The sequence below is a fragment of the Serinus canaria genome, chromosome 12 (assembly GCF_022539315.1).
Source record: "Serinus canaria isolate serCan28SL12 chromosome 12, serCan2020, whole genome shotgun sequence".
Lineage (NCBI taxonomy): Eukaryota > Metazoa > Chordata > Aves > Passeriformes > Fringillidae > Serinus > Serinus canaria.
Genome location: NC_066326.1, coordinates 6965398 through 7253755, shown reverse-complemented (window position 1 = coordinate 7253755; position 288358 = coordinate 6965398). Strand labels below are relative to the sequence as shown.

General features: G+C 44.7%; 2 protein-coding genes and 1 non-coding gene across 4 annotated transcripts; 1 reads left to right on the top strand and 2 right to left on the bottom strand.

Moving 5' to 3' along the window:
• Positions 1–18281: 18281 nt before the first annotated feature.
• On the top strand, positions 18282–28061 carry LOC103817069 (uncharacterized). Its single transcript, XR_007778683.1, has 4 exons — positions 18282–18376; positions 19758–19838; positions 25361–25435; positions 27992–28061. It is a non-coding gene; the product is annotated as an uncharacterized LOC103817069 (transcript).
• Positions 28062–39502: 11441 nt separating this feature from the next.
• Positions 39503–41419, bottom strand: FEZF2 (FEZ family zinc finger 2). Its single transcript, XM_050979362.1, has 4 exons — positions 40634–41419; positions 40410–40544; positions 40186–40318; positions 39503–39759 (listed from the first exon to the last, which is right to left on the bottom strand). The coding sequence occupies exons 1-4, from the start codon at positions 41417–41419 to the stop codon at positions 39503–39505; spliced, it is 1311 nt and encodes a 436-aa protein (XP_050835319.1).
• An 11088-nt stretch (positions 41420–52507) lies between these two features.
• On the bottom strand, positions 52508–257411 carry CADPS (calcium dependent secretion activator). 2 transcript variants are annotated; one of them, XM_050979535.1, is made up of 28 exons: positions 257031–257411; positions 217188–217301; positions 212792–213124; positions 187649–187729; positions 183206–183442; positions 180847–180968; positions 165060–165171; positions 161043–161182; positions 158963–159029; positions 150871–150979; positions 149659–149871; positions 138478–138614; positions 133216–133403; positions 123086–123187; positions 122198–122261; positions 121253–121376; positions 108700–108806; positions 103041–103197; positions 101925–102066; positions 95145–95291; positions 91910–92065; positions 88994–89141; positions 83321–83395; positions 82171–82254; positions 77089–77121; positions 74383–74490; positions 55863–55967; positions 52508–54150 (listed from the first exon to the last, which is right to left on the bottom strand). In XM_050979535.1, exons 1-28 carry the CDS (start codon positions 257409–257411, stop codon positions 53971–53973), a joined length of 3966 nt encoding a protein of 1321 aa, XP_050835492.1. In that variant the 3' UTR covers positions 52508–53970. The 2 variants fall into 2 exon arrangements, with proteins under 2 accessions (XP_050835492.1, XP_050835493.1); XM_050979536.1 differs by lacking the exon at positions 95145–95291.
• Positions 257412–288358: the final 30947 nt, after the last annotated feature.

Below are 288358 nucleotides of genomic sequence, written 5' to 3'. Positions count from 1 at the left end.
CAGGAATGATGAGATCCAAGGCCTGCTTTAATTAGATCTCAAATTCCCAAGCAGTACTCAGCTGGGAACTGCCAGTGACAGTGGAGTTCACAGTTCCCTTCTTAATTGTCTCCAACTGTTAGAGAGCTGCCAGTAAATAACCCAATCCCTTTCCACCAATGCTCCTTCCCAGACAACTGTGACCCATCAAAATCCCTTTTGGACAGGGGACTGTCTCCATTCTGAACAGGACCTCAGATCCTGAGCTTTCTTGGCAGCTCCTTTGACATTTCCTTCCTTCCATCTATTTCTGCCTTACCAGCCTGTAGGAGCAGGGTCTTCCACCAAGCCACAATCACCCTGTGATTTATTGGGATGAATGGCATTGCTCCCTAACCCAGCACTGTGGCAGGAAAAGCAAAGTACTCATTCCCATCTCAGACAGACTGGGGGTTCACAGATGTCCCAAATCCTAGAGAATGCAGCAAAACCCCCCCACTGCGTGTGTTAGTAGTCACAGCTCCTTGCTGCTCCAGCCAGGAGCTGTCACTGAGGTGGACACGCGTCATGCCATCGATGCTCTTGGTGTCTTGCAACAAAACCTTGGCAGCTCCAACACCACCTCCCATTCTGGTTCTGTGCTCAGGGCTGTGTCACCTACTTTGTTGTTCTTGGGGGGAAGCCACTCAGGTTTGTGGAGAGATTTTTGTTGCAATCTGCTGCTGGCAGCACCCTCAGAAACACAGCAGCACTCAGCCTCCAGAGCAGTACCTGCACAGGGACAAAAACATCAATAAGTCAAACTGCTTGTTGATGTAAAATTGCTGATTAAAATCAATACACTACATCTGCTGTCTTTTGTGTTGCTGCATTCTCACCTGTAAGGTCTGTGTTGTGGTTGACTGGGTGGAAGAGGGATCCTGGGACACTGCACAACAGCCTGATGACCCTTGCCAAGCCCCTCACCTTGTAGGGTGCTCCCTCTAGCCCCTGCTCTGGGGTGCTGCCTCCTGGATGAGCAGCAGGGAGCTGCTTCCCAGCCTGACACACCTGCTCTAGGGGATGCTCCAGCACCTCCAATGCCCTCTATAACTTTTCTAGGCCAGAAGCAGGCACCCAGGGGAAGCTTCCTCTGCCCAGCTTGGCTGCTTCACCTCCATGGAGAAGATGGCAGCCCCTGCATGCACAGGTAGGTGGGTACACAACACTTCACAGCGACAATATTGGAAAAGAGTTGTGTAAATACTGCTTGTCTGGGAAATGCCTGAAGGATGGAGAGGATGGCAAGCTGACCATGAGCCCACCCCATGGGCTGCAAACTGGGACCAGGTAAGGACACCTCCCAGTCTACTCACAGCAGGGTTAAAACTATCTCATTTTGGGAAGGTAGAACCACACAAACAAAAAAATGTAGCCCCACTGAAGGCAGACAAAAGGAGAGCACCGGGGATGGTCAGTGAGCCGGAAATCTGAGCCAAGACAGGATGAACTGGGGCATTGCCTAGAGAAATTATGGAGGGAGAGGGCCTGGAAGAGGCAGGAGCAGAGAGGCTGTGAGGCTTGTCTCCTGAATCACCACTCCTGAAGGAAGGCTGTACCTGTTCCTACATCTTCAATAGATATGACAAAAACCAGAGTTTGGGAAGGCAGGGGTCAGGCAGTGGGAACATGGCCCAGGGCAGCCATGGAACAAGAAAAACAGCTCTGTAACAGCTACAGAAATTAGAACACACCAAGGCAGCTCCTTAAATGAAAAAAACCAGCATTTTCACTAGACAGCAGCACCTCTGAGATGAGACCCAGCTGCTGCCAGCCAGGTTGTCATCGCACTGACAACAAACAGGGCAGAGATCCCTGCACTGCCAAGGTTGTGCAGCATTTGCTCCAGGAGGACTTGCTCCTCCTGAGACATCCTGGTGAGCAACAGAGGCAGGAGTGGAGGACAAGAGAAAAGACAAAACCTTGGAGAAAGTAGTTGGTTCCATGCTTGGGAATGAGGCCTGGCTGAGACCTGTATCAAGTGGAAAAATGTGGTAAGTAGTTCATTAATAGTTTGGCAACAGAGATGTGATTTACCAGCACTTCCCACTACTAACAAAATGCCTGAATTAATTGGTGGTATCAGGAGATCCCAACATCTTCTGTAATAAATAGCTAACAAGTTTAGCCTTTAAGGCTTCCAGAGGCTGCTAGCAGTCATTTTAAGCAGACACAAATAATAGCAGCATTTTTATTAAATGGATTCAATTGCCAGAAGGTTTATTTTCAAGACCTTTTACAACATAAAAATAATTTTGATCAATGACTTGGTCCCAGTCCTATTACTTAGCCACTTGAAGCCCCACAAAGTGCTTCCTGCACTGACATGCCATCCCCAGCTGCTGGCAGCCACCTTATTGATCACTGGTGATTTCTGCTCCCCTTTACTGCCAATCAATGTTTTTGATGTCTTTCTGACTTTGTAATGCTTTAAGAAGCAACACTCACAAAGCAATCTTTCCTGACACTGTGTTCAATCAATCTGACAGTCACTGGGCTTGCTTTTCTTTTCTAAAGTTGTTATCTTCCATATGCCTTGAAATCCTTGTTTAGGAGTCAACGCCTGCTTCATTCACGTTTTGTGCTATGGTTTTGAATTTTGAAAAGATTCTGCAATTCAGTTCCATGTCTCTTATGGGAGCTGTTTCAAATATTTCACATCTCCCTGTCTCTGTGTGTCTGAGCCATGTTTTCTGTCACTCCTCAATTCAAACCCTGTTGGTCCTGTGTTCCATATCATAGGATATCCTTGCACTACATCTAATCATAAATACTTTGTTCCTTTGTCTAAGGAGCTGCTGAAAGAGAGTTTTTGGGTTGACATCAGAAGAAAGGCAGAAGGTATGTGTCTTTTGTCTTGGGAGAAGGCATTATTGGCTGGAAGCTCAAGGCCCAATACAGGGAACATGGCAGAACCCCTCATCATCTGTTTCACTGGGGCTTTTTGTTCTAAAATGATGCCCTGTCTGCAAGATGAGAGCAGCAGACTCTGACTGCTCAGGCAGGGAATGAGACACTGAGGCAACAGTGGGAACCTGCAAATAAAGCCCAAATAATTAATCTAGAACAGACTCATTAAAAATCTTTTCACATCAGGATAGAGAAACAGTGGCTTCTCAGCCATGCATCACAAAGACCCCCAGAGTGTCCTAACGTGAGGTGCTGTCAGTCAGTCTGGAGTTCTGAGATGCTGCAGGTCCCTTCCATGAGAGGGAAGGATGTGGTCCTTTCCAGTTCCTTGCTGAGAAGAAAAGGCAAAGGGAGAGCCAATGAGTTTGACTGCAAGACAAAATGAGATCTTTATGGTTCTCTCAGCCAATGCATGGGAGGGAAATTGTGATCTCTTAAGGAAAGCCTGGTTGTTTTTTCTGTGGGGTTGCTATGGGGTGCACAAGAGGGATGGAATTGAGGTGTCCTGTATGTACTACATAAATGAGCATTTTTCTGTAACAAGGTTCTTATTGTGTTACATCAGGAAACAATCAAGAAGAAAAGGAAACCATAGAAAAACAATAAATTGAGACCTTCATTACATACAGCCTGATGGGACCATCAGCACCACACTACTTCATTCTCCTAACAGGTTCAAATAATTACCTTCAATGGTTTTAGCTCAGTGTCAGAGCTGTTGGACAAACTCTGAGTCTAATCATCAGATGAACATTTTAATTTAAACTATCATTCAATTTCATTTAAATTAAATATCATTTAATGATGAATCTGAATACAGTGTAACTGTGACCAAAAGAGGCTGTTGGCTTGTAGCTGTAATATATGTAGCTGTATAAAAATGGTGACACAGAATAAAAGGTGACACTTTATTTATCTAGGTATAGAAAGGTTATCACACTTTGCAACTAGCAAGGAAAGTCCTTAGTGCTGCTTAATATTAGACTTCAAGCTGAAAAACACCTTTATTGGACTGGAGTGAAATCATAAAAACTCTTAAAGGTTCAGTACCTTAGGTTATGAAAGACTCTGCCTTCTGAATCTTAGTGTTTTAAATAAGCTTCCTTATAACTTAAATCCAATTTTCTAGATAGCTTCTTATTTTGAGCCTCTTAGACATATGTTATGCCTTTGCCTGAAGGTCTCCCAGTGACCTGTAAATTGATTGCAGCCTGTGAAATTGGCCATAAGTAAATCTTTGCACCTTTTTCTTCCTCCCCTGTTTTCTGAAATAAAAAGAGTGCAGGTGGCTTGTTTACTCTCAGGCTATAGATCCTATATGGACTTCAAAAGCACTATTGACCCCCTAGCAGCATGTACAAGGAATAATAACTGACTCATGCTGATCTGGGCAGATGAGCAGAGCCCTGTCACAACACAGTTGTCTCTATTTGTCAAAATTCTCCTCCAGCTTCTCCATGGGTGCCTGATCAGCCAGAGCTCAGCACCTTCCAGTCCCCAGTGAAGATCAATGACTGGTCTGTGATTCATCAGCTTCAGTAGTTTCTGAAATACCTTGTTGTGCTGGTATCCACCACAAAGATAAGGTATGCAACTGCCAAAAAAAGATATTAAGCTGGAATTTTGTCGCATAAAAAATAAGATAAAGAAATAGAACAAGCTCCAAAATGACAAGCAAAAAAGAACATGGTAATTTAATATAAATTACATAAAATTGCTCAAATTGCACCAAAGTTCTTAAATAAGGAATACTAGTATACCCCCACTTTTTATGCCTTTATTTCTTTCTGGTTTTATACCCCTGTAACTGCATGTAGCTGGATAAAAAATCAAAATGATAAAGCCAATTTTGCAAATGGCCACAAAGTCACAGACATATGGCACAAGATGCTGACCCAGTCCAATGCTTTCCTGGTGGTGTCCAGTTTGTTCACAGAATAGTTTTGGGGCAGATGCATCCCCACAGACTTTGAGCCAGATCAGGAAAGTCCATTCTGTCACAAATGGCTTAGAACCCACCACTTTGGGTGCTTTGAACAGATATTTGTTATTGCCAGGTATTTAATGACAGCCCCAGCAATGAACAGCCCTGAGCAGGGCTGGTGTTTTCTGAGCACACAGCTACCCCTGCCCAAATTTTCTGCTTGAATCGTGTCTCCCCCTCTTTTCTTTCTCAGACTATACAGTGGTCCCTACCCAAAATAGGGAGTAAAGTCCTATTATGTCATTTCCTTCTAAGTAAGTCCAAAAAGAATGTCCCAAAAAGGAAATAATAACTCTGGATTCTTTGCCTTTGGGAGCTCCTACTCCACATTTTGCTTGCACGTTCAATTTTTATTGATTTTCCTCTGCCACCTTTCAGTATCCTTCCTAGGCAGCATGATACATTAACTTTTCATATAACGAATTTTCACATTTGGTTCTGTACTCTGAAATACCCACCTCTAAATGGGATTTCAACACTCTGCATTGCTGATTTCCAGGTGTGGGCCATAGCCCTCATTTTTCATAGGCTGGGAACACCAAAAGAGCCTTCAAGACCCAGAGGTCTTCCTTTTAACACAATCACTGATGTTTTGGGGGGGAGGAGAGCTTTTATATATTTTTATACTAGTTCCAACAATGAAGTTATTTAAGCTATTTTCCACCCTGCAAGAAAGCTACCTGATGATGATATTGTGCCTGCCTTTTAAACTAATTTTATTTTAATATGGTGCATTTGCGGGCATCATAATCTTAGTGGTGCATGTTATTCCCACTTAATGACTGAAAAGGCTATTTGGGGAATGGGTTTGTTCTGGGTTTTATGAGTTTGGAGATTCCTCTCTTTAATTTTATCAACTGCTAAAATATCAGAAACTAGGACAATTCATTCAATAAAATCCTTCCTATCCATTGCTTTGTTGACTGCAGTTTCCTGAGAAGGATACAAGGTACTTTTGCAAAGCAATATGGAAAAAGACCTACAGTTATTCCAGGTAGGATACATCCACACAAGTAAGGGTCTGTTCCAGCTAAGGTACAGAGCAGGAATTATGTTTCAGCTTCTCATAGAAGAGGAATACATTTATATATATTTTTTTTCCTATAGTCAGATCTTCCACACTAGATTTGGAATATTGTGTCACTAAATCCACATCCCCTCTAGCACCTCTGCAGCACTGGGACATCACAGTCTTCCCAACCTGAATGGCAGCAGACCTCCAAATAAAGGATCACCAGATCTTTTATTTTCACTCTTAAGTACTTTCTGGATTTTAAAATATTCTTTTCACCTTGTGTAAAGCAGGATTGGTTTCACAACACGTTCATTATAATAACTACAGCTCCCACTACAGCCCAAAAGCACTATTTTGAGTCTCAGACTTGAGGCATTTTAGAAAGTAATGAGATTCAGGCGAGTGGAATTTTAGCCTTCCTGCAATTATGATGTTTGTGTTAAGAACACAAACTTTAAAGTCTTTTTCAGACATCCACAAGAACATGAGATCCAAGGCAGGTACAAGGTTCTTAGTGACCAGGTAGGCACAGGAAGACATTGTCCCCCTGAGATGTCCAGCTCTGTACCTGCAGCTGGGGGATGCCACTGGATTGGAATAGCTGCTGCCAGGGGTGACTTCAGAGGACATCACGTCACTCAGCTGGCTTTCACAGCTGTTCCATGCTTCCATTTCTCCCTGAAACCATCATTGCTTCTGCACAGCTCAAAGCCTGAGCTTTGCATTAAGAAGAGAAATACACCTCCCTCTCCTCACAGGTGAGTTCTAGTGTACACATTTCCTACTTACAGAAGGGTCTTGGTGGGCATAAGCAAGTGCTTAAAGACAAAAAACTATTGAAAAAGGGATCTCATATTGTACATAAACCCATTATGGCCATGTCTAGTATTAAAGTTCCTTTTACATTTAATAGGAATTAATAGATATTTTCACAAATAGGTCTCAAATGTTATAGGTGATAGCAGAGTTCAGCAGGTTGATTATTGCGGCTATAGAGCATTATCTGCTGATGAGCTTGTAACCCATGTTATCCTTATCTGCTAGATGTTCATATTATTTATTAATAATTTATAAACTAACCTAATTATAAGCTGTAGTATCAACTGCAACAGATTACAGCAAAAACACGCAGGACTCAGGCACTAAAAAGTTTCTCTGTTCAGCTAATCCTGGCTTTATTATGCATTCCTCATTGAATTTTATTGTACATTCTTGATATTTTGGAAAGTTCCACTTCTTCCTAGGGCATGGTTGTCAATAATCTGTGGGCTGCATTTTCCCACATGGCAACTGATGCCTGTAGCAGAAGCTGAGCTTTTGCCATTGTGCTGGTACAGACAGGTTTGGGAACAGGACCAGTTGAGGATTGTTCACTAATAAGCCTCAGGGTGAGCAGAGCTCTACACAGGCTTCTGGGTCTGAGTGCAGCAATGAGGCCACGGCAATGCCCATCCCTGGGTTGCTGCCTTCAATCTTCCTGTCACAGGAGATCTGTCTAGTGTCTGAGAACACAGCCTCACCAGTGCACTAAACTGTGCTTCCCTTCTGGGCCACGCTCTCCATAGATTTATTTCACTTAGGTGGTCACAACACAAAGTACTAAATCTATAAGCAGAAGAACTTGCTGTAAAATGGATGAAGAAATTCTCAAAGGACAGGGAGTGGTTCTTTTCCTGATTTGTGTGTAAAGAAGAGGGAAAAGCTTAGAGAAAAAAAAAGTGGTATATGTTCAAGTCTTTAATTTTTCACAACAGTCACTTTCCAGTGCTATCTAAATAGCAAGTCAACCTCTGTTTTTTACAAAATCCTCTGCACTTGAATGTTTTCTGCCAGTCCTCCCTCTCAAAGTGGCATGAGAACACTGACAGCCACAAGTGCTCAGCTGCAGGATCTGGCTTTGTGAAAATGAATAGCTAAGCTGGAAAGAGTAGGTTCTTCACAAAAAGAGTAGTACAGTCATTCACAGTGCACACATGCTTGTTAAAATCCATTGCTCTGAATACATGACAACACACCTTTCCTTGGAGCCCCTTTGGGCAAGAAACACTCTCAGGACATCCAGGAAGAGCAGCTGTCTGGGCAGACTCTCAAGACAAAAATCTGGGCTTTACTAAAGCCATGGGCAAAGTTCATTTTGACTTCAGCAGAGCCAAGAATTTTCTTTCACCTTATCACTACATTTCTTGGCTTTCAACATTACTGTGTATTTTTCTGAGCAATTTTAGGCAAACCTATCTTCTGACAAAGATATTCATGAGGAATAGTAATTATTCTGTTGTAGTAGTATCCTGGGACCTTAGCTGTGGACCCATGTGCATCCACAGCAGCAGCGTGGGGATGCATAATGAAGAGACAGGTTGGGTCTTTATTTATGTATGGTATTCTTTACTTTATCCTCAGACATTGACATGAAGGAGTTTAAACTGAGAAGTAAACACAAAGATGTGGATAGAATCCTTGGTTCAGGACATGCCTGGTCTACAGACTGCCAAAGCCTGGTAAGAACTGATGTCTGCTGCTCTTTGTCACCTTCCCTGAGTATCCTCTACTGTCCCTTATTAATAACAGAACGTAGTCTGGATTTTCCTATACTCTCAGTAATAGTGATTTTTCAGCCTGTGTTATGTTGGGAAAATCAGTCTGGAACGTCACTGGTGTAGTGGCAAACAAATCACAATCCTGCACCCTGACAGCAAAGGGATTGCTCTTTCTAAAGAACTCCTATGATGTTGCCATGTTTTTCCATAAATGGGCCTTTGCAGAACATTTTTAGAGTTCACAATGAATGATGCCATTTCTAACTTAGTGTTTCCACTGAGATTAATCTGATTTTCTGCATATATTTCAGCTCATAAAGTAGCCAGTAATCTAACTGCCTTTAAAAAATCTTACTCAGAGTAAACAATTTTCCCAAGCCACATTTATAAAAAATCTGTCTTGTAGGCTGTGAGATCTTTCACTGTCTCTCTTCCTCCTCACCCCCATATCATGCTGAGTCATTTTCTAAAATTAGTCCAGTTGCTTTCCTATGAGCAATGAATGAAATCTAAAGTGAATGAAACCTAAACATAGACTACACCAGGTAGATGATGAGAAGGAAAGAAAACATGTAATCCTAACTTTCCAGCCTTGCCAGAGTTGTATTTCCTTATAGTCCTGCAAGCATATGAAATGAGACCACAAAAAGAAAGAAAAACTATAAGGGAAAGAAAAATTCCCTTTTTCCTTAGATGTGTGTTTCCTTTCCACTCTATTCTAAACACAAGCAATTAACTGGAAATGATCTTTTACTGGCAGAGATTATCTTGTGGTGATGTACCTTCAGCATACTTTGTGGGATTTAGCCATGGATCCTACTGCTTTCATGATCTCTCCTAAAAGGAACACTCACATTTTCTCACACATGAACAGGCATTAATAACCACTTCTACACCTGCCTACATGTCTTTTAGTGCAGAGACAATAGTCCCTTCTCAGAGTCTGTAACAAGTCTAAAACAATTCAAAGTATGTAAAACTTACACACCATGTTTTTCAAATATAACTGGGAAAGCATAATTTTAACCACCCCTATTTGATTATTCCAGTTGGCACAATGTGTAAAAAGGTATCACAAATTATTTTGAGAGATTACCCAATTACAGAGAGACATTTCCAGAGAGGAAATTTAGAGCATCTCAGTAATGGCTTGATTAATACACCAGTCATATTTTAGCAACAGATAGTTTGATAGCTTATATGAACTGGTTTCATTCCACTTGCTTTAAATACAGAAAAATACTAAGTAGATATACAGCTCTATGAACAACAGAACCACGGAGCCTGGTTTTCTATAGATTTGAGTTGGTAGGAAAAAAGCCTACACAAACCCTCTGACATCTTACAAATTTTAAACTCTCCTTACTACTTTTTTTTTTCTCTGAATAGCCATCTATCTTTAAAAAAACTTAGAGCTTTGATGTCTTTGGGACTAATAAACTATTTAACTTGATGTTAAATTTAGCTGCAATTGGTCAGCTTCAAAAATCATTGGAAATAGAGATATGTGCATGCACTTGTGCACAGCTACATACACTCACACACAGAGAGTATAAACACATAGGCCACATTTAAACAGAAAATCATTCTCTTTAAGAAACTGATGTAAACTACTATCGCTCTACAGCTTTTGTCCATCATAACCATTTTCAGAAATAAACTGCCAACCATCAACTGATATCCTTTTTTGATAAGATTTAATGAAGAAAATAAATGGCACTCCCTAAGGAAAGTAATTTTCTCATTCCTTGGAATGTATATTTTTTCTCATATCTCTTACTGCTTCATCTTTCCAGAGAAAGCACTACATTATTGCAAAGCTGAACCACAAATGACAGAAAAGCAACCACTGACCCTTTTCACATCAATGGCAGCACTGACATTTTTACCCAGCTATTCAAAGCCTGTCCATAACTCTTATCATAAATAGAGTCTGGTTCATTAGGGCCAAAGACAGTCAACAGTGCAAGAAAATCTGAGAATGCTGTTAGAACTTGCTGTTATTTAAATATTTTAAACTGACAGCATTTGAAAACCAACTTGAAAGTTAAAATTTAAATTCACCTGCCTTTCTGTGCCTTAGGCTATGAAATAAGTTCAGACAAACAGCCAACCACAAATAATGTCATGTAGGACTTTGTAATGTAAAACTCATAGTGAGATCACAGCAAATAGAAGGTTACATTAGGAAGCCTACACATACAGGAAGATTTTCACAACACAGAGATGCTGTGTTCAAAACATTCTCCTCCCAATGCCTGAATGTAGTAGCAATGCCCTGCACCCTTACATAGCACAAACATGTCACAAACACAGCCTAGTTGGCAGGCAGAGCCAAGGTGGCTGCCCAAGTTGTGCATTGTGTGTTTTTTACAGGTTTTCCCCCTGCAATTTCATCCATAGCCAGAGGCACAGAGCAGCAGGTGACTTGGAGCTTTAATTTTCAAGTTTTCTCTCAATGAAGACCAGCAGCTGATAGCAATACTGACACTGCTGGTGGGATCCTGGTATTTTCACCAGCACAGCTCAACTGAACAGGTCTGCTATGAAAAACTTCCCATTGGAAAGGTTCTGCAAGCCAGGCTTCCCTCCAAAGGTCACCAGAAAGCCATGACTCAGGCTCCCAGTCATACATGGGTGAAGGTCCCTGTTAAAATGACCCCATTCTCCCTCCCTCTCTATTCTGTCTAGAAGTTCACCTGTCTGATGCTCAAGCACTTCCTTAAAATGTCTCTGTTCAATAGAAGGTTTATTCATTACAGAATCATAGAGTGATTTGCACTGGAATGGACCTCAAAGATCATCTAGTTCCACCCTTCTGGCCATGGGCAGGGACACAAATGGATTACATCCATTTGTTCTTCTCACAGCACTTTAGTCTTGTTTTAAAATCTCTTTTTCACCAATATTATCATTCTGTTGTTTGTAGAAAACAATCAGATACTCTTCCTACTTCTGTTTTGATAAATAAGGCAAATATTTTAATATTTTCTCACAAAACAAGTTTGCTTCACTCTCTTGATCATCCTGAAGCTTCTTCTACACCTCTTTATTTCTCTTGAACTCAGGCAACCAGAAACACACCAGAACCATCACAGCTGGTCAAATAAGTATAATGACCCATTGCAGATTTGCAAGAAGCTCAGCTGAACAATTCTCTCAAAAGTAAAGAGGGGTGAGACTATCCACCTTTTCCTCCATTTCCTGATTATGGGTAAGTCTGAGGGGAAGGGATTAAATTGAAGGGTTATAATAATATAATTTATAATTTGGGGTTAGTGCAGATTATTTGTGTCCCTTGGAAGTATTCATTAATTATGCTTTTCTATTACTTGGATAATTCTTGTCTCTCTTCTCCTTCCAATTCATTCATACAAAGGAAATATGATACATTGACATTTATACTTCACACAGTGTTATAAAGCAAAGCTGAGTCTTTTTATAACACGAGGCTTGAGCTACATAGATTCTGTTTGCTTTTCTTAGATTTATGTGATCATGCTCCTTGCTTCTCTGCTTTTATGATGGTTGTTAATATTCTAAAGGTTTTGTTACATTCTTTCACACTTTAAGACATTTCCTGGAAAGAATTGTTTATCAAACCAGTATTTTGTGTTTGTAAGAAATGTAACTTCTCTCCTAAAAAGAAAAAGGAAAACCACAACCAACAATCACATTTCATAGAAACAAAATAGAGGAAAGTGATTAGGCAAAAATAAAAACAAATTTTTGCATATCTTTTAAAATCTGCTATAAAAGCTTCTTCTGAGGCTTTCATCTCCGGTTACCAAACAAGATGCTATTAGACTTTTTAACCATTTTAGCAGGGCTAAGGGTACTGCTTAAAATTATTGAAATTGCAGGTCTGAGCACTCAGCTGCTCTAAAAAATCAGGTCGTGTGTAGGTCAAGTTGGTCATTTCCTCTGAATGAACACTCAAGAAAATGTTGGCTTTCAGCAAGTTGGTTCAGACTATGAATCCACCCTGGCAGAGATGGGAACAGAACTCAGGTTTTCTGACTGACTGATCAAATGGCGCAACTGTGCTATCACCAAGAAAGAGACTTTAAAGAATGACTCTGAAAGGTTATATTCATTGAATTGCTGAGTACATAAAATGTGTTGAAAGAAAGGGTAAAACTTCTTGAAAGGGTTTAGAAATGGTTATATTTCTAATCTGTTGTGGTACGATTTTCAACTCCAGTGTTCAGCGAACCTAGACTGACAAATTTATTATAGTTATAAGGCTGAGAAACCTATTAGAAGAAATATAATAGAAGGTACATTTTTGTGAGGATTTAATAGGAACAGAAACAATTCAACAAAAGACTAAATTCTGTAAGGTGGGAAAAGTCATTTATTAAATCTTTCTAAAAAGATTGACTGACCTTTCTTTAAAAAGTGGGGCTTTTTTGTAAAAAATGAAAAGCTCAAGCTTCATAACAACAACCCAGTAAAAGGGTTTATTAGAAACTGGCTTCCTGCACAAGTTCAGTTATTTTTATTGTCAGTATATGTTGGTGTTATGCAGCAAGAGAAGCACTGTTGCCTCTCTAATTTCTCTCTGGAACTAAAGAAATTCATAATAAAAGCACTCAAAATCTAAACAGAAATTTAAAAATAGAACACTGCTGCTCAGGTTTGTATGGCAAAATTCAGAAACAATGGGCTGAGAATTCAGCTCATAAGGAAACTGTGCCAGAACTGTGAAGGTGCTGTTATTTCTTCTACCTCTGCTTACAGTAAAAGTCAAGCTATTAATATCAGGATCTTGACAGTTGTATAAATGCATGTATTAAAATTCAAAGTACTTTTTGCTGCTGCAGATGCATCATCATTACAGAATAAGACAATTTTAATGTACGACCAGATGGCAATAGCATTACTTAGGGTGGCTAAAAGTTATAGGGTGACTTGTACACACAATGCAAGTGGCCTGAAACTGGTGTCCATCATCATCCCAGAGCACAAAGCTGAAAACTCCAGTTTGTTTGAAGCATCATGTGAAAGCAGTTGGAAGAGTGTTTAAATAACCAGCTGTACCTGCATGTGATTGAATTCACATGAAATTAGCAGGCACTGATCTACTCCTCAGTAAACTTGCTAGGGTTTCAAACAGGAATCCCAAAGCAGGCCAAAGATGACAGACTCCGTCTGTGCAGCAGTCAATGTCAGTCCTGAGGAGCTCCAATGAACCTCCACTAGGGTGTGAAAGACATAAGCTGGGAATGGTTTGGAAGCAGATGGTCAGACACTGATCAGGTACATAATTGCAGGCACCAATCTGAGGAAAGCCGTTTCTCAAAGCTCCCTACACAGCCTGTAAAGAATGATACCTCTGGTCCCTCAGAGCAGCTCCAAATGCTCTGCTCAGGTCTACACTGTGGTCAAGGAGAGCTGAGCTCTCTGCTCTGATTAGAGAGGGAACCAGGGAAAATCAGCCTTCCCCTGTATAAACCATCTGACAGGACTTTATGAGCCAAATAGTGTATTTCTGTCCCTCTTGTTCACATGCACTTCTTATGCTCTCAGGAGGAGCTTGCCCTCCATGCTGGGGAAGAAATATCAAGCCTACAAAGGTAAGAGAAGTGCTGGTTGAAAGATCAAAGCTATGCATGTCCATTCAAAGTACTCCAAACAGGAACAGAGAATGGTGCTTCTCCAAGAAGATTTTTTTATTGTGTTTCCTTTGTGCAGTTTAGTGAAAACAGACAACAGGAGTTGTTTGAAATAAAGTTTTAATTTATTATCCTAACATGCTGAGAAGCAATTAGATTCAAGTTAATTACTGTAAATAGTTATTAAAATTACTTGTAAAGCATTCAACTACCTGTACATCTGCTAAAGTCAGTGGAGACCTGTACTTTTTTTTTTAAGAGTTATGTTATTACTTAAGGGCCAAACTATTTTCATGAGCTCTTCAAAAAGAAGTGGCTATACCATAGACACTACTTATGGAGAGCACCTGTTAGGGCATGTATGCCCTTGACAAGATTGAGTGGATATATCAGTAAACTGAAGAATTGTCTAGTTTAGTTTATATTTACAGAACCTTAAAGAACTTTCCTCAAAAGAAATAAGAAAAAAAAATGCAGGTGAATACTGATTTTCTTAAATTTGTTTTATTTATCAGATTTCTATCCCTACTTGAAGCGTGAAGAAAATATTGTCTTGTTAACATCTTTTTATCAAGAACAGTGGTTTTTCTTTCTTTGACATTGGACAGAGTGTGGCTTCGCACACAGTTTTATACCACATTTTGACAGGCACACAAACCAGCTGGAGTTCCACCACTTCTGCACCCCCACACACACAGCTCTTGGTTCTTCCTCTTCACACAGGTCTCCCACCTCTTTTTCTGAACTTGGCCCAACTGTCTCTTGGACTATTTTTGCACCAGCTGATGGTTGCTGAGCCCATCCTGGTCTGCTGTTTGGATTCTGGCTCACCTGAAACAGATTCCTGATGTCTGGGGGCAATTCCAACAAGCACACACAGATTACATTAGTTTGTCTAAGCTTAGAGTAATGTGTTAGAATTTTTTTTTCAACAGCACTTGACTTCCACATGTGCACCAGTATTTCCCATACCAAATACACACCTTTAGCTACCAAAAAACCCAAAACCCAAATACAGGAATGTGTTGTTGAGTTGTCCTACCATTTATGAGCTTCATCTCAGCTCTAATATCACAACTACAAAGAAGACAACAATTTGTAACACGGGACAGAGAAGAGTAGGGGACCTGATAACAGAAAGGTTGAGAGCTGGTCTCTGAATATTAGAATGTGAAAGAGGAATTAGAAGCCTAGTTTTTACCCTCCTAAGTTTAATACTTTATTAGCTTACTCCTGCTCTGGGAGGCATTTCCTTGCATGCCTTCGCCCTTTAGCTTGTAGTGACTCAAAGCAGCTTTGCCCAGGGCTTGTGCAGTTGATTGAAATGCTGCCGAGCCTCTGCAGCTGATAGAGAACTGCCATAAGCCAAGGTGATGGCCAGAGGCTGCTCTCTGATGGGATTTCACAGCTCTCAGACTGTCCCATAGGCCTGCTGCATTTTACCAATGATATCACCCAACAAATGTTTACAGATAGACCTCAAAGTGGATATTCAGCTACTGCACCAAGAGAGGTGTACCTCCAAAAGGTAAGGGAAGTAAGAAGTGAAAAGCAAAGAAAAAGAAACCTAAAATATATGCATTTCTTTAAAAAAGTTTTGAAGTGGTTTCATATAAGAAAACTCCTTTCTTACACTTTTCCCTTTGAAATACTGGTGTCTTGCAATCCCAATATATAAAAACATTTCCTTTTTTAAAAACTGACATATGGCAAAAATTGGTAGCAGTAAATAAACGCACATAAAGCTAAATTGTGCCATCCTAAATGTTAGTAAAAATGACAAAATAAAATATTATCTATATAAACTACGCACAGGTGTGTAGCATATTACAAGCAAAAAACATATCTTGCAATTATAAGCCCACAGTATTTATTTCAGTTGTCTGTAATTACATTTTTTATATGTTTGTTTAGTAATATCAATCCAAGATATCATTTTGAGGATATAATTAACTGCATGTTAGAACAGGATGTGTTAGACTGTTTTTGTGTGTTGAAAGAGACAAAAATCCTGGTTAGCTGTATTTAAGTGCCATCTAGTGTCCCAATCCACCAATTTCACTCAGAAAACCCTCAAAGCTTTCAGAGAAAAATCAAGTTGCAGGGTTAAAAAAGAGCAAGGCTCACAATGTTCCCATTTCAGCACTAACATTAGGTCCTTAATCCATATGGACAGTAAATACAGATCTCAAGGTCCCACTGGCAGGTATCTAGTTTTTCAAATTTTTACAGCAGTGACCCAACAGTAAACTCACATAGAAATATTTAATGAAGACAGAATCTGGGTGGAAAAAGGTTTTTATTAAAAACTATTAAAGGTGGGTTTTTTTTGAAAGATCCATAACATAACTGGAGGCTATGGCAGGGGCACACACTACATGAGTCACATGTAACAGCAGGACACACTGCAGTGAGGTGCCAGTGCATTCAGACACAGGAGAAAGCCTTTCCCCATGTACAGGACTTCCTCCCCAGCTCTGTACCCTGACCATGACACCATATGGTCTGGGATGTCACCTGGATGGGTCTGGAATGTCACCTGTATCCTCAGGATCAGCAGTCCTGGCTGTGTCCCTCCCATCACCTTGTGCACTCCCACAAGATGGGGTAGAAGCAGAAAAGGCCTTGACTCTGTGTAAGCCCTGACCAGCAGAAATAAATACATCCCTGGGTTATCAGCTCTGTTTCCAGCACAAATTCAAAACCCAGAGCCCCAGAGCAGATACTGTGAAGAAAATTAATTCCACCCCAGCCCAAGCCAGCACGTGGGAATTTCTAGCTGTTAGCAGCACAGTATTTTTTTTTTCAATAAGCTTAAAGCTTATATTCTTGACAACTTCAGAACCAATCTAGGTTAAAATGAGAGTTTATAGCTGAGTAGCTATGAACTTCATCTACTGTCACATAAGAGATTAGCCATTAGAAAATTATGTCTTCCATCCTGTGTCTCTTTCCACAGTACTGAACAATTGATAGTGTCTGTAACTTTACTAAAATGCTCTAGGCATGCTCGTCACAAATGGCATCTGTAATGGTCTATGTAAACCAAACTTCAGTTTGTCTCTTTTCTTCCTGAAATTCATTAAATGCTACAAAGAAAGAAAGATCACAGCCATTACGGAGAGCTGGCGTAGCTCAAAGTAAAATATGCAAAACACTTGGCCTTTCTGTTGCAGTTAGTGTGACCATAAGAATTGGCTTTTGGCACCATTAAAAATGAGGACTGACTCCTATGCCTCTGACATTTATTGGAAAATCTTCTCTTTAAATTGCAATGATAAAAAGAAATTAAAATAATTTTTTAAGTACTATTTATCCTGACTGCTGCAATAAGCAAGGGTAAGTTGACAAGTATATTAAAGAACTTCTGCTTATGTCATGAAGTGAATTTGTTGCAGAAATATAAAATGGGGAAAAGTAGAAAATATAAAGATATGAAAAACCACAAGAAACAGCTTCTGATCATCAGTAAGAAAGGTTTGTGATGAGTTGTCAAACTAGGATGAGATGCTTAGATGTAAAACATTTAGGCAAGACAAGCACTTTCAGAGCAGCTTTTAGAAATCTACAGCTGCACATGCACATAAGTCTATTGGGCACAAATGAAATGGATAAAAAAATATTTTTCAGCTTTAGCTTGGAAATTTTTTGTGTTTTCTGTGAAGGACAAAACATTTACAGAAAACAAAAAAGGTGGATTGTGCTTTTTTACTTGGAGTATATTTTTATGTAAGTTTGCGTATAAAGGAGTAGACTCGCCTCAGCAACCCTTCAGCCGTGAGGCCAGGAAGGACCTCAGGTCTGGCACACGGCATGATCCCACCAGAGGGTTTGGAAACCATGTGGAGAAGAGGGCTGGAGCTGCCGGGCGCTGCCTCGGCTCGGACATGGAAAGCTGTGCCTGGCAAGAGGGAAGAACACTTGTTTTAAACGCAAATCCCGGCAGGAGGCCCGGGGCCTCCGGGAGGAGAGCTCCGTGAGGAGGAGCGAGCTCCGTGAGGGGAAGCGAACTCCGTGAGGGGAAGCGCGGGCACGAGGCACTCGCGGCACTCGCGCCCCCTACGGCGCCTCTCCCCGCCCTCCCGCCCCGGGCCGTGATTGGCTCCGCGCCCTCTCGCTCGTCCAATCCCAGGGGCGCAGTCCGTACCCGCCCCCGCCTGATCCCGCCCACCAAAGCGATGGCTCGGCTCCACCTTTCCGGCCGTCTCCATGGCAGCGAGGGCGGGGGGTTTTAAGACGTCCCGGAGACCATTGCGGTTGGTTGCTTTGCTTTTCGAAGCCGGCGAGGCTAAAGGTAAACTAGCTAGAGTATTTGGTATTTTATTTTTATTTTCTGACATATGCCCCCGTAATCATAGGGAATGGTACCTTTCAAAGAGATCGTAAATCCATCCTCCCCCCCCCTTTCCCAGTGGTAGGGCGCAGGCGGTGCGCGGCCCCGCTGCGGCCGTGGCGCTCCCGCCCTGTTGGGGCCGCGGCCTGAGGCGGAGTGGCCACGGGTCCTGGGGCGGAGGTGCCGCACTCGGCCCGAGGGGCTTCTCTGGGGCTGCTGAAGATCCAGGGACTGCCCGCGGAGGTTCGTCCCGGGCTGCCTCATGTCTTGGCATCCGCCCAGGGCAGCGGTTGCCCCACGGTGCGGCGGGCGGAGGATGCTCAGGCTGGTGCCGGGTTGTCACGCACCATGGTGCTGGTTTCTCGCTCCTGTTGTCAGCTAGAGGCGCCCTTAAGGAAAGGCGATACGGGCCGCAGGATGCTCTGGCTTCCCCTGTCGCCGATGAAGGTGTGTCGCAAAGAGCATGAAGTGTCCCTGCTGAAGGAATGAGCGCTGAATGGATGTGCTCCGTGTTAAACTGGGTTAAGCAATAGCAACTGGCCAGGCGGACAGAAGCGTTTTCAGAGTGTGATAAAACATACATCCCTAGAAGATGCACCCCAGCGTCAGCAGAGGCCACATGTAAATCGCTGGTTTCAGAGTTAGGTATGACACATGATAGTGAGGAGGCCTTAACTAATGTTATCTTGATGAGCTTTTTTAGTTCTCCCACCCCTTGACATTGTCAACACGTGTCAAGTTATTTAATTTTACTTAAAGTAAAAACGCAGTCACCTCTGAGGTGGAAAAAAAAGTAGCCAAAACATTTTCAGTCTTCTAAACAGTACTGTAGGATCTTTATTTGCATCAGTGGGCAGTTGATCTCCTTAATAGCTCAGAAAAAAATCCATTAAGTTCTGAACAATTTAAATGTAGTTTCCCATGAACAGGTCCCTGTATCTGTGAGAAGTAGTTTCCAAGTATAACTGTGCTCAGTGTAACGTGATAAAAGCCAGAAATCAGTAATGTGAACAGCAATAGTCAATTTATGTAAGCACAAAGTGTGTGTGTGGTTTTAAGCATCTGAAACTCGAGACAACTCAGTGCTGAATCTGAAACTGAAAAAATCTTGGGCTTCATAAATTATTAGAGTACAGTAGCATTTTCCTAAAACATAATTGTGAATATTAGTAGTGTGAATGTATTCAAATCAAATTGTAGCAATGCCTTGTGGCAGGTTTTATGTAGATAGCTGACATGTATAATGTGTGCAGCTTTTTAACCAGAATTGTTTAATCCTGGAAAGTGTATGTTAATGTACATCTTTAGAAAATTTTAATTTCACTTGGCTTTCCTTTCATAGAGTACAAAACTGGGGCAAACAACTGAGGATGTCATCCTGTTTGGCTCAGGAGGTTCACCTTGCTAGAAGACATGAGGAGATGTGAGTAGTTGTGCTCTGCCTACACTCTGTGCAGCAGTTTGTGTTGGGTCTTGTGATTTTCTCCCTTCCTGCCCACGACCCTCGGTGCCAGTGAACCTGAGCTCTGCACAGTGCAGTGGGGCTGCAGCAAGGGGCTGGAGTTCCAGGAGGTGGCACTCTTCCTTCAGGAACCATGGGAATTAGCATCCTTGCCTGCCGTTTAGGGTATTTAGGTTGATGTGGTTTTTGACTTCCAATGGTGGTACTGGTTTAAGATCTCCATTGTCAACCTGTCACTGTTAAATTCCTATTTGGGGAAGGTAATTGGATTCTCTCACTCAATGCCTCAATTATAGAGTTGCTTCTTTGTTGCCCTGTAAACTCAAATTGTGAGGCAAATACAGTAGTGATTCAGGAAAATTTGCTTTTCTTGTAACAACTAGTACGTGCCAAGGAGCAAACGTAGTACTGATCAAGTCACCCCAACCCACCCTGTCTTTCCTTCTTGGGGTAGATTCAGTGTTTCTAAGCACCTCAGCGTTTAAGGACTGCTGGTTGCAACATTATAGCTTTGTAGCACAGCAGGTGATGTCTGCCTGTACCTTTTCCCTCCCTCAGCACACCCACCCTGCAGCCGGCTTAATTAGCCCCATAGTTTTGAGAAAACTGGGTAAGGTAAAAAGGTTATTTTCTAGCTCCTGAGCAAAATGTTCTACCCACTTAGCAAAATGTTTTCCTTTGTAGACTGTCTCAGAGATCAGAGCTGCTACAGCAGATGGAGACTTATCTAAGAGACAAAAAGACTAAAAAGACATGGCAAACTCAAGCAGCTGATGCAGCTCATAAAAGGAATGCAGCACTTTTAAATGTAAGTTTCTGCAACTACCAGGAACCGTATCAAAATGTCACAGTTATGTAGCTTAGATAATTAAAAATAAAAAAAAAAAAGAGAAGTGTTTGCTCTGTAGTTGTCATTTGAATTCTCTTCTCTATGGTTGCCTCTTCTGGAACTTGACCAAAAAGTATTAAATGACAAGTCTTTATTATCCGATGGCATCACTACCTATTTCCCGTGCCCTTCTTACAAAAGCCTCGTGGTGGCAGCTGCTACTATGTATTTTTATTTTTTTTAAGCACATGTAGTGATGTAACACATGCTAGTACATGTCTGCCTGAGAGAACTTGGGGGTCTGTCAGGACTCACAGCCCCTCTACACTGCGGCCGTGTTTGGAAATGGGCTGACCAGGCTGCAGTGCTTTGGGCCAAGGGTAGGAGCTGTTCTCCTGCTGTGGTTGTGACAGGCTGTGGAAGAGGTTTAATATTTTTCTCTAAAGAGGTGTAGAGTGACTTCAAGCATTTTGCTTGCTTTGCACTGTAAAGGCAGTGTTTGGCGTTTCCAGCCCTTCATAGGGGTGACACCATTAATAACGTTCATAGCTTTTCTGCATACCAGTTGTCATATTCAGATAAGATTACTTTCCTAGGCAATTAAAAAGACCTGAGTTTGATGGCAGGGACTGGAATACTGAAAGGCTCTTCTGGAACCCCTTGCTCAGGCATTTGAGTTTGAAGAGATGCACTTGACCACTGACATGATGCATTTGAAAAATGTGTATCAGTTTTTCAGGAGGCAGCAAAAAACAACCTCCTGTGCCTTTTCTTTAAGCTCCTACTTATGAAGGGTCCATAATACATGTATTGTGTTTATTGAAAAAGTAAGTTTTACTCTAGAAAATTACAAGATTAATTCGTTTCACCAGAATTTCTTTGGTTTTTGTCATGCAGAGCCTGGTTCAGATTTAAAATATTCACATTTGGAGTGGCTATAATTCTATTGCATTAGAGTGTGTATTTGAAAGAGATGCTTATTTAGAAGGGGCAGACAAGAACAGTTAGCCAGGAATACCTTCTTAACTCTTCTGTGACAAAGATTTTTCAGCTTGTGCTGGTGAACTGGTACATTCTGGACGGGGGCAATCAAGCCCCTCTTTATATGGTATACCAAGTGTAGGTGCTTCATTGACAGGCTGAGGATAAATGGGTGGTTTGGTTGTTTTCTCCATAACTCCTGCTCCGTTGATTTAGTAATCTCAGCCATTATGACTCCTATTTTCTGTAGGCATTTTAGGTTAGATTTTTACTTTGTAAATGTAGGGTTTTATAAATTATTTGTGTTTATGAATGCATATACAGGCAAACACAATAAATGCAGAGTATATTTCTCCATCCTGAAAGCTATATTGTAGTGGAAATGGTGACAATAGCTCAGACATATACAGAGTGTAAATATTTCTGCAGTTAAACAGATATTTGCTATCTTCTGTCACATCCTCAAAATTGTTCCTTTCAAGTGTCAAAAATGTTGGTGTTTGTACAGAAAAAAAGCAAAAACATATGTATCAAAACAAATTCTGTTGCAGGATAAAATAGCATAAATCAATTTAAATCTATTAATTTTATCCTAGTTTTAACAAGCATGCACTCCTGCAGATGCTTTTTGATAACAGAAGAAAACAGGAAAAAAAATCTATGCAGCATAATATATGAGAAGCTTGAAAACAAGACTGATTAATGTGCCAGATTCAGAATATTGTTCCTGATACCAGGCACTGTACATTTCACAGTTACCATGTGGAGAGTTGTTGATTTGGCCTACTCAAAAATACATGGACATGACGAAGTGTTATTTTTTTATTTGCATTTCTGGTTTTCTGCGTGTAAGCAAAATCAGTTGTTTTCAGTAATAGATCATAGCAAAAGCCATTTTTCTTTCTCTGTGCTAGCTGGAATTTATGCACAAGAAAGATTTCAAAATTAATTTAAATTCTAATCAGTAGGAAGCAAGGAACTAACCTTTTTTTTTTTAATTGAAATTTTGACATTATAAGCATTTGTTCAGCATTTTAGCATAATTATCAGAGTATTTTCCTCAATGTCTTTAGAGGGAGACTGCAGATTAGGGAAATCTGTATCATTTGGTGCTTATATAATGTTGTCGTAATAAAAGCAGAAATTAGACTAGTATTTGTAATCTAATTTATGACATTTGTTTCTCAGTGATATTTCTTGTGTTTAGAAATATGTATTACTGTGCAACAGCTTGTAACATGAAATAGAAAAGAAAGAGTATGCTATATAGTAATTAGTACTGGAAAGGTAATTTAGAACAAATTTGCTTTCCTTCCCGGGCATGCAATTCCAGAATTATTTAAGTGTGATTGTGCCAGAATGATATCAATATAAGTGACAGCTGAATTTGGTCCCCTAAAAGCAATGCATGTGTCATGCATTCCATTTTACCTCTGGGGAAGGGTCTTGAATTGTTTTTGTTCCAGTCCTTGTGGTTTTAGGGGAAGCACTGTAAGATGCTCTCTTTTTTTCAGTACTGTGACATATTAGATTAGCTGGTTTTTTTCCAAAAAAGTTTATACTGCTGATGTATTTATTTTTATATTGATGACAGGGATTTATTTTTCGTGCAAAGCTTACCAGTTGTGTAGACACACAAGAAGTGCCATCTAATCTTCCAGTAGTTCCAGTTATTTTCTAAAGCATACTACACCTTCCAGCAAAAATTTCTTTCACTGTCTGTCATTTAATCAGTATTCTGAATGACAATAGACTGCACAACACAAACTGGAGTGAGCAATGAAAAGACACATCCAATATCTAGGCTATGCCAAAGTGACCTTCTCTACTAAACATATATGCACAACTGCTGTCTCCTTTCTTGCCTGAAAGACTTTCATTTCCTACCACCATAAACATTCCAGTTACTTGGCTGAGTCTATAAAGAAATAATGATTGATATTCTTCTTCCTTCCTGTTAAAATTTCTACAGTAATTAGGAAGAAGGAATCAGAAAGGAGGAAAATCCAGTGGAAGAATATGAGGTGAACATTACTGAATGATCCTTTATTCAGTCTGGTTTGTTACGGGGATAACTTTTCCAGACTTGGCCTGAGCCATTCTGAGACAAGCTTCATTTGGTGCTGTTTGTATGTGTCTGTTCTAAGTGTATTCAACAGAGAAAATCTTTGCTTAAGTCACTGAAATCTCTGTTGGCCTCTGTTATTTTGACATCATGATTTCAGATGGCCTGTGTCCTTTTTCCTGTTCCCTCTATATGTTTATTCCATTAGTCTTTTCTAAGAGGCAGCCATTTGCTGCTTCTGAGAACTTGGATAAATCTGAGAATTAGTTTACTCTTTCTCAGACATCCTTGAGCTTCCTACAGTGGTATGGATTTTGCTGTAGAAAAGGGAGGAACAATTTTACTTGGATTAGGTTTGTAATTATGTACGAGAGAATATTGTAAAAGGAATTAATGAAATAAAAGAAGATAAACACTAAATTGAACAATCTGACTGTGTGTGTCACTAAGTTAAACTTCAGCAAGGCTGGGTTTTTGCTTTTATTAATCATACTCTGCTGAACTAAACTTGAGTTGGGCACTGTTTACTTATTGATGTGTTCAGACTGGCTATTATTCAATACGAGTAATCGTGTTTGGTCTCTCTTGTGGATATGCTCCTCCAGAATCTCACTCCTCATTTCAGCAGCAGTGGTGGTGAATATTTGGGAAGTCCCTTTGGGGAATTTCCTCTCTCATTTAGTTTTTCTGTTGTACTCTTCACACCCGCTCTCTGCTCCCAACTCTGCCATCTGCTATACTTTCTTTCCCCCTCCACTCTGTTCAGCTTTGGCTTCTTCACACCCCACTCCCACGTCCCTTTCTGTCTCTCTTCATCTGCCCACCACTCAATCTCTTCAATGTTTGGGTATGGAACTAAGCCCACAAGAACAGGTCAGAACTTTAAAGGGGGAGGGTGGTTAGTTTGGGAGCATGCTTTGATTTGTTTGTTGCTGTTGATTTTTTTGGTTGTTTCTTTTTTATAAGATTTATTTGGGCCTGTGTGAATCCAGCACACATCCAGTGGACAAGCAGAAACCCAAATACTGATTTTTTTTTTTTTTTTTTTTTTGGTAAGAAAACTATGTGAGGTGCATTGTCATCCAAGCTTGTCTGGTGAACAGCTTGCTGCAGCTCTACATTTATGTGCACATGTTATGCATGCATATTAGCAAGTCATCTTTGTCTTGAGAAGTAAAGATCTTGCACATAATTTGCCTAGTTACTTTACAGTTACAGTAGCTAGAATACATACTTCAGTCTTATGCAGCACAGAGAAATGTTTTGTTCCCCTCTATTTCCTTAAGTTCTATACAACAGAATTTGACTCATTTACCCTGGTGTCCAGAGAGAATAGCAGTGTTTACAGCAGAAGTCTTACTAGGTTTTGAAATGTACTCTTGTATGAAAGAGGTGCAGCAAACACATTTAGCAGCTGTAGGGTGTTAGTCTAAGTAGTACAAGTTGTATTTCAGAGTGACTAAACAAATATTTGAACTTCAGTGTTAATTTTTGAATGCTGTTTAGCTGTAATGGGTTTATTTAGTTAATTTAAATGTCTTTATGTGTGTATTTTTCTTTTAAAATTCCCAGTGCTTGTTTTTAAAATGTATTTTGCTTGTGTTTTAGGATATAGAAATAGCAGAAAAAAAGCTGCAAGAAAGAATGTATTTACTTCCACATCCTGATACTGTTAAGTTAGAAGTAAGTCCTAGAACTCTGTCTTTTCATTTGTTTCCATTTGCTGTTTACCAAATATTTTGCCTGTTTTTTTTTTCCCTGAAGCATGTTCTTAAAGTGAAAATAATTGATTTTAAAATCCAGTGACTGGTATAGCCAAAGGCCTGTGTACTGTTGTAGCAAGCTGAACCTAAATTCTGGGACAAGGTCCCCAGATTCTGGAGCATTCTGGTGGAAATATTTAGTAGCTTTCAGATCTATACAAACTTCTGTTTAAAAATGAAATCAAATATAAAAAAGCCAATATTGTGAATATTAGAAGATTACTGTGTTTACTATGTCAGAGCTATTTAGTTTGTTTTATATGGCCATCCCATTCTCAGTTTACCACAGATTGTCATCTTTACATTTCAGAGTCAGCAGTTTATATCAGCATGAACAGAGAAAATTTCACATCCATTATTTTAGAGTTGTATGGAAGCCTATGAAAATACTGCACCAGGAACACTCGGTTCTTTTTTTTTTTTTTTTTTCCTTTCTCAACCTGAAGTCCCTAAAGCATTACTTCAAGATAAAAATTTGAGCAGATTCCCATCTGTTTCTTGCCCCAGTGGTTTGTGTTTGTGCTGTGTGGAGGCTTGGTTCCCAGAGGCACAGGAGCAGAGTGTCCCGTGCTGGTTTGGGTGCTGGGGCTCTGTCAGAGCAGGGCTCAGGGCCAGGTTTCAGCACTGTCAGCTGTGAAGAGAGGTGTATTGTACCTCAGCTTCACACCTGCTGGGCAAGTGTTGGCATGCTTAGGCTATTACTTAAAGGAGAGGCATCACTTCTTGTTCTGGTTACTGTTCAAAGTTTTCATCTGTCATTGCATTTTGTAAATAGCCTACTGTGGCTGTGACAGGGTGCACACTGGCTATGCCCCTTCCGTGGCTTTTTTATTATTTTTAGACATTTTTAGGCAAAAGGGTACATCCTTTCCTGAATACTTGTACATTTTGAATGATGCTAAGGAAGATGCCAACCTACTAATATTAAAATTAAACCTGTCTTGACTGTATTCAGAAGTAGTTTTAGACTCTTCAGTGACTTTAGAGGCACCTCTTGAGGTGTTTAGGTCAGTTAGTCCATGGTAGGTGTGAAGCTGCTCCTCGAGTGAAGTCAGCACAAATTGGAGGCTGCAAGGAGCTTGCTCGTGGCTGCAGAATGTCTGCACTCTGCAGCAGTGGTGAAATTTTGGAGTGAACAGAGTTACTATTTGAAGAAGAAGATCCTCTTTCAGCTTTTTTTTTTTTTTATGCTTCTAGAGAAGGGTGCTATAAATAGTGGAAAAAGAAAACTTTCTTTCATGGTACAAAATTCTTGTGCATGCTTTGTTCCAAAACACTTCTGAGCATATTTCACTCAGCCATATATGTGTCTGTATTAATATACTCTGAAAGTTATGGCTATAATGGATCCCCAGCTTGCTGAGTCGGAGTAGTTTTGTGTGACAGCACATATGCTTGTCAAAAAAGATTCTTTGAGTAAATCTGTTGAAGAAAATATTTTTGTAAACCTGCAAGAGCCATAGTTATATCTGAGTTACATGTAAGGATCAAAATGATTAGCCAGGAATCTAATACTGTGCAGGGAGATCTTCAATTTTATGCTGCACTTCTCCTTCATTATATACTTAAGTAAAGATAAAAGGCTCACTACATATGTATCATAACTGTTTCCTACTGCAAAATTACATTCTTACATTTTTCTGAATGGACATCAATGACAATAAATACTTACATATGTGGATGGATTAAAGTGCTATCTTAGCACAGTTCTTAGATCATGTTATTTTGTGGGGAAAAAATTATACCTGGTGCTTAAAATATTCCTGGAAATCCTACAAACAACAGTTATCCTTAGGATACCAACACAAAAATGATGAATGAGCAATAACACAGATTAATAATAAGTTAAATTTATTACTCAGAGGCGCAGTGTAAAGCAAGAGGAAGGGTTAGATGATCCACAGATTCTCCTAGACCACTTGCTAAATATGCATCACCTTTTTATTCTTATTTTAATTTATGATCCAAATACTGGATATGATTACTTCCTCAGTGAATTATCAAGTCTAAAATTTTACTCAAATATTTTGAACTATAGTTCTGTATAGTACTGTAAACTTTACTAGAATAATTACTTTACATTGGTGAAGGGGCAGCCTTAATTTCTAACATTTTTTCCACTGCAAAATGAAATTCCAGTAACATACATGCTTAAATATAAAAGCTGCTTTTGGAAAAGTATATAACCATGGAAAATAGTTTATTAAAGGTACTGTAAGGTCTAAACTGATGTCTTGCTTACCACAAGAGGGCACATGCAGTCACTTCACAGTTTGTCCTGCAGAATGAAATATTTCCAAGCTGATATTTTGTATCATACAAGAGATTAAAAATTTCATATGTTAAGTACGTTGTTCTTTTCTGAATTGCTTTACTCTTAAAGTAAGATTTAATAATGCATTGCATTTCTATATTGGTTTAAACTGGCTGATACAGAATTTGAAATTAAGTTTATTTTTTCTTATATCTTTCTCAGACTCTCTATTGGGCATCAATAAAAGAATCTCTTCCCAAATGGGAAGAGTTTCTTTTAGGAAGAGCAGAAGTTCCTATTGGCTTTAAGAAAATGAAAGCTACAAAGCAGAGCATAAACTACCCTGAAGAAGATTCACAAAAATATACATTTTAGTTTCATTTTGTTTTGTAATTTATCACTTAAGCAGAGAAGATCATCCAGATATCAACAGAATATCATGCCATTAAACTGAAATGTAAATAATTTAAATGAAAATTAATTATATGGGATCATTTCATTCTATTGTTGCATTGTGTATGATTCCTTATTTTTATTCTGTACTAGAGAAGTAACCCTCACATGAGCTTTTAGGATCAAGAATGAGAAACATTGGTGTATAGATTTCCACAAGGCAATTGGGTTTTCAGTGTGAGAAGAGTTTTATGTTATTTTTAATCCTCTGCTTCTACATATAAGTGCGATAAGTAAAGACAGATTCTTGCATTATCTTTCTTCGCTTCAGTCATCTGTGCTGCATGCCTGCTCGTGGATGAGGCAGAGAGGAAGAATTTACTGTTAGCAGAGAAGGCAGACTGTGCATCAGAGTAGCCTTGGTTTAGCACCAGGAACCTGTGCAGGAACCTTCACAAGAGCAGTTGTAGAAGGAACAAACTTGAATTTCTGCATCTTGTTTTCCCTGGTTTTTTTGTCATTGCCACTTTCATCACTCAAACACCTCACTCCAGGCAGCTTTTCCCAACCTCCTTCTGCCTACATTGTATTTGTTGTCTAACGGGTGGGCAAACAAATCTCTAGGGCTTTTTGCTACTTCTAGGCTGCTCTTAATTCTGTTTTTTTCTGTTGATGTAATCTACAAGTGAGAACTTTTTCTGAGGCATGAAAAGTTTAAAAGAAGCGAACTGAGAGGTAACTGGCAGTGGCTTTCCAAGAACAAGGTGTATACAAAAGTTGAAGTAAATATTTTCATTTTCAGTCATTGAACAGCTTCCCAGGTTCCTCCTACAGAGGTGCAGTATCAGTGAGTTTTAATTGTACTGAGCTAACTTGGTATGAAAAATTCACTGGTACAGAACTTCTAAAAGTGTGAGTTCAGTGGGAGATCCTTTCTGGTGTGTGACATGGCCTGCAGAAAATTTGTTTCCTAAGCAAAAGAAGCCGATAAAATATTAATTTCTTTAATTGTTAAGAACCTGGACTTGAGTTAATATACTGTTAAAATTTAATCTCTTGCAACAACATCATTCTGCCCCCAACCTGGAAGTAGTAGGGAAAAAAAAGTACCTCTGCCAGTGTGTGAGGATATGAAAATGTAATGATGGCAAATATTACTAATCTACTAGTTATCTGAGCTATGCATCTTCATACTACATAGAGAGAGACTCCACCATTCAAAAAACATTATATCCCTATGCAACGTGAAGAATCACTGACACAATAAAATCAAAACTTTAGGTGCAATATTAAATTGTGTATTTTCCACAGTAATATTAGGAGTTCATTTTAAACTTTTTCTATTGAAGTGTCCATTAAACTGATAACTTTTTACAGAAACTGCCATCTTAGAATTATCCTGTTGAGTGGGTGTTGGTGTTTGTAACAATAACGTTGTTTTCATAATATGTGATGGCAGATTAGCACGCTTCTCTGCAGTGTTGTTAACAGTTGTAATTAAGGAATAAACAGTAAAGGGTGTCAGTCCGATGACAATTTCATCTATAGTGTCACAATACAAAATGTCACAAAATATTAGAACTGTTATATAACTACAAAAATATCAAATTAGGCTTTCATCTTACAAGCTGAGAGCTTAAAAAAAACTTGGCATAGAGACCATTGCAATTTTATACCTACTCAGTGTTCTGTCACAAAGACAACTTGGTAATATTTTCTTCTGTAAACTCACAATGTGATTCTCAATCTGATTTAGTGGGAATGTGTATGGATCTTACAGTTGTAAAGCTCACGTTTAAAAAGACAATAATTGGAACCATTTGAGCACACAAGAAGGGAAAACCTGTCATAGATGATACTCAGAATGAAGGGATGGATGAGCAGTTAGTTAGTAACAAAGAATGGGACTCATCCTGTTCTTTTCATGCAAAGGGAAATCACAAAAATCTGGGCCCCTAAGTACTTTATACATGCAAATAATATGAGTCTTTATCTCTTCTGACTCTGCCTAACTACTGGGACACAGTGCAGGTTCTCACTCTCTTTGCCCTGGTGCTTTCCCCTGGAAGCAGATCTGGGTGTGTGGACATCGAGTGCATGGCAGCTCCATGGGTGAGAATTTGGCAATGTGCATGAAAGGCACCTGCAAGCAGGGTTAGAGTGGATACCCTGCTGCAGTTAGGTGCTCACATAGCATGCCTGAGAGAAAAATGAAATTATCTTCAAAGAAGGAAATTAATTTTATTTCCTGCAGCATAACCTTACAAGCAATAGGGCAACTAGTTCAAGGAAAACTATGTAGGAACATGTCCAGGAAAAGAAAAACTGAATGAAGAGAACTATTTAAAGCAGGAATACATGTAGGTGACTGTTCTCAGAGACAAGGGCCTTCATGTTGGCCTGTGGTTTGAAAAAAATAAATGCAATTGCCTATGACTGTGAAATAGGACAGTAATAGGGGCAGGGGCAAGTGTCTGTTGAGTTGGGGCATGCATTGACAAGGGACCATAATTATATGCTATCTCCTGTCCTACTTAGATTTGTTGAGTTTCATTTACCATGGCTGGGCTAGCTTGATACTTGCCTTTTTATAGATACAGATTTGAGAAAGCAAATGTTAAATTTTGGTGTGCTTTAAAAGAATTTAAGAATCTACCTAAGTGATTTGTACTGATATGATTTAATATTGGTCTCCTATGAGATCTTGAATGGGTATTCTTCACCAAGTCAAGACAGTCCCTTCAAACATATTGATTCTATGTAGTTATACCCTATCTTATCCCAAGCTTTTATGTATATATCAAAAAATATAAAAGATAGAAATTACATCATATATATCTTCTGTAATTTCCTACTCACCGTAATTTTTTTTTCTCAAAAAAACAAACTCACCACACCCCCCTCAAAAAAAAACCCCACCAAACCCCAATTAAACCAAAAAAAAAAAAAAAAAAAGGAAAAAAACCACCACCCCCCCCCAAACTTGTTACTGTGTAGTCTTGACTTGCTGTTTGCCCTTTTGTGTTACAATATATGTATACATAAGGTGCAGTGGTCTTAGGGGCCTGTTGCTTCCTGTGCTTTTCTGTTAGGTGGGGGACAGCAATTGAGTAAAGAGCAGTGAGAAAACCCATAGTTTTTTTTCTTTGTAAGTTAATCTTTTAGTATCTTGCAAGAAGAAATAATTAATCATACTTTTCTAGGTTAATGCACAGATGAGTAACCCCAATACTAACCCAGGAGCATAGCCTGTTTACCCATCTTGTCACCTCTACCACACATTCCCAAGCTTTTTACTTTCTCAGTTATTCTGGCTGTGGGGGCAGGAGCAGAAGGCAAGGCATGTTACTTTTCCCTAGCATAAGAAATTTCTTACTCTGCAGAATCTTCCACAAGCCTATTAATTTAATTTGAGAGTATATTTGAAATAATAAGTTGGTTTAGATGCACATGTGACACTATGGTATCCTCTTGATTGTATTTATTCAGGGTCATGTTTTCATAGAAGTTGGGAGCTAATTTTTAGGCTGAGCTTATAGTTCTTAATTTCTGTCTTTTTCATTCACATAGAGCTGGTTGGGGATGTAGATGCTCAGTTTGAGCTTGTTGGTACTGAAAAATAAGAAAACCAAATTTAAAATGGAATGTACTTTTAGAGGTTATATCTGAAAGAAAACATTATTTACTCCATAATGGTAATTTTCATAATATTTTAATACTTGTGTTCAGATACAACTTGACCTTAAATATCACCCCAAATGCAAGCTGTTTTAACATATTTGTAATGCTAAGGTCTTCATTACTGTGATATTCTGTTTGCTCAAGGATTATAATCCATGGATATACTGTGTTATGGTTGAAATAAAGCTTTGCTCAGTGTTGCATTCCTTGCATGAGTTGGATGTAAGTCAGTGCCTGCTGCAGCCAAGTGTGAACAGTGAGTGATAAATAACTTTGCTTAGGTATGGTGTTTGTTTCCCTCTGACTCTGATATGAAATATTAATCTGTTGAATGAAGATTAAAATTTCAGAAGTTTACTGGTGAAAAATCCAAATGTAATGAATCCCAGATCGATTCTTTTCACTCTTCCTATTGTTTCATAATTTGTAAGCTAAATTACTTCAGCTATGCGATTACTAGGAAGATGTAGATATAGATACTTAAACCCTTGCTAAGGAAACAGGTGGGGGAAAATGGTTCTTTAGTACATCCTCCTGCTGTGTGAAACTCTTTGTCTTTGCTATAAATAGGGTGATTTAATTTGGGAATTTGCTACTCCTTTTAAACACGGTTAAAACAGCTCTTGAAAATGCGCTAAGCTGTACCCGCTGTGTTTGTAGCCTTCCAGTTGTAGCTTTTACATTTGGCTTACTTTGAATACGTGTGTTTTTAACGCATACGGATAGAAAGTATGCTCACTTCTTCCCATAAGTTTTATCGCTGTGATGATAATCTTAAAAATAAATGTGTGTTCTTTCCCCTCACTCTCAGTCGTATCACCTACCAGAAAGCCCTAATAAGCAACAAAATAGTGTGAGACAGTATTTACATCACACTTTTGAAACAGATTCAAGCAGAACCAGCTGCTGTAAGATTATTTTACAAATCTATTGTAAATTAATAAAAGGAAAAAATTGCCTTCCTTTAGGTGAATTACAGTCTCCTTTACTAATTACCGTAGCTGGAAGCCGCAGTAAATAAGTACCTGCCTTACTGCGGTGAATGGGAAATGAGAAATGTAATTTTGGTAACCAGACTTGCCTTTCTTTACCCATTTAGTTGGTATGTGTTCCAATAGCTTCATTCACGGAGCTCTGACTGTTGCTCAATAAAAGCTTCCGGAGGATAATGTGTTCAAAGTGAAGCACATGCCGGCAGCTTTGTTCAGCGCCGGCGAACCTGCGCGCTGCGCTCCGCGGCCGCGCTCGCTCCGCGCCCCACCGGTGCGGGCTCTGCCCGAGGGGCAGCGCTGCTTCCAGCCGCGGAAACGCCAAGCCGAGCGGCTGTGGGAAAGGGAGAAAGGAGGGGACGGGAAGAAACCCAAAACAACCAGACCCCGTTTGTCGGTGCTTGCCCGGTGGGAAATGAGCTCGCTGTGGCGCGGGGGAGGACAGGCGGGTGCCGGGCGGTCTGATCGGGGCGCGGGCACTGCGCGTCGCCGGGAGCGGTGCGCTGGGAGAGGGAACGGGAAGCGCATTGTGTGTGTGTCTTCCCTCACTCAACGACGCCGAGATTCCCAGCAAAGCTCTGGGCAGCCGGTTTGATTCCTTGGAAACGCTCGTAATAATGTTAAGGGTAAAAAACATATCCGTAAATCCCTAGGAAAAAAGCTTGTCTGTGTGACCCAAAGTGTCGCGGTCCCCAGACAACTGAAATCTGTGTTTAGAGGGTGCTTAAACTGCTGCAGCCACTTTGCTCTATTTCTCGGACGTTTCTTTGTATTAAGTTTCCGGGTACACTTGGCTTTTTCCTTTATAATTAGCTTTCTTTTGCTGGATTCATTGATAGATACGATAATCCAGTGTTGGTAATATCTCAATTCATTAACATAATGAATCAGAAGGGAGAGGCTGATAATAAATCAGAAAGCTTCTATTTATGTGAAATATCTTGGCAACTGGCAGCAGTGAGAAGACAGTAGAAGGAGTATCAGACAGTTAACGGGACCTCAGGAGCGCGGCTGCAGGAGGTCTCAGGTGCTTTCTGCGGTTTAAGCGCCTGAGCCCTTCACAGGACAATCCTGTCCATTGCAGTGGCGCTGATGTGGGAAAATACCTGGCTCCCTTTGCCTCGGTCTCCCAAGTGGTTCAAAGCTCCATCCCCGTTGTGTCTAGGCTCCCGGCCACCGCTGGCAGCGCAACCCCGCGGGCTGGGACGAGGGCTGTCACTGCACCCCCTCCCCACGCTGCAGTGGCCCCGTTTGTGGCATTGCCCGTGGGCTGGGGTGGCCCGCAAGGGGCCGGGGATGCTCCGAGAGGCTCTGCGAGGAGCCGGGAGAGAATTTGGTCCAGCGAGATCCCCACTCTTTGTCCCATCGGCTGGGACTACTTCTGCCCCTGGATTAGATCTCTTTTAAAGTTTGTCATCAGCCTGCTTCTTCTGCCAATGCAGAAGACTGCAAAGATGCAACTATTTGCAAAGTCAAGTTTTGTGTTGTTTTTGAGCTAATACACCCAGAATCCTGGGAGCGGACGTTTTCTGTGGTCTGCGTCTGACAGCATTTTGTCCCTATTTGGGACGAAAAGGTACTTTGGTGACTAAACACGCTCTTTTACTGGAGTCATTCTGAAGCAGAGTTTAAGATCACGGGTGACTTGAAGCACCCGCACTGAACGGCTGCTTGTGCTCCTGGGGAGTACGCCCGAGGCTCCCTGAGGGCTGAGCCACATGGCCCAGCTGCAGCTTCAACACCTTATGAGGAGAAGCAGCCCGTGAAAGAGAGCACAGAAGTCTAAATGTACCCTTTTCCTTTTTCTTTTTTTCTTTTTTTTTTTAATTTTTAATTGAGGGCACGTGTTGCCCGTAATTCAATCAATTAAGCAATTGCAGTAAATCAATGAGATAAATACAAATAACACGAGGCTACGGCTTTGAGCTAGGCAGGGTTAGCAGTAAGAATAGGCTAGGAGTGGGGTTAAAAGCTGGGGCAGCATCACCTGGAGAATCAGGATGTGTGATGGAAACCAGCTGGTAAGGGAATTTCCCCTTCCCCTTATGTGTCTTCTCTAAGGTCCTGTGGTGACGGTGTTGGTCAGCACAGCACCGTACCTGTGAGAGGGCTGCTGAGAAGGTGGGGAGGTGAGAGGGTGACTGGTTAGGGCAAAGCTGGTTGTGGTGTGAGGTCTGAGTGCAGGAATGCTCAGGAAGGAAGGCCATGGGGTGACCGCGGTAGCCGCTCCAGGATGGCCGTCCAAGGGGTGGGTGCCTTTCCCTGTTGTGTGCCTGCACAGCCGCAGAAGAGACACCTGCCTCATCTGCATGAGGTTTACAATGGGTCTAAAGTAGCCGGGCAGGGAGCCTGTCACCCTCGCTGTGACCGCTGTCGGTCCCGGCTGGAGGGAATGCCTCTGCTGGGACCCGCCGTGCCGACTTTTCCCTCGGGTGCCGGGCAGCTTTAGTCTCACCACGGAACTTGGCTGTGGATGGCGATGCAGCCCCGGCTGTCTGGGGGTACCCAGGGTATAAATTTGAAGGGGTTATAGGGGACCTGAGGAGAGAGGCATGAGAAGGTGTTGGGGGAGTGGGCAGGAGCCATACCGTGAGGGCTGGGGAAGGAGCACAAGGGCTGGCAGCAAGAGCCTAAAAGAACAGAAGTGCCCTGATCGCGACCCTAGGAGGGTGAGGCCCATGAAACCCGCCCCTGGAGGGGACCCTCGTGGATGGCACGCAGGGGTGGGCTGGCACAGTCGAGGCCCAGCAGGCTTACTTTAAAATCATGCAAATACTTCCGTAAAACGGCTTAAAGAGGCAGAAGGACAAGTCCTGCGGGCACCTGGGCGTCCTGGGGGACACGGCAGTTTGGGAAAGGCATGCGTCAATTTAGCCCTGGTGTTGACTTAAGCGAAAGTGCTAAGCCATTCCTAAACCTAAGTCAATACAGACTTAAGCCAAAATTGTTATTAACGAGCTCTAATCTGATTTAAGAGCCTCCGAGCGAGCCGTGTCTACACGACGCGCGTTGCCTTGCGCTGCGCTCCGCGGTGCCCGGTCCCGGGGGGGGCGCAGCGGGAGGGGTCGGGCTAATGCAGCCCCGGGGAGGAGAAAGGCGGGTTTCGAGGAGAGCCGGGCCGCCGTGATTTCGGCTGGCCGGTGATCTCCCTCCGCGGGATAACTTCTTAAAACTGTACCCAGCTCGGCTGCTCTGGGGCGATTCGGGTCTGTGCGAGCGCCTCCGGGCCGGGGCTGCCGGGCCCCCTCTGCCGTGCGCTCCCGGGTGTAGTGCCGAGCGCCAGCCGCTCCGCTCGCTCGGAGAAGGACATGCCAGTGCATTTCTTCCCCCACCCCAATGGGGCAGTTGAGCCCTCCACTCCACCCCTCACTGGGGGCCTTTCTTTTCTTCCCCAGCAGCTTTGAGCAGCGCTGTTTCAGATTGGCCTTTTTATGTTTGATATAAAGAATAGTTGTTGGCCAATTCCATCTTTTCATCGCTGCTCTCCAGGCCCGGGTCCAAGCGGCTTGTCAGATGCTCATTAACTCCCCCTTTGGCTCTTTCCAGTGTGTCTCCTAAGCTCATTGTGCCAAGAACTAGCGCTTCTTTCTCTTTACATGGCTCCCTTTCTCTGCTCCATCAGGGAGACAAATTACTTTCCAAAAGGGATCGCCAGGGATGGTTTAATGAGAATTTCTCCAGCGCTGGCCGTGGAAATCAATGTAGTTAACATTCGGTGCACTTAATTGGACTTTTCTCTTCTGCCTCCTTCAAAAAAACTCTGAAGCTATCCTGTTAATCTCTCATTTGTAATCAATTGTGTTGACTAAACAAAAGTCTAGGTCGTCCTTTCTTCCTGTCCCAGACAATCCTTTGTTGCCTCTAAATGCCTCATTCTTGAGTGCTCCTGGTCGTGTAGATGGGTCCGATTTTTGACAGTTCATTATTGCGCTTTTGTCCATTTAATCTCCCTCGCTGTGTTTTGCATGTGCATGCCTTAATGAGCTCCGTTGGCAATTAACATGTTTCTAGCAGCAAACTGGTTGCTCAGACGTTTGGAGAGCGGAGTGCAGGGAAAAGGGCAACGCAGCTGCCTGTAGGTTGGTCGCTTCCCGGTGCCCGGTGCGGTGCCGGGACGCACCTGGGAGCCGCCCGGTCCCGGGGAAGCGCCGGGCCGGGCCGGGCGGGCCGAGGGGGAAGCACGGAGGCGCTGGCACGTCGCTCTCTGCGCAGAGGCACCTCTAACCCTCCCCCCGAGGCACCGGCACCGCTCAATCTGTTGTGTGCGCGGCTGCGGCGCCGGGAAAGGGGTTTTTGTGCGGGTTTTGTGTTATTGAGGCTTGCTGGCAAGAGTGCCGAAGTGTGAGCAGTCGTGGACAGCAGAAACATCTTGTGAGGGAGAAGATAATTGGAGTCTCTGGCGTGTGTGTGTCTGACAGAGCCGCCCCTCCCCCGCGATCTGCGGCTTGTGTGTGCCGGGATCCGGGCGAGAGCCGGGGGGGGTCCGGGGCCGGCCGGTGGCGAGCGGACTGCCGCGGCCCCTTCCCGGAGCGTCCGAGATCGGGGGGAAGCCGGAGCGACAGCCGGCCCGGGGAGGGCTGCCCACCGCCCCCCAGGAGGGGCCAGGTGACCAAGCCCACCAGCGGCGGCGGACACGGCGCTTCAGGGTGCCCCCAAAATGCCCTCAGCCGTGACGGGGATGCCGCCCTCCCCCCAGACGGCTCTGTCAACAACACCGCTTTTTATAAAAACGCGATACGAACGCACTTCCTTAATTCCCTTCCTGGGAGTGGGTTTCGCACTGCTCTCGCCCATCAGGAGAGCTGAGGAAGCAGCCTGCGCGCTGTCTGTGGGGCCCGCAGCCGCGCCTGGCTCCCGCTTTCGGCTCCCGGCTGGCAGCCCAGACCTCTTCCCGGCTCCCGAGGTGCGGAGAGAGCGGCGCTTCCCCCGGACCTGGCAGCGGGAGCGGCTCCGTAGGCGCCCCTCGGGATGCGCACGCCTCGCTCCCGTCCTTCGGGACCTCGTCCTGCCGTGGCCGCCCCCGGCACAGTGTCCTCATGTACAGAGGGGTCCCTCCCGCTGTCCCCTGCCCGTGGGTTGTCCCGCCCCGTCTGTCACGGCGGCGGGAGAGCCAGGCTCGGCTCCCGCCTGCCGGGGCTTGAGCCGCAGCCCCTTCACTTGCAGGACCATTTCCCCCTGACAGGGTTTCCGGAGCGGTAACGGGGTTTGCATTTTTTTTTCGCCTTTTTAAAATTTTCCTTTTAACCTAAAACTCTCCCAGGTTTTTTGGGTTTTTTTTTTGGTTTTTTTTTTTTTTTTTTTTTTTTTTTTTACAAATTCAGTTATGATCTTTCCCCGATGCCAGCATCACTGGACATGCTTTTTCACTCCTCAAACCGTCTAAACGCTATTTCAGACACTGGAAAATGCAAACCCCAAGAAACACTAAAATCGCCCCGTCTCTACTGCGGGAGCGTGGGGCCCGGAGCCCCGGCCCCAGCTCCCAGCCCGCTCCTTGGAGAACATCGCAGCCTAATAATGAATCCAGAAACCCGGAGCGAGGGGTTGACTCCCGTTCCTGCGCTCGGCGGCGAGCTGTGCTCGTCCTCGCCTCCCTCTATTTAACCACTCAATTAAGCGGAGAAAGGTGAGCTCCCCATTACGCCGTCCCCAGGCATTTCGGTGCCTCTCTCGTTCCCCTCTTCATTGGCAAGCCCGGCCCGAGCAGCACGCACACGCCCGGCCTCCTCAATCTCCTTTCTCCGCTAGAATAATATTGTTCCTAACGACGTGGCCGGAATAGACACTTGCGTATTAAAAGTGAGGGAGAGGGGGGAGAGGAGAAGGGAATATTTAGTGTAATCCAAGTGCTTGATTATCCATATTCTGATCACAAAGAGTTTCTGAGGCCTGCTGGGAGTGATTAGATTAATGTAATGCGGTTTGAAGGGTCTGTGTTTTCTCTCTTAATTTGGGTCATTACTCGGAAAGCAAGCGTGAGATCATTTTATCTGCATGCAAGGAAAGATAGTCATTCAAGAGCGGTTTAAACACGCCTTAATGAACCGACCCCGAAAAGGGGCGCTGGGAAACTCCGAGCAGCCTTTCGCGCTGCCGGTCGCGGCCGCGCAGCCCCGCCGGGGGTCCTGCAAAGGCTCTGACCCCGTTCCGGGGGGCGGCAGCAGCCCTCCGAAGCCGCCCGGCTCCCTCCCGCCCTCATTTTGCTCCTCTGGTGCTCGCGGCGCTCGGCGGGCCCTGGAGCGGCAGGGCCCGGCTCCCGCAAGCCGCGCTCGCACGGGGGACAGCGCCGTGCAGCCCGGTCCCCGCTCGGGCCGGGGCCCAAGTGGGAAATGAGAGACCTGCGAAGGGCCGGTTTATTGTCCCGTGATAGATATAGATATAGATATATTCCTCACTTATTCGAGCGTACATTTAAAATGGAGATTTACAGACACGTATAAAGAGCGCTGTCCTGGCGCCGGGCGGGGGGCGGCCAGCCCGGCCCGTCCTGGCCCGCTCCGGCGGCGCAACGCGCCGTTAAATAAGATTCCTCTTATATACAACTGCGGCTCGGGGTCGCTTGCTACCGGCGGCTGAGCTCGCTGGGAAAAGGACAGAGAAGCGAAGGCTGGTTTGGATAAATAGTGCTGGCCTGGTTGAGCAGGTCCGAGTGTGGCGGCGCGCCGGGCCCTTAGCTCTGCCCGCTGCGCCCAGGGTCCCGCGGCGGAGGAGCGCTGGAGACGCTGTCGTGCAACTTTCGGACGTGCTTCTTTAAATCAAAGTTTCTGCAAAATCCTTTCCCGCAAGTGACACACGTAAAGGGCTTCTTGTCATTGTGGGTGTGCATGTGGAAAGTCAAGTTATAGATCTGGTGGAAGGCTTTGTTGCAAATGGTGCACTTGTACTGCTTCTCTCCGCTGTGGGTCAGCTTGTGGTTCTTGTAGTTGCCTGCCAAAGAGGAAAAAGATGGAAAAGGGAGTTACCCGAGGGTGCCCGGGCCGCACGGTGCACAGGTGAAGGGGGCATTAGGAAGTGTCTCCACCCGCACCCCCGTCCCACTTGTCAAACTCGGTCCTCGTCAGCCCGGAGCAGCGCGCAACTGGCATGGCACAAATCAGAGGCAGGGTCAGGCCGGTGACCCGCGGCAAACGGAGGACTCTGGATTAGGACCAAGGCCCGGCACCTTTCATTTAAAAAGCATTTAGGGGGAACCGTCAGCACTGCCCGGCGATGCGGCCCAGCTTAGAGGGAAAGTAATTGGGAGCGGCGGCGGATCTGCCCGCGCCCCTCGCTTTCCCCAGCCGGACAGGGCTCGCCGCGTTTAATCCCCGCTAATGATGGGCGAGGGCCCCGACGCGTCCCGGCTCAGCTCACCTTTCTGGTGGAAGCCCTTGCCGCAGAACTCGCAGACGAAGGGCTTGTAGCCGGCGTGGATGCGGATGTGGGTGTTGAGCGTGGAGCTCCTGTTGAACGCCTTTCCGCACTGGTTGCACTTGTGTGGTTTCTCCTGCACCGGGGTGCGAGAGGCCCGTCAGTGGGGGCTGCGCGGGGAGCAGGGGCTGCCGCCGCCTCCCGCAACCCGGCCGCCCCCCACCTACCTGGGTGTGGATGATTTTGTGCCGGCACAGGGTGCTGGCCTGGCGGAAGCCCTTCCCGCAGACCTTGCAGACGAAAGGCCGGGCCCCCGTGTGCACCGGCATGTGGCGGGTGAGGTTGTAGTGCGCGTTGAACACCTGCGGGGAAGCGCCGGGAAGGCGAGGTCAGGCACGGCCCCGCCGCCGCCGCCCCCGGTTCCCCCACCCGATGCCGGCGCCCCCCTTACCTTGCCGCAGACCTCGCAGGTAAAGTTTTTGGGCTTGCCCTCCGCCGCCCCGCCGCCGCCGCCCCCCATCTTGGCGTGGCCCTTGGGGGGGCCGCCGCGCTCCGCCGCCGCCGCCTCCTTCATCACCTGGTCCAGGTGTCCCGGCAGCCGCTCCTTGTGGGCGAAGGGAGGCGGCGGCGGCAGCTTCTCGGCCGCCAGCCCCGCCAGCTTGGCGTTCTCCAGCAGGAAAAGCTTCTGGTGGGCCGAGAGCCCCCCCGGCGACGGGGCGCCCAGCAGGCCGGCCGGGAAGAGCTGTCCGTGCAGGAGGTCGGCCGGGTGGTACGCGGCGTCCAGGTAGTTGAAGTAGTAGAGGGAGCGGGGGGCAGCCGGAACGGCCCCTGCCTGGTGGATGACCTGCGGCTTGATGAGCCGGCCGCTGGGCTGGCCCAGGGCGAGCTCTGCCTTGCAGCAGACGCCGCAGTTGGCTTTGCAGAGCCCCGCACCGCCCCGCAGGCTGCTCTTCCACAGCTCCGAGTAGTTGAGAGTCTTGGAGGGCAGCTCGTAGCCCAGAGGCGGGATGGGGATCACGCAGGGCAGGGGCGAGCACAGGCTAAGCGGCTTCTTGCCTGGCTCCGGCCCCGGCCCGCCGTGCCGCTCCTCGAAGGCCGGCTTGGGCTCCGACGTCTTTGCCATGATCCGCTCGATGGAGAAGGCCAGGGTCTTGGAGGGGTTAGCGGTGGCGGCTCTGCCGTCGTGCCGGGGGCAGGAGGAAGGCATGACCGTCTCCAGCGACCCCGGGCTCGCCATGTCGCTCCGCCGTGCGGGAACTTGGTGTGAGCAGCGACTCGCTCCCGCGCTCGGCTCTGCATTCCAGAAAAGCCAGGAGACAAATCAATTTAATAAGCACCTTGTTCTCCCCCCACCCCACCCCCCACCGGCACCCCCTCCCTATTTACATTCAAATGAACATATTCAAGAACAATGGCACGTAGGGTACCAGATTACTGCTCATTAAGCGGAACACGCTAAAGTAACATGCAAGCTAGACCTTGTTAGTATTAAAAAAAAAAAAAAAAAAAAGGAAAGAAAAAGAAAAACCTTCCCTAGCCCAATGCCACCCAGCCGAGCCCCACCGATGGCCACGGTCCGGGAAATGCGGGAGCAGGGGCGGGGGGCACGGCGAGGGGCGGCGGGGCTCGCCTTGGGACCACTTACCTTTGCCCAGCTCCGGCGAGACTCATCCAAGCAGCGCAGCGTGGCCACAGTCACATTTTGATAGCAAACATCTTCCTGAGCGTCAGATCACGGTCTCGAACATTTAAAGCTGACATCATATGAAGTCACTTTGAGCAGAATGACATGGGGATGCCACCATGGATCTTCCCCAAGCCGAGGCGCCGGGCTGGAGCGCGGTGGGTTGGGGCAGAGAGAGAAAGACGAGCCCCCCCTCTCCACGCACAATTTCCTTCCAGTTTAAGACGCACAAATCGCTCGTGTGCGAGCTGGGTTTTTCCTCTCTCTCTCCCTTCTTAAAAAGCAACTTGCAAAGCAGAGGAATCGTTTTGCATGTGGCAAATTAGAAGGCAAGTGCGATTCACAAGTTGGGTGGAAAAGAGTGCTCCAGTTCTTGCTGGGGTTAGAAGAGCCACTCCGAATGAGCGTGAGGATTTTTTTTTCTTCTTCTTCTTCCTTTTTTTTTTTTTTTTTTAAGAAGGGGGAGAATGATTTTTTTTTCTAAAGCAACTACCACGCAACCATGCTCGAGTTATTTTGGCAACCCATCTGCAATCAGCTCCGTTGCAACCGAGCTGGAAGATAATTAATAAATTGTCACTTATCTGCGAGCCTCTCCAGCATGTATAAATTAATAGCCAACCCATTAATTAGGACAGTGTATTAATGTTAATTAAACTAAGTTTAATTCCAGCCCTCTCCCCTCTCAGGGTAACTGGTGATTAGCCTTAAATAAATGCGGAGGGAGTTGTGTCCAGGACTCGAATTCGCTGCTGAAAAAAAAAAATTAAAAAAATAATAATGAAAAAGACCCGTGTTCAGCAAAGGGAAGTTCTGCAAGTTGTCACCCCCTAAAGGTGTCCGCTGCTCCGGGGGGCACCCGGCGACTCTCCCTTGCCCTTGTAGCCCTTGTCCTGCCCCCCCCCCCCACTCCCCCCAGCACTTTCTTCTTCCCCCTTCCCCCCCGCCCCCCCCAAATAGGAGACGCTACATTATAGCGCCTAGAAGCCGGGGTTTCTTTCCTTCCTCTCTCTAATTAAAACACCGTGATGCGGGAGGGGAGGATTTGCAGAAACCTCAGATGCGAGGACGCGGTAATTGAGAGAGTCCCGCGTACACCTGTTTGGGGGGGCCGGCTGCAGGGCAGCACCCCCCGGGCTCTGATTAGCCGCCCCGTCCCTCGCCGGGGCTATTCAGCCGAACCAATTTTCCTCCGGCGATTCAGGGCGCTCAATTCTCTTTCACTTGTAGCCACTATAGCGCTGCGTGGAACCTGGTTTTGTGTGTTTCTAAAATAAAGGGGAGGATTATCCGGGGGAGAGGGGGGGAGCGAAGGGTTTAGATTGAGCCTGGCCAGAGGTAAAGCAAGCAATGAAAAGGCCCCTATATATATATTTTTCCCCCTCCCTCGAGCGTCTAAGAAAGTTTAGAGGAATTCGGGGGTTTTGTGCGGCGCTGACAAAGCCGCGCCTCCTCTCCCCGCCGGGACAGCTCGCCGGCGGCTGTTTGCAGACAGGCTTTTTCACCTGCGAACCACAACACGCTCCAGAAACAAACTTTAAAAGCGGCGGCCGTCCCGGGCTGCCTGCGGGCGGAGGGGAGCGCCCAGCCCCGGGGGGACACCCCGCCTGGAGCATCCATCAGGTGCTGGCGCCCGCCCAGCCCTGCCCGCCCGGATCTGCCGGGTCAGTGGGCAAGGGAGAGACGGAACCATCCCGCTCCTGGGGGAGAGGCTGGGACGGGACCGCGGAGAACCGCAGAAGCCGTGCCCGGGATCTGGGCTGCGGGAGAGCCCGGCTGAGCCCCGGGGAGGCACGCTGCGCCTGAGCCGCTGTGCCTGCCCAGCCCGCGCCTCCTCCGGGCAGCGGGAGCGGGCAGGCGGCGGCTGCGCTGGGCTGGACTCCGCTCACTCCCGGGGCTCGCCGGCTTTAGCGAAGTATTTAATTAGCCTCCACAAACTTCTTTTCCTCGCCTGCAGATTATACTGAGTGGAGGGTTGGGAACTATTTTACACCTTGCCACTCACATGTTAATTAATCTCTATCTAACCCTAATTGCAGTTTATTCAAGCACCGCTCAAACAGCTCACCCACACAATAAACACTGGGGCTGCTTTTATCCATATTACTCCCCGCTCACACGTTGAGTAATTAACTCCAGTACCAACTAATAGTGCAAACAAATATTTTCTGTAAACGAGATGATTTCGGGCAGGATAAAAGAAGGGCTGCGGAGCTGGGACCGGGAGCTCGCTGCCAGCTTCCCCGAGCCGCCCTCATCCTTGCCGGGGTGTTTGCTGAACCGGGTCTCTCCCTCTTTCCCTCCTTCCCTGGCCAAGGGGACAGCTGGCGGCTCGCTGCTGCGCACCCACCGCCCTGCTCGGGGCAGCGGGTCCCGCAGGCCCCGGGGCTCCTGGGGGCGAGGAGAGGCAGGGGGGCCCTAGCCGAGCCCCGGGACTGCCTCCTTCCTGCAGCTCGGAGGAGTTCCCGTGCATCCCGAGGCCGGGTACCGGCTCGGGCAGTGCCGCTGCCTCCCGGCCAGCTCCAAACCGGGCGCCGCACGCCTTACGCATCAGGGCGTTGAGTTCCCAGCTAAGACCCGGGCATCAGAGCTCAGTATTTTAATTGAAATCGCAGGTTTAGGCACAGCTGGAGGCCGTCTCTATCGATTCGACTTCTGCTGTTCCGGCGAGCATATTACAACTGACTGACTTTGAGACAGCTGCCCCAGCCCCGCCGCCTGCCCAGCACCGAGCCCGAGCCCCTGTGCTCCCGGAGAGCCAGGCGGGAGGGGTGGGGGTGGCTCTGGGGGGGCCGAGCGGCCCAGCCCGGCTTTGGGAGGCAGCAGCGTCTGCACGTCGGGCGCGCAGAGGGCTCCTGGCTCGGCCCCGCGTTCCGCCTCTCCCGTGGAGGCAGCTCTCCCGTGGGGTTTTAATCCTTCACCCCCGACATTTGGAGGGAGAAATGGTTTGTGGATTTTTCCCAAGAAGGCGTACGCCGCGAAGACGTTCCCACTGCGGACGCGATCGCTTCTGCGGTTATTTTTACGCCGCTGCCTCCCCAGAAAAACGAGTGCGGTGCCTGGGCGGGCCGGACCGGCCCCGTGCGGGACACGCCGGGTCACCCGGGACTTCTCCAGCGCCCGCTCCCCTCGGGGGTCCCGTCCGCGCCCGGCAACCCCAGCCCCAAACCCTCCCCGGCCGCTGACATCGAAAACAGGCGGGGGTTCCCCTTTCGCTCCTCGACAGCCAGACCCGCTCGGTGAGGGGCTCCCGGGGGCGCGTCCCGGGCGGGTCCCGGGCGGGCGGGAGCGCAGGGCCCCGCAGGCTCGGCCCGGCTCCCCCGTCCGTCGGGCCGCTTCCGCCCAGGCAGTCGGCACTGGGCATTTCTGGTCCACTGGAAGATAACTTAGGATCCTCCTAGTTATTTAACTTGGCAGCTGCTTAAACTCCGCGGTGGAAGCTGCCGAAAGTTATTAGCATTATGCTTCAATCTCCCCGAAATGGTGGACTTTGATTTCCACGCTGCTTTGCTTTTTATAGGTATTTTTCTAAATACTTTTCCCCCCAATTCTTTTCCCTATTATTTTTTTAATAGAAGGTGATGGACTGCCAGGTGAGCCACCGGCCCAGGCAATTTGGATGGGCCTGTCTTTGTGAGCCAGGGTGAGGGAGAAGCTTTTTCTGTGGCTTTGCAGCTTTGTGCAAGGGTGCGCCGGAGGGGCCCAGGGTTGGGCTGGGAGAAGGGCTGGGCTGCCGTGCTGCCCGGCCCTGGCCCCACCGTGCTGGATCTGTCTCCGTGCAAGGCAGCAATTACGACCCCGAAGGGTCAGCCCAGGGATGTTCCCAGGGTGTCTGGCCGCAGGTCAGTTTGCAGTGGTCAGAAACGGGACAAAAAAATAAGTAATGAACAGAGAAGTCAGGATAGCAAAGTTTGGGGCAGAGGTGAAGTGAGGGTTGTTACCCATGTGAATCTTTCAGGTTATTCCTTTGATACTATGATGCTTGGTCTGAGGGAGCAGTATCCCTGCAGCTCTGTGTGCCTCAGTCCCCACGGGCAGTCCATCCTATTCTGCAGGGCCCACAGCATTGGGGGGTGACTCTGCTTCCCTGTCACCCAACGGACACTGCCACACTGGGGCAGGAATGGTGCCTGGCAAGGCCACCTTGGATGGAGCAGTGGCTTTGAGACCCTCCCAAGGTATTTTTTCATTCATTTTATTGAGTTATGTACGTTACTGCCTAACTATAGGCAGATAATTTTATTTTATATTTTTAGATTTTTTTTTTATTTGGGACCTAAGGTTTTTGGAGCACTGCACAGGTTCCAGAGGAAGTGTGGTTAGTGGGATGTTGGAAGCAAACTGGCTCAGAGTCCCTACATGGCTGTACTGGTCTATATTGTCAGTGATGGCAGGAGTAACATAGACATTTTCAACCTGAATCCAATTTTAAAAGCTGGTATCTGACCTGCTTCTAAAACCGTTTGAAATCTAGTCCCACTGCAAAGCAACCGGCAGGGCACCGTGGCAGGAGCTGCACAGAGTGCCTCGATGGCAATCAAATGGGCTTATGTAATTCTAAAAATGGCAACTCCTTACTTGCCACATCTCTTTCTGTCTGTGCGGAGAGTCCTGCAGAGCTGCCAAACAGAAGCAATTGAATGAACTCTTTTCCCGGCTCATTCCTCCTTCCGCAGCTCGGAGAAAGTGAGCCAGAGCCTATTCTAGTTTGCCTGTCAACAGGAATGGTAACTAACGGCTCGATCCCAGCCAGGCTTTATGCCCCAAAAACGCTGCCTGCCTGCCTGTGAGGAGCAGAGAGAGACATCATGAGGAAAATCTAGTTCCTGGTGTGAGACTGGTCTAGCCCGGGAGGCAGGTGAGGAGTCGCTGGAATCCACACCATGTCCAAAGCCAACCTGTCCAGTAATGCAAGGAGGAAATTGTTGAAAGGGTGAGCTGCTCTTCTCCGTCTTTATTGTCAGAAATAGTCATCCTTCGCATTGCAGTAATGGAGCAATGCTGCCTTTCATTTCTGAACACTGAAAGTGAAAGATGTTCCTTCCTAATGTTTTGAAATGTTGTACTTTTTTTTTTTTTTTTTTGATGGAGTGGGAGCTTTTAAGTTTTTCTGGGTTTGTAGGGGTTTTTTCCCCTTATTTTCTATTTAGGAGAAAAGGTGGGAGGAAGTAGAGAAGGAGAATATAATGGGGGGATGGCCTTGTTCTCACTTTCCTACTGAAAACGTTTCAGGAAAAGGAACAAAAAACAGTGAAAATGGGTAGAAGCCCACTTCAGTTTCATGTTCCTATTCCTTCCCTTTTTTTTTGCTTGAAAGAAGGAAGGCCAAAAAAGTAAGTGGGACAAACTCCACGTGTTTTGAATTATTCTCCCCTTAATGAGATAGAAAAACATCTCATTTTCAAAATTACTTCCTTTTTAAATGAAGAAAATCAAACAGAGAAAAAATCCTTCCAAAACCAATCTTTCCACTGTCATTTTGCCACTCACTCCTCACTCAGTGTTGTCCAGTCTTTGTGGCTATGCCACGCCAGGTTCTTTGAGATTTGTATTTGCCATTTTTTGAACTGTTGTCGCAGATGTTCATATGTGCTGCACAGCTGGATCCATGGGCTGCATGGTGTGGAGGTGGCAGCGGGTGGCAGCACCTTGTCCCCTTCCTCTGGGGTGTGTGGGACCGGCTGAACTGCAGCATCCCTGTCCCTCACAGTGGCTAAGTCAGAGAGAGCCTGGCAAGGCTCCCAGATTGACAAGTGAAAGTGTTGCTGTGCTGCTTGGGCCCAAGAAATGGGTTGATTCATGAAGACATGATCTAGAAAAGCCACTAAAAATCCCCCCAACAATGAGAGCCCAGACTAAAAATCCATACCTCGTTACTGGAGGAAAAAACTTGAGTGCACAACACAAGTATTTCCTGAATGTTCAAGAACATCCACAAATTATGCTAAAATAGACGAGAATTTATTTATTTGATTCAATTATGAGCCTAGATTGTGATTTTGGGGTGGGGATGGGGCTGGAGATAGTGATATTGAAAAAACAGTTGTGTGACAAGCTGGGGCAATCATCAGCCCTGGGGTACGGAGGAGCTGCTTCAGCTCTTCCTCACAAAACGCAGAGCACTGCAGGACCCACCAGGAGCTCTGAGACTTCTTGGGTGTGGAGGACCTCACCAGGGTAGCTGTTTTTCCATGGGGAGCTCAAGGCCTTTGGTCCCACAGCCCATGGATGAGGCTGGTGTTCCATGGCCATGGCCAATTTGTGCTGGAGGGACTGGCTCATCAACTCCTGCTCATACACCGAGCACATGATCAAGGGTAGATCTGTCATGGTGAGCATTAGCTGCCCCTGGTGGGGTATCCTTCCCACCCCCATTGGCTGACTCCCAGAGCTGCTGAACATGGCTATGGGAGATGTTCCTGTCCCTGATGTGAGGCTCTTGATAGGCTTGGAGGCTGCCACGTCTCTGCCTTTGATGTAAAACCAAACCCTCAATCTTCACCCGTTTAGCTGGATAGAAAAATACCTTTCCTGTTACCAGAGTTCATCACCACCACGTTCACTACCAGCCTTTGAGCTTTTTATCTCCTCCTACCTCCCTTCCAGTGCGTGCCTCTCCTCTCCAGCTGACAGCCTGGGACAGCCCCGACATCAGCTGCTTGTGGAGCTCCCTGTGCAGAAAGCCAGTCCTAAACGGTGTGGCCTTTGCTCCCCCCAGCTGTCATATCCTCCAGGATCTGCAACAAGTCCTGATTTTACAGACCCCATCTTGACAGTCCCCAATCTGATCTGACCACCTGGTTTGTTTTTGAATTGAGCACTTGAGTCATAACATTTCTGTTTATTTCAACAACTGTATTCCTTGCATAGGAAATGAGCCAAGATGGTCTAAGGCTGGGATAGCAAAGCATGTCATGGCTGTAATTACTTTTGCTCTCCCAATATAAATTTTTACAGTATAATCAAAACCTTATTTTCGTAGCACTGGACTCTGTTATTGACTTAATCTTCTTAAGTGCTCCTATTATTCCAGTGATTTCATCGTTGTATGTTGATTTTAATCTTTTGATCTCCATATTAGCTACTGCCTGCAACTAATTTGTTGCTCAGTGTTTTTCTTTGTTTTGACCTGTGAGGCATTTTCCTCATGGCACACAACTCTGCTGGCAGATTGCATATAATCTCTGCACTTTTTTTCTCCCATATTTTGCATAGTTACAACAAATGCGGATTTATGACTTGAAATGGAATATGTATCTCTCAGAAAGGCTGAGGAAAATATCACTTCAGGTTCAGCTTGAAAGCCTAAACTTGTTTGATTCAAGGAAATATCATGGAATACAGCTTACCAGAGAGAGGTGTCACACAGGCTTTTTTTAGTCCAGCAAGTTCATGATGGGTGAAAGCTGCAATAATTTTATTATATGCAGTCAGGATTGAAGAGTTCTGAAAGCAGTGCTAGACCTAAGATGAAGAGGGCTGGGTGTTGTGAATGGCTCAAAGGACTCTCTGAACCAAGCTTGGTTTGATACAACAGTGGCTTTGTTGAATCCTGGCAGCATGGAGCAGGTTTTTGCACAAATACTGGTGATGAAAGTGCAGAGTTCTGAACTTCACAGCCAAAGTGCAGAGGTTGACATAGAGCTCAGCTGCATTTTGGTTGGCCATTAAACAGCAGCTTTCCCTTTGGTAGTTGATGGTTTAACCTGTGCTGATTTATCATGTGCTTTGTTTGCATTAGCTTTTTCTTTTAGAGCTTAGAGAAATAATTTTTGCCTTAGGTTTGCTGTGACTTTTTAAAAAAGAACACAGCCTGAACGTTGGCAAAATCATCTTTGCTTTGTTGCATGCCTGTTTATGCTTCTGAACACAAATTGCCTTCTAATATTTTTGACGTTTTGGTCACTAGAAAGGCACAAAAGCAATTTCTAAGATGCCTATGGGCCAGAAGACATGCATTACAGCAGAGGGGAAAGAATCTGTTAGTTGGTGAAATATAAAACAAATTGGATGAACAGCTGCTGACACTTGTCAGTCAAATAGTTGATAGCATTTTCAGTCTCCATGCCACATGCTTTAAGTAAGTCTGTCAAAAAAAAGATATTTTCGCTGGACTTCCCTGTAAATACGAGAGAAGTTTTGGCCTGATCTATCATTTAAAATTTTGCTGGCAGAAGAATGAAATTTTCCTCTTTTCCCAAAACTGATTGACATAACTGCACAGGCAGATTCTTCATCTAGGTGCAGTTGTACTGGCACTGAGTCCTTTGACTGCTGGAGCTCATTCCATCACAGCAATGGGTTGGAGTGAAGCAGCAGCAGATCTTTGCACTCCTCAGCCACCTTTGCCAGTGCTCTCATCTATCCATACCTTATAGGTGCTGCCCAAGGTGTAGCTTTGCTCTGCAGGACCTGAGCCCTGTCCAGACTGTAGTCTGTGGCCAGGAGGGATTTGAACACAGATTGGTATTTTTCAGGCAAAACCAAACCATTTTGTATTTGACATTTCTCCAGGATTGGCCCAAGGTGGCTCTTCCCACCCCTGGTACCACAGTGCAGCACTCATTTAGGGGAGGGTTGGGCTGCCAGCACAGCCTTGCCACGTGCAGGGGTAAAGGCAGTGGGGATCAGGGGGCAGTGCACTCCTTTGCTCAGCCACAGGCTGCAGGCTGTGCAGTCAGAGGTTCAATCCTGCTTTGCAGAAATGCTGTAAGATCTCCCTTCTTACACTAAAGTACATAACCTCGAAGCTCATCTTTTGGGTCCAAATGCCTTAAAAATAATGAATTGGCTAATGCTTCCCTGTTCTGTGGTCAGGCCTCAGGGCTGTGGAATTTCTGGGGTGCTTTTTTTGGGGTTTGAGGTCACAAAAAGCTGTCACAGGCCATAGGGTCACTGCTCATGACAGAGGCACTCAGTCAAGGGTGTCCAATCACTGCTGTTTTCGGGAGGTACCGACGTGTGTTAGCAATGCACAGCCTAGGAGCATCTCCTGAAGGCTGCACCCACACTCTCTCATTCAAAAAACTGAGCAGGGCTCACTATTTTGAAAGGTGGCAGGTGGAAGTGGGCTGTGTTTTTACCCAATAAATATTTTGTGTTTAAAAAAAAAAAAAAAAAAAAAAAGGGAGACATTTCCAGAGCAGAATCAAGCTGTTTCTCCAGCTCTGCTCTGCCTGACTGCCAGCAGAGCTATAAATTTCCATGTCCTTCAGTGCTCTTTGCTACCAACCTGGTGACCACTCTAGGCTTTCCTAGAGCTGCCTCATGAAGGTGTTGTCCTTCACACAGAGCAGCGGAGGGAGAGGATAAAGAGGGCATGAACACATGTGTGCAGCAGAATGTGTGTGGGTCTCCAGTGGGTCTCAACCCCCTAGAAAGAAAGGACCAGGTGGTGCTGGCAGTTTGTTCCTTGCTTTATATCTTGTGAGACTTGCTTTATTAGGGAAGGCCTGGGAGGGCTTCAGGGTGGGATTGAAGGCTCCAAACATAATGAGGTCAAAGAACAGATATTTTTTGTGTGCATGCCAGAGACAGACCTGCAGAGGAATCTGAACTGGTTTTGATAGACTGAGTATGACTTAAACACTCAACTACTACCCCAGATCCTCTGAGGACTCAGGGCCAAGTAGTTGCACTATAAAGGTGGGTAAGAAGAGGGAAAAGCTTCCTGTGTCTGTGGTCACAAAGCTATATTCCTGCCTAAGTCCTCAGAAGTAGCTTTTTCTGGCAATGCTTCCCTCTACCAGCAGCACAGAGCAAGACAAGTATCAAGTCTGCTGGGCTACAGTCAGGGCTCAAAATTAGTCTATTCTGGTGCATCAGATGGCTTCTCAACATGTAAATGGTGCTAAATGTGCACATCCACCACCCACTCCTGAAGTGAAGCCCCTGCTAATGCCCCTGTTCCAAGGGGGTGGTGTTCCTAGGACACCTGGGAAAGGTGGATGCTGAATGTGTGAGGTGTGGCCATCCAGGTGGGGCTGCACAGCACCTCCACAGCAGATGCTAAACTCTGACACAGAGGGAAGTGACCCAAAAATCTAGCACTGCAGGTGAATATGCTTCAGGTTACATAACTATCCCAGCCCAGCCCAGGACTCAACACCCCCTTTGCAGGCAGTTCCAGAGGTCCCAATCTCCTCCCACATGCCCAGGGTGGGTCTCATGTTTTTTGGGCTCTGAAATATGGTTTAATTGTTCATTATGTCAGGAAGCTCATCCAGCTCATCCATTTTTCCATTTGCCCATCTTTTATTTGTGAGGGATGAACATTTGTCCTGGTTCCCCAGGCTGGCCACAGGTTGTTGTGTTTGGGGGTAAAGCACATCACTTCTTCTGCTGCTCTCTCAAATGGCTGAGACCTGGGCTAGCAGGAACCAGTTCTGGTGTGAATCAGCTGATGGGAGGGAGGGACTGAAAAACCTCTCAGTCTCACAGAGAATCACAGAATGGATTGGGTTGGAAAGGACCTTAAAGATGTTCTAGTTCCAGCCCCCTCCATGGGCAGGGACAGCCTCCACTAGACCAGCTTGCTCAGAGCCCCTGACCTTGAACATTTTCAGAGATGGGGTATCCATGACCTCTCTGGGCAGCCAGTTCAAGTGTGCTCCCATTAAACATGTTTTCCATCAAACCAGACTTTAATTTAATTTCAACTCAGCAAGACTGCTTTGGGAGAAGTTAAAATACAAACTGAGGCCTTCTGAAGGAGGGTAAGTGTTGGGTAAGGCTGATGGCCATATAATAACAGGGGCTGAACCAGAGCAGACATCAATTAGATGTCGAGGGACAAATCACAGGACACAGAGTGCAGATAATGGTGGAAAGAGCTGTGGTGGTCATAGCAGAAATGCCCTTGTACCTGGGGAACAGATAGTGTGCTCCCAATCCTGACCTTGGGGAGCAAATCAGGAAACCATCTTCTTAATTAATAAACTAAAGAACACCCATGAGAAAAGAAAATGCCTTTATTCTGTGAGGTTGGGGCTCTTACATCTCAGCTTAGTTTGGTTTTTTTTTTTCCTAAGGCAGACATAAAAAGACTCCATAATTTATTATTAGGACATCTGAATAGTTATTTATTGAGAAGCCACAGTTCTCACACTTTTACAACTGTCGGCTTGTATAAGGCAAAAAAAGCAAGATGGATCACTATTTTACACAGAAAGTAAAAGCTCTGGAGAAGGAACTGATGGACATGCAGTTACTGTCAAAATGCAATGTACATGACATATATAAAAACCATTGTGAAACAGAGGAGTTGTAAATTATGGTTACAATCTACCGAAATAAATATTCAATATATTATTATAAACACATTTGTAGAGTCTAAGATTGTAATTAAAGTTGTCTTTGTACATACACGGTTATTTGAAATTTAAACAAAAATGTAACATTTAGAGGAGCAAACGTCAACATAAAACAACTGCTTTGGACTTGTAATGTGGCATGATATATCCATAATGATAGGATTAATCTGGTGTGGCAATTAGAATGACTAATCCTTTGGGATGTAGTCTCTATGGAGTTAACTGCATATTGAAGGGAAGAGCCTGGTACTTTAACAAGGATGCAGAATGATTCAAACGGCTGTCTGGGTTTGTTTGTTTTCTGGTTTTTAAATTAACAGAGAGAGAACAAAAAAATCATTTGTAATTGCCTGGTTTTTCTTTTAAAAACAAAGCTGTTTTTTTAATTAATTTTAAGCAGTTGGCATCCACAGAAGAGAAAGAAATGAAAGGACTCGAGTCACTCATCTTCACAACAATTTACCATCAATGTATATACAGTACATTAATGAAGCATTGTTTAAACTTTAATAACAGGGACACACCTAGGATGTTTTCTATGTAGTTTTTCCATTAACAGTATTAAACAATGGTGCTCCATATTGCTTATGAACATATAGATATGAAATTAGGAAACTGATGAATCAAAGAGAGGTGCTAATCTTATTACCACACAGCTAACATGGCATTTGTATTGGTAAACTTCTCATGGGCATTTAGAGCTGACATAAAAATTCCTAATGTGGCTAACTGAGTTACAGACGAGGTACATGCACGGATACCAGGTGACCCCCAGCCGGTGCTCCAGCTCCCCTAGTCATCCTCCTCATCCTCCTCATCGCTGTCCTTCATGGTGATGCCCTGGAGCCCCCCGCCCTCGCTGACCGACGCCGTGGCCTCCTCCACTGTCAGCCGGTTCCGGATGGTCTCGTAGGTTTTGCTGTTCAAGGTGGAGTCCAGCACGCCTTGCAATCGGAAATCTCGGTACGTTTTCTAAAGCACAGACAGGGAGAGGTCAGGGCCAACACCAGCTCCCCTGCAGGAGTCAACCTGTGCCCCTGTGCTGGGGGTTTGGGGCCACCAGTGGGAGAGGCTGGGATACTGGCCACCAGGGAAAGCCCAGCCCTGGGGACATTTTGCATCGCTTGGGTTGTGCAGAGGACATGGGAGCATCTCTGCTGGCCACCACTCTGGCATGGCAGAGCTCCCTTTAGAGTGCCTTGGGCAACAAATTACAGCTCTGTGACTCCAGCCCTGCCTTTGTGGGCTGGGCTGGGCAGTTCAAAGCAGCTCAGGGGAGCTTTGCATAGGGTGGGCTGGTGTCTAAAAAGACACTGAAGCAATATAAGGGCTCTTCTCTGACTGACTTCCCTGGCTCCTGGATGGGTTCATCCTGCCTCTGATGTCAGTTATTTCTCTTCAAGCAGCAGGATGCTTATCCCCCATAGCCACAGACATGATTACACATTCCTGGAATGCTCCATATTAAACAATCCTACCTACAGTATAGGGATTAAATAAACTAAGTCCAGGATACTGGACAAAATTATTGAGGTATAAATATAAGCATGGGGCACGTCTTTCTTAAATCTCCCTTTCTTCACCTCAATCTGGAATTCTATTTCCATGGTTTCCATACTTCCCTTGTTATTACAATTAACATCTCTTATCTGAATTTATGTTTAAAACCTTCTTAATTCTTTGAGATAAAACTCTGGTCTCGTTGTTCATTTAATTCTGCTCTGTGCTCTGCATAGAAACTATTTACTGTTCTGCTATTTCAGAAAGTCCTTGGGTTTGTTATAGCTGCTTCTGAATGTAATATTGGTATAAATAAAGCACAAGGAAAAAAAGCTTTCCTCAGCTAGCTGACAAGTAGGAATAATCTGTCTGTGCCTGTTGTTTTCAGTTATGAAAAGCACATTTAATACATTTCAGTTTTAATTTATTCATGCCTTCAATGTGTTCACTGCACACAAGACCATAAACATTATAAAATACTAGACCAAAAAGCATTAGATAGAACCTAAAATGATCAAAAATATATTTACCCCCTTCTGTGATCTTATTATTTCATGTAAACCACTGTGATTTCACACTGAAATAATTATCATTAGTCCAAGGCATGCACACACACAGATATACACATACACGTGCACTTAAAGAAAAAAAATGGTACTTTCAGGGTATGTTATCTCACCTTTGTGATCTCTTACAGTTGATTATATACATCCATTGTAAAAGAAACAACTTCAATTAACTATGAGAACAATCTCATTTGCATTCTGACAATAATCACGAGCCATAGCTGGGCTTAAATGTTTGTAGCAAAACAGCATTAAAAAATTTTGGGTTAATTTAACCCATTTTAACACCAGAGCTCACAGGTGTGATCAGTGAATTTGTCCACAAAAAGGCTAATTTTGGTGCACTTACCGTACAGGTAAGGTCAAATAGCAAGAGAGTTTGGTTTTAGTTTTTAATGCAAGAAATTACTTTGTTCTTATTTGCACACATGTATTTTACCTCTCTCTGCATTTAAAATTCCTGTCTATCCAGTGCTATATAGCTACCTTAATTCTTTAAAGGAATTTTAATGAATCCTTCATTTACCTGCCAGTGGCAGAGCACATGCCACACACATGCAGGAGCACACACCCATTCCTCCAGACAGTGAGGGGCACTGGGAACACCTGTGTGCTTACCTTGACTATCCTGATGAGGGTTTTCAGCTGGTAGATGTGGAGCTGCAGGTCCATGCGGTCTGTCAGCCAAGTGCACACAACACTCATGGAGCTGGTGTACCATTGCTGCAAGAGAGACACGGCTCCTCCAGCACCCACCCGAGGCTCTGTGCAATGCCCTGACTGACACCTGTGTCCCCAGCAGCCCCTCACACCCGCCTCTGACCCTCACACCCACCTCTGACCCTCACACCCACCTGCCAGCCTGCTCAAGGGGGGCCACAGACTGAGAGGGGAGACTGGCATCTGCTCTTACACAGAATTTCCATGCATGGGCTTTTAAATTTTATTAACAATAACAACAGAATAAACTTATTAGGAGGGTAAAGGCCACCAGTAGTGCCACAAGGTTTTGTAATCTGCTTTTGGCATTGATGGCACTTGCCAGCAGTGATGTGTGCTTGGCTCGAGCCATGTTTTTAACCTGCTTCCCCACAGTGAGAACACAGTCCTGCCTTTAAGGATGTTGGTCCCACACTCAAGTTACTTACCATCTTCAAATTCAATCATAAACAGCCACAGGATGAGTCTGGGACCCTGAGGGTGAGCAGAGGGGAGGCTCATGCAGGGCAAGGTTTGGCTGGTGGGAAGGATGCCAGTGTAAGCACCTACGGGGGGATGCCTGCCCAGGCTGTGTGGGAAGGGGTTCGGTTTCACCCTCACAGTTATGAAAGATGGAGAAACAGCAAAGAAATCAGCTTGTTTCAAGCTGCTGAACTCACAGGGCCCCTCCAGGGGCTGAAATTGTGCTGTTGTCTGTGAAAAAGGCTCGCAGCAGTGTGGCAGCAGCCTGCAGTGCAGGAAGGCTCTGGTGGGCTGTGGATCAGAGCCCTGCTCAGGCAGGGCTGACGTGGTACATCTGATGCCACACAGATGAGCAGCGAGCCCTTGAGAGGAGGAAAAGCAGGGGCTTGGGGGTGGGTGGGGAGACACAAAACCTCCCCAAGGTGCTCAGCACAAGGGGTGGTTGCAAAGCAGGCAAAAACCCATCACACCTCTATATGCACAGTTGCACCCTTCTTGTGACCTCTCTTACACACAGAGACCAAACCCCACACTGCAGACCAGATGCAATTCATCTAGAACCAGTTAAAATACTAAAGAAACTCCACCAGAGCAGTTTATGAAGATCCTGACAGAGCACAATCCATAGTCTGGGATGCAGCTGCCTCCCAGCGAGTCTGAAACCTCACACCAGTTCAAGTCAGGTCTTGCTGCCCCCCTCAGTGCCCCCTCGGGCTGGGGGTCTCTGACACAGAACATGCCCTGTCCAGCAGGGGAATGGAGACAACGAAAAATTCTCTAACTGCAAAACTTGCCAGTGATTTCCTCCCCTCCATCCTTTGACACTGGCACCCACAAGGTGGCATGAGGCTCACCAAAGCAAACAAATGAGTCTAAGCTAAACCAGCCCTGCACCACAAAAATGTGTGCTCAACACACATCTCTGAGCTGAGTGCCAGCTCAGGGAGCTGCAGGGGGAAGAGTTTGCCCCACAACTCCAATGATGCTCCTCTACTTTAATTTCTACACCACCTCTTTAAAATATGGAGGAAATAAGGAGATGAAAGAGTCACCGAAGAAATGGCATGTGGTGACCTCATGCTCAATGCTTGCACCTTGTGTAACTTGTGACAGAAATTCTGCTGACCCTTCCTCTCCAGGACAGAAAGCTGGCAAGAGCTTGGCTGAGACTAATTGAGACTGGCAAGCAGGAGCTCTCAGCTGTCACCTGAGGTGCTGGCATCAGACTGGGGTTGAACAGTGAGTGAAGTGACCTGGGCAGCTGGTGTGGACCTGATGAGTGTAGGAGACATGAAGGTCTGGTGGGGCTTCATACTTTCAAAGCCTCAGACTGGTCTGAGAAGTCAGAGTGTCCCTGGATATCCCCTGAGGATCCCAGGTACATGGACCCAGGCCAGCCAACAGCCAGCTGGTGGTTGGGTGGCACAGAGCAACTGCTGCCACTGGGATCTGCCTGGGTTCCCATGAAATGCTGCAGACCCACGCGGGCAAAACAGAGAAACTGTTAATGTTCATAAAGCTGCTTTTCTGCAATCAGTGCTTAACTGAGTCATGCTCTTGGGTGACATTAGCTGTGACCCAGGGCTGGCACATGGATGCCCAGGTCAGCCAAACACCTCCTTCCCCTTCTGCCACCTCTTCAAATCGGAGCCCCCAGAGGAAGGGCACAACCATGTGTTACACACACACACCCCCTCCCTTCCCCTGCCGCCTCCCAGCTTCCACAGAACGATCTGCTGGGTGTTTGTGTCAGCTCCACATGAGATGAGAAGTCCCTGGCAGGGGCAGGTCCTGCCATTTCTGTCTGTCCCACGCCACACACACCCACAGGGCTATGTGATCCCAAACAGAAATTATAACCTCTGCCCGGAGGGTATTGGCAAGGTGACTTTGCTGCTGTGAGACCTTCTGAGTAAGCCAAATGAAATGCTTTTCTGTGTTACTGGAGGGCACTTCAAACACTCTGGGTTCTGGGGAGATGCAAACTCCTTGGAACCAAATGTGAATTGCACTCCTCTCCTCTCGAGCAGCGGCTGACAAGGGCTCAGCCAGGCGTAGCGCTCGGCTGCATGAAAGGAGCTCTCTTTCTCAAAGCCAACTTACTCCTAAGACTTTCTGCTTTATGAGAAAAAGACAAAGTCTAATTCATTGATCTTGATACACAAAACCGTCACGTCACTTCATAGAGCACACACCAACTGCTGAATTTCAGCCCTGCATATTCATAAAAATAAGTTAGCCCATAAATTAAATGTTCCCTTTAGCTCTCGCTAGTGTTGATGTGCTATAAGACGCATAAGCCCTCTGATTCATGACTAACCTACCAAAGAAGATAACATTTGCATATGACTATATTATTAAAAAAACAACAAAAAAGCCAAATGCTCCTAAACAGAAACGTATTCACCTCAGACAAAAGAGCACAGAGTGGTCCTGCAGGGACACTGGCCACCTTGCTTTCCCCGAGGGGGTCTGCCATGCCCTCAGGGGCAGTGGGCTCAATGCTGCCGGCACAGGGTCCCCTCAGGGATCCAGCTCCAGCCTTGAGGCTTGTCCCCAAAGAGGCCACAGCCCAAATACTGAACTTTGGGCTCTTACAAGGGGTTTGCAACACATTTCAGGCACATTTCTGGAACCACAGCACAGCTGTGGCATGGGCACACCAAAGTAAATACCATAAATATATTTTCTGCAAAAAACACCTCATGCCTGGTTATAACGAATGAATATTCCTCCCTGATGATCCAAAACCCCACATGTAACTCACAGTAGTACACACACATTACTGGTGCTGCTGGCATTCCTGTCCCTCCTCTAGGGGACAATTTACACTCACTCTGGGGACACAGGCTGTGGAGCCTGCATCCTCATGGATGCATGGTAGGTACCACTCCTCCAGCAGGATCTCAGCAGAGGGGCACAGGGCTCTGGCAGAGGCAAACCACAGCCCCATGGCTGTACACCATGAGCCAGTGCCAGCAGAGGAAATGCAGACACTATCAGAGCCCCGTCACTGCAAGCAAGTACTGTAATTGTACAGACAGGAATTCAATCCCTCTTTCAGGTTTGTTTTCCTGTTCTCCTGTCTTTCACAGCAACCCTCATTGCTAGGCTGGGTGGATGAGGTGGGCCATGGGCCAGCTGGATGCACCAGGATGGGCATTACAGGAGCTGGAGTATTACAAAAGCTGCACTTCTACGGTTGCCCATCCAACACCCCAACCAGCCTCAGCAATAAGCTTACTTGTTCCCCAGCCCTCTGCCTCCTTTTTTTTTTTTTTTGAATGCAAAAACATGATCAATAAGTTCCTGAAATAGCAAGTTTGTCTCTGAATACATAAATTGTAGAAATTGGTATGAATAAATCTGCAAGTAGCACACTGAATGTGGCACATTTTATCAAAACCCAGCCCTGTGCTGGGCTCCTGTGCTTTCTGGGAGGTGGTGTCATTACACACACCCAGGAACATCTGCAAAGCCCCGTTCTCTTTGGTGTGAGCTGAATGGAAGCATGACCTCCTGTTCCTTGCCATGAACCTTGAGTTCACACTCATATTTTACATGTTACAGGAAGCCACAGCTCACCCCAGGAGTGCTGCAAACAGAATCTCGTAAGCCAGATGCAACACTGCTTCTTAAGGCACCTGAAGGAGCTGTATTCTTCATTCAAAAGCTTACATACTAGTAGCTTAAGGTCACTTCAGCCTTTGTAAAGAGTGGGACAAAACCAGGAATGCTTATAGGGCTGGGTTGTCAGCAGGGTAGCAGAGGGATTACAAGGAACCTGTGACTCTGCCTCTTTCTGCCTTTACTGGTAGTTTTTTTGTGTGTGAACAAGTGCCATACAACAGATTGAGGCTGGTATAAAGGCCTGGGACTGTGCAAGAGCACCCTGCTGAGCCTCAGCTGTGCTTGCAATTAGCAATAGGCATGAAATGATTATTGTTGTGGTGGCTGATGGCAATCTGAAGTGACAAGTTTTATGGGGGAAGTTGTAGTAGGGATGTTCAGCAAGTTTCTGCAAACCATTAATCGAAGGCTGCAGCACAGTTTAGTCAAAGCTATTTTATGTCATTCCAAAGGTCTCACAAGGATGCTGAAAGAATATTTTTCTGCTCTCAGTGCCTTGGAACGGAGTTTTTCTAGGTCAGGGATTCTTTACTGCCCTATTTAGTGTCAAAAATACCCATTTGCCTCAAATTAGCAGAAAGCTTGTAGTTAAGGGCTAGAGATTAGGCATACAAAATTACTCAGCAGGTGACTGCTGGGTGGATTTGGGGTTGAGAAGTCTTTAAAACTGACTACAAGACATTATATACTTCTGACAAAAGAACATAGTAATCCTACCTGCTTGCTTTAACCACTGTTGTTTGTCTATTATTATGTGCTTTAATGCTCATAAGAGCAAAACTACTGGTGATACTACTCAATTACCATAGTAACTCTCCCCTATGACCTCTCATTTCAGTACTCGCTTTCCAACCAGAACCAATCCAAGCAGGGCAAATCTATTTAAAACTGTGACACACACTGCACAAAGAGGCTCCGAATGCTGGCTGGCTCCCTCTCTTTGTCCAGGACATGGGCTTGTTTTGAAATGCTGAAAGGCAGCTTTGAAATGAACCCTTGAATTCAAGGTGTTTCAAAGATGAGGAACTGGATGCTGGGCAGACGCCACCACAGAATCCCTGAGCTGGCCAGCATGAAGTGAGGGGACCACAGAGGTGGGAAAGGAGAGAGGAAAAGGCTGGCTGTGTCTTACTTCCCAAAGGAAAACTGAACCTGCTCTCAGGCAACACCTCAAAGTGATTTGGTCAGCCAGGGAAAAAAAAAAAAAAAAGGATAAATTTTGTTTCTGGAATTTGCATCCAACTCTTTGTTTCTGGAATTTGCATCCCTGTCCAGTGGGCCAGAAGCTCAGCTGGGGGAAGGCAGAGTGGGGCTGTGATGCTTTACAACTGCTGACTGTAGGGGACAGCTGACAGAGCTGTGTCCATCCCAGTCCTGGGTGGCCCTGAGATCAAATTGGGTACTTGGCATTGTCACGAGTATTCATGGCAGCCACCTCCCCTGAGCAGGTGCCATCTCCATGGGGAAGGGAGGGATGCAGCCACAGCAGTGCAGGGACACACTGCCTGGGGACCAGCCCTGTGCACACAGCTGCCAGTGTTGGAGGAGGACTTGTGTGGAGAGTGGGAACAGGAACTCTTCAGGAGCAGCCTGCCAGCCCCAGGCAGGCACTGTGTCCCTTCCTCACTCTCAGTGTGCCCAGCAGCACAGCCAGGTCTGTACACTAGAACTGCCTGCAGCCCTGCAACCCAAAGCCCAGATCCCCCTATGGCACTCATGGAAGGATCATTCTTGTCCATTCAGTCTTCTGTGGCCACCAAAGTGCTCCTCTCCACCTTCCCTCAACATTCCATTTGCTCTTGGTTACAGGCAGTCATTGGTGTTCCAAAACCTTGGTAAAGATGGCAATCCCAAAGCACAGGGCCTCAGAGCCAATGCAGTTCCTACTCCTGTCTATCAGAAATAAAGAAATGCTCCCAGCATGAAGAGCAGCTTATGCAGTCCCTTTTCCAATGGCCAGCTCTGCTGGGATACTGGATGCGGGCAGTGACTCTTGCCCTGCTCCCAAGCACTGCTAGCAAGGTCCTGGCCAGGCTGGCAGAGCTGAGCCCAGCTGTTTTTCAGGCTGTTCTGGAAACCCGAGTTTTGTGTTACTGCAGCAGATGTGCTGTGCCCCAGGCTGGGAGAGTGGGGATAGAGCAGGGACAGGGCCGAGGTGGGTGAAGAGCCACAGGCACTCAAGCACAAACACCATTCTGGTCCTCAGTGTCAATGAGGAGACTGAGATGGACCTTCTGCCACACCATGAAGGAGGAAGAGGCACACCTCTCCCCTACAAGCACACGTTTTCTGGAGGGCAGGCAGAGACCTGTCCATGCAGTAAACCCCATCCCATCCTCTCATCAGCTTTCTTTGCTTCTACTCAACAAAATCCATACTGTGCTCTGTGTATTACTCCACAGAGCCCTGCTGAAGGGCTCCCCTGCCCTGCCCTTTGCTGGGGACCAAAGAACCACCCAAAGGCAGCTCAGCATTTGGAGCTGTAAAACCTCTTCCAGCACAGAGGGCCAAACCTGCAGTGGGCTCAGGGCTGAGCCCCAGGCACAGAGCATCTGGCTCGGTCGTGTCCTGGCCGCAGCCATGGGTGGCACCAATAATGACCCAGAGGCTCTTTCGATTTACACCTGCCGAGGATTTGGACCATTCCCCCAAGCTGGGCAGGGCACAGGGCTCAGGGCACTGAGAACAACATTGCTGTGAGTGCCCAAGTTTTCCAGAAGCACAGAAATTGATGTGACACTGCCCACGTTACAGAAATAAGTTTAGCGGCTGTGGCCCTCGGAGCACACAGCTAACCATAAAATAAGCAATGAGTTAATATTGCAGGCATTGATCAGCTAGTCTTACAATTAATGCTTCCAATAAAAAAAAAAGCTCCCCTTTTATTCAACAGAATAAGAAATTAAACACTTGAGGGCTCATTCTAAAGAATGAATGAAATTGAATAAGCTACCTAGCACTTGAGATTCCCAGCGAGTGCTTGAATAGAGCAAACCTCCTGAGTTGAATGGATTGCCTTTTGGGACCAATTTGTCTCTTTTCACTCTTTATTCCTCCTTTTTTGCTGACAGATGTACAAAGGCGGAACTGCGCTGTGCAGCTTAGCTACATGCACCCACAGCAGCTGTCACTTTTGTCGAGCAAGTTAATCAAGCAAATGCCACCATATCCCACTTTCTATAAGGAACAACATGTTATAGACAGTAGTCTTGGGAGACAGGGAGGGAGGGAGAGAGACTTTATTTTAACTTTGAGTAGCTGGTATTTTTTTTTTCCCCTCTGTGTGTAAAAAAAAAAAAAAAAAGGAGGAAAAAAGAAACAGCCAAACCTGGTAGCACAAGCTGACACTTTTGTTTTCCCGTGGAACAAATATTTAATATGATTTTAACTCTAATTTGTAGTAGAAGGAGAGCTGTCTGGTTTTAATTAAATTTAAGGGACTTAGGGGAACACAGTTAAAAAAAGAAATAGAAGCTTTTTGTTTGCATTAACGCTTGTTGATAATAATATATTGATTGTCAATTGCTAAGCCCAAAAGATTAGTGTAGTAAATAGAATTATCTGAATGCCACAAGTGAAGTGCTAGCTTCCCGTCCCTGCTTTTCCCTTTGTGAGGCACTCTGAATCACTGGTTGTTATTTATACATTTTCTTTGATAAAACCAACTTGTGTGGCTGATTTTTTTTTTTTAAACCCTGCCTCATTAAGTGTATAATAGCATTTACGTGTGGGGCTTTCTGCTTTTTAGCCTTTCAAGCTTAAGCTTATATTCCTCTCTCACAACCATGTTTCAAAACTTGGGATGTTCACAAACAATTGGATACACACCAATATTGTATATATCAGATGCTCTCTTGCTATTGTCAAAGACTAGAAAATAACAGAACATTATCCACAAAGAGTAAATAAATAGTTATCGTCCTGCTCTGCTGCTGCATGCCAGATAATAACACTGTCTGGTCATTAGGCAGCTTTTCTGTGGCACATTATTCTTTAAGTTAGGTATGAAAAGCAAACATCAAAAGTAGGTCTGCTGGTGTAGCTCCACCGAGCACACGGCAGAGACTGGGAGGGCTTCAGGCAGCCCTCGGGTTGCTGGTAGAAAGGTGATTCACCCCAGATTCAGACCCTTTGAAAAGTATCTTCCAGAAAATAAATCTAAGCTCTGGTGACAGTTTGCAGCGTGCTAATTTAACTTCTCTGCAGGGTCTTTGCCTTGGTATGTTCAGGAACCATCATGTTTGGGATTGTGACCCCTTTGCAAAGTGGGCACCCCACGTCTGCACTTCACCCCTGTGAGCAAAGCCTCTGTTAGCTGTGCTCAGCAGGGCTCTCGGTGAGTGGTTCTCACATCAGGCAACACGACCCTCATTTTCAGAATGAAGTCTCTCTATAAAACTCCACATTAAATTCTAGAGATCTGGCAAAGTGCTAGCAATTTGATAAAAATCCCCTGAAACCTTGAGGTCTTTTTTTTTTTGGAAATAAAATTTTGACCTTGTTCTACCAAAGCCTTGTAGAATAAGTCTGGAGTCTCCCAGGTGACACTTACAGCTCCTACTGAAGCAAAAGTACTTTTTCCCTTGGTATTTTATGTACCACTATAATGCTATCACTGCGAGTACACACAGCTTGTTCTTCAACATCCACCCCAGAGCTGTGAATTCTGGATGCCTTTTACTCTATTTTATATTCCTTAACTACGAAATTTCATTCTTGTTGACAACGTACCAATACGAGGAAGTTACAAAGTCAAAGGGTCTTGATATGAAAATAATTTGTATTATTATTTAATAAAGTCACAGTCCCTAACGTTGCCTAATAGGGTTAAGCTGCTAGCCAGAGCAACTCATCATCTGTCTAGGATGCAAATGGCATAACCGAATTACATTATTTCTTTTCCCCCCCTTTCCCAAAAATAAACCACAAAACAACTTCGAATCGCGTAAGAGCTCTGCCTTCCAGCAGGGAAGAGCGTTCGGAGCGAGCGCGGAGCGCAGAGCCCGGCGCGGGGAAGTGCCGCACGCTCTTTGCAGTACATATGGCACCTGAGAGCACCCACTGCTCGGGGATCTCGGCTCCGGGCCGTGCTCAGCCTGCCGCCTCACCCTTAATTGGCTGGGGCTTGGACCCGGCGGGGCTCGGCAGCTCCGTGCCACAGGTGTTAACGGGAGGGAGGCCGGGGCTCCCGGGGGTGCTGCCTGTGCTGGTGAGATCACACAAATTCCCTGCTCTCCAGAAGGACACAGACCGACCTGCATGGTCCTTGATGTAAATTTCTCCCTGCTTTCAGCCCAAAATTTTATTCCTTTTCAGAGGGGACAGGTAGGGTCAATACCTTTTGTGTTGGTGGGGCCAAGGTCCCCAACAAACATGTGCCCAGGAAGCTCATCCCTAATAGCCCCTGCTCTTGGTGCTGCACCAACCAGTGACACCTCCACATGTCCTGTCAGCTGTGACTCCACACGGTGGGTGCAGGTTTGTCTGTGCAGACCCTCAGTGGCTCTGCCGGCAATCCATGCACTCTCAGCACATAGGAAAAGGCTTCCCACAGCAGGGACACAGCCAGAAAGGGATCTGCAGCACTTCTGCTACTCCAGGGGGGAGGAACAACTCTGATGCTGACGATATGATGCCTTGTACTCATTCAGGTGGCCCCAAACTGTATGTTGGGGGGGTCTGCACTGCTAGCCAGACACCAGAGTCTGCCTAGCAAAGAGCCATACACTCACATCCCTGGCAGGGGCGATGGGTCAATGTGTCAATAACTCCTCTTCTGCCCTGGGGAGAATCTCACGGAAAAGGCAACTGCACTGCTGGCTCCTCTCTTCCTACAGCCAGGGATGTCCTCGTCCCACTCTGCTGGGGTTTGCTGTGAGCAAACACCAGTGCCAGCCCATGCATAGATCATCTCTGAACCCCTCCCAGCCATGTGCTGCACCACCCTCTGAGGAGGGCAGACCTGCCAGGCTGTGTGCTGGTCAGGGCTGGATGGAGGGCAGTAGGCAGAGAAAACTGCAGGGGAGACCCCTGTGCAAACAACTACTGCTCCATGGCAGAGGGTGCAGGAGTTGATGCTCACAGTGATCTGGGAAGGAAGCAGGCTGCCACCCCAAACTTCCCTCCCATCCACAATGTTCACAAACCAGGGACATCCCAAACCTGTCAGGTTTGCAGGCTGAGTGCCTCAGCAGGTGCCCCATTTCCCGTCTGAGACTGGACAGTCCTAATCCTGTTTATACACTGAATTACACCTCCAGAAAATGCCCCTTTTAGGTAACAGGTAAAGCCTGTCCTGGCTACAGGAAGCCCTGAACTGGAAGATCCTGCCTTTCCAGGCTGTGCTGGCATGGAGCATCCCATATCCCTGCACACAGAGCGGGGCCCTGGGCACACCACCAGGTGGGCTCTGGGTGCTGAGCTCTCTCTCCTTCACTGCAGATACAGCTCTGCAAAGTGCACAGCATTCACTAGGAACTGCCAAATTAAATCCCCAAAAACCTGCTGCTTTGCAGGAATTTGCAGACTTCTCTTTTCCTAAACGAAAGAGCTTCTGCATAAAAACCTATAAAGGCGCACAAACAGAAAACCACTCCTCTATGAATGCTTGTTCTCAAATACATTTTTAACTTATAAAATATTCTCTGCTTATTTCCATTTTTCAAAAAAGAAATGAAGTTGACATGTTAAAATCCGAGTTTCTATATAAAGCAGCCTAGTAAAACACAATATCCACACAACTGCTATTTTTCTGTCCTGATTCCAGAGCCCTGTTAGTGTGAGGCAGTGATGATAAAACTGGCTGCACAGTTGCTCAGTAAGATGCACAGCAATGCATGCTACAGAATACCTTCATTATACTTGTTATCAGTTTAAATTGGAAGCTGTCATAAAGTGGGACTTGATAAACTTTATCTGCTTCTTTTATAGTCTGCAAATTCCAAAAAAGTAGTTAGAGGCTGCCTGGACATCTGGGCCCTGATTGCAGCAGCTCCCCTGGTCTCTCTCCTTCCCGTGGTTAAACAGCGGCCGCAGCGCGCTCCCTGCCCGAGTCCCACCAGGCATTTTTGAACGCTGATATCATACATCCAGGGCCAGGCTTAAGGGAGCACCGGGAAAGGAAAGAGCCGCAGATCAAGAGAAACAAAATGACCTGGGACGGCTAATCTGGCACGCACCGCTGGCTGGCGCGGGCTGAGCAGCAATTGTGTGCGGCTGGGATGCAGGGGGAGAAAAGGAAAAGACGGATTGAAGGCGCTGCTGGAAATCAGACAATTCGTCATTGTCCGCGCAGGGGCTCTGCCCTGCACCGAGAGCTCCTTCGGGCAAAGGCTCTTTGCAGAGCCCGCAGGGAGGGAGCAAAGCCCGGCCCCGCGGGCCGGGGTCAGCCCCGCACACCTGCGGGCACCGGCGCGGCCCGGCCCTTCCCACGCCCCTCGCACCCCTGCGCGCAGCTGGGACCCGCATCAGCCGCGGCTCGCCAGCCACCTCCGGGCTCTCCTCGCCTGATGACCCACAGGACGGCAGCTCCAATTAGCAACAGCCTCTCAAACTTAGCTGGAAGGCAGAGAGCACCGCGAAACTCGTCCGCAGTTATAAACGTGCAGGGAGCTCCTGGACAGAGGCTGCTCAGGAAAAGGCTCTCTCTGGATGGAGAATTCCGTGCTCCTGCTTCCCCAAAGCCTTGGCTACTCACATCTACCAGGAAATAAATGATCTTTCACTCAGTGCCAGCCTCAAAACACAAATCTCTGACACTCAAAAGCACGGTGCAGTTGATGCTAGCAAGCCTATGCTGACCTTAACGTAACGGAGCAATCAGTCTGCCTTCTTAGAATGATTAATGGAAAATCTCCTCTGGAAAAGGAATCAAATTAACTGTCTTCAACCAAATGTCTACTGGAACACGAAAAGCTGTTCTGATAAAGACATTTAGGAGGGGAAAAAACCCCTTTCAAGCATGTAAAATCCAGTGACAGATCTAGGATTTATTTTATTAAGACTCTCCCTAAAATAAATTAAATGGAGCCTACTTAAATGAGCACTTCAGGAAAGAAGCCTTGCTGAGGGGGAGCCCGGAGGCCATGTGCCCAGTGCATGCCTGGCCTGTGTGAACTAACAGAGGGGAATATCAGAGGACAAGGGCTGCCTCTGAGGAGTGGTCTCAGCGTTAAGCTCCTCTCCCCACTCTCCTCTGACTCCAAGAGGGCACATGGGGAGAAATAGAGGCTGCAGAAGGACAGTGCACTCTATGCCCCCTCTGGACAAAGAGAATTTGTCCCCTAGAAGATATACTGACAACTGCCACCACAATTTTATGTTTTTCCCCAGCAAAAGTCCTGCAGTGAGATCAGCTCCAGGTCCAGGTCCTGGAGCTGATCTAAGCCAGCAAAGGCCAGCAAAGGGCAGCATGGCTTTGGCTCCTCCAAAGAGAGGGAAAAGGAAGCTGTGCTCCCTTGAGATCAATGTGCCTAATTGTCTTTGTTTCACAACTCCCTCTGGAAGGGGAGAGAGGGGAAAAATAAAAAAAGCAAAAAACAACGCAGAAGAAATAGCTCCGTGGAGGCCATATCAGGATGGGAGTGGGAGAGAGTTAGTGCCCTAATGAGCAGTCTAGCTGCGTGGGAGGGAAACAGGTTGTTGTCTGTCTAAGAGAAAGTGGTGAGTGTGGCTACAAGCAGATCCGAGATGGGAGCCCAGCGCGCAGCCTGATATCCGCTCTTCCCCTGATCCTGCAACCCGGCCTCCTGTGAGTAATTCTAACTCACAGTGAGTAGCTCCACTGACTCACAACCAGGCTTTTGAGATTGGAGAGGGGAAGAAGAGGGGAGGATGGGAAGGGCTCTGTTTTGGCATTTGATTGTGCCATGCAAGGTCTAGCAAGAAATGCCATGATCCTGCAAGCATGCCTTGAAGGAGCTGCCAAAATTCAAGTGAGTAACCCTGCTAAGGGCAAAAGCTTTGATTTTAAGGATAAGCTAATGCTTCAGTGTCTGCAGAGGACTTGCTGAATTAACTGATCTAGTTGTGTTTTGTATTTTTTCAATACACTCAGGTGTGCTATCAGGCTCTAATGTGTAGGTACTGAAACATATGCTGAGCTGCCTGTGGATCCTCCAGTGACAAATGCTTACTCAGGCTCCTGGAAGTGTGTATAAGGATTTTGCTGTAGTCTTGAGACTCACACTGTGTCCTGCATCCTTTTTATCTCTGATATTTAGAAGTCAGATACCAGCAAGGGCAGCCTGCTTTGGAAACATGAGGACTGTCCTGCACCATGTCCCCAGCACTCCTGCTGGGCTCCTGGCATGAGGGAAGAAACCCCAAAAGCATCAAAATCCACCAGATGCAACATCTGCCTTGGGATATCACTGGGGCTTCCTAAAAGGCAAATTCAGCTCAGCCTGAGGGACAGGACAGGATGCTGGAGCACCAGCCAGGGGCTTTTGCCTCCCTGAAGGTAGTGGGAAAGACATGCTGGCTCCCCCAGCTGATGAGAGGACCTGGAGTGACTGTTTCTCTGCACTGAGGACAGCCAAGGGCAGAGCAAACCCTGGTCTCCCCACTGCCCTCCCTGCTGCACCTGCCAGACCCTGCTAATCCCACCCTGCCATCAAGACTAAGAGCCCTTTCTGCCTTGCAGAGAAGAACAGGCTCATCTCTCGTTTCCGGAGCGCGTTCTCCGTCTGCTGTCCCGGCTGTGACACAGAGCTGGAGGCTCACAGTGCCAGGGAAGTGGTAAAACTGCCTTCTGCAAACAGCACCGTGGCTGCTGCCACCTCGGCGGGCAGTATCACTGCGTGATTAAGTTCTTACCAGACTTTTTGGTAAAGGCAACCTTCCTGATCTGATAACTGCCAAGGACAAGCCAAATACGCAGGGTCAATCCATGCACGCTTAATCTCCAGAAGGCAGATTAAGTGTATAATTGACCCATATAATCCATGTATCATCTCCAGTGAAATGTTTTTTATGTCCGGTTTAGGCAGACATGAGGCCCATAAGACAGCGATCAGAGACACAGAATTACCATTGCAGTGGATTTCATCAAAGTTAGAGATGGCTTTTTAATCACTGATCTCAGAGACTGCTAGATTTAAGCAGATGAACTAGCACTAAGCACATCTGTTTTAATCCTTATCTTCTACTCAGGCTGGTGTCTTCAAGAAGTACAAGGAGGAAAAAAATAAATTAATTTTTTTTTTTAGGTCCTCGCAATCTTAGGAGCTTCTCTTGGTGTTTTGATCCCTCATATCAAAAGCATGTTTTTGTTTTTTTGGGTAAGATATTGAATTAATCATCAGAGAGAAAAATGCCATCTGCGCTATTCAGGGACTGCATGGGGATGCTGGAATTCGCAGGATCTCGGGGAGCTCACCCAGTGCTCAGTAGCCTTTTGTGTATGTGCTACTCACTGTGGCTGGGAGGAAATAGTCACCCTATGTTTTACATTAGTGTTTACCAATTTATGTGGAAGAAAGGTTGGCATTCACACTATCTACTAGTCAATCATAGACTTTCTGGATCACATATGTTGCGATGGGTTGAAACCTATACTGTGAGTATCCAAGGGTGTTTGTAAAGATATACACACATACATGGATCTAGAAATAACTTCTGTCAAAGGGCACAACCCTCACAAGTAAAACTCCCACAGCCTTCAGACAAAATGACAGATGTATAAACTCTGATCCTATGAAATTCTGAGTGACCTAAGACAAAGGGGACCTGAATTTTGCAGGATTGGTCTGAAGACTCAAGATCACTCTGAAGATATTTTCCCATGTTTAAGATACACCCACCTGCTTCTGCCTCATTGTTCCTATAAAAAGTCCCATTCTGTATGTCAACTCTGTTCCCCTCTATGGGCAAGAAGTGATAAAATTTTACTTCCTGTCAGGCACCACACGGAGTTTGTGATCCTTCTGCATTGTGTGCAAAGTACAAATGGTTTAAATCCCAAAGCACCCAGCCAGGCACACGGCTGCAGGGAGAGGATGCTACAATGCTATTCTGAAACTCCTCTGTTACCAGTGCTCTCTACCAATGGGCCTTATTACAGTGTTTTAGCTTTAAATGTTATCAAATTAGTGAACCAGGCCAAGTAAATAAGTCATGTTACTCTGCAGTAAACAGCACTGCCAAAAAGCTAGTTAGGTTTTGATTACCAGGAGAACTCCACGATCAATCTGTTCATTCAAGGATCCCAAGAATACAGATTTTTAAAATTAAGATGACTCTGTTTCAGGGAGAGGGGGAAACCCATCCTGACTAATTTGCAGAATTAAGAGGATTAACTCAGAGACCACACAGAAATATAACAATAATCTGCCACAAACACCAATGTCTCCTAAAGAGCAGAGCACTGTTCTACAGGCACGAGCAGTCAGGCGATGCAGGGGAAAAGAGATGGTTTCTGAGCTAAGAAATCATGACAAATGCCAAGAAAAGACATATTAACCCATCATCTCTCGGGACATGGCCTAACACACTATGCAGCCTCTGTTCTGGGGAGGAAATAAATGGGGAATAAATGGGAACACAGGGCAGGATTGCAGAGAAGTGTGGGGATTAGGGGTATCCCAGGAATTCAAACCCCACAAAACGTGCAATAGACAGCCTTGCACTGTGCACCTTTGCTCCTGCACTGCCCAGGACTGTGCAGAAAGGGGATGTAGCCCCACACTGTGAGTGTCTTTACTGGGACCCCACTGCGTGCACAGGACTTGCCTGCAGGCAGGTTTAAGCTGTTTGCTGCCACTGCTGCCCCTATTGTCATACAACAGCCTAAACTGGACTGAGATTTGGCCAGGGCAAGCCAGCACTACTGCATTAAACCAGCTGAGGACATGGCTGTGAAAGTGTTAATAATCTCATTGCCTGGACAAACTGCAGCTAAGAGGATTGCTCCCCTGCCATGCTGGGGAAAATAGAAACAAAATAAGGTCCAACTCTAATTTAGCATTATAAATATCTTTTTTGATTATTCCTCTTCTCTTTCTTATTAAAGAGGTAGTTAGTACCTAAAATGTCCTTGGGAAATAAGACCAAAGGAGCTTAAAGACCCCACAACCATGCTGCTTTGCTGGGTTAGGTGAGAGGGGCAAAAGGCTGCAGGGCTCTTTCTGAGCTCAAAACCAGAGTTAAGCCCTTGCTCCTGTCTTCACCCAAACATGGGTGAACACAGCACCAACTTAAATGGGGCCTGGTGACCCCCTTGTAAACCCTGTGCTGGTACTGATCCACCAGGAGCACCTGAGCCATGATGGGAGCTGACCACAGGAGCCAGCTCCTTCAGCTGCAACCTGACAAAGACAATACATGACTGCTCAAGATATAATTCTAAGTTTTGGGTGACAAGGGCTTGCACAATCCATTCCCTCCTTGCAAAGCAATTGCCCCGCAGCTTGCCCTGCTCACGGGCACACACTGACACACATGAGACACATGCAAACATGCCAGTAGCATTAGATCCCAACTCTGTCCCACTGGGATGGGAACAGGCATGGGAACAGGTCCCACATGCTGCAATTCCCACCTGCAGCCAGTGTAAGTCAAAACAGGCAGAGCAATGTAAAAACCCCATCTTTGATTATTTAATTCCACATGGATCAGGGAGACCTGAGGAAGGCAGGGAGGGAAAGAAGGGTTTTGCATCTTTTGCTTTCCACCAAAGTAGCTGCTCTTTTGCTTTTTAGTTCATGTCAACTGTTAATTTGTTTAAAATATGGCTTGGTAAAACCAAGTATGAGTGGATCAAACTGAAATCAATATTTGTGTTAATTACAGCCTTTTGAAAATTGGAAATAATGGCCCAAATCGGTACAAACACACCAACTGTGAATCATAGGGAAAGGATGAGGGAAAAGGCAGTGTGGGCATTGAAAAGAACAGTCCAGATGAGCTCTGGAAATTTAACTGCTCATGGAATAAATTTCAACACAAACGAGCAATGCACTCGCAGGCCCGCTGCAGATGGAAGCGACAGTCTTTTGTTTCATGTTTTGTTTTTTCTCCCCATGCCTGCTTGATGGGTGATTTGTGTCTGGTGCTCACGCTGCAAACTCTCCCTGGAGCGAGCACGAGCCGAGCCCGGAGGAGGCACTGCTGTGCTCTGTGCATGAATGAGGCATTCTCAGTGGATATGGGTCATGCTAGTAGATGTACACAGTAAGATTATTTGACTCTTAATTCATGCCACTTGATATAATGTGATAAAACATTTGACATGAGAGATAAGTTCCATTTTAATCTGGTAAGTTATGGGGAATAGAGAGAGTGGGAATTGTAAAGGAAGAAGAGGTTTCTGAGGGACAGGTAATGTGCAGAAAGAGAAGTATCGAGTGAAGGAAGAAGTTGGCTGGGGAAAAAGCAGATTTCCCTGCACACTGAGGAAGCAAAAGAGTGAGTAAAGAAAGCACAGAAGGCTGTTAGAGTTCCAGAGCCAGGAGATTGAGACATGGCACTGCTGAGAGATGGAAGGAAGGAAAGTAGGGAAAGAAGCTGCTTCAAACAGAAATTGAGATACGGACAAATATCCTAGAGAGACTGAAACACTAATGCTGCAGTCTGGCCATCAACAGAAAACCTTTACTATAGAACAGCTACAAGGACAGAAAGGCTGTAACAAAACGAGAGCAAAAGAAACAGAGATACTTTTGACATGCATCCAAACCTAAAAAACTCAGGCATCACAGGTCACTGTTCTCCCACAGTCCAACAAACTGATCTTGTCCAACTGAAAATTAGCTGTGAACATCTGGGTCAGTTCTTTGCAGCCATCTTCATCAAGGAGACCATGTCTCAAATTTACCTTTGGTGGCAGACACCAGAACATTGTCCTCCTTTATACCAAACCCTATTCAGAATCAGCTGTTTTGATTAACTTTTAAAATTAAAGTTTAGAATGTTAAATTTGCTGTCAGATTTGAAGTGCTTGTCAGTGAAACAATGCAAAACATACAGAAGAGTTGGCCCTTAGCAAACACATCTGCCAAAAATCCGGCTCAAATTTGAACAGTGAGAACATTGACTGAGATGTCCTGATACAGAGAAATTTACACAAGCTTAAACATATTAAAGAGCTCTCTTAGAAGATACTGTTTCTTTGAAATCCACACACAGACTAAGACACAGTAGACTGGAGTAGAGATTTAGAGCAGGCAGAGAGCAGATACGAGCCTTAGTCAGAAAGAAGGGAAAGATTTATTTTTTTAAAGCTATAACAAATAAATTTTCTCAAAATGTGACTTATCCTCCTGTCTTATTTTGTCACATTTTGGGTCTCTCCTGCTTGGTGTCCAAGGAGGAGAGGGCATTTACTTACATCAAATAACCTTTCTATATACATCTCCTCATTGACCTTATCACGCAGGACATCCTGAGAGTGGCGGACAAATGTCACATAGGCATCAGCAACATCCATTCCTGGCTTCTGCATGGAGGAGAGAAGAAGAGAGAGAGAGAAAAACATGAATGGTGACCCAGGGGGCAGCTTCTCTGTGCAGCCTCATCACTGCTTTTCCTTCTCTTCCATCTCCTGCTGTCCTCCTGCAGTTTGCCCTTTCCTTAGCTGATGAACACTTACCTGATGTCACACTTCTACAGCTCTCTGCAGAATTTAACTATTTTTAAAGAGTAACCTACAAGCATGCAAGATTTTGGGGATAACAGCATTTTTTAAAATCAAATGGGAACTGAAGCAGCTGGATGTAAAACACTTTACAAAACAATCTTGTTTTATATATCACATTGCCTGATATATTGGATTAAAACTTACCTCAAATGAAACCCATTAAAATATGGTAACACGAGTCATTACGAGAGCTGCCACAAAACCTTAAATTTGTGTGGCACATTGTAAGTTTGTTAATAACTAGTGTCATTAGTTTCCATTACTGTGATTTACCTCAGATCACAGAGTATCATTTCTCTGCAAGATACGATTGTCAGCCGCTGTAAATTGAAGTTAGTTAACACATCCATGTAATTTCCAGGGTGAAAATGAGGACAGTTTGGAAAGCAGTAGGAAGGGAGTTTTTTAATACAAAGCAAACAATTATCAAGCAAAGGGCCAGTGCTTGGCCCTTGGGAAGGCAGTGACATTTCTTAACACCTACTGCAACAATGACAAGGTATTAATTTGAAAAACAATGAGGACAACACAAACGTGGCAGTAGTCAAGTGTTACACTTTCAAGCAATTTTCAGTCTGCTGATCGTGCCCCTTCCAAGGCAGGATTAGACGGATTGGTTTGTACCCAAACAACTGCAACAGAATTACAGAATTAGATTTAACTAACATTTGCAGAATTAAATTTAAGTGGTGGGTTTCTGTTCATCACCAGGATTTCCCCTCTGTCCTCCAGCTGAACAGGTTTCTCTCTCTCCTTCCCCTGGAAAGGCAGTGGCTCACAGACCATGGAGTGGCCTCTGCACAGGTCTGGGAGCTGTGTGGGGCTGGTGGCTCAGTTCATTAAAATGCTGAGGCTGTCAAGGAAGCCTCTGTAATATGGTTTCATTTCCAGGGGCAGGTGGGAAACAACTGAAAACTAACCCAGGTGAATGATTTCTGCTCTGATATACACAAAGAACTGGAGCACCTGTCTGGCTTTGAGGAGAGGAGCTGACCCTGCTGCAGACCTCCCAATGGCCTCCAAGGTACAAAACTTTTGGAAAAGCTTGAAAGGGTTACACAGCATTTTACTAAGACCACTTCCCTGGAATGTTTTACTTTTGGAACATAGGGGCCTCAGAGAAGGCCATGCTTCACCCTAGAAGTTACTTAAAATAGCTGTTCTGTGCTCAAATTTCTGATGACTAAATATTGAAGATGCACTGAAACAACTAGGACATTTCATCCGAAGGATCTCCACATTTTCAGGGCAATAAATAAATTCTGAGTTTTTCTTCCCTAGGCTCTCAAAGTCTTGTTTTTATTACTCCAAGAGAACAGGATGCCAAGATCTGCACTGGGGTATTTTAAACCAAGCAACACCTCTTAGTGTTCAAGAGTTTGTCTTTTCCATGCTAGGCTCAAGATATGATAATTTTGTAGGCAACATTTAGGTTGGGCCAAAGGGCTGAAAAAAACCAAATGCAGATGATGTGGTCCAAGATGTCTGATAAATTTATCACATTGCCATATGAGAACATACAGAACAATACACCTGCATTAAATATGCACACATTATACATACACATCATCAGGCTCAACTGAGTTACTCTTGATTTCCACTGCCCTCTAACTGGGTGCAGGAACTGGTGTGGTATATTAAGATCTATTTTTCTGCATTTGCAGTTGCTCAGGATCTTTCTGCCTGTAAATGTTACAGTAACCCCTTATTCCAGCCAATTTCATATATTACACTTCAACTTAATTTAAATGTAAATTTCTGGCAAGTTAAGTGCTCTGTCTAAGAACATTAAGGGCTCTTTTCCTTATGAATCAAGGTCTAATTAGAGGAGACGATGTACAGTTTCCCTACACCAATTACAGAAAAATGGAAAAAATTATTTTCATTAATAATTTCCCAAACACATGTTGGTAGCTCATCACCAGTTCCCCAAAGTAATAAAAAAGTCATTTTCCAAAAGAGTAAAATAAACCAACAATTAGAAGAACAAAAATAAAATAGATTAGCTAATGTGTTAGATGTGTGTTGGCTCAGTTCTAACATGTCTGGACTTTTTGTTTGGAAATTATACTGTATTTGTACAAGTCCAAATGAAGAATCAACAGAATGCACTGCTCCCATTTTTTTTTTTCAAATGTGATTCAAGCCAATTGCATAAATATGGTACCTTTTTGACACCATCTGCAAATTGTTGCCTAAACAGCCTCATAGGTCTCCATAAGAGGGTAACTGCTCATTATTAACATAATGGAGATATCCTTTCCAGTTCAAATGTTAGAAGTATGAAGGCCCATGGTTTAGTCTTGGCTGTTAATGCATAATGTGGGTTGCTACACATGCCATAAATCAAAGCACGATGCAAATTACTATGACAGAAGTTGTTTAAATTGTGCTTACGGGTACATCCACGTATTTGGAAGCAGCCTTCACCTGTAAAAGGAACAAGAAGAGAGTTAACACCACCAGTACCTTTTCAGGTCTTTGTTTTTTCTTTAAACTCTCTAAGACCATCTCCAGCCAAGACTTGGGACAACATAATGCTGAGTAGGTTGAAAAGGGTGATGAAACTCACTTTCCTGTCTAAAACGGTGGTATTTTTGTTGTTGTTTTTTTTTGGAGAGGTAACTTTACTGCTGCTAAAGCTCTAATAGCAGCAGATGATAGTGTGGGAGTTGTGCTTCTACTTCAGCGAGCGGGGGAAGACGGGGTTCGTAAGAAGACATCGTTATTTTCTTCGGAGGCCTCGCTCTCCACCTGATGCCACGTGTCTCCCAAGGCACTGCATGTCTCTCCTGCTGGGAGCTGTTTCCCAGGAGCAATGCCAGCTCCCCTGGAGCGGGGCCATGATGGCATGGTGAGGCTGGCAGGGGCCTGCACCAACCTAGACACAAGAAAGGACCCTAATTTTGCTCCCTTCCCATTGTCCTGCCAACGGTGTGCTTCCCCCAGTTGTGCAGGCTGTAGCCTGGGACATTGTCAAGACCAGGATGGATGAGGCTTTGAGCAACATGGAGAGTGAAAGGTGTCCTTGCATGTGGCAGAAGGGCTAGAACAAGATGATTTTTAAGGTCCCTTCCAACCCATTCTGTGATGCTTTGCTGGGCTGAAGGTTTTCTGAGGAGTTTTGCACATGCATGCCTGTGGCTAGGCTGGTTGGAAAACTCATTTTAAAAATGCTTAAAACTCGTTTAAAACACGTTTTAAAATTCATCCCTGTTGCCTTCACCTGCAGTCTCTCATGCAGTCTCTTGTTCCTCCCCCACATCAGTGAATTAAAACCAAAAATAATTATTTTTCCTCTTGTTGCTGGCCTTGATGCTGGCAAGAGCTTGCAGACCATGTTGGGACAGTGTGCTCATGTCATGCCACGCAGAAGTACCCTGAAGCTTTTCTGCTTCCCAGACTGAACAGCTACCTCATTTCCCCCTGATTTTCCTCCTTTTTTAGAAGATACTGTTGGAGGGAAGGTATCAGAGATGGACACTGCACTTGGTGGTGTCATCACAAGCTGGTGTGATTTTGTCTGTGATTTTCCATGCAGCAGGGTGCACGTTGCCTGGCGCGGGAGGCAGGGTGGCCCCTGACGTCAGGGCCAACTCTTCCAACTGAGCAGTGCCCAGCTGGCCACAGAGACCTTTTTCCCACTGTAGCATAAGGCACAGTGTCTAGAAAGAGTATGGCTGGGATTTTCCACAACGCTTCTGCTTTTAATTAGGGTAAGCGTTGCCGGCCATCTTTGTTTGGGTGTAAAAGCTCACCTGCTTTTAAATATTTCTAAAGCTACCATTAAAACAGCCTAAATATAACACGCACACAGTTGCATCTTGGGATGAATAAATTATGTGTCCCGAATGAGAGAATGAATGTATGTGTGAGACAGAATGTGAGAGTGGGTGGAAGCACTCATATGGTGTGTGTGGGGGGTGCATAATTAAGCACAATGAGGCGATACAAAAGACCAGACTGGTGGTAATTGCCGAGGTGAACGCGGAGAGCATTGGCAGCGCCCAGGCTGCCGAGCCGGGGGGCAAGAACAGAGGGAAGGGCAGGAGGAGGGCACTGAGCGCCTGCTGCTGCAGTGTGACCCCAGGTCTGCCTGCTGGAGAGGCTGCAGGGGGACAGGGCATGTCCCAGCACATGAGTTTATGAAGGAGACAGCAAAATCAGCACCAGACCAAACACTTGTCTTCAGGTATTCCTGTTTCCAGCCAGCTGGCTGGACACCTTGCCCTGTCTCTGCATTTATCCTCACAACTTTCTGGGGAGGTGATGAAGTGCTGTCCCTTGCTTCTGTGGAATGGGAGCAGAGGAGCCTCAGCCTCCGTGTGTGAAGGCAGCTGGAGCCCATCCAGTGGGTGCAGCTCCAGGAGAGCAGGCAGTCATGGCACACCCACGCAGGCAGGGTGCCCATGCGAGCACAAAACCAGCAGTTTTTCTGAGCAGCAAAAACCAACAACCAAGAGGAAAGCCTGGAAAATGATGTGGGCTCAACAGCCTGCAGAACTCAAGATGGGGTCCTTCCTCAGGGCTACACCTGTACCTTCAAATATCAAATGGAGCACGAAGCCAGGCAGAGGCGAACCTGCCAGCTGAGTGGGGATTTAGCAGTCTTGGGTCCAGCTTAGCGCCACTTTCAAACTACCTTCCCCAAAGCCAAGAGGCGACAAGAATAACTCAGCTTCCTGCGATCTCCTCCCTCCACCCACAAAAAAACTGAGCTGCTTCTCCTGCCCACTCTCCTTTAATCAGAATAATTACTTGTTTTTCTTTAAAGTCAGATTTGGCTACATTTAGTGAAATTTCCAAACTGCCGGATGTTGTGTGATTTTTGCTAGGCTGCCGTTTTTCACAAAGTATGTGACTTTGCCATGAAACATCTCAGTTTACCATACAAATTTTGTGCAGAACAAAAATAAGATCTTTTACTTCTGTCTCCCTTGGGTAGCATGGAATCTTTGGTTATAATTACCACAGGTGTAATGCTCTGCCTACAGAGGCCATCCAGATTACAGGGAGTTTTAGCAGCTGGCATTCCTGTGAGTCAGTGGATCTGCACATGCAGACACCCAGCCAGGGCCTGGGCTGCTGCCGCCAAGTTGCACTCAAATGTAGCAACAAACAGAAAAAAAAAAGTCCGGCCAAATTTAGAAGGGTGTTTTCCTCTCAAAGTGCTCTGCAAGGAGAAGTGGCTAGTGAGAATTTATTAGGACAACAGATGCATTAATTTTATCTTGAATTTCGAGGCAAGAATTGGAAATGAGGATATCCTACTAGGTGATAAAACTGTCTGTCACAAGACCCCCGAGTACATGTCACTTGTAGAGTGCCTGGAAAACACGCGATGAAAGAAGTTGGTGGAAGGGGGTGGGAGACTAATGCTTTCTGGAGCTCAGTGGCTTGGACCATCACACTTTGTTGTATTTGTTCAGACAGGGAAAACGTGGGAGGTGGTGCAAGCATGCTGTAACAAGAGAGAGATTCTGTATTTATCACTGCAAAGACTAAACACGGCAAGTCACTTTACTACTGCAAGGAGAGGAGACTTGCTAAGCCCAGTGCCAAAGGGGTCAGGGCTGCTCCTCAGCCTCCTCTCCCAGTGGCTCCCAGCAATATGGGGGCCAAAGCGAGAGACGTCCCTTTGTCAGGAAGGAGCAATCCTGCTCTTCTGTCGTGTACCCAGCCCACTTGCTGTGGGCGAGGGACCAACACTTTTCTGGAGACATGCACACACCACGCACAGCAGCTATTTGGATACACATCCCTTCCTGACTGAAGACTCATGAAATCCAGGCTTTGGGACCATGTTTGAAAGCTGTGGGGCTGCTGGAGTGGGACAGCCTGTTTTGCTGCTGCTGGAGCAGTTAACTGTCCCTAAGTGTCCAAGGAGCAGCAGAGAGGACGCCTGAACCCTATGCACCCACGGGCTGGTCCTGACAGGTGCCCAGAGCCCAGGTGCAGCCAGGGCTTTGCTCAGCAATCAAAGGGAGCAGCACTCAGAAGTGTAAACAGTAGGATGTGGTGGGAGCAGCGCAGCACCAACCGAGGAACAGCTTGGATTCACGGGGAAGGAAGGGCTGCACGCTACGCTGTCTACACGGGCTGATGCCGGTACTTCCGATGCCTGGAAAGCTGCCGCCTCCACATCCTCTGCTGCTGGCACACAAGCATTTCCTAACCCTCCACAGCACTGGAATGAGGGAAGGTATCCAGGTATCCATTCCCTGCATCCCCTCGAGCATGGGTCAGCACAGCTCTGGGGCTGTAAGCACACAGGGTTTATGCAGGGAGAAGAGCTGCACTGCAGGGCAGTGAATGGAACACCCTCCCTTCCTCTCTTCTCTGAAGAACAAAGTGCCTCCAGCACACCTGAAAAGGCAGAATGCTTAGTTTGAACCCCACGGTCGTTCAGATAAGCTGCCAGACTGTGTATACAAAGCTGCCAAGAGCAGTTTCTTGCCTCTGCTGTTAAGCCTTCCTAAATCCATCTCCATTTCCAGATGGATCCTACAAACTGCCTCAAACTCAGCAAAAGGGCCCAAGAGCAGCAAACAGCAGACATTTGCAAGGAACTAAGACAACTCCAAAATGAGATTTTGGAAAGCCTTCCCGGTTTGCAGAGCAGTGCCTTCTGCCTCTTGCCCAGTCTCTGTGAACAAGTCAGTGCAGGAGAGGCTGCACAGGAAGGCAACAGGACCAGGGTATGAAATGTGAACACAACTTTCCAAGCAGTCCAGCCACAGGCATTCATGTGCACAAGTGTCAGTGAGCTGAGAAAAGTGAAGTCCTCCTTGCACAGAGACACTCCTGTAAACTTTCTGGCACATGCATTTTCTGAAGACCTTTGGAAATCAGCTGCCATGTGTTCATCCTAAGAAGCTGTCACAACACTTTTCTGGAATATAGCTCTGATTGTTAAACCATTGCTGGATACTGAGGCCAGTTTTGCACAGATATTGGTCTAGTCCTATACCTTGCTAGGAAATATGTGGTGAGCTGTGAATTGGTTCCTCAGTGTTATGGAGAAATATGGAATTAGAAGCACCTTGTGCTTCCTGACCTCATGGCATTTCCTCTACCTTGTTTTCTTTTAGAAACACATAATCACTCCCTAGATCTCCCTTATTTTGCTGTTTACTATTTAATGGTCACTGTTAGAAGACTGAGAGGAACACACCTGCCATGTGAAGTGACAATGAAGCTAATTGCATGTACAGTGCAATGGTTTTTTCATCTTCATATGTATCCTCTACAGAATAAACTTCACCAAGCTGAAGGATGGATGGAGATGGCTTCTCTCTGGGCATCCTGGAGGTTTATGTACTGTATATCTGCATACTGGTTTTTTGTCTATTCATGTGGGAGTTACAGTGATCACAGAATGGAAGAATTATTAGGCAGCTGATCTAGTCCTGCGAGAGCAGGAGGTTACAACTCAGAAAAAAAGAAAAAAAAAAGAAAGGAAATATAGTCTGTACTTACAGTAAATGACAGGAATGAAGAAAACAAAGTCCCTTCATCATATCTAGACAGTTTGGCCAAGACTCCTTCCAAAATGGTGACAAACTACAAAGACAAAAAATACTGCAATTATTTTTAATAGTTGGACAAGGGTAAAAAGATCTGCATCACCTTCAGAGGAACCAGTGGACCTCTCAGCATTGCCAAAGGAATGGACCACCTCTCCCTGAGCACAGGGGGCAGGGAGTGCAGGGAGTGGGGAGAAAGGAGTGTGTCCTTTTGGGTGCTCTTGTTGTCTGGGAATCACCCCTCAGTGACCTGGCGGGTACAGGGACAGGAGGTGGGTGCAGTGTGTGGGGAATCCAGCAGAGCCTCTCTGGCTGGGGAAGGCTGTGGTTCCTGCTCCCAGAATGCAGTGGCAAGCACGCAGCTAGCTGGGTATTCTTGCAGAAGAATTGAACTGGCATATGTTGGCGGATTATGTTTAAAGGTCTCCACTGTATAATAGGGATGACTTGTTCTCAGAAAGTTTGAAACTAGAGGAAAACACACCCCACCATCTTTCTCCTTACATACCAATTCCCCTCCGTGTTAGCACAGCACACCAGACCTACACAACCACCCAAGGGGAATGCTGGCAGCTAAGCTACAGAAGCTGACTCTGATGAAAAACAATTTCCAAACAATTAAACCTGACATTTTGGAATGTATTTCCCACTACTGTCATCTCTAAATTAATTTCTTAGAAGAGCATATGGTGATCCTGCACAAGATGAGCTATTTTGTCCACACAACTCGTGCGTAGGAGTGGTGACCACCTCTGCATGCCACCCCAATGGCTCTGCAGCAGCATTTAGCAGCGCCACATCCTGACTGCAGCTACCCCAGTGCTGTGGGGTGATGCTGACCATGGGGTATTACCCCATTAACCTAACAGCCATTCCTTAAAGCCACTTCTGGCCCAGTATGGCAATCCTGCTAGCAGAGTGCTACGTCTCACACAGCTCCTTATCAACAAAGAGTCACCATGAAAGGACTGGGAGATGTATGATCCTGCCTGTGAGAAACAAGAAGCCAATTCAACATCCTAATGTGTCACATTTTAATGGAAACGCACATATTAAAGATGCAACGTTAACAGTGAATCACTTCACCTGAAGCCGAGGGTTACCTTTGCCACTAGGAGTGTTATCATTTCTTTGACGGTTTCCTCAATTAGTTCATCTATTTTTGAATGGTACTGGTGCTAAAGAAAAATAAAAGGAGAGGGGGAGGAAAATATTAGCATTGATCACAGCCAACAGCTCTACACTTGTCAGTCTCTTCCCTTGGTAAGCCACAATAAATAGTATTAAACCAAAGAATTATGCAGCTTATTACCCTGGGCCCCACTGCAGTGGCCAGTGACTACTTACACTTGTAGGAGAGACCTTGAATTCAGGAGAATCCCGCATCAGTTTTGAAGCATGGGCAAACCCTGCCCTGTTCTGCGTGCCCGCAGCTCTGGGAGCCATGTGTAGATATCAGAGGGGAGGCTCTACCATCCCTGTGAGAACCAGCACCCAGTGCTCCTAGAGATCCTGAAGTCCCTTTGCTCCACTTTTGTGGGCATTATCCTGTCCTGGCACATGGATTGCAGCGGACAGTGGGATACACCTGCTGCAGGAGGGGAACAGGCAGCCCCTTCCAAGTGCACCACAAACCACCCAGCCCTCGGCATGGAAATGGGGAGGATGTGCTGCTCCAGGAGAGCTTGCAGTGGGCTCAGCCACTGGGAATGGTGCAGCACCCCTCCCACCTACTGCAGCAAAGCAGCTGACCCTGTGTCACCCTGGCTTCAGCAGGCCCCCGGCTCAAGGTAAGCACTCATTCCAATGCTCTGGTGTTTCATACTGTGAGACAGATTTAAAAACCACCCAAGAAACCACGACGAGCCTTTTTGTCCCATGCAAAAGCCAGCAGGCAGTGCAGCCCTGAGCCCTGGGCCATGGCAGATCCCGTGGCAGTGGCTCAGCACTGGCTGACCAAGGCCTGTGCCTGCAGCACCAGCGTTTCTGAGTCTTCAACCCAATTTCTGCACATGCCAAACCTTGCTTAGCTTGGGAGCTCTGATGCAATCAGCTGCAATATGGCTAGAATAGGTACTAAAATACAGTCTTCTACTAATTTAGAAAAGACCTGTTTCCAATACAAGATTTAATTAGTGAAAACATAGAGTATATTCTTATTTTCAATGGACTGAGAAAATACTGATTATGACTGCTTTCCAACACAAAACATTTGATTTTTCAGTCAAACATTTCAAGCACTGGTGCTAGTCACTATATTCATTACCACTTGGCATTAATATTGTTTTAAAATGTTAACATCAAATCACATTGAAAGAGACAAATCTGCTTTAAATACTAATCAGACTTTGGGAAGGAAGACTGTGAGGGCTTTACAAATGCTAGCTGCTGGTCTCAGTGTCTGATTGGTACTCTGAACTGCTCTACAGTTTGGGGATTTTTTTCTATGGCAGTAACATTAATATAGGAATTTGGGAAAAAGAAAATAAAAGTAGGACACACTTACCCACTCTTTTGCAAACTTTTCAGATGATTGGGGACAGAAATAAAGAGGAAAGTGCAAAAGACAGGAAAAAGAACATATGAAGATAAACAATAAATAAACCAAAATCTTTTAAAAAAAGAGACGTATGAGAACAGCAGCATCATGCACAGAAACAATAAGCAATGGAAAATGAAATGGGGTCAAAACCTCCTTTCGCTGAAATGCCAGAGATCGCTACCTGTAGGATTTGGTGGCAGTAAAAAGCGGGAAGGGACCGGATTGTAGCTGACACCTGGCACTCTCTTACGGTTTTATTTGGCTCCGGAGAGGAAGGGAACCGGCTGTCGACAGGCAGGGTTCAGCCTCGGGGCAGCCACAGCCCTCACTGGGGCGGCAGGGCCAGGGCAGGGGACATGGCACAGCACCAGCCCAAGGCCTGGCTGGGGGCACTCAGAGCCTCACCTGGGCACGAGGACAAACCGGCACCGCCACGCCACAGGCTGCGATCTGCTGGGCCCACGCGGGGGAAAACATACACGAACAAGCGGGTGATACTTGCATTGGCAGCTCCCATTCCATGTCCTGCTTTGCAGGTCAAGACATACACAAGTCCCTTATGGGATCATAGTTATGATTAATCTTTAATGCAGAGCTAGGCCTTATCAGCTCCCAGGATTGACCTGGCCTTCCCCAGCACAGCTAGAATGAAGCTGTGGGGCGACAGGGACCTGTAACAGCTTGGTACAGGCAGAAGCTGCTGATGTGCTTGGCAGACACAGCCAGGACTTCCTAAGGGAAATGGAGAAGGGATTGTGCATATATTGGGGTGTCTCTCACATTATGTTTTCCTTCTGCAACTGCATTTTCTGTGTGTGTAAAACTTTGCAAACAAGTATTCAGCTAACTGCTTTCATCATGTAAGTCATGAGTTTGAATTCGATCATGACTAGCTATGTGCAAAGCAATTCACTGTGAAATGCACTGACTGATGCATGTTCAATAACAAGCTTGTTTCAAAAGCAAAGAAGAGCCCCAATGGAATAAACCCACAGTTCTGAGAGCAGGACAGGAGCCTGTGCATGCACCAAGGTGGTGTAGCAGTACCCTGAGCGCTCATTCCCATCGCAGCCGCAATCCCCAGGGCAGAGCGAGCCCCGGTGCCCTGGCAGTGACCATGCAGGACAGGGCCTGCCCCAGGCAGCCACAGCCATGTGCACCCTGTGCCACCAGTGCCACAGCCCCAGCTCCACCTTGGGAAGGGGGAGCCTCGGCCAGGACAGGTCAGAGACGGCGGCGGTTTGGAAAGCGAGCGCCTGGTGCTGCTACAGATGCCTGGCTCGCAAAACCAGCAATTCCAACAGCTCCTTCTACATTCCTCATGGAAACACTCAAGGTTAAAGATCACAGAGCTGGTTTGCTTTACCCAGCATAGCCCCCACTCTAGATCAAGTTCATCATAGCTTTCTATTAGCTCAATTATTACAATCCATAATCAGTGCACTACAATGATTCAACTTGACTTTATGTGATGAGTATCTTGCCTTGTCATGTAACAGATTGTGTGTATGTTGTATTTCTCTAAGGACCATCTGACCTTAGATATTAAATAGAAACATACTAGACCAACTGAGAAACATTTAATACATACATTTATCCCCTTAGATGTATTAAAAATTCAGAGGAAAAATAAATATTTAAGATGGTAAAGTATGTTTACCAAATGTTTTAACAGCTGCCTTTAGAGACAAGGAAATGGAATGAAATGATGGGTGTTTGTTTCACAGGGTAATGCTCGCAAAACGCATTCAAGTATCTGCTAAAGTGAGTGTGGCTGAAGGTAGTGTGGAAGGGAAGGCCTTTGGGGTGGGAGGGAACTCACAGAGCAAGGTCAGGTCTGGGCAAGGAAGGTGCCGAGAGAGTCTCTGTCCAAATACAGATTGAACTGTCAGAAAAACGAGGGTTTGTTTCTAACAAAAATGTCATCTCTGGTTAGGTCTGGGCCAAAGGCCTTGCCTGAGCTCTGTGGTGGGCAGTGTGAGCCCTTTTTGCTGCCGTTGAACTGTCTGCACAGGGACATGGGCTGGAGGACCATGTGCCAGCTGGGGCACTGATGAATGGTCCCATCAGTGACTTTCTGTCCCTCCCTGTCTGTCCATTCCTCCCCTTGCTGACCTGCATGGCTGCTGCACACCAGGGACAGATGGACTCAATGAGGCACAGACCCAGCTCCCCACATTACTGAGCAGGACACAGCCTGGAAACCCAGGTTCCCATGCTTCTCCTGCATATCCAACTGTCTCATCACTTCCAGTGGGACTGGAAGAGGCAGGGTGGCATCTTCCCCTCCCCTCCCAGGTTTTACTAACAGATCTACATGGGAGCTTTTACCCCCCTCAGCCTGACCACCTTGGCACATAGGTTCAGACAGCTTCAAGAGGAGGAGATGGAGATAGTCAAAACACAGAGTGGCACAAGTGAATGGAGGGGGAGGTAGTAACATTACTTAAAAGGAAAAGAAAAAAAAAGAAAAAGGAAGGGTGTATAAAATACTGCAGCCCTAAATGATAAACTATGAACCAATAATTTATGTCTGCTTTACAGGTTCCATTAGTTTAGCTATCTGTTAAAAACCTCATGTCCCAGCAACTGCTGCTTGCCACAGCTGTCCTGGAGATGCTGCACTAAACACCTCCTGGAAGTGGCCCAGGCAGATTTGCAGCTGATCCCAGCTGCAGCCCAGGAGCAACCACACAGCCACCTCCTCGCCTGTCTTCTGCAGTCTGAGTCAGGCTGAACCTGCAGCGGGACTGATGCTCAGAATTTGGAGGAAACTGTGGCAACCAGAGAGCATCACAAGTCAGCATGGAAAGATGCAGTGAGTGCCTGGTCACACAATGCCTGGGCACAGTACTGATGTGATCAGTCTTGGGCCATCTGAATACTTAACCTGGCAGTTTAATGAATGCAATGAGCCTCCCCTGTCTTCATGATCTCCAAAATCTCGCTGTCCCCAAGGATTGTGCCAGTATAAGGGTTTGATCCTGGTTTGCAGTGGGGAATATCACAAACATGAACCTTTGCAGCTGATGGGGTAGATGCTGCAGCAGCTGCAGGCTGAGGGATTTGGGGAGACACATGAGTATGAATATGGAACAGAAAATGGTAGAGAAGTTCATGTCCAGACCTGGACAACAAAAGCCCACTCAAGATCTGCTCCAGCTGACCTGGAGGACGAGGGAAGACCTGATGATGGGCAGTATGAAATCTCTTACAAGGTGCATGTCACAAATAAAATGTCAGAACTGAAATATGTGTAAGAAAAATAAAAAGAACAGCTGAAACTGATCCAAACACCACTGACATCAGGGCAGAGAGCCCTGCTACATCCAGTGGCCTTTGGAGCAAGATCTTTCAGAGGAACAAATTGAAGTGAAGAACTGAAAAAACATAGGAACAACTAGCAATGATTCACTGCAAAATCTGACCATGGAAAGCTGTAGTGAAAAGGCTGATCTAGGAAATGCTGACAAGCAGCAGACTAGGTGAGCCAAACAGTATTTGTGAATTTATTCTAGACTGGTATATGAATATTCAATCTGGCTTGAAGTCACTGGAGCAAAATGAGCATTCTGATGCATTTAATTCATTCCAATTTGCCATGTCTTTCTAATTCATAGGTCAATTCACAGAAACTTCAACCTGCAACTATGGCTTCAGAAGAAAATAAAAGTCAGCAATTATTAAAACAGGTTTGTTATTTGGAAACTTGAGTCATTATGAACCTGGAAATCCAGAATGATCAAGTGTGCTGATTACAGCCAGTACTCAAGGAAGGCAAAGCAGCCTGAATTTCAATCTACTTTTGGAAGTTCTTTGTTTTTGTAGTTTTGGGGTTTTTTTTCCCTTACATGCATCACAGCAACAACTTGGCAGTTCTGTTTTCCTTATGTTTGTCTACAGAAAATAGCCATACACAGAAAGTGTGTTGCTGACACCTGGCTCCAAGGTGCAGTTAATGACTCAATTTATATGGTCATCATGCAACAACCAAGCTTGAGAGATACCGTATGCATACCACAGTCCTTGCAAAAAGCCACTCCTAAGTGACAGGGATTCCGAATGTTTCTATTCATTAGATTTGAGAGCAACCCCCTGTACATTCATCTGCACACTCTCTATGGAAGGCTAAATCCACAAACGATACAACGTCTCTGAAACGAGCACAACAGGAGACAGGAAATTTCATGACATTGCCTTTAAAAGCTGTGAAAGGAAGAACCTGCATTTTTACCTCTTGGCCCATTTCCATACTGCAAAGCTTTGTAGACTGAGCTTTGGCATCCACCATGACATTAAACATGGTGCATATTGATTGAGGGACTCGGAAATCTGTTGATCGGCTGGTTTTCTGCAGTTTTACTTCAAATGCAATCCTTGTTCTGTGAAGGAAAGTAGAAGTTTCAGTTGCTTTTAAACATAACAAGACAATAATAATAATTTGAAACAATACTGAGAGGAGTTTGAGAGCCAGAAAGCTGAATGCTGCTGGGAGTGCCATAGTGCAATTGTTACAAATGTGTTTTTTCTAAAAATGATTTTCCTGCTTAAAAAGAAACCCCCTTTCCAGAATACACGCTCTTTATAAAGTGTTGAACAGTTTCAGGGAAACTGTGACTCTCTTATGCTTGATAAACAGTGTGATGATGTTACAAACAGCAGTGTCAATGCACACCTTTAATTTGGTTGCATTAGCTGATTGATAACCACACCCTGCTGCACTAAAGGAAGCTCCTATTGCTCCCTGACAGCAACAACAAATAACAGAAACTCCTTCATTGCTTGACTGAAAGGACACTGCCAGATCATTGCATTTATAGTGATATGACAGTATTTGCTCACTAGAAGTTCTTAATTGTCTTGTAAGTTCACAGAAGTGGTTTCCCTGCACCACACACATTCACCAGATTAAATCTGCAAAGCAGACACAGGCATGTACATATGAACACACCTGCATCACATACCTCCCTGTTCTCCTGAGGTTTCACTGAGATCAAATCTGACATCCCTGGCAGTAACAAACCTTGATACACCAAAACCTTTGTTAGGCCTAAACTTACAAAATTTGATCCTGTGTCATATTTTAAATACCAAGGCATTTGTGAGTCTACACAGGAATGTTTTCCAGTGTGGTGGGCATTGCCTTGCCTTTTTTCAGAGCCCCTCTTCATATTCCAGAGGTACTTCACTAACCTAACCTAACACAGAACAATTATCACATCACACAGAATCTGCCAATACATTAACATAGGAGCTTCAATTTAGAAATAACAAATAATATCAGCTGCAGCTCAGGAATAATTCTGAACTTAAATGATCCCTCAAGGGTTATGCAAATGAAAACTCAATTACGAATGTGAAGCTCCCGTTCTGGGGATCAGATCTGAGCTGGAATGTAGGTCCTTCTGCCTGGATTTATTAGTGAACAGGCCTTCCCTGCAAGGGCTGCTTTCCTGACAGCCCCAAAATACAACCCAGTGTGGAAGGCAGGGTGGCTCCTCCATGGATTCAACAGTTCAGAGACAGACGCGAAGAAAAATGTTGTGTCAAACTGAAATTGCTAAAGAAACCTTAGCCAGGCCCTGTTTGCAGGTGATATAAATAGGGAAGGCAGCATATTGGTTTACATCAGCAATGGCATTTGAACTGATTTAATTACCAGTGCCAGATTTAGCCTGGACTCGGGGACTAGAATGTTGATAATTACTGAAAGGACCCAAGGAGACTGGGATTTTCCATCTCCTCATGGAAAGGAGCATGTTCCTACTTACTTATGCTCACAACCATTATATATAGTTGTACCAATACAAGCTGGGACAGGTTTTTACAGAGGGGCAACACATTTGTAGAAAGGTTGAGGCAAATTAGGAAGAAAAACCACCTGGCTTCCAGGCACACAAACTCTTCTTTACATGTACCTGGAAATTTGCTTATTTTTCCCAGTTATCTCGGCTGAGCTAACTTGTTCTGATTTTTACAGATCATTGCAGCTATAACTGTGCTGTAGGGACAGCAAAGGGGCCTTAATTCCAAGTGAAAAAAAGAAAAAAGAGAAAATAAGTTTTGCTGGTGGTGCTAGGGCAGAGAAGAGAGCAGAGCTCCATCACTGGGTTTTCTCCTAAAACACAGTCTGACAACTGAAAGACAACTAAAGCTCAGTGTTTGTGCCAGACACGGGACCAAAGATGGGCTGCTGCAATAAATTGCTCACTCTCAAAGACATTAAATGCAACACATCCCATTGCACTTAAAATGCACTAGGGTTTATTCCAGAATGGTGAGAGAACAAGCCTCAAGCTATCTGCCTTCCTGCCTGCACCTCAGGGATTGAATGTGCCTTCCTCTGTGCTGACACTGAACATACAGGCTAGTGAGGATTGCACTGAAAATAAATGCCACACTCACACTTGCAGAGTGGCCAGGAAATTGTGGTACAGGACAGCCACATCACACACTGCAGTTAATATTAGCATGTATTGGCTATAATTGGCATCCATTTTTTCTCTGGTTCACCTCTTTGTCTATGAATTTTTGCACAAAGAAATACCAAGTTCATTTTTTCTTCTTGCCTCGTTATCTCTGATGCAAATGGACTTAAATTGCAGTGGAAAAGTTGGAAATTTAACTTCAATATTTTGCTTTCAAAATGACAGCTGCCAGTATGTCTAAAAGTTGCTTAAAGATATCTCTGTTTTGGAAGATCTGCAGGTAACTATGCTATAATGTGGCTGATGATACAACAGCTTTTCCCAATCAACGGCAGACGTGAAACCTGTGTGCCAAGCAACACACTATCCCACTTTTAAAATAATTTTTTCTTCCTTTTTTTCATGTATCTGTGCTTTTTAGGTGGGTGCTTGGATCTTTCTTATGGCTATGCCTTCAGCAGTCAGCATCATCACACCAACCTGCATTTACAAAGATCTGACCTCACGTGCAGCACTGAAAATAAGTAATTACCTAGAAAGCCCAGAAGAATGGGAGATTTATTGCCTTATTGTGAATAACCACTCAGTCTCAACAGACAAGTGCCTGCTTGGGAGAGTCCACAATTCAGAGCAATGGGGTGAATTCCAGTTTTAAGGTGGAATAGCTTTGCATCCTGTGAGCCCTTGTGAGAAACATGCCAGGCTCCCTCACGGGCACCCACCTTTTCACACAGGACTCGATCATGTCACTCGCCATAAGCTTCAAGCGCTGCTCCAAGTGTTTCCCAAACTCCTCCTCAGGCCAGTGCAAATCCCGAATGAAGGTCTGTAGGGCATCAAGTTTCCAGAACATGTCTTCTGAGGTGCCTGATCCATTGCTGGCAGGGCAAAATGAGAACAAAAGTCAGAAGTGGCATCGGGGTCTTGGCAACCTGATGTGGAGACCATTCCTGCAACAAGTGTAAGGCAGACAGCAGTTTCATACACAGGACAACGCTGGCCATCTCCACCATCAGGATTTTGAGTTTTACCATACAGTTGCCTAATCTACCTTGCTGTCATCACCCACAAAACTTTCCAGACCAGATGAGTAGGACAACATCATGAGTTACACACATTAACGGGAAGAACGTGTGTATGGTAAAAATCAGCCTTAGTTAATAACCACATTAAAGTATGTGATTATTAAGAATTAAGGCCAGAAATTGTGGGAGAAAATCCTTGATCAATAATAACTGCCATACTAGGCTGTATGCAGTTATTAAGATTTAGGGTTTCATGCAATTCTCCCCCCTCTAATTATATCTTGAGTTTGCCTTGTCCCCCCAGTGTGGCCCCGTTTCCAGGTAAGGGACAGTGCTAACAAGTGGTGAGCGAGGACACACTTTATCTCTTGAACAGCTGAAAAGAAATTGGGGTAAGTCAATTGAGCTAAGGGTACATCTCATATCCAGGAGTTTTGGCAGGATTTACTGCTGCACCTCTTTCTTTGCAAAGGCAATTACAGGACAACAAATTTACATTTTTAAAAATTTATTTTGCAACAACTTTGGTCTGCCACAAAATTCTCAATTTCTTTCCCAAGCATATATTCTTGTACCCACACCCCTGCCCAGATGGAAGTCTTTAGTCCTGCAGTGTGTAGCTACACCAGCTCTTTTCACAGTATAATTATATCTCAAACCTCCACTTACAGAATAAAAATACAGGACTGGATTGCACTCTGTTTGTGCACAGAAATTTATGCATCTATAACCCTTTTCTCTCCCTCTCTTCTTCTCCCTCACTTTTTTTTTTTCCAGAACAATTACCAAGGGAGCTTCAAGAGTTTCAACCCCCTCCTCGCATACCACTAATGCTAACACAGTAATTTATAAGATATTTAACACACCATGCATTACCACTTGTGCTGACATCATCTATAGAAACAGATGAGGGAGGGTGTTTCTATTGTGACAGATGCCAGCTGCATTGAGTTAATGCTAGAGGAGCTGGGAACTAATGCAAACAGGGCTACTCTCAGGTGAGAACTGTAGTCCCAACATGCCAGAGGGGTCCTGAGGGAGCCTGGGCTAGCAGAGTCAACAAGATAAAGAATGAATAGTCTTGGTTGTAGGAGAAACGTATCTGACACTAAGCAACAGGTAACATGTCCTTGATGGAGGGGAAGGGTGAGTAAAAGGGAACCAGGGAGATGAAAAGATAAAGAATCAGGCATTTGCTTTTGCCAGGGGACCAATTTGGACAACAGCCTTACATATTCATCTACCAAGAGTTTTTTGTTCAAACCTGTGCTTGGGTGTAAGCAAGCTTTAACAGTCTAAGCCCAGTTTTGGAACTGCATAGATTTACATTTTAAGTGATTTAATGTGGACAAATACAATAATTGGTATTTACTACAGCAATATTATGACATCCATTTGGTTTCAAAATTTTTGAAGAATTATTCTCAGTCTTTTTCTCACTTTTCATTAGGGCTCCATCCAAGAAAACAATATAGTACATTCATTTCCAAAATGCACTGTTGGGATTTTGCTTGTGAGCACCACAATTACTCTAATCATGCCAGCAGCTTGCAATATACCATTGATGCTCAAGCATTTTCAGAGGGATTATCCAATTTTCTGTCATTACATGATTCTTATCTTTTCAAGGGCAATACCACAAAGCATGCACAGAGCAAGATTAAAACTTTTAAGTACTCTTTACAGACAACTGCCTAAGCTAGCCTTTAAAATAACTATCTTAGCATGAATATGAGTTGTATGGCTTTGAAACATAAACAACCATGCTAACATTTTAAAAGGTTTTAAATCTATTTAAAAAGATCTCACATCAGTGTTTTCTTTACTTTCGTTCATTACCAGTGCTCTGCAATCCTGCCTGTGCCAGACTAATGGCAGAGGCGTTCTGGTGGACTCCAGGTGTAGATGTAATTGAGGGTGTTTCAGTAAAAGTGGACAGGAGATTCTTGGGTGAGTTCTTCAGTTTTATCTATTAAGTGAGAGGAAGAGGAAAAGCACCACAGTGCTGTCTGACACCAGTCTATGCCAACCCTAAATAACTCTCTAGGACTTTAGAAGGAGAATGGACAAATAACAGTTCCCATGATAGGACATCTTGGGAGATGAGCTACCTCAAATGATGAGATTTGGGTTGAGCCACTGGGTCCCACCCTCCACACTGCTCAGTGAGAAATCCCCTACAAGAGAACGTGCCTTATCCGTGCTGAGGATTTGTGGTATGTTCCCCCCGAGCTTCACACAAGCACCTTGGGACACTCAGGCAGGAAGCTGGGAGCACAGAGCTCAAGGCTCCTACAGTGACTGCTTTGACACTATTTCCCAAGCCATAATCTAAAACTCACATTGAAAATCTCTTTCTTTAGTTGGTCATGGCATTATTTGGGCAGTAATGAAGGCTATGGAGCCTTAATTGCTCTCTGGGGCATCCCCAATGTGAATAAAAACTGTTACGGGGTGCTCCTCTTTCTTAGAGTGCTTCACCAAAGTCAAGACAAAAATTATCTAGGAATTGAAGAGCTTGCATTAAATAAAATTCATTTTTAGATCTACATCTGGTCCACAGAAATTGGTTGACTGGCATTGAAATTGATTAATCTTCTCTTTTGGACAAAACTCTTTGCTGAGACATAATGTCACATTGTGAGTTCTGTGGTTTGTATGTTATTCAGACCATACCCCATTGTTGACAGCTATTTTGTAAAGCAAGATACTTGCTCAAACTCTCAGTGGGAGTTGAGACAAATTTTCAAGGTTTATACAAAAAAACCCTCAAAATACACATGCCAGAAATTCACTAGTGTCTCATTCAGAAAACATCTAATTAACTGTATCACTCTTTAAAGTTTTATGTAATGCACAGAAACAAACAATACATATCCATGCCAAGATTACTTTAAATTTAAATGAGATCTAATTTGAACTGAATACACACTCAGAATCATAAATAGCAGCCATCCATGACGGTGCAGAAAAGCTAGGCATTTGTGGGATGCCTAGTGGGATGTTAACTGGTAGATTTGGTACTTTAGGGAGATTCACATTTGGTAGATTCACATTGGGCAGATTACTTGTTAAACTCCTGTGGAAGAAACAGACAGAAAGAAAAAATACCATAACAGTGACAATGCCGATGTAGCAGAAGCACATGACACTCAGAAACAAATCTGCAAAGTTCACAGCATGAGGACAGTTAAAAAACTAAAGCAAAACATTTCAGAAAGAAGCATGAGTATGAAAGCTTAAATGTACTGTGTTTTCAATCTGCTATAAAATTCAAATCCCTTAAAAAAAAAAAAAAAAAGCAAACTGGAATGAAAAGAAGAATTGCAAAGGCAAAAACTGACAGAGAATTTAAACACCTGTGAAAATAACTGCACCTTCAAGTCCTGATACCTTTTCAGAGTGCAGAGAGCAGCTTTTCTTCCAAAAAATCTCTTTTAAGGAAGAGTCTTAGTTCTTACACACACAGGCTCAATGGAAGTACTAAACTACGAGATCTGCTATGAGACTGGAATTTGAAATAATAGAGAGTCTGGAATTCCAGCCATAAGAGATTTTCTTGCCACCAAGCTCAATGGAGTTGCAATTTTGCTGCAAAACCTCTCTGTCTTAGACCCTCCACAAATAAAGATGGGCTAATCTGGAGCGATGAGACAGTGAACTACAAGGTTCTAACTCTGTAAAGACTGTGCCCTGATCCTCCCTTGAATTCCTGGGTGCAAACCAAAGGATTGTCCAGCCCCACTACTAGTGCACAAACTGCACTTTGTAAATGAATCCAGGACTAGTATGTGACTGTTTCATGGCTGGAAGAGGGGCATGAGGTGATTAAGATATTAAAAAGTTAATATGAAGCATGTGTACTTGGGCAGCATGTCTTCAATCAGTATTTTCAGATGTGCAACTGTTATGCAAATAGAGATCTTTAAAAAGTGGACAGCTGTATTGATTTAATGAAAGATTCTCTCCTGGAACAAGGTGCATGTAACAGCACTGCATGACCAAAGTTTGGAATGCACCCTGACACATTTCATTGTACTAGGTCTCTAGATTTGTAATTAGTCTAATCCTGTTTTAGAGTATCTCATCGCAGTCATATTCTACATGCAAAATGAAAACATCAGGAGATCTGGGAATCAGCAAAACACAGAGCTCAATTAGCCAACTCACATATTACCTGACTCTCAGAAGAGAGGCCAGTTTCAGAAAAATGCCTCATTTCTGCCCTCTCCCAGGAACACTGTCTGACCCCCTGGTACAAAATCCACAGGTGGTTTTACAGTCCCATGTGAGGAACAAAACCAGATGCTTTGACACCGTTTTCACCAGATTGTTACTTGGACTAAGTGAAAATGGAATTAGAAATTCAGGATTTCAACTTCACCCTGCACTGCTGAAGCTGCTGGAAGCTTTTCTATTGATGCACACATGCACTGCTTCAGCATCCAAACTTGCCTGCTCTGAGACTGCATCAGGATATGGCACCTTTGGAGGTCTCTCCCATTTCTCTGGATTAAATGAGTTACTTTACAAACACCATTATCTGGTTTCCTGTGAAACTATCAAATTATACACTATGTCTTTCAAGGCATATTAAAATCCTAGTAACTTCCCTGAGACATATTTAGCACTTCATTTCTTACTGCAAGTTTTATATATCAACCCCAAAGCAGTGGAATTGAGCTGCCTGAATAAATGTTTCCTAACGCATCAGACGATGTGAACCACATCTCTGCAAGAGCTCAGCTCAGCTCACCAGCTCACTGCTGGTGAATGTTAGGGAACAGACTTCACTCTTTATGAATAAAATCCCTTGCTGGGGAGGAAAATCACAAAGCAAAGTTTTTTCTAGTGAAAAACCCCTCACAACTATGCTCTGATTTCTAATTATTTCTATGATTCTCAGAAGATTTAACTTCCTGCTATCTGTGTGTTCTCTTTTTCAGGCAAAGACAAGAATTCACTACTGTCGCAAAGCTGTCCATTGTTTCCATTCATACTGTATCTGCTGCTAAGATGATATGACTATTGAATGAGACATAGACTACATAGTGATTGAGAGAGTGTTAAATCTTCAGAAATGGCAGTGCATGTGGTTAGATACTGATATGGAATAAATAAAGAAATAGCAAGAGGTGGACAACATATAAATGTATAAGGAAAAGCAACTTAAATAACTTAGCCAGATGGTAAATACATAAATCAGAGGACCTTTGGTTTTAATATTAAAATTCAAGAAGTGACAGTGTTATATTAATAAAAACACTGTATTAATAAAATATGACTTCTAGAGTAAACAGTATACTATATTCACACGGAAACATATTTCTTTTATACAACACATTATTTTGCTGATGCAAGAATATGTTGCAAGAATAAGTTAGTACTTTTAAAACAAAACAAAACAGCAAAATAATGGAGTATATTATGTTAACATACAGTAACTAATGTAAAAAAAATATTCTCCTGAATTGACATGCACAGTTTTTCAGGTTCAACTAATCTAATTATCTGACTAACAGTTGCAGTGAGACCTCTAAAAAATGATTAATATTACCAACAAATGTTCCACGAATCCTGCAATTGTTCAGACCATAAAACTACAGGTCCAAGATGAGAAACTGTTTCTAGAAGCCAGCCATGCCTATTTAATATAGATGGCTAAATATAACCTCAGCCATCAGGCAGGGAATGTGGGCATTTGCATCAACAAGATGAGGGCTGTCTGATTTAAGACGACTCAGCTTCAGGACTGGATCCTGATACGTTTGATGAGAGACACAAGCTCTGGAGCTGTACCGCTTCTTTTCCTGGTGTCTTCTGCTTCAGCCCTGTTTGTGTGTGTGAGCTGTGCAATGCCCTCACCTGGACTGTCTGCTGGGAAATTCTCAGTGCAAACAGACTGGCAGTGTACCCCTGCACAACCTCCCAGTGCTCACACTGTACGGCACCACTGGATGGAACACGTCCAGTTGCACCGTGGCTGCTCCTGTAGAGCTACCCTAGCAATGTAAGGAGGGCAGAAAAATCACAGTATTTTTACTGAGCTGTCTCCTGGGTTCAGAATAGAGCTGAACGAGACCCTTGGCCACACCTAAATGCTCAGTTCCTACAGGATGCCTGAAATGATTTAGTGATGGAAGACGCAAATGCCTGTCTCTTCCATCACTATAAACACTTGAAACCTCACTGTCGAGGCTGAGCAAATGCTCAAGAGCAAATCTTTTCACAAAAGCCTTGATGTGAAGCAAAGAGCTTGATAGTGAAGTAGGCAGTCAAATCTGTGCTCTTCCTGTGACTGACACCCAGAATAGTAACAAAAATACTCACTTTCACTACAGCGGTGCTTCTTTTAAGGGGAAACATTTTTCACTATCATTCTGCAGTTGTACAACCTTATAAAATGATTAGTGTAATCATATCGTTCAATTTCTGACATTTATATTAATGATACATTTATAAATAGTTTGCAAAGGGTTAGTGAGCAATTAATAGATGCTAAAGCCAGGACTAGAGAGTGGTAGAGAGAGCCCTGGGTCAATGAGTAATGTTCTAGTCAAGCCATTGAAATTAGTTGTCATTGCATGAGCTTTAGCATTTGCTCAAAAAGATCTTTCAACACAGACACACACACAGAGACACACACACATACGTGTCAGCTGGCTGCGAGATAAATCAGCACTCTCCGAGAAGCTAGCATGAAAAAAACCCATTGCAAACCCTACTTTTCCAAGACCTCTCAACTCACCAGAGAACAGACCTACTCTGCATCCTGCATACTTGGATGACTGTGCGAAGGACAAGTGTTCCACATTTCTCTGCGTGGATTCATACAAGCGCACCAGCTGCTCTAGCTATAGGGCACAGACCCCCTGCAAATTCAGCAGCTCTGCAGAGGCAGATTACAGAGCCCTCATGAGCACATAACGTCCATGCTTTCCCCCCACCATTTTTTTCAATACTTAACAGTATCTCTCTCACTGCGAATTCTATACCTAACTCCTCAGAGCATAAGGTGCAGAGTATTCAGCAATGAAAATAGAAGAAATACATGCTTGCAAACTGCCATCTGGTCAGGTTATGGAGGGCTACATATTTCAGCCTTGACTGCAAACACAAGTACAGAGAAACCCTTTCAAAAGATTCTGTGTTGTGGAATAATTTCTTGGTTAAGAGGAGATAATGAGACTTCCTTCATATAATGCACTGTAGAGATCCAGGACATCAACAAGCTTGGTGGAACGGCCAGCTTTGATGATCTGTCTTTGCTGGCCAACTTGAAGGTCTATCTCCAAAGCAGAGGAAAGCTGTGGAAGAACATTGTGCAGTGTTCCCGATTTCCAAAAAAAGCTCTGCTGGAGAGGGGTCAATAGAAGGTCACAATTTGGTTTGGAATTGGCTGCTCCAAACTATTTGAGAATCCATGGCCACAAATTCAACTGTGCTACAGTATGGACATGTGGGGTGAGAAGAGAGCAGATACAGGAGGGCAAGTCAAACAGAATAAGTCTCTAACCTGAATTTTTCTGCAAGTTCCCTGTCGATCAGACAAAGAGGAGCAGGTGGTCTGCCCAGGAGGCAAAGATGAAGATGCCTTAACATTTAGTTCTGAATAGCACATGAAAAATGTCATAAGATCCTAGCAATGACACTCCTCTTTTCCTTTGCACTGTATGTGCCACCCTCTGGCACTCACTGGTGCCTCCCTTCACCGGGCCACATCATGTTGAGCCAGTGTTTGCAACTCACACTTTTGTGTGCGAGACATAAGAACAAAATATCAACACGTGAAAAAAAACCCATGGTGCATCTTTTCACCAGATGGACAGAAGCTTCTTGTGGAAAGCACCCACTTTCCTGCTGGAAGAAATCTTTTATATACCCAAGTCTGTAAGAGAAAGAGTCCATCCTGGGCTTTTGCTGGGAGATGCAATGCTGAAAGCACATGTAACTGGAACTCCAGAAGGGAATAACCATCACAAGAGAACTAAGAAAAGATCTTTTATAACTATCAGAGATAACTTGGAAATGATAGATGCTGGCATACCCAGGGACAAAGCATTTTGACAGGCAAGTAGCACGTCCAAGTACTTATGGACATCTATAGTTAACTCCTTTAAGTAATTAAAAAGCAAAAAGATGACAGCTACTGATAAAAGAAAAAAAAAAGCAGAATGATTTGTTTATTGAGTGCTTAACCCAGGTGGACAGGTACACAGAGTTAACTGCCTCTGTTTCATAACAGAGAAGGAAATACATATTTTTCACTAAAGCAGAGCTCTGAAACTGAAGTTAATGCTAACTTCGAAGTGCAATTCTGCTTGAAGGAGTGGCTGTAAAAATGGCATTCTCCTACTCGAAAGATCTATTTCTTGTATGTTTTCTGGGTCACATCTGCTTATTTGAAACAAGATTTTTTTAGGATCTTTAATCCTGTTAGCCTGCAGACCAAAGACAGCAAATGGAAAGTGAGAGAGGCTCCTGAATGCCAGCCACTTAACCCCACTCAAAACAGAGGGGATGATCAGGTGTCAAGAAAAAGCCCGAGATTTGGCAGGCAGAATCCTTACGGATGCTGAGGATGCACAAGAAAGAAAGGAAAAAACCTGGGTACTCAGACTCCAGGTTGCATATGGGAGGCTGGCTGCTGAACAAAATCTCTTTTCCTTGTAAACGGAACATATTTGGTGTGAAAAGCCCTGAAAGACCACACGTTCTTTTATACAGCAACCTCTGAGAGTGCGGTGCCATTTCACTTTCCCTAGAGAGTGACAAAAAAAGCAAGGAGAAGAGTCTCTCCAGAGGTCACCTGGTCCCAGTTCCTGGTCTGAGGCACTGCCAGACTCATGTTGCTTGCAAAGGGTCCATCTTTCTCTTTTAGTATCTTTATTAGAAGGAAAAGTTAGCTATTTCCCTTTGTAGGATCTGACTTGGCTTTATAGAGCAAGCATGACAGGGTTCAGCAATGCTTCAAAACCTGTGAAATAACAACAGTAATCCAAAGCACATGTCATATTTTTATCATTCACCAGCTCTTGAGTTCAATTTGGGTTTTTCTCAGGCTCCCAGTTTCTTGCTGGTAAACTCCTAGCTTTCCAAATGTAAGAAATTATTATGCTTGAGTCATCTTGCCCATGTTTCACTTGGGTTTCTGCACGTCTAATCCTACAGGCAGAGGAGCTGGGACTGGCAGAGCTGCCCTGGACAAGGGACATGTGCAGCCACTAGCCATGGGGCTGATGCCAGAGGCACACACTGCAGTATCCCCCCCACAGGGTGGGTGGAAAAAATGAGTGTTGAGAATAAATACAGCAATGACTCACAGGGGTTATAGGGCTGGAACTGAACACAGTGAAGCGAGATTTTTTTTGTTCTGAAAAGGAGTTACGTGAGTTCAAAAGCAGCATTGGAAAAGGCCTTTTAGAATGGGTTCCAAAAAGCCATGGCAGTTAGGAAGGTTTTCCCATTTTCATGCTTCCCTGTTCAAAGAAACACGGCTCAAACTGAGGCAGCGATGCATTTCAAAAAGCCAATACCATTTCCCTCATTAACCTGAAAATCCTGAAGAGATCAGGCCTCCTATTTATAGCATTAAACTAGAACGTTTAAAGCAGTTTCTGCATGTCCAGTCTAACGTTTGCTAATTCACCTCTATATGAATCTCCATCCATTTGCACCCAAATTCCGATTGTATCAAAGGAGGTTTCCTTACTTTACTGGCTCCCATGACTCCCGCTCAAAGCCCCTGTGAATTGACTGTGCAATTGAGGACTCCATCAGATCGACATATCTAACAACAAGTGGAGCAAACAGGTCTTGGAGGTGTTTGTGGAATTTTCCATTGCACAAATTATCTAGAATAGATAAATAAAAGTATAGTAAGACACTACTGTTACTACAACCTCTGTAACAAACCACAGTGTGGCACTTCATCAAACAATGAATTTGTCAGTGAACAGGAAAACTTCAAGAACATAACAGGAGCCAGAGTTCATGACACAGACAGCAGGAACAACTTCTTACTCCACACAAATAAACAGACAATGAACCTTCTTTTTCATTAATGTAAAACTTACAAATACATTATCACTTCCTGTGAATAAAATCAGTGTAAGAAACACAGCATGGCAAACACTATGGCTTTAGCAGGTGGGAAAATAATTTCTTCTTTGGTTGCTCAGTACCATGATTCTGGAACTTGCTTTCTGAGGATGAGTGCCTGGCTTTTTTGACACCATCTTAGAAAGCTAGCTGGGGTCCTGGTCTAGGACCTAGCCAAGGCAATGCCAATTTTGCCACCAGCTCCCCAGGGAGGGTTGGACTACCCAGGAAAGTGCCAAATCCTCACATGGGTTTTGAAAGCATGGGCCCAAGTGCTTCGGAGAATTGTCTTATTTCACAAAGCACTATTCTTCTGAACTACTTCTGCTTCCATTTACTTTAATATTTTCCTCCCTTCAATAAAATCTTAAAGCAATGACTGGCTTACTCCATGCTAAATAAATGCAGTACACACGTATAAAACAATGCACACATTTAATGACAGATACAGAGTACCTAATTCCCTGCTTATCAGGCAGCCATTACCAAGAGACTTGAGAAGATGAAGCAAATAAAAAGTCAACTTCCCACCTTTGACTGCAGTGATTTAAGGGGTGTGCTTTTTTCTAGTGGCAACGCAATAAAATCAAGCTGGTGCTAAAGGAGTTTGTAAATCTGTAAATCTCCACCCATCTCAGTTCTCTGCGCAGTAAAGAGAGGCTGAAAGCATTATCAGTAACCTGAGCAGCCCACTGAAAAGGGAATGATCAGAATGCAGAATACATACAGTCACTACGGAGGGAATCGTTAATGAGCTGAAAGAGCGGGAAGCTGTCCCAGGTGTCTGGGGGCTGCACCTCTAACGCCGCGTCCATATCCACCGCAAACAGCGACAGGAAGGTCTCCGCGTGCTCAACCATCAGGTCTGACCACCAAGCAAAGGCCTTCAGAGTTGGCAGAAAAAGATAATAAAGATGTGTATTAGTTCTAATACAGCTCTAATAAAAATGTTAGGCCACATATCTTAAAAAGAAAAAAAAAGCGCATCTCATGGAAACTACCTTTATTGTAAAGAGAACAGTGCTTTGAGTGCTAGCCTGCACGGGCAGTGCTAATCACAGAATTAGGCACTGCTGTTCTAACACAAAGCTTTCTTGTAGAGGGTCTCTTCAGAGCTCCACTGTAAAGGTATGCAGCTGTAATGTAGCAGAGAAAGTTTCATCTGTTCAATTTACAATAAATGACTTCATTAATGATGCTAATTATCAGGAAAAAAAATCAACTAATTCTTATTTCTAAAGTACAGAAATTTGGGAGTTTCTTCACTGTGCTTGTGGGTTTTCTGATGTGCTTTCCAACAGCTTAAATTCTACTTGGATTCAGTACTTGCATTTGTCTTGAAAAACTAGAAGCCTGAGACATTAAAATCTGTCCTAAGTCATTCACAACCTGTTTTCAAGATATTTCAAACATCACCAGTAAAAGTTATTACAGCACTGTTCATTTTACATGGTTATCTAACACACTACCACCTTCATGATGCTACTGATTAGGAACCCATTACAAAGCTCTACTATCAACATGCCAAGGTAAAAAAAAAGATATCTACGGCAAGCCTATATTTTCACAGAGGCAGGAAAAACATATGTCTAAACTTGAAAACCAAAAAAAATATCAGTGAGGTAACTCATTCTCATGCACATGGGTCCTTAAAATTCGCTGTGCGGGCTCTCTGAGGTGACATTCACATCATACATGGCTCAGATGTGAATGCTGCAAATGCATGCATGCGTGTTCAGTAGTCACCTCTGGCTGGGAACATGCAATATGAGAAGAGCTGTCCACAGGACCATGTGCTGTCATTTGGAAGTGATAGGAAATTACTCAGTGACTTAAAGGAGCTAAGGAACAGCTTTGTGGCACTTGGCAAGAAAAAGAAACCTCTAGCTTAGGCACAAGAGTGGAGATGAAACGAAGACATTGGGAATGGAGGAATCAGTTTGAAGAGGAATTGCCAGTCAGGGAGGGGCATTTTTTGCATGTTTTTGCAGACATGAATAAGCAGAATGGGGTTTCACTCTCTCAGGGTTCAATTCTGATTCACTGATGTGCACAGCACAACACCAGCTACTGGTTCACCTGGTCATGGAGAGGAAACAGCGCCTCTGAAACAGGTTTCTGCCATAGTTTTTCCTGTTTTGGCTAGACTTAGCTGCCAGTGATAGTGGAGAGGGGTCTTTGTAACTATTTCCACTCATTCAATCCATTAAAATATAAAACAGACTGACACTGCCCTGCTATTATTCCATGAATTGATAAAAAATTGATATGAAGGCATGGATAGATTGGGCACTGCACCCGGCATTCTCTTCCCAGAGCACATCCAAGATGTAAACCAAATAACCAAAATAACCACATGACCCCCAAACTAATCTTAGGATTGGGCCTGCCCTGTAATGGGGGTGAAGATGAAGGCACAGCTTCAGGGGCTGCCCATGCCTGAAGCAGCAGCACCAGCAGGTGAGTGTCCCAGTGGTCACGGCATGGGGACAAGGTGGCTACAGCAGAATCCTTGGTCTGCAGACTGTCCTCAGCTTCAGGCCCATGGAGGAAGGTGCCCAGCTCTGCTGCAGCATCTCCTGCTTGGGGAAGCTCAGGGGTGAAGTGGCAGTGGTGACAGTGGCCCTGGGAGTCTGCAGAGTCGTCACTCTGGGAAAGCCAAAGCCAAGGTGAGGGAGCCTGTGTGGGGCTGAGGTGTGGGGCTGAGGTGTGGGGCAGTGCTCTTCAGCACTTCTCCACATTTGGTGCTGGTGTCCAGCCAGGCACAGGGCTGGATGGCAGTGAGTGCCATGCTGGGAGGCATCAAACCACTGAGAGACCACGGAAGAACCAAAACCATCAAGAGGCTGGTGTGCTCCTGATGCCTGCTCCAACCTGCTCACAAAGGTGGCTGGGAAAGGAGCGCTGCTGAGCAGTGGGGCTGTGCAGGATCCTCTCATCTTAGCAAGGCCTGGCTGTGGTTTTCAGGGAGGCTGCAGGGGCTGTCCTTGCTCTGATGTGGTTTCTCTGGCTGTGCCTCTGCCTGCCCAGAGCCTGCCATGCTGGCACCCACCCAACACTGCCCCGGGTCTGCAGGCATGGAGCAACTGCTACCAAGGACCGATGGCATGTGGCATTTGGGGGGGACGGAAAAGAGGGTGGCCAAAGAATGTCTTCTGCAACACATCTCAATATAAACACTTCAGAGTCCTGCAATAAGAACCTGCTTTCATGAAAAAGGAAAAAAAGAGCAATTTTAAAAAAAGAAAAGCATATGATCATTGGTGGAAAAAAATTATGCCCAAATCAGTAACAGTTTTCCTTTTGCTTGAAAAGTCAAATTTTAACTCTGTAATTCTCAAACTTCTGTCAGGATCCTCAACCTCCTCCCTAATTTCTGTAAGTAGGATTGGTAACACCATACTTAGAAAACCTTTTTCAAGATGGTAACATTTCATTTATTTACCATCTACTTACCTGCTTTGCTTAAATAATAATGTAAAGGGGGGGAAAGTGTGCTTTCTAGCCAAACACACCTATTATTGTATATTTTACACATGGATACACATGTATATATGTATGACCTCAAGGAGTTAAGATACATATATACATATACACATATGTATACATAGAGAGAGAAAATAGAAATTTAAAAACAGGTGAATGGCATTGCCTCTGGCATTTGTCATCAGTCATCCAGAGAAGGGAAAGGGAGCTAGAAGACATCTGATGGGAGAGATGATATAATGCCAGAGACCTCCTGTTCCCAGGTTACAGACATAGGCACACAGACTCTGCTATTTCTGCCTGTGCTGCGCTGCTTCCTTCTAATGGGTAAGCAAACCCAACTGACTAGACATGATACTCCTCTTGTAATGATTTTTGAACATGCTCTGAGTATTATTTTCTACATTCTCATTAGGGAGTCTGCCTGGATGTCCACATGGGGAAAAAGGGGGCATGTGTTAATTGCAAAAACTATTGCTTTTCTGTAAAGTAAGGCATTTCTTCAATAAGCAGTGCAACTTAATTTTCTACTGAATAGCTGAAGTAGACCAAAGAGTCACACCTCACAGGTCAAGCCTTCTCCAGGTGAGTGGCAACATATAAAAAAAGTCAGCTGGAATTATACAGGGAGAAAAATAAAGTATAATATCTCAGCAATGCTCACTGCACAGTGACAGTATAATGTGGCTTCAACACATAATAAAAATCAGTGATAAACCACCCAGCCTCTTCTCTCTCTTCCCTGGGTGCAATTCAAAGTGTGCAGAGAGCTGGCCAACTGCCTGTGCACTGCTGAAATGCCACAGCCACCCTCAGGACAGGGATTCAAAATCCACCGACAGTGTGCTGGGCTTTTGGAGAGGGATTTCATCCTTCCAAGTCAAAAGGGACAGGGATGCCTCCTATCTGTCTTGGCATTAACCTTCTGTCTCTAATCAAAACCTCGTGACACAAAAGATGCTGGAGAACAGTTCTGAGCCTTCCTCATCATGTGAGGATCTTGGCAGCATGGCTGGCTGAGTGTGACTGGTCCTGCAACTGCTTCCTTTTTTCAAAATAAGCTGTGTTTTAAAAAACAGCTCCTTCCCAGCTGGTTGTACATCCAGCCTGTGCTGGTGAGGAGTGGAATAAAGCAGTTTTTGCACAAGCATAGCGCTCACAAGCACCCCTTGCTTTAGTGAAAAGGAGGTTTATTTCACTCTTCACCCCATATATTCTCTCTCTACATATAAATACTGTATATCCAGTACAAGGCACATACAGACAAAACCAGAGGAAGACCACTACCATTCTAGGCACTCGTGTAGTACTTAGTCCATCTCCACCACAGTGTACTAGAGGTGGGGTGAATGCAAACGACAGGTAACAACAGGCTGAGGAGCGAGTCCAGGCAGGTAGGGTTGTGTTGGGATGTAACTGCAGCGCTCGTAAAATATACCCATTGCTGCATGCATGGACTGGACTGCTATGCCACATTTACCCTCCTGTGTCAGGCTACCAGCTCTGCAAGCAGCCGACCCAAAGTTGCTGTTACATTCCTCGGTCAAAGTTACGGAAGCGAGGGCAACCAGGGTAAAATCCCAGTAGGAAACATGGCACTGAGAGGGCATGCACGGAATATGACAGGAGTGACTCGTTTCATTCGGTTTAGTCACATACCTCTTTCCCCTGCCAGGATCATCCAAGATTGAATGAACAGTAGAAAAACAGGGAGGAAATTTAAATATGTAATCAGGCGTTAGTTGGGTTTTGTGGATTGCTGTGTATTATCAATAAGTAAAACTATACTGCATATTTAATATACACTGGAATGATTTTTAGGTGATTGTGAAATTATTTATCAAATGCTCTTAATGCAAAATATTGAGTATATCTATATATATATATATATATCAATGGGAAGGAAAAGAGAAAATAGTGAAAGAGTGCAACAATACCTGCAGTCATAAACAATAACTGTTCACTCCGAATTTTAAAATGATTAACTTTTCAGTACGTGTTCAAGAGCACAAGATTTACAGAGAACTCAGGGCTCAATCCTGCAAATACTTACATGGGTATGCAACATCACCTGCTCAGGGAGAAATGTCCTGACGTGCTGAGAGCAGGATTACAGCCAGCCATGCCAGCTGCCCGTGGGACCAAGTGTTTCCAGGATCAAGCCTCACAATTTTCTGATGCATATCTGACTATGACATGGTTTCAGTGGTTTTAATACACAATTCTTTCTGTTAAGGTGCTTCAAAAAGTTAAGAGTTGGTTGTATAAGGCCTTAGGTAACCCAGACAATGAATAACAGAGCATAGCTCATCCTAACCTCAGTGACTAGTAATTGAGGTATTACCAATAAGCCAAGGCAGAAGAGGCCAACAGGAAACCAGGTGAGTTAATCATGTACTGGAGAGGCCCAGGGAGACCCTTGGAAACAACCTGAATTCTCAGAAAGGGGCAGAAAGGAGAATTGTTCTGTTTTGTTGCAGTTTTCCTTGCTCCCCTCCGGACAGCAGGAGCAGCAGCTGCAGCAAGGACCCCGCTCATGCTGGCTGGAGGCACACAACACAGCTCATGATTTGGAAATATGACCTTTCTGGAAAGTGAACAGGTTGCTCTTGCTGGTAGCTGGTGGTGAACATTTTGGCCAGACTGGCCTCGTCAGAAATGCTGCAGACTGACATCGAGGAGAGCAAAACTCAGTAAATTCATCCTTTAGCCCTCCCTCCCCTCTGAAAACACATTCCTCCTGAGGTGTACCTTGCCTTCATCGTACTCCAGTGTATTTCCAGCTTTTAAAAAAGGTAACCCAGCACCAGCTGGGAAGACATCACACAAATATACAAAGCTCCCATCGGATCCTGTGGAAGACCTGTGGGGGACACGACCTTGCTGGGGACGCTGCTCACCTCTGCATGGTGCTCTTCGTTTTGCTGTAGGACTTCAATTACCAACTCTGCCAGACGTATTGTATCTTCTAACTTTTTAGCTGGTGTGACTAACCGGCCTACATTCTCTGTAGTACAAGAACTCAAGTTAAAAGGAAGGCAGGGTGAAAAGCTAGACGAACAGTGAGTTATTTTAGAGGTTAAAAAAAACCCCCATAATATTCTGCAGCTTTAAAGATCTTTTCATGCATATGTTAAATGCTTATATAATTAGTACTGAGCAAACCAGAAAGCCATTCGTTATTATACTATGAAAATACAGTGCTCCAGCTCCAAATTTCACAATACTGTCAGAGTTGGTTTGCTTTATGGTGGCACTTTATTAGCTCAAATAAGAACATCACATTCCCTAAAGACAGCATCTGGCTACTAATGTATGAACAATATGTATCCTTCGATGTAGATGATGCTATTATAGGAATCATAGCTATATTATTTAAAAATTCTTTAAGATGATCAATTCAAACAAATCTGTCTGCACTCGTAATAAATTGTCAGACTCGAGCAATTTAAATGTCACCTGCTTCTAAAAGCAAAACTCGCAGGTCTGTCTTGCTCCAGGATTTAACTCCACAAGGGTCAGGAGTTATGCATGCTGGAGGGAGTGAAAAGTGAAAATCCCACACTCATGGGTAAGATTTATATGGGAAAAGAGACACAACTTTAAAACAAAAACCCCGCAAAACAAACCAAAGAGTTTAAATCCTGGAGCTTGGTGTTTACCTATGTTATTTTGCAGTGTTTTCTGAAAATTCTAAACAATAATTATATTATATTATATTCTTCCAGGTTATTTATATTATTAATAATCTATTAAAAATAGGAGGTGCTAACAATATGGAACATTTAGAGCATTTTATTAGAAATAACGTAGAGGAAAAGAAAACAGCCACAATTTCCCTGAACAACAGCTTCCACAGAGCTGACCACAGACTGGTCTCTGGCTCACACCCAGGTCCCAGCCCCAGCTCTCCTGAGCAGTAAGGGCAAAGAGAGGCATTTCACTACACAGCCAGTCCATACCTCTGCATCCATAGGTATTTTGGCCTCTCCATGGTATCAAAGGGCAGCTCACTGCCCTGGGGTGTGCAAACTCTCCCTGTGATGGTTGTTTGGAGCAGGAGTGGAGTGGGAGACCTGCCCCCTTGGGATCCATATGCCAACAGGACAAGTATTCACAGGGCATCTCTCTCCAGCCTTCCACATACCCTGTTTTATCCCTAGTGTTTCGGTCTGGTTTACTGGTGGGATAGAAGCTTGAGGTTGCACGAGGTGGCCAGTTCTGCTTGACTGGGTCACCCAGGGAGAAATCCCTGCCTTGCTGAAGGCTCAGGGAGCTTACAGGACTTCATTCTCCCCCTCAAAGTCTTGCCAGCCCCTAGTTTTCCCTGAATACCTGTTTACAGGTTACACAGTTCCCATGAAAATGAAAGTCATATGTTTCAGGACAGTCCCAAAGGTGGCTGGTTTTTGGAGGAACTCAGCAAGCTGGAGTCTGGCCCTGTAGGGGCTCAGCTTGGCTGAGGGATGGTGAAGCATCGTGCAAATGAACTCTACAGTTTTACTGATTTATGGCACAGATAAGGGTCTTGGGTGTTTCTTCTCCAGTTTTGCTGCTGTTTGTTGTATTGTTGGAAACCAACAAAAGAAAAAAACCAAGGTTCCCTTTAATATAATTTACTGATCAAATACTGAAATTGGAAAGCTCCTGGTTAACTTCTCAGTCTTTGTCCTACACTATCCAGCACCTCAATGGCTACAAGAACCAGAAACCACTTCCTTTTGCAAAGGGAGCCCAAAGACAGGTCCCTCGGTAAGATCTGGTTGTTTCTGCACCTCCAAAGCCAAGGGGAAGCTTTTCCATTGATCAGTGCAGCATCAGGCCCATTCTCATTTGCAACATTGATCTGCTCTCAAATATAACTAAAAGACAAAAGTGTTAATAAGAACAACTGCTCAAAGATGCTGTCTTTAAAGAAAATATTGATGCTTATATAACTTTGGCAGCCAGCAGATGTCAATCTTAATTTTTTTCCTTCTTATTTTAAATATTTCCCTGGTTAAGTTACTATACATCAGAATATTCTGCTAAGATAGCTGGAGCACTGACAGTTACATGAAACGTATACGATATACTTATCAAACATTTCATCCAACATCATGTAAAGCTCATACATATTTATAGTTTCCATGCAAAATGTTATGCAACAACAATGTTATTTTGTGCTGACGTTGATATTTGAAAATGTTGCATATGTCAGACATTGCTAGACAAAAAAAATGTGGACATTTTGAAATAAATGCTACCTCTAAATCTCTAAAGCCTACCACGTCACGCTAGGTGTTTTGTATGTATAAAGCTGCATACGAGGACTAGCTTTCTACTGCTACACGAGCGGCTGCTAGACTAGGAAACCACTGAATAAAAGAAAGGAAGACTATTACAGTACTTGGCGGCTGTTTGGCCATGCCTTTGAGCATATGATCTATCATGTTAGTCTGCGTTTGAGGAGATGATGGTGGCCCAGCCGGCGGCTTCGGCTTGGGCGGACGGGCTGGTGGTGCGTGACGGAGAGAGAGACGCCAAAAGTAAAGAGACAAATGACTTCATAAACAGTGACAAAAAAGATGGAAATTTCAAAAGGAACATAAGCAGAAATGATCGAATACAAATGGAATAAGCTGCTGGGTTTTTGCTTATTGGAATTTGGGGTATTACACGGTAATGACACCATTTGACAACACATATTCTAGAAGTCAGCAGATTCGAAAGTCCTACAGCACTGTGCAATCAGAAAGCTAAAAATTCAATGCAAGTATGAAACCACACTTAGTGCAGTCACACGAGGAGACTGAGAGGGGTTAATTCAGTTAAAACACTGGAATTCAGAAAAGGTGAACTAAAAAACACAACTTGAAGTCAGCTCCCCAATGCTTAGGCACGTTTAGCAATAGAATAATGAGCCATAGGAATTAATTGCTTTGCAAATATCAATTACACATTTTAGAATTAAACGTCACTGTTGGTTAAAGGGAGCTATAAAATATTCTTGTGCAATTTAAACATGTAAAAAAATCTGTCACTTAAAAATGTGTGGTTCCTGATCGTTTCCAGCTCATTTAATTATTTTCAACTTGGAATTCTAGTGGCTTTTATATTCTGGGTTGAATCATATATAAAAACTTGCCAGCTCTATCAAATATGTTACTTGCTATTCCAAATGTTAGAATACTGCAATCAGGACTTGACCCATCTGTCATATAGTTTACAATATCAGCATAGGAAAAATTCAAAGAAAATAGCCTTTCCTTTTACATACACCCAGAGAATAAATTATATGCTGTGAATATATTAACACAATAGTTTCTATTCCTTTTAATAACAGTTTTTAGCAGCATTGTGACTATTTTTAATCATGCCATTTGCAAGGAATTTGGCATATTTATCTGGACATTCTATTGCCAAAAGTCCTTGCCATTTTGCTTGCATTTTCCAGTGGGGGAAAAAAAAATCAGTTGGCTTGTGCAAAGGAGATTTGGAGATTTCTGATTGCTTTTATTTCTCACAGAACTACAACACTTATCCAAGTATAATAAAGAATATTCGAGTAAACCATTAAGGAGTGTGAGTTAGGTTGGTGCCCCTCTCCATACACAGGGATAGATACACATACATACATCTATAAAACCACACACAGTGCACACACACACACACACACACACACACACACACACACATTTTTAGTCTTTTCAGCTGTGTAATAATTAATTCAGACTCTCAGATTCAAGCTACTGGCTTTCTTTTCCTTGTTTTCTTACAACAGGAAAAGCAAATCTATCCATTCATCTCTGGAGTAATCCTGATCTTTGTTCAACCTTTACCAAGGGTGACTTTGTCCCCAGAAACAAACCTCTCAGCCTCAAGTGACAAAAATAACTGCTTTTTTCGGGCATTGGCCTAATGACTTTCACTCTGCTTTAAAACATAAGCAAGAATTCAGTTTGGCTACTCACTGACTACTCCTGAGTTTGATTTGCAAATGTAGGAAGAGTATTTTACTGCCCATTGCTCTGTAGAGCAGTTTGTGCCAAGGTCTCTGGATGGGAAGGGATGGTGGGGAGAGGGAACTGCACATCTTCTCCCACCCATGTCTGACAACCACAGGGTGGGAGCCCCTTGCCACCCAGGGGAGTCTGTTGGGTGGCAAAGTTGGGGGTATCAAAGAGAGAGAGCTCTTCCTAAGAGTGCCAAAGCCAAGGTGAAAGGAATCTGAGTTTCACCCCACTGCACACGTCAGCACTGCAGCCCTCAAGCATCCTTAAATGTGGAGTCCAGCCCCTGCATCCCTAACAGCTACCCATCCAAAAATATCTCCTAGGCTTCACAGACATCCAGACTCCAGAGTGTTGAACGGGCCTGATTAGCACAAGTGTTTTCTGTCCTAGGGAAAAGTCATTAATAGAGAAAGAGGAGGAGGAAAAGGCAAGAGATACAGCAGCATCTTCACGAGTCGCTGGTGCAGCGCGTACAGAACAGCTTGGAGGAGGCTCCCGCTGTGCAGTTGTCAGCACAGTGCCCCAGGGTGGCTCTCACTTCTCTGGGGGGCCTGTGAGAGACCCCTCCAACACCTTACCCTGCTCCTGGCATCCCCCCACCACCCCCCGCTCTTGGAAACAAGCTCCCACAAGGCACTGGAGCGGGCTAAGCAACAAACTCTTGATATAATTCTGATCTGGCCCAATCTGCACAAATATTCAGCTCTTTTCACACATTTTAGTTTTTCAGACCCAAATTCAAGGCTCTTGCATGACGGCTGCAGAACCACCTGGAGGTGAAGGAGGGGAAGAGTTCTCTCTGTTCCTGTGGGCACTGAACACCCATGAGCCCCAAGACATGCTTTTCTTTGTTGTCTCTTTATCGCAAGAAAATTTAAAATATTAAGGTCTGGCTAAGGAAAGGGATTCATTTCCTCTGTAAATTTAAATAGAAATGGGGTTGTGACAGCCATGCACTATGAGGCACTAGAGCTCACACACTTCTCAGGTCCAGGTCTCAGAGATGACATGTCAGGTCCCTTTCAGGGGTGGCTCAGCTCCCATTCAGAGCAAGGGAGATGTGTGAGGCTGGATGGGTTTTATGGCACTTGCTCGTGATCAGCTGCAGCGAGTGGCAGGTTTTGTTTCACTTTGGCTTTTCTTTTTTCCCCTGTCCTTTTCCTATCTGATCCTTCACTACAGCCAGTTTACTATCAGAAGTGCTCTTGTACTTGCTGCTCATGTGTGTCAGATGAGTAAGATTTAAACACCTTCATCACTGAAATCAGAGGCAGAAGCAAATTCTTACTACCTCAAAGTGCTTTCCTGGACAAACTCTTCTAAAGGTTTTTATGCTTCTGCATGATACTTGCACGTTAAATACTTGGAGAAGCTCAATTACTTGAAAAATTCGGGGTTTGTGCTTGCAATGAGCTTCAGCCTGCAGTAACAGGTATATTGATAAATCTGTGCTACACTGGTATAGATACTGCACACAATTCATTGTGTGTGGTTCTTTACAGACTAGAACATTTTCAAACTACGTATTTCTATCTCAGCACCATGATTTCTGCTACATGGGTTACTAAATCATCAGCAATATTAAGAATTGCACTTGCAATAGGAGAAGAATATTATTGACTTTTCGTATTTTTTAGAAGCATAGCTACTGATTCAATGATTTCCTCATAATAATTAAAAATAAATGACCCTTGCCAAAGGCTTTAGCATCCACGTGCTATGTGAGCATTCAGTTGTGAGCCACTTTTGTATCAAAATGATACAAAAAGCTGCTGTTCTCAATACAACTATAAAGCATAAGGAACTTAGCCCAAGGACAAGGCAGGGCAGCCTTTCATTATACTCATGAAAATAATTTGCGTGTATCTGAAAGGGATTTCAGTAATGGTATTTTTTCTCTCAAAATAAGATGGTTTATTTTAAAGGAAAGAAAAAAATCATTTTTTTTTTTAATTCAGAAAGAGATGCCAATTTACCTCAAAACCTCAATATACTGAAGAGAGAACTGCTCTCCCTGCTCTCCTGATTTTCTAATGATTATTGAGCCTAGTAAAGAATTTGTGCATATCTGAATTGCGTCTCATGCCCCTTGCTCCTGCAGTTGGTGAGAGACTCATAGAAAGAAAATGTCAGAATGCAGATCTCTGAATTTTTGAAGCTCTTGCAATAACTTTGTACTGTTTTAGACACTGCCTTTGAAAAGTCAAGAGGAAAATCTTGAAAGCTGTGTAACGATTCTTTGTTGAATACAGCCCAATGCCACTTCAAGGAATGAAACAAATAAAGCAGCATTTCAGCACACATGGATACAGGTTATAGTCATGCCTGACTATAAAGCATAGGATTTACTAATGACTTCAGCCTCCACTCCTGCACACAAAGATGGATATTTTCATATATTTTACATTTTTATTTACTCAAACAATGCAATTTTATTTTCTTTTTAAGCTTTGTGATTTATCACAAACTCTGGAGTGATTGGCCAGCAGGGGTTGGGCTGACAGATCACACAGGACCTCTCCTTGCCTCAGACCTGGTCAACTGACAAGCAGCTCAGCTTCTCAGCTGAGTTACAGATACGTGCACAGAGCTTCCCAGGCTGAGATCCAGAAATAGGGAAGGCGAGTGACGTAAAGTGAGCATGGGACTGTGACAAGGGCCAGTACAAGTGCCTTGGAAAATGGCACTGCTCCTTAACAACCTGCTGTGCTGCTCTAGTCTGAAACCAAGCTCTCCTGCTCCTGCTGCCTCGGTGCAGGATGCCTTCCATGCCTGCTGGGGTGAGTGTATCACCCAGATGCTCCATGGCTGGTGCCAGCTCGGGCTGGTGCAGCCTCAGCTGCCATGCTCAGTCCCTCTCCTATGGGGACACCCAGGTCCCCAGCCTGACACAGGCACCTGAGAGATGTCTGCCTTTGTACAGGCACTGCAGCTGCTCCTCAGTGCCCTGTGGGCAGCACTGACCCCTGAACTGAGTGGTTTCCAGCTTCACACCCACCTGGCATCACCACTGCGTGTGTTTGCAACTGAGGCTGAGCTTCCCCAGGAGGCCACCCAGGAAGGACAGTGTGTGCCAGCCGTGCAGCATGGCGAGGTGTGGTGCCCTGGGAGACTCCTTCCCTGCACAGGGGATGGAGCTGCTGCTGGACAAGCAAAAACCTGGTATTTTTGGATAGCTCAATTTGCCTTGGGGAGAGAGCAATAGGACTTTAGTAGATCCCTCTGCACTCCTGCTACTTTCCATGAGATGTCCCACTGCTCTGCCACCCACACTCTGGCACTAAGCACCGAGGTGAGATCTGTCTCCTTCACTGCTCATCTCTGTGCACCAACTCAGCACTACCACGAGAAACCTCTCCTTACAGAGACCAAACCTAAACTGCAATATGAGAATTACTCAGCCAGAAAACTGAACTCCCTCCCCCCAGTCTTATACCAAACACAATCAATTGTCAAACTGACAAGCCTGCCTTGGCTGGCACCACCTCTGAAGCTGCCTGTACCCAACTCCAGCAGTGCCAAGTGGCACTTGTGTTCATGGGATCTCTGTGCATAAGGGATGGAGAACTTATTATTTTCTAAAAATAATTATGTATACATAAATGAACATTTATTAAAAGGTTACAATTATTAATCTGAGTGTTTGTAGCTTTGTCTGGTTAATAATTAAAGTAATTTATTTTAAATTCTTTTAGCACAATTCCCTGTTTAATGTTCTATTTCAATATTTTAATGCAAGGCAAGAGACCACATTTCTCAGGAGAAAGGAGAACTAAAGGGTAACACTTGTGTGTTTAGGAAGTTGTTTTCAGGGTATTATTTTTATTCTTGCTTCTGGCAAAATAAAAAAGTCAGGCCAAACCCCAGTCACTTTTGACTCCACTTAAGCTGAGGAAACAGTTTCAAGTGAGTCCTGCTGACCTTGCCTGAAATTTTTTATTTAAAACCAAGGGAGATTTGTGGGCACAAAGCAGAGGAGTCACAACTCCCTGTGTCCTTCCACTTGCTCCAAGCATTGGGAAGAAATAGATTATTTTTAAACAAGCTGGGGCATAGGAATGTCATTCTGAACTTCTAAACTGCAGGCATGTGACAGGTTGTTGCAGCAAGCACGATGCTCCATGCAGTTATTGTGCTTAATGCACAACAGCCTGTGCTCACTCTAATATTTACAGTTAATGGTAATAATTGGGACTGTTCTATTTACTTTTGTTTATTTGCACCTTTCATAAATGTAAGAAAAAATTAGTCTCCATATTCTAAATATTGATTTTTACAATTCATCTTACTATGAGGCAATAGATTATGGGCCAAATTTGAGCTGAGAAGGTCTGGGGGAGCCAGAACCTGGTCCAGCCTCTTGTACTGCTCTTCTAAAGCAATTTCCCTGTGCAAACAGAGCTGAAATCAACCAGTTTTTTTTTCTTTTTTTCCCCACAAAACAGAACAATCTACTCACAAAAAGAAATGAACAGTTCAAGTTTCAAGGACTTTGGAACTAGGACTCTGGGATACAACAGAAACGAGCAGAGGGGCTGCAGAGCTCCACCATCCCTTTTGCAGAGAGGTGCACTTGAGCTGAGCCTTTGCCTTGTTACATGTCACCACAGGTTATAAACGAGAGACAAACATGACTTCTGTCCCACCAGATTGTTTTTTACACATTAACAAATAAATAGGAATAAAGAAATAAAGAAAAACCCAGTCCTCCCATCAGGGCAGAAAACAGAAGGTATGAAAACCAAAAATGAACGTTAGTTTACTTATAAATGTGCTTGTTAGGTGTGGAAAATTAATGGCCAAATCACCAACATTTTTTCACCCAAAATGAGCTGCAGTTCTTTTGAAAAACAAGAAACCTTCTCTTTACAAAGACTAGATTCTCCTCTACAACTGTCTCCTAAGAAGGCACTACATCTCTACAGGGTATTTTAACCTACACTCTATTCTATGAAAGGAGGAAAAGGAGATTATGTAGACAGCACAAATTAACTCCTTAAGTATCAATGCATCTCCATTTTCAGCCTGAAGGAGAACATATCTTAAGGAGCTATGAAAATAGAAAACAAAATAAATATAACTCAACAGTCCTAACAATTTATAATGCATATACAATTGTTCACCTGCGTCCTTTTGATTCTCTATATGAAAGAGAGAAAGCAACAAGGAGAGAAAAGAGAGAAACAAGAACAGATATGCAGGATTAATGAGCAAGTGGACCGCACAGCCCCCCAGTTATGCGTGATATATGACATTTGAAAAAAAGAAAAGTCGCCCCGTCTCGCCCCCCGCCCCCCCGAGCGTGGGGTTACCAAAGGAAGCTCCTTTCATGGAGAGAAAACGCTGCACAAATAGAAAACCAGAGAGGGAGAGCTCTGAGGACACAGAGGGGATCTCCGAGTGACAGCAGGGTCGGGGTGTCCCCTCCAGAGCTCAGTGCAAAGGAGTAAGTAAAAAAATCGAGGAGGAGAGCAAGTAGAGTGCATCCTTTCGCTGAGAGCTAACAGACAGGAGACATTAAGATCTGATGTACAGAGAAAGGACAGCCTTATACGATCTTATACACAGGATTGGGTAAAGATTTTATACGCAGGCAAAGGGATGGCTTTTTCCAAGTGTCCTTTATCTGACCTCTAGCTCACTTCTCCACAATGTAGCTGCTACCTTTTGATTGTGTACCAGTGACAAGCACTTTACAAACTGGGGTTACACAGAAGCAAAGTAAAAATGCATTCAGGTCACGGACATAAAGAAGAACTGAAAAAACTTACAGACAGTCTGAGTTTGTCACAAACAGATGGGTTAATTGTCTAACCTGGTTTAGGCTGATAGAAAGTGACTGGACTTCTCACACTGGGTTTCACAGACAGAAGCAACAGACAAGCCAATGCTAAAAGACTTGAAGCAAGGAGAGTGAGTTGGTTTGGATCTGGACTTTCTTGAGGTAATGAGAACAGAGAAAGTGAGGACAGCATGGAGAGGAGGGTGGTAGGTACTCACGAATGGTTAAATCCATCACTTGAGAGGCCAAGCAGAAGACAGGATGCTCATACATTTCTCTCTTTTTCCCTATAAAAGAGGATTTGGGCATGCAAGAGGCTTAGGTCAGAGGTAAAGAGGTTACAGGCTATAGGTCAGAGGAAAACTTCATATCAGGTTAAAAGGAAAGCCACAGAGTATTTTGGGATACACACAGGATAAAAAGAAGAAAAAAAAAAGAAAGAAAAATAAAAAGGAGGGTTAAAATTTGAGATCTACTGGATTAACCATTCAGCATGCCCATGAGTCACAAGAGAGGCTGTGACCATGACTCTAGAGGTTTGCTCTGAACTGTTTGCAAGAATATAATGATCAAAACATCATGAATAGAGGGAAATAGATTTTCATTGGTTTAAGGCTCCAAGATACTAAGGATTTCAGCCTTCAGTATCTAAGGCTTTCACAGGTATTTCTTCATAAGCATAGCCTTAAGCACTGCTGCCACTGATTTGGTTCTGCATTTCTGACAAAAGTGCCTTACACGTGGCTATTCAAATGTCATTCAAAAGCAAGATTTCAAAGCCATGTCCAGTGAAGAGGAATGTGTCTCAGCAAGGTAAACTTGTCATTTGCTCTTCTAAGGAAGTATTTGAATATGCAGTGGACTATGCTCATGAGAGAAAACCTGATGCATGCAGCTGGCGGATGTTGGGTTGTTCAAATTAACAATCCCAGCATGCTTGGAAATTGGTGTTACAACCACTTTTGTAGAAAAAGCATCAAAAAGTGGCTGTGGCCAATCACAGATAAAGGAGGAGAAAAGCAGAAGAGAGCAGATAGTGTGGAATGAACTATTTCTCTGAAAAGGCAGCTGGAAAAAAAATAGGTTTGTTGCTTCAAAGTATTCCCAGACCTAAAAGTCACAGTGCAAAAAGAGAGGGCAGATAATTAACACAACCAAGAAGAATTGAGGCACAAAAGGAAAAATACACACTAACTGTTCTACTTTGGAAATGAATGCATTTTTACTTACAGATCATAAAGTTTGTTTTTGCATAGATTTATCTGAAAGAAGAGAGCAAATCTTACCAACGAGTTAGTGATATTTATACAGAGAACCTAAGGGAGCCAGCCCTGGGTAGAAGCATCCATCAACAGAAAAGCTGTTTTTGATTCTCAGTCCTCCATCCTTGTCAAGAATATTTAAACATTGCATTTTACAGAATACACCAATTAAAGTATCCTCTGAAGTTGAGTACTTCGATAAATTGCCTGATAATACAGTGCTTATGAAACCTTCGTTGCTTCTCTATTTTTGTCACTCATTACCAAGTCAAGAGTTGATAAACATCCTTTTAGTGCCCAATTCTTAAGTGTTTCTCACTGGATGCATAACAATGAATTCATTACCACTGGTACACAATTTGCATCATTAGACAGAAAAAAAATGGAAAAAGAGAGGACATGTCATGTACAGAACCTGGACAATTTGCCATATAATAACAACCCAATTTTTCATGTAAACAAGAACGAAGAACAAATCAGAGGGAGTTTTAGTTTGGGGTTTTTTTTTCTCCTCTCAATATTGTCCTATAAGCATACAACAATAATCTTGGCTGTGGGAAAGCTTCACACCACACACGACAGAAACCCAGAGTCTAGAGCAGAACATACCATTCATCTGGAAGACACAGGTTTAAGTAACTGGGAACTTGGAAAAAGTTGGGTGGGAGTTTGAAGTTGGGAACAGCAGCCAACAAGGTACCAACATAAACTGATAACATATAAAGAACGACTGAATCATAGAGCTTCAGTAACACATATCCTCCAGCAAACTTTAAAATGTCTTTTTGATGGCTACATGTGTCTCTGGTCACTGGTTATTATTCTCCCATAACTTAAAAGGTCAAAAATATCAGCTTTGCCAGATTCAGAGTGACAAGAAAGAAATCCGATGCAAGTATGGGATCACTGATCAATGACTGCAATGCAAACTGCAAAGACAATGAAACACACCCAGAAAAAAAGACATTTTAAATTGGCTACAAATGATTAAACATAGATCAAACAGTTTTTCAGCTTTTTATTTTTCATTTGTCTCCTGAAGTGTCACAAGCAATTAGCTGCAGTATACCTTCAGCTGTAAAGATGACATCCCAAGTATTTTTCAATTTGTTTTTTAAAACCACGACGTGAGTCTGAATACTACACCACTGGCCAAATGCACTAACGATCAAAGGAAAAAAAGCTACAGTTCTTTTTAACTGTTTCCTCTCTCCTTTCCAGAAAAAGAAATGATTTGCATAGCTTCCATTCTTAACTGCTTCCGATGCCAACACCACAAAAATGATTCTGAATCACAAGTTTTACCGACAAGAGAGTAAATAGCAAATGAGCTTTTTTTAAAGAGCTCCCAGCCACCTAAGTTGCCACCTAGAAACATAAGAAAAATTGTAATTTCAGAAAGAAAGAGCCTTACCTTCAATTTTGGCATACTCTGATAGTCGAGTATAATTGACTAGAGCTGCTTGCTCCAAGCATTTACGGATGACTGTTTTTACCTCCTCTTGAGGGACCGGAGTAACTATGTCTTTCATCAGAACCTTGACACAAGAAAATCTGATTTGTTGTGGCACAAAGAACTGCTTTTCTCCAACCCCAGCACAAACATCCATTCCTATACTAGTGCTGTGTGGCTCTCAGGGCATGTGTACAATCACAGGACTCACTACAAGGTCACCTTGGCCAGCCTAAGATGTGGGACTGTATTATTCCCCTTCTGTATTTACACCGTATGGCATGCCCTGAAGTCTGTGATGATTTTTTGTGTATGACATTAAGATCTATCTATCACAACTTGCCCAGTGCCAAGCAACATTTTGCCCTTCCCAGGCTCTAGTGACTAACTTGGGTTTGGGTCTGGACTTGGCCATACTGTAGGTTAGCAGAGGTGGGAAGGATTTTGGAGTGGAGATGGGGAGGATGATCATGGTGAGCAGGTTTTACACATCCAGAGAGAACAAGTCTGCCTCAAGATGGGAATTTTGGAGTGGAGATGGGGAGGATGATCATGGTGAGCAGGTTTTACACATCCAGAGAGAACGAGTCTGCCTCAAGATGGGAATTTCACCAAGCAGCAGCCAGGCATTGCTGCCAAGGGTCTGTGACATGGATCTTTGCCAGGCAGACCCCTCACCCTTACCTGACAACACAGACACAGAACATTGTGCCTTTAGTGGTCAGGCTACACACCTGCTTCTCAGCTGAAGCAGGAGACACCAACCACACCTAAGCCCCACATTTCAGCATAAGATATCATTAATTACGTGTCCTGTGCAAAGCTGACAGCTCCTCAAGCTTTTTGAGATGGAAGGATACATGAGAACAGGTCAATTTAATTACTCTCTGCTGTTTCTGTGCTTACCCTTTCCAGCAGTGACAGAGTGGCTTTCAGTGCACCCTCTGGACGGCCAAATGGGAAGCAGTACCTAGAAAAAGCACACCAGCTTAGCATTAGACCAAGTGCACATGAAAACCTTTCCTGAGCCATAAAGATGCTTTCCTATGTCTGTCCAAGCAATTCTCTAGTCTCTGCCTGGAATGAGCGGTCTTTCTATAGGGTAACTTTCTGAAAGGCTTTGTGGGTGTAGACTAAGGTAGCAAAAGAGAATATGGGTTAGTAATAAGTTAATAGTTTTAGAAGTTTCTTAAATCTGGGTGTCACCTGGAGAGTTTTTAAATCTCCTTAGAAAGATAATACCATCTTCTTCTAAAGATGGGGGGAAAAAAGACCCTCTGGAAAGGACATTTATTTCTAGCTGGACACCTGGCAATGCACCAGGGTGTAGGTAATGCACACCACCCACCTGTGTGTGGACGTGCACAGCCTCCTGACCTGACCAGTGTGCTGGGGGGCTATTAATCTCTTTTTTTGGGGGGGTATCTTTCCATATTGTAACATCCCTGCAGAAAGCCCTGCCTGTCAATACTAAGGAGAAGGTAAATGGGTTATAACTGAGCAGAGAGGAACAGAAAAATAAGAGGGTAAGGGATTTTTTGTTGTTATATTTTAGACAAAATCCACAGCTTTACCATGCCTATGGGAGCAAGATGGTTTGAAATATCCTTTAAAGGATATATATTTAAAATCACACGCCAGCTATAAACATGCTTCACTGCCCTGTGTAGGTCTGTGTCACTTATGCAAAATTCCTGTGTGCATTCAAAACCCGCCTTTTGGCTTTGCTGCTTATAGGAAGGAGCTGTGAGGAAATCATTCCTCTCGCATTCAGCCTGGGTTCTGTGCCTTTACCTGAAATGTGTGATCTGATTCTCCAGCAGCACCCGGAGCCGCTCCTTGATCTCTTCGAAACGCTCTTTCTCGTCCACGGTCACAGTTCCTATCCCGTCAGGCCTGCAGGAGAAATGCCACAATGACTCAGACTCACCTCAGCACCCTGGGACCTCATCCCACAGCACACTGTCCTTTCCAAAAGGACCCTCAGCAACTGGGAGACCTGGGACAGAGGATGTGCCATGCCGACAGAGGGGTGGCTGCAGCAGCACCGCTGCCAAAGTATCAAAAATAAACAAATAAACAAGTATCCTCTGTCACAGTGATGATCTGGGTGTGGACACCACCCCCCCCCCTTATTTTCATTATTAAAGAAGTTGGGGAAAGCAGATTTCCCTCAAAAACAGGTATATGCAGGGAGTGCAATGCCACCTCTCATGTCAGGATTGAGCCAGTTGCTGGCAAAATAGGGACCGAATTTCTCCAGAAAAATTCAGCTGCTAATTTAACACAATTCACAGTATAAAAGAATATCAATGACATATATATAAACAGAATATAAAATTCTGCACTCTTTCCTAGCTGCTGAATCACCCCATTATAGAGGTTTCTTGAAGTGAACCGTCTTCAATACACTCTGCTGAAACGTGCCTGAAGAGTGACATGCATTTTGCATTGGAAATGCAATGCCTCTTCAGTAGTTTAATTTTAATTTATAAAAACGAACACATTATGCAATTCATCTCAAATTTTCTCAGACTACTTGATGCCCCTCTGTTTGAGGAGTGCACAGGAGTGTGTTGTGACACCCAGGTCCTGCTGCCTTGGGATATTTCTCATCTTTCACGGAGCACAGTGTGCAGACAATCCCTGCTGAGGCTCTTCCTGGGGGCTGGATAATGCCCTGATCCCTGTGCTTTTCTGTCCTGTACCTCTGCTGGTGCCAACCCACCCAATCCCCTCCTTCTCCCCCACACCCACATGGCAAAACCTGCCGTGCAGAGCATCCCAGGCACGAGGAGGGAGCGAGTCTGATCCACCCATCCACCAAAGGCATCGGCCAGGCACACAACCATTGGCTCTGCTTCCACTGCTGCAGAGCAAAGTCTCAGCATTTGTGTGCTCCTGGGCAACTCTGCTGGCACAGGCAATCTTGAGGTAATGTAAGACATCTTAAAATTGAACAAATGTTCTTACTTAAAGGCCTCCCCCAGTGTTCAGCTTAAGCTGCATAAATCCGCAGTACTAGACTGGTTTGGCTTTACAAAAGACTTGGCAAGGGATTACAAAGCTTCTAATGAACCTCCTGTCAGGGGTTAATTGGTTGGCTTTATTTTCCTCTTAAAAAATCAAAGGCCCTAAACTTAAAAAGAAAAAAAAATTCTATAAAAAAATTAAAATCTATAAAATCTGTGCAATCACTTCTCCTCGACCCTACATTTACTAAGCTCTTAATATCATAAATATGAACTCTGATATTCCAACACAGGTGAATAAACCATTAAAACATTTGGGAAGAGGAACTTGCAAACCGTAGATGATATTTACTGCAAAATTTTAAAGCTAAATATACATTAAATAAAACTTGCAGCATGGACACAGAAAAATACTTGAATACCAGGGCATGTATTTAAAGTTAAACAGCATTTAATCAGAATCTTTCTTTGATTATTTGCCAAATTCAGTTGTGTATTAAGGAAAAAAACAGGAAAAAAAGATTTAGGCTGAAACTTGGATAAAATGTCTCAGTTGGGGAACACATTTCATAAACAATTTTGGAAGTATGGATCTGGTCTCATTAGTAACTAATTAGTACCAGTTATTTTGAAAAAATGAGCAAGGCACAAAAAACCCCAAATTAGATATTGAACAAAATCTAATGTCTTAACATGCTTAATATAATTTATTGCAAAGTTCCATAAAATATTTAATATTCAGATAGAGATGTCCGTGCCTTTTGTGATGCTGTGCACCTCACAGTGCCTGGTTTGCTCCCAGGCAGAGAGAGATAATTCAAGGCAGACCACAATAAATACCAGATATTAAGGTGCTGGGTTGAAGCCCTCATTTGACTTTTGGCATTTGGTCCTTGCCCTGTACCCACAACAGCTCAGAGTGTCACTGGGTTAATTGTATCTGCACTGACAAATGAGGGAGTAAAAGGTGCCTGCCCTGGCAGTGATTTGCTGTGGGACTGGAAATGGTCTGAAAATTGTGTTACCTTTTGCTAGGTCAATAGCCTCAACTGGTGAGATGTAAGGGCAGCATCTGACAGCTTGGGCTGGGTCACAGCCCTCTCACATGAATCTCAGCTTCTCACTGTACTCAGAGCACTCACCATGTGATAACTCTTGGGGGACACCCAGCACGGGCTCACCTGACAGCATCAGGTGTGTCCTGGCCAGGTAGTGGCAGCTCTGGAAGCATCACTGACCCACACAAAGACATAGGGCAGGCTCTGGAGAGAAAACCTCTGGCCGATGTGGCTTTTGCTCAAATCACAGCATTTGAAGGGATGCCAACCAAGCCCCTAAGTCTTTCACAAACACACACACACACACACACACACAAACACAAGGAAAGCTGAATCCTTTGGTCTTCCTCTTTCTTGTGAGCCAGGAGGACACAAACCCGGTGGCTCTGGCCACCTGTCCCTCCATGCTGGGTCTAAGCACAAGCCACCCTCATGTCTCATGCAAACTTGAGACAATCTACAGGTCAGCTGTAGCCATTTTTGGAGCAGTGTGGATGTCTGGAAGGGCCTGCCAAGCGAGAGCCATCACCATGGCAAGGACTCCCTTTCTCACCCAGCTGTGGACTATATTGCATCTGACATGATGAGCATCTCTTGAATCTACCTTTCAGATTTTCGGCAAACCATTTTCTCACTGTCCTTCACAAAGTTGACATTTTCGGCAGCATGATAGGAAAGATGTCATGTCGGCTGCTTTTCAAGTTGTTGTCACAGTGGTTAGCACCAGTTCTGTCATCTTTGCTTTCCTCACAATCCCCCATCTTGAGCCATGTCACAAATAATAATACTTCTGATGTTTTTGTCAAATTTCAAATACTATAACCCAGTTGCACATCTTTGGATTTACTAGTTATGTTAATCTTTGTTGCTCATCTTCCCAGAAGCTGAAGCATTAGAAACTCATTAATTAGTGACAAATGCAGGATATAGATAGAACTGGAAAAACACTACCCAAAGCCTTCCACTTAATTTATTAGCTCGATAATTTTGAAACCTAATTAAATATTCAAGTCAAATATACTTTGAAAATATAATCTTTCTGAGGGAACATATTTATTTTCCCTTTTGTAAGAACACAAAGGGTATATAGCTTAGCATCACTGTAATTTAAGATTCACTTCTGTGCTCTAGACAATTTCGGTACATGGCTGATGGGGCTGAAAAAATCCCCAGGAGAAGCTCAAGCTGCACAGCTCATTCTGATGCTTACTGGCAATTTTGTTTTCAGCAAAGGTCTCCAGTTTAACTTTGATCTGATCTAAATCTAACGTACAGAAGCATCAACTCCACCAGTGAGCAGCATCTCTCAAAGCTGCAGGAACTGATGTTCTCACACACACAATCCACAGCCACATCACTATTGTACTGAAGCAGTGATGAGAAGTGAAAGGAGAGCAAAAGGGTGGAACAGAAGTTTTGGATGTACATTGTATATACAAATGCACAAGGGACGAAATGGATTTGGGTCTATGAATTCAGTTGGACAAACAACAATACTGTCTCCATCTGTGTGGAGACACAATTCCATCCAATTCTCTATAGCTCCTGCTCACGGGGACTTGAGGTGTACGGCAGAAGCTGTGGGCAGAGAGGGAAGCAGAAGGGCAAAAAAGGCAAGAAAAATAACTAACGAGATTTTTAATTATAAGTAAACAAGTTTCAGATCACTCCTTCTGCTGCAGATTCACTGTGTTGGCTCTAAACTAGTAAATTCCCACAGTAAATATTTCATATGAAAAGTTTTAAATGCCACTTTCCTAATCCCCCCATGTTTTTAAGTTTTAAACCACAAAAACAACAACATCAACAAAGCAGGTGGTGAAATTAAAAAAAATGGGTTGCAATTTAAACAGCAAAAATGATAGTCCTTGTTTAGCTTAGATGGTTTGTGCAAATTCCGGGGTTAATTATAAATTATAATTAGGACCTGTGATCCTAAGGCCACTGCTTTATTCTACAAGTCCCGCCTCCCCCCATGCCCTTTTCTAATTATACCCGGTGCCCCCAGGGCTAGTTATGCTGCTAAAACAAATATATCAAAATGATTTTTTAACAAAGACTAATATATGAAGCAATAGCATGCATTTGTATGCAATTATAAATATACAGTATAGCTCCAGCGCGTTAATCTCTTTGACATAAGCCTCCATGAAATACCACGTCGGCTTCTAAATGAAAAGACATATCATCTTTTACACCTTTTATGTTTAACTTGTCTACACTTTTTTTTTTTTTAACTGGGGAAAATATTGCTTACACGTAGCAAACAGATCTTTGCACGCACTGTGAGCCCTGGCATGCAGAGCCAAGGGAAAAAAAACAATGTCAAAAACTGATGCAAATAATTTGATTTTTTAAGTAACAACTCAAATATAAAACACGTGCTGCCTTCAGCTCCCTTGCTGGTTGCCAGGTGCAGCACATATGAGCTATACAGTAAACATCGATGATTAGTGCCTTGGACGGCATGTGTCAGGAGAGGCTTTCGCAGGATCCTCGCGGGAGGAGTTGCCTGCACAGTCCCACCGGTTGCACGAGGACGGGCTCTGGGGATGTGGGCAGGATCACGGCTGCCTCTCACATCTCCCCCAGCAGACCAGACCTGAAAGAGCCCACCTGCCTACACCCCTAGGAAAAAAGTGTATTCAGCAAACATCGATTTTCCCCATCTCCCCTTTCTTCTGGGGACTCACAACGTGCAGAAAACATCAGTGAGAAGCCCTTTGTTCACCCCAGTGCTCCTGGGCTCTGCCCGAGCTGCCTGTGAGGTGCTGCTGAGCATGGGAACCCTTTAATCTCCCAACTCCTACCTTCCCTTCGCTCGGGCTCTCCTCCACGCCGCAGTGCAGAGCCAAGTCACAGCTCATCGATTCTCGTGTGCCATCCACACCCCTGATGCACTGCGCCGGGTGCTTTCTGAGCCCTGCCATCCCACACCCATTGTGATGAATCGTGTCAGCCTCCTGCACTGAGCTGGTGACCTGCTGGTGGCTGGCAAGCCAGCTCTTCAGCACAGGCAGAGCATCCCATCCGACATACAGCGGGAGCACCTGCTGTGTCACCACGGGCTGAGCGCGGCACTGGATGGGACACGGAGCTGGTGCCTCACAACAGGGTAGGGCATCACACCCTGCCAGCCTGAACCTGCCTTACTGCAGCCAGGGCAGGGCCTCTGAATGAGAAACCCAACACAGAGCTCTAGGGGAGCACACAAAGATATCCTGATAAAGTGCTTATAGTGCTTAAGGGACAGAAATAATCCTGTATTTATTTTGTTTCAACTAGCTGTGTGGAAATCATTATGTGAAACAGACCAGACATGTAATTACAATGCAATGGAGAAAATTGCAGGTATGTCATGTAGAGTTTTCAATTCCTGAAGGTTTATGACAACAGCATGTTTCTGCTGGGTTTACAGTCGTGAAAACAGTAATGAAAGCTAATGGTAACATTAGTCAATAAAAATGCTTTTTCTTGAAAACAAATTTGAGGCCATATAATACAGTTTACAGAAGAAAGGGAAGTCACTAATATACCAAATTAATTAACACAGAGACTTGTAGCTGCTTGAACCCCAGGTAAATAGTCATAACAACTTGCAGAAGATTATGATAATTGGTTGTTATTAGACTGGAGGGAATTCAGTCCAGCATCCTGATTTTGATAAACTCAGTCTGCTAATATTAAGCATGCAAATGATCAATATTTAAGTCTGAGTTTTAAAAGTTTAGGATTAACAAGCACAAAAAAAGATTTTCATATTGCTAACTTTAAAATTTAAAAATAATGCTATTCTATGCCTAAATTAAAAAAAAAAAAAGCACAAGTGAAACCAAGTCCATTCCTGAAAGCCACTTCTTTGCAAGGGACAGGAGCCACTGCTCAAGATTGAAGCACTAACTTTAGACCTAGAAAAGCTGAGCTCAACTTTTTGTTGAGCAATACTTCTCCCATGAGCAGACAGGGAAGAAGTGAGGCTCCTCTAACACATCACTTCTCCGTGTGTCAAACAACACTGGCAGTACTGCCACAGCTCTCCGACATAAGGACAGTGAAAACAGGGAGAAAGCAGGGAAAGATCTTGGTGGCCATGTAAACCCTTTCACGATTTTATTCCAGATCACAATGTCTTTTCAAAACCATTCCTGCTCTTGCCTTTGCTAGTTCTCTGGAGGACTCTTGATAAAGAAAAGCAACATAGTGGAGGTACCAAAAGCAAACAGACATCAATAAACATATGACATGTGTTGTTGGATGTCTGGATAATTCTGTGCCTTCACTATCTGACACCTGTGTAAATACATCAGAAATAACATTTTTTCATAATGCTAGGTCTTTGCAAAAGGCCTCCTGTGATACCCAGTGGACAAAACTCATTATCAACTAATGAATGACCACAACAATTAAAAAGTATTGAGTTCCTCAATCTCAGTGAAGAGCAAGTACCCAAGGACAGTAAATCATGTGGATATTGCTCTTGCTAGACCCTGTTTTCCTCACCCTGCACTTGCACAGTCAGGTGTCTCAGGAGGTGAAACTTAGGGCACGTAATTTACATTTAACTCTATTTCTACTAGTGAAAAATATGAAATTAAAAGAAAAATTAAGTGGGCTGTCATGCAAACTGCAGAGTTGTACAACCTTGGTATGAAGAGATCATGCCAGGGCTCTGAATAAGATACATGAGCCCAAAGGAGAGGGGAGACCAAACTCTGACATGTAAGGCAACAGGGCTCCAAACTGTCCACAAAATCCCATTTTGACCACTTCACCTGCTGCAGCCACAGGGCCAGCCCCAAGCTGGAGCTGCATTTCCACCAGCAGCCTCTCTGCTCCCGTCCTGGCTGCGCGCGGCAGCGCTGCCGAGGCGGGGGCCGGACGGGCGAGGAGGCATCATCCCCACACTGACACCTGTCATCCTGTCAGCCTTGACCTTCAGGCTGTCCTCAGCATCCACAGCCTGCCTGCACTTCCCGCTGACTGCGAGCGACTGTTGTCTCGCTGCCTGACCTTATGCAAACACGATACAAACAGACAGCCCACCTCAGCTCCATCACTGTCTGCTGCTAATACAGGAGATTGATAGCCACATGAAATTATCTCCCTGCTCGACCTTCATTACTGGGTGGCATATTCTGTCTGACAGCCAACTTCATCCTGGGGAAAGCTAAACCACCCATTCAGGAGTGTTTACTGTCTAAAAGTGAAGGAACTCTTCTTTATGAGGAAAATCAACACTTTTTCAGATTCGATGGAAAAAGAAGCCTTTGTTAAACACAAAAATGTCTTGTAACTCAGTCTTTCCCAGACCACTGTGTATCCCAACAACAATGCAATACATGGCCACCCCAAGATGTTCTTTTGGGTGCTGTGCCAGGTCCTGGGACAGGTCTGCCACCTTGACAACTTATACACAGAAAGTTTCAGCTCAGCCATGAGCTGTAAGTTTCCTGGGGAGAGCAGGGCCAGTCAGAAAGGCAATGAGCAATGTATGGACACAGCAGGTGGAAGGGAGGGACAGAGCTAAGGCGAGCACGGCTTTACACACATCACAACTGCCAGTAAGGACTGCACGGGTAAATACTGCCTTTCCATCGCTCTCTGCCAGCCAGCTCGTAAATGCACGATGCATGTGGCCTCATCAGCTCTCTGAAAAGAAATCGTGACTCTTCCACTCAGATATTCAGATCGCTTAGAGTAGACACGGAAGATAAGCAGTCGCGTTTTCCTCCGAGACCTCCTGTGGTCCCTTTCTGTGACCTTCTGGTAGCAAAAGCCAGACGCTGCACCCCGCAGACTCCATGGCAAACTGCTGGGTGTTAAGCAGAGCCTGCCCTTGGTGGGAACACGCAATGCTGCAGCCTTGCAGCTCCCACACAGAGCCTCCCGCAATCCCCAGGCAACAGAGAGACGGCACAGACCAAGAAGGAACATGAACCTTCAGCTTTCGGATGCGAAGTCAACTGTCAGCTAAAGACAACTAAGTCGCAGCAAGACACCTCATTCCTTTCTTGGAATATTTTAAATGAGTGACTGGAATAGTCCATCCGTGGCCAAATTGTCCCTCTGACAGTGCCCGACAGGTCCTCATACAGTGCAGCAGCCACACAGAGCCCTGGACAGCTGAGCAGCAGGGGACTGGCTTGAAAGCATGACATTTTCCTGAGCCCAAAACTCTCCAGCCCCATGGAGAGGGAATGGGAGGTTGTAACCTTGGCCCATACCGTCAGATACCACCTGCCACCAACCCTGATGAAGAGAAAGCTTCAGCCCTGGCTTTGCTGGACCCTGGGCAGCGGTACATGGGGTAGCTGTGATGAGCATCCCACCTCCTCTCTCTTATGGGCCAGATGGGCTTTGAGCCAAGTCCTGTTCCCAAACTAGCTGTCTGCTGAGTCCTGCCTAGGACAAAGGGCAATGGGGCAGCCACTTTCACTGGCTGGTCCCATCCCCTGAACACCATGTGAGCCATCTTCTAAACACACATCTAAAAACCTTAGTCTCTGATCCCCTGCGGGACTTGGGTGCCCAAATGCTATCCAGCTCCCAGGAGAGCGTGTGACCTGAATGCTGGAGCCAGGTCTCCCTGAGCTGTGGGGGTGCAGCTGCCCAGTGTGCTCAGTGACTGAGGAGCCCTCTGCAACACACTCCTGTGCACTGCACACTTTTGCTTACCTTTTCGGCTCTGGATTCGGCTGGGTTTTGGGCTCCTTCTTTTTTTTGGACTCCTTTTTGGAATCCTTTTTTGTCTCCGTTTCAGCGGCAGAGGCTTTGCCCCCCTCACCGTCTGCACTTGGCTGTGACCCACCAAGTAATTCTGCCATGAGTTGGCTTGGGGGAATGATTGAAATGTGGGGGGCAAGGCCGGCAGCAAAAGTGAAAGAAATAAGAAGAAAGCATGAAAAACCTCAAAATAAAACAAAAGGAAATTAAGCTGAAAGGAAACAACTGAAATCATATAACAATTGGCAAAGAAAGAACGAATGAGCAACGGAAAGTCAGAACTAAAAAAGAAACTAAGGAAGCAAAACTTGGTTTCCATGACAAGATGTATGAAAGTAACTGCAAAAGCAAGCGACAGCCTTGCAATGTGAAACCTGGGCAATGTGTGTCGTAATTCAGGGTGGTATTTACCAGAGGTATATGAAAACACCTAATTATTTTATAACATCCCTTTCTTCAGCAACATATGTAAAATACAAAGTGATATTTCAAAGTATACAATACAAATTAACAGAAAAAAAAGCAGAAAAAGAAGCTGCAATAGATGCTAGAGCTGTCAAGAGAATATACGAGGCGGGGGGGGAACGCAGCTCCAGTTCCTCCCATCAAAGGTTTGTCACATTTGAGAGAAAGGAACTGTCTTCTTCTGAAACTGAAATTGCTTTGTAACAGAGCAAGATAAAATTTTCAGTTATGTCTAAGCAATTTCTGAACTGATGTCACGTGGTCTTTAAATGAGCCATAGGTGCCCAAGGGCTTAAAGCCCTTCTGAGCACTGAAGTTTGATACTGCTGAAAATTTCACTGTTCCAACTTGTCAGATCCTCTCACACAGCAATTAAATCAGCACAGTGTATCATTTACTTCTATTTATTCAACCCGTGACAGTCACAGGGACTGCAACTGTATCTTGTTCAGAACTGCATCTTAGCAAGTGCCTGGGCAAGTAAGTTAAAAACCTTCATTTCTGGATCCTCTATGTGCATTTTTACTGCTTACATTAAACAAGCAATGAAACAAACAAACAAACCGACTATGCCACTAGAAGTGCTGCTGCCAAACATCCACTGTGAAAACAAATTGGGGACTGTTGTGCATTATCCAAGGAAACCTGTATTTGACAAAGTCATCTCTTGTTGGCAGGGCACTGCTAGCCAAGAAGAATTCCTTACCTGTTGCCATGAACATGTGATGCACAAAAGGCAAAGCTGTAGTGAAGTAAGGTGGGGTCAATCATAGCTCCGTTTTCTGCGCGCTCTAGCAAATCTCTGAGGTAGCAGAGATGTCTGTGACAGCCTCTCACTCCATTACGTGCACAATACTCATCTAGCACAAAGACCTGGCCAGGACTAAACCAGCCCTGTTTAGAAATAAAGAGACTTGATTTTAAATATAAGTTATTAAATACAAAGGCTATCACACTTGGAGGTGTAGTGGTCAACTGTTCTAATAAAAAGAAATACAAACCTAAGGCTACATTAAGGAAAAAGGAGAGAGGTCACTCAAACAATACAGTCTGCACATCATCACTCAAACATAGCATACACATAGTAAGTGCAACCATTAACAAAAACATATTATGCTACCATTAAAGGGAAATGTCATTTAAAATGCTGAAAAGTTAGGCCAGTTCATGTCAGTGCCTAGCAAAAAAATACAAAGCAAAAGACACCTTTAAGAGATGACAAGGCTTGGTTATTTAAACAGAGTGTAACGGTAGTCTCATTCTGGGGATGGGATTGTACACTTGGCCGGGAGCAGGAAGATTGATCTGGGGGAAGATGACAGAGGATTACACTGAAAAATGACTTCTCTTGCATCTGGCAGGTAGGAATGTCCTGCAGATGGAGAAAGGCAATTCTGCAGTATCAGGAAGGGACGTTTCCCATTGTCCTTATTGCGTGCTGCTGGCGACAGGCGCTGACATCGCCCAGCTCCTCGGCACAGAAACAAGGGGAGCTCTGCTGAAGAGCAGGATTCCTTTACACATCCAGGAAGCTCAGACCATTTCTTTCTATCACCCTGAGGGGCTGGTGACACAAGGCTTGTGGTGCAACGTCCAGACTCCCAAGGAGGATGCCCTTCCCTACAAGGGGATGGCTCTGGTGAAGGTCCTGGGACAGCCAAAGTGGAGCGTGCCTCTGTCTCCAGGAGAGGGGCTAACGAGAACAAGAATAATCTCATAGATTGCTTTTCAAACGCTGCAAAATCGTCAATATTTACATGGAAATTTGGGTGCTAAACAATTGCTAAGACGCAGCTCTGGAATGCATCAAGCTGCAAAATCTTTCATCGTTTAATTGAAAAGTTCCTGCAGCGGGCGGGAGAGTAGTTGAGGCAGAGCACTGCCCCTATAGGCAACTTCTTTGCCACCCCATCTGTTACCCCAAATGCTACATCTTAGAAACAACACTGCTGTGAAAGATTAAAATATATTTTCTACCACTCAGATGACACCAAATCTTTTCTAGATGCCAAAATAGCTGCTTTGAAAAGAGTTGAAGAAATATCAATTAAGAGCTCAAAGACATAGAGAAGGATTTGCTCATCCTTATTGGGCCAACTCCAAAACAGATTGAGAAAAGAATTAAAATAATGAGGGGAAAATGATAGATATAGGGAGTAGCTACAGTGCTGGGATCACTAGAAGTGCACATTTCAAAATGAAGACACAGAACAATGCAGATGGGACAGCCCTCTGGAAGGCTATTTTTTGGGAGGGGTATATTTTCCTTCACCACTTTTGATGGTATTTTTGTCTGCTTTTGGTTGGTGGTATTATGCTTGATTCCTGAGTTCTTTTTGTTACATCCTTAGACCATCTCTTGTCTCTCTTCGTGTAAGTCTTTGGTGAACAGGCATGGTAAAAATATGGAAATGCCATGATTGCTCTCCTTTTGGATATAGGGGTAGAAGTGCAGCTGAAATTGTTATATTCACCTAGTACAAAGAAAGAACTCATTTCTCCCTATGGGGTGAAATCTTGGCTCTTCTGACAGTGATGGGAAGGCTGGCACTGATTTCACTGGAGTCAAGTATCAGAGTCTGAGGCAAAGGAAGCAGAGGCTGAACCCAGCGATATGGAGCATGCCACATTGCTCCCCTGAGCTGGGGTCTGTGATGCTCTCAGGAGAACAGAAGGGATGATGGTAAACACCCATAATCGCTGCCATGGTGCCTTGAGGGGAAGCATGAGCAGAGATCAGAGGTTCAGTGATGAGCCCCAGACCTCAGGAGAGCACAGGCAGCAGACCCAGAGCCCCAGGAGGACCAGGAGGTCTTCCCTTGCATGGCAGAGGTAGGAAATAAAACACTTGCTGCTGAATGGGGATCCAATGGAGCAACTAAATGCTGCTCCCCACAGCCCTAGAAAAAACCCCAAGGTTTGATGAAAAGCAGTATTCAAACAGATCCCCAACATCTTCAGGCAGATCCTGGCTCCTGGGTGAAGATTTGCCTGGCCCAACAAGATGACACCCAGCCAGCCTGGCAAACGCAGCTGCCAGCACATGGGGTGTCTGTCCCCAGTGCAGATAGATGCAGCTCAGTGTGGCCTCACAGACTGTCTCCTATGACATGAGGAAACCTGGAGGGGACAATGGAGAAAGGGCTCAGAGCACAAGGAACTCCACCGACTGTGTTCAACAGGCTGAACTGCTCTGATAAGGAGACACGTCCCAGGCACCAGCAGGGAATGCCAGGGGAGCTCTGGAGCTGGGAAAAGCAAGGCTTGGTCAGGGTTCGTGACACGTAGGCCAGTCGTCTAAAGGCAAATGCAACTTTTGAGAAAACCAGAGTTTGTGAGGGAAATTACACATTTCAGTAGCTGAATTTTCCTATTTATCATAGGAAATTGAAGAGAATTTAATCTTGGTGGCCTGCTTCATGGATCTCTTAACCTGACTCCCTCACATCATCTCAGGCTGGGTACTCTGAAGATCTTCCTGTGGTACGTGCTGGGCTGTATAATACAAATTATACGAATGCTGACACATCATGGGCAATACAGCTCCAGCAGAGAGATGGCTGTGTGAGCTGGATGCTGGCAGTGGGTAGGGAAGTCTTGGGAAGAGTTGGAGGGCAGTTTCAGAAACAACACACATGTCCAAGTGAAAAGAATGAAGACCCACACACGTGGTAGGGTCCATACTAAGCTGGAACAGCTAAATACTCTCCTCAGAAGTCCAGGAAATCCTCTGAGTGTGACTGTATTATCAATTTGAGGATGATGGGCAAGACCCCTGTGCAAGCTCTGCAGAAAGTGTTCTTCCCCCTCCCCAGCACAGAGCTCTCTGCCAGTAAACATCACTTCTGCCATGGCTGGGATGAGTCAGCCAGGCTGTTTGTTTTCCTAGGGATGCCTGGCTCAGCCCGCGACTGGGCTCACAATAGTGTTGTTTAACCTGGTTCCACAGAAAGGAAGCAATGCTGAGTTATCCTCTGTGCCAGGCTAAGTCTTCCCTGGCACCTCCATGTCTACGTTTGAAAACGACAAGAGGTGTGACGAGGCAAAACTCTGTGGGACCTTGCACGGAATGTCCTGTAGGGAGTAAGAATTGCCCAGTGGCACACAGTGGACAGAGCAGGCTTACCACGGGCTCACAGCTCCTCCAGCCAACTCAGCACAGTGCTATCAGCAACATTCCAAAGACACAGCAAGAATAGTGGGAGCTCTTTGCAGTTTTTGAGGGCACTCTGTTTTTACACCATAATCAGGACAAAAACATGGCAAAGTAATTCAAGAAGCATGTGAAACCAAGCGTAGGTGAACACAGGCCATTATTCTGTTCCTTACAACACTGCAATGGGTTATTTGAAAGAAGATGGTTAATTGGGGATGCTCCACTCTGAAGAGGATGAGTCTTGGTGCTGAGGGGAGCTCCACCGCTCTGGTAGCTTCTAGCAAGGGCCTAAACATCTCCATAACAAGCAGAAGTGCAGCTGGTGGGTTTCTTGAAGAAAAACATTGTTAAACATTTTCAGTTATGGCCTCTCACCTCTCCATGAGTTTAGTTCAACGGCCACAGCTTTCTCACCAGGCCCAAGACTGCACAGAGACAAACCAGCAGCAAGCCAACCTCTCAGACATGCATGGATGGGGATGGTCTTCCTAGGGTCAGCCATGCGTGGGGAGCAGAAGCTGCATGCCAAAGTCACTGCCTGCCAGAGCAAGGACCTTGATGGAACCAGTGAGGAACCTGCTGCAGGTCTGACAATGCTCCCACCAAGCCTACTTGTACCACTTGGGTATCTGCAGGTAAAGTGCAGCCTTCCCCCACCCCATCCTTACCTCAGGGGTTGTCCACAACTGTTCCTCCTAGCCCTGCCTCTCCTTAGGAAGGTGACAATTCATAACTGCTAGTGGCATTTCCTGGACCTCAGTCCTTCAGAGGAGATTGGCCCTTGTGTGTGGTACAAGGAGCAGGGCAGTGAGAGGAGCACCATGGTGCTAGGGGACATGGAGGGCAGGATTTGAGACTGACAGCCTCCTTGCCAACTGCTCAGCTGTGTTCCCAGGCTGCTTCTTTTAACAGCAAGGCACTCAGGAGCTCCAGGGACTGCACAGCTGGCAAAGGCTCTTGGCACAGCATGGTCTTTCTGCTGAAGAAGCCCACCATGACACCCCAGTGCCACCCTGTGCAACAGTGGGAGGGCAGCAAGTCAGAATCTGTCCCATGCCATGTTCCGGACATGTCTGCTGTTTAAGGATGCTCTAGAAAGGATTCATCCTGTTGTTTTCTCAAAAACTAAGAGCCTCTTCATCCTCCTCACTGAAACAGCTAAAAATTAATTGCTCATTGGTTATTTTTATTTAAGAGCCCCCAAGCACTGCACCCCAGCCAAAGGCTACAAGCTGTCCTGGAACATCTCAGTGCCATTGTCCTACAGGGGGCAAAGAGCTGCAACTGCTGACCATGGGAATACTCAGGATGGGCATGCAACTATGTGAGCATGGACAGACTGCAGCAGCACTGCAGTTAGACACTCAGTCCCATCTGTTACCTGCTTGGGACCCCTGCTCATAAAGAGACACAAAGCTGGGCCACAGTTATTCCTGGTGGCACTCCATTGACAAGGGAGGTGGTACCAGACAGTCATCTTTTCCCTGTTCTTTCATCCAGAAGACTCTGGAAGGCAGTGCAGGAGGCTGCAAAACACTGCTCTCTACTTCACATTCCCACACTGGAGTTTCTCTTTGCAGGAAGAAACATTTTAAACATTGCAAACAGAAATGATAAAGACAGTGCGACTGGAGAAGAACAGCAGTCAGTTCACTGCAGGCAGCCTCTCAAAAGAAAATACCTCTGGGCCAAATTCAAACCTGGTGTAAACAGAAGTCAATCTTCCAGCAACAGGGGGATTAGCCCCCAGTCGCACTAGCTTTGACTTTGCTGCTTGATGTTATATCACTAGAGACCAAAGAATATACTTGCCAGACAAGAATAGGAATCATTAAGTCTGTGGTCCAAAGTGAGGCGCTGAACCATCTCAAAGAGTGAAGCGTGGTCAAAGTTACAGGGATTGGAAGAGATAAATTCATCCATGCCATGCTTTTGAGCTCTATCTGCATCTGTTCATTTATACATATAGAGAAAGACACCATTTAGAGAGATATAAGACACTTTAGATGACAAATATAACAGAAAAAAATATACAGTATGAAGCATGAAAGCCAAGTATCTCCTCTTCCCTCCATTGCCATTAAGTTTTCTCTTTGCAGGCTGTACAGTACACTTCACCTCCCATTGTCAACTTGCATCAGTTATGGACTATATTATTGTATCTAGGCAAAAGATTTTAGAATTAACATCTTGTCAACTGCTCATTATAGTGCATTTATTCTGTACTTAAAACCAGAACACAAACGTACGAATTCACTCTGCATCTTACAATAGGCTATGAATTAACAGAATTTTGGCTCACATAAGTAAATTAGCTCCTATTTAGATAGTTGTGGTTAATTGTAATAGATTCTGCCATTCTAATGAAGTTACAGCTTTTTTCCTCTACATTTACTAGGTTTTCTAGGTATCACACCAGTTACGTTGTTCTTTCTCCAAATGCCAATGTTTGTCTTCCCCACGGCAATTTTTTTTCCTAACAGCAACTTTAAATGCTACCTCACTGAAATAAAAAGATGCTCTTTTAAGCATTGCTAAGAAGTTAAATTGATATGTAGTTTGTTGTCACAGAGGCAGTAACCCGACAGTGCGTCGGAGCTGCCAGTCATCCCGATGGAGAGACTGAATTTCCTCTGCCTAGATTACAAGCTGCCATTTTTGGGTGAATTAACAGCCTCAACGTATTCACACTTCTCTGCTTTGGGTGACGTTTATGGGCACTAACTCCTAGGGGCTAATTAATTAATCTCAACATGGTTAACTAAACTACACCGAATTCAGCAGTTGAAATGAAGCCTCCAAGCCAGCCTGGGTGCGGCCAGCCAGGACCCCGCTGGGAGCAGGTTTTGTTCTAGCAGCCGCTGGGGAATTAAAGGACACCTTTCACTTGGTTTTGTCTGTGCTCAGCTTCCTACTATATGGGTTCTTGCCAAATCCTTGACAAAGAAAATAGGATTTAAATCCTTCCCCTGTTTATAGCCTCCTAGGGGAACTGGGTGGCCTTGAAACAATGTGGCTGAAAGGACACAAAAATGCAGTTTTCCGCAGCAGGAGTATATGGTAACTGTATTTGTTTTAAAACAAAATCCCTCTTTACCAGAAAAAAACACCCCAAAAATCCTTAATTAAAAAGATTAAAAAAAAGTTTTAAATGAGAGTGAGAATGTTCCTTTATATATGTTTTTCTATTCAATATTTAGCCGTGAAGGATGGCATGCCTTTCCAAATACCTTATTTGTGTCAGTGCTCTCACATATTAATGATCATTGGTAGCAATCTTTACATTTTCTGTATAGTCTGTCGTTATCTATATACAAACTGTATAAATAACATCATTCACTGGAAAGAAATCAGACAAATTGAAACATGTAACATTTCAATTAGCTGCTAGCAATACTTAATTCAGCTGTGGCTGGCAATTTTCCTCACTAGAACCCCACTGAATAAACACTGATGTTTTTCCTACAGAAAATTAATTTTTGAGGGTATGCTCCCCTCAAAAATTGTGCTGAGGTCCTGCTGACCCCTAACCCTGCTTCCCTCCCAGGACCCAAACCCCTCCCTCTCCCTGCCATGCAATTCAGCACCAGACGGAAGCAGCTGCCGATGGTGCTGAGTGAGGTGGCAGCACAAGGGCTGGCTCAGGGGATGGGAACAACCTCCCTGGGCAGCACATCACCTCCATGGCACCTCTGCAGCCTCCCTGGGCATGGGATGTGAAGCCCACCCAGCCCTGTGGCCTGCAGCACAGACTGGCTCCTGTCTGTTTTGACAGCTTTCTGCCCCATTGTCTCTGTCCCTCTGGGCCAAGATGGATTTGATTGCATTCACTCCCAAAGAGTTCGGCTGTGCTGTTTTCATTCCATCCCTGGTGCCCGGATAATGTTTTAGCAGCTATTATCAGACTATTTTTAATGGCTTGCTGCTCTGCCCGGCTCCTCGGAGTTGACTGCAAGCTGACAAATTGGCTGGAGGCCTTCATTTGCCAGTTTTGCTCAGAGATTTTATTACTTTTCAATTAGGAGCCCTGATACACTGTCAATCCTCCTGCTCAGCCAACGAGGCTCTGGGAGCCGAGTAAATCAGCTGGAAATTGGAAGAGTCCTCTAGCCCTTTAGCTGGTGAACCTTTTTGAGCATATGTGCTAGAAAGCATGTTTGAAATGAGTATTTTTTATTCTAGACTAATGAGCTTTTCCCCATATTACTTTCTCTAAGCAAGGTGGGCACAGAGCAGACCTTCTGCTGGTGGGAACTGACTGAAGCGCCGCTGGCTTCCACAGAGCTGAGGGTCTGGCTGGGCTTTTTACAATCTCCCTGCCCAAGGCAGGGGCACAGACAGTTCCCTGACAAGCGTGAGAACAGACACAGTGATTAAATGTCCTTCACAACTGGCCATAATCAGGGGCAATTTTACTTTCATTAAACACTTTGAAACCACATCTTCCATTGGGTGCCTGCTTGAAAGCCCATTTGCCCCAAATCTCTCCTCATCAGAACAACCACATGAAGAGAGAGACATCAGACATGGCACTGTGTGAGCTCAAGTGACCAGAAAAGCATTATGCACATGACTTCTGCTCAGTCAGTGATTTAAAATGTGGATTTCTGCCATGGGAAGGAGGATGAGCAGCTGCAGCTCTCCCTGCAGAGCCCAGCGCTGCAGCTCTTGCACGGCCAAACCATTTTGCACCAGCAGAGATGTGGGGCTGGGTGGGTGCACAGCTCCCACCCAGGGGATACAGCTGTCGAGATGGGAACTGGAGATGTCTGTGGAGAATGATAATACAAGTGTGTATTTCTTTCAAATGGAATATCAGCTCTGGGCCAGATGCTTCATTGGTTCAAAATTCTTAAAAATAATAAGGAGCAGGTTAAAGAAGTCAATCCTATACTAAACTCACCTTCCCTTAATTATTCTAAATAAACATCTCACACACTTTGCAATTATTTTTGCATTTGATTTTTCCAGTGGGCTCACTTTTAAAAAAGAAATTCATTAATCAAATTATACCAAAACCATTAAACTTTGTAGGCAACACAAAAAGAAAAGAACAGATCTAAATATATTATTACCCTGCTTCAGATAAATATCTGCAATTTACAATAATGCCAACATATGCATATGAAATAAGTTTTATGTATAATCCACCTTCATTCAAAATGGCCTATATAGTTTGAATGAGCTTTTAGAGTACAAAATGAGAATTGCTAATATTCACACCCAAACTGTACAGCCAGTCTTTAAGTACTTTAAATTAATTGTTTCAGTCAAATACAGCTGCTTTTTTGACCCTGCTCTGTTATTCTAGCTAAAAAGGAAGGAGAAACCAAAGAAAGAAAGTTATATGATGCTCCAGTAATTTGCAATCCCTTCCCAAGGTGCCGTGCCAAGCTCGCTGGTGTTTCTTTGTTCGGGGCCCCAGCTGAAATGCTGCTGCAGGCCCACAAAAGTTATCTTACATATTTAGACAAGCTGCACACAACTGCAGCTGAAAGGTGTTCGATGGTGGTCTCAGGAGGGAGGCTGCCAGTGGAGGGACATGGCCAGCACAGGCTCCATAAACCTTTCTTCTGCAAAACTGCAGACTCCGGCCTTTTATGTAACATTTGGTCCCCTGCATTACTGCCTTTTTTTATACTGATGGGTTTATTTTGTCCATTTTTATCCAGTTTGCATTTTGTGCTGACTCCATTAACTGGACCCCTGTCATACACACCCTCCCTACATGTGTTTGAAATAGGAATCTTAAAAATCTGCCATTTTCAGGAACACAAAGATTTCACAGTTTCAAGAATCAAGGAAACCAAAGGACTGTCCCACTGTTCAGTTCTCTGAGGGCTGCATTTATCTATCTGTTATTTAAAAACGAAGAGACAAACCAGTCAAATCTCTCATTCTTTTTTTTTTCCCTTAAATGTATTTCCCTGCTCTCTGCATTTCTTTTGCTCCAGCAATAATTTTGGCAGATTTTGCTTTGAGAGCAGTGAAGTTAATAGCGGGGGACAAGCTCCATAAAAGAATTCTTGTTATAAAAGGCTTTAGGTAGCCATTTTATTGTAAGAATTTCTTGCTCCAGATTTGTTTCTTTTCATTAATGAGTGACTTTGTTTTAGTACCAAAGGCAACTGAAAATCTTGTAAATTTTACAACACATTTCCCTGTTGCAAGAAAATAAAAATCCACCAAACAAACAAAAACCCAAACAACTGTAAATTAAAAGGTGACTTTGTATCTTACTCATCTGGAAAATGTGTGCTTGTCATATCTGCTTGACATTACAAGAATGAAGATGTGGTTTGGACAGTAACAAACAATGACACTAGTCAACCTCATCAGGAGACATGAAATAAAGGAATGACAATGATTGATGGCAGCTATTCATTTACAGATATTTCTAGAAAAGTCTTTGCTGGCCTGGCTGAGCAAACTGGGAGAACTTTTCCAGCCTGGCCAGCAATGCACCACGGCAGGTGGCTCATGGAGTGCCCACTGCAACCCACTGCCTGCCCTGAGGGGCAGCGGGGTCCCCTCCTGCTCCTGGACACGTTAGGGCTGTGACTTGTTAAAGAAATACCAAGGAAGGGCCTGAAAACCCCATTTTGGTTGCCTGTGTGGAGCAAGAGACTTCACTCCCAAATACTGATGTTCTGGAGGGGGAAACACTGAATCCCTGTACCTGGGTTAAAATGCCAGGTGAATTGTGAGTGCTGGCAGTGCTAGCTGGTGACTTGCCACATCCCCTCCTTGCTGTGCATTGTGGCATTGCTGCCTCTGAGAAGTGATGTCTGTGTGCCCAGGGCTCTGCAAGCCTGCACCCCAAGCCTGCTCCCCAAACCTGCTCCCCAAACCTGCTCCCTGTGCAGAGCTGTGGCTGCTTCAGGAGCCTCAATTTGCTTCTCAGCTGCAGAGCCAAGAACTCTTTCTTCTCCCCTTCATATTATTGCATGTTAGAAGACAGGTTTAAATAAAATGGGCTGTTTATTCCTGTGGCTTATGGCTTTTCCTCTGCTGCAAACAAATTCTTTTCTGCTTAAGTTACAATTTTAGTAAATTGTTATGAATGCTCCTGTAAATCACCAGACACACCAGGCACTGAATTGCAATCTAAGTTGTCTAAGGATTGGCAGTTAGATGAATAAGAATTTGTAGTATGCACTTACATAATTCCTTGTGTGGCAAGTTAAAAACACAGTTTTAGAGCAGCTATTTATAATATAAAACATTGTTTCACAGCATCTTTATAACTACTTAAAAATATTTTAAATTGGATGGCTGCAGAAACCTGTGAATTTGTATTTCATAAGTTAGAGTTCCAGGCTTCTTAAAGAATGTAGAAGAGATTTACAGGCTAGTTTTAAATTCATGCAGGTTATGTGAGACTGATTTAACATTTTAATTCTGCATTCCTGCAATGAAGCATCTGCAAGTTGACAATACAGAAGACACAGCAGCGTTCTCATGATATCTTTAACTATCTAAAAAAGTAAAGCAATTAAAGCACAAAACTAATAATCTAATAAGATAGCGATGCATTGTAGTGCAAATACATGTAATGTTGCCAAACCCAGGTTCATTCATTCGTTCATTCATTCACTCTTTCTTTCTTTCTTTCAAAGTGGCAAAAATCTGTATTTCATTGAAATTTAACTTTTGTGGGTTGTTTTTGGTTTTTTTTTGCAATAAAGTATGATAAGAATTCTCTTTGAAAATCCAAACATTTAGAAAACAAAATAAAGAAAGAAAAAAGAAAGTGTCTGCTGAGAAGGAATTCTGCCTGCTACCCAGGGGGATATTTGTACACACACGCACATACTCACACATAGGAAAAAAGAAGAAAAAAGAAATAAAAGGAGGAAGAAGGAAAAAAGGAGTCTAGTTGATGGCCAAGAGGGATGACACCGCCTGTTCCTTCTCATAATTGCATTCAGATACTCCAGATACATATTTGCCAGCTCTCATGACCCACTGATGTTATTCCCTCCTAAGGAAAGCAGGCACTCACCAGATATTACAGAAGATTTTAACACCAATAAAGGATTTGTACTGGGTGTGTTTAGGACTGAACAAACTAAGGAGCAGCACAGGTCTGGGCTTTTATCTTTTGCAAAGTAGGTATACCAGTGGGAAAAAGTAAAATAGCAATTCCCCTGGCTTATTTTTTGACTAGCATGGCTTTGATTGGTGACTGAGACCCATGATAATTTGGGGAAACAGCAGCATCCCTCCATGAAAAATGCATTTAAGTCAGAGCAGGCCAGCATCTCCAAATGCAGGGTGACCCAGAGAGCTGCCACTTGCTGCTGAAATCATTCCCTGCCGAGTTAACGGGAGAGGAGCTAATTAAACCTCGATGATTCAGGGCTCTTTTCACAGGGCATGTGTGGAGGGGTTTCTGGGGGTCTCCTCTGGAGTCCTGCACCTTCTCTGGGTCTCTTGGGGTCTCCTGCCCTACCTTTCTATGCTTTGAGGTGTCCATGGTTAGCCCTGCACTCTGGTGCGCTGCACCAAGCTAATCATCGGCACGGAGAGAAAGGATATTGTCAGAGTGCAAAATGATCTGTTTTCAGGCAGGAAGCAGTCAACTAGATGTAATTTCCATGAAACAAAAGAAGGTATTATTTACAGTTTTATTGTGATGTTAATTACTATTTACATCTTGGAATGAAAAATAGAAATGTTAATGATTGGCTTTACTAAGAGGATCACTTGATGCCAATGTGAAAGCCAGGGAGAGAAGGCAATTATGCAAACATCACATGCATCCCAATTTCAGTATGGAAACTTACATTTCAAATCTCAATTCAGGAAAATAACATGGAAAGTTTGTACTACAAAATCTAAACATGAGAAAGATTTAAGAGAAAAAAAAAAAAGCACATTGCATATGTCAGATAATCTAGTTGGATTATCTGAGCTGTGCTAGCTACAGGGAAGCACTTACCCTTGAGTCCAGCTAGAAGTTAGCAGGGTAAGAAGGAACAAACCAGAATAACATAAAGACTAGCAACAAGGCTCAGGAAAGCAGACAGGAGCCCTAACCTAGCAGCTAAATATTTGGGTTCAAGCAAAGAATGAAAAAGAAACTTAAAGAAAATCAAACCAACCAAAAAGAAAACCACTTATAGCTGAAAATTTCTCAAGCAGCTCAATAAACCTCGCTACTTATTATGGGGGAACAAATCATCACAAATTCTCAAAACATCCAACTCATTGTATATGGTGTGATTAACAGTTATTAAATATAAACAGACATTACAAACTAAATATAACCACAAATGATACGTAAAACAAGCACAGACCAATCTTTCATGTTAAAAAAAAAGGGTTTCAAGAAAAAGAAGAGAATGTTGAGCATGTTTGGGAATTTTCTTTGATACATCACTAACACAGAACAAAGATTGGTGCTTTCAGACAAGTGACCACTTTTATGAAGCTTAAATATTGCCAAAAGGTGTAATATGCATTGGCAGCATTATTGACTATGAGACTGTGAATGATTTCAACAGTAAACAAGAACAGTTTGGGTTTTTTTCTTTTATAATGAGAACACTGGAGAAAAGCACAGCTTTGTGTAAATGGAGTTTTTCTTTGAAATTGCAGCAAAACAAAAAAAGCAAAACTTTTCACTCTAACAGGTATTGTTCACCCACGTAAAAGGAATTGTAAGTCATACAAAAATTAACGAATAGCAGGATCTATTTTTTCAGTACTTAAATTGCAAATAAAATAAACTCCACCCTGGTTAGGAGCTGTCTGTTTACTTCTAAGTCAAGTGCTGCCATCGAACTGTGGATGAGAATTTGAGTGCTGCTCAAACTTTATATTTACTGAGTCAAAAGAGGCGGGAGCCAAGTGGAATTTACTATTTCTCCCAAGTTTCCCAAACAGCAAGATATGTGCTTCCCAAGTTTCTGTGCAACAGACAGCTCCATGCCAGGCACAGAGGGCTGGATTTTCTGTGCGTGTGCATGCATGCGCATGAGCCGTCTCGGACTGCTACGACATGGAAGCTGTAACAACAGTTACTCGTCAAATGGCTTAACATTTACTTCTTTGCACATCCTCATTCACCATAGCCTCTAATAAGCACAAAGAAAATAAAAATATGACAGGTATAGAGATAAACATACAAGAATAAAATGTCTCACAGAAGTCCTTACCTTTCCGCAGGCAAAAATAAAAAAGCAAAACCCAAACCCCAAACCGTAACACCCAAGCCAAATACAAAACCAATAACAAACCTAGACCCTTTTAAAAATGCAATACTTGGTATGTTCGGATTTCAAGACTGAAGGAGCTGAGATATGTATTTGTGCATTTAGGACTCCCCATATGCATGCATGACTCACTGTTGCTTGGGATCATTTAACTGCTGTGCCCTATGACTTTTGCAATGAGCACTGCCATGTATATGTGCTGAAATATGAAAAATGAGCAGCCTTTCCTGTTGAGATGAAGGTGTATTATGGCATGTTGCCCTTGTCCTCTTGTAGGATGTGCACAAAGACCTGTCAGAGGGATCTAGATCAAAAGGGGGAGGAGGAAGGAAAACCAAGGACAAAACACAGTAGCCCAGCAGATGCTCAAGTATGAAGCCATCACACTGATGGACTGATGAGCCAACTAGTCTCTCTGTCCCAGGCTTTGGCACAACACATCCAAGAGGGTTTCCGAGTTCTTGCAGCAAAAAGGGGAGACTGACGCTGTGCAACTTACAGAAAAATACATTGTGGATGGAAAGAGGGTGGTGGTGTTATAAAAAGCAAAATGATCCAGATTTGGAGCTGGCATTGGCATCGGAACAAGTGAGAGAAAGTGAGGTCAGATCCTGACTCCCTCGAATGCCCTGGAGGGCCCAGGGGGTGAAATCTTGGCTGTTTTCACCAGAAGCAAGGATGAGGGAGCCCTGCCTCGTGGCAAGTGAGTGAGATGCAAAAACAAGGTCAAGCCTGTGGCACGTCTATAGCTCTGAGCACAGTCAGACTGAGTCTGGAGGACCACAAGCAGCACAAGGCTCTGATGGACATGCTGGGCTGTGCAGATGCAGAATTGACTCCTGGGCCCAGTCACTGACTTCCCTGATTTGTGGCAAGGATTAGGACAAGCCAGTTGCCCCTTCTCCACCCCAGGTACTCCCACAAACACAGGGTTTGGCTGTGCAAGCAAATCATACACCCAGGTGTCCATAGCCCTGGGCAATCCCTTTTCCGCCTCAAAATCCTGGCAGATTTTGCTACAGCTGCTATGATGTGCCTTAGAAAGCAACACCTCACCTGACCCTTCATATTGGTCTGGTGAACTGAAAACTCTGTAAATATCAGGAATTTACCCAGCAGAAAAATTCTCCCAGTTTGATGTCTGCAGGGATGGGAGAAGAGTGGAAGGAAAGGTGTTTCAGTTTGATGTCCTCTGCTCTCATCCTACTCTGCAGGGATCATGCTGGGATGAACAGGAGTGCATCCCAGCGCACCAACCCCACAACTAAGAGCAGCCTTCAGCATCACTTGTCGGGGGAGGGAGCCACAGGCAGAATCCCTCTGTTGCTCCCCCTTGCTATGCTTTGGAGGCTTTTAGCAAGTGAAAAAGCAGCAGTAGAAGGATCTGTGCCTGCTACTTCTGAGAACTCTCTGATTAAACATTCTGGGCAGAGGGACATAAATCCCTGGGAATGCTCTCAGGTCAGCACAACTGAGGCCTAGAGGCTTATGACAGTCAGTAAATGTGGCAAGAGGCCAATTCCCACCTCCCATTTTGGCTTTCTGAGGTGTCCTTCCTTCCCAACCCTAGCTCTTTACACCTTGCACTCCCAAAGTCAGTGACTGCAATGAAGAGGACGAGGATCACTGAAATGAAAACACTGACTATAGGTTACCACACTGCATCACACTACTTTCACTTGCAGCAGCAGCAATGCAAAGCAGAAGGGAGGCCAAAACACAGAGGCATGTGGAAGACAAAAAAAAATTCAAAAGCAGCAAGCAGAGGTTTTCTGCTGTAGCACTGGTCATACAGCTGAATGTCTTGTACTGTTACTTTCTATAAATACTGATATGAAGAAGTTTAACAAATATAAAATATGGCCAAATGCTATTGATAAGGAAAGCTCAGATTTTCTGAGTTTCTTACAACAATATATTTCATAACTGCTTTACAGAGACTATTTTAAAAAGTTGAAATCTATTTTAATCTGAAGAGTTCTTTAATATTTATCACTTTTCCTTATTTTACTTATATTTAATGACAATAATTCTTGAATTTTGCTGAAACTAGCAAGAACTGCTGTATGTTACATAATAAAGGGGCTGCAGACAATTGAGACCTTCAAGAAAAATGAGTGAAGAGGCATTTGTGTGGCTTATAATCAAATTACATTTGCAAGAGAAAAGAAATTGCTCTAAATTTCAGATGAAGCAAAGTGTGTGTAACTGCATAGGACATGCAGCATAGCTACAGCTTAAAAGATGATTGCTTTAAATTCACATCTAACTGGCCTGCAAAGCAACCTGTTAAAAATACCATATGTTTTCCTACAGTTGAATATTCAACAGGAGACCTCTTTTTGTGTGTGCATTTCATACTTGCAAGATTTGCACCTGTAGTTTTGAGCACATGATGAATTTGACAGACAGCTAATGGTGCTAATGAATTGCTCTGATCTGGATGTGCAATTTATTGTGTGGGGGTAAAACAAGTGTCTGTGGAAGGCAAGGTGGGTCTCAGGCTCTCAGATCCCAGTCTCTCTCCTCCATCAAGTATTGCACTTTAAAATACCCATTGACAAGTTCCCCAAGGAATTTTGTTTCTTGGGTTTGGTTCTGTCAAACACACAGGTTAACTGCTTCTGGATCTACTGATGTAAAAAGAAGCTTTATAATAATGAAAAAAACATTTTGTTTTGAAATCAGAAATGTGTATGAATATTGATTTACATTAGTGCAGAAAATTTTTCCGTCAAAGACTTTGAGTGTCTAGGAGAACTTATTTACTTACAAAATTGAGAGATTGGAGCGTCTATCTGGGGTACATTTCCTCCTTTAGCATTTAGCTTTTGCACTTGGGTAGGTGGCACAGGTTTGTGAGACTGGCCAGTGGCTCGGTACATGGCTTGGACCCACAGGATTCGGTCCTGCTCATCGTCACTCGCAAAAATCACCGTGTCTCCTTCCTTCACAGCGTTGAAGAATGTTCTGCCACCATCCAAACCTGGCAGGAAAGGAAGTGACAATGCAGTTTCACAGACTTTGAGGCCAGCCAGATCTCCCCCTGTTTCTCACCCCACCACTGCTCGGGTGTCTCTTCACCCAGTTCTATGCTGCTCCCAGCTCAGTCCCCTCCCCTGCACCAAACTCACCTGCAACACAGCCCACAGGTCCCCAGGTAATTCAATTACTAAAACATGCCCCAACACACTTGAATTAATTGTTTCTCTCACCTACAGCTCCATCTGTGCAAGTTCCATGTGGGCACCACTGGAGCCCAATTAAAAATGGGGTTTGAGTGGGAGGTTCCCCATTAGACTGAAAGCGTCAGTGCTCACACTGCAGAAAAAGGTCCTTAGGTGATATCCTTATTTCTGTCTTTGCCCTGATTTGGCACCCATCCTCCCATCCCCCTATTATGAGAATTAAGGGAATAAAGGGCTTGACAACAACCTACTATATCTTTTCTCATCTCCTCTGGGGATACCATTACCCAGCATGTCGTCCCACTGAAATAAAAGAAAAATGGTGCTTGTCCACTTGAATAAGGGTCTCAACTACCAACAGGTACCTCCAAGTACCAGGGGCTTTCTGTCCCTGCCCCTTCCATGCACGGACATCCATCCTAGTGAGAATGGGGCAGGCAAAAATGCTTCCACAACAAAAACAAGCACAGCTGCTAGCCTTTTATTTAGGGAATATAATCTGAAGGCACAGGTTAGAATTTGAGCGTTACTCAATTTGAGCATTCAGCTCACAATAAAATTCCATTGGGATTTAAGTGTCTAATTCACTTGGGCTCCCCAGAAGAGATGAGATCTTTCCCTCCTCTGGTGCAACTCCTAGCTCAGTCCCTTAGATCTATTTATAGCAAAGTCATGCATAGCTAATGATAAACACAAACATATTTAGAATAATGCTGATCAGAGTTCAGCTGCAGGCAGGGAGAGGAAGAGAGAGGAGTCCCTTTGGGAGCGGTGAGCGCGGGAGCCGCCCCCCGTACCTGGCTGCGGGTCGGTGTAGTCCACAGTGTATCCGTCGAGCTGCAGCAGCTCTTGAGGTTCTGCTTTTTTCTCCCGGTAGCTGCACATAGCAAATGTATATTGACTAACCTGAGGAAAACCACAAACCTAAGATGGCACCGGGTGACCAGCACAAGGCAATCCAAAGCGCTTACAAGGGTGTTTGCAGGGATGGGGGGTGGTGAGGCAATTTGGAGGCTCGTTACCCATTAGAGACAGACTCAACTTCTTACCAGGCTTTTGCAAAGCCCTCTCTTAGCACACCCTCCTGCAGCACACACCTAATTCTCCTCATCAGTACATACAGCGGTTTAATTTCCTTCAAAAGAGGAAGCTCCACGGCTTAAAACCCTCTATCATTCATCCCCAGACAAGTGCAAGAGTGACACCCTGTCACAAACAATGTGAGCTAAATTGCTAGGTGCCAGTCATATTAAAGCAATCTTAAGATGCCACTGATCTCGGCAGTTGTTGTCATCAGTGCTGTAAATGGCAGCTCTCACTCCTCTGAGGTACCATCTGCATGACACGATACATTCAATGTCAAGCTCTTGACGGAAGCCGACTCAGCTGCGGGGGCTCTGCCGGGCTCCCGGATCGCCTTTAGGAGCCCATCAGGCCGCATCAGACCCTGCGCGGACTCGGCGCGCTGCGATCCGCACGGTCGGCAAGGAGCTCATCCAGCCAGGGGAGCAGAGGATTCTCCGTGCCCCAGGCGAGGAACTCACAGGGAAATTTACTGTCAAATGATTTCAAATGACTTTGTTAAGGTTGTGTCACATCCTGGACGCCTGACGTAATTTTATTTGTCTGGACATTTTCTTGACCTCTGGAGGAAACTTTAAAACTCTGGTGGGTGGCAATGAATTGTGCTTGTCATTTTTTGGAAGTTGGGAGATATCCTGAAAGATGGGAGCATGGATGGGCTGAGGGGTTTTGCCTTCAAACTCCAGCCACATTGCTCAGCTACAAAGATACATGTAGCACTTATTTTAGTGGCATCTCTCACAAATAAAATGTAATTTATTGAAGTCGGGGGACCCGTCTATTGGCACAGCATCTCCCAGACACCACTCGGTTTACTGCTGCCCTCTATGGGCTTCTGCTCGCTGCCAGCCTGCTCCAGCAGCCCTGCCTGCACCAAGCCTTCCTCCAGGAACAGCTCCAAAAGCCACCTAAGAATAAACTCTATCATTAACACATTTGTGGGAGTAAGACTAAAAGCGATGCTTTAAGCATCTTGCATCCTCCTTAAAACTACCAGCACTGAGGAAAGATTGACAAGTAGCAGACCAATAGCAGGAGCACACCAGTGCATATTCCCTGTTCTGAACTTTGCATGCCTACCATCGTATGGGCAACACAAAAATTAAAAAGATTAACACGAAGGAATCTAAAAATAACCCAGTGCCCCTCAGCTCAACATTCAGGCTCCCGTGGTGCTCATTCAGTCATACTTGCAGTATGTTGCTGCCATCTCCTGGAGAAACTCCGGAATGTGCTTTATTTACAGGAAAATCCTAGAGATCTCGTCTGAGCAGAAAGGATTTGAATTCTCTGCGTTAGACAGCCTGAACTTCAGGGATTGCATGATAAATGCAATTCCTGAAATGAGTCAGTGCTAACCTGTGCTGACATTTATTGAGAATCTTAATACCACTAATGCTTTTTTGCTTTTCCTGTATGGTCTATAGCAACAGGTAATTCATTCAATAGTTCAGCTGTTGTTCTCTGACCCTGAACATGAGGTCTGAATTTTGGCCTCTTCTTCATATACAAGTAATTCCACTCCTCTTTGGACCCAGAAAGTATTCTTCTGCCCTATCAATAAGACAACCATAGCAACACAGTGGCAACGTAGGGAAAAGGGCATTTCAGAGCTTGTATTTCTCATGCTAAAGGTTATAAATGACAGGTGTAGACAGTAGGCTCTGGTGGAGCCATCCTGGGACAGAGGCAAAGCAAACTGATCTCTCCTGTTAGAATGCACAGGATTTCCTTGAAAGAACATTAGAAGAGACCTTCAAGAGAAACCTGCAGGTTGGTCTATAACAGGCAGTGAGCCAGGGCTCATCCAGGTTCATGTCCAAATTCTTCTCCACTCACAGAGCTCAGAAGACCAAGCTAAGGAATTGAGCTTGCTGGCAGGAGCAAGCCAAGGATCATGCTGGAGAGAGGACAAAGCTAATCATAGCTTCTGGAAGAGGTGCCAACTTTGCCATGCAGAGTGCCTGCACCTAAACAACTCAAGCTACTGACTTCAAGGACTGGCAGACCAGCCTGTGTGCCTTATCCTGCTGCCCAGAGCATCTACTGCTTGGGGTCAGAGAGAAGTTGGTGCCATGGCTACCAGTGCAATGTGGCTCCTTCCATTTACAAGCAGTGGTAAAACCAAGCCCAAGAAAATGAGATTCTAGAAAGCTCAGTATGTCACAGTTGTGCTTTGCTGCAGAACAACAGTGTGGGGTCAAGAGAAGATTGCACTTGCCTTTCATCAGTCCTCCAAAATATTGTGCTTTACAGAGCCTGCTTTCTGTAAAGCTCAGAACTGGCCAGACAAGTGAAACAGTTAATAGCAGAAATTAATCTTACAGCCTGCTGAGTTCACTCTGAACCATAGCTGAGTATGAGAGAGAGCGAGCAGATGGGATGGGCAAGATGAATGGTTTGAGTAATTGGAAAAAACAGAGATACAGAGAGGAAACTGAAGGAAGACAGAGGAGAAATCTCTGCCCAGTGAGGGACAAATTCTCAAAGCAGCTGGGATTTCATCCAGGCACTCGATGACAGCCAGGAAAGGAGCATCTAAGGAAGCTGAACTGAGAGAAAGTAAAAGAAGGGAACTAATCCAAGGCACCCCTGGTTGGTTTATTACAAAAAGGGGAAAACACTTTGAGAAATAATTTGAGACAAAAGAACATAAGGGAAAAAAAAGGTGGGGGAAAAGACAAAGAAATTCAGGAAAGGGGAAGCAGACAGCAGGAGACAAATGCCAAAGTTCACTATTCCCAGGCTGCTAAATTAAATCTGACTTTCTTGGCACTTGACCATATTCTGTCACCAGCTATATAATCCAACTGATTAATAAATACAGCAGATATGCATTAACCAGTTCTGACTTTGTCCTGGTTTCTCCACCAGATACTCCTGCTCTGGCGAGCACTGCTTTCCCCAGGATCCTGCTCAAACCTGTTAATTGTCATGCCTCACACTCAGAACTCAGTCATTTGCTCCCCCTTTTTTACTGTTGACACAACACCACCCTACTTGGGTTAAATTCTTTAATGGACCTTTTCTAAATTAACAGCATGCATTTTGTCCCAAGGGAGAGAAACCGTGCGAAGATACTGCCAGATCTAATACAGCTTTCCACTTTGATGGGAGACTCTGGTCCTCTGGTTGCAGCTCTGTGTTGCCTCCCAAGCCCTTTCCTCACACAAATGAGCAGAGGAAATGATCTAGCTTAAAGAAAAAAAAAAAGCAAAACCAGCAGTTTTCACATCTCAGCATCTCCATTCAGCTCTTAAAAACGGCACAAAACAGTCATCCCAGCTTCTGTCTTCAATCAGGAGACATGTGTGCTCTCCTGGGCAGGGCTGTGTGGTGGGAATTCATCCTGTGTGAGTATGGACAGGATATGCAGGACCTACTGCAGCCAGACATAACTAGCTGTGGCATCAGTTTAAACAGCAGTTTCCAGATATTTTGTATGTATCATCACACTCTAGATTTTACAAGAATCACCATCTATGCCTGGTTCTCAGCAAGGGTCTAAGAGAAAACATAATTTAATATGATTATGGGGACCAGCTATGGATCATTCACCTCAGCTTGAAGACAACAGTCTAGGACTGCTGATGTACCACACTGCAATTCTGCTGAATTATTTTCAATTTCTGGGTGATATTCAGAGTTACTGAACTCTTACTTCATTTCATTTTATCCTGAGTTAGCTGAGTTTTGCTAAAAGCAAGGACTGTCACTATTAGTCTAAATTATACTGAGTTTAGGGAGTCTGTCACTAGAACAATAGATCCAGGCGTAGACACTGCAACTGGTTTTAATCTGCAGAGTTGATCTGGTTCCAACAACATTCTGCAAACACCATCAGACACAATCAGCTGAAAACTGCTTCAAGCTACTCAGCAGACATGTCATCCAGGTACCATGGAGTGTTACTTCCCATATGCTGCCAGAGCACTGAAATGGGGTTATGATAAGAGATGAACAGATTCAGTCTGAAACCTCAGTATAATTAATTCACTTGCCCTTAAAAATCATTGTAAGAAATTTCCTATTGCAAAGCCAGCAAACCCACCATAACCAACCATGGTGTTATTGCCAGTACAGCACATCAGACCTTGCAAAGAATTAATACAAGCTCTGCCAGCTATCAAAAATCCCAGCTTTTGCATGAGGGTCTAATTGGCAAACTGGCTGAAATTTGCGTGCTGTGCTCAAGCAGCTGATACAGCAACTTAGGAAACACTTACAACATCTGAAATGGATGTACATTTTCTTTCCTAACCAGTCACAGAGAACTTTGCCCTAAATAGCTTAACTGCTTTTGCTTACCACTGCCACTGGCATTACTGCTGCCTTTACGAAGCATTTTCCTCGCTTGTGATGCTGCGGACCATTTCCATCCAAGCTCAGGGCCATATTCTGCCATCATTTTCACACTGCATATCTCAGGATTTAAAATTAGGCAAGTAACGAGTCTCTGCCATGTAATTTACATCTAATCAGTATTCTGCTCTTCTGCTGCTCATCTCAAAGGGTGTCTATGAGAAGGGTGGGCAGTGTACAGAGAGGACTGCGATTCATTCGGAAGGGAAAACTAACCCCTCTTAATGCACAGATCAGTGCTGGAGGAGCACACACCCTTGCTCTGCTAGCCATGCCATAACCCTTCCCCAAGAGGCTGAGCCAAATCCACCCAGCAAGGCAGGTGCTGGAGAGTTGAGGCTCAGGTCTAGAAATGACACAAAGGAACTGCTCACAGCCACTACACCCAAACAAATCACTTCACTCCTGTATAACCCTTGCAGTTACACAGACACAGAAGGTGCGAGGGATTATTCCACCCAAATTACAAGGAAGTTATTGCTCCTTTCCCCTTCTCTCCAGGGCTTACACAAGCCAAGTAGCAGTGGAAGCGCTCCCAGCAGAGCTGCTTTTTCTCCATACGTGCGCAAAGCCTCCGTTTTTGGCGGCAAGGCTTCACTGACACAAAAGAGACAAACTGCCATCAACACCTTCCTCCTTGGTGCCACCCATGCAGTTTGGCACTTTTGTGCCTTGTTTAAATAGTTATGAAGAGTTTGAGTATTTATTACCACGAATTTTTTAACCACTGGTACCAGAATACAGAGTGGTACCACCCAATGGCACTGAAGGAATCAAGGCTGTGTCCATCTGAAATGGGGAAAGAGGGAGAGAGCACCAGACCATGAGGGGCAGTTATTCTGCAAGCAACATGAGAGGAGACAGAGCTGCAAAAGAAGATGCTACAGGTAAGGGACAGAGACAAGGGATCAGAAAGGAAATATTTTCCTATTCCTCCAAACAGCCTTGCCCTCCTGGCAGTGTCAGGGACTGACCGGACCACTATATGTCAAATGGACTTTATGCTTTGGACTCTATCTCTCAACTCTGTTGAAAGCAGGAGCCTGGTGTGGATGAAGCTCCTGAAAGAGGGGCTGCTCTTTGTCCACTCTCTGCAACAAGAGCCAGCTCACCTTCCTGCAGGGGTTATTTTCTGCCTGTGGCTTAGCAGAGTTCAGAGCATCCTGGACATCAACACCTTTACTGCCAATCCCTGTTCGTATCAGCACCCATCCTTTGCATTGCATGAAAAGCAAATGACAAACATACGGACAGCAAAGTATTTTTATTCCATCTTTATTGCCTGCTGACATGTTCAATATGCTCAAACTACATCTGAGGGACTGCATAGAGAGTGTTTCTTGTTTATATTTGATGTACGGCAGAACACTTTACATTGCACCAAATGTTGAGCAAACGGTAACATAACAGAGAAGCTGCAGTGGCAGCTGGAATTTCTGAGGTGGGCTACAGAGACTCTCTGGGGGCAAAAGTCTGCTCATCTTATTCAAATGAATTGCTTTTCTGGCCAAATCCTGCTCTGATATGCCAACTGACGAATACAGACCTAGTAACATGAGAAAACATGGAATAACTCTGAGAGCTTCTATTCCACAGCAAGCTGAAGAATATATAGCAGCTAAAAACCAGAGTAGCAACTGCAACCACACTGAATGGCCAGAAGGCTCTGAGAGACAAGTCCAAAGCTGCAAATCCTTGTGCAGAAGAGTATCAATAGAATTATTTATAGGAGAAATGAGGTTGGGAAAAATGACTCTCTGCTTTGGAGCATCCCTCTTCACAGGGAAAAAAAGAACTGAGAACTTGGTCTAATAAGACTGAATTGTCTTTCAGGGAAAAGCAATACCAGTTGCACTACAGGTGATCATGGACTGCCACAGCACTTCTAACTTATTTCAGAACATTATAAAGGAAACATACAGAGAAAAGCAATCCTTCAATCTCTGCCAAAGAACAGAGTCAGTATAAAATGTTCCCAAAAGGGAAAGGAAGACAGAGGCATGTCTTGTGGCTGCTCTACACTACCTCCCCCCTCTCTGTGGCCATTCTGACCCCATGTGGAGCACAAAATCTGCTGATCATACTTGGTTATGGGACTAGGTACTCAATGAGTCTCTCCAAATAGTCTCCTACGTACATAGGTCCCACACATCCTAAATCTCCTCTACTTCCCAAGGACGGATTCCTTAACTGCTCCATAGTTTCATGCTATGGAAGCCAGCCATGATGGCTAAAAGGGCATTGAATACAAATAAACTTCCTACTGAGACAGCTGAACTTGGAGCAATATTGACACAAAACAAAGGAACCAGCTTACACCAGGTGATTTAGGACAGGGAAATCAGGTGTCTAAGGTGGAAGAGGGACTGCTTGGACTCCTTACCAGCACAGGACAGCACACAAACAAGTGCGCTCCAAATGTGGAGTCTGATGCACCTGGTTTATACCATGTCTGTTCTTACACTTTGCCCCTCTACAGCAGACCTGCCATCTGCTTCATCAGCAGCAGGGTTTTATCCTCTGACCTGATCAGTTTGGATCTCTGGTGTTGCAAGATCTCAGTTAGATTCCATGTAATTCCATCAGAGCATCTCTCTGTTGCTTTCATAGAAAACCCTGAACAAAGGTTTTATTCCTCACATTTGGAGACAACACACCAAGAGAGTCCAGAGAGGAGGGAGGGAGAGAGAGAGATGGACCCAAGAGAACTCTGTGATTTCCTCAGGTTGGTGTGAAGATGGATCACTCACACTGGGGCCACACACTTCTGTGGCCAATGCAGTGGTTTCACCTGCCCTTGGAAGGTGAGGGAAGATCTAACACACAAAGTACTGAGCAGAACCTTTCTAGGTTACAGAGAACATCTGCCTTTTTCATTGTTTCCTCTTTCCATTCTTAACAGTGGTCAACTGTACACGTCTAACGACTGGGAGGGCAAAAAGTGAAAAAAAGTAAAAAGGGAAAGAGGAAGACACTGCAAAATGATGACTGCAAAATGATCAGTGAGAGCTGTAGACAATGAGAAGCAGTAATAAGTGTGAAGGCAAGATAGATGTCAAGAATGATTTGATGCTGATTCTGACATAGCCACTGATAAAACTTCTGTAGATTCAAATGGGTTCCAAATTAAACCTGGAGGTTCAAAAGGGAGCCCAAGAACCTCCAACCAAGACAGACTGAGCTTCCTCCTCGCCTCATTAGTTCCTTATTAAAACTGATTCTCCATTTTATCAAGCATTCAAGTGCATCTGGAAACTCAAGGCTAGAGTCTGCAACTGGGATATCTTTGAGAACACCCATACATTTAGAAAAGAATCCATGATTAACAGACACCCTGCACAGAACCACAGCTCAGCATCAATCACATGGCACTGAAAATGGCCAGAGGACAGACTCAAGTACTTCATGTTGTGATTTAAGATCACTTCTAGCTACATCTGTTACCTGGACCAGGACAAAGAATCGTTTCTTCCATCTCTTCCAAACATTTTTACCAATGGCCCATAAATACCTAGGAGAAAAGAACAGGTGAATTCAGTACCCAAATGTTAATCTGTTGTTCTCTTGCTTTTCAGTATATTTTGTTTACACTTAGAATTGTTTACACTTAGAAACAGAAGTTAATGCACAAGAAGGAGCAATTACAAGACTCTCAAGCTCAGCATCATTCATGAATGGGTTTATTTCTAGCCTGAACAGATTACCTGCAAAGAAAGTGGCATAAAAATCCTACAGAGCCTTAACGTTACACAGTATTAATTCTCTCTTTCCTTTTGTCTTTCACAACGTGCTCAGAATTTGAAGCTCTTTAGTGCCAGTGAATAGCTACAACATGGTTGGACGGGTGAAGAATGCATTTGCAACAGAAGAATTAAGGGAGAAAAACCCCAAATCTGCTTTAGCCTTCATAAAACCATTTTGGTGAGGGGAGCTGTCAGACAGACACTTCCTACATCAAACCCAGCACACAGGATCTCAATATCCACTGGACTGACTAAACCAGGGCACTTCACTGAGCAGCTCCAAGATGAAATCCGAGAAATTGCTTGGCTACAGATAATTCAAGCAAACTGAATAATTTCCGAGAAGTGAATTTACTGTTTTCTACAAAGAAAGAATTAGCTTTTTAAATTAATGTCAACATAAGCATTTAATCTCTGTGATGAATTGGCCACTGTGACACTATAAAACAAACACTGGCAAAACTAGTGGCAGCACCAGGCTAATAATAAACATAAGGATATTATTCAGCATTAATATGTTTTATGTATCATTATAATTACTTTAGTTCTGGCTCAATAAAGAGAAAAAATATTTCATTTTTGGTTATGCAAGGGGTTCCTTATGCCAGAAGAGATCTAGCCTACTCTTGGTGAATGTTTAAATCACAAAACTCCAAGTCATGCTGATGTGGTCTTTGAGTCCTTGGCTAGTCCAAGAAGAAGGTAATAAGTGTCTTTTTGGATATTGCTACTAACATCAACAGAAAGATAATCTCAGTTCTGGTAGCAAGAGGCATAAACCCCAGAGTTTTAAGCAATATCATGTAAATCAAATGTTAGTTGAAGAAACCTAGAAAACAGCCTTAATACAAGCTGAGATCCAGGAAATAAACAGGACAGGGGATCTGTCCTCTCTGGCCTTGGTGCCTGTGATCGTGCTGAAAAAAATTAAACTTCACACAAGACTACTGGCTCTGATCTCATCAGCAGAGAAAAGAGGAGGAGGAATTAGAAAAGATGAGTGATCTGAATCACCTAATAATGGATGGAATTTAACAAAATGCTATAAAAATAAAAGTGAAACAAAGTCACTTTTACAGCACTAAAACCAGACTGGAGAGTTATTTCCAACATCAACCTTCCTGAACAGTTTCAAATTTTTGTCACATCCTCAGCTCTGAAGAGCAATCAGAGCCTTGCCAATGGCCTTAGCTAGATCTTCCCAAGGATGATCCAATTTGTAACTGTATGGAGGTAGAAGTGGTCAGGGATCCCTCTGGTCCCAGATCTTCTGACACTCCCTCCTGCAGGGGAAAGGTCCCTTTTAACCTTCCCAATTATTACTCCTACTCCAGGCAATTGTGGAATTTATTTAATTGTGGTGTGTATCTCAGTATAAATAATGCTGGTCACATTGGGGTTCATTTCAAGGGGAAAGTGGACTGTGATTTTGGTTTTCAGAAATCAATACAGGGAGACACAGAATAACTTAAAAAAATTATATTATTCTCAGTAAGAGAGTTGGGCAGTTCATCTATCATTTCTTAGAGAAAAAACCATAATTTCCTGTGAGGAAAACTGTTTAAAATTTAAAGTGTTTGGCTCATATGCATTAAAAAAGACTATGCTAAGAATATGGAAAGTGCACTATAAATGGCTGAACTAATGCCATTTTTATATGATCTTTCTGCTTCACCTCCTGTGAACTTGAGAAAAAGAGTTTCTCTTTGAGAATCTTAAAAAGCAAAATTTCCTAATGCATACTCAAAACAAAATGACTTTAGATTGAGACAAATGTTTACCCAGAGTGCTTCATGTTTTGAGGCTTATCCATTCGCACAGCAAGCTTGATCTTCAGGTCTTGATCAGGGCAGTTTTTGGAAACAGTCATTTTGTGCCACTCTGACTGCTTTGGGCTGTTAGGAGTAGGGTGGAGAACGACCTGTAAGAATTAAAACAAACACAATGTTAAAGGGAAAACTATCCACAAAATGGGGTTTAATGTGGAACAAAAATACATCATGACCTGGTTTTGTCCTAGAAGTCAGTCTGGATAAACCTATTCACATCAATGAGGATGGCTTTTTATTGCTTTTTTAAAGTACAGCTTATTATTTTGAGATTAGATCATATATTCTTTGGGTCCTCAGTCAGCTCACATGGCTGTGCAGACAGAGCTGCATGATCAGTTCCTATCATTTCAGGATGGTACATCTGACTGAGCTATGACAGCAGATAAAATCTGCATCCCATGTCATGACATGAGTGGCTGCAGGACCCTGCTTCCATTTCATGCAGCAGGAAATGTTGGAAGGGTCTCCACTGGAGCACATCCGTGCAACACCAGTGACTGCAGATGAACACCAATGGCTCAAAGAAACTGAAAGCTCCAAGAGGTGAACAGTCTTTCCTGATCACAGCTGTGCTTTTCTCACTCATTCATTACCACTACAAAGCAGAGCAGCTCCCTGGAGAGTCAGATACAGAGTATTCCCCTAGGACAACACCACATCCACCATCTTCTCCTGGTGTTTCCATATGTTTCCTCTGAGGTGGCCTAATCCCCTTCCTCCTACACCTGCCCCCCTTCTGATGCTTTCACTCAGAGGTGACTTTGCCTGGTACAAAATGATTCAAGTTTCCACTGTGCTGTAGTGAGACGAATCTTCTTCAAATTCATTAATCTTTATGCAAGCAAATTGTTTCACAGTTCTTACAAATGGCAGCATTCACCCTCATTAACTGGTGTGCTGCCATCACTCATTTCTTGCTCATACTTAGTGTATGCTGCTGCCAAATTCCAGCCCAGACTATAATCTTGTATTCCTCTGCTCTTCAACTTTGCTGCTGATTCAACAATCTAGGGGCTGTTTTCCATCAAAATATCATTGATGCTATTATCATCTGATGAATTACGCTAAAACTTATTTTATTGCCTCCTCTAAAGCCTGAGGTAAACATCAGTAGATTCTCAACTTTACCCTTATCCATTAATGTTATTTATCTCTTCTTTTATTGAATAGCTTTCTCTATCAGGAATCTGAAGCTGTTATTAGTCACACAGATAACTGAGCAACACCAGTCTGTACTGCATCACTCTTGGAAGAAAACACATTTAAGCAAATCCTGAAGATGAGAAATGAGTTCTCCACATGAGGCAGGGGGTGTTAGAACCATGACAGACTCAAGCTCTGAGCAGCATCCAAGGAACCCCAGTGCCAAGCAGGTCATGCAAGAACATCTACCTGTGCTAAGCTGCATCTCTCAGTGAGGCAGCAGTCATTCTGTGTGCTTAGGATGCTCTCTGCTTTGATTTCTAACTCTTTTTTCAACAAAAAACACAAACTTTCTCAGTGGTGCTGCAATTCACAGCTCTTCCCCTCCTTGCCCTCAGTAGATGAAGTCTTGGCATGGCTGAAATCCATGGGAGCTCTGCCACTGGCTTCAATAGGGTCAGGATGTATTCCCATGCCTTCAGCTGCCCATTCAGCAGTGCAGGGCTTGGGAGCATTTTCCAGTTCTCCCTTGGATAAAAGTGGTGAGCTGAGGAGTGGCGGCCGCTTGCCAACTCAACACTCGCAGTAGAAAGTGGGCTTTGTACCCGCCTGGCAGAGCACAAAGCCACTGCTCAAAGGGCGGCTGAGCAGGGGTGTTTTGTGTATAAAACCTGCTTTCCTCCTCTCTCTATGCAGGCAGGTTCCTGTCCACTCCAACAGCTAAACCAGGGGCTTAACACACTCCCGGTTTCATTATTATTTAAAGAAGAAATCTTTTTGCAGCCTGAGCAGACACGCGTCATCCTTGGGCCGCTCCGGGTACACCGAGCATCCCTTTGAAGTTTGGCTGACTGAAAGCGCTGGTGGCCACAGGCCAGGGGGAATCACTGCCAGCTCCCCACACTTGCCACTGCTGGCCTGTGTCCTTCAGCCTGCAGAAACTCAGGGCTGAGGGATGGTTTCCTGCTGGACTGGGAATTCAATCACATTGGTAGGGCTGGCTCACCAGCCTTTCAGGGCAAGAGGGGTTGCTTTGGGTGCTGACATCCTTTTCAGAACAACATGCACAGCTAATTGCTTCCCAAGACCAGCAAAGTCAGCACTGCTCATGGCTGCCAGTGGAAACAAGATTCACAAAGCAAGAGGGGCTGCACTGAGTGTAACCACTCAGGGGAAAATCCCTGAATGGCAGCGCGGCTGGCTGGGTGAAAAGCTCTGCTCAGCATGCCACAGTGGATAAAGGCAGGGTGCCAGGCTGTTTGAAGTAGGAGGTTTTGAAAATAATCCTGAAAATATTATGATGCTGTGCAGCAAAACAATTGTAGGTTTTCAGCTGTAGTACTGCAGCCTAGAGGGGTCATCCTCTGTCAAAAAAGGAGGACAGGGAGAAAGGAAGGATAAAGGTGTGGATGAGAAAGTCTGAAGGGGCTGTGACTCCCTTTGATGAGAAAATTGAAAGGGGAAAAGAGGGGGTAGCTTTGCCTTTCTTTATCCCAAGTGCAAGAACAAAGGATACTACATGAAAACACAAATAATTAAAATGAACATGAATTACATGAGACAAAATTGCATGCATCATTCTCCACAATAAAGCTATAAATTTAAATCAACAGCTCACTAGGACCTGGGAGAATGTTCTGCACTTTTATGAACAGGATTAACAAAACCATGTTAATTAGGAAAAATGTTGAATGGATAGAGACTCTTCCTTGTAAAGGCACAAACAGCCATGGAGTTAGCAAGAAACACCCCAACAGGTTAGTCCATAACTGGAAATATAATTCTTCGGCTTGCAACAGGATCAGTGGCTTCCCTAACCATGGATTTCTTTGCCATAGCCATACAGACAGGATGGAGAGCAAGGAGGGCTGCAGGGCTGGGCAGACAGAGCCCAGGCTGCTCCTGGAGATCACCTGGGTCATGCTGAGCCATGACAAGAGGTGTCAAGTCCTCTTACCCCAAATTGATTTTCATGGAGTCATCATCATTCTGATCTCAGCCTGAGAAGCTGAGGAAAGCATGGCAAGGAGTTTGCTGCCACTTCTGCCTGGGGCCAACACAAAGTAAACAGCTGCACAAGATCCATGGAGACAAGTGAAGTGTCCCAAAGCCATAGGAAAGTGCCATCCACAGATATTCTCGAACTTTGGGCTGCATTGATCGAGGGCCGCCAGTGCCAGGGTACTGGTTGGAGACCACAGACGAGGGACAGAGATGGGAAGACTTTCTCAGTGGCCAATACCCCAGGAATCTGAGCTCTTTGCTATTAACACCATTGGTGGCAGCAATGAATCCTCATGTTTCACTCCCCAGTTCAGCCCCACTGAAGCCACCAGCTCAGCCACCACCCATCCCCAGAGAAGCTAGGGCTCCAAGCCTTTTGCAGGGAGTACTGCAGTCAGTGCTTTCAAAGGCTCAAACCATACACTGGCTGCTCAGCAGATATGAGAGAAACTTAACAGTCCCTTGCCAAACTTAAATCCCCCCTTTTTGCTTCAGCATAATCCCCTTTTCTGCCTCAGGAATGTCCATTTCCGCAAGCAACCTTTAAGGCTTTCCAGACTGCCAATACTGCACACAAGATCCTCTGCCTTTGCTCAGGGCAGGCACAGCCAGCTGAAATGCTGCCATTAAAAACTCACAACAAAGACAGCATGTGAGATGCACTCCTTTCCAGCAGTGCAGAGCTTGCTTTCTTTCTCCCTCCTGAAGCTTGGCAAAAAAGCAGAGCATGTTGTGCTCCAAAGATATTTCTGTACAGGAGAGATTTCTCTAGAAAAGCAGGGTCAGAAGGAAACATTATTAAACTCAAAATCTCCTTACCCTCCCAAGCTCTTTGTCCTCCAGAGCCAGCACTCCTGTGCTCTCCGTGAACAGCTTCACCTTCACTGCAGGAAGTGCATGGGTTGTCGTGAAGTCTCCTTGGGTGCCCCAGCTGTGAAAAGAAGGACAGAGAGGTGCTCAGCCCAGCCAGCAGGTCAGCAGCAACACTGCTCAGGCATGAAACAGTTAACCTAAAAAGTGTCTGACACAAGTTGAAGTGGCTGGGTTGTGTGAGTGACAAGGGCATTAATTATCTTCTTTGGGAAATGTGGGACAGATGTTTGGAAAACCCATGATGATCCTTTGGAGAAATAAAGACAGCATCTGGGAACAGCACGAAACCAAGTTTAAGAGAATTTTCTTGTTTAGAAAGAACAATGTCTTCTGCACTGCCAGCCTGTGTAGTCACAAGAGAAGTAGAGGACTGAAGACATCTGCACCCAGGATGTCTGTAATCACTCATGCCTGTGCTCCTCTCTTGGCTAATTAACCTCTCCTTTCCAGGCTGAGAGTGAAGTTTGCTTTTTCTGAAGAAGCTGCAACTTAACCTGAGTTGCTTTCCAAGTCCCAGCCCAACCCAAGTTTAAGTCCAAGCCATTATGTCTGGAGTAATCCTAGTTTGCTAGGACTACAAAGCAGGACACCAGCTCCTTGTGGGTGGGATTGCAAGGGCCAGGAAGATGCCACCTCTGCAACTACACCATGAACCACTGTCTACTGTTTGTACTCTCTGAGTCATTCCCTGGCTTGGAAAGGAGTGCTGTGGAGGCTGAATTATCCACAGTCTCTAGACACACATGTCTCTAGAGGACATCTACAAGTTTCTGCAATCACAAGCTGCCCAAATGCAGAGAAAACATGAACTCATTCTACGTGGGATCCTGCCAAGATTGTGCCATGAGCAACACATCTGAGTGATGTGGTGGAACCCACACTGCAACCCAGAATGCTGCAAGTTAGACAAGAGATTACACCATAACTCACTAACCACTTCTATTTCCCCTCACTCTGTTAATGACACTTCCTCACTTTAGGCTGTCCTCAAACTAGACCCTCTGCTAAAGAAAGGCAGTTCCCTTGAAAAGGCTCAGAAGACATGGTCCAGTGACTAGATGTTCCTCAAAGATGAACACGAAGCAGCAGGTTTAGCATTTGGAAAATAATCAGTAAAAATAATTCCCTTCTCCTGTGTTCTCGAGTATGGGTTATTCTTTTCTCCCCACTGAGCAAATCTTGTCCAACTGAGCTCAGCAGATGAGCATGTTCAACACACAGATGATTAACAAACGTGGGTTCTTCACCACCTTTGCTCTGAAGCTTCCTCTCCTGGTGTCACTGTTTCACGTTTTGCCTTTTATAATGATGCATCAAACCTTCACTAGTGCCAGACAGCAGAGGTTTGGCTTAAATTATCTACAGCACTATAGGTCCAGCCAGGTCCTTTACATAGTATGTTTTTCATGTGTGAGCCATCAGCCACCTAAAAAATATTTCAAGGGTAAGAAGCAAGAAGCAACTTAATTTTCTAATCACAGATTTGGGTCACAGGTTATGTTTTCTCTCAAAAAACTGCGTTGTCACCAGGAGGGAAAGTAGGAAGATTATCTTGCTTTGGGTAAGAGGCAAAAGTAAGAAAATATCCAACCTTACACTGTGTATTTTGACAGCATCTGCTTTATAGAACTCGTATCTCTGTTTACTATTAAAAAGCTCTTATTTGCTGAAGCATTCCCAGACCATATGTTATCAACAAATGTTACTAACCAAATACAAACAGTAATTTTCATTAGGTTTCCTTCATGGGAACAACATTAACCACAAAGAGAATAAATGTTTCAAATGACAGGAAACATACACAGCAAACCCTTGACAACACTGGTGCTTACATATTCATACCCCCAAAAGCCCTGAAAAGATCTGCGCCAACAAATGGAGACCATCAAAAGTTGAGTTTTGTGCTGGTTGGAGCCTGTGGTGATGTCATTAGTTGCCATAGTGATGCTCAGCATAAGGCCATAATTCATGCCACTGAAACATCATTTGTATTCAATCTGAGTACCCAGCTTATCAGGGCTGTGTATTAAATTATTGTTCAGAAAATTATCTCTGGACAGTAGCTAGGTATTAGGATCTTCTGAGGGACCAGCAGTGTAGTGGCTTCATTTCCATATTTAATCATTAAGCAGGTTATCACTGCAGGAGTTCATTTGTTGGGAAAGTGCAGCGGGACCCATTGTGGACAAATGCCATGAAGCAGCCATGCTATTCTGTCCCCCTATCACAGAACTCATGCTGACACCTCAAAGCAATAAAACATCTGCAAATGCAGACAGACAAATGTCACTCTGGCCAAAAGGACACACACATACAGATGGATACACATGGATGTATAAACACCAAAAAAAGGTACATAGGCAGAACAATCCTGGTAGTACTTCCTCAATCAGGACAGTATTAACTCTCTGAACCCTGCCTGAACCCCTCAGCTCTGCATTTCTTATTGGCCAATGCATCCCAAAGTCTGGAACTGATAAAGAAATGCTGCTGTGCACAGAGAATTTACTAGAATCATTGCCCTATTTATGGCATCTCTGCTGTTCCAATGCTCTCACCAGGATCTACTTTTGTCTCCAGGGTTTCTTATTTAGGATTCAAACTTAGGATAAGCAGCTAAACTCTTCTGGCTGCAAAGTGCCAGAGGTTGAGATATGCCCCAAGTGCTAACTTGAGAGATGCTGGCCCTTGTTTTACCTTTTACAAGCATAATAAGAAGATCATCACTGTAGACTTTGTGTCTACAGATTCACTAGAGGTGCCATCACAGTTACTGACCAAACAGCCTCAAGTGCTAGGATTTTATCCTGAATGGAACAAAAAATGACACGTATCCAGAGGGTGTGAGTGGCCAACAAGTAACAAAGATCAGCTCTTGTCTCCTGCTACCTCCACAGCCTCATGGAGTATCTGAAGGATGGGCTCACCTGTCTGATTTCAGGAGCATTTGGGAGCTGCCACAGACATTGCCCTCACTCACACAGGAGGGGCAGTGATGCCATTGCCAATGCAGGTGCCAGGCTGCTCCGACCTAGCTGCTCTCAGCTGTCTTGGACTGCTGATCTTAAAAACCCTCAGGCTGATGCTATTCAGCCCTTCCCAATTCATGGCCAAAATCTGTAAGACCACTCTCCTCCCACTGATGCTGTACCAAGCTCTTACCCTTTCCTGCCATAAGGTCACTGCAGAAACAACTGTCATCACCCCATGGAAGTGCAGTGTTTTACTGATCTTTGGCTGTAGGGCTGAGAGCTTCTAAAATGCAAACACAGCAGTTATAAAGTTAATTACCACACAGCTAAAATGACAAAAACTTTAAAACACTGTGGCACTGCTAAATTAAACTTAATGATTGAAATACTACTTGGGACATGAATAAGGCTTGAGCAAAATCCTGTAAAGATCCCTGTCCTGACTGCACTCATGTATCACATGAAACCAGGCAGGAGGGTCTCTGAGTTCAGCTGCTTTTCTTCACAATATACTGCTTATGTGACCTACAATTTTCTCAGCTGTCCTTGAGAGACACTGATTTAGCAATTTCTGTTCAACTCAAGTATGCAAGTTCCCCTAAAGGAAATTTTAGCACCTGTGACCTTCCTATAAGTGAACATTTACTTTTAATATGCAGGAAAATTCATTAAATGCTTTCATTCATATACTGTGCTCTCCAGCAAGTCTGCTCAGCCCCTGCCTAATTTAAAACAGTCACCTTTTTTCCATCAATGCTCTTGTAACTTGATGTAGCCAGAACACTGATGCCTGTGATTTATATAAATAATGAACAAGTGCAACTGGGGTGCATTGCTGGGCCATGAATCAGCCCTGCTAACCAGGCTAACAGGGGAGCAGCTGCAGAGCCATGTGCTTTCCACAGGGGGGACATTTAAACATCATCTATGACCACTTCTCATGGGCTTCAAAATTACCACAGGGTATCTTTTATCCCTCTCCATGGAATAAATATAAAAAAATCAGAAAATGAGAGTAAAAATGTGTACTAAAGGAGAGCTATGCTGTCCCCTCAGTGGGCTCACTCCAGCATGATGCTGACTGGCCATGGCAGTTTCCTGGGACAGATCTTCTCTGCCAGAGATGCTGCCCCTTCTGCCTTGTTCCCATAAATTCACCACTTCAGAAAAAAGTCATGCAGAATAACATTGCTACATGTTGGCCAGATTTTCAGGAGTTTACTGAGCCACCTGCTCAGTATAGCTTTCCCAAATTAACCAACTCAGCAGCAGTGCCTGCCCTCCCAAGACAGGAACACGACCTTGGGAAGGTAGGATGTGGCAGGCAGCTGCTTCCATCCCTGAAGGGTCACCAAAACCAGCAGCAGCATCACCTACCCTCCTGCACAGCCAGCTGGCTGTGTGCAAGGGCACAGAGTCCAGCTGAAAAGAATTCAATATATGTGACCATGCTCAGGACAATAATTGCAAGGGCAGCTGTCCTTCTCTTGCTGCCTCTACTGTCAGAATGGCATCTGGTGAGGATGCCATGACTGGCCAGTCTGCCTGCCTCCCTCCTCTGTGCAGTGCTGGTGGAGAGTGTTGTGCTTCATGCATTTCTCTTCATTTACAACCCTCATCTCTCCTCTTCTGACATGTCTGTGTCCCTCCTGGTGTACTTGTAGGTAGGTCTCCAAAGTGAGCTGGCTGGTGAAGGGAAGTTCATCAAGAGGGCAGCACAGACAGTAGTCTGACAGACACTGCCTGGGCTTGGTGACTGCTTCACCTAGTGTGGTGTGATGCTTTCAATCCAGCCTTGGTTTCTCAGCTTACTGTGGTGCCCAGTCATGGTCCCTGCTGAATCTGGATCCTGCTCTGAGGATGGAGAGTTCAGATCCCTGGAGTGCATTGATGGAGACTGAAATGCTCCATACAGCCTCAATTTAGTTCTCCCAGAAACCCTGTCTAACAAATGATGGTTTTACTACTTTAGTACACTCCTCCCCTCCCAGAAGAGACCTTTAAATCTTGGGCCATAAATCATGTATGCCCATGCTTGAGCACTGGGAAAAACAGAATTAGAGCATAAGCACACCCAGGCACTGAGCTAACCTACCTTCATGCAGCTGATGGAGAAGTGCACCTTTTCCTCTAATGTAATGCTAAGCTGTGTTTCTTTCCTACATATTCCTAGAGACACAAGCGAGGAGGAAAATAAACAGGTTTAAAGTATCTTTAACAGTAAACTATATATGAAGAAGCACACAGGATAGCTTTTTACTATATTCTCTAATGCTTTATCTATACCAGCCATTCAAAACCATGAACTAGAGGTTGATAACCACAATTGTCAGTGAACTTTCCTTGCCCATACGTGGAGGCAACAGTTCATTACAATTGAGCACACCCAGACTCACTCAGGTCAACAGCAAAACCTCATGCAGGGATGGCATTAATCCCACTGGGATGAAAACACCCATTTTTTAAAATGAAAAGAGTGCTTGGGAACTTTTAGGAACACCATAACCTAGACAATGGCTGGAAGAGCTGACAGCTCCTTGTAGGCAGCAGTGCAGGTGAGGCACTGAACTGGCAGGTTTGTGGCAGAACACATGTGTCTGTGACATGTGGCACAGGCAGGTGCTCACATCTTCATCAGCTGGGTCACAAATCCATAATAAACAGAAGCAGGGCATCCCAAAGCCTTTGAGAAAATATGTATTCTTTGCAGCTCTTGTAGGTGATGGCAATGGATAATAGGTTTTTCGTTTGTGTCTCTGGGATTTGAAAAAGCCCAAAGGCACAGAAGAATTCTAGCTTTTTTTAGGCACTCCAAGAAATCTCACAGGCTGGGTCACACAGCTGCAGACCTGTGGGATGAGCACACAATTTCACACATACAACTCTGTTTCAGCAGGAGAATGCCATGAACAACTGCCAGTCTGGGACAGCTACAAACTAGTTTGTGATTTCCTACAGAAGGACTGCAAACTTCAGTTGAAAACCCACAAATTTAGGGGACTGAACTACTGTGTAAATGTGCCTCAGTCCCCTGCTTTGGGCTCCTGCTACTGCAATAAGGAGAGATCTAATTAAATCAAACTCAGTTGAGTTAGGCCTTAATTTGCTTCATCTCAATTTAGAGGCAGCAAGCAGATGAAGTGATACCTGACACAGAGGGCTCCTGTCTTTCCACTGCTACAAAGGTGTGCTGGAGGTGACTGCTGCAGATTCACAAAAACGATTTGAAATTAAAATCTCAAAGAACACATATAGATGCATATACATTGCTCATGAAAAACATCCTGGGCTTGAAAATACCACTCAGGTGCTAAGAAAAGCACCTTTCCATTCTGCCTGCAGAAATGCACTGAGAAAGGTTTGCATCCATAATACATCTTCATACTCAGGGGCTGCTGAGCCTCCTCTGGGATTCCTCCCACGGTAAAACTTTGATGTGTTTACTCACCTTCAAAACAGGATAACCAAAGACATCAGACACAAATTGACAACACAGCCTATTTTTGTTTACATTTGTTTCCTCCCCTCCCTTTCAGCTGCCAGAACAGCCTTTCAGTTCCATCCCCTCGGAACAAGCTGAGCTGAAGTGGGAGTGACAGCACAAACAGATTTGATTCCTCCCAGACTTTCCTGCACAGACCTTGCAGTGATTTAAAACATGCTTTCACTGATGCAGCTCCCGTGCAGGTGCTGACAAATCAGCATTCCTGCAGGCACTGGCTGGCAGAGGTGGCTGTACCTGCCTTCTCTGCAGCCAGGGAACACTGAGTGAGGCCATGGCTCTTCATGGAGCACTGACGTCTGCTCTGATGAGATAAACCAAGGACGCTCTGATTGAATCCATCATTTCCCATGGCCAAGTATGGAACATTCCCTCTGCTAAAACAGAACACCACTGGTAAATATTTTGCTTGCAAAAAGGGCATTTATTTTCCCCAAAACACCACTGCAGAGAGCATTATGCTGTTATTCAAAAGGTGAGCAGAGACAGTGCGTTGCTAAAGACTGGGCTCCTTCTACAGCAGCTCAGGAGGTGTTCCAACCTCCAACACTTCATGGTCTGTCCTTTTCTGTTTCCACAGCTCTGAGACACAATGTATGTGTCACACACGCAGGCACCATCTTGCTTAACATCATGCAGACAGCAGTACCAGACCATCTCTCCCTCCAGGAGCTGCAACTCCCACATCCTCAAACTGGCTACGGCAGCACTGCACCGCCGGCTGAGAGAGAAATATGTCTGGGAAAGATCACATCTGTGCCCGAGTGTGCAAGGCACAGAAGGATGAGGGTAAAGCTGACAGAGACTGCAGCAAAGCAAAGCCTGCAAAGGTCTGCTCTTGATCTGCTTGTGGCTCACACACAATCCCCATGGATCCCGTTCCAGTGCCAGCACGGGGCACTGCAGCCAAGAGGAGCTGCTGAGGCCAACAGCACAGCTTTAGGAACCCAAAAAGGGATGATCTTTGCTATGCAGAAAATACAGCTTGATTTGTGCTTCCTGAGAATGACTGATACACTGGGGAAGTGTCATGAGGAAGGAAGAAGGGATGGGAGGTGGATGTAAAATCACATAATAGCTATTTATGGCCACGAGATGGCATTCCTGCCCCAGAGATGTCCCTCCACCACGCCTGCACCCAGCCCAGGACCACACACCCCTCCCAGACTGCTGCACCCCAGGCTGGAATCTGCTGCAGAAATCCCTCAGCTGGTTTGGATGCAAAATTGTGGCAGTGCTATTCACCACAATCTATGAAGGTATTAACAGGGAAAATAAAAAAAAAAAAAGAAAAAAAAAGTTGCATGATTACTTTCCATGATTTAAACGATGACTGCTTTTCAAATGCCCTGTGCTCTTGCTCAATACTATCACAATTAGAGGAGAAAAACTCAGTACGGGGAAATGGAAGTGAAAGCCCAACACTGTTTTACTGGGAGGTCTGAGCTGAAAGAAAAATTGCTTTTACAAGGGCTGCCTACTGTATGTACTCCATCAGTGTAAATGCTCTGGATACAGCATGAGTTTACAGCTTCATTCATTAAATGCCTGTGTTCATTTACTGTCTGTGGCTGTGACCACTTCTTGAATAGGGTGACTTCAATGCCACACACATGCTAATCAAAGTTTGCTTTGGCCAAAGATGCTCCACCAACCCAGCCACAGAGCTGTTCACTTCACAGAATGACCAAATATGATTAATCTCTTCTATCTGATCTTGTCACCCTGAAAGAAAATACAACTGCAGAGGAATGCCATTGGTTAAGGCTGGGTCATGATTTTGGACTTAATAAGGCCATACCCTGCCAAATTTACAGAAACTTAGTATCTCACAGACACAGATCATGGAGGAGACAGAAATCTTCTGCCTAAAAATACAGGTTACTGGTTTGTGCCAACACAGTCTAGACCCTCCTTTATAAAACTTAGTAGAGAGCAGTGAAATATTTCCTAAATGCAAACAGCAGAAAACAGAAGGTACTGAGAGAGACCAACCTGATTTTTATTTATGCCTCAATATATGTTATATTCTTATAGGGGCTTGCCAACTCCCCCTGCTATCACAGAATGGGACAGGCAGCCTTCCAAAACAAGCTAAAAGGAGGAACAAGAAGTGTGAGACCATCTCTTGTTGTGCCAACCCTCCCATTTTTTCTGTCCTGTATTTTTCTAACCCAGGATCCAGGACAGGAAGCTCAAATCTAGCCAGACACCTGGGTTTGCCTTGCCCAACTTCTGACCACAAGTAGCAAAGATCACACTAGCATCTCCTGGGTCAGTGGGGATGAGCCAACAATTCCAGCAGGTGATGCTCACCCAGCCGTCTGCAAGCTCCTCTCTCCATGAGCAGCCTTCTCCACATAGTGACAACAGTAGGTTGCTCCCTTTAAGTGCTTTTATCCTTAGCTCTGTGGCTTGCTGGGAGATGCAGCACATTCACAAAGCCAGTACACTCCACCTTCATTTCACAGAAAGGACACCTAAAGTCTTGAAAATTCACTATCAAGGTTGGTCTTCTCATTTCATCACACCAGAGCTCTGTCCAGACAGGAGCAGGCACAGCACCAATTCTTTAAAGCATCTTTTATCTCCCTACTCGTTGCAGCAACAGCAGCACCCTCATTAAATAATAATGTGCACTACTTGTACACAGCACTTAATAAATAAACCAACAACTGGGCCCTTTCACATGCCACATCCCCTGCCTTTCCCCTGGCAAATGATGTGCTGAACTTACACTAAGACAAGGCTTTTTTTTTTTTTTTTTTAGAACACCACCTACAAGCAATAAACACCATGAGTGAATGTACCCAGGCCTTGCATTCTGCAGTCCTCCTCTTAATGAAGCACTATTTCAGATCACGGAGTCTCAGTCTCATTTCAATGTCCTTTTGGTTTTTCCTATCCCCATCTTAAGGCTGCAAGCACAGGAGTGATGAAGCAGACGGGTGTCGATGAAAATTGCCTTGGGCATCATCACACCTTCTGGAATACTTAAATTTGAATGTATGTGCTATCACAGGAATACATAATTCCCAAGTGCATAGGAACACTCAAGAAATTAGACAGCTGGCGAGAAAAGCAAGACATTCATCTGTGAAAGAGAAGGTGCATGAGCTCAACCCTTACTAGACACCAGAGAATCCATGTGAAAGCAATGCTATGTGTGCTCTGAAAGTCAGGGAAAACACAGTCAGAGCTTGCACTTACTTGATACTGGAAGAAACCAAGTACAAGGGGTAAATGTAAAGAAACATTATTCTTCAACACAGCTTCTAGCATGGTACAGGAGAGCAGGGACTGAACATGACACCTTTGGGAACAGGGCCCCACCTGGGATCACCATCCACAGCCCCAGCAGAGTATTCCATGGCAGTCCAGGAGGCTCCTCCACAGCAGGGTGGCTGTCTGGGTGACACGGGAAGGGAATCCCCAAAGGATCTTGCTTTTATTCTGGAGAAAAACTCACCTGCTTTGTCTAAAGTAGAATTTTTGTCCCACAGTGGCTGAGCTGGGTAAGAACCAATTCTGCAGAACAGCTATGAGGGAGCATCAGAAAAGGTTCTGAATTCCTAATTAAAAAGGGCAGTAAATCACTTGCACAAAAACCTCTCATAATAGATCACATACTTGCACTCGGGTAATAACTTTTTATTGCAGTTTTTGCTGTGCTTAATGACTTGTCCACAGCCTCCACTTTCAGAAATGGGAACATCACAGCATAAATCTCAGGAGCATTATGGAAATATTGTCACACAAAAGGGGACTTGAAGAGCAGGTGAAACCAAGCTAACAGCAGAACCCTTCAGGTGCAAAGTCATGCACAGACAGTCTCATCAGAAAACTGTCTCCTAGGCATGCTAAATAGCTGCAAATGAAGAAAACTTGTGCCAGGGATTTGGACCCCACTTTGCACTCTCCAGCCTCAGCCACAGGGGCTAAGACCAACTGCCCTGAAGTTCCTGTCCCTGTCATTTTCACCTCTTAGCCCAGCAGCATCGTGGGCTCAGGGCATCTGCACCCTGCTCACTGAGACCAAAGCTGAAGGCCTCTCCTGGAAGACATTTCCCCCACAGATGCCTTGGGGCAGACTGACCCTCTGCTCAGAGCCTCAGCCCAGGAACAAGGACTGTACCCCACAAACAGTGGTGTCTGATGTTTGCTGTACTCAGTCACCTGCTTTAACACATTCCAAAGGCTCCTAAGGAGAGAGAGAGATTTCCTAAGGAGAAACCCTGCAAACATCTGCACAGCTGTGAAATGAAGTAATGTGACTGGAAAAGCAATCCAATCAGTGTGGGTAATTAAGACAGCTTATATTTAATGCTGAAGCCAATTAGAAGAGTGAGGAGGAGAAAAAAAAAAAGCAAGAAAAAGCAGCTATTTCCTAAAATTTCCTTTTGCTTTGTCTTTTACCCAGCATTGTGAATTTTGCTTACACAGGGCTTAGCTAAGCTTAAATATGAATGTCTACTTAAAACTGTGTAGCCACACAGGACCTGTTCCTGAGCTTTGCCAGGTCTGGAAGAGACCTACCAGACCTGGCAACAACAGCTGTACTGAGGGATGCACTCCAAGAATTAAACTCTACTCTCATATCAACATAAACCCCTTTAGTTTAGCAGAGTCAGATTAATTATATGGAATATGGAATATTTGAAATTTATGCATCTGGGAAGGACTTTTCTCATTTTACCACAGGGGAGTGTTCCCAGCATCTCCCAAGAAACTGCAGCAGCAAAACACTGACTGCAGCAGAACACTCCCATCACAGACAGCCCTCTCTGTGCAAAGCCACTGGGCATCACTTCAAACTCCGTGGCCTGAGGCAGGGGATTCCTGAATGAAAAGACCAGATTTTCCCCTTCTGCAGACAGAGAAAGCATCCCTGCTTGCCAGCCTCCTTTCCCAGAGGGCTTCTCCCTTTGCTGCTCAGTGCCCATCTCCCAGAAGGAGAAGGTGACTAAACAGCACTGAAGAAGGATGCTGTGCAGGTCCTGTCCCTCTTCATGGTCAGACAGAGGGCTCTGATGGATGGAGCACACCAATTTGAAACAAAAACTCTCGCTGAGTGATAAGCTTGGAGACTTGGTGCAGGGATCTGAACAAGGGCAGCCTGTCAGAGCAGAGAGAAGCAGCAGAGCTGTCAGAGCACCTTGAAACACATCAGGGAGCAGCATCAGAGCCAGTACAAAGATAAAACCAGACACCCCTGGCTCCTAGGGAGGTGGCTAAGGGAAAGGAGATGGGAGAGGTTTAGAAGTTTACCAAAGACATTACTTTATCAAGAGTGAATTTCTGGAAAGGGCACAAGGCTCAAGGCCTTGGTCATGACAAATGTAAGACGTGGCATCAAGTCAGATGAGAGCCATTGATTGTCCTTTCTCCAGCACTGCCCTACAGCACACACTGAAGAAAACTGCATGGAAAAAAAATCCCAAGCAATGAAAAGTGGAATTTCCTCCTCCAGAAAACAACCAGCTCCATCCTCACCTCTCACTCTCTGAGCTACTGTACCTTGCACTAGGACTGAAGAGACTGCTCTGCAAGGGGGAGATAACCTCAAAATGAGCACTGCCACAAGCACAGGTCACTGTTTAAATATATCCAGCAGTTTCTCTGGAGACTTTAGGACAGGGGGATTGTGGCTGGATCTTTTGTGCTATTCCCAAACTCCTTGACAATCCTGCACCCAGGCTGCACAAACAGCAGCACTACTGACACAGCTCCTGGAAGAGCAGTTTGGAGACGTGCAGAGGACAGACCACAGGCCAGTACACAGGGAAGGGGGGAGAGGTACAAACCCCACAAACATCTGCAAGAACACAGTTCCAGCATGAAAAGCAGTAAGATCCTTCTCACACTGGGATTTGAGATATCTTTTAGAGGCATCTGCATGTTAGGGAATAATACACAAAAGCTTTTTCTCACACAACTTATTAAAAGCACTACAAATAAAACACTGCAAGCCTGATCTGAAATGACCCTTGTTATTTCAGGTCTGGCTTTCTCTAGAACTGTGCCATCCCCTGCATCTGTGCTGAGGCAGATAATCCTCACATGAAGGGATTGGGCTTAAATTGTCAGGAATCCAACATCAATCTTGAGAAGAAATAGAAGGCCAGTATTTACTGTTGTCCCAAAACCCACACTCCTTGCACACAACTCATGGCTGGGTACTGGGTACTGAGGGCTGCTAACCCTGCTGCTGCCCTGCCTCTCTCAAGATCTGCAAATGGGATTCAAGCTCCAAAGTCACGAAGATGCTTTCTTCTCAAAAACTGCCAGTTTTGCACCAGAAAGGTGAAAGAAGAATCTTGTACAGACCCAGATCAGTGCTTTTGGAAATCTTTCCCTGGCTGGTGAACTGCCTTTTGTCATTAGAGATGTGGAAGCTAGGCTGGAACCCCTGGCATGGCACTGAGCTGAAAAGCAGCCAGCAGTGTGCTGTGATTGGGTGCTCTAGCTGAGGGCTGGCATTTGAAGGACACATGAGGTGAAAGTGAACAACCCCACGAGTTAGGTGAAAAGATGTCCTACAAGTTTGAGTGGCCCCTAACACTCTCCACCCCAGGACAAGGGGCTGTCATAGAAAAGTGAAGTCTTCTAGTGAATCTTATTGCTCAAATATAATTTTTCTCCCCTGATGCTTATGAGAAATTTAGCCTTCTGTAGCCTTCGAGCCTCCAGACAATGGCAAAGCTGAATTTCAAACAATTTCAAGGCTGGCAGTTAAGAAATGCTGCCTGTTTCCAGACCTGCATTCACTGCATATTCTGAGCATAGGTGCTTAACCCACACTTTTTGAGCCTCTGAGACATAAAACTCCTGGGATGTACAGAGGTAACTTGCTTTGGTGTTTACAGTTTCATAGTGCTGAGGCTCACAATCCCCAGGTGTTCCTCACCCCCAGGCCAGGCAGCATCCCTGCCAAAGCACACAAATCCTGGGATGCTGGGCAGTGAGCAGTCCCTCACGCCTTCACTGAGCTGCTTCCTTTCTCTAGGGGAGGTTTGCTTATTACAAAAAGCACAGAAGCAAGCACAGTGTGAATGACCTCAGTGAGACTGATGTCAGCATCTAAACTAACACCTCCAAAGGCTGTTTTGCATTGCCATAAATCCTTTGTTTCTAAGGCAGCACAGCTCAAAAATGCACTAAAACATTCTCTGAGCTGTTTCTATCACTGTCCTCATCCCCAGAGCACCTGAGGGCCTTCAAGTCTTGTATTAAGCAAGATGACAAACATGTCACATCTGATTCATTCTTTCTTTCCTTCTCAAGAGAACTTAGGTACAGTAAATTGCTTTCACAGAGCTTTGGTTTCCTGTATCTCTGCTGCTGTGCCAGGGAGGGGAGGCAAGGTGAAAGAAACACCTGTAAAGCAGAGAGGAAAGGAGGACAAGCTTTTTGTGATGGCCTCTGGTTTCTGTGAAGATTATTCTAGAGCCTCAGCTTGGCTGGTCTTTGGTTCTGGAAAGAAAAGGTCTTAGGACCCTCTTGGAATTCAACTATCAAATCTACTCCCCATCTAAGCCACTTCCATAAGTATGAGCCCAAGTTCTGGAGCAATCCAGAAGTCTTGAAGCCTGGCTCACACCTCTACAGGAATCCAGTGTAGAGAGAGGATGAGTGTGATGGACTTGCATGACTTTTATCACACCACAGCACTCAGTATTGGCTGCATTTTCTTGAGGGCTGATGGCTTCATGCCCAGACACTGTACATTTAATTATAATAAAAAGACCAACTCAATTAAAGAGTTCACCCCTGCAGGTCTTATTTTCAAAGCAATTCTCATAAAAATAGTCCTGCATCTTGCAGTAAGAAGACCTGTGCATGGAAGGGCAGATCCTGTGAGCAAAGGTGGGATGAACAGACCAATCTAAACAAGTACATGCAACCCAGGAGAAATGTGCTTTTTCAGTATGAATAGTAGCAATTTCCCCTAAATAGAGTCCAACTTTCTCCACTGAAAAAATAAGAATACCTAAAATAGTGACAATTGTAAGTTCTCATGGAAATTTTGCTCTAAGCTCAGCTCTCTTCCTTCCTTCTCTAAAGCAGATTTCAAAGCATTTTGAAAAGTCAGCCAGGCTGCAGCACTTTCCCTGATTGGGAATATTGTTTTTGAACAGCTTACTGCAGATTCCTGCTGCTCTGGTGCAGCACAGGGCATGAGGCACCAGCAATTTCTGTGCCTCTGTGAGAGGACAGTGACAGAGGGAAGGCAGCCTGTCCTGGTCTCTGCACTGTCCTGCCTGCACCCAGTGCTCCTGAGCTGCTTGCAGTGCTTGTGCTCTGCATGTCCTGCAGCCAGGTGGGTCTGGATTTCCTTCCACGAGCTTGGGAAGCTCCTGGTAAAACACCTCTGAGGACTGGCCACGGGGAATGGGATAGGAGGACAATACCAAATGCTCCCTACTCCTGAAGGAGGCTTCACACCACCTCAGCAATTCTCCACTGTCAGGAAGCACAGTAAGAATTTAATTTAAGTGTGAAATCTCTACAGTCATCCAGAGAAACACTGCCTCAAATCCAGAGTGTTTCAAGTTAACTTATCCCACAAACTGGAAAGAGAATGAGCCATTCATCATTTTCTCCTTCCAGATAACAAAGCCCAATCACTACTGGTAGGTATTTAACAACATCCAGGTAAGACAAAACAAAGCCAAATATGGGGGCAAAAGTGAAGATTTGGGGATGAGGTCACAGAGGACAGAACAAGACTCTGCCCTTGAATGGGACTGGGCCAGAGAGGTCTCAGATAAAGCTTTCACTGAGTAATTTGAAGCTTTTCCCAGATCCTCTCTTCCACCTCTGTCTGCCAGACTGTGTCCCTGCCAGCTGTTCTCTCTCTCATAGGACTGCCAAAATCCTGACAGTGAGGACAAGATAATGTACCTATACCTGATGGCACCAGTTCAGATGGACACTCAGGCAAGTACTTATCTAAGCACATGCTTAACTCCATCCCTATTTAGTAAAGCAGTTATGTGTAGGCACAAATTTATCTCTCTATGGCTACAAGAGACATAAGCCTCTCATTAACACTTCATTCCCCTCGGGCAGGGCTTATGTGCCACTTTTAGCTGCAGGACAACACTCTGCATGTGTGGAAGGCCATGCTTCTCCTCTGCCTCTGAGAGTTCCCTCTGCCCTCACCATGCAGGAGCCAGAGCTATCTGCAGTGACTCAGCAGTGCAGAGACAGGGCAGAGCAGTGTGGTGGGGAGACCAAAGAGCAGAGCAAGGCTTACGTTGGCTTCGAGGCTTCAGCCTGGTCTGTCTGCAGCTTCTCCCCCCCTTCCACCTCCATGGTGCAGTACACGATGCGGTTGGGGGCCAGCGACTTCAGCCCCTGCACCTCCATGATGACAACCTGCAGGCAGAGGAGGAGAAATGTTTGTTAGAGGAGCAGCCTCCTTCAGACCATGGGGTCAGCCAGTGCTGGGGTCCTCCACGTGCTGCTGGATGTTCACAGGGGCAGGAGGCAGGGATGGTGGCACTGCCCAGGCTGACAGGGGACTGTGGCAGCCAGCCAGGTCTGTATGGAGACCAGGATTCCCTCTGATTGCCCATGGGCTCTCTGAAACCCTTGGGTGTCCAGGGCTGTACCAAACTGCAGGAGATGGGCTTCACAGACATGGTCCTGCCTCATCTAGAAATGCCTTAATATGTGAAATCCAGGGAAAAAAAAAACCCACACAACTACTCAGCTTGTGCCAAAAGCATATTTTCAATAATAATTTCCATTATATTAATATTAATAGAAAATGCTTTGGGCTTGACATTTGAAGATCATCTGGTCCAGTCCCCATGCTGAGGCATGGACATCTTTCAGTAGGTCAGGTTGCTCAGAGCCCCATCCAACCTGATCTTCAAAAACTCCGAGGATGAAACACCTATATCCCAGTTGTTCCCTGTCCCTACCACCCTCATCAAAACCATTTTCTTTCTTATACCCAATTTAGATCTACCCTCTTCCAGTTTAAAACTGCTGCCCCCTGTCCACTCTATAGCTCTGTTAAAAAAAAAAACAAAAAACTTCCTTCATCTTGCTTATAGAAAATCTTCCTAATTAAGAAATCACCACCTAAGTTTCTTGTAGGTAATTAATTTTTTCCCTTTTTTTTAAAGGTGATTAATCCCATTAACCACACACCTTAAACATTTCTACAAGAATCACTGTGGGAGTTTCTGTTCATGTTCTATTACAGCTATTTATGTAGTATATGCACAGGGGTTTAAAATTCCTCTCTCCTCAGGTCTTCTGATCTGTCTGGAGCTGAGGAGCCTGTCCCTGGCACACAGAGCTCCACAAAGCCTCTGATGAGTGAACATTTTTGGTAAAAGCTTTCTTGCAGCAGGAGTTTTGTGCACTGAGCAGTGCCCAGACCTGCCAGCTCCTGAAGTCAGTGCTTCACTGGGCTCTGACTTCGCACCAGATGGGGTTCAGCTGGAGCAGAGCATTTGTGACACCCTGCTGTAAGGGTGGCCCTTCACACACAGCTGTACACACAGCTTCTGCAACAGGGGGCTACTGGCTTTGTGACAGTGCCCTGCTCCTCCACATGGGCATGCTTGGAAGTCAGCTTTACTTGATGGTGCTCTTGAAGGCACCATCTCTGGGTTCACAGCCCTGGTTTTAAATAGGACTGAACTGAATACTATAAAGATGGTTTCAGACACTTAATGAGTTGAACTCTGAGACTGGCAACCAGGGTTGTTAAGTTTTGCATTAGCATGATATGTATAACAAGAGACCCTCTTGGAAGAGAAATAAACAGGAAACTACACACAACCAAAATTTTCTGATTTTTGTGCATCCTACATTTTTGACTCCATCCTGGTAGTTGTTTTGACAATGTAACATAAACCCACTCATTGACAGACAACAACAATTCTGTAGGGGTGAGCTGATGACTCCTTGAAGTAAATATGCCCACAAATAGGCCACAAATGTGTTTGAACAAAACAACTGAGTTGGCTGCAAACAGCTACTGAGCAACACTGTTCCAGGACTCAGGCAGCAGCAGCACCCTGCCTTCCCCTGGGCTGCACAGGGAAACTGTTTAAGAGAGCACTGAGCAGAAAGTCAGCATGCAGCAGAGAGCAAAGAGCAACCCAGCACAGCATAGTGTATCCACACAAACTGCAAACCAATCTATTTGGTGAATTCAAACCCCAGGAATTTTTCACAATTCTTCAAAGAGGAAGTAATTCTTGCAGGGAAATGCAGCAACCCTCTAGCTGGCAATAGTTACAGATGCTGATATTTATAGTGTTGGATTATGGTAATGGTTTTGGGGACAATACAGGCTCAGGGTTACTGGGCTACACTCAGTAACAAACTGCATGAAGAGATCAGGTAATGATGCAGATTTCTGAGCCATCTGATATACATCATCACAAAATGCCAGACAGTGCACATCACACAGATTGTTCCATCAAAGTGCTGAGACACCAGAAAGGACAGTGTTTTATCACAGGCAAAGCTTCCAGTAAATAGAGAGTGATTTCTACTCACCTCTCTCCACTTAACCTAAGTTTGAACTGAGCAGAAGTTGGCTGCTGTGCTTTTACTCCCATGCACACTGTTGTGTGCATGTAGCTTACCTCCAGGGAGAATGACAACACGACGTCTGACTTGGAAAGCTGGTTCTCATTTTCCTCTCCCATGTCAATTATTGAGGTGTTGTGGCTACGTTTCAGCTTCTGCAGCTTGAACTCAGAGCCTCCTTTAGACACAGGCATGCTCTCCAAGTTTGCCATCAGGAGATTGACAGATGACTTCAGCTCCTCAATGTACATGTTCTCCATTTCTTTGGACACAAACTTGGGAAACTTGCGCTCCTTGGATTTGGAAACAAACACAACAGAATGAATGTTTGTGACAAACAGCCACTTGTTGCAGTGGGAGAATCCCCCAAGAGCATCTGCAGAGGTTTGTGAGCAGGGAGCTCCTACAAACCAGATGACAAATTACAGTTTCCCCCTGAGTAATGTAGAAACATTATTGCTAGTTTCTCACAGAATTACCACTTGGTACTTGTCCAACTTTCCTGTATCTTGCACACACTTGCATTTCACTGCCTTTTCTATCTGCAAATAGGCTTTTTCCTATGGATGGCATTTTCCTCAATTACAAACACTCCAGGCCAGACCTCAACTGAATTTTGTGACCAACAGCAACTCACTAAGGATTCAGAGGATGCTGACAGTAACAAATTTGTTTTCCAGTCTCCCAGTTGTGCCAGCTCTTTTTAAAACACTTCTGAGCAGTTGCTTCATCCAGTTTCTAGTTGTGAAAGGAGCCCAAAGAGAGAAAACCAGCCATGTGTAGGCAGGAATGTTTGGTCCTAACTGGAAGAAGAAGTAAAACATCCTTTCCACTACTTGCCAAGGCCAGAGCCTCCCCCCAAGAAGACAACTTTTCCCTGTGAGACTTTCCAGTGCTGCTTGCTGTCAACAGAAAATTTAAACTCTAAAACCAAGGGTAACAGTGAGAGCAAAATATGATGTTCCCCAATTCATATTCTCAGCTTTGAACTGCATCTTCTGACAACTCCTCCCATGGCCTGAATCTGCTCAGGATTCAAATGTCTCTCAGTGGGTTACAAGCACTGAGCAAGGTGTAAGACAGCGAGGCAGCATCTGCAGCCAGGGAACACAAAGCTGATGTGCAAACAATCTTGGTGGCAATTCACAACATTGTAAAAAGCCATTTGTAAAATGTATGCTGGAAAAGAAAATAAGGTCATGTTTCTTTTAGAAGACTGTCATCAGGCTGCTGAAAGAGTTCTCCTCTGCACTAGTTTTTGCATCAGTCTTTAAGATCATACCCACTACGAGCAGAGCTCACAGCAGCACTCACACCAAGCAGCTGAAGTACGGCCATCTGTTTCCAGCCTCTATCTTGGGAAGTAATTTCCTCATGTAAATTAGACCTACAGTAAAATAAACCACCTAATCAGCCTCCTGTATTGGCTGTGCATTATATAAGTTGCAATTCACCCCCAGGAAAAAAAAAAAACCAAACAACTGTTTCTACATTTTGAGAACTACTGCTGCAGCAATGATGTTCAGACATTATTGCTTTTTTACCCTGCTGTTATCCATCTCTCCAGGGACTGCAATTTTGACACCGCCCTCACAAACCTCTTCAGCAGTGCAGCAAGGACCGAGACATTTCACTGTGTGCCACCAGCAACTTCTTGTATTAGGACTAAAAAGTCTGAAGTGATGCATAACAGTTTAACTGGGACTATTTAACTGATGTTGGAAATGCAGAGATGCAGATGTGGTCTCAAGTCACCCGTCAGACTGGAGATAAATTTGGGGGAAGTCTGGAGTAAGAAACTATCAAGAGATGCAGACAACAGCAAGAAAGGGCATTAGTCACCTCTCCATGTACTGGGAGCAGAGAGAGGATCAGGAACAGGCAGAGGCACAAGCATGGAGATAGGCAGAGTTAGGATGCTGAGGAATGACCTGTCCAGCAGGCTGGAGCAGAGTGAGCAGCCCCAGACAGACATATCACTCCAGTGTCACCACCACGTCCCATTTAGTTGCTCCTACACGTGCTCCTCCTTGCCCTTGAGGCCAGGTGACTGGGAGGGGGAAAAGGCACCACAGGACAGCAGAGCACTTGCCACTGCAGAGAAAAATATACGTCTGCCTTGGCATCACTAAGCTCTCAGCTGTAATGCTGCTCTATTTAGCTGCTGGAAAAGTACAACACACAGACTGAAAAGCCTGTCCAGATTCAGCTTTAAAACATCTGCTTGCCACAGAGTGTGATCCTCAAGCTGCCTGGCTCCAAGGCTGGGCTGATGTGCTTTGATGGAGTTGAGCTCAGTGGGGGACCTTACCTAGCACTGCCCTAGTGCTGCACTGAGCTGCACTCTCCTGGGCACAGAGGAAGGCAAAAAGACCCAGAGCTGTGTCCTGGCATGCAGAGGCAGGAAAGCTGGCACAACAGTGACTTGTTCAAGGTCACACAACAGCTCAGATGAAGCCTTGCAGAGCCACTGGTCCCATAAGACTCCACAGCCTTTGCTGCCTCTGAAGTGCAAATGTCCTAGCGTGAATTTCTTAATTTAACAACGAGGTATTAATTTGCCTCGAGCATGGAATCTCCAAGACTGACACCTCAGTGCTGGTTTCACAAGCACTGTAAGCCTCCCTGTGCAGCTAATCTGTATTAAAAGCTGCAAATTGGAGATAAAAATGGAAATGCTATCCTTTCACTGAGATGAATTGTGAACCTGCCCTCTGTTACAGGGAAAGCAGCCTTGCCCAGAAAGGAGGCTACAGAAGAAGATTCAAAAGGTCATTTGGATGCCTCCAAAATATGGATTCATGGATCTGAAAGAACAAGGTTTCTCGCAGGCAGATGCTGGCGGGACCTGACATTCTGAAGAGAAAATCTGCTGCAGTACCATGATGGAGATTAAATATCCCTGGCTGCCACCTGAAACCCAGGCAAGTTCCTTTTACTCTAAACCACCCTCCAAGCTGCACTGTTGTATTTTGAAGGTTGAATTCTGCACAGAACTATGTCAAATTATGTTGAGGAGTTTCCCCCTGACTCTCTCTTGGATGGCCAGCAGTGTCATGGCTTGTTTTCAGCATTCTTGGGGGAAGAAAGGAAATGGCAAATTCTCATTTGCAAAAAATAATTCATGATGCTGCAGCTTCTGCTGGCTGCTACTGAATCATGCATATTGTTGTTCAACATACCATAAAGAGAAAATGAAATAACAAAACCAGGCAATCTTTTTCTCAGGGCCTGGCTACCTATCTCAGAGCCAGAGCAGCCGTGCTCAGTGCAGAGGCTTACATTTCACTGCAAATAAATACTGTAGGTTTTCTTGACAAGAATGAAGTGGCAAAGGGCCAAATGCTGAACAAAAGAGCTCCAGTGAGTTTGCTGTTTTGCTGCACCATTGATTGGTCATGTGGTCCTTGGCCATCTCCCTAATTTTATCAGTGAAGAGGGGAAAACCAGAGCCTATGTCCCCAAAGACGAAACAGCAGCAGATGTTTAAAGAGGTGTGAGTGACAAGGAGCTGTGCAGGCTCCACCAGCACCATTTTTAATGCCTGACTATAAATCAATGTGCTCTGCTTTTCACATCCAGGCATATCAGTGTGGTTGCAAACAGGTCTGATATTACCTATCCTATAAAAAATCCCAATTTGGGCCCAGCTCAGCGCTGGGAGGACTGTTGCTGAAAGGCAGGCCCCTAAACTGAGCTTGTCTCTGTGATTAGATTTTTTTTTTTTTGCCTTGTAGTAATGGTTTCTTGATTATCAAGAACAGCCAGATAGATCATTCCAAATGACTTCAGCCCCATTAGGGCTTTATCAGTGACTCAGAGCATCTGATTAGAGGCAAGGATAAAACCTGGCCATACTGATGTCAACAGGATCCTCTCCATCATCTATGGTCCATTGGAGGCCACTGTGTGGGGGTGTGATTTTTTTCCTAGGGAGATGGCTCCTTACAGAAGGGTCTCTAGGGAGATTAGCTGACTGCTTGGTTATCAAAGCTGTCTGGAGGTCTCGTGCCTACTGCTCCAAACAGCAGCAATGTCTGCAGGGGGCAGTGATGGCCTGACTGCTCTCATGCACAGTGTGAATTTCTTTGGGACTATACATCTGAAGGACCTTTATTGAGGCAGCATTTACCTACAGGCAGGAAATTGTGGCTCCTATCAGCCCAGCAAAAAACAAAAATCCCACTAGGATGATTCCTGGCTCCTTTTATACACGTGATTATCCACCTTATTGTCTAGCATAGAAATGTGACACCTCTGAGGATTCATAAGGAGTTTTTCAGGAACCTAAACTGTCCCAGCTCATCAGGACATTCCAAGAAATGCACTTCAGAACAGCTTCATCTTGTTTGTTTGCAGCTAAAAATCTGATCGCTTTTAACTGGTAATTATTGTGAGAAGAAACTTGTAAGAGAATGACAGGACCTGGGGGCAGCATCAAACTCCTTGTGTACTCCTAAATAAAGAGGTTATTAATAACAGTAGACTTTTGTTTTTACCTTGGCAATTTGTTCTGCCATTTGGAGACGTCCATCTAGCTCACGTCTGATCTGTGCTGCTTGTTCATCAGGGTTGTCCAGCTGTAGAAAAACAAAAGGCAAATCAAGGTGAAAAATTAGCAATGCAACACCTTTAGGAGCAATTCAGTTCTTCAGGCTGACCGCCTGTGCTACACTGATGATAGAGTGAGTGGTGAGGGCCCACATTCTGGAACAGAAGCCCCCAAAAAGGACAAACACAATGTTCACCAATCTAAGGCAGTTTCTGATGCCTGCCCTGCTGCCTCCTGGGGCTGAGCATCCTCACCCGGAGGAGGTCTGGTGCAGTGCAGTCTGGAAAGTTACAGCTACAGTGATGACAAAAGTTCTGATTCTCAGCCTGATGAAGGATGAGCTCATCTGTTGGTGCTCACTGGATCAGATGGAACACCATGTTGCCCCTGACCCATCGCTCTCCACGGCATCTCCTCATCTCTCTGCCTGTGCATCCCTTGCCTCCCCTCTGCCACATACGCTGCCTCACTCTCTGGTTTTCCAGAGAGCCAACAATTACTATGGCTAAGACTGATGGAAAGTATATTTTTGATTAGCTTTTGAAAGCCTTTGTATGGATTTAATTCAGGAAAACTGCAAAGTGTCCTGACTGTGATCCAAATCCATTGAAGCTTCAATGGTTTCATTCACACCAGCTGCACAACATAACCTGCTGGTGTGGTTCATCTTTATATTCCTGATCCCAGCACCAGTACAGAGCCATGGATTACCAGCACCTTTCAGGATCAGCTGCCCCTGTTAGTTTCTCCATGAAAAAATGTACCACACAACTATCCTGCACCTCTGGAAGCACCTCTTGGAGCTGCTTCATTAAGGGTAGGAAATGTACAGACCAAGATTTCCATTTCTTTGCAATTCTGAAAGAGGGAGCATTATTTGAATTCTATCTGAGCTAAAGTAATTGAGGTTAATCACACACTACCCAAAATAACTTAGGAGCTAAATTTAGAAATTGAGGATGCTGCTCTGGAGGAGGGTTGATTTTGCAGTATGATAATGAGCCAACAAACTGCCTCACGCTTTCTGCACTATCTTGATTGTGCAGATGTTTTCCAGTGATGCTACAGGTGTCCAGGAAAGATCTGACTGCAGAAGATTATTTTTGTTAGGAGCCAACAAGCAGCCTAGGCAGTCTCTGTGGCTGTGGTTAGGTTAGGCTGAGAGGGTAAGGTATTGCTTTCCAGGGCTGTGCTACCCAAGACTAAGTAGTGATGCCAAGACGAGTAATCTGGTACTTAAAAGAAACAAAAAATCTTTCCAGGCTGTATTTTCAATGATTCTGCATGATAGCTCATGATAAAAACTGATCTTTGGGAAAGTAATCCTAGTCTGTAGTAGCCAAAATAACATTTTCTTCTTGCTGTCTACAGAATGGTACTAATGAAATAGCCCCTGCTTGTCCTCCTGGCACCTTCCAGCAGATCTCTTGTGACTAAGGGCAGCAGCCTAACAGCTCAGCCACCATCTCCTGCTATGCCTGGGAAGGACTCCTGTGCCTGGGAAAGCCTCCTGATGCCATCAGAGTAAGGAGAGTACATTTTAGACAGCCATAACACTATACAGAGCCATTAAGAGAGCAATGCTGGTACCCATAAAATATACTTTGCCTGTGAAATAAGGAAAGGTGCAAACGTGAGGCATACCATCTAAGCAAGACCAAGTAAGGCAACATAGACCTTAATATCATTAAAACTCAATTTCTTAACTAGAGAATCAGCTATTTATTATCTGCCACATGCATGCCCACTTTATATTCAAGTACTTGACAGCCAAATACATAAATGATTTAAGAAGTCAAAGAGAAAATGAATTAGTTTCGTTCTGCATTATGACTATGTTATGTGTGTGCTGCAAATAAAGCAAAGATATAAATCATAAGGTTGCCCCAGTCAATTAAATGTGAAAAGCATTATAGCTTTCAGTCTATACATGATTTGTCATATGCACTGGGCTTTTCTTCAGCAGCATGCCACAAATACATGATTTACATAATTCGTAATTCTCAACTGATCATTACCCAACTGCCTGCTGGTAAATTAGATGTTTTCATACATCTACCCACAACCACATTAGTTCTCTCTGCCTGCCCTGCAGAGATCATCTACATTCGTGTAACAGTTGCTAAAGCAAAAGAATAAAAATTAAAAACTATGTGTAGAATGGGTTTTAAGTGGAACCCAAAACTGACCAGCACTGCAGCCAGCCTATCACTGCAGGCATTGCAGGGCAGATCTCTACTCAAAAACCTGGTGAGGGTTCTATTGCAAGAAAAAGACCTTGCAAGAAGACAAGTTTTTTATATATAACTCTTAATAAGGAATAATCTTTAGTGGGCACTAGTAAGTAAGAGAAATGGGTTTAAAACATTCCTCATGAGAGTCTGACAGTTTTGATTGCCACTAAGAACCAGTTGCTGGCCTGCAGAAGCAATCCTTTGCTTCCATCCCCCGAAACAAACTCACTGACAGAATTTCTTTCCTGTTATCCTAAGAGGATGGGAGATAATCCCTCTACATCTTTGAAAGGCAGAAGCAGACACAAAACAACCAGTTTAGTTAGTCTGTAAGATCTTCAACAAGATGCACAGGCACCTACCAAACCCATATCTGAAGTGTTTCTTGCATCAGAGATCACCCACACGTTGCCCAGCCTGAGCCTTATAGTTTTTAAAGCCAAGAGCCCAGGCCCACTCCTACTTATACCAGGAAATGCCAAAGGCAGTGCCAGGAAATGAAGGATGTTAGGGGATTTTAAACCCCCCTGCTTTTGGAGACCAAGTGTTTTATTTGAAGTGTTTATATTGAAAACTCCAGCTTTGGTCTATCACAGCTTAAAGCCAAACCGTTCACCATTGCTGTCACGGCTCCAAAAGAGCCACTGGAGCAGCCCAGGCTGCCTTCCTCTTTCCTGCTTTGTTGTGCACAAAGCACTTTGGTTCAGATTCACACCTCAGATCCACCCACCTGCCTGGGGACTGAGCAGGGCACAGCTCTCTTGCCATCAACAACAGCGAGAGGGCTGCAGATGGAACGAACCCCCCCAGCCTGGGGACAATGCTGGTGGCACAGGTGACATGCTGGCCACAGCCCTTGGCTGGTTGGCAAGAGCACAGTGGATCTGGCTGTTCCACCAAACTTGGATTGATGGGGCACAGTCCCAGCAGACACAGGGAGTGACACACAGCACAGGAGCTAAACCCATGCTCTGAGCTCAGCTCTCCTGGGACTAACATTGTAAACTACAAGGGTTTATAATGAAATAACATTGTTGGGAACTAAGAGGGTTTGTAATGACAGGATGCAACATACAGATACAACCTCCAATGCCTGGCACTTCCATGGATATGACAGATATCATTGGTGTAACTTCCATCAGCACCAGCAGAAACCACTGGGACCATTGAACAGTTTAATCCCTCCCTGCCAGCCACTGCTAATGCTGACTGCAGCTTCCCAGCAAAGGCAGCAGATGTCATAACATCCCTGTTCCTGAGGAGCACCTGAGGCCTGTCCCAGGGCATGTCCCCTCCTGTGTGAAAGGTTACAATGTGGGGGTGGATCCAGTGGCCCTCCCATGACACATGCTCCTGCAGAAGACCAGCCAATTGCACCATCATTCTGGAAACACACTTTTTAAATGCTCAGGCAGCACAAATGCTGAGCTGCGGCACCTGCTATCTGCTGCACTGGGAGCAGAAACACACCTGGCTTTTATTCTTCTGGAAAGGAAAGCATTTAGTCCAGGTCTTTATGAAATCCTCAGCTATTGCCTGTGCTGGTTTTCCTCCCCAGCAGAATTGGCACCCAGGAATAGGTGATCAGGTGGGCTGCTGCTGAGCAGGGATTGTCCTGGCTGGGGGCACTCTCAGTGATCCCAAACATTAATTTCCTCTATCCCCATATCCAGTACATCACCATGCAGCTGGGGGCTCTGAAAATGCCACTTTTTGAATTATTTTCCATGGCTGGAGGATTAAGACAAAAGCCATGACCCTCTCATGTTCTTTCTAAGCCTGGCTTAATTTCTCCCAAAATAATTAGTGCAGCCAAATGCATATGCTGTGTATGATTATAGGTGCCAAATGCCTCAAAGAGAAAGTTTCAGGACACTCATCCTTTAACATGCCAGGAGCTCTGTAGCTCAGCAAATGGTTGATTAAGTATTTCAAAGCAAACGTGCTCATGGTGAAGGCTGAACAAGATCACAATATGGGTGACAATTTTGCAGCTTTGATGTAGGGCTTTAGGAGAGATCTTTGTCTCATAAAAGGTGGTTTCATTTTGTGATGCACAGTGTGAGAAAACACTGAAAAATTCATAAGCCACATCAATTAATAATGAATCTGTCAGTCCAGGAGTACTCACAACATGTGGCAACAGCATCATGGAGTGCTCCAGCTGAAAGAAACGTGGCCTCCAAAGTGACTCATGGCAGGGATGCCCTTGGTTTCTTACCACAAAGCTGCTGTTTTAGGAGATAGAGCACAATGAGGCAGGACACAGTGGCACCATGTGGCACACATATGCTCCATGTCAATGTCACAGACTGCTCTGCAGCATCCTTTCTCCACTAATGGTTCTCCACTAAGGCTGCCTGCCTTGGGATCTGAAACAGGAGCAGGGACACCTTGCCCATGTCAGGCACCTCCCTGCATCAGCAACCACAGCAGCATCTGCATAGCCCAGCTATGGATTCAACAACTCTCACTCCTGCAGTTCTAGAGAGGATTTTGAGAGACCTGAAGGGATCTGTAGAACTTCAGCCAGTCTTCTTCAGCCTTTAGGACTGCAGCAACATATGATCCCCCAACATTCCAGGGGACTGATCTCCTGCTGCCACTGCACAGCTGGGATGTGTAAGGCTACCTCTCCTGCAGCCAGTCAGAGCTCCCCAAATCAGTCTTTGAGGTTCAGTCACACAGAATCTTCCTAGTACAACAGAAAGTTTCTCTTAATTCAAGGAACTTGTGCCCATTACCTCACCAAAATTTTCTTTTTCACTCCTGTCAGCCCTAGCTCCTCACACAACCCCAGGGTTCCAGCACCCCAAAATGTGACAAACCACCTCCTCTGAGGAGGAGATTACCTTATTTTGCTCATGTGTAGGTAAAACAGGCTACACTGCAGGGATTCAGCCATTTCCATAATTCAGTAAGGGCTGCACAGCTGCTGTTTGCTGTGGATAGGTGCTGGCTCCTGCTATCCCAGCAAACTCCTAGGTTATCTAATGAATGACTTCTGCATGAGAGCACTCAGGGGGTCCTGGGAGGGTGATTTAAAATAATAGAAAGGACTTGGATAATTCAGTAAGGGCTGATGATTCTCTCTTAAAGAGAAATCTTATTTCATGCTTCACAAACTTTAGGGCTGCACTAGATTCCTTGGTGAAAACATTCCCTGGGATGTAGAGCAGCCTCTCCCCACCTCAGTGACAATCTCAGAGGGCTGCAATACATCTCTGTGCCTCAGCAGCCACCAGGGCTGTGCAGGCTCTCAGCCATTACATCTGCCTGTGGATGCTGGGACCACCCCTGCTCCACTAGGAGAAGTCAAAAGGTCCAGCCTTGGATCCACCATGGTCTGAGTGCTGTCTTAGACAGCTGTTTATGCCATGAACTGGGATGATCTTCCACCAGAGCATGGTACTCACTGCTCATCTGAGAGTGCTGATGGATCATCCAGCACGAGCTGGTGCCATGGCAAGGGCAGGCAGGTGCCAGGCATGGATGCTGTGCAGGAAAAGATGATATCTCTCCATGCCCTATCAGTTCCCAACCTGCCTACCACCACAGCTCTCCACAGCTCGGCAAGGCTGCACCGTGGGGCTGAGGAAAGCTGAGACAAGCAAAGCCAGCATGCATCTTTCCAGCAGGTTGTGCAAAGATACTTCCAGATTTATGTGCAATGATAAATCAAGGTAAATGAGAAACCAGATTCAGCAAAACAGGAAGGGGAAGAAAAAAGTGCTGCCTGCCATTGCAAACATTTTGCAAGCTGTTAAGAAAAGGGATGGCAGAGCACATCCACTCGGAAGGAACGCCCTTTCCATCTGTGGCCAGAGAACTTTTGAACCCTGCAAATCCCTCAGCAAGATCATCCGTGCAAGGTGTACGACACTGAAAGGGATTGAAAACTAAAGCTGTCCAGAGGCTCTGACCTCTGAGCATGCCTTAATACCATCTTCTTATGGCATTGCATAAGGATGCTTGGAGGCGTGGGGGCAGCATACACGGAGCTATAGCACCATGAAAGAAACTGGAGCACTGGCTGGTCAATGCTGCCTGAGGTACATTTAACTTGTCTGTGTTTGCTTATCATATGCTGAATTTCACATCAGTTAATGCAAAAAGAATCACTTGAATTTCCTAAATATGGCAATAAACTACTATTGAGATCCAAACAAGTTTTACAGCTAGAATCAGCTGTAATTAATTCATCCCAATCCATCATGGAAGAAGGATCTACATATCCTCAAATCCTCATCTTTGATTAAAAGCTTAATGGTAGACACATTTATCACTTAATTTAAAATGGGATTTGTCTTTTGGAGCTAAAGCAACTTGCATGAGGACCTAGCCCAGCAAAGCTGCAGTACCCTGACACTCAGCAGGATTAAATGTGACAGAATAGGATGTGGGAACATCTCCAGTGGTGTCTATGTAATAACTGTTTTTCTGCAGAAAGCTCTGAGTAAAAAACTGGCAAAGCAGAAACTGGCCATGAAACAGCAACGTTTTGGTTCTATTATATGCTAAATCAGCAGAAAAAAAGGGAGAGGGAATGTAAAGAGAAGTTTATGGCTCCCACTTTTCAAGGACTAGGATAGCAAAGATTGCAGTCCTGCTCATTACAGTTCATTTCTGTGTTTGTGAAGTTTAGATTTATCACAGCCAGAGATCTAAACAGACATCTAAAGAGACCAACCTCCTGAACAGGCTGATGTCTTTCACACTGATTTGATGCAGAAAACTTTCTCATGAGGTCAGGGAGAAAGCAGTCAGGAGATTTAAACCTCTAGGCAGCAAATTTCCAGCACATAAAGAGGTTGCTACGTGTTCTCAGTGGATGTCATCCTATGGTGGAGGTGGGAGCTGAAGCTGCTGGTCCCACCTGTGAGTAGGATCACACTTCTCCAGAAGTCTCTGTATAGGTCACCATCAGACCCCCTTCCTACAGCAACAGAGAACTGCAAGGGAACTGCCTTCCACTGCAGATGCAGCTATTTTAGTCCCTCTGACTTGCACCTAATATGCTGCTCACTAATTGGTATCAGCTTATCAAAATCCAAAGCAGAAACATCACATCTCTAAGTCCCTTTGATCAATACATAACAACAACTATAAATGATTAATGAGCAATCAGTATTGCTATGCTAAATTACTATATTATGCTAATTAAAAGGTCAATTCCTTGATTTTCTTAGAGCAGTGCCCAAACATCTGTGCTCTGAGTCATTCAAAGGTTTTAGAGAAGTGTACCTCAGAGAGAATCTTCTGGTTTAGAACAAAAGCAGTATCAATCCTTAGCCATATCAATCCTATCTAATCTATCACTGCATTTCAGAAAAGCCACCTCTTTTTTTTAAATAATAGCATTTAACAATATGAAAAAAAATCTGAAAAAAGATATATGGATTGGAATCCTAGCTTCACTAATTGGGAACATTCACCACTTCTCTTACTACCTGATCCCCTTCAACAGGATCTACTCTGCCCCTGAAGAGCCAGTGGCACAAAATGGATGTCTGGCATCTCTGAGAAGGGCCATGTGGAGCTGAGAGCTGTCGTGTGGGATCTAACCTCACCTAATACCCTTGCGAGATGCTCTGGCACCTGCATTAAGGATCAAGGATGTGAGAAGAATTGAAGGAGACACAGAAAAGCAGCAAGAGGCATAGCTATGAAGAAACAAACACAGGGAGCAAAAATGTGATGCTTTGAAAAGCAGTGAGTCTGTAAGTTGAGAGGAGGGGGAATGCAGCACAAGGCACCAGGTGTGGGGAGAGCTTAGCAGGTGGGGCAAGTCCTCCCATGGGGTGCAGCATCCTTGTCCCCTTACTGGTGGGGACAGTCAGCCCAGCAAACCATCTAAACAATAGGGAAAATGCTGCTATTTGTCCATATAAAATGTATGATAAATAATTTCTGTGTACAGTCACTATAACAATTAGAGAATAAGATGTTTCAGCCTGGCAGCAGCAGCTCCTGCCACATGGCTGGACAGCCCAGCTCCCTCTGCACAGAGCATGGCACTGCTGCTCCCAGGCCTGCACTGCCTTTAATCACCTCAAGCCTTGGCCCTGCATGCAACCCTGCCTGGGAAGAGGTGGATGGGCAAACAGGGAAGAGCTTTTGGGGCCCTGGGGTTTGAAGACCCTAAAAATTCCTCCTAGTGTTAGACCCATTGCCTTCCAGATCTCATACTGATGTTCAGAGCAAGCTCTGAGAGCACAGCAACAATACACACATGTAGTGTCATGAGCTTCCAGTCTTCACCATGTTACCACACTGTAGACAACAAACATTTCCTTTTCTTCTTGTCAGGGAGCCAAATGAATCCTAAAAGGCTTTCCTGACCACACACACAGCACCAGCTACAGACCTCAATTTCTGACACATCAGCTGTGAAGGCAAGAAACTGCAGATAAGAGAGCATTGAGGCTTTGAGGACACTGCCAGACCCAGAGACCCAGAGCACAGCACAAAGAACAATTAGTTTTTTCCAGACCATGTATTGCATGTAATAGAAAATATTAACTCACATTCCAAGTATTTATGAAAAGTTCAGACATAATTAAACAATTTACAATTGAAAATTAGCAATCTAAAAATTCAGCCGTGTAAACAGAGAGCATTAAATATAACTGCAGTTAATATAAGCTGATTTAAGTACAGCTAATACAGCAGCAGCAGAAAAAGGCAGTCAATCACATCCCCTGTCATTAACAGCCTTCTCCATGTGAAATATTATTACCTGAAGCTTTCAAGCTGCTCTGCTGTCCCAGTGTGTCCAGGAGAGTTGTTTGCCTACAACCTGCTCCAGCTGGAGCAGAGGGATGAGGTGTCAATCTGTCCACCACCCCCTGGTGTCTGTCTGTCCGCCCTAGTCCCCCAGCCAAGGCTGCCCCTGCAGGTCCCACACCTGAGCCCCATGAGAATGCAGCAGTCAGGCAGCTGGGGAGCATTTTGGAGCAGTGTCTGCACCCCTGTGCTCCCAGGGGTTCACAGGGGCTGTGTGTGACAGCCTGGGGATGGGGGGACCTGGGCAGGAAAGAGAGCAGTGTTGTCCTGATGGCTGTGCACTGTGCTCATGACAGCACCACCAGCAGCTTTCCCCCAGTCCCACTCTGGGCTTCACCCACTGTCTCTCAATTATCTTTCCCTAGAGCTCAGCAGGGATAGAGCCTCCAGACAGAGCTTTTTCATCCCCAGTGGGTGGAGAGCTCTTTTTCACACTGCTTCACTAATTATTCTTTGTATTTAAAGCCAAGTAAAACATTAATTGCCCAACACATCCATCCCAACCCAGGCCTGTCTACCTCAGCCCTCAGCACATGCCAGGATACAACACAGCTGGAGAAGAGGGAGCAGCACCCACGACCCTTGAACCCCATGGGCAGCCTGAAGGAGAGGGCTGGGATGCCAGTGGAGATGGCACAGTCCTCTGCAGCAGACTTCCATGAACTAAAGATCATGGATTTAGGGATGAGACATGTGTTGGGTGGTGGGTCAGCCAGTGTAGCTGCACAGTGATTCTTCCAGACAGCTCCTCTGCCAGAAACACTGTCATCTCCTGCTTTCTGAGGAAATGTGGCTTATTTCGAACTACATTCAGCAAGGCTTGACCTCTTTCCTTTGAAATTGCTAACAGGGCATGAGGCTTTTGCTTAGAGAGTTAGGGAAAATCTACTGGACACTCAGAGTATGGCATTAGAGTCTCTGCTATTGTTGAAGTCCCTCGGTGCTTTCTGTGTGGCAGCATTCTGAGAAAATAAGGTGATAGCCTGCTCTCTGATCCCATTCCATCTGAGGCTACCCTCAATCTTCCCTTTAAGCTTTTGCCAAGGACAATGTCCTTTATATGCAGAAAAGACATGAAAGAGAGTAGTGCAAAATATACAGCTGGAATCCAGATGTGAGACAGAGCACAACCATGACTGCAGGTCTGCAGCACCAGTACCTGCTCAGGTCAGCCAGCTGCTGCAGTTCTTTTTAGAAATTAGGAAAAACATCCATAAAGAGATTAAAGAGAAAAGCCCCTCTTAAAACATTCTCATGGAATTCAGCTTTTTTTTTTTTTTTTGCATTCTGCTCTGCAACCTGGTAAAAATTGCACTGCTAGAACCACCCTCTTACTTCAAATGAAGGTACCACCAGATGTTACCAGCAATAAACCCATGGGAATAGACACATATGGAACCTACAGCTGAAACCTTTCCCCTCTCTTTCTTATAATTAATCAAGTATCATTGGAAATCAAGGGCAGCAGAGCAGTGCTCAGGGCACTAGAAAAAAATGATGCATGTGTGCAACCCATGAGGTCAGACTGCTGTCCCTGCTGCACACCCCCTGCATCCCCCTCTTTTTCCAGAGGTCTTATAGGGAAAAACAACAGGGAAAAGCAGGCTCTGACAGGGCTGATGGCCCAAATGCTGAGAAAACTGTTAAGACAGGTGGAAGAAAACGAGGGAGCTCTTGCTGGGAACCAGCAAAGCTGGGAAATGCTCTGGTACCTGCCTGTGCTGCTCAGCAGGTGCAAAGGAATCAACTGACGTTTATGCTGTGACCTCACATGAGAGCTGAGGGAATAACAAAATCATTTGGCTCACAGGCTGAGCAAAATCCACAACAGATTCCACCCTGTCAAAAAGCATTCATCTTCAGACAGGTTTCCTCCCTACATTTTTATGCAACCTTAAAAACCTAAGCTGTCCTGTTTCCAAAATGCTCAGATCCATCTTAAATCCATTCTCCAACTCTTTTTAGTGGAATTTAGAGTGGAGGGTAAAACACTGCAGAAACAATTCAAGCAGTTCCTTAAAAACCTGAAAAAAAAGCTTCATTCAGCCCAAAAGTGCCTACATTATAAACCATGTGCAGGCTCACTCCACAGAGTGCATTTGCTGGAAATTAAGAGATGTAAATCTGCCTCTTCCATATTCCACTGGGAGAAAAAGCAGCAATCCTGTCCCATTTCTCCCAGAGCATTTTCACACCAAGCCAAACACCTCCCAGCTGTGCCAGATGTGCTTTCCACCACAGGTAAAATGAATGGAGGGGGTGACAAAGCAGCTGGCTCTGCAAGATGCTGGCTCATGAGAGCAGGAGCCCAGCTGAGAGAACAAGTCCCCAAGCGTGGGGAGGAGAAAATGGGCAAAGCAGAAAATCCCATCTCAGCCCCATCACCACGCAGAGTTATTCTGGTTTATGCTGCTGGCAGCCTTCTTAACTGCACAATGACACATGCTAAAAATATTTGCCGTTTGGACTAGATTTCATGTTTAAAAATGTATAACAAATAATTACTTGTACAAGCACAATCCTTATAGCTTCTGCTTCTGAGCAGATGGGAATTTGTAACAAACTTCATCTGGCAAAGCAGTGTCCCCTCATCTGCCATCACCTCATCCTCACTGCCATGCAGCACCAAGTGCTCCATGCATGCCAGCCCTGCTTCCTAACACGGGCAGCTCCACAGCAAAGGCTTTTGGCTGCAGGTGCCCAGGGAACAGCTCCAATCTGCCTGGCTGCAAGACTTTATTTCAGAGCCCACCATAACTTCCACTGCAGACTAAAATGAAATAACCAGCCTAGAAAAAGTTCAGTTAAATAACTGATTCTACATTCAGCAATAACATGGTGTCCAAAACCTGCCCAGTCAAGGGATGGATTTCCAGCCTAAAATTAACCACTTGCCCCTTCCTGTGCAATCTCTTGTACATCCCTAGTAAAAATTGAGCCTACAATTGCTATGTTAAGGCCTGAGCTTCCATTTAAATGTAAGCATATCTGATAGGAGAAGATCCAGAGTATCCTTCAGGTGAGAGAAAGACTGTCACAACCTTTGCCCAGCTCTCCCAACCCTGACTATCAGTGGCAGCCAACAGTGACTGCTTTGATCCCAGTTTTACTGCTCCTGTACATGGACAGTTAAACATTGCTCCAATACATCTGCAAACAAATTACTTGGACCATTTCCCCAGGTGAGTCAAACTTTTAGTTCTTCCTTATCCTTTCATACAACTCTCAAGACCTTTCCAACACATTTTTATAGTACAGATTCCAGATTCTGCCCTATAGAAATACAAGAGTTTCCTGTGATACCTTCACACATGCCAAAGCCTTGGCACCATGGCTGGACACCTCAGCACACCCACTGAGGCTGTGGCTACATCCTGTTTTCCTTGCCCACCAATGTCCTGAGAATCCTTAGCTGATGCCCACAAGGCATCAATCAGACACAAGCTTTGAAAACCTTTCACGACTCTGTCACCACATTCTCAGGTACCTTGTTCCCTTACTGCAAGTCTGACTCTTGTTTTAACACTATTTATGACAGCTTGTACTTCCTCATTGCTTGTTTTACCTTTAAGTGCTCTCCAGGGCCTCTTTTGAAGCAGGAAAAAAAAAAAAAAAAAGACAGAAAAAAGGGAGAGTGTGGATGAAAAAAAGGAGCTGATTTTCCTCTAAATTTTGGTAGAGGTTCTCTGGAAGGTTACAGCTTTGAATCCTGAGAAAAGCAAGGGCATCACAGTGGTTTCAAACTGCTAGGAAGGTGGCACTGGCCCTATAACCAGTTCAACTGTGTCCACACACCCTCCCCAGGGTGTTCCAGAGCATCCCAGAGCAGCTGGAAAAGCTCTCCACACAGGTCACTGCCATCAGAGCAGAGTGATGAGTTTTGCTTCATCTTAAGGCAGAAATCACTGCAGCAGACAGCAGGCAGCCGATGACACTTTCAAAAGGAAATGTTCCTGTTCCAAGCTGAACTCTGGTTTGCTTGGTGAATTTTTCTGAGACCATCCCTTGCTGTTACTTGCTGTCAGCTGCCCCTCCCTTCTGCAGGGCTCACACTGGCATGGGCCAGTTCATTCCAGCAGAGTTTACAGTTACATCTGATTTCATGCTATCAATGAGCATTTACTTCCTTTTCAGCAGAAAAGAAGGGTCTTTATTTGACCCATTTTTCTTTTCCTCTGCTCCCCAGCACCCTGGCACACCCCTTCCCAGCAGCCTCTGCACAGGGAGAGTTTTGTTATTAAAGATTCTTATGAACTCTTTGTCTTTGAACAGGAGAGATTTACTTTTGACTGATACCTGGCATTGAGTCAATTCAGGCAACAGTGCAGAGAGAAATTCTCTTCTGCTGTGGCATGCTGGTATGGCAGGATGCCTCTGGGACACAGATGTGCCTCCTGTCCTGCCCTTGCACAGTGCACTGCCCTTCCTTCCATCATCCATTACTCTATTGCTACCCTGACTGCAGACAAGACAAAATATAAGGTAGAGATACCAGGGGGAGCTCCTGGCTGGCAGTGGTGCACATGGTGCTTCACATGATGGTGGTAACCAGTGATCTGGTTAAACAAAATGTATTTTGATTGTCATAATCCAGAAAATAACTCTTATTTTGAAACACATCAGGTTTTCTCAAGATCACTAATGACAAATCCCAGATCAGACTCATACTCTGATGTATGACAATGCCAGCATTTCTACTCATATATTTAGGATAGAAAGAAATATTATTTTTTCCATTGATAATGCTTTTTTTTAATCCATACAATGGATGAAATTGCAACTGGCATTATAATAGGAAAGTGTAATGATCCAAATTATCTCATTGAACATATATTTGGCTATTTTAATTGACTAGAAATAAAACTTCTACTGCCTGCCAGACATCCTCAGCTGCTTTGCAGTTGCCATACATAAAGCCAGAACAAAATGGCCAATCAATGACCCTGAATAATTGCCTTTGTTGACTGTTAATAAAGAGACCAGGAGTTACACAGCTGGGCAAAGGGCTGCACGTGAAAGGAGCAGTCACCTCCCAGCACTGAGCAGGCAGGGCTGGGGAGCAGCAGGGCTGCAGCTGGTACCCCTGGGGAGAACAGCAGCTCATCAATGAGCCAAACCAGTAGGAAAACTCTGCTGGTACCCCTGGGGAGAACAGCAGCTCATCAATGAGCCAAACCAGTAGGAAAACTCTGCTGGTACCCCTGGGGAGAACAGCAGCTCATCAATGAGCCAAACCAGTAGGAAAACTCTGCTGGTACCCCTGGGGAGAACAGCAGCTCATCAATGAGCCAAACCAGTAGGAAAACTCTGCTGGTATCCCTGGGGAGAACAGCAGCTCATCAATGAGCCAAACCAGTAGCAAAACCCTTGTCTAGTTTCCTCCTCCTGCTTTGCTAAGGACCATGCTGTCAGCAGGGACTTCCCAAAGGAAAGCTGCTGTACCAGCCCCAAAGAAACCCGTGTTCCTCATCTCAAATACTGCAGATGTTCATGGGAAACAGACCTTTTCCCAAATACTGCTGCACACCCATGAGGGGACACTGTAACATGAAGGACCCCTGATATAAGCCAGTATTTAAGAGTGAATTGCTCTTCTATTAGTCTAACTGGCATTATCCCCTCTAACTCCATTCCCCTCCAGCAGACCCAAACCACGCTTCTCTTGTCTGACCTGACCATCACTCTCCCACACAAAGTTATTTTGGAACCATTTTGACAGTGGCAGCCACAGCTCCTTCAGCTAATTTACACTCAACTGATACCTAACCATCTGAGCACAGCTATTCCCAGCCAAAATCCACTGTTATGGAGAAAAAAGGGCAAATAAAGAGAAAATCTATAAGCAGAAAGGTCAATGGAGAGCAGAGTTAGAAGGTCAATGAAAATGACTACTTAATATTTTTCATAGAAATACAGAATAATAGAATGGTTTGGTTTGAAAGGGAACATTTAGACCATCTTTTTCCAACCCATCCTGCCATGGGCAGGGATACCTTCCATTAGACCAGATTGCTCTAAGCCCCATTCAACCTGGTCTTGAAAGCTTCAGTGATCTGAAGTTATGCCCTGAGCAAAACTCTGGGCAACTTGTACCAGTGTGTCACCACCCTCATATCAAAAAATTTCTTCCTAATACCTAATCTAATGCTCTTCTCTTTTACTTTAAAATTGCTCCTTCTTGTCTTATCACTATCTGCCTGTGTTGACAGTAAGAATTTGGATATGCATGGGAAGGGAATAAGACTTCAAGCTAAGATGGGATGGTGAGTACCGTGATGAGGAACTGTTGCTGACATTACACCCTGCATCAGAAATAAAGAGCACTGAGTTTTAATGTGATTTTAAAATACAAACCAAAATGCTACACTTGGCAAATGGCATTCTCATCAGACCTAACAGGCTTCATAGGACTTAATAAAATTATTGTGTCAATAATTTCTCCATGGACAACATCTCGGTTTTGCAGCTATTTTGTCAGTCCTGGTCTCAGTTCCACGGGTGCACGAGACTCCTGGCACTGGCAGCCAAACACATGCCTGCAGCTCATTCCACCAATGTTGCACAACATCAGCTCTCCAACAACCTGGCAGGAATATCAGCATGATAAATGACTGGTGTTGAGAAGAAATATGAGACCATTTAATTACTCCACTATTGGAATTTTATAATTTAAAACACCCAAAAGGCTCTCTCCCTGTCAAGTTTGGACTTAACTAGGTCACGAAATAAGACAGTTATATTTAGCAAAACTCTCCACAGAAGACAACAACTCGTGGTCCTCAGCCTGGGAAAAAGAGAATTCATCACTGATGCTCCTTCTGCTAAGGAGTAAAGCCTTACACTCCCTCCAGCATCCCCCTACAATTTGTGCTATCTTCCAAGATCTCCCACCTTTGTTGGTGACTTAATGTTTTGATTTCTGGGCCCTACATTTTACATTTTTATGTTGATACCTGGAGCAAAATACCATCAATGTACTCCTTGCCCAGTTTCCCTTCCTGTAGACTAAGGATGACCGGAGATGTGCAGTTTTGGTGTTGCTGCCAGTACAGCTGCACACATAGGCAGCAGTCAGGCAAGATGCAGAAATGAGCTGCACCCATGAGAATGAGCAGGAATTTAACCAAAACTCAACAGGCTGTTGGGCACAGTCTGGGTGCCTGACCTGTGGCCACTGTCTGTCACTGTGCCTGCTTCCTCCCCAGCACCTTTTTAACTGTAAACATCATTTCCCATGCAGCACATTCAGAAGAGGACACCAAAATTATGCATTTGCTCTTTGCTCTCATTTATTGTAGGAAATGCCTGTAATTTCAGCTGCCTCCTCCTGCGCACATCTGAGGAATGCTTAAGGCTCAAGCCTGAACACACAAGCAGGCAAGCCTGGTTCCACCAAAGCCCACAGGGTGCTGGAACTTGGCTGTGGTTGGGGCACATAGGGTTCAGACTCCAACCTCCATCCCTCACTGTGCTCTCCTGGGCCACCAGCACTCAGGGCTGGCATACTGAGCTCTTGGGAACTCCAGTCATTTCCCTGTCACAGCTATCAGTGCTTCTATAAAGACTTCATTACAAATAATATTGTGCTATCACCTCCCCATCTTCTAACTGTTCTCTGTCAGAGACAAAAAAACTGGATCAAAGGCTGGCTACAACACTTGAAAAACACAGGCGCAGATCACTGCTGTTAGGAAACATCACTACTTGCCTGCATTATACAACAAATCTGTGCTATGGAGGCCAACACAGTTTTTACATTATAAAGGCTATTATAGGCCTTTTAAATATATGAGAAATTGTATTTGAATTTGTGTTGCATCCAATTCCCTACTGAACTTGCACTCTAATTTCTCACAAACATGAGTAGAATCAGATGTTCCAGAAAAAAATTAGTGTATTGAATATGAAAACTCAGCACTGAAATGGAGGTAAAGAGCAGGTTATGTAAGTTAGGAATATTGAGGCTGAGCCTTTGAAATGCATGAAATCTACTTTGTTGATCACTTCCCAATTTATAGTCAGCTCAGTGGGAACAAATATGTGCCTACTTTGATATCCTTTTGAAGAAAATTCTTGGCATCTCATTTCTGCTAAGAAATATACCTATTCTCTTTTTAATTTGGTAGTTTTTAGATGAAAACTGGAAGATTAACCCAGCTGTATTTTATATTCATGAAGTACTTTCTATGGCCTGATCCATTTGACTCCCAAAGTTTCTTCTGAATTAAAATTACACTATCACATCCCAAGCTGTGACATGAAGCATTTTTCAAGTTTCATGGAACACTGGTGGCCTGAACAATGAAATGTAAGGAGTGAAGAAAAGGACTGGTGAATAATTTTTTTTCTTTTTTTTAAATAGCTTTCTTTTCTGGAAATCTGAACACAATATGGACTGCAAAGAGGCAGCCTTGAGGAAACCACATCTTACAGAAATAAGATTAGAGAAAACCTAGTAAAATGTTAATGTAGAACTTTCAAAATATTCCCTTAGTGGATGATGTATGTCAGAAGAATGATCTCTCTATATAACATGATAAAAAGAAAACAAAAAGAATAGTGTGTAACCTTAGGCTAGCACAGCTCAGTGGGAACCAGTCCAGGCTCTCTGACAAGACATTGCTGAATGAAGACCCTGGAGCTCTGGCACAAGCCAGCATGACCACGTATAACCCCCACCATGTGCAAGCATGACTATCTTTCCATTTTGCTCCTGAGACAGGCATTGAAAGTTCCCCAGAAAGGTAATCACTGATAAAACACATGAGCAAGGATTGAAGTGCTGCAAAGCACTGAGATTTTCATGTGGAATTCAAATTAGATTTAAAGACCTATGTGCAAAATTAAATTCTAACGGCTCCATTGTATTTCCAGTTAAAAGGAAGAGGAAGAGAAGAGAGGCATTAACACAGTGCAGGGTCACGCACCAGTTATGTCTTATTAAGTATTCCAGCCTTCCTTAAGATAAGCATCACATATGGGTTCTTTTGCAGCTAGCAGTTCCTTGCTTAAAGAGAGAGAGGTCTGGATAACACCCCTTCTGTCTCCCAAGGCCTCCTGGGCTGATTGACAGGAACATGTACTGCAGGGAACAAATGCTGCTCAGAGAAAAAAGAAGATTACGTTCTCCAAAAGGGGCCAGTGGGGGCATTTCTTTGTCATGTCTTCTGCTCATCATCTCTGGTTGAGGGAAAGACAAACAGAAGGAGTGACATTTTCCTTTCCTAACAAGACATAGTCCACAATGTTTCTCCACGTTGAGAAACTGGTTTTTATGTACAGTGGCTTGCACTGAATTCAAAGTTAGGGAAGCAAGAGAGATTGCTCGAAATAAAAACAGCATTTTGAGAGCCAAGTCCCACCTCTGGAAACCTTGGAACCAGACCCCATGGAAGCCAACTCAGAAACTGCACTCTGGCCCATCTCAGTTGTATTTTATGTTGGTTTGGTTTTTTGGTTTTTAGGGGAGAGATTAGCAATATCTAATTTTTATGTAGCTATCATTCCTTCCCCCTGTAATGGACACCATTTGGCTTGGCTTCTCCTCAGACAGATCCACCAGGTGTTCTGAGGCTGGATACCCTGCACAGTGACAATGTACTCCATGGCATCATTGGGGTTTTCAGTGTAAAGTCTTTTTTCTAAACCAGCAACTTCTTGTCCACTTTTTCTGCTCCCCCATTTTTTAGTCTCCCCTCTGCCAAAACCAATACTCCTCCACTCCAGAGCCTGTCTGGATGCTGAAACCATTTTTTGTCCCCTAAATAATACACCATGATGAGCCACTGCTTGTTTTGGTGGAAGAAGTGACACTTGTCTCACTGTGGAGAGGCAGGCACACCCCTAAACCCAGAGGGAAGGCTGGCAGGAGGTAGGGTGGGAAGGATTCAGTGCAGAAGAGTTCTTCAGGCTAATAAACATCTCTGGTTAGTGTTAGAAGGAAACAACTGAATTCTCTGCAAGTCCTCACTGTTGCTGCATGACATAATTTCTCTGCTAGATTTATGCTCTTTGGATGCACACTTTGGCCTGGTTTCTGTAAAGGGACTGAAAAGCAGAAGTCCATAGAAGGGCCAGAACTGGAAGTTCCTAGTACACGAAAACACATCCCCAACTGGCAGCTAACAGGGTTAAAACACCCTCTGATTAAATGAAAGCATCTTTAATTAGTTTAATTGACCATGCCTCAGCCAAGACCATCTGCTCAGCAGCATTTGCCTGCTCTTTGCAGGAGCAATTGATCAGCCATAGCTGGAGAATACAGCATTAGGCTACATCAGATTTATTTTGTTTAATAGAAGAGCTAATTTGCTTTAAATTTAATTACAGGGGCCAAGATTGCTCTCTAAGTCCATAACAGCACATAACATAAGCTGATCCTGCAACTAATGGGTGCACACGTAGGTCCCCACATGTCTGTGCAAATCAGACACTGGATGATGACAGCTGGGGTCCCACCCTGGCAGGGAGTGAACTCTGCACTGTCCTCCCCAAAAGGCAGAAGCACTGTGGCATACTGCTGTGCTGGTAGGGCCACCCTGCTCACTGCCCTGTCACGTCCCTCCAGCTGGCTGAGGTCTCACTGGATGCTGGAGCTAACAGATGTCCCATCTCAACCACCCCTCTTGCTCCAAATTACAGATATCAAACGATGCATCACACATGGGGTCACTGTTCCTGCACCAACAGGGACAATCCTGGCACCTCTCTGTGGCTCCTGGGTAACCTCCATCAGCAAACCCCTCCCAAAGGATGCACCTGGCAACTGAGGGTCCAGCAGAGCCAGGCACCAACCTCGTCCCTGCTGTGACATTGCACTGTCCCTCTCCATGCCAAAATCATTCTTCAAAACATTGCATGCTGAGCTGATGGAGAAGGGCAGCTGCCCCTCCTCCCTGAAGGACCACGTGAGTATCTACGTTGTGTTGTTAGGATATGTACGTTGTGTTGTTAGGACAGGAAAGATTTCATTCACTTCCCAGCACTTTTCCTTTCCAATTTCCCACTGGGAGCTAAACCACAGCAGGCTCTGTGAGCTGCTCAGCCCTGACAGGAAGCTGCAGCTGCTGCTGCTGGCTGCTGCAGGAGTAATTACAACCCTGCAGAAGGCTCCAGGCTGCCATTTCTGTTTCCATGGAAATAAATACAGAATTACTGAAAACAGACCATGATGCTTTATGGGGTTTGAAGCTTTTTATCATCTCTAAACCACTTTAACCCATTTTTATTAGTCGTGGTTTTGTTTTAAGTGGGGGGGAGGAGGCGGGGTGGGGATGATGCTTACAGAGTGAAAATAGGTGGAGCTATCAAAAGGAGTTTTAAATATTGAAAGGGGGGGATAAAAAAGGCACAAAATAAGGGTGATGCTCTGGGGATTTTCAAGGGGGAGAGCTGGCCAAAGCTGCTGGTTGTCCATGGCACATGCATCCAGCCTTGGAGAGAGGAGCACATGGAGGCTCATTGGTTCTTGCCTGCAGCCCCACAGCAGTCTCAGCTCACCACCACCATCCCCAGGACAGGCTGTTTGGGGGGCTCTGGGGTCCAAGCAAACCTCCCATCCTTTTAGAGGGGTCACTACAGCCTGAGTTAGTGCTTAAATGCTGAGAACTGCACATAGATATTTCATAGACATTGAGCTTCAAGATGGAGCTAGAATAAAAAGGAATTGCTTTGTGTTCCTTAAACAGAGAGCAGAAGGGAGGGATCTGATCCTAAACCCCTGAGGCCCTGAACTGAAGGGACAGAGATGTGCACAGACAGGTAACTCCAAGCTATGCACAACAAACCTGGACTCACTGCTCATTGCAAGGCATGGCTGGGAATTCCTCATCACAACAAACCAAACAAAATACTGGGGAGGGTAGACACAAATTAAACATTTATTCTGAGGTGACCTTAGCCTTCATCTCACAGTCTGAGCTGTCACAGTGCCTCACATGAGTTTCTGCCTCTACTTGGGCTGCAGTTTCCAAGTACCACTGCAACTCCTCTGCAAACAGAATGGACTTAGGAAATATTTTTCAGAAGGTATCTCCAACTTAGAGCTAAGTCAGCAAAGTCAGCTCATGCCACGTGTTTGGCACACACTGGGTACAGGATGGCCGTGTGACCGTGTGCCAGGCACATGATTGACACATGTTGGGCGTGTGATGGGCACGTGAGGGGCTCAACACACCAGAGCAAGTGAAGAAACCAAGTTGGGTAGAACCACACAAACTGCAGAGATGAGAGAGGGGCAGAAGGCAAGACACCACCTCAGCAAATCATTTCTAATACTGACTTGAGCTAAAATCAAAACACTTGAGTTAGTTTATTTTGGCAGGGGAACTTTCTGCTATGTGAGAAATGTCAGCCTTTGGACATAGTGTCCTAATTCAGCTGCGAAAATAAATGTCAAAACAGTGAATTCTAGTTTTAAGCCAGCTCCATTTGAGAAAATTTGGGTTGAAATGTTTCCTAGTTAAAATCACAGGGCCCCAAAACTTATGAAACAACTCCAATTGCACTGGTGAGATGTCTTCATGCCTTTACATGAAATAGCCAGACAGCAATGACACCTGGTGTGTGTTGCAGCCCACCCACACATGCACACTTCTCTGATGCTTTGCCTTCTACATGGATGGACAGAAATAGATGCTGAAAAACCACGACCATGCATTAGCATCACGCAGCAGGTCAGACAAGCCTATATTTAGTTATTTGCTTTCAAATCTTACATCTAAGGGAATTATGCTTAGGACAGGTTATTCTGCCACAGTATATGGGACATTTCAGGCCTGGGAAAGAAGAGAAAGTCTGACTGTGAATCCTGAGAGTTCAGGCAGTTCTGCAGGGAGAGCCCACTCTTCCTCTGAAGCAGGAGGATGGACTTGCACAGCTCATCACAGACAGATCTGAACATCTGCTCCTGCTGCAGGATTAACTGAACAGCACTGTACCAGCTCCGGCTCTTCTCACTGTAGCTAAAAATGACTTCCAAACACAGCTTGAGACAGAAAAGTAAATCACTGCCCTACGGCTGGGAAAGAACAAGACAGGGAGAACACCACAGCCTGATTGCAGAGAAGCTCTGAATTCAGCCATCATGAAGGTCAGCAGGAAACAGAGCACCCTAGGAAATGCCAACTGCAGCAAGAACCCAAGTTTGGAATTGCCCAACGCGTACAGAAAACAGCTCCTCTAGTACTGTTCTGCAGCCACAGGTTAATTACAAAGCAGAAGAGCTAAATTTAAGTCTTGCCAACAGGTTCTGGACCAGAATGACCAGACTGAAACACATTTCTCCCTCCACCACACCTCTCACACAGCAGAGGAGCTCGCTGATGGAGCCAGAGATGCTCGATTCCCATGCTGACTCCAGTGGAGCAGAAATACCAAACCACGTGGCATGTTATGCAAAGAGTGCAAGACTCGTGTATTATTTAAAAGGTTTTAGTCAGAGTTTGTGCTTAACAACACTAAAATCTTCACAACTATGCTGCTACAACACCACTTCCCATCTTTGTTTCCTAAAAGCCTTTCCAACTGCATTATTACCTTGCTATCAATAACTGCTATCTCAGATCCTGCTAAATCACTGCTATCACATTAAGAATACACTTATCTCATGGCCCCTGGGGCTACTCTTTAGAAATCATCCTCCTTCTGCACAAACAAAATATTATCTCAGAAGTGAATGGAAATGCAGTCCCAGTGATGCAATCATTATGCAATTAGTGTGATGTAACAGGAGGCTGTATAGAAAAACACATTTACTTTCAGACCACAGAAGTACCAGCAGTGTTTGGGGCTCTCAGCACCATTCCTGCTGATGCTTTCAGAGGGCAACCAGGCAAAGCCACCCTCTGCCACCCCTTGCCTCCCTGAACAGCCTCTGGGCAATTTCACCCAGCACATTAAGGCAAGGGAGAGCACAGACCAGCCAGCCCCTCCACAGAAGGCAATCAGCTTTGCTTTTCTAATCACAGGTGACTGACTGATGAACTGCATGAACAGCATAGTGCTGCCACTCTGGAGAGAGTGATGGCATTCAGACAGCCTGCCAAGGAAAAGGCTGCTCTTCTCAATTCCTCCCAAGCATGGCAGACAAGCACAGGTCAAAAAACTACCCCCAACAGACGGGCTGCAAGCAATGGATGAGTCCCTGCAGAAAAAGTAATGGTCAACAGGAATTTCTGTCCTTCATGGTCAGAGAAAAGTACAAAGCATCTGCTGCTGGCCAGAGAGCTCCAAAGACCCTGCTGGTGTAGCCTGGATTACATGACCACAGGTAGCATCCAAAAAAGGGTTCCCAGAGCAAAGCCTGTGGTTTCCCTGGCTGCTCTGCAGAGGGAGAGGGAGCAGCAGTGACCTATTCCCCAAGGGGCAGGGTCCCACCCTGCAGCACCAGGACACTTTAACCACTGCCACTGCATCCCAGGAAAACACCCAGCTGCTCAATGACTGCTGGCCTTGCAGCTTTCTGAGGCTTGCATTGCACAAAGGGCTTTCCCTTCTGCATAGCTAATCCTCACTATCCAGGTATTAAAAACAGAGTAACTTCCATGCTAATTCTAGCTTTCATCAGAAATTATGTCTTCCTGTAAAAGCTTAAATTACAGGTTTACTCCCTCCAAGTATTAGAAAAGACGCAGAATTAAATCCTCCAGGATTAAAACCAGGACTAATGCAGGAAAAAGATTGCTTGATGCAACAGGGCAATTTGCAGGGAGCAGCCTCTGGGCTCATGGTGTCAGCCAGAGAGTCTAACAAGCAGAGATCACAAAGCAGGGCAGCTGTGCTCAAACACTGTTTTCTGCCTCAGTGGGAAGCACAAACCAGGAGAGAAGGATCACACACACACTCACGCAAGGCCACCCTGGTCCTTAGCAAAGCACAGGTCAGACAGACACAGGGCTGGAGTTGGTTTAAGTAAAAAAAATAAACCAAAGCACAGCAGAACTAAGTTCTTGACACATCACTGAAAACATTATAGTTTTGATTTTAAAGAATTCTTCCAGCAGAGGATGGAGGCACAAAATCTGTGTAAATAAAATTTATGAGGGCCACTGCAGTTTTTGCTATGAAGACATATTACTCAGGGACATTTATTATCCTCTCCCCACTCTGTCATTAAGGTTTGAGATGAAGAACAACAAATGCCAGATAACTAAGGCTCTTTACAGGGGTAAAAACAGATCAAACATAATTCTCTGTGTCTTAAAAAAAATTGGAAATGTCTAGACAGAAGACAGACAGAATTGGTCTCAAATGTATTCATTTCAATAAGAAGCTGAAGCCTTGTATTACAGGGAAAAGACTGTGATCTGCTCCTCCTCCAAAAACTTTCCACACCTTACTCTCTCTGTGACTCTAGCATCCTTTATCCCACTGTGATATTTATATCCAATAGCAGGGGACTGTAATCTGGGTCACCAGCAGTTTGGATAGCCACTGACAGCCCTCAGCAAGAGCTGCTGGAAACACAAGCAGCACTGCAGAGTCCCAGCTATGCAACTCTGGAGAACTGGCCCTTCTGGGGTAGAAAGATGAGTGGGAAAGGTTTTCAAGTGCAAGCAGAGTTACCCTGAGGTCACTGGGCTTTGGGATGCTCTTTCCTTCCACCACAGGCATGCAGGGATCACAGAGCTCCCTCTACTTAGGGAGGACCTATATAACCTCACTGGGCAAGTCTGCATAAACCACCCACCCCAAGGGCTCCTGGGATTCCACTACTGATCTCACAGGCTGTAAGAACCTCTGTCATTCAGACTGGTGATGTGACACAGGAAGGGCAAACAACCCACAGGCAAACAGCCCACTTAACCACCTCGGAGACCTGCTCACCCAGACACAGAGCTGGGAAAATTTTATTCCTCATCTCAGCAATCCTGGAATTGAGCAAGAAAATGAGCAAGAGAAGGAGGCCCACTTGGATAACAAGAACAAGACTGGCAGTGCAGAAGTCCCACCATAAACCAACCCCCACTTTCTTGGCAGAAGTTCCAAAAGAGTCTGATCAGACACAAAATTTCCAGGTGTAGTAGCATGGCAAGCCTTCCCCAAAAACCCCTCTTCCATTCCCACCTTACCTGACATGCATTGTACAGAAGCTGATGCTCAAATTTCTTGATCCCCAAAATGTTCTGGAACATCTCATAGAGCTGCTCCTTGCTGAGAATGAGCTCCGAGGCAGCACTCGCTGTCATCCTGGCCTGCTGCTTCCGGGGATCCTCCTCCCCACGGTAAATAGCATCAAACTTTGCCATCCAGGAGCTCAGGACTGTCTCCTTGCTGAGGCCGTCGATTTCTGGCAGGCTGCGCACTCTCTTCTCGATGTGCTTCTTGAAGACCTCCCGGGAGTCGTTTGCCGAGCAGCCTCCGCTCTGCACCATCCTGGCAACGCGGTCGCTCTTCAGGAATACCTGCAAAGAAAAGGGTGGTTTCAAATGGTTTCACTTGGAAAAAAATTCCCCTTAAGTACCACAAAAGGTGGTTTCACTGTTGGGGAGCTGCTTATTGACTGCCAGGACATTCTCCAACTCCTCACTCGACTGCCACATGTTGCCAGAGGTTTCAGCTGAACTTTGGGAAGTCTAATGGAATCAGGTAAAGCTTCTGCTTTGCCTTCACTGCAATGAAATATTCTGATGCAATTAGGACTTGATGTGATGTTATGGTCACACCTCACCAGATACATAAATTCCCTTTGGGAAAGCAGGATTTTATTTTGTTCCACCGGATGTTTTAATAAGGAAGTTTTTGCACAACTACATTCACCTAACCAAGTTCTGCCCTGTTAGAGAGAGCAGAGTCGTCTTACTGAAGCCAACATTATGCACTGGATTTACTCTGGTAGCCAGAAAAACCTCTTCAAGGACCAGGTTTATACCGTAACTCTACTACACCAGAGGAGAGCCTGGCTGTCTGCCCTGCTGACACAGGAATGCGAAGCACAGGATGGTTCAGCATGGCTTGAACCTTTGCAGAGATGCAGGGCACTGACAGCAGCAGAAAGGGAGGGAGAAGACATTTCATAAAGATGTTCTTCCCTGCAAGAGCAGCAGAAGGGTCAAAACGTGACAGACTCTCACAGACCACAGATGTCCTGAGAGCAACACAGAGCTGAAGGGTTAGGGAGTCACAGGGATATTGTGTTGGCTTTCCTCTCCCAAGCCCTGAACACAGAAGAGCAAACAATATCCAGTAAGAAAACTGCTGTTTTATTAATAATGCTGAGAACTGATTAATACAGCAGCTTGGGAAGAAGCTGTGCCCTCACAGGGGTGTATCTGTCAGCTCTCAATAATTAAAGAGCTTGAGGATGACCTAAGGACATGATAGATTTATTTTTTATATACCATTCAGCAACACAGTACTCCATGTTCCCAGATGCTTGATGGCACAGGCATCTCTTGGCAGTAGTAGTGGGTTTTGTCCAAGGACCAGACCAAAAATGATGCTGAAGAAGAGCTGAGCCATTTCCTTCCAAAATCACCATGGGAATACTCACTCCCTGCAGACAAGACAGGCAGAATGCCACCAGCAACCTCTTCAGTCCATGCTCAAACAACAACAGCATGTGGTTCATTTCCTTGTGAAGATTAAATACGAGTGATAATGCCCCAGGTGTGTGCAGCTGCTTTCAAGTATTGGGTGAGGGCTATCAAGAGCCAAGCTCCTGATGCAGACAAGAAAATTACCAGCACACTGACTGCAGGAAATGGTGGGAGGTCACAGTGACCAGCCCCCCATGGGCTCCCATGTCCCCTCAACCATGCCAGGTGCCCAGGCCTGAATCTGTGTGATAGTGCTAATGACTTCCCATACCTGTTATTATCCATGATCCTCACCTCCAGCATCCTGAAGAGTGGGATCTGGCTCCCCATATTCCCTCAGCCCTGATTCTTCCTCCCTGGGTGTGGAGCAGCAGCTAGCAGAGGAAAGGAAGGCTGCACTGGCAGGGAGGAGGCAGGCACAGGGGAGCACAAGTCAGACACAAAGCAGCAGAAATCATAAAATGGGAAGATTTAAAAAAAGGGAAAAAAAAGTCTTCTGTCCTGTTTTCTGTAGAAAACACCAGGTGAATTGCCTGGCTGTAGGACAGCTTAGTATGGTTCCCAGGAGCCAAGTATTGCCTAGAACAAAATCCTACCATGGGTGCACACAGCAAATCTTGCAGAAGGGAACTGACCTCCAGGAGCCGGGTCAGGCATCTCCTGCCACACCCAGAGATGAGCTCACCATGCCACTGTGTCTCTGTCTGCCCACAGCAGAGTGGAAATGGGGCTAATGAAGCACTTCTGTCACATACACTGAAGTGACTGCTGCAAAATGTGCTGGTGACAGACAAAGCTTTACTCATTAGAAGTCAAAGGAGCTGAGAAAAGCTCCCCTGCAGTGTGCTGGGCCTGTCTGTGCACACGGGTCTGCAGCATTCCTGCAGGCACAGCACTGCTTTGCAGAGTAGCAGCAGATCACTCAATTCTTTAATTTGGTAGCAGCCTGTGAACTAGCCTGAGACTGACAACCACATGCTTACCCTGACAGCCAGAACTAACAGTAAAATGTGGCCATGCAAACACATTCAGGGCAACAACAAATGCATTTCTGACCTACAATGTCACCCTTATCTTTTTTTCTCTGCAAAAAAACCCAGTCATTCCCAGGTAATGAACTTATCTTGCACCATTAACAAATGGACCTTTTAGAAACATCAGCCATGTCCTGCACAGAGATTACCAGCTGTGTGTTTTCCAAGCCATCTTGCAGATTTATAAATCAGTAAATGCTGATTTCTAGATAGCACCCAGGAGAAGGACAGTTAATTGAATAAAACTGAGATTTGCAGGAGCTGGGATAAGCCATGATTTGCACAAAGGATCAACCAAGGGGGGCACATCTCTGCAATGAAGGGAGAACACTCTCAGCAGGGAGCACTGCTCAGGCATTGAGGGGCAGAGGCTTTCTGTGGCAAGGCTTTGCCTTGTGCCTCCGCAGCTGGTGCCCAGGAAGAGCCACAGAGGCAAGCTTCAGCTGCACAGAAGCTGAAAGCACACAGCCATTAATTAAAGGAGACCAACAGCTAAAAAGAAGAAAAAGAAGAAAAAGAAAGTTGTTCTAAAGGACACAGAGTGATGCATTACACTTCATGTGCCTGTTTTAAGCAGGATGGAGCCAGTGGAGGGTCCACTTGAGAACATGGCCTTGTGTACATCTAGTGCTAATCTACTGCTCTTTTTCAGTTTGGTAACTTGGGGCATTTATACAGCACAGGACTTCTGGAGCTGACAACACTCAGCCAGACCCAGCAGTGAAACAGGGATGTGTTTTGCCTGGTTTTAAGAAGTTTCCTTTTCCTGCCCAATAATCTTATCTGAACAGATTATGCTGCTCTTGCATTCTAAAACACAGCTCACTCCATCTTGAAAACTTTCTTTGAGAGCACATGTTCAGTGAGGATGTGATGATCCCTTGGCAATTTATTTTCTGATAAAAGATGTAAATGACTCTTGGCTTCCTTCCTGTACAGAGAATGATGTAGCAGGAACTACTAGACTGGTTCAACAGTGTAAATCCAGAGATAATTTGTGCTTTCCTTACACAGAAGCAGCTGCTGTCATATCCTATAGAGTTAAAATTCTCTTCATTTTTAGTATCTGATTGTGGTCCCCTGTTAGACTGCACTTCTATAGAAATATTTTATGTAGGCAATTCAAAATCTTCACCTTCTATGACAGAATAGCTCTAGGGAGAAAGAGAAATGGTTTGCAGAAGGGCTACCAAAAAAATAAACAACACTCCTCATAGAAATGACAAGCACTGATTTCCTTCAAAACCAGAAATTCTTTCCTTCTAAGCAGAGATATAAAAGGCAGCATTATGGGCTGCATACAAAGAGGTGCAAAAAGACAGATATGCATAATTACTCTTTTGCACAATTATGAACAACGTTTCACGTTCTCTGGTATAATCTGGTTTTGTAGATGCACATCTTCCTCGCTCCCCCTTTGCTTTGCAGCACTTGTCAGGCCAAGAGAAAAGACAAGACTCTTGCTGAAAATCCCGAAGTCAATTGGACACAATGCAAAAGTTCTGCAAGAACTGGATGTGCTGCCCAGATTTCTCTTGGTATTTTTCACATGGGGCACATGACATTGATTTTACTGGTTTTGCCATCTTCCCTGTTTTAGAATACAAAGTATCAGGAAATTATTTTTCAGCTCAAAGGAAGGGCAGTCTTCCCCATAAACAAGCTATAAGGAAAAACCATGGCATAGGGGTTGCTATGGTTGTTCCATGGTTTACATTCAAACCCTGAACCTCCCAAACATTTTGATGTACCAGACATCAGGCAGAAGCCACTTGGCATTTGCCTTTGCTTCACACTGTGTGATAATGGACAAACCATTAATTCACAATTCAACCCCATCTGTGAATAGGGACAAGGACAGGGATTCATAAGAGCATTGTTTTGTCTCTCCTTACCTCGTAGTAGCTCTGGACAGCATTTATAAATGCTTCATCTGCCACAATCTGGGTTTCTCCATTGAGAAAGGCCTGGAAACGATCTTTGATTGTCTGGAGCTGCTGCTTACTTATCTGTAAAACATGCCAAAAGAAGAAAATTCATCAAAAATGTTCATGTACAAGGGAAAAACCCCAGTAATTGATCTGCAGTGTCTTATTGGGGTGGTTATAACATGCATTTCTGCTCTCCTTTGGGGACAGCAGCAATAGCTGAGGAACCAGCCACACATAGGTACACACATGCCTGCACTATGCCTGGCAAGTTCATTTAGGCATCACAAGCACCTGAATTCACCTAAAACATCATTTCTAAACAACTCTGCCACCAAAAAATGCACACAAGGCTTTTACTACTTCAGGTATACTCAATTCAAAAGCAAGCTGCTGTGTGAGTGCTTGGAAGAATCTGTTTAGGTGCAACCCCTTCCCACTCACCCTCTCCTCCCCTTTAGAAGCTGAGATTTCATACCAAATGGAAAGCCTTGCAAGCTAGCTGTTGGGTTTTGTTTGCTTGTTTGTTTTTTCTCCTTGCTCATTTTATTCATTTCTTTTGGCTTTTCTCACACAAAACATCACTCAGAACCAGTGGTGAAAGAATTTAATGCTGAAATCCCATGAGAGCAAACCTGTTCTCCTTTTCCTAGCAAGGACTTTCTCTGATGTCTCTTAGCTGCTCAAAACACTTCCTGTCCAGCACACAGCTGGTATAACTTACAAGACAATTCTAATTCTGTCACAGTGACATCTATAAAAAGTTTACAAGGTTTATTCCAGCCTTGTAAGATAACATGCCATTATTTTTCCAATTTATCTGTCAGTTTAAAACCAGACATAGTTAAAAAAGCCCCTCTTCAGCTTAAAATGCAGACAAAGTCACAGCAGGCACATAAGTAATATATCAGCAATGCCAGCCTAACATTGTAAGATGTAGACAACACTCATGCTGAAAAACTGCAGGGATTGAAATGTAGCTGGGGCTGGTTTACCATGGGCTTACCTCATGCTCAGGGAGAAGAATTAATTTTGACAATAGGAAGCAAACAATATGTGTATATTGCAACTTCAAACTTAAAGGGAAAGGAGAGCAGTAAGAATTAGGACAGGTATTTATTAGTGACCAGAAAGTCTAGAGAAGTGTCTTTTTTCCTCATTTGTATGCCAGTGGAAAAAAAATGCCCCATTAGAATGGAAGAGAATGATAAAATTAATGGTTTTAAGTGTCTAAATGGCTTTGAATAAAGTATTAAAAAAACCTGCAGAGATTCAAACAACTCAAGCATAATGAGACCTGGTAAACACTACTAGTGATAAAAAGCAGGAGAGGGAGCACTTAGAAAATGCAGGGATAAATATCACTGGAGCTACAATCATGAAGTGCTATGTGGGGTGTTTGGGGACTGCAGTAGTGAACATCATGAACACTGGTAATGAATGCCTCAACACCACGCTGAGGGGGGTTAGTGAGCAATAGGAATTTGATGTGATAATCTGGGATTATCGTGCTGCTAATGGAGAAGTGTTCATCAAAGTGACAAAGTGAGACTTGCTATGCTCTGCTCTGAAAACGTGGAACAGCCTTCACCACCTTATGGGTGCTGCAAAGGTGGGTCAAACCCACCCCCAAAACACCAGCCCAGACTTCACAGGGTCTGACACATGCAACAAAGCTCAGCATCACAGGGCTGCAGTTAGGACCATCCCTTAACTTGACCCACCTCAGCCTTGAGCCATGAACCCAGAGGAAAAGCATGGCCAAAAGCTTATAGCTTTTAGGATGGCAGACTCTTAGGATCAAAACTTAGATCCTATCTGCCATGTCAGGCACCTAAACCCCTTTGGGATGTTTGCCAGCAGCATCCTAGACATCAGGAGTCCTTGGGTAACAGGCACAACATCAGATGTAAAACAGGTTCCAAACCTGAGCTGATGGAATTGAAAACTGGGTCAATGATAAGAGCAGCCAGAGACAATGCAGTGATCGAAGACACCTGTGGGAAGGTGCTAGGTCTCTTTTTATTAATCATTTAATTATCTCGAAGAAGCAAAAGGCAAGATGTTAATTAAATGTATTGACAGTTTTGTATTAGCAAGCATTGTGAATGTCAGAAAGAAATTACAGGGCAACAGATGCTATATAAAAACAAGGAAAGAAACAGAAAAACTACAGATAACCATGAAATCAGGGTGCTGAGGCACACAGAAAGACATGCTAAGAGCACAGATACTCTAAGCCGAGAGGCTTTTCATTTGGGATTTTAACAACATGTATGGCATATTTATTACATTTTTGTGTTCAGGTTATTTCTTAGGACAACCTCCAAAAGTCCTTGTTTGTTCTATTCCTATAATGCCATCTAGCAGCAGTATTTTATCCTCCTTCCTCAGTGCTGAATGGGCTACCTTCAGAAAGAATGATGCTCCTTGAAATTCCTAGAAATTCCCAAGATGCAGCTCACACGCAAGCTCCTGGGGGCTGTGGAAATGAATCATCAGATTTGTCTCCACGAGAGTGTCAGTTGCCTCCTCCTCAGCCAAGCTGTATGCCAGCATTTTCCCCATCCAGGCAAAAGGAGATCCTCTCTGATCACACCTGGCTGCAGCACAGTCCTCAGCTAACAGGACCCCCAGTCTGAACCCCCACCAGACCAGGAGACAGCACTGGGTATTGATCCATGGCTGTGCCACTGTTAGGGATGTTATCAAGGAAGCAGACAATCTGAGACACAATTTAACTGTTTAACTGTGAGACACAATTTAACTGTTTAACTGTTAAACTCAGCTTCTGCAGCACAGCAGCAAACACCTGGTGCAGAAAGCCAGTACCACAAGGGAGCAGAGGAAACCAGACCTGGAGGTCAACCAAATGTGCCCGACATGATTCACCTCCTATTTTTATGCCTCTTTCCTTCCCCATCAGGCCCCACAGGCATTGCTGCCAAATCCCAGAACTTCTGGGGCAGCTGAGAGGCTGCACCTCCCAGCAAAGCCTGGAGCAAGGCAGGGGGACAGTCTCAGCACCAGAATCACTCTCCAGAGCCTTGAAGCAGTGCCAAGTGATGCCACTAACTCAGCCACAGGCTTAAAAGAGCACGTGCCCTGAACACTCATCTGGAAGCTTAAGTGCTTTAAAGGCAGGGGTGTTATTTTATCTCCTGTAATTAGAGGCACCAGTGATAAGCTAGAAATCCACATAAAGCAAGCCAACAGCTTCTGCAGATCCAGTAAGGCCACTCAGTTATCTTCCATAGGGTGCTCACAAATAGCAGAGAGCAGCAGAATTACTTCAACTTGGAAGGACATCAGTACAACATCACAGCCTTCACACCAGCTGTGGCAGGAGGTAAAACCTTGTTAGGCTGCAAGACCAGCAGGGGTGTGGATATTGGGGGCACAGCCTCACTGCCTCCCATGCAAACAAATCCAAGTGCCATCACACAGGAGAGCTGGGAGTTAAACAGGAGAACTGGTGGATTAAGAGGTTTATTCTGTTTACCTTCCCTTACTTTTCCAAACTACTCTGATGTCCCCTAAAACTGCTTCCCACATGTGAGCCATTAAAAAACAAATAGTCATTTCTGTATTCCAGAGGGATCACAGAATGCAGCTCTCTGGACCCAAGAGAACTCTCCCAAGTTAATACTGGTGTCCTTATGCAGCAGAGTGTTTCCCAGACCTGTACCTGTATGGGAGAAATTAAGTTGCCAAATATATGCAGGCATAGTAAAAACTGTAATCAAGTGAAGCAGTGAACTCCTGGCACAGGTACCAGGCACAGCACCCATGAAGCCTTTGGGCTGGCATCCCTTGTGGATTGCATAGCTTTTTATAAGAAACTTGGCAGATATCTTTCCCATAACAGATTACATTTTGGGAAGAGCTCACCAGTGACTTTTTGGTCTAATTTGTGAAAAAAAAAACACAGGCCCAGCACAATTCACAGACCTCACAACCCGACTAAAGACCCACCAGCCACAAGCAAATCACAGAGGCAACCAAATGAATTTACTTGATGCAGATCCCAGCCAACAGCACATCAGCATCTTTGGGACAAACATTCAACAGCAGCTTTCTTGCTCTGTGTTATTTTTGCACATCAGTCTGACTCAAGTGCAAACCAGAATACAGGGAGCCATGGCACCTCCAAAGTGTTCCAGCCAGAGAACAGCTGGCACCATCTCTGCACACCATCTCCAGCCTCTTTTATCTACACCAGGGAAGCAGAAGCACTGCAAAGAGGAGCTGTTTGCCACAGAAAACTTCCCTGAACAAAGTTATACACAGCAATGTGCCTCACTAAGCCATCCTCTCTCCAGAATGCTTTGCTGAGTCTGAGCATGCAGGAATAAGTACAGCACCAAAATGGGCCCAGAGAGACTGCAGCATCTCCAGCCTTGCAAATTTCCACAGCCTGACTGCATGAAAATTATCTGGTTTGGGAGGGAGCCCTGCTTTGAACAGGGAAATTGGGCCAGGGACTTCTAGAACTCTCCTGCAACCTCCATTATGCTACAGCAGTACTATAACCAACAGAAGATTTGGAAGTAAGGGCCATCCTAGGTTGTAGATTGCTGAATCTGTCAGTAAGTAGCAAGCTGCTGCATGGCACGTTCACACCTGTACAGACACTCAAACCTGCTAATAAAGCCCTGTCCATCAATGTGATGGCTGCTGAAATTAATCAGATTTGGGCTCTGTGGAAGGATGTTTCCAAGTGAAAGGCAGTGTGGTTGAGAAGTGACCCCTTTCACTGCCACACTTGAACACCTCTGATCAAGGACTGAATGTTTCAGTGCACTGATGCCTCACAGAGCCCTTGCACACTGCACATCCCACTGAGGGGTCTTTCCTGCAGGCAGGACATGAAGGTGCATCACAGCACTGCACACTGGTCCCTAATGGCTCAGCCCTTCAGCATCACCCCTGTCCCAAAGGAATTGCTTCAGCTGAGGACTGCAGGTAATTCCCAGGGGAAGTTCCTCTGCCTTTTGTCCAGAAAACACAGCAGCAGTCAACCACAAGTAGCACTGAGCTGTTCCTTCTTAGGGCACCTGCTGCTCAGGAACCACTGCAGGGAGGAAAGGAGGAATATTTAACTGCTCACTGTGTTGTTGCTCTGGGTTTGGTTTTGTAACGTGTAATAAATATTTCATTACTCCTCAGCACCAGGTGATTTAGGAAAAATCTAAACCAACCAAATGAGAATCTCTCATCATTGCTGCTTTCACAGCCAGAAAACCAGTTACAACACCAACAATGTGGGAAGGAAGGTGTGGGGAGAAGGCCAGAGCAGGCAAGCACTGGTCTCGGGAGAGAGGCCAGAGGTCCCAGCAATGGGCAGGAGACTAGAAAGAAAAAAATCAGGTTATTTTGCACTAGGAAAATGTACCAGGTTGTCCCTCTGCTGATGCTGGTTTCCCTGCTACAAGAGAGGGCCACAGGTGGGGTGACTCACAGCCCCAGCATTTGGGGTTTTAATTGCAAACTCTCCTGAGCAGATGTGGCTGCTCTGCAAACAGCTGAACACTGCTGGCTTTTCACTGCTCACATACACAACCAGTATTAATTGGCAGTGTCAGGAAACTGCTCCCAGCCACCTAACACTGCCTTTTCTGGTCGTTTCAGAGAAATTTAGTACTTGTTACCAGAAAGAACTTCTTGTGCTTTGGTTCCTGACAACCACCATGCATCTTTCCAGGGATACCCTTACAGTCTGACCATGTGCAGATCATTGTGCACACCCACTGTTTTCCTGCTGCCTGTATAATTCCCTCTTAGTGGGTGCTTGATTTGCTGCCTCTCCCTTGGTCCATGCCTGACAGGCCCTGATGAATGCACATTGGCCACCCACTCTCCAGCCACACTCATCCTTTGTGAGTGGCAAACGAGAAAAAGGCATGGTTCTGGCAAGCCACCCCAGTGTCACCTACTCCCCTCTCAGAAGAGGTGTCCAGCTGATTTGTTGCAGAGAAAATGACTGCACCACGACCATGCCTGGGTTTACACATGTGGGCAGTGAAGAGCACACACAACTCCTTCTGCCTGCAGCAGCTCATGCCCTGTCTGCTCAGCCCATCTGTGATGTTGGGGATGGGTCAGAGCAATGGGGATCCTCTTGGAGAAACTCTGCTACATGCCCATCTGCCCTGTGCTCAGAGATCAGGATGGGTTTGAGCACAAACAATGCAAACAGCTCCTGAGTCCTTACACACCAGCACAGCACTGATTTGGAGGTCAGAGACTAAACCAGCCTCTCACTCGAGCAGCCCAAGAACACAAGAACAGTATTTCCTTATCTGAGGGTAAATATCTGCTTCAGCAATGTCACCAAAGGGGACAGAAGACCCACTAGAGCAGCCTGCAGAGGAAGAAAGCCCCTTCCTCTGCCCAGCCACAGAGCTGCCTCCCCACAGCACCAGCTCCAATCCCTGCCAGGACCTCTCACTACCTCTGTTATTACAAGCAAACTCCAGCAGCCTTGCAGAACAAGCAGTGAGTGCTAAATGATTTTGGCACTTGCTGGAACATTTCTCCTGTAAAGAGGCTCAAGTATTGCTGCATAAGTATGGGAAAGCAGAACATCAATCCCTTTGGTTAAGCCAGCTGCAGACACAGAGGCTCTAGATCAAGCAGTGCAGATCTCCTCTTTCCACTGTCCCAGACTCCATGCAGTAGCAGATTTATTGGAGAGACAAAGGACAGGCTCTGAGTTGTTCTCTGAAATACATGGATGTGGTTTTTTATCCTCTCAAACCCTGAGTATATTTCTTCTCTATGATTCACTCTGCCAGCTAGGCACACTTCTTTGACATACATGAAAGACCTAAAATGCTATTATGGCTGCTCCTACTTTCTGAAATGCTGTGATGCACAATGCTAAAAAAGGAAAGCAAACCCAGGATTTAGGACTGGGCCTTGCCATGATGACTTTCCCCTTGTGCTTTCCAAGCTACACCATCCTGTTTTAACCTGCCCCCACAGAGCAAGCCCAGACACAGGTACAGCAAAACATACCTTGCCACACAGCCTGCTTCACTTGCTATCTTTGTATCAGGGGTATCCATTCAACATTCACATACCACCCTTGCATCTGTCCCCCCCGTGCATCCCCCCCCTGCAAAGGGTCTCCTTTTCCATTAACATCACAGAAACACAGAATTGTCTGGGTTGGAAGGGACCTCCAAGATCATTCAGTTCCACCCCCTCTGTCATGGGCAGGCACCCCTCCCACGAGACCAGGTGGCTCAGCTGTGATTCCAATCAGGAAATTCTGCTCCTGCCTGCAAGTTTCTTTCTCCTGTGTGTCTCCTCCTGGCTGGTCCCTTCTCTGCAGCTGATGTGCAGGCAAGTAACCCCAAGATGGAGCCACCTGACAAGAGCACAGAAAACTTGGAACTTTTTCCACCTTTGATCTTATTTTACCTAAGCAAGCCATTAGCAGAGTGAGTTTGTGACAGATCCGACAGAGTAAGCTAGCCCTGCTGGATATCTTTCTGCATATGATCAAACAGATACAGGCCCCTATTTTTTTACTGCTAATAAAAATATGACTTTGATCTTAGAAGAATAGTGAAGCCAGCACAAAACAGAAGCAAGAAATAGCAATGATGAAATACTAGGTCAGTGACTGAGGATGGGCTGAGGGGTGATTTCTGCTCTGAGGAACCTCCCTGGTGACTTCTGCTGTGCTGGGAACCTTGCCTGGTGAGGTCTGCTGGGTAAAACACATCATTGTGATGTGGCAGCTTTCAGCAGAAAGCCCAGCGTCATGCTGCCTGTGGTAAAAGTGCAGCTGCTCTGTTAATAAAACAGAAAAAACAAACCCATAAAAATACTAGCAGAAATACAGCTAGGAAATAAATCCAGGAGACAGATAGAATGGAGGCTGTGTAGAATGGGCAGAGGGACAAGAAAAGCTCCCCAACACTGGATGCCCCTTTGGGTGCCCAAAAAATCCCTTTACTCCCAGGCTGGATTCTGCAGCTGGATTATTTCCTCCTCCTCCTTCTCTCTCTGGTTCAAATACTGTTCTTATTCCCTCCCAGTCACAGTCCCTGTCTGATTACCATCAAGTCCTGAGGGCCACTAACACAACCACTTACACAGCCTGCTCCAGCAAACCCTGCTAGCCAGGGCCTGGCCAGAGGGGCACTCTGAGACATGTTTGCTCTGACTGCTGTAGGAACTCTCTGTAAATGCAACAGACATGGCTTGGCCTTGCCTCTCACTCCACTAGTGCAGTACATGTGGTAAATACAGTGCATTGCTGCTCTGAGACCTCAAAAAATGCTTAACCCAGGAAAAAGGATCAAGGGAAGATCTTCCTTCTCCTCTGGAGCATCCCAGGCAGTCTTGGAAAGCAAAATTTTCACTCCTTTTTTCCTGTTGGATGGAAAACAACACATGGTCTATGGAAGCCTGTGAGTGTTAATGTGACACAGCTTCTGAAACATTACCTCCCATCCTTTCATGCCTCAAGACCTTGGTGTGCTGCAGTGGAGGAGGGAGGTAGGAAGCTGGAGAACATCACAGGTCCTTCTTCATGAGACACCCATGTCCAGACCCTTGGAAAAGTCAGGAACAGGCTGGGCTATGATACTACTAGAATTTATATTTATTTCAGAATATTCTGAGGACAAGTTCCAGAACTTCAATGTTCAGAGCCTGACAGAAAGGAAGTAAAAAGACAGGTTGGGGTATGGATTTAACACATCTCTTGCCCAATGGCTGCAAAGCCCTAAGCCTCCTGCTCTGTCACCACCACAGGTATGCAAAACCTCTCATTTAATCATCTGCAATAGATAGCTGACACTGTATTTATTTGATAATAAAAAAAAAAGAAGTGCAAAATCTCTTACAAGTGCTACAAAGGATCATTCACAAACAATTCCCAGGCGCCCAAAAGAAAGAATTGTGTAGAAGTGATGGTTTTACAGCGCTGATCAATGTGGCCAGTGCCCCTTTGATCAGGAACACTCTGTCAGCCCCTCCTGAGGAATAACTAACAGCACAGAACCTCTTTTGACCACCTGGGCCAGTGTTATTTGGACAGTTCAGCACTCTGAAGATCAGTCCCCCTTATTTGGGTTACTTAATAATGACCCTTAATAATTAACCCTTAATGGCTCAGTATATTGTGGGTTTGGAGATCCCAGGCACAACCTAAGGACAGTTACATATCCATAAACTAACTGATCCATAAATAGGGGTGAGGGATGAAGTGGGAACAAAAGATGGTCTGTGCTGGGGGTTCTGGGATTCAGGCAAGTCCTTGATGTCCAATAAGTCCATTTGTTCCCTCTGTGTTGCATTTCCCATTTGTGAAGGAGAGTAACAGCACTTGGTTTCTCTCCAGAAGTGGCTACATGCATGAAAAGACTGAGAGCCTCTCACAGACTAGGATGGTGCATACCCAAGAAGAAAAGCAAGCTACTTTTAGAGACACTTTTAAATCACTATTTATACTATTTTCATCTCTGTGTTCCTATTCCAGGCAGACCTTACAGACTGCAGAAGCCAATCATCTTTCCTGGTTAATGTATATAGCAGTTCATGCTGACTTAAAAATATTAAACAATCAGAGTTAAAGATCTCCTACTGACACTTCAGATGTCCAAACAAGAAACCCAGGCTCCTCTCAATTCTTTTTTAAGGTAAAAAAAGCACATCTACCATCACTAGTGTTATTTTTGCATCATTTTCATCATTAAACTCTGCCTCTCCTCTATGTCACAAGCTATTTTAAAAACAGCTCTTGCTGAGCAGAAGTGGCAGACAAATGAATGGAGAATCAACGACTCCTGGTGTGTCCCAGCCTCTGTGAAAACGCTGGTTTCAGCCTGGCAGAGTTAGCAGGGGAGGGAATGTCTTTGATGGGAATGAACAAGATGGCAAGAAATGAAGAGGAGCTCCCAGGCAGACAAGGCTGAAATGGTGAGCCCTGCTGTGGGCACCCCGTATGCCCACGCTGCCCCTGCCAAGAGCTGAGGAAATCACCAGCCCCCAAACCAGAGGGCTTCTGTCTGAATCAACATGAAATTGGGCTGCTGGAGCAGAAGAGGAAGCAGATGCAGGTCTGAGCAATATTTCTTTTCCAAAGAAAGCACATTTTCAATGCAGCCCACTAAGAGACGTGACCTACTACACACCATGGCTCTGGCTAAGTACAGCTTGTCGTCCTTGAAATTTTCCCTTATTCTGTGCATCTGCCATGAGTTCCAAGAAACAAACAAAAAGAAAGAAAACACTCCAGATTTTAAGAAAATCTGTGTAAGAGCCAAATACATCTCTGATCCAGTAAAAGAGAAGCTGTCTCCTTCAGACAGCACTTGAAAAAGGTTCAATCAATCAGTCAAGCCAGAACAGAATTTGTTTCTAGATAGAAAAACAAGAGAAAAGGTGTGAAACTGTAGTGCACGTCCTCCTCCACCTCACATTTCCTGCTAAAGTGAGTAATATCAGATTTTACAAGGGCATGTTGTTTGGAGCTGGAGGAGAAAGTTTAGTAAGAGGTAGTTTGTTCTGAGGCAACAAACTACTGCAAGAAAACAGCATCTCAACTTTCCATGCCCACCACCAGGCAGAGACATGGGAATATACCTTCATAGGATGGCTGGGATGTATGTACCTGGAATAGCTGAGAATGTCTGTCTGCTCCTTCAAAGACATCTGGGAAATTCATCTGCAATAACATCATTCCACTGGGATGATTTACTACTATTTAAATAAAGGCACTGCTAAAATTATCCAATTAGTTTCCCACAGTTCTAGTCTTTAGACCCAGTTTCTGTCAGGACGCTGAAAACAAAGGGGCAAATCTTGCAAATTATCTGAGGCATCACAGAGATGGGAAGAAAGCCCCATGAGGACGTATCTCCAAGGGTGGTTTTGCGCAAGCAAGTGCTCAGATTTCCAGGCTTGGAGCACATTCACTTGACAGGGAAAGCTGGAGGAAGCAGTGACCTTTTCTCAGCTTTAGGCTGTAAGCATAAATGAAACCCAGCTAGGGCAGTCATGGCACACACAGCCTGTGTGCAGCGTGGGTAGGGCCCACACTGGCATCTGCCAAGGGACAATTAGCTGCTTGCATGAAGTTAGGCATGAAGTTCAGCCATGGTTTTCAAGATAGGGGAAAGGCCATTTGCTGGCTGACAGGCTCTGGAGTGTGCAGTGATCAGTCTGAGCCTTGCAGCCCAGGGAGATCTCCTGGGGAAGCAGTGGAAGGACAGGGGTGAGGCACCTGAGCTGAGCACAGCTCAGCACTGGGACATTCCCCATGCAAACCCCACTGGTGGAATGAGAGAAGCAACACCACAGCCATGACTGAATCATCCCTGGGGACCTGGCTGAGGCAAGAGGGACATCCTGGCTCCCTGAGCAAGCAGCCCTCTGCCCTTGGTGCCTCTGGCCAGCATGCTGGCTGTCTTTTGCCTTTCACCTCCTGCCAAGTTTAATTAGAGCTAAAGAACATCCCCCCAAGCTGCCTGCTGTGACCCAGCACCAACCATCCAGTCCCAGCAGCAGCACCCAGCCAGACCTGCTCTGATCCAAACACCTTCCCATCAGCCTGGACACACTGTACTGGAAAAAAAATCAACCAACCAAACCACCTAAAAAAGCCTTTTTTTTGTGCCTCTGATGGCCTGTGGGCTTTTTTTGGCCAAAGGTTAGAGATAGTAGTTTGAAACATCCAGCTTTCCTAACAGACCCAAAAGAGTAAGTTTGGGACCACTGCTGTAATGTCTCAGTACATTAACTCTCTGAAGTCTGGCAATTTTCAACAAAGCAGTTGCACATGGCCCTACATAAAAATCCTCTCCAAAAACACATGCCTACACATTAAAAACTCTCTCATTTAAGCCAGGAAAGCTGTTTTAAGGATTCCTGTGAAGTGTAGTATATTGCAGGCTGTCTCCAAAAGAAGAAAGATTCATTTTTCTGCTTTGGGCTTGAGGCAGAATAATTTTATAGGCTTTGAGTGAATGATGAGCTCTGTGAATTTCTGCTGGGAGGGTCAGAGCCCCCTGCTATCCTCTTCCCATCAGATGAGCTGTCTCTGCTCCTCATTTGCTGTGGGTTGTGCAGAAGAATTGCAAGCTGATGCTACAAGGACAGTGACCTGCAGCAGAAGGGGATGTAACAGATGGAGTAAATATCCTCTTCAACACACCCCCAGAATATGTTGTCCAAGCGCAAAATTCAGATTTCCTGTATGTCTTACACTACCTTGCAGTGGCTAAAAAGTCCAGGAGGAGGGAGGAGAGCAGGCTGTGCACAAAGAGAACAGAACACAGTCCCAAGGAGCAGGAGGGAAGAATTGCCTGTTGCTACATCAGGCAATGAGTTTGTCTACACATTAAGATTTCAAGTTGAACCCCCCCCCCCCCCAAAAAGCAGAAAACTACTGCAGAACTGAAGGATATCATTTCAGAGGAGTGCTTGTAGGAGCAGAAAAACACGTGGGCATACAGAAAGAGGAGAAGACAAAATGAAATTATTCTTCATACAAGACAGCTGTGCTAGCATTTGCCTACAGCATTCTTTATCCTGGAGCTTCCCTTCTGCTTCTAGGAGCCCTGCAGGAGATCATTCCTAACACTCACTCATAACAGTCAAAACCACACACAAAAAAAAAAAAAATTAAAATCAGCTCCCCAAATGAGCACAATGCATTGAATCAATACTCTCATTTTCCTCCTCCCAATAAGTGTGAGGAGCGAGCTATGTCCTGGAAGCAGGTGGCAAATCCCAGAGCTTGGTGGCAGCTGAGCCACAGTACTCCATGTTACTCTGATCCCATAAAACAGATCTCACATTATGCTGTACATGCACAGACAATCCCACCTCACCTCAGCCTACAGCATGGATTGCCTTTTTTTTTTTTTTTTTAACTCAAACATTCCTATTAGAAGCCTCAGCCTACGCTGAAGAATTAGAGATAACTGGTACCCACAGAAATTGGAAGGAAAAACACCAATCTTAAATACTGCTTAAAGAAAAGCTGTAGAACTCAGGATGTGGGAATGCAGTCACTTACCTGAAAATGCCCCAAAAAATCTGAATGAAAGGAGCTTGGAGTTTCACTCCTGGTGCTGATTGCTGGGCCAGCACCAGCACAAGCCAGCAATGGCTTCTCCTCTGGCATGACACACACTGCAGAGGGGGCCCACACAGCCTGCTCCAGAACAGGCAGCCCTGATTGACAGTTGTCTCAGAGACAAAAGCTTTCCCAGCCCTCTGGAATATCAGCAGCCAGCTTCCCTGGCAGCTGGATGAGGCACGCTGGAAGATGGGCAGGGAGCCCACGGGGTGCGCAGGTCGAGGCAGGTGATGCCAGGTACCAGCTGCTCTGGCTCATGCAGCTCCTCTGGCCTCAAAACATCATGAAGAAGAGGGACCAGGCTGAACTGTGACCAAGCAGGTTTTGTCCAGAAAGCTGGGCCAGGCTGGGACGTGCACAACGGGGAAATGCCAAAAGCAGCACAAACAAGCCTGTTCTCTTTTATTGCAGACTGGCAGGGCTTTCTCCAGCAATGCCAATGACACATTGCCATCCAGCCCCTCCTCGTCTGCAGTTTCCAAACTTTAGAGTTTTACATACAATGGTTTCTTGAGTGGGCAAGTATCCTGCCCACACTGACAAGAGAAGGACAAACTGGTGGGAAACTTTGTTCCACCTCCAACTCATTGCCAGCCAGGTTTCAGCACTTGGCTTGACCCACGCAGCAGAGAAAGCTGCCAGGCTCCAGCTGAAACCCTGGCTGTGGGCTCAGAAAGTCAGACATTATGCATGCTGTAGCAAACAAAATCAGCAATAAAATCTTCCTCACTAGGAAATATTGGGAAAAAAATGCCAGGGAAGTTGGCAACAGAAGTCACTTGAGAACTTCAGCATCCCTACCCATCAGTTCCAGTCTGGGAGAAGATACTTTTGCCTTCACTCTCTAAAAGTCTAAGTGTTTATGAGGAGCAAAGTTCCCCAAACCTGAATGCAGAATTGCTGGGCACAAGTCACTCCTTCTAGTTGATGTCTGTCTTTGCAATTTAACTTTTCTCTCTGATGCTATCTCCCAGGATACACTAAAGCTCCCCTTCAATTTAGGTGGCAAATAGAAATTTTTATTTCCTTTAATCTTTTGAACTGTGATTACTTCTTTACAAACCATGTACTATTTTTGAGCTTTGAGATTAATTCCTTAGACATTTTTTACAGAAATGTGCTTTAAACATGCAAAGCAAATCCCAATTCTTCCTGGTACAATGTAGAAGCAAAGAAACTGAAGATAACATCAGGAAAAAAAACCAAGGAAAGACAGAAGCCTTTGCCACACTGCAGGCTAACAGCAAGAACATGATAGAATAAAGATGCTTATCTTGAGCAACCTAGAGCCTGCACAACGTAAGTCAGTAAGAGCAAGGCACCCTCAGCCTGTTTGGGAGACCAAGGAGATTTCTGAATGGGGCTGGTAGCTGAGCCCTCTGCTAAGCTGTGCACAAATCCTCTTTGCCTACAGGCTGACATTTGGGTGGGTGACAGAGGCTGCATTTCCTGCTCAGGGGCTGCTGCTGAAGAGGAAGCAACATACCCTGTAGCTATGGAGGGCCACAGGGAAAGCCTCTGAAGCACTGTGTCAAAGGCTGGAATTAAAAAAAAGACTTTTCTTCCCTTATTCTTGGTGCCTGAGAACGAGCATTAACCCCCACCAAACTCCAGCTTTACAGGCTCTTCCCAAGAAAGAAAATAACAGAACATTAAGCTGGCACAGTATATATGAAGTGACAGCAAGACCCCTTGCAGTAAAATCTCTGTGTGATGCAGAAGGAATTACCCCCACAATTTCACTCCTGTCAGACAGCAGAGCACAACACAGGGGGTGCTGTGCTGCTGATGCCAAGAGTGTGATTTCCATTAGTGTTAATAGGAACTACTGACAGAAGCAGCCAAGAAGCCAAAAAGCCTCCAGCCTTGATGAGTGCCTTTGATGAGTACAGAACTGCATTAAGTCAGTCCCAGCAGCTGTCCCAGGCAAATGATCACAGCTGAGAGCATGAGAAAAGAGCCAGGGCTCAGGCTCCAAAGAAGGGCTGGATCTCAGCTGGGATGGGGCACTGGAGCAGCACAAATGGCCAGTGAATGCCAGCAGTGGCACAAGCCAAACCCCACTCCAGTGTCCACGTGGCAGTCGGTCACAGTCCTCAGCAGAAAGCCTGAGGGAACCAGGTGGCCACAGCAGCATTTCTTGCAGCTACTCCATGAACAGCTACTGCCAACAACCACCAAGCTCCTGGGGATGGGGCACTGAAAAGCATTTCTATCCCCAGTGGAAACATAAGATAGTTCACAAGAAAGTATAGGTTTGGAAAAACCAGGGCTTGAGATCAGAAGATGACATAACAAAAATCAAAAGGTGGGCCATGAGAAATCTGCATGCATAGAAGAACAGGGACTTAAAATTTAAAGATGTTGTTGTGGTCCCTGCTAAGGTCCAGCAGTTCAGACTAAGAGAAAGGGCCATCATTAAAACCATCACTTCAAGTTATTGAAGATTATTTGGATAAGCAACGGCCTAGAGAAAATTCATCCCCAAGATATGAAAAGAGATTTGTATTCATTAGAGAAAAAGCCAGATACAAATCACAATCCCCTGAGAATAGATAAACTAGATGCCAAGGTTATTTTAATAAGCAGGTGCTGAGCTGGTGGTGGCCATCTCTCCAGTGTGCCACACAAGGCGAGTCACTGACACAGCCTTGGCACCTACAATTTGCAGCAAAACCATCAGGTCTCATAGCAGATCCCCTGCCAGCTCTAAGTGCCTACCCACCACCTCCACAACTTCTTTCTCATCAGCTCTCCACAGACAGCAACAGATCATTTCATCCTGTTACTTACGCCACAGAAATTCAGATTCGAGGAAAAATTGGCATAACAACATTACATCATTTAAGCAACCAGCTTAGCTGACTACATCAAAATTCTGCAAGAGCAACAGACCTTTAATTAAACTAACTAGCCCTGGGCCAAAGAAAGACTTCTTTCCTGCTGATTCATTTGATAGGAGGTGATGGTGCCACAATCACTGTCACAACTCAAAGCACTTCTGAGTACTTGCCCACAGCTCACTCAAATCCCTTTGGCTGCAAATGCCTCTGCAGGAGCTTGGGCTACCCAGACACCTGCCTTGTCCTGTTCACACCCAGGTCAGCTGCAGGGCCTGTTTTTGTGCTGATAACCTGAGACTCATAGCCTCCCTGTACCATTTGGTGCAAATTGAAAATAACAGAAAATCCTACCAGGCCTAGCCCTAAGGTACTCATAACTCAAACAATTTCAGATGGTAAGCCAGAAGCAGTCCCCTTCACAGGGCTGTGCCAAGGACACAAGTCTGTGTCCCTTGGGCAGGGACTGATTCTGAGCTCTGGAAGGGGAGCCCAAGCTTGTGCCAAGAGGGTCTGGACAAGCTGGGCACAGAGGAGAGTGACAGCAACTCTTCCCACCATACCCTGTGCACTTGCTGCCCTCAGGTTTGCCAAATGCCTCAGGAAAATCCAGATTCTTCACAGGAGCACACTGCTGCAGGGAAGAGACACAGCTCTGTACAACCCAAAATGATGCTCCATCATGTGGCACTGCTCCAGCCCACACTACACACTGAAGTGAACTGCATTTTTTGATGCTTTTTTTTTCTCTTCTTCTGGAAAGAAGCTAATTAGAGTGGAAAAGATCTCTACAACTTTCACATATAGAAGTCCTGTATTTTGGACTCTAATTTGTGTTATGCAACTACCACACACACTGTACTTGAAATTATATAGCATGGAACCTAATCAAACACCACTAACAGCACCAGGTAGTTAAATCATGCTGTGATAAACAAGGAAAATGATTTTGTGTAAGCATGGAACATTCTCCCTTGCACCTTGGTCAAAGTGGCACCTGCCACCAATAATCAGATTGGTAAAATGCACCTGTTATTTAGGGTAATGGCTTAACTTTACATGCAAAGTGCATGGCTGGGGGTGCACTAAGTACTCACACAGTGCAGGGAAAGGGCACCTTAGTGGCACTGGTCACCCAGGGAGCCCCTGAGAAGAGGAGCAGGAGTAAAGCAACAAATGTAAGCCCAGGGCAGGGCTGTAAGAAACAAAGAGCTCCCTCAAGAAGGCTTTGAGGACAAGACTCCTCAAAGTATGGAAAAATCTGCTGAAAAAAAGCAAACCAACTCATTCCCACTCACATTCACGACAAGAAATTAAAAGTATGTGTTACAGCAAAGGAGCCAGGCTGGATACTGGAGAACAAGCCCTGTCCCACTAAGGATGCAGATGCACAGGAAGAGCTGACCCAGGAACTCATGTCCCCACATACCCAGTGGAACCAGCTGGACAAGTGCCACCAGGAACAACCTGGGCATGCTCAATCCAGCTTTAAGAGAGGAAGATCTTCAGATAGCCAAGGTCCTTCCAGCCCTATTTTACAGGATTTCTTCCCTTCACTCCAGCTGCCCTGCCATACCTCACAAGAGGCATCCTGCAGCCGATGCTGCTCTGCAGCAGCCCCCACAAGAGGCACAGGCTATATTTATTCTGGTACATTGCAGTGGGAAGCTTTAATCTGTGTAATCGCCTCAGAGAAGATTTCATTCAGTGAGGGGAAAGCAATTACTGTTTCATTTGCAACCAGTTGCCTTCCCAGGGTCTTAATCTATCAGAGCTGGAGGGTCCTGTCAGCCCCTGCACCTGCCTGGGCAGTTTTTGTGAGACAGGTTTATGCTTCTGATAAAAGCACCGGCCGACACTCAAGGTTTCCAGCCCCTGTTTGAAGCAATTTTTCTCCTCCCAGATGCTACTGCTTTTATCTGACAGCATACACCCTGCACAAAGAAAACAACTGGATATAATCCTAGATTAAAGGGATTGTAATGCAGAATTAAATACAAGCACTACCCTTCATGGGGTTTGCTGTCGTCATCCACCAAGCACAGAGCTCGGCCATTTGGGAGGTCGTCAGATGGTGGTGGCATTTCAGATAAGTCTCTGCAGCTCCTGACTTCTCCAGACAGGCATTTACATCTCCCCACAGAGGTGGGAGGAAAAAAAACCCACCTAAAACAAAACAAAACAAAAAAAAAAACCCTAAAAACCCCACAAAACCAACCCAAACTAACCCAGCAATAAAACTAACAAATCTTGGTGTTTCTGTACGATGCTGTATTAAAATCCCTTTAAGATTTCACTTCAAAAACTATCAACTTAAATTCAGTTTCTCAGCAGGACTCTGCACATGTTGGAGCTGATGCACCTCAGTGCTAGGAAGGTTTGTGGTCCCACAACAACCATGCCAGGAACCAGAAGAAGATAACTGAGGCTCAAATCAGACAAGAAAAAAGTCCCAAGGAAAGAATATTCACTGTCTACTGCAGCAAGGACCACAACAGCAGAGCAATGCAAAAGCCCACTAGGAAATCTTTATGACTTTATCTTATGTCAGGAAAGACACCATATACTTACATGCACAGCTGCAGGCTTGGGGGAAAAAAAGGCACTTTAATCTTCTGCTTTTTCCATTCTGGCAGCCAAAGCAGTTTGACATGATAAAGAGACTTGAGAGTTGTGAAAACTACATATTAAAAGGAGAAAATTTCTAACTGTCTTTCTCCTGTAAATTGTGGCAGCCAAAAAATCCAACCCTAAAATAAAGATGTACCTAAAGGTAGCAATTTTACAATCAGCAACAGAATGATTTATATCACTGCTGTCATCTTTGTTGGGGAAAAGAAAGCCAGGTATTGTGATCATTAGCTTTTTGATACAGATGATATTTTTAAATGAGGAAAAACACATGCATTTTAATCAGGAACTGAAGAAAATTGCCCCAAAATACTAACAGAAGAATCTTCAGCTCATGCCAAGATTTGCAAACACAGGAGAGGAATATTAAGGTGACAAACATCATCAGTGACATCCCAAGCTGCTGCATATCCCTGGGTACATGTGTGGGAGCTCGCTCACCCTGGAACATGGGATCCCACACCCTCCCAAAATACACATCCTCATGCCAGAGGCCCCAAGCAGGCACAGCCTGGAAACTGGCCCCATTCCCAGTGCAGCCTGTGGTTTCCAGGTGCTGGTCTCACACAGCAAGGAGCCACCACTCCCACCCAGAGTCCAGCTGGGGCTCCCCAGTCCCACTGATGGCAGGCACAAAGCAGCAGCACTGGGTACCACGGAGAGACAGCAGCACTGGGCTCTTCTCTTAATAAAATAACTAAGAGCCAAGATGTTACTGCTTCTTTTCCCCAGAAAAGTTCCAGAAGCAAAGCCTGGCCTACTTGGTACTCAGTCTCTAAGCTCCTGCCTATGCCTTGGCAGACACACATGAAGTCATATGTATAAAAGAGAGGAGGCTGCTGCTGTCAAAGGATTAATAATCAACTCAACTTGACCTTTAATGCAACAATGTGGCTTCTCCTGCTTCCATTCCCCAGTGTAACCACAATCACATTTGTTGCTGAGAAGCAGGAAACTGTTTTCAGAGACCAGTTAACACACAGGCTTCCACAAGCCTGGGTGATGTGACAGCAAAGGCAGCAGCACAGGCTTTCTTAAGCCCAGTGGAGCAGGTTTGAAATTAGGATGCATTTTAAAATCACAGAACAGAATGTCCTGCAGATGACATCAGCAGCACATCAAACTTCACTCAATGTTTGTGGAGAAGAACAGCAGAGAAAGCACTGAGAGTGCTCAGCTGAGACTGAAAGTCCTTGTACAGGACTCCAAGCCAACAAATCTCTGGTCACAAACACCCTCAGAGCTCAAAACAGATGATGAAGACGACAGAGATTAAGTCTGAAAGGCTGATTTTTGCCTCCTGTCCCCCTCTGTTTTAATAGAATACAGGAAAGATTCAGCCTGTATTGGAGTAAGTTTTGTTTATAAATCCCACACAATATGCAAAAAACCTCTCCTCTAAAGAAAAAGCTGTGTCACCTCCCAGTTCACAGCTTGCACTGACAGCCATGTAATCTCAGCCTGGGTACAGCAGTTTCAGACCTTCAACAAGGATTCCTCAGCCTGACAAGGATGCACTGAGCATGTCCAGCAGTCCAGCACTGTGCCATGCCTGTGGGAGTAGCCAGCAGTCATTCTGCACCATTCAGCTCATGGATCAGCAGTCCTGCCTCTCAATCTGAGTATTTCTGGCCCTGTGGGTCTGCAGTTCCTCTATGCTGCCTGCCCTCCCATGTTTGCCATAGAAAAGTGCTGATAGCACCAGAAGTTGCACTGTTTTCTGAAAGCGACTCTAATTAAGTATAAAAGCAAGTCTAATTAAGTATGGTCTGCTCTGTGAATCCCCTGGGAAGACAGAGGAATACCATCATCCCTTGCTTCCAGCCATCCTCCTTTTGCTTGGTGTAACCAGCTCACAGCAGATGAAGCCCTGATCTGAGCACCAGGACGTGCACCTTGAGCAACACAGAGGCACGTGCTGGGCAGAAGGTGCCGTGTAGGGAAGGGCTAAAACACCTCTCATCCTCCACACCCCACTGACAGCAGGACTCTGCCATCCATCCTTCTGCCCATAAATCCTCCCCAACTCTGTTAAAATCACACCAGCATCCTCAGGCACACCCATATCTCATTTTTGAGGCTTCTGCAGGAAGCTGTAGGTACAGAAAGCAGTCAGGATCAAGTCTGGAGCATCCCAGTGCCAAGGCCTTTCCCACAGCCAGGCAGAGAGCTCTTCCCTGCTCTCCTGTTTCATCTCTGCATGACAGAGAGCACAGATCACAGGTGCACATCTGGGAATTTATTCTGCTCTGTGCAATGCTGCTAACAACAAAACCTCCAGTGAGGCAAAGAGAACCAGAGCACAGCCCCAAAACATCAGTCACTACAAACACCTGAAGGTCAACACATGTGGGGCACATTTAAATTTACGTTTCTTTAATTATGAATGAATGTGGGTTTATTCGGTGTTTACTCCAGGGCAATAATAAAAACACCTTCAAAATTATAAATCCCCCTGTAAAGAGCCATCACCAATGGTTGGCCACCTTGACCACCTGGTTCAGTGCAAGTACATGGAGATGCAACTGAATGCCAAAAGCTGATAATTTTCATGCCTGAAAGGGGGAATTTTCCTTATGCTCTATCCTTACACACTACAGTGTGCACTCTCAGTAGATGCCCACTTAAGTTACTTATTAGATGCCCTGCTTAAGTTACTTATTCTTTTGCACCTGTTCATTAAACCAAAGGTTGAAAAGCAAGAAGAAGAAATCCCACCCAGGAGGAGAACTGTGTAACGAAGCACTGCCTGAATTCATCAGGACAATTGATAATCATAGCTCTGATCTTGGGTTGCAATTGATTAGCTATAAATACACAGCACCAAAGGTACCAGGGAAAGAAAATAGCTTTTTTGGAAAGGCACAGGAAAAGACCCCAAAAGCAGAGTGCTCGTGCCTCTCCAACACATAGCCCTAAGTGCCCACTGAAAATGGGAGATGCTTTCCTGCTCACAGTGGACAGAAGGGAGAATGATATCATTAAAGCCCACATTGCCTCTCAAAGTCCTTGGAGGAAAGGGGAAGAGGTACTTCATATTTCTATAAAACAATTAGTATTGACAAAATGGACTATAATACAGCACTCAGAGCAGAGCAGTAATTAACTATGCAGCAGCTTGCTTACTGGATGCAGATAGGAAGCACTGAGGCAGCAATTAGAGAGCAGAGGGGCAAGGCAGGCACTTGGCTTTGCTCTAACGAGGTATTGACCTCCAAGCTGTCTGCTCAGGTGTCCTTAGAGACATTCCATACCCCACACCCAGCATCCCTGGCATGGTCACTGGCATCTCCCTGGGCACAGTGAAGAAAGAGCTGGCAGCCAGCATGGATTTGGGAGCATCTTCTTTGCACAGGTTGTGCTCAGCCTCTTCCCCTTGCCTTGGCTTCTCTGTGCCTTAGAGAGTGTGGCTATAAGCCAAGCAGAGAGCTCTGGCCACAGACAGCATCAGGGATGGAAAAGTACCACCAACAGGGGATGGTGCCTGGGAACTGATCTGCAAGATGCCACATACTATCAAATGCTTTTCTACTGAAGCTCAAGGCAGCTGGTTTCAGCACCTTTCTAATTTGCAAATCTCTGAATAATCCTGAAAACTGAAGCCTTGGGGAGAGCTGGGGCTGCTTGCACACCTTCAGCCTCATGAGGCTTAGCTTTAAACATCTTTGGGGAGAAAATATTTGCAGTCCAGTTTGAGGTCCAGAAAAAAAGTGCCCAAACCTTCAGTGTTTCTCCCCCCAAACCCAAGAGGGTTTGGGGGGAGAAACACTGAAGTATTATTTATTTATTCTGTTTCTAAACAGCTACCCTTGGGTAGCCCTCTCTACCTTATTCCCATCTACTGGGGGAAGTGTCCTTGCACAGTCCAAAGGCCCTCCTTTTCTCTTTGTAGAGAGGCGAAGCAGAAGCTAATGGTGTTTCTGCTTCAAGAGGAGCACCTTCCTCCCACCTCTCCTTGCCTCTCCTCTTTTCTTCCCCCTTTTTCCACAGGAGTTTTCCAGCACTGGCTGGTGATGCTCCTCAGCAGGGCAGCCACAAACACACAGAAAACAGGTCCACGTAAAGCCAATGCATTTACACCGGCACACGTGCTTCTGGCAAAAGCTCACAAGCTGGGCTGACATAAATGATGGAGTGCAAGAAATAATGCTCTTTCCTGCTGTGACATTTTAAAACAATTCAGCAGACTTTTCACACCAGGAAAAGCCAGGGCTGTGTGTGCAGCAAGGAGCGAACGTGCTGCAGCTCTGTGCGTGGCTCCAGAGGCAGAAAATAACTCTGCAGTGATGCAAGCAACTGCTTCATTCCTGATATCCCTGAAACAAGGACAGAAACTGGACCAGCAAGGGTTTCACAAGGACACCATTCTCTCCTGGGTGTGGGTGCCAAGGCTCTGTAAAGATGAAGGACAGCAAAGGACCCAGAAGACATCAGGCATCATGGGCCAGAGTGAGTACCAGAATCACTAAGTCATTCTTGCTGGCCAGACCAAACTCTCACAGTGCAGTAAAAGGTAATTTAAGAAATTGATCTGAATTTTGAGGCAGCACTAATTTCTGTATACTGGGACTGAATAAGCTTGCTAAGGAAAGCAAGGCCTGCCACAGGGTCTGCTGCAAGTGGTTAAAGACATGAGACCTGCTGGGAGATCACTGTTTAGCATCCAGACTTTCCAGAAACCAAAGCTAAAGAGACCTTCAGGTCAAAGGCATAATTCCCACCCAGGTGATGCCAAACTTCACCCAGTATTCAAGAGCAGCTACCTGCTACCTTCTCCTGAGAGCAAATCAAAGAGGCCAGTTGGAAAAACCTCATGCTTGCCAAGTACAGCATTAAGGTTTTGTACATAGGAATTTAAGGCAGAATCCTGACAAGCCTTTTGTCACACTTACATGGGACACAGCACTTGGACCAGTTTGCTGTCACTGTATGCACAACTTTACTTTTTTTAGCAGCAGCAGCACTCACTCCTGGGCTTTCTGGGGGCAGGGACCAGCACCCTGTGCACCAGTAGGATACCAGGGAAGGAATAATGCATTTTCTAAAGAACATCACTGAGTCAAATAATCTCATCAGCTCTGGGGAATCTCAGCTTCTGAAGTTGCAGCAGCTGAGGACAGACAGCGTCACAAAGCTGCTGCTACATAAAAGACAGAACCATTTAAAAGCAGAGCACTTTTTATTTCTTCTCTTCCAAAAATGCCATTGCCAATCCCAACACATTAGAATGAGAAAGCTTTGTTTTCACTGGAATGTTCCACCAGCAACCACTGGCTTCCTGTAGCATAAACAAAATAAACCAGATATTACCCCCGTGAAACAGCCATTTTTTGGTACCAACAAGTCACTGCTTTCCCTCACCTCAATGTCCCAGCTCATATAGGTAATTTATATCTAAATTACTTCAAAAGTGGTGCCTGTTTTCACAGCACAATTAATGCAGCAGCAGGTAACAGCCAACACGCAACTCCTGCCAGAATAAATGTGCTGGTTTCATCTTGGGACCTTTTCCTCTGCTGATAGAGCTGAATATTGCTTCACTAGCATAAACAGGGGCAAAATAAATCACAGATTAAAAACTGACAGCAACAAACCAAAACACTGTGGTCCTGCTGCAATAGTTGGTAAATCCTATTTAGGTATCAAATAAGCTCTAAAGGAGAGGGCAAAGGAAGCCAGCAGGGTATGGAATAAAATTTGGCAGCTGTAATCCTGCTGCCAGAAAGGCAGTGGGGCAGAACCGTGTCTGGATGGCATCGATTGCAGCAGCAGCTTCAAGGCACTCAGGGCATCCTGTACTACTACAGAGAGCAAGCAGCTCTCCCTCACTCTCTCCTTGTGCAGATGATTTTAGGAAGGGAAGAAATTGGGAATCATTACTGTGCCACAACTCTGAAATACTTTCCCTGTGTAGGCAAGAACCCGCTCCCATCACAAAAAGTATAATTTCACCGTGCATGTGCATGAATGCCCAAGGTAAGAACTAAAAATAGAGGTACCCTATTTCCATGCATCAAGTCAGCAGGTACAGAAACAGCATAAACAGTGATTCAGCAGTAGCCTGCATGATGCAGGAGGTTATTTCTTTGCTTCTGCCTCCCCATTTGTAGCCCTTCCCACCCCTGCTGAGTTACCAAGGCCCAGCAACCCCCAAGAGCGATGCCCAGACCTGCCTTGCAAAAAGAGCCCCAGCTCCATGGGGCCCAGGGAGATCTGCCAGCCATGGGGACTCACTGGCTGCTTGGCTCCCTTGGGAAGGGGGTGATGTGAGGTGGCTGCAAATGCTCTTCACACAAGGTCCAGCTCTCAAGAACACAGACAGCTAGAGAGTTGTTCGGTTTACAGAAGTTTTTCTAGTGCAGTCTACATGCTAACATAATTAATATTATTTTAAATTAAGATAGATGTATAATTTGCATTTTTGCTATTTTTTCATTAAGCTTCTGTGTCATATCTACAAAGTGTGATCATTCAAACTGGATACAAAGAGGTGCACAATGTACAATTACAGTGTGTGGCTAAAATTTTTGGTGCAAAGTAGGACTGTGACTCCATAAACACCTCTGCAAAATTGCACAAGATGACACCAAGGACATTTTTTGAATCCTGAGATTTGTTACATAAACAGCTATGACCTTGTACCCATGGTTTCAACAGGGACAAGCTGGTTTTTTTTGCTGATTCTTACCCCCATTTTTTCATTAATGTTTGCTTGAGAAGTCAGAAGGAGATACAAGAAAAAGAGAATGAAGAGTAGGAATTTCATTTACATTTCATAAAACCATAGCTAATCTCTTCAAGCAGAAATTTAAAAAATACTTCAGTCTTCCCACTGCCCAGGCTCTGTCATTCACCCTTTCAAACACAGCAAAGTCTCCCAAGCATCCAGGTGAGCAAATCCCTCCTCTAGCCCCTGAAATTCTGGGACTAAATATATCTTTGAAGGCCTTCCTTGCACAGCTGTAACTTACCCCCACACCATTCCTAGACAGCGTAACTAACCAAGAACAATTAAAGTGCTCAAGGATTTCAACTTAATTTCAGAATGTATTAAAGTCCTTTCTGCTCTCACCTTGACATACTTTGAAGTCTGGATGATTTGCATTTTGATGTCTAATTGAAAGGAGGATTGCTGCCTGACAGGTCTTAATCTTCTCAAAAGCATGGTTGTTCCTCTCTCTCCCCAAAGCAAATATTTATCACAAGTTTCACCTTGAATATAGGTCAGAGCATTGCAAAGCAAGTAATCAGAGCTGTTAAAAAAACCCCAAAAAACCAACAAACTACCACAAAGATTCTGTCTAGGTAAAAAAAAAACAAATTCAAAAGGCACATCCATTCCCCTGAGTCACAGCAAGGGAATATTATTACCACTAGCATGAAGGTTATAGAGCAAATGAAACAACTGGCTAAAGAAAAAAATAAAAGAAATCACTTATAAGTGTCATATTTCATCATTAAATTTTAATAGAAAAACTGCTGTGATTTGCTTAGTCTGAATATATAGGCAATGTAAAGAGACCCTCTGACATCATCGAGGCATAACACCAAAGATAAATGGAGATGATTTGCCACACTACTGAAGCAGCTGTAACTCCCTCCCAAACCTGCAGCAACCAAACAGCAAGGCAGCTGCTTCTGGCTGCCCACTGGCTCTCATGCCTTTGGCTGAGAGGAAAGAATCAGAGGTCTTACTCTTCCCCTGAATGTGTGGGCTTTAACAGAGGGCAGCTGAGCTGCTACACGAGTTTAAAAGCCCATGTCCTGCTAGTCACAGTTGGCTGTCCCCGAAGCCTGAGCCTCCACCAGAGCACGAACATCTGAAGGCCGCGTTGTGCACCGAGAGTGCCCCAAGCAAGGACAGCCAGAGCACATCCATATGCATCCCGAGAGAGCCCATCTGGAGCAGAGCCTCGCTCCACGGACTCACAGCAATGCAAAACTAGGCTCAGGACTCCAGACTGCCTCCCTTTCATACAGCAGTTGGGTTTTGAGAGCAATAAGGATGAAGATTTTCCTATCCTGCTTCTGCATTACACTGCAATTCTCCCTTCTGAAGGAGGGCAGCCCCCGTGACAAGCTCAGAAATGTCAGAGAGCAGGCTGCAGGCAAGCCAGGCACTGCCCTTCCTATGGAAACAGCAGGCAGCCTGCTGTCCACCTGCCCAAAAACAAACAGCAGGAAAGGGTGCACGGCTGTTGTGCACAGAGCTGTTAAGATCTATACGAAGCCCCATGTGTGTAAATGAAACATCAGCTCCTTCTATCATCAAATGTGTACAACTTGTAAGCATGAATTATGCAAGACTATTAACTGTCTTATTTTAAGAGGGAGCAGCTGTAAAAGCTGCTTGGAGGACACAGCAAGTCACGGAATGGTGAACTGGTGTTCAGTGTCTGAGTTTGTTTGAGCTACAGCACTGGGTCCAGCCCCAGCGCTCCCCAGACCTGCATCCTGCACTAAGCAATTCACTCAGCATCTCACAAGCTCTGTCTTCCAGTGCTCTATGGAGGAAGGAGTAATATTTTCACCACCTTATTGATGACAGCTTGAGAAAGATCTGGATAATTGTGTGAGTCTGTGAAGAAGTGAACAGAGAGCTCAGCCTGTAACCTGGCTCAAACTCAAGCCCCCAGTCTGTGCCCAAACTGCCAAGCTCTGCCTTTGCTTTCACCTTTCACAAGGAACCTGAAACAGCAAACTCCCACTGAGACCAAGGAGCTCCAGGCTGTTCCAGTTCAGTAACTCTTGTTGGCTAATGAACCCTCACACTCAGCCAGAGCCCACAGATGAGGATGCCAGCCTAGAGTGACGCTGCACAGCCCATGTCACAAGTGCCACCATGTCAGAGGCTGAGAGCAGCTGCAGGCAGGGACACTGAATGCTGGCTGGCAGCGTGGAGCACTCACCCATCCTCAGCCCCAACACACAAAGCACTGCAGGCTACTGAGCTCAGCCCTCCCTGAGCAGACACTGTGCTTAGCAGACATGCTAAAGTTGCTGATAGCAAGCTCTGGCCATAAATTACCTATAGGGTAAGAAGACTCTTGATACAATTTTACATAAAACATTAATTCCTCTAGTCAATACAAATGCTGGTAGGACAGAGTGGCAGGGCTGTACACAGCAAATAAGCATGCTGGAACATAAGAAGTGCTGAAAGGGGAAGCACAGATGGGTATTCAGACCAGTTTCATTCATTGTATATATCACAGACTTGGAAGAACAAACATCAAACACCGTGATTACATTTACTGATGATTCAGATTTGTGTGGGCTCCTCGATACACAAGAGGAGGGCAATAAAGTCCTGGACAACTGTGAGCAAGTAAGCACCTCGGGGGATAATTAAATTAATCTGAGCCATGGAAATGCCACACAACAAGGCTAAAACATAAAGCAAACAACATTATAAAGGACTTTGCACTCAAGAAGCTATACGAGACAAACACAGGCTACTGCTTGTTCCCAGTGACCCACCAGGGTGCCAGGTGCTGCACAAGCCCATCAGGTGAAAACTGGTACAGGATACACACAAGGCTTGAAGAAAAGCAATCTCAGTGATACCAGTTGTATGTGCCCCCAGCCCAAGCGACTGTGGCTTTAGAGAAGGGCCTTGTCACAAGGGGGACCACTGGTGGCACAACTGCTCTGGTGCCACCCTGACAAAACAAATCTATGCAGGGGACCCCTGCTGCCTCTCACTTGGCTTACCAGCTCCCAATCCCTATTACCAGCTGCTCCCCAGACTCCTGACCATTGCTCCCCATTTGGAAATCCTGTACTTGCCCCTAACTGCCTGGGCAGCCTCAGAGTGCTAAACAGCCCTGTTTGATGCAGGACAGCTGCCTCAGAGACACTGAGGCACCTTCCCTGAGCCACTCTGCCCAGCAAAGAGATCACTGGCAGGGATCACAGCAGGCACAGCCCCTTTCAGGAGACAGGTCCCAAGAGCACACCAGACCGAGACTGGGGAACACAAAGCATCTGGAGCAGCAAAACAAGCAAGGACATGGGAGAAGTCAGAAGTGGCAGAGCTGTCCAAGGCCCTGAAGGCATGAAGATGCTAAATTTGATGAGGTTGAGGAAGGGAGCCAAAGGAGGAATAAATAGAGCTAATGAGAACACAAGGCATGAGCATTCAAAAACCTTTAACACGCTACAAACAGCAATAAAAAGGCAATTAGAATTCCGAGATGCATGGAGGGTAATTGCATGCACTATAAATAGGTAGTGGGAAGACTGTCCTGCTCAGCAGGATCTGATTCACTTTTGGGGTGACTTCTGTGCAGAAAGGAATATTTTGGCATGCAACAGAAGCTGAGAAAAGGGAGTTTAGAGAGAGATGAAATTACAGGAAGAATTTCTATCACTGACATCCTGCTGCATGAATTATGTACCAAGCAGGAGCTTTGCCACATAGGCTTCAGAGGTCATAGCTTGAGGAACTCCAAATAAAAGTTCAGCAGCAGGGATGCAATGCAGCCTTAGAAAGAAACATCCATTTTATATCAGCCAGCACAGGAGTCTAGGCACTTCAGTGGCTTTCACTATTGATGGAGAAATCTAACAATGCCCAAGGAGACCCCGTCCTGCTCAGTTCATAACCTTTGAACAAGCACATGCACTTGTAACAGCACTTAAAAACAAGCAAAATCAGAAGTTTAAAAGTGCAATTCCAGTGTCAAATTTGTTTCCTCCATCCTGCCACTGGCATGTTGCTTCTGTTCCCTACCCATCCCTCAGGCATGCTCCACCGTTCTGCTCTGCTCATAACCCCTCCCAGGCTGGTGTAGCCCTCGAGGGGATGCCCATGGCTCACATAGCTGGTACAAGCAGCCAGCTCACAGTTTAAAAAACAGGCTCTCTGATGCCATTCCTGCCCAGCCTTCCCTCCCTACACCACTTAGGCTGGAACAAGTGCAACAACTGCTGCTCTCCCTGCTGGGCACGTGGTTCAGGCTGTGTGGGGATGTGTCATGAGAGATTTTGGGAAAGAAGGAGCCCTTGGAGTAGATAAAACCCACAAGGGTCCTTGCAGAATTACAACCAACATCTTTTAGAGTAGAAGGTACCACTTAAGTCCAGGAGCCCATAAAAAAGTAGAAATCATACCAGGCAGAGCCTTGGCTAACATAATCCACCACTGCATGATCAAATCAAGTGTTTTGAGGATACCAGCTCTCTCTTGAGACAGCTAGAGGCTAGAAGAGTGTTATTCCAAATCATCTCTGCATAGCCCTGGGCATATCTGATGCAGAGCAAATGGGAGATGGAAAAGGAAAACACAGCCACACCCGAGAACTGTCAGCAATCCCTCCTCCCTGCCCCAGCTCCTTCCCAGGTACCCTTCCAGAGGAGGAAAGTTCGCAGACTAAAGCACCAAACACCTGATAAAGGGAGGGAGCAAAGCTGAAACTTCCCAACTCCAAAGTCCCTCAGCCAGGCCTCGTGCCCTTCCCAGCTCCCCGTTCTTTCCCAATGCAGAGCATCGGCATCGATTCATGTTTGGGAGCTGCTCTCACAAATGACTGAGCACACACAAAGTCTCTGCAGTCCTAACTCCAGCTAGCTCTTTGCTATGCACCAAAAACCAGCCCCATGCAGCTCAGAGCATCCCCACATAACAGCAGCAGATGGCTTCTGCCTAGAGGTCTCACTGCTGGTCTGCAGAGCCAGAGTGGGAGGCACAGAGCTGGTTTTTGCAGCATGCACAGGTCAGGCAGCCTGGCCTGTAGCTGAAGAAGTGCTGGCTGTGGCCTTCCTTCCCCTTGCACTGTCACCATGCAGGCAGCAAGGGAGCTGGCTCCTGCTGCGTCACCCCATTAGCTTCCTCCCGAGGCAGAGACAAGTCTGTCATCTCTCGTTGCAAGGAGAATGGGAGCAGTCTGCTGGGAAGGAAGGAAGGAAGGTGGTGACAATAAAAGCAAACTTGTCACATGCAACATGCAAAGCATTTGTACCCTCTTGCTAAATTAGGAAAAGGTGTTTGGCATCTTAGAATAAAATTGCCTTTTGCTTGATGTTCTGCTTATGTGATACCCACATCACTTTCCAGCTGCCTAAATTCTCTGCTGCTGAGGTGTGGGAGAGGCTGACCCCTGGCACCAGCACATCAGGCAAAGTGAAAGAACCTCCTTGCAAAACTACAGCCCCTGGCATCATCAGCAGCAGTCCCACAGAACTTCTGGATGGCTGCAACTAATTGTTCCCAAATTATCCTAGTATTTTCTGTGCCTAAAACATAACACCTGAATGCTCCTTCCTTCCCAGCCCACACCCATCAGACAGGGATAGGGATACCTGAGGGGAGCACTGAGGAAACACAGGTCGCACCTGGCTGCTGTTTATGGAGCAGCTTCTCCCTTCCACAGCCACATGTCAAGGCTGGCCAGAGCAAGCCCAGAAATTTCTTCCCAAAGTGTCTCTGCAGTATTTAGGTTCACTTGGCCAACTGGCTGGACAGGGCTCCCCCAAACCCCAAATCAGTCCTTGGGTAAGAGTTTATTTCCAAGCAGAGCACCAGCTGGATGAGTGATGGGTGAGTGCCTTCTTGTAGAACCAACATCAGTGAGCAGGGAGCTGTATTTAGGAGTATTGGTCTATTTTCCCTGTAACAGTCATGTCCCTTTGTCTCACCAGGATGCCACCAGCCAGGTACCTTGTCCTCTCCAGTGCCAGCCAGAGTCCGTATGTTGGCTGTGACACTCCAGGCTCTGAAATGACCCTTGTGCACACACCCATGTCCCTACCAGCAAAGGCAAATCACTGTTCCCTCTCTGAGGGGCTCTGAGGAAAGCATGAGGCTGCTCCCCTGCCCTGTGGAGGTGGGGAAAAACTTGTGGGTTGTGGTCACATGTAGGGGTGCTTAAAGCAGTAAAACCTTTCAACAGGATTGAAGTCTTCTGCACCTCAGGGAAATGCCAACTTAGCATCATGTGCCTTGGTAACTTAAATTCCCCAGGAAAGGGACAATGGCGTCCCAGAGGAGTCAGCCAGCTGCACAAACCTCATGGATTGAAAGCACACTGCAACTAACAGACATCAGTGGCTGCTACACACTTACAGAATCTGCTAACTCCCAGTGCCATCCTCTCCAGCTCAATGGGTTCTCAGAATGAAATGCAAATGCTAGACATCAAATTCAAATGCTAGAGCAGACACTGCTCTTTACAAGGCAACCTGTGAGACTGTTTCAAGAGGACAATTATTAACAAATAGCTTCTTCTATCAGTAGCTCCTCAAGGTGTGTGCCTGGAAAACAGCCCTTCCTCCCTATTACTGTCCTCCCCTGTACCAGACAGGCAATTGGGAGCCAAACCACCCCCTTTTATCCCTGCTCCAAGAGACTGAACTGAGCCTGTGCACACTGCAGTACTGCAGCTGTTCTGGGTAAGAGGCCTCTTTCTCCTGCAGAAGTGCCTCAGGCAACACCAACACCCTAAACAAGTACTTCTTTTCCACTGCCAAAAAGTTTATTGAACCTTTTCCCCCCAAAATTCTTTACCTGGCTGAAGATATACAGCAAGTGATAGACTTGCAGAGACAGGGTCACTGCTCCATGCTTGTAGAGGATCAGATCCAGTACATAAATGCTAAACCTAAATCATCAAGTGTGGATCTAAATCCCACCTCAGAAAGGGAGCAGAAGGTGGTCTGCAGAGGGTCTACAGACAAAGCTAGATTTGAAGACCTTTCATTTTAGAAAGTCTGAAAGCCCTGCCTTTGTGTGAATGTCACCTTAATTTAGCACACGAGATCACAAAAGGGCAGTGCTGGACCATCAGCCCTGTTTGTCAAGGTATTACACAAATGCATTGTGGCATCAGCCCAAAGTCCTACCAAAGTCAGTGAGGCTCCTTCAAGATGTGCACATTGCATTGCCAATCCCCAAAGACAAACACCACAGCACTGTCACTAAAAAACATGACTAAATCTAGATTTCAATAAGTTTCTTAATCAAATATTATCATTTAGGTATGGGGAGACACCCATGAGGGTCACTATATACCTGGCACTACTAAAGGTCCAAGATCCCAACCTTACTGTGAAGTAGACAGACAGGTTTTGAACTATGACAACTACAAACACAGCACGACTTACCCCAAGATGAATAAATATTTGCATGACACTTTGACTCAGGTGTTTAAATTCTAGAAAATGTCTGACTTTAGCAGCCTGAATCACAGACAAACAATACCACATATTATCACTAAAAGCACCTTTTCAAACAACAATTTCAAAAGGTTAACATCAAACACTCAGAGCCTGCACTTTATGTCCTGTTTTAAAAATGAAGCCCACACAATTCAAAGGAAAACCTGGCTGAAGCAACCCAAATATCCCGTACCCACAAAAAACTTCTTCCTAAACAAGTGCCAGGCTAGGATGCACTGTGTATTTTTGTCAGTACCTCCAAGGTAATGACACAGGGGAGCTCCCTAGGAACCTTCCATCTCTCACATCTCCCCTCACCCACCCTATAAAGAGGCAGCTGGACCCTACTGCTGGACCTTGGAGCATGCCCTCCAAGAAGGGTGGCCCAGTTCTGACCCACTGGGAGCATAAGGAGCATCCAAGGTGAGGAGACAATTCTGATTGTCCTGCCACGCCTGCACCACACTCTAAAAGCGCTGGGCAGGGAGGTGGCATCTTCCCCTGGACCTCACCCTGTTCTATTTCCAAGAAGGGAAGACCTTTGAGGGGCCATCCATTAAACCCCACCCACCCTCCTGGGTGACAAATGGAGAAGAACTGCTCATCACCAGGGAAAGTCCCTTTGTCTGCTGTTTTAAGAGAACTACTGTTTTAATTAGTTCTAGAGATCATTTCAGGGGTGAAACCCTGGCACTGCTGAAGTCACTAGCTGGATTCACATCAACACTCTCCAAGCAACAGCTTTATTGATCATACTGTATTGATTGGTCTTAACATACTGATCAAGTTTACATCATGAAACAGAAATAGGATGTTTACCTTGTACCACTCTGGACTACAGCACTGGCAATAGCTCTGGGGTTTGTATATATACACTGCTAGTAGCAGAGCTGTGATGGCTGGGCTGCTACTGCTAAATAAACTAAAAACAAATTAAATATTTCTCCAGCTAACAAAAAATTGCATAGGGAAATGACTTGCTGACCACTTTCCACATAGGTAAATGGAGAAGAAGTGACTCACCATTCAGCAGAAAAAATTACAAGTTGAGCAAGAGGCAAAGTGCTTCAGGGAGAGTGTCTAGACTATGCAAAGCAAGGCCATAAATTACACCTTTTGAAACAATGGGCTGTAGCAGGGCTTTGAGCTGCATGATCAGATAAGTCTTTTCTACCTTTAGTTAGTATCATCTCTGGCCCAAGAGGTGCCACCCACAATAATTGAAATGTCAGGCTATGGATCAGGAACTGAAAAGTTTTACAACAGCTAAAGACCAAGCTCACAGCCTATTTAATTACCCACTTCACAATCCAATAAACTGCAAGTATATAAATAGCCAAAGTATGACAAATATTTAATATCTCCTAGAATTAAATTAAGATAAGGCACTGGCAAAATAAATGATAAGTGTTTTAACTGAAAACCACCTTTTTCTGCAGATTCCAGACAACTTCAGCACAGTAATCTCATTCTGCACTCCACACTGCTAAGAAGCACAGCATCTCAGATGTGCCAGACCTTCCTTGCCACGGTGATGCTCTGCAAGCAGGCTCACCTTCACTTCAGGGTTGGCACAGAGCTGGGAACAGACCCAGCCAAGAGCCCAGCCACACACACAGCCCTCATTTGATGGTGGCCGTGGCCTGTGCCCACATTGAACCATCTAAGTGCTGAAGCCAGCCCCTAACTACTCTTCCAGGTTTATATAGGCATAGCATGCAGCAGCTTTGCTGCAACTACAGAGCTGTACATGAAGTACAGCTCATGCTTGAGAGCTACCTGGACCTTGCAGCTACTTCTTGAACAGCACTAGACAGCAACTGAGGGACAGACAGAAAACAAGCAGAGCATCATCTTTACCTCCCCTGCCCTGCAGAGCTGAGAAAACCAAAAATCTCCAAGGGTTTCTTGGGACCAGCAGAGCAGAATCTGACCACAAAAACAAATTCCTCCAGCAGAAAACTGCTAAAACAAGTCCCAACACCACCTGAGTTCAGTCTGTTCCAGAAAAACAGTGTGCTGGTGCTTTTAAGAGAGAACTTGTGTAAGTATGGCATAAGAGTAACAATTCAACCCACGATAAGGAAGATGTGGTTATTTCAAAGGCTGCACTAGCATTACCGTGTCCTTACTGTTGTAGCATCTGTGTGCCTGCTGAAATGGTAGGAATTCAGTCTTTTAAGATGCATTGTAACCAACTGAACAGTTTCTGACCCCTCACACCTGTTCTGCATTAAGCACTGTGCTTAAATCAATCACCATTCAGCAAAGCACAAGCTTAAGCGCTTTGCTGAATTTGACTGAGAATTTTGCTAATGCACCTGACGTCATCCCACAGGCTTACACAGGGACCCAAATCATGAGCCTCTTCTCCCAGGAGTAGCCCTGGTAATCTGCAACAAATCTGGAACTTTTTTCATCCTGCATTTATTCCACTGGGAACTGATTTACTCTCCTGCCTGCCTACTCCCTTGTTCTGCAGGAAGGAAAACAGGCAGTGACAACCACAGCTGCCACAATGTCTGACCTAATGTGCTCTCCTCATTTTATCTCCTAAAAAGTTCTTCCTGCTGCCCCTTTCCTAACAAGTGTTTTCAGTTTATGCTATTTTGAATGAGCAAACACCAATTCCAGGGCTGGGCTGTGCCTTTTGACTGCCGTGCTGCAGAGATATTTAGCCAAAGGTACAGCCCACATCCAAGGATGCTTGGTTTGCATCACTATAGGCACACACCTTGTCCAACATCCCTAGGCTGCTGGCTGAGCTGTCTTCCCAAAGGCTTCAGACAGCTGGGATCAAGTGGGAAGAGGCACCAAGCACGGCTGGTCGTCTCAACTCTACTTCCAACAAACCAGCATGATCTAGAGAAAAGACCACACACATCCTGGGCATGCAATTACCAAGCTCAGTGCCATCTGCAGTAATAAAACACGTTGTTCTGAGAGCCATGGAGCTGGCAAAGCCACTTTCCTCCTGAGCTGCATCCTGAGGCCGGAGCCTTCCATATCCAGCAATATTGTAAGCTCTGATGGCAGTTTTTCCTCCACATTCTCAGATCTCTCAGGTCTCTTGCTCAGATTCCCCAGTGTCTAGTAATGGCTGCCCACACACTGCACCTTCCTCCCATCTGGGGTAGAAGATAAAAATTAAATCTCCCTATTTTCACCAAGCCTTACAGGGATGAGTATCCTGCAGACCATTGTCTGCATCTCTAATGTGCCTGGAATTCAGTGGTGGCTTAAAAAAGAAACCTAAGTGGAAAACAAAGACAACACAGGCAGGTATCTAATAAGCTTTTTTTTTCTTTTTCCTTAGGAAATACTGCTAGTGAAATGTAAATAGAGGAACTTACAGGTAGACATCACAGATATGTAATTACTCAAGTGGAGCCTTACCCCATAAAAATCAAAATAAACCCAAAGCAGACGTGTAGACCTGAACACACTCATCTAAAAAACAGTTTTTCCTCTGTTGCTGAAATTTTTGGGGTGTCAGGATCAGAAAAAAACCAGTTTTGAGTGGCATCTGCTTAAATTCATTTGGAAATCTGAAACATAGTTTACTGCTGGTGTAAACAAGCAGAGCTGTCATGCCCACATGCAGTAAGTACCCAGCTACACCATCCATTCACACATTTCCGCTACTCTCTTCCCTCTCATATACATTCTAATTTATCAAACAGCAGGTAATTACCTTTGTGGTGCAACAGCAAGTTAAACTACAGAGTTCCCTTTATTTCAAGGTGGTTCATGGGTGCTGCAGAACACCAGGCTGCATTTTCCAGCTCCAGAGCACTACACATGCGTGTGTGGCTGCACAGCTGGTGCCCGCTGTGCCAGTGTGTTCCCAGCCCCCAGGGCACCAGCCAGCTCTGACACAGCAGCACTGCAGGATCAAGGAGGGAGGATTACACACCTCAGGGGAGGAACACAGAGATCTACAACCCAGGCAAGAACTTTAGTGCTGCAGCCACAACAAAATCAACTCTTTCTTATCTGAGAAAATTGCAAAGATGGTGAAGTTATTAGAAGCTGCCCGGGCTCTCAGCTGTGGTCCTCCAGCTGAGGTGGGGATGGTCTGGCTGTTATCAGATATCCCAGACAGGAAAGCACTCTGCAGGGCAACAGCTTCACTGCCTCACCTGCAAAGCCATGGTCCCTGCCTGGGCTGTGCTTGGGGTCACAGCATCTCCCATTCTACAAGGGAGAGCTGTGAGCCAGGGGAAGCCAAACCTCATCCTCCTCCTTCCAGCACTGGGCACAACCTGCAGAGTAGGGCTGGGGACAAGAGCCCAGCACTCACCGCTGCACAGTTCTGCCCAGACACCTCTGTGGTGGCACCTCCCTGACATGGGTGCGGGGCCTGATGTGGTGTGAAGCTTGGTGTGAAGCCAGGACCCCTCACCTGGGCAGGACCCCAGTGGGGCTCCCAGACACCCTGCCCATGGGCAGTGACTGCAGAGGGCAGGTGGGAAGGGTCAGGCCCTGCCATCTTCAGGGCCCTGCACGTGCAGTGGATCAAGCAGCAGCCCCTGCAGCCTCTCTGTCCAGCACGACTGGGAAAGAAGGGAGCGTGGTCCTGCACACCAGCCTGGAGACGGCAAATAACAATACTGGGGGATCTTCTGCTCCCTATTTCTTGAAGGATGAAACAATTCCCTGGCAAACTGCAGACTTTGAGGGTAGAGAGGCAAACGGCACATGGGAAAGGAAGCAGTTTATCCCTCCTCTGCCACTGAGCAAACTGACCCAACAGCCCCCATTACAGCAGGACCAAAATCCGGTTTTCTCTCACCTTCCCCCTAAGAAGCAAAATGCATTTGTTCCACTCTGGTGAGTCTTGAGCACCTGACACTTTCATCACTACTGAAGACCCAACCAATACACTGCAGCTGAAGCTCAGTGCTCAAGAGGGATCAAGTCCCTCACCTTCACCCTCTGGTCTCCCTGCAGCCAAAGAAGAAAGAGACTTTCCCAGAGGGATGTGTTAGGAAAGCAAAGCAGAGGAGCACATGAAGTTCATCAACAAACTCTGGTAGTCTTTTAATTGACTTTGACAGAAGTCGTGGCAAGAAAAAAGGGCAAGGATCTACTTCCAGCATGACAACTGAATATAGGGATATAGAAAAAAAACACCCAAATTCATTCACCTTTTAAAGGGTAAATTAAATTTGACATGTGCTATCATGGTAAATTTAGTTTTCCCAATTCCATTTCACTGCTAAGTTTGAGGGGAGAGGGTCAGCCCCCAAGACACCCACCTATTTTAGCTATGTTAATAAGCCAGAAATGTTTCCCTATGTTCTTCATTTCACAGAGAATGGATTCTTTCCTCTCAAGATCCTGTGTAACTTCCACATAGCCTTGGATATTGCTGCCATTTTGCAATTTTTCTCATTACTCCTCATTTCTTTGTTTCACCTGCATTTTATTCCCCACCTTCTCCTCTCCCTTCTCCTGTCCTTTCACAGTGCACTATTTTGATTTCAGGGACTATAAACTGTCCTTCCCAGCCAGTCTTCTCTGAACTGCTAAGATGCTGCACGCTCCTTTGGATAAACTACTTGTCAATTTCAGTTCACTTTTATGTGAGAAACAGTTGCAGGACTTACTTGTTTGTATTTCAGTGAAACTAACTAATAATAATGTAAGTTTCATCATCTTTCTCTAACACAAAGAAGTTGCACGGGAAACAAAAGCCAAAATGACTTTGGAAATTCACAATCTGTTGAAAAGCATTGTAGGCAAAAAGAACAGATAAAAGAAATTCCAAACCTGGCTATAAATTCAGCTATGTACTTTGCTCAGCAAACAAAAGCAGATCATTCAAGCTTCCAGCAACAGATTGTCCTATATTGCCTTTAAACTACATGATACAGTACGGATACACTTTCCTACCTCCGTATGTTGCAATGACTAATAATAGTCCTGTGGTGTAGCAGAACTGAATGTCGTTTGCATCAATACATCCAGGAGTCTGCCTGAATCGTAAAGGTCATTTGTGAACAGAGAACAGGATCAAGGCTAAAACTGCAGTCTAAGAAACTCAACCGAAAATGGTGACAAAAAAATCAGCCAGCTGTTTCAGAGAACTACATTACATCACAGACTCAACTCTGGCTGCCACAGGGAAAAAGTTGGCTACATTTGAAAGATGCCTGTGTCCAGATCCAGAAGAAATCTAATTCCTGCCCTGGCCCATGAGCTTGTGCCTCAGAGGAGAAACAAGCTCCAAGACAGCTCCTGGAGATGTGGAGCCCAGGTGAAGCGCTCCTGCCCAGCCTCTGCCTGGAGCAGCACAACGGCCCTGATGTGGTGACACACTGGGGAAGGACGAGTCAGGACTGTGGCAGAGACTTCACCGCAAACCTCTGCTGATGCATTTTGCCGGGAAGGCGGTCTTGGGGAGCTCGCCAAACATAAACACTTGCAAGAAGTTGAAATGAGACTCAGCAACTCCCCAAGTCAGTGCCAGCACTCCCAGTTAAGCAAACTTTGCAGTAAGCATGGAGTTGTGGAGTCCCTTTGCAGGAGGCAACAGCACGTGCCTGGTGTTTTCCAGCAATATAACCCATTTCTCTCCTTTCGCCAACCTTTAGATGGCCAACATCCCAAACTTCCCGAATCCCGACGTTGCGTAACTAGAAGCAACAATGTACATCACCGCGCTGGCTCTGTGTGGGGGACCATGTCGGGGAGCAGCACGGAGGGTGACAGGGGGTCAGGGGGCTTCCCCGAGCCCCGAGACAGGGCTGCTGCCAGCAAAGCGCACCACGTGGGCCCAAGGTGCCCTGGGCCGGGAGTGCCCTTGGGGTGCCCGGGGAGCTGCAGGCCCGGGGAGCAGCAGGAGAGGTGAGGAGTGGGCAGGGATGCAGACAGAGGGGTATCTAGAGAGCGTGCACAGGGGTAAGTCAACAGCGGGTGGGTAAGAAGGGGGCAGGCAGGCGGGTGGGTGCAGGGGCAGGCAGGGAGCAGCCAAAGGTGGGTGGGTGATGGAGAGGAGAGGCAGAGCCTGGCCGGCAGGGCAGAGCCTGGCAGGGCAGGGCAGAGCAGGGCAGGGCAGTGCACGGCCGGTACCTTCTGCTGCCGGCGGGCCATGTCGGTGGGCTGCTTGGCGTTGAAGGGGTAGGCGATGCAGCGCATGACGAAGACGTAGAGCTGCAGCTTCTTCTTCCTCTCCTCCTCCTCCCGCTGCAGCCGCTCCAGCTCATCCTTCTCCTTCTCGCTGGCCACCGAGGGGCTGGGGCTGGCGGGCCGCGCCGCGCTGCTGCCGCGCCCGCCGGGCTGCAGCCCCCCGGCGCTCCCACCGCCGCCGGCACCGCCGCCGCTGCCGCCGCCCGGGCCCTCGCCGGGGCGGCTGGGCGAGAGCCGCGCCGCGGCGGGCGCCAGCGGCTCCTTGCCGCTCTCCTCCTCCACCAGCTCCTCCGACTCCTCCTCGCTGGACGACGGGTCCAACATCGCGGCGGCGACGGCTGGGCTCGGCCGTGCGAGCTCTGGAGCGCGCTGGGCTGCGCTCCGCTCGGCGCAGCCGTGCCCGTGCCCGGCTCCGGTTCTGCGCGCCGCCGCGCCCGCGCGCGCCCCCGCCCCGCCCCGCCCCGTGCGCGCGGGCGCTGGCCGCGGTGCTGCACGCGAGGGGAGCGAGCGGCGAGCGGGCCCCGCGCATGCCCGGTGGGAGCCCCGTAGCCGCCATGGCCGTGGCTGTCCGTGAGGTGCGGGCTGACGGCCCGGCGGGAGCGTGTGCCCGCGGTGTCCCCACAGAACCCACTGTCTCTCCGAACGTCCGTAACCACACACAGACACTGCTGTGTCCTCAATGTCCCCACGGACACCAATGTCCCTGCTGTGCCCACAGCCCCACGCTGTGTCCTCACAGCAGCCTGAGCCCCACGAATCCTCGCAGACCTGAGGCTCACAGCATTTGTTTTCCACCAAGCAGCTCTTCTTTGCACCTCAATACAACTAAAAGCCTTAATCGAAAAGTGATACTGCTGGTAAAGGTTTCCTCCAAGTCACTAATTATTACATGTGTAATGATATCGTGGTGTTCTGCTTTGAAGATTACCTGGGGCAAGCTGAGAACTTTAGGAGGCTCTCTGAGGGATGAGTCAGTGAAGGCATCGTGTACACAATGGTTTCGTTTTTGGTGATTTTCAGATCTGATTGAGACTTCATTCACATGTATTTGTGTATTTGTGGTCGGTGGGTGTTTTCAAGGTTTTGTTTTTCTACTCAATTAGCAGTGCTTCTTTTCTAAATGTCAAAATACCTGTCACCTGTTAATTCATGTTAATAAATATTTAGGGAGAATAGATAAACATTGGCTCATGGTGATGGGGCTGTGAGAATAGCTTGCGGGAGAGGAGATAGGCACTGCTTCTCACAATGTGTTCCAGCGTTTTCACAACAGCTGGGCTTTCTGAGCTTCTTACCTACTTCTAATTAAAAGCTCAGAGTAGCAGATGAGCCTGGAAAAACTTCTGGGTCCTACATTTCCAAAAGCCACGAGAAGTGTCTCAAAAATTAGTGTAGAGAGTGAAAAATGGCTTTCCCCATTTCCATCAGCGTTATCTGCTAGATGTGGCATTCTGCACATCACCTTGCCGTGGTGTGTGTCCTGCCAGCAATGTGGGAAGGCCTGGGAATGACAAACTCTCTGTGGAGAAGGGTAAAATTGTAAAGTTCCTGCAAACAAGGTTTTCCGTGTGCTTCCTACTGAAAGGAGCTGGTTCAAGCTGAAATTAGGAAAAGATTTTTCAGCCCCTCTCAGCCTTTCTCAGTATCATTTCATCTCATGCCTCCCTATTTATTTTTTTCCCAGACAAACAACTAGAAGTACCATATCATTGCTGCAAGGCAAATAACCCTGCTCACCCAAGGTGTGTGGATGTGCTGCTAGGGGACAGGTCATACAGCACCTGCTAGTGCCATTTGGCCCCTAACATTGCTAATGCAAGGATAACTACCACAAGGGTGATGGAATGTCTCAAAAGATTCTTCCTCAGCAAAGTTCACTTATTTTTTTTAGTTGTCTTTTAGTTTTGCTTTTCTTTCTTTTGATTGATGCCTTATTTATAGTATCCCTCAGGAAAAAAAAAAAACAAAAACAAAACAATACTTTGTCCTGAGTCTCCAGTTGTGTCAATGAAGAAAAAATTGAACAAATTACATATGATGGTATTATCTATAGGTAATCACACAGTGCAGAGGAGAAAGCAGAAGTCTTTGGGATTAACAAAGTGCATATGATGATATTATCTATAGGTGATCACACAGCAGAGGAGAAAGCAGAAGTCTTTGGGATTTTCAAGAAATGTCATTTATGGTATAGGAGAATGGGAAAAAAAAATCTGTGACATGAGGCTGCAGGTACTCTCCCTTGTAGCTGAGGAGGCAAACTTTCAGGAGCTGCAGCTCTGTCATCCCTCTCCTGGACAAAACAGCAACAAAGCTCTGTCAGATGGTGATCGGAGGAAAATTGGACCATTTTTTATGAAAGGTTTTCTGTGGTGTTTGCTCTGATTGTTGCAGTAACTCTACAGAGGTGGATTCACTAGAGGAAAGCAGCTGGGGATGACAGAAATAACTTTTGCTGGTAGGAACATCACAGACGTTGAGTGTCTGACTATAAAGACAAATTGACTTTTCTGACAGATTGTCAGAAAAGATCCCTTAAATTAATTGATGTAAGATAGATACATACAACCACCAAAAAACCATGCATGTTCTTTTTCAAGACTTCAGAATTATATTTGTCCTTTAGTGGGTAAGATTTGGCTCACTAGAGAACTTTGAACAGGTTATGTTTTGAAAGGCCTGACTGAATATTGAGGTATGGTTCATTTTGAAGTTTTGCTGGTCCAGAGAAGCAGGGACAAATCACAGTCAATGTGATCAACACTTTATTTCCTTAATTCACACATCCACATTTTCACAGTGACTGTGTTTGAATGTGCAGTTACAACATTCATGCTTTTTACTGTGTAAAGGAAAGAGTCAGGTCAAAAATTCTCCGACCTCTTGCTTTCTCTTTCCAAATGCCATATTTGTCCAGAGAGATGTATGCAGCTTCCTCTGAAACATCTCTCACTTGCAGTTGTTTGCATCTTATTGCAAGGCAGTGTCTGGAAGGCATTGTGCAAGAAGGGAAGCAGGAGAGTGATCATGAAAATTATGTGTGGCTAACTTCCAGTGGTATTATTTCACGGTGGGTACTTGTGTAATTACCCATCATGAGTGGGTAAATGTAGATAAATAGGAGCATTAGCTAAGTAATTTTTGATGTTATATTGGTTTTTATTGCTATTTTCTCAGGATGCTTAAAACAAAAGCTATTTGGGTTAAAAGGATGGCTAATGTTGAATGGCTAAGTTCGTTTTCAAGATGAAACACAGCTGCAAAACCCGTGGTCCTTTCTAGCTTATCACTTTGGAACAGGCTCCAGGAGGTTTTAAAAATCTGTCCCTACACATTTGTTCCCAGCATCATGAGTTAATTGCATCTGCTAAAACACTTTCCAGAATAATTACTAAATGAGATCCAAAGTACCTGCATTACCAGCTCTTGCAAGTTACGGTAAGGGGCAATACTCACCGTGTGGGAATACTCCACCTCCGTGCCTGTTTGCACTGCAAACAAGAAGCAGCAAATATACACACACCAATCCCTGCTGAGGGCGAAATTCTTCCCATCTCTCATGGCTGGAGCCACTGCAGCTGAGTAAAGGAGATTCCAGGTGACCTCAGGTTTCAAAAACTGTTGTTTTAGATAGCACGAGTTGTATCATCATTATAGCACAAGGATTTCATATCACCAGAGCTTCATATCTCCTCAGTGTTTCTGGCAGGCAGCTCCTCTAAGCACTGACTGTTCCTGGTCCTTACAGCAGCCATCTGACTCCATAGTCCACCAATCCACTCTTTTATACCACTTGTTCTTATTGGCCTGTTATGATCAGGCCTGCTTCTAATCTTTACTAAGTGGTCCAGCTGCAACTCATTGGGGAATAAGATTACCTTCTACATCACCTTCATTTACCCATACTGCATCCCCCTACAGAAAACAGCGTTGGATGAAGAATAGTAAAAGTGAAATTGTGAAATGTTTCAAATTTCTTTTCATTTTATAGTGTCAGAGGGAAGGACCTGCTGATATTAGAAAAATGGCTGTTGTGGCGATTGCATCTCTCTCCAGTTTTTTCCATTAGACAGAGGAAATCAGTGTAGATAATGATTTGTGGAAATTACTGTAAAGAAAAGCAGAGCTGAAGCAGAGGCCTTAGCTTTGGGAAGAGACTTCCTGTGTATGTGCCACTGGGTGCAGTGGCACTGCCTGTGCAAGTAAGCAGGCAGGACCCAAGGCTTGGGAGAAACCCTCAGAAAGAGTGAACTCCGCTTAAAGCAGCCATTTGGGAGAGCTTAACAAAATGTTTCCCTCAGGGAGGCTTGCATTTGCATGAAAACCAAACAATCCGACACTCTTTTTATTAATCCTGGTTAAAGGCCTAAACCAGAATATTTATGAAAACTGGAAGCAATTAGTGCCTTTGTGAAATCTCTGTGCACTGATGGCAGGGAGTTGCAGGGACTGTCTAGAAGAGGAACTAGAAAGACCCATCTCTTGTGCTATTTAGCCTCCTCTGAGATCCCCTGCAGCTATGGAATATGATAGAATCCCTAGGGCTGAAAGGACCAACCATTAACCCAACATCACCATATTGACCACTGAATCATGTCCCCAAGGGCCACATCCACACACCTTGGGCAGGGATTCCACCTCTTCCTTGGGCAGCCTATTCAAATACCTGACTGTGCTTTCAGTGAAGAAATTTTTCCTCAATACCCACTCTGAACCTCCCCTGCCAGAACATGAGGTCATTTGCAAATCACTTGCAATGAACATAAGATTTGGAAGCAAAGTGAGAGTGCAGACTCTGGTGGTGGGGCACTCTCTGCTTCTCCTCGCCAGTCACCAACTGCACCCACTAGCTCCTATTCCTATTCCAGCTCAGATGGTGCTGTTTTAATGAGCCTGAGATTATTTACCTTATATGTGCAGTACGCTGGGAGATTATTTACCTTATATGTGCAGTATGCTGGATGATCAGAAAACACCTGTGGAGGAGTGTACAGAGACCCCAGCTAGGATTCACCTTCACTTTGACTGCAGAGCAGCTCCTGATTTTTACAGGGCTGCCCAGTGCCAGCCCCCCAGCAATCACAGGGGGCCTGCTGGCTTCTACTCTTGGTGTTTACAGGAGTCCAGCATCAGAGATCATTTGTACTTCTGGATGTTACCTACAGAAAATTTGGCCCTTTAGCAACATGCCAACAAAACATGAAAAATGTTTTTGCTTGGCTTTAGAAAAGCAATTTTGCAATACAATTGTGAGTTCTGTACAGTATCAGGTGCAAATGAAAGGGAAAAAAGAGGAAAAGCAGGTGTCAAAGACTACTTTAAAATATCTTACCGCTCATAGAGATGCAAAATTTCAGCAACAACTGAAAAAGGAAGCAGAGAGCTGCTGAGAGCCAGCCTGTCTTAGACTGTGCAACAGGTAGTGCCAAGTAAATGGTACCTTCTCCTGAGGACTTGCTGTCACATCCTTGGGCACATGCTTTGAGGGGCTAGACAGTTTGCACCTTGCAACAGGGCACTTTAAAGAACTGGATAATGGGAGTGTGCAAGTGGGCAGGTTCAACCAGCAGATCCTTTGATTCAGGCATGAATAAAGTCTGGCTACAGAGTGCCACTGGAAAACACTGCCTCATGGTAATAACACTAATTTACAGAGTGGAAATAGAAATCCTGGTGTGTCCTAGGCTCCATTTGTTTCACTGTTTCCTAAAATAGCAGAGGAAGCAATCTTTGTTTCTTGGTAACAGTGTTATATAGATTTTTCAGTCTCCCAAACAGAGTGGCTTAAACTGTTGCTCTTTTCACCTGTTCATGCACACTCAGCTAATATTTACCTTGGGATCTTGGCTGCACCAGGGCTGTGGCAGGAGCGAAGCAGGGGCCAACCAGAGCTGCTGGCTTTAGTTAATCCTTGACATCAGGGAAGTGTGGGATGGGGAGGGAGGCACCATGAGACACCCAGCCGCTGCAGCTGCAGATGGTGCAAGAGCTGGGGTGCCACTGCTTCAGTTCAGCATTTCTCTTATCAGTGCTCAACCTCCTCCTTGCCCTTCACACAGGGCATTTACAGCAAGTTTCCTTCCTTCAGCAAACTGCCTCCTGAAAGGGAGAATTCCAGCCACCTGAGGGTCAGTGTTTCACAGTGGGACCAGCTGTCTGTGTCCTGTGCAGTGGTAGCTGCTCACTGGGGACTGGCAGGACTGACATTGAAGAGATGGAGTTACCCTCTCTACCTGCACTGCTGGAAAACTGTAGCTTGCAATAAGATAAACTCTTAATCTATTTCTGGATAGTGTATTTGAAGGTGCTTTGGAAAGGCTTTTCAGTCCCTTGAAAAAGTCTGTTTAGCTGTCATTCTCTCTCTTCTCCCTCCTTTGCAGGTGCTAGGTTCTGCTCTCCAGGCCTGATAAGCATCTGCAGGAAAAGGAGACTTCCCACAGCATCCAGGTTCTGGAGTCAGAAATAGGCCTATGTGCTGAGGTGGGAGTGCTTATTCCGCCCTGTAACTGGATTTAGATATGCCATAGTTGCAGCTGTGTGGGGGGTGCTGTTGGCTGTGTTTGAAGCCGCCCTGGCTTCACAGGCAATGTTGCTGCCTCTCAAGCAGTTCTTCTTTGGGAAGGAGACAGCAGCACATTGGCTTTGGTGCCTCCTGTGCCTGGAGGCTGATGCTCATAACGATCCACGTGATGGGTTTCTTCCAGGCACCTATCACTGCTCAGGGGCACTCTGAGAGCAGATACTGCAGGGAGAGAAGGGGGGATGTACTGTAAGAGACATGTCAGGGCAGGAACAGAGGGGGAAAGGTTGATTGCCTTCTTTGATAACATGAAGCAGGAGATGGGGAAATTTAATAGTGGTTGGAAGCATACTACCTGCTCTGTGTCCCCTGCTCTCCTCCACAGGCCTGGGCTGACCCTGCTTGCCGTGGAGGATGCACTCGGTCCTGACACTGGTTTTGGTCTTTTCAGCCTCCTCCTAGGGCTTATTATACCAGGTGTGAAAATAAATAACAACAAATTAGCCTGGACCAGCAGGCCCAGAATGAGACCACACTCTCTCCATGTCTGCAGCTACTCAGCAAAATCCACAAGTGAGCTGTTTATCTCTACTTTCTGGCCAGACTGGCAGCATGACATCTGTGTCAGGTTCAGCACTGAAATCCTTTTCCAAACCCTATTGAAAGGATTGTAGCAATATTTTGCTGCCCAATCAGCACTGGCTCCCAGCTTTTGAGGTGTCTGTAATTAAAAATGACTGAGTCTTATTGCAGATAGGAGGACCATGGGCAGTTTATCAAATGCACCCTATTCTGCTCGCCCAGAGCCTGGAAATAATTGCAGCTGATCTATTCCATCATGCACAGGGCTCCTACAAAACCTGGGCTGGATTGTTGCTGCCAGTCAATTCCTGATAGCCATTCTTGGGGTCACTGCAACTCAAGGGGCATCTATTTAGTTATTTTTAACTTTTTCAAACAGTCTTCATATTTCTGGAAAACCTGAACTTTCATACCCAGGGAAAGGAGCAATTGATTTGTAGCAATTATACTCTAGCTGTGTGATTACATCACTGAACACACAGTACTCCTCCTGCTAAGTAAATAATTCTGAATTTCTATTAGGCTTTTAAGTATCTTTGTTCTGGAAGATATGATTTTACTGGTCTTCAACACATCACTAATAATTTACAGGTAGTGGTTTTTTCTTGGTAATTATGAACCCTTGAATTTCCTTTCACATGAGCCGCTTCGATTTACAGAAGTGAATAGATGGGCTTCCTCTGGGGCCATGAATCTCTCTTTTTATTAAACATCCCAATCATGACAAATACCTCAGAGTCACCATTTTAAAATAAATGTATTATCAGAACTGCAAAATCTATGTGAATTAATATGTAATATCAGTAAGTAGGGCACTTGAGCAGTATTTTGGGCACAGAATAAATATTTAATGATTTCTCTTCCAAATTTAGTGTGAAAGTGATTTAAATGCACAGCATGCTCCCTGCTTACATATCAACAATTTGACACAAATACCAGCTGGCTGTTCGTTGCTTCCTGGGGACACTGCTTGGGTGTGGCCAAGTGTCCTCACCAGTGGCACAGCTGTGGCTCACAATGCTTAGACATTCCTCTGCTATTGATTCAGCAAAGGACTGGCTCAGACTTGGTAAGCTGACTTGAGGCTGTTCATAAGGACTTTGCTGCTGCCTTCGGGATAGGATGAAATAACATCCAGCCCATTGCATGTCCCATCTGGAGGCTTGGCCAGGGCTGGCAGGAGCAAATGAGTTTGCAGAAGTAGGGGCTGGGGGATTTACTCAAACTGAAAACTCACAGACCTAGAAAAGGGCTGTTTCTCCCATGATTCTTTTGGAAATGATGGTGATCATGTTGACACTCAAAGACCCATTGGGAAGAGAAGCCTTGTGTCCCTTCCTGAGCTGTTCAGGAATTGTTGGGTTTGGTTGGCTTTTCTCCGAGATAGTTCTCTGTCCACTCCAAAGGATCATTTTTTAATTATTCACCAGGACAATGCCACTCTAAGGTTCCCTGGGAAATTCTCGATGGGTTCCCCTGGGAAAGTTTAGGCTCCCAAAAATTCAGAGAGGTTGAAAGCTGCTTTTAGCCAATTCATCGCCAATTTGGGGGGGAAAGAAAAAAAAAATACTTTATCTGGATGCAATAAATAAAAATAAGGAAACTCAATTTCTTGCCTCCTGCTTGGAATCCCCTGCTATTGCAATGTCTCTGCTACAAATGTTATAGATGAGTTAGAAGCAAAGCACCAGAGCGCTACAATGTAAACCTGAAGAACCTAGTTTTTGTTTCATTGTGGGGGCTGCTACACTCAGGAGACCTGAGGTGACTTTGGAAAGAAGAGCAGCGCTTGATTTTTTCTTCTTCTTGTGCTGTAAGCAGACAGATTGGATGAGGGGCTGACTCAGGGGGCTGACTGATGCCCCAGGCACAGCTCTGCTGCCAACCTCACCCTTCCCACTACGGGTTCTGCCTTCTCAGGCAAGGCAACTCACAACGCTCTGTCTTATAAAATCCCTCTTTGCAACCACTTGCCCTGATTTGGGATATTTTCACCCGAATGAGACACAGCTGGCCCAGTCTCATAGAGAAATGCAGACCAAATACAGCCCTGGTAAACTTACAGATGATAAAACTCCCAAAGTTTGCACAGAGAAAGTGATTTTCCTCAGCAGCAAGAGGTCTGTGACTGTGCTCACACTGCACATTTTACAAGCTGGTAAACCAACTGCTGGTTGAATTTGTCCCTTAAAAGCATATTAATGCCTCTTCACACCATGAATACCTCCTCTAATAGTTTAATTCCACTTTGATTCTCTAATTTACTGATGGGAAAGGTGCTGAGTTGCACAGATTTCAGCCTTCTAAGTAATTTGACATCACTGTACATGATACCACACAGCAGCAACAGAAGAGGAAGGTTTGATGTAGGTTTTAAAAGCATTTGTTTGGATCCCTTCCAAGCATCTGTGCAGCATTTGCATTTCCCATTACTCCCCAAGTATTTTTGTGGCTAGCAGTGTCTTAGATGCAAAATTTTCTCCTTCTCTAAGAAACTTGATCCTGGAATGATATCAAGCACTGTCTATGTACATACACACAAACAAATTAATATCTCTAAATGTAAGTGGTGGTTAAGTGGATAATAATGACAGTAAAACTGCTACAGAACTGCCTTAGTGCCTATTACTAAAAAATATTACGTTCTTTGTAATGATCCTAGGACACTATTACTTTTAAATAAATTATAAAAATGGTCAGATCACTTATTAAAAATATTTCTTCTGTATCATGGTTTCTGTGATTCACAGGAACATCTTACTGTCTTGGTCTTGAGCAGAACTCTGAAACATGCACCACAATTATCTGTACCATGGTGTCATGTTCATTGTGCTGGCTGCACTGTGTTTACCTGCACCCTGTTGTATGTACACTGAGGTGTAGCTGCCCCGTGCTGCATGTTCACAGTGCCATACACCCCCCATGTTTTACGTGTGCTGGGCTGGCCATGCACTGTGCAGCCCCTGCCATGTCTGCTGCGTGCATGGCAGCCTCTGCTTGGTGCCCAGGCAGCATGTGGAGGGACAGCAAACCTCTGTGAATACTTGTGGAATCATTGCTAGCAAAGACACCATGTGAAAACCATGGGCAACAGCTCATGCTGAGGAGGACCAGCCATAGGACAGTTAGAACCTCTGCTGAGGGCAGGTTGGTGTTCTACAATGATTACATGGAGGTGGAAATAACTATGAAGGCAAATAACTCTAGTGATGTTTGCACTAGATAGAGACAATGAAAGAGACAATTCACTCCCTGGACTCATCCAAATTTCCAAACACATCTTCAGATGGGAAGACAGCCAAAATTTTCCCATCAGGGAGGCAAACAGTGACAGAGGGGAGAAGAAAAGTAACACTACTCACTAGATTTCAAACAGCTGGAAAAAGGCTAATATCAGTTAAACCCTGTAGCTTGAAGCACAGTGGGAGGTAAAGAACTCTTCACTAGGGATAACTTTAACTACAAAACCTGCCTGCTGGCTTCCCAGTCATCACAGGAACCAGCAGTTTTATCACCCAGAAAAGCTGTTCCTGAGCAGGCTTCGTGCTGTGCCTTTTCCTTGGAGGATCCCACTGCCATTCCATGTGGTTGTGTCAGTGCACAAAGGTGTCTGAGGCCACAGACAGTAAGGAAAGCCCCAAAGCCTGCTCCACCATTATGCAGAAGCTTGAACAGGCTCCTGTGTGGTCAGAAATCCAGGGGCAGGGACCCCTCCCTGCAGAGAGGAAGATGTCCAACCTCTGTCCTGCACTGGCATTACTCAAGCTGTAATCGAAGGACACAATTAAGTGGTTTTTCACCCACAAGTGATGAGAATGGATTTTTGAGGCTGACTGCAGCCTCCAAAACTGAATCTCACCCAGTAATTCCCGATTGAACGTGCCTGCACTTCAGCAGTGCCTTAATTCAGGAGCCCCAGTCCTTTTGAAAAACCCTGCAGAGTAGGGGAAGCTGGAGTACCTACACAGCTTGCTGAATATTGTCTTTATTAAACATTTTGTGCTGTCTTTTTGGCCTTTGGCTCCCATTTCATTGTGCCATTTTCTGCTAGGTGAAACCATCATATACTTTCCCTGCATTAATTTGTGCAGAGTCTGGTCAAGCCACTTCTCAAGAGGCAATAAATTATATTGAAGTACCCAAAAATGCCAAGCTCAGAGTTGTTCATCAAATTCTTGCCTGACTTCCTTGCACTGTTTTATGGAAAGCTCTACAGCAGTGCAAAGACACCTTTCTTTTCTATAATATTTTCTACCTATTAAATAACATGTTTCTCTGTCTAAAAATATCCAAAGCAATAAAGGTGTCATGTTTATTTCTTGCCTTCTTATTGTCCTTCATCTGTTAAAAGTGTCACAGTTGTAGATGAGAGAAAGAGAAATCTCTCAGAGGGCCACTTTCCTTAATGTTTGCTGCCCTTTTGCCCTCTGAAATACAAAGTGGAGGACTAGGCAAATGCTGCTGCAGCTGATGAAGCCCTCTGAGGGCATATGTCACAGCATCCATAATTGGTTTGTCTCTTACTACCTAATTTCCCATGATAATTCATGGCTGAGGAGCTGCTGCTCCTGGTCCCATCAGCAGAGCATTGTGTCTGCCCCAGGGAGGGCAGGGCTTCCCAGGAAATCCATCTCAAAACCACTGCCACATGGAGGGTGTTTTTTGAGGGAAGGTGTTTTTTAAATGTTCCCTGCTTGCCCGTGAAACCCCCCACATGCAGCAGGCTCAAATGCACAGGGATGGACAGAGGGCAATGTTTAAAATGGCAATGTGGCACTTGGCTGGTCATGAAAACAGCTGAGACCACAAAGGCACAAAGAAAAGCACAATTGCTGCTGCCTGTGATTTACAGGTCCCATGGGGACTTTGGAAAGTCTCTTTGAACGGACACATTCACCCCATCTCTAAGAGTAAGCAAGGACCCAGTCAGTAATCAAGGTATGAGCCAATTTGAAAATGTAAATTCAAGGTATATTCTTCAAAGATCTGCCATTACTCTTCATTTTTTGCCTTTAAGAATAAATCCTAGCCTTTTCTATTTTAACAAAATATTGCTAAATTGCAGCCCTTTAGATATTTCATTAGTGCTCTTGGTGCCAAAAAGCTTTGGGTAATTAGGAAAAAATGGTACTAAAAAGGGCATAAGATACAAGTTTAATAATGCCACACAGATAATGAATCTTCCTTTAATGATAAAAGGCATTTGTCCAATGTTTTCCAAGCATTTTGAAATCTAATTTAATCTGACAAGGATGAATACGAGTAAATAAATAATGAAATTTACTGAGTTGTTGCCAGTCATAAAAACACTCCTCTGCTTGTAGCATTGTGTCTTGGTCATTTCACTGGCTTCAGCAGATACTTGAGTATTTTGATGGGTTGCACAGCCTCAGTGTCCCACTGCCTGTGTGATAGTGGGGCAGAAGAGGACAGGACTGCTGAAACACTGACCTTTTCATTCCCTTTAATTTCCACCTTGTTCTATAGCACTCTGATATTTGAAGTTGCACAATTGAATGTGTGGTGTGTTGCTAACATACTGCACTGCAAACTTTAAAATCTGGAGTTTTGGGCATTTGCAGGCAGTATGGGAAGCAAAGCTGTAGGCTGAATAAAGCAGAGCAAAGATCCTCAATCTCTGACACTTCCAGGTCCCCAGCCCATGTAGCCACATGGTAAAACTGCAGTGACACCCATCATGGAACATGGGCTGTTTTGGGACAGGGAAGTGGTGGAAGAAGCAAAAGACAGGAGTTTGCAAAAAGAGGAGTGAAGGGGCTGATGGGCCATGGCATTCCTGTGAGATCTGCTTGAGCACCCTTCAAGCCATCTATCACTGAAACTGCAGGTTCGTTACAAACAAGAACCATCTTTTGCACAGATGGCAGCACTATGGGCTTCTTCAGGCTATGGTCAATCCCCCTTTATGGCAGGTACCTTCAATGTGTCTGATAGTTCCTCTCTTAGCAGTCTGGATTTGTCTCCTCAGCCCTGAAGGGAGCCCACATGACAAATGGAGATGTCTATAATAACTTGCTTCTGTGTTGTTCTAAGATAATTTATCCTAACATTTCTCCCAAGTATAGAGCATGTCCTGTATTGCATCCATAGCTTGAGGGACCTAGGGAGAAATATCAATGGAAGAAACTTTGTCAAACTGCAAGGTAAGATCCATTTATGTTTGACTCCACCAGTGAATCTTTAAATTTTTGGACTGCAGCCACACTGACATTTATTTCCACAAGACTTCTCCAATAAAACAGAGTATCTAATATTAATGTGATTGACCTGCTGGCCTTGCTGAAACTGCAGGGAAGTAAGTGTGCATTTAATCAATTTTGCTGTGCATGTAGAGGTCATCATTGTGAGTGGTATCCTGGAGATGCTGTTCAGTTACTTGCTCTCTGTAGAAAAAGAGATTTTGGATCCTGGTATCATCTAAAGAATGCCAATGTCCAACAAATGCCTTCCTAAAAAAGCCAGTTGGGAAAAGCCTTGATGCTGCAGATGCAGAGAGTGCCATGTGCTTTGGAAATTTGGTTTTTCCCTCCTCCCTGGATACTGTGAAATGCCTGCCACCTGGTAATGGGTCACTGCAGAGAACATGCTCCAAACTGCTGATTGCAAACCATGGGCTGCCATATGGAAGATTAGAGTAAAAAGAGAAAGATCAGAATTCCTGAGAACCTCAGAGGTTGGGAAACGCATGAACTGGTGTACAAGATAAGGAAGATGCTAGCAAGGCTTTGTTCTAAGAGATTTTTATTTTTTTTTAATTTCAATTAAACTTAACCCAGATTCTGCTTTTGAGTTGGTTTTTTTTTTTTTTCCTTAAATGAGTAAGTGACTTTCAATAATAATTTTTATGTGAGCAGTCAGAGTTGACACTTGTGATTTAGTTGTATTTTATCTGATAGCAACCTGATCTGATGGCCAACTGTGTAATTTGAGCCCACGATGACAATCCTATGTTTGTTTAAATGGCACTATTTTCTGTGTTATTTGAACTGTAAATTCCTAGCACAGGGGCTACTTTTCTATTTTGTATTTATAAAAAGCACAAGAGTATTACCAGAAAATAATTACAACCTGGTGACATAAATAAGTGGAGAACTAATGATTTGGCTCCCACGTGGAACAAGCAGTTATCCAAGTGGGTAGTCATATGCTAGAGAACTAAAATTTCTCAGGAATATAATATGTTATTCTCCATTCATTCACAACCCAGTGTGATGTTTTTTAAGATTCAGTCTGTGCACTGTGAAGGAAACTGATAATGAATTTTTATTTTTTTAATTTTGCTTGAATAGTTTGAAACTATTCAAGAAAAATGCAAAGAAAGGTATCTTCAGCAGAGAGGAGGGTGCTGCCTTCATGGCTTGCTGGCCTTTGTCTTCTGCTAAAGCCCCCATAAGAGTGTGGGACTAACTCACTTGCTATCCAGATGAGCTGAATTTTGCTTTGGGAGCTCTTTGTTTGAGAAATGCACAGAAAAAAAAAGAAATAGAGTACCTGTATTTGAGAAGATGATTAAAAAGAGAGCTTTCTCAAGTCTGGCAGTGTGTGATTAGTACAAGTCTCCAGAGCCTGGCTGAGAGGTGAGAGAGGTGCCATCCCAGAGAGGAGAGGAGATGTTCAGGACCACAGATGCCAGCCCTTCCACACACACGCAGTCCCAGACCTACAGCCCAGGTGATCTGGGAAAGGCAGCAGCCCCAGGATAGCCATCCAACACACTGTGTGTCCTGCCAGCTTTCCTCACTCATCTCACCCATTTCTTGGTTGAGCCACCATGGAGGTGAACACTTCCTGAAGGAAAACAGCATGCCATCATCACTTGCATCAAGAGTTTCCTGTAAACCTTTTTCCCTCTTTCAAAATTCTGCCACTGTGAATATCACATGGCTCTGACTGCAGAAGCTGGGCCAGACTCATACCCTTAAAGATGGCCACAGGATGGCCTTTGATTATCTGGGTCTTTTACCTGAAGGCAGAAACAGAAATAATCAAGAAAATGTGCTGCCTATCCAGCAGAAAATGCTCATCAACTGATAAATCAACCCCATGTAGAAAAGCAAACATCAGAAATCCATGAACCAATTATCCCAGCAATGAGAAACTTTTTGCAGTTTTGGGACACCCTCTTTTGAGCAATAAGCTGCTGCTCACATGAGTGCACTTATTCTCCCAGCCCAGCAAATGTGTGCAGCTCAGGGTATGCCTCTGATGGAAGTGGAAGTGATAAAATGCCTAGGAAGGGCTGCCTGAACTCAGATATTTCTGCACTTGTCAGCATCCCAAATCTCTAGAGTTTATTTCAGCTAATGCAAAAACAAGTGGGATCCAACCAGATACTATTTGCTCTCAGTAGGGAGGAATTAACTGAAGAACAGAGATGTTCCTCCAGGGGCCCAAAATCAACAGTTGATCATTATTCGTGGTAAGTGGGAATAAATTCTCAGTCACACATCCATTTGGTACTTTGAAAAAGTCAGATTCCCAGTGCAAAACAACGATGCACCAGGGCAAACTTTGAAACACAACAGAAGACACACAAATACATTTGGAGGCTATTGCAGCCAAAGCCCTGGAGAGCCCTGGTCCCTCTGCTGCCAAAGAATACCTGAGATGGTTACAGAAATGGAACATCTCAGAGAAACAATGAAAAGAGCAATGTTTGCATCCAAATGGAAAACAAACAGAAAAAGGGAATGCTGCAATTACTGTAATTTGGATATTAGAAACTGGAAAAATTAGATGAGCAAAGGAAAATAATACAAGAAACAGGCTACAGTTACAGAGAAAAGAGCAGTAAGGAAGTCTTTAAAATGTATTAGGGATGAAGATAAACTAAATGATGTCTTTGGACTATTACCATATTGAAATTATAGAAATGACAACAATTATGCAGAAAGGCAAATGTTTTTAATGAACAAATATTCCTGTTCTGAATCTAGGAGAAAAACAACCACAAATGATGCATTCCCACCAGATGATGGTACACCAATTTGCATAACAGCAAAAGTCCAGGGGATAGCAAGCAACAGTTACAATTGCTCAGCCTCTTCAAATCAGAAGTGTAAATAATTTGCAAATAAGTGTTTTGAGGAGAACTTACAGTCTTTTTTTCCTGGCCTGCTAATGCTTATTTTGCAGTGATCATGGAGTACTGGCAAAATTATAACAGGAGACGTAAAGGTGCTATTTAAGGGAAAGTTGGATGGTTTGGATTCCTGCTGAGTTCTGATCCTGTGGAGATAATGGATCCCAGATAATGAGAAACAACTGCAGAAATTAAAAAATAGGAAGGGATAATATCATTAATGCCCATCAACAGGAATAGATCTTCTAAAACTGACTAGTTTTTTTTTAATATAGTGAGATTACAATTTTGCTCAATAAAGGGAATAGGGTTGATTTAAGCCTCTGTAAAATGTTTTACTTGGTATTCCACCATGTGATGTTCAAGAAGCCAGTTCAGTACAAAATCAACACAGCACACAAAGTGAATTAAATATGAGCTAAACAATTACCTCTCCAAGTTCAGTTGATGTGGGCATGTATCAAGTGGAATCTCCTCAGAAATCACTGCTTGGTCTCAAGGTAGGCAGTTTTACTGGTACCTGGAAAAAACTACACAAAACCCTGTCAGATATGGCTGGCCTCTGACCTGTGGTGGGGCAGGAATGAGCAGTGGAAAGGTGAGGTGCCTGGTGCAGGGGCAAGTGTTCTGCTTGGACAAACATGATGAAACCACACACATTTTCTTTTAGTTATAGGTAAAGTCAATGCTAAAAGGGATTGGGCACTTGTGCTTGGCAAGAATGAGGATGTGGTAGAGCTGTGCCCAGAAGATCAGCTTTTGAGAGGGAGAGCTGGGTCTAAGGAGAGGTAATTAAGTATAAAGTGGCTAAAGGAATAATAGAGGGGAGCCTGAGACAATTGTTTCTGAAGCACTGTGCAGTGGGAGGCTGCTGGCTGCTGCAGCATGCTCCTAAGTGCTGAAGTGGATCCACTGACAGTGAAAATGTTTTCATCAGGCTTTGCACTGGAAAACAGCATCTTTTATTAGAGTGATGGCCCAGCTTGAGACTGCAGCCACTACTATTAGATAGGATTCTATCTATTGAACCAAGACCTCTATTTTAATCCAACACAATCCAATGGTTTTCTTTTCTAAAAGTTACTTCAGTACAACAAAACCAGTGTGTCATCTCTTGGAAAGGACTTAGTTTAATGTAGACAGATTATTCTGTCTTTCCCCTTTCACTGTGTTTCATAGAGTAGTTTTGTCTCTTCCATGGTCAACTGCTGAAGCACCTCATCATGCATCACTTCATAGCTGGCACATGTAATGATTCTTCATTTAGCTTCCATACAGTAATGATGGATTTTAGGTTATTGGCCAGTGATGATGGCTAAAGTGTTTTAGGATACATTTCCCTCTAAGCAGCTCTCAAGCTGGGTGCCAGCACAGAGCCAGGCAGTGAGGGGACAAAAACCATGCAGAGGTGACACGTTCACCATCTTGGAGTATACACATGGTGATGAGCAAAAGCAGGTCTAAGCTGCTGCATCTTCCAGGAGGAGGATGGAGGAGGAGAAGGGCAATAAGAGCCATCATTAATCACTTGTGGGATGACTGATTACATGGCATTGATAAGTAGCAATGAAGCTCTCAATGCTCTTACCTCACTGGGGAATTGCTGTGCTCACTGTGTAACAAGGCACTGGTGGTCACAGGGAGCAGGAACAGTGTCCCCATGGGACACACCAAGCCTCTGCAACCCAGAACCAGCTGGGACTGCTGCTAGTCCCTCCTCAGAAAAACCCTGGCTAAAAGGCATTTTGGTAGGTCCCTGCCATCCCATGCAGGGTTTCCTGAGAGTCCTCTGATGACACATCCTTTCCTGGTCACAGCCATGGGGACACTGCAGGACACACAGGCTCAAAGTCATGTATTCATGTAATGTAGGCTGTGCCAAAGGCAACCAAGGATGGTGAGCTCCCAAGGTGAAAATCTCCCCAGACATGAAAAATGGACCTTAGAATTTTAACTCCCACCCCCAGTTGACCATAACAGAGAGATCAGAGCCTGAAAGTAGAGACCTCTTAAGCATCAGAGCCTAAAAGTAGAGACCTTCCATGACAGGAAGAGTTGCAAAAGTAGGATGGTTTTTTTGACTGAAGATGGAAGTGTTGCATTGCTCAGCTGCATGGGAGGCCACAAACTTGTGATGGAAACAGTTACTTTAGAAAGAAGGAAAACCTAAATACTTGATGCTGTTTCTTGGAAGTAATGATCAGATACTTTATTTATATTTTTTAAAGAGGCTGAATTATCTATTTTTGTGACCGAATTATCATTTTATTTAAAAAATTCTGGGAAAACAAATTACTTAACAGAGATCCCTAAAAGCTCTCCAGCACAGCTATTATTTCACATCATATTTTTGAGTAAAAGTCTGTTTAAAGTTTCTATTTATTCAGACAGCTTCATCTGAACATGTGAAGCATCTCTTAGTTTCATCTGTCAGTCGCCACCACTGATATCAAAGGCTTTACCAGGGGGCCAAACCTGTTGTGCTGCTTTATTACATATTAGTCATCCCCAACTCTCCTCCAGCAGCTGAAGATCACAGTGATGTGCCCTCAGTGGAGGCAGTGCTGTGCTGCTCCTCCCACACCTTGCCAAAAGGCTATTTCCTTTTGATGAGATATTAGCAGACAGCAGCTTGCCTGCAGGCTCCTCCTGAGCACCACCCTGGCTGTGCTAAGGAAGCAGGAGTTTGTGGGGGAGCACACAACTCCTCAGGGACAGGGAAGGGCACTGGGCTCCTCATGGTCAGAGCAGCCCAGGAGCCTGATGAGCACGGGGGGATGGAGTCCAGCTCCCACACAGGGGGTGTCTGGTACATATGTAATAAGAAATATTTACAGCTCCCAGCCAGACCAGCAGCCAGCTCAGTGCACTGGCCAATCTCTTGAGGTGCTCATCTCAAACTAACTTCTGCTTTAGATGCCTGCATCTAAGGTTCAATGTGGATAGCAGACTGTAAAGACACACATTTTCTGGCAATCCTTGAGCATTATTAAGTTTTCTCAAAGTTGCTCCTTTTTTATTTTAACAATTTGGATGGAGGCTTGTTGTTAGAATGATGTGGTTTTTTCCTAGTGGGCTGAAGAATTTGTGTCTCTGCTGTGTTTGTTGCTCTGTGAAAGAAAATACGAACACAAAAAAATAAAAATAAACACACAAAATGGATTTTGAACCCACATTTTTGGAGTGGTTCGAAGTAATTGCAGCACTACAAATTTTCAAGAGTGCTTTGGTTTTCTGGGCTTGCAGAGTTTAGAGCAATTTAAAATTAATGGAGTACTTAAAGTTTTTAAGAGCACTTCAATTTGCAAGTGATCAGAGTTCAGGGATGCAGAGAAAAAGTAAATTAACATAACTGGAAGTGTTTTTCAGGGCATTTATCGTAACTCTGGCACAAATGGCACCATGTTCAAGGGCTGCCAGCACTTTCATTGTGTCCTGTGTGCCATGGAGCTTTATCCCTGTGACAATCAGCTCCTCAACAAAATCAACTGGCTGATCATGGCCTCTTAAGAGAAAATTTGTGTTTCTGAACAGCAAAAAATCTGCATACTCTTTGGGCATAATTTCTTTGTCAAAAGCTTCTTTCAACAAATTTGAAAGGACTTAGACTAGGTGAAAAGTTAGGGAAATCTACTAGGCTGAATTGAAAGCTGCCACCACATGTGCTGCTGGTTGGATGTGATGTGCAGCAGCCCTTGTGGGTACCTACATGCTCACAGGAGTCTTCTGACACTATTACACCTCTAGGCTTAGCTTCCAGTTCTCTGGTCTCCCCTGAATGCAGGAAGATATCAGGAATGGCATTCCTTCCTCTGCACAGGGGTGTCTGTAGTCATATCTAAAAGCACATACATACACATGGCTAGGAAAAATTGGTTTTGAACACATTAGTTTACCTTAGAGAAGGGAAACTATCAGATCTTACAAAACCAAAATGAAATGCAGTAACCCTCTGAGATTTCTTTGGAAAATGTGCTTATGAAGGTATCTTTTCATGCCAGGATGAAGGCAGTTACACTGCCATGAAGGCCCTCATACAAATTAACATCTAATGTAGATTCTCAATGGACTATCAGGGCATTTCCTTGCCTATCTATTGAAACTTCTGAGTAAGAAATTACTTCTCAGTTGTTCCATTCACCTGCAATAAATCTCATGACTGTAGAGGGAAAGATGCTATCCTGAAATTACAGCTTCCCCATCAATGCGCTTGAACACGTTACACAGGGATTGTCATTTTTCATCTGAAAGCAGACATCAGAGTTCCTTTTTCAAAGTGTTATTTGAAGTAGTAGATGATGTGCAGAAAAGAGCTGACAGCAGAAAGGAAAATAACGTTTGCACGTCTTGCAGAGCAATTTGAGAGAAGGCAGGTACCAGAGGAAGAGATGTTCCAAAGAGTGGGAGAATGGTGGGGAGGTTCTATCTGCCATGGGGGTGTTACCTGTACTTGAAACATTTTTACTTCTCTCTAAAGTTCAAAGCTTTTGCTCTTTGTTTTCTTTCAGCATGCACACAACAAATCCTGTCAAAAAGAGTTGATAAGATAATTCATTTCAGAAATAATTCAGACCACAGAAATTGCCCACGAACTTCAGTGCAATGAGTCCTGCCCACAACTGTGGTTTCTGAACATTACAAAGAAACAGGAGGAGGATGTGAGGAGGAGGATTTTCCTTGTAAGATAGCACTGTGGATGCAGAGGGATCAGCTGGAAGAAGCAAAGGGTTCAGCAAACCTACACAATCTTGGAAATGAAGAGGGGGAAAGGTGAAATAGAAAGTATTTGAATGAGAAATTTTCAAAAGTCTCTCATCTTTAAACTATGTATTCTTACAAGAAGAAAAGAGAAGCAAAAAGCATACTAGAGGGAATGTCCAATGGTAACAGATATTACTATTGCCCTTTCACTCCCCTGGATCAATGCTATGGGCTACCATTGTGCTCTTGGAGATGGAGCCTTGTTTGTGAGAAAGAAATCACCTGAATTTGCCTGCACCACCCTATTCAGCAGGGCAAAGGTGGGACTTCCCTTCCCTGGGAGGTGTTCAAAGGCCCACCAAATGAAGGCATGCAAAGAGCTGGATTAAAGCAAATGAACCCCCTGTCAAGTAGTGCAAACAACCCAACTGGATGTGAATTCCCATGTGGCAACATGGTTGGCACAGAGCCTCCCACTGAATGGCTTTGTTGTCAGATCCTGGATGGTCCCAGGTCCTGCTGGGGCACATACCTGGCAGCTGCTGGTCTTTGGGAGCAAACCAAACCCAGCTCCCAAGAGGTGAGGGGCTGAATCTCTTGGCAGCTTGGCAAGGAGCCCCCGTTTATGTGAGCCATCATAAATGTGCAGCTCCTGCAGCCCAGCATGGGGGCATGGAGAGCACCAAATCCCCATAAGGGATGGGGACAACTCCCCCACACCTCTGTGAGTGCTGCCTCCTCACCCTGCTCCTTCACCCACCCTTCTGTGAGCACAGCACTGTCACAAGAGAAAACCATTGGGCCACCTGGTACCAGGAAAGGGGCTGAGAAGAGAAACCAACTGATCCCACTCCCTCCTAACCTGCTCTTGATTATCAAGCTATTTAAAGTTAATCGCTCAACGAAAAAGCCTGTGCAATGTCAGGTAGCAGGAATATGTGCTCTGTACATTAGCAGTCTTCATTGGTGGATGCTGTGTGCATGCTCCCAGGGAATATTGCTGCCCTTTGAATGGGGATAATTAGGCCTGTTAATTTCCTGTGGTATTGGGAAATAGCCTAAAATTCAGTAGTGATGCTTTTAGATAGCTATGGGTAGCTGTGATCTAACTTATTTAACCTATGCCCTGAGTTATGAGAACATTGAAGCCAAGATGCTACACTTAACTTTGTGAGATACAAAAGGTGTTTGGAATATGATGCATAAGTCTACACACCTGATTTTCAAGGCATTTATACCTAGGCTTTTTTTAGAAAAAAAAAGCCTGAGGTGCAAATAGGCAGTTTAAGGGATTTTGTAAATTGCCTGCAGATTGGGAAGTTATGAGCAAGAAAGGACAAGGAAATGCCCGTTTTGTGCATTGGTTGTTATTACAATTAATAAGGGCCTTCAGCTTTACAGAACTCTTTGGAAAGCCTCTATAGGATAGACAATGCAATTATGTCTGGAAAAGGCAATCTCATCTCTGCAGAATAATTTACGAGGACATTAAATCAATAGGCAAATCATAATTAATTAAGAAGCTTAATGTGTTGATTTTTTAATGTCTAATTATACCTCTATTTATATCAGTTACAGGTAAGACTCAAAGAAGGGGAACCTGCTTTATGGGACAAGCACAAACCATGGCAGTAATTTATTTAACTCCTGTCAAACAACAATCTTCCCACTGGGTGTAATTTCCTGAGTGTAGTCTGGTTTGGTTTCAGTTTTACTTTGTGACACTGAGATTCATCAGGCCAGCTTGGCATTATAAAGCACCACAAAGCATGGAATACTAACTTGCCATTTTCAGGGTTGAAAAAAATGTTACAAATTGTATGAAGAGGTGTTAAGGTTTTTATGAAGGCAAGATTTTATATGTGTTTAATCAGGAAAAAAAATAAGAATGGAAAAAGTAAGAAGTGGAGGGAGAAAGGAGGTAAAATGTTACGAATTAAATAAAAAACTCTTTAAAAATTATGATTTGCTGAAGAGAATATTTGAACTACTTCCTAGCCTGCTTCATTTCTCCATCATGGACTGTGTCACAGCTTTAGTCCCTAATGTAGGCTAATTTGCCAAGCTACCCATGGCAAGGGAAAAGGGATGTAGACTCACTTGCTACATCCCAGATGTTGGTGGTATTCCTGTAGGGTTTAGGTCATGAGCCTCTTCTGATTTGCAGACCCAGCTAGATTTAGCTGTTTGTTTGAAGCTGTCTGACCTGCTTCTTCCCTGCAGGTCTCCCCCTCTGGATCTGCAGCTCTGTACATTGATTTATATCACCATGGGTTTAAATCTGTAGAGTTCCTCTGAATATTATTAATTCTCCACTTTCCCATGGACAAAATTGTTCACTATAAATCAGAGGTCTTCTTCATAAATTCTCTTTGTCATCTGTGGTAAGCATGGATTGAAGTTAATTTTCGCAGCCCCAGTGTGATATCTGTTCTTGCTCATATTTTCCATTTACTCGGTGTGGTAAAAATAACACTGATACAAATACTTCCCAGAAAACCATAAACCACAGAGAACCTTTACATATTCAGCTAAAATCTTTGCCTGCAGGGGCCATACAGGTTTTCCTGACCCCTGTTTGGGAATGATGCACAGCTACACCAATAATGCTAAGGACAAAAAGGGGAAATGTGAATCTATTTTTACCAACACTAGATATTTTTCAGAGAATTAGTAGGTCTTCATCTATTAAACGGTGTATGTTTTATTAGTTCTAGTAAAAATGTATTAGGCTGAAAAAGATCTCAGAGGCATTATTCTTTTTTTTAATGCCCAGGCTGCTGTTGTTGCAATGAGGGCTCCAGAGCCAGGCAGGCCAGAAACCACCATGCTTCATCTGGTTAGGAAATTAAATGATGGATGCAGTGTGAATTTCAATGAGGAGTCCCACAGTAGGTCTGGAGGCCTTAGGAGAAGATTAACTATTGCTCAGACTCATTTTAAACCCTTTTTCAGCCAGCAAGATATTGAAAAGTTTTGCATTAATGAAGGATGGACTCTGATAGTGGTAATCAGTAATATCTATTCAGATACTGAGGTCAGTTTATTGTGTGTAGTTTGTTGTGAAAATTTCATTTTCAGATGAAGGCAGATAAGTCCATGACCACTGAGCTCTGGGAGGGAATATCAGCTCCACAGACATAAGGTGGCACAGACTAAAGATCTCTTGGAGAAGGAAAGGCCGACCAAAATGGAAGGATGAGAAAAATTGGGATGTTCTGGAAAAGGAAGTTTTTCTCTCTGAAAAAGGCGAAGGTATAGCAATAATATCAGTTATCTCTATAAATATTGCATTGGCTGAAATGAAGGCCTAGGTAGAATTTTTTTTCACTGTTTTAACAGTTTTTCCTTAGTTGATGGCTTCTAAAGGGTATCTGCAAGTCAATCAAAAACTGTTTTTCATTGCTGGCATTGTGGCCAAAGCACTCAGTAGCTTCCTTTCCTCACTTCTGGGAGCTGTCCTTCATGCATATGAATTCTCTGTTTGAAGAAAGTTGGTTAAAATAAATGGACTTAATTATCAAGCAGAGCAAATGAACAAAGATGTTTAATTAAATAAACCCAGAAACCTCAAGGAAAGAGAGAAATCTGTAAAACAAGTGAAGACAGCCAGGTTTGTCAGCAGTGGTGCAAGGGTTTAAAAGTCCCTAATGATAGTAGAGGTACAAAGGGAGGAGGAGAACAACATTTTTGCTCAGCCAAGCCTGCATGAAACAGAATTATTGAACTAGAGAGACAACCTGTCCTGCTTCACAGGGCCACTGCAGAAGGCAACATTCAGTAACCTCTGTCTGTATTTTGCAATGATCAGACAGTTAATGAAGATCTCCTGTGAGAAAGATTCTGATATTGGATGAAAGCTGTCTTGCTGAGCATGTTGCTCATCCTGTAGCTCGAAGCCAAATCCTGTAGCTGAAAGCACAGCCAAGCATCATGTGTCTGCTATTGATGGTTAGTTAAGCCCATCAATAGGCTGCAATATAGGTAACTATTAACTATGATGTTAAAACAAGCTTTTGAGTTGCTAAACTCTAATGTAAAATTAATTGATTAATCATTCCTAAACAGTTGGTTCTTTATAATCCATAAATTTACCTTTACTATTAAATGAAATGACAACTTGTGTTTGTCACAGCATCCACACCACCACTGTGTACAAAAGTGCAGCTTGCTCTGCCCAGACACCCCATGATCACCCTCCTGCTCTGCCTGGGTTGATCTCTCACAAAGGAAAAAACAGATTTGCACCTTTCCAATCCTGCCACACTGAGTAATGTAAAATCTGTTGCTCCACCCTCCAGCCAGGAGCAGACATCTCACTCTCCTGAGGGGTATTTTTTCCCATTGACTGAAGATACATCACAGAATTCAACATGTTGTCCAAAAGCGATTGCACTAATTATTCACATAGAGTGAAAACCAAAGGCTTTTTAAAATGTTTACTTCCCCTTTATAGCTGGCAAATTGGTTACAGGTTCAGCTCCATTGAAATTACCAGCAAAGGACAATCAAATTACTTTTACAGCATGAAATGCAGAAAACAAAAACTCCCTGTTAATTTGGTTGGGTCCTTACAAGTGCTACAGAGATTTTGTCAGCAGAGGTGCCAACATTATCATCTTGTGCTACTTAAAACCCAACACATTTCTCACTATGTTTTCAAACATAACACTTGATTTTATTTTTAAATACTGATGTGGCCTGTGAAAATTTCTTGGAAATCTTCTTTTGAAAGGACAGTACTGAGTAATTCTGGTTTTCTCTTTTGAGACCTTTCAAGCACTGTGTGTTTTTCTCTTCTGGGAGAAAGATTTATCTTGCTTTAGAGCAAAAGCAGGTTCTATTAAGAAAAGTGATTAGCAAATGCTTATATAACCTGCCGAAATATAAAATTAGACTCTATTTTCAAGCTGCTGACCTACTAGATTTCTTTGTGTCATGTGGAGTTCTAACACAATAGTAACTGTGAAAGTACTGCTAAAATTAGAGCTGCAAAACTTGACTGCTTTATTTTTCACTTTCCTGTGTAACACAACAAAACCAGAGGGTCTGGCAAAGCCACCGGCGCAGGGGAAAGCTGGAGTGGGATGGATCAGGCACGGAGCAGGAGGGGCTTGGCTTCTCCCAGAACACTGAAATCTGGCTCTGTTCCCACAAGGAGCTGGTTTGGACTGGACTGTCTGGGCGGAGGATAAAACCACTTCAATTTTCAGCAGAGCTGAGCATCTGCTACTTTTAACTTCTAAAAGCACTGAGAGCATGTTGATACACAAGATACTATTTTGGAGACTTTATTCAGCCAAAAGCAAACCACACCCAGTATCTGCAAAATTCTGTGAGGCAGGATAATTCTCTTTGGGATTACCTCAATTTCACATCAGGTGATCATGCCTGCAGGGCCCTGAACCACCATATTCTTTAGGTTGCAGACATACAGCCCAGAAAACCTAAACCTGGGTCTCTGGGCAGCTCTCCAGACCCTGAGTCACCTCCATGAAAACAGGTTTCACTGGGATTTGCAGGAGGCTGAATTAACTGCAATTCAAACTTTTCTGTGAATAATTCACTGCTCTGTTACGTATGTGACTAGTCAAATCAATTTAATATTCTAGTCACAGAAATCAAATTAAATAAACCCAATTCTTGTATTGCAATCTCATTTGGAACATGCCATTATTTTAATTTGTCTTGTAACCTCACACACTGAATAAAAATAATATACCAATTCTAATCTCCTTAAGGAAGGAAAGGTGATGGAACAAAATGTTTTCCACTCTGAAACTAACTGACAGATCTATTTATTCTTCCATGTATTGATGATGGAGAAAATACAAACAGAGTACATATGGCACACTTCTCTGATCATAAGCCATGGATGCCCAGTCTGGCTGAGCCTGCAATAGGCTGAAAGTGGCAGCCCAGGAGGGTGATACTCTTTGGAAGGGGCAATGATGTTACCAAAGCCCAGCCATGTGCTCATCAGCCCTGTCCTTATTTTGCTGACAGAAAAATCTCAAAACAATTCCAGTTGCAAACAGCTGTGTCACTAACAGTGATTCTCTGCAGTGTCACTCTCAGGGTGTGCAGCCAGGGCTTGGTCTCATAATTACATGTGCTGGTCATTTGTTCCTGGTGGTCAGCATCTGTGCAAAGTGGGATGCTTTTGTCTCTTGGGCAGAAAATGCATCATCCCTTCTGGTGCCTCTCTTGGCTGCCACAAACTGACCTTAAGGCAGAACTTTCTCAGCCCTCAAAGACCCTCAAAGGCACAGCAAAGTGTGGGCAGCATTTGAAAAACATGCAGCTCACAATCATTTCATGCTAGACCTTGCCTAATCCAACCCCAGAAGCTAATATACTGAAATGCATCATGCACAAAATAAGCACAGCAATATCAATAACCACTAGAGAACACAGCAATAATGGTAAATATTAATCTAGAGAAGTGCCTAATAGATGATAGAACTGCAAGAAAACAGGTTACCTAATGAACAACTAATGGCTGATTGCAGTAACAAAAATACAAATAAATAATAAACTATTAGGATTTGATCTGTGCTATCTCTGGAACAGGAAAATTTTGGAGTTGTTCTCCTTGGGGAGTGTGGGGCCACCAAGGCAACTGCCTGATCTACCTCAGCCACAGGTCTGTCCCAAATCCTGCCTGCTGTGGCAAGATCAGCATCTGTTACCTGTACCCAAGTTCTGACATTTTGCCATAGAAGATACTTTCAGAAACTCATGGCAATAGGCAGCTTCTGACCCATTTTTCAGGGTATGTAACACAAAATTTTATTCAACTGAATACATGTTCAGGGTAGTATAGACCTCAGCTTTGCTTCAGAACTAGAACAAAACGCCCCTTGAAGTAATCAGATGCTAAAGACAATGAAATAACAACAGCCTGATTCATAGCTACCAGTTTGTAAATGTTTACACTGTAAATAAATAGCTGGAATAGGCTGTTTATCCCAGAAAAAAAAAAAAAGCTTCATAAGTAAAATCAAACGTGTGCAATGCATTACAATTCTTACATTTCCCATTCTATCAGCATCAGTTTGCATTTCCAAATTTCAGTCTGGTGAGAGCACTTAGAAATCTTGTTGCATTTATGGGTTGCTTGGGATTGCTTTACTGATGCAATGTTAAAACAAAAACAAAACCCCTCCCCCATAAGGGCTACTCAGGAGCTGATATATTTGAATGTACTTTGGCAGATTTTTCTATAACAATCTGCTTGCAAATAAATGAACAGTTTTAAACCTACATAATGAACTCTTTGTTCTTTAACAGCTTTACATTACTTAAAGCCTTTCACCCAGCTTAGGTCTGCAAATTCTTTCAAAGCATTTTCTTTTGGATACAATGGTATCTGAAGAGGGATGTAAAGGTTAAAATGCAACATAATAATCTGCTGAGCAGCTGGAAACTGAATGGAATGAAGGTGCCCAAGCTAAACAATTCCTCCTTTGATTTATCAGCCATTCCACTTTTTCGATAGAAATAATTGCAAGTAAATTGTGCTGGTGTCAAGACAAGCCATTAGGACAGCAGGACAAATAAACCAGCTGCTGAACTTTGGATGTGGCTGCAGATCCTTCATGGCCCCGAGCACAGCAGTGCTGGCCAGCCAAGCCCCTCTCCTCTCCATGGATAAAGGAGACTTTAATGTAAAACCTGGGCATAGCCATGGAGTTCTTCCCAGAGCCCTTCAGTGCCAGCAGCCTTCAGGGCAACACGGGCAAGATTGCCTCACCACAGCTCCTGAGATAAAACTGGAATGAAGGATTTAAAATCCCCCCATACAGACACAAAGGGCTTCCCACAGGGCTGGACTGAACAAATAGGGATTAAATGGATGCATTAGCCAATATCTTGCTGAATGGCTTGGGCTCTTTGCTCAGTTTCTGCTGGACAAATATTTTAGTTTAACTGCTATTATTTAAATGCCAATATGGTAAAGTCAAAGAGACTTCACTGAGTCATGAATGTCTCAGGTTTAACGTCAAATGACACTGTTCTCTTTCTTCACTCTTACAGCTTTTGTTTTAAGACCAGAATTAAGGAGATATTTAGTCCTAGCCCTCCCTTACCTCTCCTAATCACACAGCTTTTGTTATAGGGATGTTGCAATCACTGGGGGATACATTGTAAACCTGTACTTTGTGAAATAATGAAGTGGTAACTGAATGCAAGATTCTTCTCTTGCTAACAAGTGTTGCTCGAGTAGTTCTCTTTTGATGAAAAGGCAAAAAAAAAAAAAAAAAAAACCCAAACCCAAACAAAAGGCATGAGAGGAAATAATAATAGCTGTATTTCCATCCCAAGGCTGTAGAAGTCATTGATTAAACTTCTGGGAAGTCTCATTAATACATCAGCTTTCCCTGAACTCCCCAGTGACATGCATGATAAAATGCATTTTTCTGGCTTTTTGAGGACTTGAAAGATAGTCCTTTAGAACTGATGGTGCAGAGTGAAGGGAACACCATTGAATTGTTGCCAGGGAGTTTCAGATAATGTTTCACAATCATCTTTAGCTGATTTTCTGATTCCTGGAGTTCTTGGACTGAGTCCTAGACATGGTGCAGTCTCTGGAGAGCCCCTCTTCTGCCACACCAATTCCTTATCTCTCCCAGTTCTGGTCCTGCTGAGACAGCCAGTGCCAGCCTGCTGCTGCCATTGGTTCACACAGACCCCCTCAGCCCTCTGAAAATGGGAAGTAAACTGCCTCAGATAAAGCCTGTGTGTGGGGAGGGCTGGGTGCTATATTGTAGGGATCCTGGCTGACCTGATCCTGGTCAGAGCCTCAGCCTGTCCACCCACCACCACATCTTACTGACAGACCCAGCAAGGTCAAATCCTGTCTTTCCTGTAGCTAAATAAAGCACCAAGCTCACGTAAAAACCAAACTCTTTGTGTAACACCTCTCCATCCTGGCTAAGGGAGCCAAGTGAATGACTCAGGTCTGTCAAGAGACAGTGGAACTCATCCTTCTCTCCTTTTTATTATCCTCATCCTGAAATTATTGGCAAAGCTCTGAAGAGGCTTGTCTGCCTGTGGGTCAGGTCAGCCACATCGTGCCATAATATGTGCCAGGACTGCAGGATTTGAAGATTATTCTAGCCAATTTTCTCAGAAATTCTTCTAGGAACATATATGTCACTTAGAGGCACATTTCATACATTTATTTTTCCTTTCTCTTACTGGATTAACCAAGCACCAAGTTAGAGGCTGAAATACTTGAAGGAGGGTTGTCTCCTGTCCATAGTATTTTGTAAAATCACAAGCCTTTAAGGTTGCCCTGGTATCCCATACCCTTGTGGAAATGAAGTTCTCATCCATTTTTGTCATGTGCTCTGTGTCCCCTGGTCCTGAGAGCAAAGTGAAGCAGAAGCATTTTGTAATGGACTGAGAGATGGATGACTGCAGGATGTCAGAGCACAGGCATCATCTGTGTGTCCCCTTTGTGCCTGCTGACTTCAGAGCTTTTCTCTTTGCCTGTCAGCTGTAGTCTCCTTGCCTTGATCCTTAGGAAATGTATGGAGCAATAAGATTGGGAATTAAATTGTGAGGGGAATAAATTGGAGGGCATGACTAAAGATCTCCTGCACATTGGCATCTTGAGAGGCTCAAGGAATTTTTTATGTTTGAGAAACTGAATGGAATTGAAAGCAGTTTTGTGCATGCAAATTCATGGTGACACCACTGATTATGATATCAGGAAATAAGAAGCTGAAAGAGTATATTTGCTGATATTATAATTACTTGAAATATAATAATTGTCAGTCATTCTTATCTGCACTGTGAATGCCAGCAGCAAAGGGATCTGAATATGACCAGAATTACAGTATCATGTGTGGTCATTTAAACCTGGAATTTTTGTTGTGCATACAGAGAGTCTCCTCCTAAATAATAAAGATGGACCTTTTTTGGAGTTTATTTATTTTCAAGGAGATATGCCCTAAGAGTGTGATCTGCCTGTTATACTCACAGGCTAACAGGATCAGAAGTCATTATCTAAGGTGAGAAATAACTTACAGTGACATGCAGAAATGAGCTTGTGATGGCATATTTTCCTTAAAAGTTACTTGTAACATCATGTCAAATACTTATTAAACAGCAGAAGTACTTGTTTACATTGCACAGTGGCATGGAAGACTTAATGGGAAAATATTTTTAAGCTGGATTTATTTTTGCCCAAATGTTCTCATTAGGAAACCTTTTTCTGACATCCATCAGCCACAGAGGTTCACTTATAGACTGGTTAAAAGCCTATTCACTATATTGATGAGAAGGCTCCCTTATTTCAAGGAAGTTTGGGCCTGAATTTCATTTTATTGGCTTATGTAGCAAGGTTTTCTGATG

What these genes read in the sequence shown, in the direction of transcription:
- FEZF2 (XM_050979362.1), bottom strand. Translation starts at nt 41,419, where the DNA reads ATGGCGAGCCCGGGGTCGCTGGAGACGGTCATGCCTTCCTCCTGCCCC. An exon ending in ACAAAATCATCCACACCCAG is followed by an intron (nt 40,319 to 40,409) that starts GTAGGTGGGGGG and finishes ACCCCGGTGCAG; the next exon opens with GAGAAACCACACAAGTGCAA. An exon ending in CAAGGGCTTCCACCAGAAAG is followed by an intron (nt 39,760 to 40,185) that starts GTGAGCTGAGCC and finishes CCTCTTTGGCAG; the next exon opens with GCAACTACAAGAACCACAAG.
- CADPS (XM_050979535.1), bottom strand. Translation starts at nt 257,411, where the DNA reads ATGTTGGACCCGTCGTCCAGCGAGGAGGAGTCGGAGGAGCTGGTGGAG. An exon ending in CGCTCCAATCTCTCAATTTT is followed by an intron (nt 138,615 to 149,658) that starts GTAAGTAAATAA and finishes ATAAATGAACAG; the next exon opens with ATGCAGATAGAGCTCAAAAG. An exon ending in GAGTCATGGGAGCCAGTAAA is followed by an intron (nt 95,292 to 101,924) that starts GTAAGGAAACCT and finishes TTTCTTCCACAG; the next exon opens with GAGTTTAACAAGTAATCTGC.